This window comes from Bubalus kerabau, chromosome 17 (assembly GCF_029407905.1).
Source record: "Bubalus kerabau isolate K-KA32 ecotype Philippines breed swamp buffalo chromosome 17, PCC_UOA_SB_1v2, whole genome shotgun sequence".
Taxonomy (NCBI): Eukaryota; Metazoa; Chordata; class Mammalia; order Artiodactyla; family Bovidae; genus Bubalus; species Bubalus kerabau.
In genome coordinates, this window is record NC_073640.1 from 59805390 (window position 1) to 60078547 (window position 273158).

Below are 273158 nucleotides of genomic sequence, written 5' to 3' on the forward strand. Positions count from 1 at the left end.
CAGGTCTCCCATATTGCAGGCGGAGTCTTTCCCAGCTGAGCCACAAGGGAAGCCCAAGAATACTGGAGTGGGTAGCCTATCCCTTCTCCAGTGGATCTTCCCAACCCGGGAATCAAACTGGGGTCTCCTGCATCACAGGTGGATTCTTTACCAACTGAGAGCTATGAGGGAAGCCTGCACTGTAGGCAGATTCTTTACTGTCTGAGCCACCAGGAAAGCTCATATTGATGATGTGATTATCTGTTGGTCTACAAATTATACCTCCATGAACCCAACGTGACTATTCTGAGAAAGAGTCTGTAGGCTTTATCAGATGCTGAAGGGATTCGTGACAAAGGCAAGGATCATCCGGTGTGGAAAGGTGAGTTCATATGGGTGAATTGTGGGCATTGTCTGAATCACCTGTCACAGTGAGAATGAAAGAAGGGAAAGGAAGGGCATTCCAAGGAGAGGTCCTTGCATGGGTTCAGGCTGGGGCTCAGAGCTGGGTCTCAGGCCAGGTGCACCCAGGAGGATGGAACGCAGGGACGATCCAGGGGAGTGGGGAGGAGAGGAGGCAGGTAGAAACCAGATGGGGACTTTTGCCATATATGGTTTCTACCTTGTCACCAGGCTATTATCATGTACAGCCTGCTATATATTCGTTAATGATACACCTGCCTTATCTGCCCTCCCAGCCTGCACTTCATTTAGGTGGGAAGACAGTCCTGGAGGCCGGAGGGACACCGGCCACTATGTCGGGCTCTGAGGAACCCAAGGGGAGCCAACTCTGGTCCCCACCCTTGAGGAGTTCCCTGCCCAGTGGGGGAGAGCGACAGGTGAGTGCCCCTACCTGGTGAAGAGGCTGTACTGAAAGGACCCCAGGCACTGGCAGAGCTCCCTGCTAGAAATCATGGAAGACTTCATGAAGGGAGAGGCCTTTCCCAATGTCCTGAGGCCAATCTCAATCCCAATATTGATACTAATAATATGATAACAGCCCCCAACCTTGATGGAGTGTTTGAAATGTGCCAAATTCACTGTGCCAAGCACAGGACAGGAATCAGTTAATTTAACCTCCCAACAACTCTATAAGATAGCGACCATTACCATTATCCCCCTTCTACAGATGAGGAAAACTGAGGCACATAATTGGTTCCCCACTTCCAAATGCTCCTACTTTGGTTGGGGAGACATGGACAGAGTCTCAGTCTAGTGAACCTGGGTTCTAATGGGGGTAAGAGGTGGGACCAAGGGGCGGAGGAGTGGAGGGTTTGGGGAGACCACAACCCCAAGAAGAGATGGAGGATGGAGTTAAATGCAGAGAATTGCATCATAATTTCAGTCCTTGTCTCTCTCTCATTTCTCTAGACTCTATTTGCTTTCTTTTTTTCTTTTTCTCTCTAATTCTCCCGCTCACTCCTGTCTCCTCCTCAGTATCCTTTTAACAAAGCCAACACATTTAACATCCATGCATCCTTTAGGTATAAACGCTTGCACGCCGGGCAGCCTGACTTGGTATAACTCTATCTTCTAAACTGATATGAAAGAGAAATTATATCTTTTAAATGGTGCTATAGACCCAGTTTTGGGTCTCACTCTTTTCACTCGATGTGTTCTTAGGATCTCTCCCTCTTTCCATATGTAGCTCTGATTTATTGCTTCTTGAACGCCGTGGGGCAATCCGCTCCCTTTGACCTGCCCATTCCCAAAGGAACAGACGCCGTGGCTGTCTCTGGGTCCTGACTCCCACCCACCTCACTGCCTCGGGCATCTTTGGATATGTCCTCTTATGTCACTGTGCATGCTTTCCTGTGGGTACCTACTTAGAAACAGTTGCTACACAGAGGATAAGCACCTAGCTGATGTCACAAAATTCTGTCTAGTCATCTAAGGTGGATCTGGAGGTCCTAGAAGCATTTCAAGCTGGGCAGAGAAGGGTGGGGAAGGGAGCAGCCAGTGCACAGGACTGGGAAAGTCCACAGCGTGTCCAGGGGTCAGGAAACTATAGGGGAACCCCTCCCCTACAGGGGGATACTCCCACAGAACAGCCGGGGAATAAATACTTTACCAGATTGGTTTCTTTTTCATTTTCTTTCCTAAAAAGGAAACTAGTGTTTTTGTGGATGTCAGTTTGACATCTTCTATGAAAATCTTAACTGCATTATACTCTTTGACCCAGCAGTATCTCTACATGTTCATAAGGAAGGAGGAAGAATGGCGTTCGCTGGGTTTTCTTTTGTAAGGATGAAACCTGGAAAGTCACTGAAAGCTCCACCAATTGGAGAGAAGTCAAAGGAATTAGACTGTGATTGTGGAATACTGCTGCTGCTGCTGCTAAATCGCTTCAGTCGTGACCGACTCTGTGCGACCCCAGAGACGGCAGCCCACCAGGCTCCCCCGTCCCTGGGATTCTCCAGGCAAGAACACTGGAGTGGGTTGCCATTGCCTTCTCCAATGTAGGAAAGTGAAAAGTGAAAGTGAAGTCGCTGAGTCTTGTCCGACTCTTAGTGACCCCATGGACTGCAGCCCACCAGGCTCCTCCATCCATGGGATTTTCCAGGCAAGAGTACTGGAGTGGGGTGCCATTGCCTTCTCTGTGTGGAATACTATGCAGGTGTAAAAAAGCTTAAGGTGAAATGTAGGAGCATCAAGTCTCCCAAGACATATTGATAAGCTAGAAAAATAAGTCACAGTTCAATATATCAAGTATAATTCCATTGCCTGAACATAAGAAATTAGTGGGACTATTTCCTTAAATACTTTTTTCTATGTATTCATTAGAGGTTGGCAATTTTTTTCTGTAAAGTCTCAAAGAGTAAATATGTTCAGCTTCGACCATCACACCATCTCTATCATAATTCAGCTCTGCCCTTGTAGTGTGAAAGTAGTCATAGATGATACATAAACCAATGTGTGCCAATAAAACTTTATTTACAGACACAGGCAGCAGACCCCCGATGTAAATAAATAGCACATGTTTTTAGAAGACTCCTCACCAAGATATTATCATGGGTACCTACAAAAGGGGAAGTGAGAAGGAAGGTGCTGGTCAAAGGAAATAGTACCCTCTTATTTGAATTTTTTCCACCTTGTGTAATGAAAAATTTGAATTTGAAAGGGAAGGAATGCTTAAAAAGTATCTTGGTGACCTTTCCTCCCCCCGGATTATAAGGTAATGGTCATCGTTTTTCAAAATATCAGCAGCCTGTAAAAATAACCAGGAACTAAAAGTTCCCCATCATCCCACCAGCTTGAACAGAATTTCTTTTTTATTTATTTATTTTGGTTTTGGTTGCCAGGGTCTTGGTTGCTGGGCACTGGTTTTCTCTAGTTGTGGTGGGCAGGGGCTATTCTTCTTCACAGTGCTTAGGCTTCTCTTGTTGAGGGGCACAGGCTCTAGGGCATGCAGACTTCAGGAGTTGCAGCACCTCAGCTCAGTAGTTGCGGTCTCAGGCTCTAAAGCGCTGGCTCAGTAGCTGCAGTGCATGGGCTTAGCTGCCTGGAGACATACAGAATCTTCCCAGACCAGGGATTGAACCTGTGTCTCCCGCACTTGCAGATGGATTCTTATCCACTGTACTGCCAGGGAAGGCCAAGCAGAATTTCTTAAAGGATTTATTTCATTCATGCCATAGATATTTATGGAGCACTGAGTAGGTACAAGGAACTGTTCTATTTGCTGGGAGAGAGTTTTGAATAAAGCACAGCCCCCATCCTCTATATGGCTGAATATTCTGTGATCAAGGAGAGACAGAAAGGAAATACCAAGCACGGTAAATAAAAATGACATAATATGCTGGACAGTTCAAAGTGGTACAGGAAAACAGACAGGAGAACAAGTGACTGGGGTCGGGGTGCCTGGGGGCCGGTTGCGATGGGTAGAGAGATTGGTCAGAGAAGGCCTCATTGCTGAGGTGACATTTGAGCAAAGACGTGAGTGAACAAAGGGAGAGAGTCATGGTGCTATCTGGGAGAGAGCTTTCCAGGCAGAGGGAGCAGCCCATGCAAAGGCCCTGAGGAGGGAACACGAGTGTGTTCAAGGAATGGTGGGCAGGGTGGTACGGATGGAGTGGGTGATGGGGAGAGGGTGGGGGGTGAGACAGCAGGTCAGATCCAGAAGGGCTTGGGGCCCCAGTGAGGACTTTGCTTTTATTCTGAGTGAGATGGGAACCACAGGAAGACTTTGAGCAGAGGGACGTGAGCTGACTGAGGGTAATGGGCTGAGAGAGGCAATGAGCAGAAGCAGGGGTCCAGAGAGAAGGTGACTGCCATGGTCCAAGCAGGAGATCATGGTGGATGTGACCTGAGTGGTCACATTGGGGGTGGGGCAACAAGGGATCAGATCCTGGAGACTTTTTGAAAGTCAAGTTGACAATATGTGGGTTGGATGTTGGAGGTGAGGAGCAAATAGGAATCAAGGATGATGCCAGGCTCTTTGACCTAGGTATGACCAAGAACCACGTGCCACAAGATCACCTGGGAACTTGTAGAAATGCAGGTGCCTGGGCCCCACTCAGGTCTACTTAACCGGCACCTCTAGGGCAGGGTGCAGGAACCCACTTTTTGAGTCAGTTCCTCGAGTGAAGGCTGGGGACGGCAGACCCCAAGGTAACCATGATGGCCCCTCTGGGGGTTCACTCAGGGACAGGACATCGGCTGGCTGAGCGGGTTCCCAGATTGGAGCCCTGCCCTGTCACTTCCTAGCTGTGCAGCCTGGGGTGACATCTCGCAGCCACAGATTTCTTCATCTATGAGAGGGGACTGTGACAGCACCTGCCTCCTAGAGCTGATGTATGATTTGAGTGAGTTCCTGTGTATAAAATATTTAAACTGGTGTCGGCACACACGAGCTCCCAATAAAGGGCAGCTATAATTCACACCCTCTTCCAAAGATGATAAAGACCAGGCAAAGAGCCAAACAGATCACCAAGAAGTCATGGTTTCCTGCAGACTCCAGTGAACCTGGCTCCGTGTCGAGGAATACAGGGACAAGGTGATAAGTTAGACCCTCTTCTCATCTTTCAGAGACCTCTGTCTGGTGGGCAAGGAAATGCTGGGCTCAAGCAGGCAGGACCCAGGGAGGTCAGAATATGTTAGAGGAGGGGCAGGGCTATGGGAGCCCAGAGTGGGAGCAGGAACTGACAGTGATCTGACAGTGATGGGAAAAGACGTATTCTAGGCAGATACGGTGCCCAGCAGGACAATGCTGTGGACATTTGTAAAGGATGGAGGTGCCAAGAATGTTCCAGCAAGTTCAAGGCTTAAAGGGAGCATGGCAGAGTGGCTAAGTGCGTAGACTCTGGAGTCAGACTGCCTGGGTTCAATTTCCAGCTCTGTCACTTTCTGGCTGTGTGATCTGGGACAAGTTGCTTTACCTCTCTGAGCCTACTACCCAAGCCTGTTGCTGCATAATGGAAAAAAAAAAATTAGTGACTCAAAACAACACATATTTATCATTTTACAGTTTCAATGGATCAGGAACCTCATAATATTACATAGTAAACTTTTTGTAGAGAATATACATCAGATATTCCTGGGGGGTACATCTGGTTAGGGAAATGAGGTGGAGGATGCCTGTCTGTAAGCTATTCACAGACAGATTATTCCAATCCAGTGTGATCAGAGCATCAACAGGAGAGCGAGCAAACTCCTGTGGGGCATAGGGTGGAGTGAGACCAGGAAGCCCTCGACACACTCTGAGCACAGAGCAGGCCTTGAGAAGTTGATCTGGAGTTTCCTGGGTGAAGAGATAGAGGGGTGTAACGAGTAGGAGGCACAGCATGTGCAAAGGTATGGAGGCATGAAAGATCATTTATCCATCCCTCCATCCATCCTTGCCTCCATTTGTCCAGCTTTTCCTCCATTTATGCAGTAATTGATTATTCCAGCCATCTATCCACTTATTCATTGTGTATACTCTTCATCCATCCATCCATCTATCCATCCATCCATCCACCTGTTCAGTCATCTATGCCCGCATTCATCCACTTATTCCATCAGTTACACATCCACTCATACATGTATTTATTCATCAGTATCCAAAGTCAACGCAGGAGACCCTGGTTTGATTTCTGGGTCAGGAAGATCTGCTGGAGAAGGGATAGGCTACCCAGTCCTGTATTCTTGGGCTTCCCTGGTGGCTCAGCTGGTAAAGAATCCGCCTGCAATATGGGAGACCTGGGTTCGATCCCTGGGTTGGGAAGATCCCCTGGAGAAGGGAAAGGCTACCCACTCCAGTATTCTGGCCTGGAGAATTCTATGGACTGCATAGCCCATGGGATCACAAAGAGTCGGACATGACTGAATGACTTTCACTCACCTCAGAGATCCAAAGTCATATGATCTTTTCACTCTAAATGTCACCTCCTCAGGGAGCCTTTCCTGACTCTCTCCCTAAAGAACCCCCCAAGACCTTCCGTCTTTGACCCTCCACTTTGTACTTTTTCTTTGTAGCACTGACCCCAACTTGTCACTGTGCTTCTAATTATATGTCTGTTCGTTTGGTGTCTGTGTCCATCACCAGAACACATTCATTCATTCGGCAAGTATTTGTTGAGGATCGACTGAGTGCCAGGCTCTGTTGTAGGCACTGGGAAGACAGACAAAAATCCTCACCTGTGCAGAGCTGATATTATAATGGGAGGCATCAGACAATAGGTAATAAGTGTAGTAAGTAAATTACTGGCAAGTTAGAGAATGCTGAGTGCTGTGGACTTCCCAGGCGGCACTAGTGGTAAAGAACCTGCCTGCCAATGCAGGAGATGTAAGAGACAAGGGTTTGAGCCCTGGATCGGGAAGACCCCCTGGAAGAGGGCATGGCAACCCACTCCGGTATTCTTGCCTGGAGAATCCCATGGACAAAGAAGCCTGATGGGGTGACAAAGAGTCGGACATGACTGAAGCGACTTAGCCTGCACCCATCAGTGCTGTGGTCAAAGAAAACACAGAACCAGTGAGAGGTATTAGTGATCCAGAGGAGAGGTTGCTCAGATAAGTCGTCATGGAGGAAGTGGTCTCTGAGCAAAGACTGAAAGGAGATGAGGGAGCCAAGTGGTTTTCTAAGGGAATTGCATTCCAGGACAGAGAGAATGACGTGTACGGAAGTCCTAAGGCAGGGCTGAGCTTGGTGTGTTGGCGATTCATTGAGGAGGCCAGCATGGCTGGAGCAAAGTAATCAAGGGGAGAGGGAGGAAGCTGTGAGTAGAGAGGGGACAAGGGGGGCCAGGTGGGGTAGGACCTTGCTTTAACTTTGAGACTGGAGCCAGGGGTGGACGCTGAGCAGAGGCGGGACAAGATCTAACTTAGGTGTGAACTGGTTCCCTTCGCCTGCCATGTAGGAGTAGATCGATGTGAGCTCTCTAATGGCTGGAACTACATCTTTGTCCCTTCTGTCTCCTTGGCTTCTAGTACAAGGGTCTGCAAACTACGGCCCACAGGCTAAATCCTCGGATTTCCTGTTTGTATAAATAAAGTTTTATTGAAACAAACCCACACCCATTTGTTTACATATTATCTATGGCTGCTTTCCTGCTAAATAGAATAGTTACAGCAGAGACCATCTGGCTCTCAAACCTGAAAATATTTACTGCTTTGCCTTTTACAGAAAAACTGTGCTGACCCCTCATCAGGAACAAGGCCTGGCACATAGTAGGCACTCAGTAAATATTTGTTGTCACATAACTGAGCCGGTCTCTCATCTGTGACCCACACGAGGCTGCCAGCTTGCTCTTGTCTCAGAGCCAGTTCCAGTCACATGTGGGAAAACAACAGCCCAGGGACCAAAAATAAAATACTGGAACCATTCACATCTCTGCCACGGAGGAACTGCTCAGGCAGGAATATAGTCAGGACCCACAGAGAAACTCAGCATACTCTTCGTCCTTTTATTTTTCTTTGTTAAGACTTGGGGCTCCTTTCCCCTGCCAGGTGTGGAAACTGCTCCCCCCATTTTTTTCTCACTTAAAAAAATCCCCCAAACCCTCTTCCATAGAGAAGCCCCCCACACCCCGCCACCGACTTTCCTGTCTCCTCTCCTGTCAACTCCAACGTTTTGTTTTTGTACGTGACTTAGGTCCCAGCTGTTTTTTTTTTTTTTCCCATGCTTCTGATGCCCATTACTCAGATTCTGCATAATGAGGCAGTTATGAGTTAAGAATAATGGGGCTGTGCCAGCTGGCAGGAATATCTCTGGGAACTGAGAGAGCTCCCACACTCCAATTTCCTTTTCTTCTTACACACATCGATCGCAGTATTCTATCTGTCCTCATTTTCCAAGTTTCTCCTTTACTGCAGTTTGTCCTGTACCCTCAGGATCCACAGAGCAATCAGAGCCAGTCCCTGAGAGCTGGGAACTCACAGTTTAATGGAGACAATCCCAGGGCTGGGGGTAAAGAGATGGATGCACAGTGGGATGCATCCATCCACCATCCATGGTGGGGATGACTTGACCATCAAGGGAATGAGTTTGAAGTTTTATGCTGAGGACCCTCTCTGGCAGACTTGGATGGAGGCCAGATGGAGGGCTCTGAGGTAGCAGGGTGCCTCCTTCTGACCTGGTGTACATTCTGGTGATTTCACATAGGTATCCACACCCTAGACACTGGGGCCAGATTGCTTGGGTTCAAATCCAGAGGCTCTCATGCTTTCTAACTATGTAGTCTTGGGTAGGTTTCCCTCAGTGTCCTTACTGTAAAATGGATATGACTAGTACGTACCACTTAGTGTTATTGGGAGGATCATGGGATTAATACATACAAAGAACCTGGAACTGTGCCTGGCACACAATTGTTGTTGTTTAGTTGCTAAGTCGTGTCCCATACTTTCGTGAACCCATGGACTATATATAGCCCACCAGGCTCCTCTCTCCATGGGCTCCTCTGTCCATGGGATTTCCCAGGCAAGAATACTGGAGTGGGTTGCCATTTCCTTCTCCAGGAGATCTTCCCAAGCCCTGGATCGAACCCACATCTCCTACATTGAAGGCAGATTCTTTACCGCTGAGCCACCAGGGAAGCCCACCTGGCGCAGAGTAGGCACTCAGTAAATATCAGCAACTACTAAAAGTGCTTAGCAACAGGCATCCTATTATCATTTAGTGATGCCATCAATTATCCTATACATTGAGCAGAAAGAACGACATCTTCAGTTTAGACCCTGGGTGCGAATGATGACATCACCAGTTACCAGGTAGAAAATGGTTAGAATGTACACGCCAGAGGTTTCATTCCCACTTGAATTTCTGTTGTGTCCCAGTCCACACTCTTCTCTGGGGCACATGGGATTATCACCTATTTGCGCCTCAGTTTTCTATCAATCAAACGCAGATAATAAAAGTATCAGTCTCCTAGGATTGTTGAAAGAATCCAATGAGTTAGATACAGACAAAGGCCACAGTGTCCCACGCACAGCTGGCACTCAATTGACAGCAGCTCCTGTTAGCCTCATGGCAAGAGGACTCCACGGTGGACACGCTGGCTAGGGTAACAGGTGCTCTCCTCTCTGTCTGGGAGTCTTGGCTAAGAGCACAGACTCAGGGGTCTGACCCACTGCAGTCTGAGCCCAGATCTGCCTTCAAAGGCAGCCAGGAGACCCTGGGCACGTTGCAGGCCTGAAAGTGGGAATAATGACAGTGCCAGCTCACAGGACGGGCACGAGGAGGCATCAGCATGATGACGGCCATGCTCCCGGCACACAGCCTTCGTACACATGAACCGTATAATCACTGAGGATGTCCTTGCAAAGGTCCTCCCCTCCTTGGAACCGTTTGCCCACCTGCAAAGAAATGGGCAGTGACTGTGGCAATCTCAAAGCTTCTTGCCTATAAGGACTCACCTTTGCTATCGCTGAGTGTAGGTGTTGGGAGATGGATGCTCCCACCCGTGTCTGCCCTCAGCCCAGCTCCAGCTCTTTCCTTCTGTCTCCTCACTCCCCATCTCTTAACTGTCAACTTTCCCGTTTCTCTGGCTTCTTTCCCTTGTTCTAGACTTTTTCTTTCTCTCTTGTTTCTCTCCTGCATGCTATCAGAAGATTGTTTGTAGAGCAATAAATAGTGATAGCAATCATAATTTGTGTATTTAATCTTTCCCCCATACTAGGACAGCTCTTTGCACATATTAACTCATTTAATTCACACAAAGACTTGTTACTGTTGGTTCAACAAACACTTACGGAGTGCCTCCTGTGTGCCAGACCCTGAGAATCCAGCTCGGAGCAACAGAAAGATCCTCGCCCTCATGGGACTCACGTTCTAGTGGAGAGACAGAAGATAAAAAGGTAAACAAACAAACAAAAAACACCTCTTCTAGTGCTATGGGGGAAAAAAACCAAGGAAGTCAAAGGAAGAAAGTGAAATGTTTTCTATAGAATGGTTGGGAAAGGCCTTCTGAAGGAGGTGTGTGCTTCCCTGGTGACTCAGACGGTAAAGAATTCTCCTGCAATGCAGGAGACACGTGTTCCATACCTGGGTCGGGAAGATCCCTTGGCGAAAGGAATGGCAACCCACTCCAGTATTCTTGCCTGGAGAATCCCATAGGCAGAGGAACCTGGTGGGCTACAGTCCATGGGGTCGCAAAGAGTCAGACACGACTGAGCGACTATCACTTACACTTTTCTGGGGGAGGTGACATTGGATATGACCTGATGATGTGAGGTGGGGCAGCCATGCAAAATCTGTGTGAAGAAACAGCCAGTGCAAAGGCCCTGAGGCAGAACCATGCCTCGGGAGTGTTTGAGGAGTTGAGGAACAGCCGGAAAGCCTGTATCACTGGAGCTGAATGAAGGTGAGTTGATCTCACACAGGGGCCCCCCTGGGACCACATCATGCAGGGTCTTGTGGGTCACAGTGAGGACTTTGGTTTTTACTTTGACAAGGAGCCATGAAAGGTTCTGAGATGAGGAGGGGTGCAGTCTGGACAAAGTTTGACAGGATCCCATTGGCAATAGGCTGTGGGGGGAGGGGTGGTGAAGGTGGGGGCAGAGGGGCCATCCTCTCCATTTGACAGATGCATAAATAAATGGAATGTCAAAAAAAGGCCAGCAACAGGCTCAAGCCCCCACAGCTGTTGAGCAGTGGAGACAGGTTGGCAGGCTGGCTGGGACTTGAGTCGTGTTAGTCCAGCCTCCCCTCCCCCTTCTCAAGCCTAGCTGCTCACCCCTTCTGAAGTCTCAGTGTACACCTGTAAAATCGGGACACAGGTCAGAGACCAGTGGTGCACGGCTCACCAGGAACATGCTAGCTCCAGAAGTGGGCACCACCTCAGGGTTCAGAGGAGCCTTCACTTTGTGACCTTGGGAAGGTGCCTACCTCTCTCCTGAGCCTCTGTTTTTCCATCTATAATTTGGGAAGCATTAACCAACGTCTGGGTGTAGCCTGGTGGTTAAAAGCGCAAGTTCTAGAGTCAGATTTGGCAGGATCCGAGTCCTTGGTCTGCCGCTTGCCAGCTCTATGACTTCCAGCAATTAGACATCCTCTTTCTAAGCTTCGGTTTACCTCATCTGGAAGATGAAGATCTTAACAGCACTAATTCCAAGGGGGTAGTTGTAAGGATTAAATGAGATCATGCAGGTAAAGCGCTTAGCACAGCTCCTGGCATACATCAGGCACTCAATAAAGGATCATTATTATTATTACTGACAGTAATGCCCACAACTCTGGGTGGGTGAGAGCCTGGAGAGTGCCTGGTGGTACGCGGCCGGCGTTTGACAAAAGTGAATTCTCTCGCCCTTCTCTCATGCCTGCCGGCTCCCGGGGGACCCAGGCATTCCGGCCTCCGGCCGCCCCCCCAACGCCGACCCTTACAAAGGCCCTCATTCATGTCTGGTGCACAAAGCGGCTCATTCACCCAGGTCCCTTGGGCTCCCCGCCCCTGGCCGCCCCTTGTACCTCGCCATTGGTCGGACCCCCTGCCTGTCAGGCTTCGGGTCTTGCCTGCTGCCGTGCCGCCTAGCTCCACGCTCCAGAGCTGTTCTTTTCCCACGGCTGGCACACTCCGGCAACTTCTGATTGGCCCCTCCCGCCAGCCGCTCCTCTTGATTGGCGGGTGCGCACCCTGTGGGCGAGTCCATAGCTTGTCGCAGCGGGCGCCGATTGGCCCCTGTTGCGCTTGTGTGGGCGGGGCTTTCTTGGCTGGCCCGCCCCTCCTTCTCCCCAGGCCGAAGCCTCGGGACGGCCCTGGAAGCCGGTGAGTGCCCGGGGCCCGCTGCCCGCCTGAGGCGGCGGGGAGTGGAACTGGGTCCCGGGAGGCTGGAGCTCCGAGGTTGCGGTCGGGGCTCCGGAGGCCGGCGCGAACTGCGGGGGAGGGGCGGTGACGTGGACACTCACCTTGCGCTCAGCGGGACGGCAGCTGGGGGCCTGGGGACGGGGTGGGGCGGGGCGTCTCCACTCGCCCCCACAACTCGAGTTCCTCCTCTAGGAGAGGCCGGGTCGGGGTCCTCGCTGGAGGCCCCAGGCCTGTTTCGCAGATGGGGAAACTGAGGCTCGCTTTGGGACATTGGGCGCTTTAATACTGAGTCATTGCCTTCAATCCCCCGCACTCGATGACTGTGTCTCTGTCTTCACGTGTAAAAATTGCGGACCGGAGACAGGGATCATCGTGACTGGCAGAGCAGAGGGGTGGGGAAAGACATCTTTGAGCCCCCGCGATGTACTTGGGCACTTTTATTTTTATAACTAAATAATTAACTTTATATTAACCCGAGATGGGTTATATTGCACCCATTTAACAGGGAAAGAAAAACAGGCCGCACAGAGGCGGTGACTGCAGGGCGACAGGGCTGAGAATAACACTTCGAAGACCGACTGTGTACTGGGTTCCTTAACGTTTTTAATCCAACAGAAGTCCGCTGAGGACGGCTGTAGTTCCTAAGAAGTAAATGGGGAAGGAGGTTGAGAGTTACCACTTGGGAAGAGGAAATAGAAATCTTTGAGGACCTACTACGCATTCCACCCAAATCCCCTCTTTAGAAAATGGTCTGGGCTTGAACCCCAGCCCTCCTTCTTACTGGCTGTGTGACCTTGAGCGGGTTACTTCCTTCACGTGTCCATGCCTCAGTTTCTCCAGGGAAATGGAGATGCTGATTGTCATTATCTCACTGGTTTTGAGATCATTCTATGAGTTTGGTCAACTGTTCTAAAAGCCGGAAAACCCTCGGCCCATAGTAGGTGCACTTAGTTACCATTATTTAGTCCTAAGTTCACAGAACTGAAGCTCCAGACTCTAGAAAATCATGTTCTCGTCTTCTTCGGTATGTCTCGAGCTCCCTGTGGATTGTACAGCCCCGTTTCCAGGGTTGAGGAAACTAAAGTTCTGCGAGATTAAATGATGTCTCCGGGCATTACTTGTTTAAACGCTGGGCTGGGCACTTTCTCCCACATGGGTTTATTCATTTCATTGACCTCCATTCGTGAAGAGGAACGCCAAAGCCCAGAAAGCTTGAGCGGGATTCGAACCACCAGAGTCCTCAGTCCTCTCCGCTGCGGGTCCTTGACCTTTGCTCGCCCAAAGGAGGAGGGGCCCTGGCGCCGCCACCGCCCACCTGGCAACAGGCTCATCCCCGCCTCTCCCCATCCCCCTGTCTAGGGCCTTGCAACCCCGGGATCCGCCCCCTTCCCCAGCCGGGCAGGTGCTAGGTGACATCAGAGCCGGACTCCCTCCCGGTGACGCGACGTGGCCCCGCCCCGCGCTGGACCGCGGAGGTAGCCGCACCTGGGAGCTCTGAAGAGGCCGGGGGATTCCTGGGCCCCCTCCCCAGCTTCCCGCTTCCTGTACCAGCCGGCGCCCCCCAGGTAGCCCCCAGGGTCCGCGGGGTGAGGCACTTGGGTCTTGGGGAGATGGGGGTTGCGCGCTGGGATTCCGGGATCTGAGGAGGGGGCCCCGGGGCCGGGAACCCCAGGTCTGATTAAGGACGGCTCTGGGAGGCTGGGCTCATGGGTCTCCAGGGAGGAAGGCGCTGAGACCAGGACTCCCCTGAGAGCTGGAATGTGTACATCTTGAGGGAAGAGGGGGCTGGGAGCCTGGGCTCCTGGGTCTGAGGGAGGAGGGGTTGGGTGCCCAGATTTCTGAGTCTGGAGGCAGAGAGGACCCTTGGATCCTAGCACTAGACTGAGGTCAGAGGGCTGGATGCCAAGGGCCCCAATCCCTGCCCCAGGGGCGGATCCCTGGCTCCTTCCTTTCCAGCCAGCAGTCCCTGCCCCTCCCAGGCAGGTGCTTTCACCTGCAATGGTGACAGAAATGAGTCCTGGCAGAGGTGTTCCTGCTGGTTAAGGAGGGCAGGGCTGCCAGAGGGCCAGGCCACCCCATCAGAGCTGTTCTCAGCTCTCAGAAGTTGGTCCCAGGCGTCTTCACCTCGAGCCTCTTCACCTCGAGCCTCTTCGCCTCTAGCCTCTTCACCTCTAGCCTCTTCGCCTCTAGCCTCTTCACCTCTAGCCGGCTGCAGTGAGGTGAGGGGGCTTGAATTCACAGGTCCAAGGGAGGAGAGGTCTGAGGGTTCCTGGAAATGTAAGCTGCCGGAGGCCCAGACTCCTGAGTCTGGAGGAGGAGGGGCTGGGGGCCTGGACTCCTGGGTCCAAGGGAGAAGGGACCCAGGGCTCAGACTCTTGGCTCTAGTGAAGGGAGGCACAGGGCTGGGTGATTGCAAAAAAACTCCCAAACCCTTCCTGGTCAAAGGCCGTGAGCTGGAGAGGAAGTGGGTGGGGTGAGGGTGAGGGTAAAGTCCCAGGGATGGGACTTGGCTCTGAAGGGATGAGGGCCAGTTAGGAGGCCTGGTCAGTCTGGGCAACCTGGGGCCTAGGACGTGGAGAAAGATATGGCATTGGATGGCAGGAGACGCCCACTGTTTGAATGCAGGGGCCTTGGGTTTGAGGCCAGAGAGCAGCAGGACCAAATGTCATAGGGTGAGGGTGAGGGCCTGGGGCCACTGGTGGTAGGGAGAGTGCCTGGGGGTAAGAAGGGCGTGTGGCCTGGAGCTGAGTGTCCAGGTAAGGGAAAGACAAGGGCCTGATGGGATCAGATCCAGAGATGTCCAAGAGGAGCTGGGTGTTTGGAGGGACATCTCCAGAGATATGTTGGAGGTGGGGGCTGGGGGGCCTGGAGGGCAGAGGCAGAAGCACCAAGGTGGGGGAGACAGAGCACTGGGGGGTCCTGTGACTGGTGTGTGGGCAGCGATGTGGCCGTCTGAGGCCGTGGGAGACAACAGAGTCCAGCTTCTTCAGGGGCAGGGCACGGTGAGGGACAGGGGGCATAGTTTTCCTCAAGGGTGCTTAAACTACTCTGGGATTGCCAAGCTCTGTTCCCTGCTGGTCTGCAGCCCCTTTAAGGGCAGGAAGGGGGTCTAGCACAGGCTGGCTCGGATCTCAAAGCTCATCTTGGATTGTGACTGTTTGAGACGTGTCTGAGACTAGATCGACCCCAGACCAGGTGCTCCTCGAAGCAGGGCCTCATCTGACTCATATCTGGATCCCCAGGCTCATTCTGGGCAGAGCTCAGGACTTAAGAAAACTTCAGGGAATGTTGAGTGAATGCAGAAGTTAATGAATGGGGCCAGCCCATGGTAAAGAGAAGGATTTCAGGTTGCAGGGAAGAAAGCCACTGCTAACCAAGTGATGAAATTCAGGTCTGTTCTGGGGTAACCTAGAGGTGGTCAGGGAACCTGAGTTACAGAAATCAGGTTGACACTGTTCTAGGGCTTACATCTATGAGGTCAAGGTCCTCAGCGTGACCCAGTCTGACCCCCTTTGTCCCTAATCTTTCCTTTCCTACCACCCTTTCTCCCTGGATCACCTGGCTCCAGCTACACTGGCCGCTCACAATGCTGCAGACATAGAGGCACATGCCTGCCCCAGGGCCTTTGTACGGGCTGTTCTCCCAGCCTGGAATGCTTTTTTGTCTGACATTCCCATGGCCCATTCCCTTCATCTCCCTCAGGTCTTTATTCAGATGCCACATCAGAGAGGGTTTCCTTGGCCACCCCAATTAAAACTTCAATGGCCCTCAACCCTAACAGTCCCTGTTCTCTGCTTCATTCTCCCCCTTGGCATGTATCATCATTTAACATACTGTATAATTTACTTATTTATCTTTGAATCTGTCTCCTGGGATTAGAGCAGCACTAACTCACAGAAACACAATGCAAGCCAAATGTGTAATTTAAAATTTTCTAGCCACATTAAAAATAAAGATATAAAAAGGAACAAGTGATGTAAGTGCTAATGATGTATTTTTTTAATCCAATATGTTACCAAATGTAAGAAACACGAATGAGCTTTTTGTTGTGCTGTCTTTGAAACTGGGTGTGTGTCTTATGGTCAGAACCCATCTCAGTGTGGATTCTCCATTTCAACTCTCCAGTAGCCTCACATGGCCATGGCTCCTATGATAGCCAGATCAGGGCTAGAATGTAAACACCTTAGGAAGGCAGGAATATTTTTCTGGCTTGTTCTTTGCTATATGGCTGACACCTTGAACAGTATTATAGCCTGGCTTATTAAAGAATTATTTTTAGAAAATGTATTTTATTGAAATATAGTTGATCTACAATGTTGTGTTAATTTCTTCTGTATAGCAAAGTGATTCAGTTATACATATATATTCTTTTCCATTATGGTTTATCACTGTACATTGAATAGAGTTCCCTGGGCTAAACAGTAGGACCTTGCTGTTTATCCATTCTATCTATAATAGTCGGCATCTGCTAATCCCAAACTTCCGATCCTTGTCTCCCTCGTCCCCCACCACTTGGCCCCCGCAAATCTATTCTCGATGTCTGTGAGTCTGTTTCTCATTCCTAGATAAGTATATTTGTTACATGTTTAAGATTCCACATATAAGTTACATCATATGGTATTTGTCTTTCTCTGACAATTCATTTAATATGATAACCCCTAGGTCCATCCATGTTGCTGCAAATAGCATTACTTCATTCTGTTTTTTGAATGTCTGAGTAGCATTCCATTGTATATTTGTACCACATCTTTATCCATTCATCTGTCAATGGACATTCAGATTGTTATTGAAGAATTATTGAATTGGGAATTCACTGGTGGTTTAGTGGTTAGGACTCCCAGCTTTCAGTGCCAGTGGCCCCTGTTCAGTCCCTGGTGGGGAAATTAAGATCCCGGAAGCCTCGTGGTCCAGCCACATACACACACACACGCACGAATTATTGAATGAATGGATAGAGAGGTGGATGGTAGAATGGGTGAAAAAGGTCTGTGAACCCATTTTGCAGAAATGTAAATTGAGGTTTGGTGGGGAAGGCAGTGGCGACTGTCAGGGGAATCTGGGGTGGGGATGGAACCCCTCCTTGACCCTGGTCCTCTGCTCTCTCCCTGCAGACCATGGCAGCAGTGACCGTGTCGGTGCCCGGGCGGAAGGCACCCCCCAGGCCGGGCCCGGTGCCCGAGGCCGCCCAGCCGTTCCTGTTCGCACCTCGCGGGCCGGGCGTGGGCAGTGGGCCCGGGGGCTCGGGCACGTCCCCGCAGGTGGAGTGGACGGCACGGCGCCTGGTGTGGGTGCCGTCGGAGCTACACGGCTTCGAGGCGGCGGCACTGCGGCACGAGGGCGACGAGGAGGCCGAGGTGGAGCTGGCGGAGAGCGGCCGGCGGCTGCGGCTGCCGCGCGACCAGATCCAGCGCATGAACCCGCCCAAGTTCAGCAAGGCCGAGGACATGGCCGAGCTGACCTGCCTCAACGAGGCCTCCGTGCTGCACAACCTCCGCGAGCGCTACTACTCCGGCCTCATCTATGTGAGTGGCCTCCTTCCCTGGGAGGGCCTTGCCTGGGGTGGGGCGGCTGGGTGTCAGCACCCCAGCTGGAACCGACGTGAGGCTGTTTCTAATTTTCCCCTCAGGTCGGGTGACGATGCCCACCCTTAGTTGCCAAGTGATAAATTATTGGATTACCAGGACTGCCTGAGACCCCATTGCAGGCGTCTCATATTATACAGTGCTGCTGCTGCTGCTGCCAAGTTGCTTCAGTCGTGTCCAACTCTGTGCGACCCCATAGACGGCAGCCCACCAGGCTCCCCCGTCCCTGGGATTCTCCAGGCAAGAACAACTGGAGTGGGTTGCCATTCCCTTCTCCAATGCATGAAAGTGAAAAGTGAAAAGTGAAAATGAAGTCGCTCAGTCATGTCCGACCCTCAGCGACCCCATGGACTGCAGCCTTCCAGGCTCCTCCATCCATGGGATTTTCTAGGCAAAAGTACTGGAGTGGGCTGGATGCTCCTTATTGGGCTTCCCCTGTGGCTCAGTGGTAAAGAATCTGCCTGCAATGCAGGAGCCCCAGAAGAAGCGGGTTTGATCCCTGGGTAAGGAAGTTTCCCTGGAGAAGGAAATGACAACCCACTCCAGTGTTTTTGCCTGGAGAATCCCAGGGGCGGGGGAACCTGGTGGGCTGCCGTCTATGGGGTCACACAGAGTCGGACACGACTGAAGCGACTTAGCAGCAGCAGCAGCAGGATTAAGACAGGACTGGTCATAGTGGAGAAGGCAATGGCAACCCACTCCGGTACTCTTACCTGGAAAATCCCATGGACGGAGGAGCCTGGTGGGCTGCAGCCCATGGGGTCGCTAAGAGTCGGACATGACTGAGCAACTTCACTTTCACTTTTCACTTTTGTGCATTAGAGAAGGAAATGGCAACCCACTCCAGTGTTCTTGCCTGGAGAATCCCAGGGACGGGGGAGCCTGGTGGGCTGCCGTCCACGGGGTTGCACAGGGTCGGACACGACTGAAGCGACATAGCAGCAGCAGCAGGTCACAATGAGATTGACTGTGCCCTAGTCACTGTTAACCTTTCAATGTCTCACGTTGTTTAATCTTAACAGCAAGCAGGTGGAGTAGGGCAGTGGTTCTTAGCTCTGCCTTCTTGTTATAGTCAGCTGGGGAATTTTTACAAAATGCCAGCACTGGAGCCCTTCCCCACCCCATTTGAATCAGACTCTCTGGGGGGTGTGACATGGACACTGGCATTTTTAATAAGCTTCCAGGGTGGTTCTAATGTGCAGCCAGAGTGTCGTTCAGAGCAAACAGGATTAGAGATGTTGACAAGGAATGTCGACAATAATAATGAGAAATAATGATCATGGGTGGCTAGCAAATATTTATCGAGCACTTAACGATGTGCCAAGTACTGTTCTAAGTGCTGCATGTGGGTTATCAGCTCACTTCTGGGCTGGGGATTTGTCCTTATCGCCTGATGTTTCAGGAATGTTAAGTGACTTGGGTCCCAGGTCACATGGACGTGAAGGATTTGAACCCAGGCAGCTGGCCGCAGAGTCACACTCTGAATACCAGCTTAGAGGGCTGGAGTCTCACTGCCTTGCTCATTGAAACTGGCCCATCAAGAATAGATGCAAAATATCTCCCTAAGACCCTAAAAGGAAAAGTGCTGGTTTTATGTGTTTTAAAAACTGCAAAACTTTCATGAAAGTAATAAAAGAATATGTCACTAAATGATGAGATGTATCAAAAAAATAAAAATAAATAGCCTGGCCTCAATGTCCACCCCGTTAAGGGTCATAAGCACAAGATGAGGGTATTTTTATGAATTCTGACTCCTGTTTGGGGGAGAGACTGAGGCCGTGAGAGGGGCCAGTGGCTGGCTCAGGGCCCCTCAGCTTTTGGTGGCAGAGGTGGGATTTGACCTCAGGATTCTCTGGCCCTGGATTGAGGTGACACCTTCTGCAGCCTATGTTGGGCCCTTAGGATTCCTCACTTGCCTTTGTGAGCTGTGGGAGCTCTGTGAGCCTCTGTCCAGGCCACTGCCCTGGACCTCATCAAAGTCAGGGGATCAGAGAGGCACCCAAAACCCTGAGCCACCCCTTTCCTGTTAGTAAACACTCTGAACCCTCACGGCAGTGTTGTAGGGTATCTTCTATCATCCCCAGTCTGTCGGTGGGGACACTGAGCCTCAGAGAGGGGCCAAGACTTAGGCCACGCCCCACCAGCTACCAACCAGCTTAACCAGTATTTGAACCCAGGCCTTCTGACTCTAGACCCCCTATTCTATCCACAGCAGTGGGAAGATTGTTGGGAAAGTTCAGGGGGGAAAATGGTGAGGCCTGAGCAAAGGCTATGGTCTGAGAGTCAGAGAATTGGGACCTGACAAATGAAAGTGAGATGGAAGTTTCCAGAAGCCCAGACAGGAAGGAAATTGGGCCTTAACAATAATCATTAGTACTCAGGGAGTGCCTGCTTTCTCCGTGAAGTGCTGTTCTAAACTTCATTTCAGTATGATCTTGTTGACCCCCTCACCACATAAGGCTGTGAGGTAGGGGTTATCACCTCCTTTGCCGACAGCTTGGAGAAGAAAAGACATTGGCCCAGGAGTAGTTAACAGCTAACGTATTAGGCGTGCATAGGGACTTCCCTGGTGGTCTAGTGGTTAAGACTCCACGCTTCCACTGCAGGGGGTGTGGGTTTGAGCCCTGTCCAGGGAACTAAGATCCTGCATGCTTTGAGATGTGACATAATTGAGTAAATAAATAAAAAATAATCACACACAGGGTTCCAGGGCTCACGCTCAGCTCAGTACTTGCAACATGAACTTGTGGGTAGCTCCCCAAAGCCCTCTGTAGAAGCACTGTTCCCATCCCCATGTGATGAAAAGGGGACCCGGGAAAGTTAAGGAGTGTGCTCAAGCCACCCAGCTAGAAGATTTGATTCAAGATCCACCTGGCTTGTCCTTGGGCTGTGCTTAGTAAATACTAACTGGCCAAAAGGAAAGACAGTGCTTTCCAGTGGAAAGGGAGAGGGGGGGTGTCCGGGATTCCACAAACCAGATCCTGTTGCTCATAGGCTATTTGGCCTGATGTGGTCCCTTCCCTGAGATGCCCAGGGCAGAAGGGGACCCCATCTGCTGGATGCTGACTGTGCCTTCTGCTCCGGGAGGCACCTGAAGATGCTTGGCATCATGTCATTCTCAGAATCCTTCTAGATGGTGGAGGTTCAGAGCTCCATTTCTCCAGAGCTGGAAACTTGGGCTCGGAGAGGGCAAACACCTGGAGTCCAGTCACACAGGCCAGATACGTGGGATGACACAGCATCTGAGTCTGAGTGAAGTCTTAGCTCCCAGGTGGGCTTGGAACCTGAGTGTGTCTCAGCGCCGCGACTGGAGCGCCTTTTACCGCCCCGCCTTGGGCTGTCTGGTTTTTATTCACTGTCTTCCTTAATCCCTACCGCCTCGGTAACGAGCTGGGGAGGGTTTCTCAGGGAGGAAACCGAGACTGAGGGGAGAGTCACTGGGCTGCGGAGGGGCGGTGGCAGCGAGGAGTTGGACCTGGCGGGTCCGCCCTCAGAGTCCTGCCCCAGGCCTTTCCAGCCAGGCTTCTGCAGCTGTGTGCTGGCCACTCAGGTGGCCCCGGCCCTCTCTAGGTGCACCGGCCTCAGCCCCTTTCCCCCTGGCCTTGGCAGCCAGCTCAGGTTCCCTCTAGGGTGTTGCCCTGGCTATAAGTAATGGCTGGCAGGAGGGGGCTGGGACGGGGATGGGGTGCGGGAGGTGGGCTCCTCAGCCAGCCAGAAGTGGGGGCCAGGGCGCCAGCAGCCATGAGATACCCTCCCCGGGAATGTGGTCTGGCTGCCCCGCCCTTTGAGAGCTCTGAGGAGCTGCTGGCGGGGCAGGCAGACACCCAGCAAACCGGTTGTTCTGCTCCAGGCTGGCCACCCACCCTCCCATCCTTAAAAGCTTGGCACCAGGCAGCCTGCGGTGGCCACACCCTCACTCTGCTTGAGAAGCTCAAGTTGTCTGGGAGCTTAAAGCAGTTCTGCTATCAATCGACAAGTAAACAGCTGGTCATTTAACTCGCTAAGTAGCTAACTAGCTGCCTAAGTAGCTAGTTGGTTTCATAGTTAACTAGCTGAGACCCTGGGGCTTCCCTGGTGGCTCAGTGGTAAAGAATCTGCCTGCCAGTGCAGGAGATATGGATTCGATCCCTGGGTCTGGAAGATCCCCTGGAGAAGGAAATGGCAACCCACTCCAGTATTCTTGCCTGGGAAATCCCATGGACAGAGGAGCCTGGCAGTCAGTGAGGTCGCAAAGAGTCAGACATGACTGAGCAACTAAACAACAGCTGAGCCCCTAAGCAACTCTCTGGCTGTGTTAGCTAGCTTGACCCAGCTAAGTTAACTAGTTAGCTCTCTGGATTGTGTTAGCTAGGTGGTCAGCTAGTTCTCTAGCCGGTCTAACTGCCTTGATCCCTCCTGTCTCTCGTCTACCTGAGGCTCCGTTAGAGCTGGAACAGTGCTTAAATGATTACCAGGTCCTGAACTCAGGCCCAGAAGGTGTGTGGACAAATTCAGGGCATCCATGAACTTGGATGCAAAAAAAAAAAATTACATCTTTATTTTCACGCACCTCAAACCTGAAATTTAGCATGTCCTCCAATAAGAGGGAACCACCAAAACTGTCGTGGACGCAGGTCCTGTGAGTCTGTTATCAACAGAAACCGCAGACATGTTCCCGTCAAGTTTCAGCGGCTGCAGATACAGGAAGCACTCTTCCAAAAATATTCTGTGTGTATTCAAGCAGATTCAGAAAAGTGTTCTTCTTGCAAAGTTCTTACCTTGTTTCTTATGTTGTTTTGGAGATAGTTCTCTGTCTGTAGAGGCCAGAAACCTCATAGGAATTCATTGTATGACCATGCATCCAGATCGTTTCCGGTCCTTCATTATTTTAAAAGAATGATGCTACAGATGAACTTGCACTTGGTCCTTTCATGCGTGTGTGAGTCCAAGCAGTGACAGGGCTACAAAGCCTCCATTCTCTCCCCTTGTGAATCCTCATTCATACAGCACCTTTGTGCAATTTGGAAAGCTTCTTTTCAACCATCAGCCTGAAACCATAACAAATGCTGAATCTACATTGTCATTGTGCGAATGGCAGCCCCTTTGCCGGATGTCCTTGTGCAGTGCACAACCTGCCTAGTTGTACATGGCAACTCCGTGCTGCCCCTAGGTCACAGGCAGGTAGCTAGCTGAGGCCCTCTCCCTTCTTGCCCACTGCAGACGTACTCCGGCCTTTTCTGTGTGGTCATCAACCCATACAAGCAGCTGCCCATCTACACGGAGGCCATCGTGGAGATGTACCGGGGCAAGAAGCGCCACGAAGTGCCGCCCCACGTGTACGCAGTGACCGAGGGAGCCTACCGAAGCATGCTCCAGGGTGAGTGTGGGGTGGGGGCTGCTGGAGGTGCCTCTTCAATGGGGACTGGGCTGGGGGTCAGGATTAGATGTCAGCTCAAGGATTTCAGACTCTGCAAGGCTTCTTTGTGGGGCAGGAGGGAACACAAATGGAGGGCCGAGTGGGCAAGGCTCTGAGTTCCACCAGACAGGTCCCTTTTCATCTGTCTCCTTGTTTACCCCTCCCCGCAACAAGCATCACTTGGAAGCTCATTGGTTCCAGGCTTCTACAAAAATTCCTCTTGAAACAGTGTTTCTTAAGAGTGTTCACTCATTCGACATTTATGTTGCTGACGCGATCTACATTGTTGTGAGTGAATGCCACCCCTTAGAGAATGGGTAGCATGGGTTCGCTGTGTACAGCTGGGCAGGTTGTGCATTGTATAAGGATGTCCATCAGAGGGGTGCCATTTACTCCATGACAATTGATCACTCGGGGCAAAATTCCATAATTCCATGTGGTACACATAATACACTCATTATCTATTTATTGTAAGTCATTTATTTTAATAAATACTTGTATATATTAAAAAACATATTAAACATTTTAAAGTTTGTATCTTTCTATCATGACATTAATAGTAGGCAGCATATAAGCTGTATTTTCAAAGCAGTGCTTCCCAGAGTGTAGTCCTCTCATCATCAGCCTCAGCATCACTTAGGAACTTGTTTGAAATGTCAACTCAGCCTTTACTCTTGACCTGCAGAGTCAGAAAGCCTAGGGAGAGCCATGGACCTTGCCACTTCCCACCGTCCTTGGTACCTAACATTTAGTAGGTGGTCTGTGTGCATTTATTGAAGGGATGGCTCAGATGGTAAAGAATCTGGCTGCAATGAGGGAGACCCAGGTTCGATCCCTGGGTCAGAAAGACCCCCTGGAGGAGGGCATGGCAACCCACTCCAGTATTCTTGCTTGGAGAATTGCATGGATAGAGGAGCCTGGGGGGCTACAGTCCATGGAGTCACAAAGAGTTGGACACGGCAGAATGACTAACAGCAACTTGTCAGCCCCAGGATGAGCGGAGGAGGAGACAGTGGGGACCGAGCTGTGCTCTCTGCCCTCAGGACAGATGACCCCCCGTGGGCCATCAGTCACCATCACTACATTCAGTGGCCTGTTTGCTATTACAGGCTGAGCCTGGGGTCTAGGATCTCACTCTCACATCTTTGAATGTCATCATTCAGCCCGAGGCGGCACATAGTAGGGGCTCAAATTGAAGTTTGTTGAATGAATTACATTCTGTTCGGTTGGAGTTTGTTGTCTTCATTTTACAGGTCAGGACACACTGAGGCTCAGGGAGGGACAGCTGCTTTCCCAGAGCCATACAGCCAAAAGAGGCTGAGTCAGGATCAGGTATTAGAATCTAGGAGGATCATATGTCAAAAACCCAGCTTTTCCTTAGCCCTTGGGAAGGATTTTGAAAAGAGGGTGGCCAGCATCTCGCTGGAAAAACCCTCCCAGGTGACCCATCCCCCTCTGTCCCCTACAGATCGTGAGGACCAGTCCATTCTCTGCACGTGAGTAATCCTGAAGGACTTCCTGGAGGAAGTGGGATCCCAGCTGGGCATGGCTCTGCTTGGAATGGACGGGGCTTACCTGGTGACTTGGGCTGACCCTTTTTGCTTCCCTTTGTGCCCCCGCTTAGTGGGGAGTCTGGGGCTGGGAAGACAGAAAACACCAAGAAAGTCATCCAGTACCTTGCCCACGTGGCATCATCACCAAAGGGCCGGAAGGAGCCTGGTGTCCCGGTAAGTGACCTGCCTTGGGACGTACTCTGGAGCCTGCCACCAGATGCTCCCTCCCTCTCAGGCTCTGCTTCCCCTCCTAACTAACTCCCCGCCTCTCCCATGGAAGAACACAGTCACAGGCCTCCTCCTGGCTGCCCCTGCCCCACCCCCACCCCCGAATCCCTACTATGTGCCTGATATATAGTGCTGGGAGCCGAGGCATGATGGACATAAAAATTGCAACAGCCAGTCCTTCGCCTCATTGACCCTTGGAACAGTGCCTCTGGCACGTAGTAGGAGCTTACATCCCAGAGCACCCACTATGTGTCTGGCCTGTTTAGGTTCCTGCAGTGCCCAGGTTTGCTTTGTAAGTGAGCGTTTATATATAGCCCTAGTCCTTTGACTTATATTACTGTAACACCCCAGTGAGGTGGGTGTGGTTTAAAGATGGGAAAGCAAAGTCACACCTGGGGTGGGTCGGCTGTCCAAGGTCACACGCCCAGGAAGGGCTAGCCCAGATTCAAACCCCAGGTGATGGGGCCACCGCCCGCTCCCCACCCCCAGGCACCCCGCTCCACAGGCCAGTTTCTCCAGCCCCTTGTCTCTCTATCCCACCCCCTGCCCCCTCCCCTAACCTCGTTCACCTGTGTGTCTGTCCATGTTCCATGTGCCGTGTCCTGGTCCGTGTCTCGTGTCCTGTGACTTCCTCAGGCCTCCGCCAGCACCGTGTCTTATGTGAGTAGCAGGGAATCACCTCGAGTCCTGCCACCCCTAATACCACCCCGGTCACCCCAACCCACAGTCGTCCTGGCAGATAGGTCCCAAGGCACTGACAGTCACCCCTGCCTGGAGGCCACATTGTCACTTTTGATGGCCCTACTATGTGCACAGCAGGCACCACACTGTCATTTCATGCAACCCTACAGTGGGCACACACCCAGGGCCCCCCACGGTTGCTTATGGCAGCCCAACTGTGTAGTGAAGGACAGGGAAGCCTGGCGTGCTGCAGTTCATGGGGTTGCAGAGTCAGACACAACTTAGTGATTGAACAACTGTGTGCACACACCCAGGGCCATTTCGTGTGGTCCTGTTGTGCATGTGGAGACCCTACCACATAGCTGTGTATATTAGCCCTACTGCATCTGTGCAGAGCGGCCACAGATCCCAGTGGGAAACAACCCAGAGCCTGTAACTACCATTTGTTGCTGATCTGCTAAATGAATGTAGGCAGAGCCCACAGTCACCACGCTTTCACACAGCCCAGGGACCCACAGTTCCATTCATGGTAGGCAGGCCTACTTTGTGCCCCCACCTCAGGCTGGTGTCTGAGGGCTCACAGGGCATTTAAAGAAATAGTCGGGATCTTTGAGAACCTGGCTAGGAAAGAGGAGAAGAGGGTTGTCATGTATTGAGCACCTACTGTGTTCCTGGCTCTGACACCCAAGTGGCTGTAGGGAAGCTCAGAATAAGATCTCTAGCCATGGGGGCCCGAGGAGGGATAAATTGGCAGTAGGTGATTAACAGGTGCATACTACCATGTATAAAATAAATAAACAACAGGGATTTACTATATACCCAGGGAACAGTTGAATTTCCCTGGTGTCTCAGACAGTAAAGAATCTGCCTGCAATGTGGGAGATCCGGGTTCAATCCCTGGTTCAGGAAGATCCCCTGAGGAAATGGCAACCCACTCCAGTATTCTTGCCTGGAGAGTTCCATGGACAGAGCAGCCTTGACAGCTACAGTCCACCAGGTTGCAGAGTCGGACACAACTGCGCAACTGGCACTTTCATAGGAAACAATAGTCAATATTTTGTAAGTTTTAAGGGAAAAGAATCAGAAAAAAAGAATATATATATATATTCAAATCACATTGCTGTACACTTGAAACTAACTCAATATTGCAAATCAACTATACTTCAATTTTTTAAAACTGCTCTTAAAAAAAAAAGTCCCCACTCAAGGATTAGCCTGACTGGGGAAGGAAACTACCATTTCTTGAATGTGTACTCTGTGTCAAACAGTTTGAAGAACTCTACATAGATGGTATAGATTTTTCTTTAGGTCCACAAGTGATACATGAGTATGCATTCACTATAACAACAACAAACAAACCAGGCAAAATGAACTTCCTCTTTCCTTCTCTCAGTCCTCTTTCCTTGGAGTGGCTTACTCTGTTGACATTTTGGTGTGTATCCTTGCAGACCTTTCTCTAAACGTCTACCAACATGTGTCTGTACGTATAGATATGGGAGTCTTGTTCTGTGGTGGTGTTTTCTCGGTTCATTTTTTTATTATTATTAATAGAATCACATTGTAGGTGTTGTCCTGAGACTTGCTTTTTTGGTTTTGTTTCCGCTGGACAATGGATCTTAGAGAAGTTTCCTCATTCCCTTAACAGACTGAAGGGCAAGCCCAGATTCGGGAAAGCTGGCACACGCCCAGATAGATACACAAAGGCCCCTCACACACAGACACTCAGCCAGACCCCACACCCCAGCGGGGCCAGTGCCCTCACCCCGCGACCCCGCCACTGACAAGCCATCCCCCGACGCCCTGCAGGGTGAGCTGGAGCGGCAGCTTCTTCAGGCTAACCCGGTCCTGGAGGCCTTTGGCAACGCCAAGACGGTGAAGAATGACAACTCCTCCCGCTTTGTGAGTGCTTGGGGAGGGCGGGGCCTGGGCTCGAGTTAATGAACCTGGAACTGGGAGCGAAGGAAGGTGGGGGGGGGGGGGGGAGACAGGACGTGTGGGTCCGTGAGCGGGGAGGCACCTGGGGTCCACGGCTCCTGGGCCTGAAGGATGAAGGGGAACTGGGGACCTGGGTCCTAAGGAAAGAAGTTAGAGGCTCGTGGACCTTGAATTCTCCCCGGGAGGCACCCCTCCCCACCGAATCCCAGCCCCAGCTGGAACCTCATGATCGGAAGGGGTTCAGATGGAGGGAGATAGTCAAGAGACAGGCTGACTCTCGGAGGGGTGAGTGTGGGTTGGGGGTGCTCCCCAGGCCCGCAGGACCCTCGGCTAAGCCCCTCCACCCGCCTCCCTTGCAGGGCAAATTCATCCGCATCAACTTCGACGTTGCCGGGTATATCGTGGGCGCCAACATCGAGACCTGTATCCTCTCACCGCCCAGAGGGGGCACCCGGGGGCGGGGAAGAGCGGTAGCGGCCATAGAGGGCGGCCCTCGGGGTCTCACCGCGTATAGGAAACAGGGGTCCACACTCTCCCGGAGCGCTGGCTCCCTGCTGCCCACCCTGTGCCTCCGTTTCCCGCTCTGCAGAAGGAGAGGGACGCTAGACCCTCAGGAAGGGGCAGGCGCAGCGTCTCCACGTTGCGGGGAGGATGGCGGGGCCTCTCGTAGCCTTTAAGAGAACGCTCTCCCAACCTAGCCAAGGGGCGGAGGGTACGCGAGCACAGAGAAACGATGCAGGCAAAGCGGAAGGCGTGTGGGGGCCAGAGTCCTGGCCCCGTGGAGTCACGTGGGACGTGCTTAATCCCAAGGTGTTCCAACACGTGTGATGAGTGCATCAGAGACTCCGCACTGGGGGGTTTTATTGGGGGCTGGTCACATAGGCACCGCCTGCCCAGCGCGTACCCAAATTTCAGAGTCCGGGAAGGAAAACATATGTTCAGCAGAAAGCATGTTGGTTTACACAGTTGAGGTGCAGGGAGCCCGTGCTATCAGCCTCCTGAAGTTCAGATTCCCAGACACCAGCCGAAGACGGGCCTTGCAAGCCTGCTGACTCCCGCCAAGCTGTGTCCAACTTTCCCCACCGGTGGCAAAAACGCTCCCTAGAACTCTCATGGACGGAGGAGCCTGGTAGGCTGCAGTCCATGGGGTCACTAAGGGTCGGACATGACTGAGCGACTTCACTTTCACTTTTCACTTTCATGCATTGGAGAAGGAAATGGCAACCCACTCCAGTGTTCTTGCCTGGAGAATCCCAGGGATGGGGGAGCCTGGTGGGCTACCGTGTATGGGGTCGCACAGAGTCAGACACAGACTGAAGCGACTTGGCAGCAGCAGAAGAAGAAATTTACAAGACAGAACCCAGAAGGTCCAGGAGTGCAAAGCTTAAGAGAATAAGGGAAAACATCACACTGACCCTGGGGTCAAATCCCGGCTTTGAGGCTGGGGGCCCTTAAGCCTGTGATTTGACCTCTCTGGGCCTCAGTTTCCCCTTCTATAGAAGGGGGCAAATCATAAAAGCTACCCTTGAAGGGTCTGAAGGACAATGTGAGGTACATTCTTAGCACAGCTCCTCCCTGATGGTCCAGAGGTTAGGACTCCCATATTCCCCATGCAGAGGCCCGGGATTCGATCCCTGGTCAGTGGAACTAGATCCTGCATGCTGCAACTAAGACCTGGTGCAGCCAAATATATATATATATATATATATATATATATTTAAGTTTATTTTTAAGAAGGAGTCACTGAACTACCTGAGACTTCCCTGGTGGGTGGTCCAGGTTAGGACTTGGTGCTTTCACTGTCAAGGGCTTGGGTTCAATCCCTGGTCTGGGAATTAAAATCCCACAAGCCGCTGCAAGGATGGGCCAAAAGAAAAAAAAAAAAAAGAATGAGCTATCATTATTTGAAATGAATGATTAAGTTAGCACTGTCCTTATAATGTTAATATGTTAATATTGTTGGTTAATAATTATGAATTATTAGACCTTCTGGGTTCTATAATTATTAATTTGGACATATTAATAACAAATCATATTTCCATCCCTGGGGTGTCAGCTCACTGTCCCATACCTGCCCCCTCTCCCTGTCATCCAGGGAGAGATTGAGAAGCAGTGTGTTGGCAAAGAGTTTCTCCTAAGAGGGCTTGTGTGTGTGCGCTGTCATGTCCGACTCTTTGTGACCCCATGGACTGTAGTCCACCAGGCTCGTCTGTCCCTGGCATTTCCCAGGCAAGAATACTGGAGTGGCTTGCCATTTCCTTCTCCAGGGGATCTTCCCAACCCAGGGATCAAACCCAAGTCTCTTGCATCTCCTGCATTGGCAGGCAGATTCATTACCACTAGAGGCTTAGGGAGTAAGGAAGCAGGGACCTCCCTGTCAAGCCCTGGGCCCCATAGACTCTACTGCTGCCTGGTAAGCACTTCCTTGGGCTCAAGGCCTCGTGACCCCTGCAGCCACCAGCCCCTGATCCCCACGTTTCCTGCGGCCCATCACCCCACTTCATGGTGCTTCCTGCTCACACAGCTTCTTAAAGCCCAGGGCTCTCTCTGCCCCACCCCCTCCTCCATCCTGCCACCCTGAGCTTCCATGGACCCCAGGGCTCCAGCAGCCTCTCCCTGTTCACCTGTGTCTTCCCTGTCAGCTTCCGAATGCTAACTTTCTCCTGTCCACACTCCCCATCCCGTTGGGGCTGCTCCCACTGGGCACGGTTCTCCTGCTCGGCTGTCTCTGCCTCAGGGCCAGTGACCAGGCTGTGGACTGATGTTCTCACCCCCAAACAGATGGATTGATCCCTTTCACACCAGCATCCCTCATGACCAACATTTCTGGAGGGTTGACCTTGTGTCTGGGGCCACCCTAAGAACTCTCCGTCTGTTAATTCAGTGCCTCATATCTGTAACCCTGTGAAGCAGATGCTATTTTTTAAGGCTTTTTTTTTTTTAATGTGGACCATTTTTTTTTTTTAATATCCTTATTTAATTAGTTACAACACTGCTTCTGTTTTATGTTTTGGTTTTTTGGCTGCGAATGTGGGGATCTTGGTTCCCAGATCAGGGATTGAATCTTCACCCCCTTGTAAGACTTGGAAGGCCAAGTGTTAACCATTGGACTGCCATGTCCAGCTCTCTGCCACCCCATGGACTGCAGCCCGCCAGGCTCCTCTGTCCATGGGATTTCCCAGGCAAAAGTACTGAGTTGCCACTTCGTCCTCCAGGGGATCTTCCTGACCCAGGAACTGAACCTGTGTCTCCTGTCTCCTGCATTGGCAGGCAGATTCTTTGCCACTGAGCCACCTGGGAAGTATCATGTTCCTGGTGGTCCATGACAATTTTTAGTGTATAAACCAGCCATCTGGCTTTCCCAGAAGGGAGAAGCTGAGAGCCTCAGTACGGGGAAACTGAGGCTGGGAGGGTCATGATGACAGGAGGTTTGTTTTTTTTTGGCCATGCCACATGGCATGTGGGATCTTAGTTCCCTTACCAGGGATCAAACCTGTATCCTTTGCATTGGAAGTGCAGAGTCTTAACCATTGGACCGCCAGGGAAGTCCTGACGGGAAGCATTCTTATCCACGGTAAACGACAAACTAGGCACCTGCTCAGGTGTTGGCTACATAATAACTCATTTACCCTCACGGTACCTCAGAGCTCATGGATGGGTGTTAGTATCAGGCTCCTTGCACAGGTGAAGAAACTGAGGCACAAGGCTAAAGTGACATGTCCACAGTTACTGGTCCAGTTAGGTTGCCCGCCAGGTCTGTGAGCGCCTCTACTGTTCCATGAGAGAGCAGGAAGGGGTCCCCTCCTCTGCAGCACCTTGACTCGGCCCACCCAGACCTGCTGGAGAAGTCGCGGGCCATCCGCCAGGCTAAGGACGAGTGTAGCTTCCACATCTTCTACCAGCTGCTGGGAGGCGCCGGGGAGCAGCTCAAGGGTCAGTGTCGGGGAACTGGCTCTGGGGGACTGGGCGCAAGTTGCATGCGGACCCCCTGGGGAGGAGGACGTGGAGGCGCTAACCTTTGTCCAGCACCTGCTCTATGTCAGGCTCCTGCTGGGTGGCGGCTTCTCTGCCTCTCAGATCCCTCTGCCTCTCAGATCCCGCTGCCTCTCGACTTCCGCCGCCCCCAGACTCTGCTCTCCTTTGGCTCCTGCTGTCTCCTGGGTCTTGCTCACGCCAGCTCCGCGGGGACATGGCTCCTGCCCACCCTCTCCTGAACCTTCACGGGGCTTCGCTTCCTCCAGCCGCGTGTCGTGACGACTCCAGCTTTGCCGCCGCGTGGTTCCCGATGATGATCGTGGTTTGCGTGGCTTCTGAGCCCCTGCCTCCTGGCTCCTGCCTGAGACCCCTTCTGTCTCCTGCTCTGCGCCCCTCCAGCCCTCTGGCTGCGGAAACGCCCCAGGCTCTCTCTTCTATGGCGGCCCCGCTGCCCTGCGGCTCCCTCGCATTCTGGCTCCTTCCACCCTGTAGCTTGGGTCGCCTACTGATCCTTCCGCACCCAGCCTCCCGCTCTGGCTTCCGAACCCACACACGCTCTGCCGCCCGAGCCCTGCTGTCCGGTGGCTTCTGCTAACTCGGGCACCCGCAGCCCTGTTGCTTCTGCTGGTGGGTGCCTCTCACCTGCTCTGGGCAGTTCTGCGTCTTGAGAATCACTATGAAAGGAGAGAAGAGGAAAGGTCTGAGATGTGCTAAGTACCCACTTCACAGGCCAGCCCTTCCCACCAAACCCGTGAAGAAAGGATCTCGACTCATTTGACAGAGGAAGAGACCGAGGTCCCTAGTGGGGCAGTGATGCACGTCCTCGGGTGGCCATTTAGGAAGCCAGGACATGAGTCTGACGCTACGGCTCATACTTGACCTTGGCCCCTGCCGTTACCCCTACAGCTGACCTGCTCCTGGAGCCCTTCTCCCACTACCGTTTCCTGACCAACGGGCCATCTTCCTCTCCGGGCCAGGAGCGCGAGCTCTTCCAGGAGACGCTGGAGTCCCTGCGGGTCCTGGGATTCACCCATGAGGAGATCACCTGTGAGTGAGCCCAGACCCTGCCTGGTAAAGGGTGGGGGTGTGGGCTGCATGGGAAGGAGGGGCACCTGGCCGTTCATGGCTCGGTTTGAAAACTGCAACAGGGAACGGAGAAGGGAGGGAGCTTTAAATAGGGGAGCAGGAAGGACATGGTGAGATGGTGATGATTGCACGGAGGTCTGGAGAGCTCACATGTGAATGTTGGTGCTGTCAGGGAAGGACGGACTAGGCGGCGGAGGGGAGGGACAGTATGTGCAAAGGCCCTGAGGCAGGAAAGGCATGGTGTGTTTGAGGCATTGAAACTTCTCGAGGGACTTCCCTGGTGGTCCACTGGTCAAGACTCCATGCTTCCATCGCAGGGGCACAGGTTTGAGCCGTGGTCAGGGAACTAAGATCCTGCACACTGCTCAGTATGGCCAAAAAAAAAAAAAAGAAAGAAACTTGTCTAATTCTCGAATGGCCTCAATTAGTCAGTGACCCAGGTGGTTGGGGAGATGAAGCCGCAGAGGCAGTTGGGGTGGGGGACTTTTTTCTGAGGGCACTAGGGAGCCATGGGAGGGCTGGGAACCACAGAGGAGCAGCTCTGGGTTGTGTGAAGGCTAGAGGAGGCTGAAATGAGGGTACAGGGAAGACCCTGACTGTGGCCCCGAGTCTGCCCTGGAGCACTGGGGTGAAACACTCAGCTCATCAGCCCATGCTCTGCTGCTTTGCCCCGCCCCTTTCTCACCAAACAGTATTTCTGACAGCAGTTCCTTTGCAGCACTGTTTTCATTTGCCAGGGCTGCCATCATAGAGGACTACACACAAGTGCCTTGCTGGTGTGCTAGGTCGCTCAGTCGTGTCCCACTCTTTGAGACCCCATGGACTGTAGCCCTCCAGGCTCCTCTGTCCATGGGATTCTCCAGGCAAGAATACTGGAGTGGATTGCTATGCCCTCCTCCAGGGGATCTTCCTGACACAGGGATCGAACCTGGGTCTCTTACTTCTCCTGCATTGGCAGGCGGGTTCTTTGCCACTAGCACCGTCTGGGAAGCCTAAAGGAGTGCTTTAAACACGTGAAATCAATCATCTCCCTGTTCTGGAGGTGGGAAGTCTGAGATCAGGGTGTCAGCGGGGTTGGTTGGTCCTGGAAGATTCTGCTTCCTTTCTCTCCCCTGACTTCTGGTGGTTTCCTGGCAGCTTGGCTTCCCCTGGCTAGTAGAAGCATCACCTGATCTCTGCCTTCAGCTTCACGGGGCGCACCTCCCTGCCCGCGCGTCTTTCTGCAGCCTCCCCTTTTTATAGGATGCCCGTCATTTTGCATTAGGGGTCACTGCACTCCAGTGTAATCCCGTCTTCATTTAAATAATTGCAGCTGCCATGACCCAATACCCAAATCAGGTCACATTCTGTGAGGTCCCAGGCGTTAGGACTTTAATATATTTTTGGAGGGAGTAGAGGGACATGGAGAAGGCATTGGTACCCCACTCCAGTACTTTTGCCTGGAAAATCCCGTGGATGGAGGAGCCTGGTGGGCTGCAGTCCATGGGGTCGCTAGAGTCGGACACAACTGAGCGACTTCACTTTCACTTTTCACTTTCATGCATTGGAGAAGGAAATGGCAACCCACTCCAGTGTTCTTGCCTGGAGAATCCAAGGGACGGGGAAGCCTGGTGGGCTTCCGTCTATGGGGTCGCACAGAGTCGGACACGACTGAGGCGACTTAGCAGCAGCAGCAGAGGGACAGGGTTCAACCCGTGACACGTACATAGAGGTCGAATCTCAGTCTTTTTTGTGGCTGCCTGGCATTTCATTGTTTGGTTGAACTGTGATTCCTTTCACCAGTCCAGTAGAGAAAGACCCTGATTTCCAGGACTGAGCAGGGGCCGGACTGGGTCTCATTCTCCTCCGGTCTCCGGCGCTGCAGGAGGCCCCGGGAGCTATTGTTGGCTCCAGGGCCAGTGGGGAGGGCTGGAGACCCAGTGCCAGCTTGGCTGTCCACCCAGGCTGCAAACAGGCCGGGCTTCCTTGGGCATATTGACACAGGGTCCCAGGCCTCCTCGCTCTATTTCCCAACCGCAGGTTGCGTAACTGCCCCGCCTGTGTGTCTCCACTCTCCTCCCTGGGCAGCTGACAAATTTCTGGAGGGAAGTGACGGTGGGGGCCTGGGCCTCGCAGGTCCCTCCTGGCCTCTGGACACAGGTCGCCTCAAGTAACCCTCCTGCAGTGTGGTGGGCACGGCCAGCAGCCCCGATTTTTGCAAACCTGAGACAAAAATTTTGCAGCACCGACTTCGTGTGTAATGACATAATCTGAATATGATCAAAGGTCATCGTGTGAAAACCGAGTCTCCCCCAGCCCCCCTGAGCCCTAGTTTGCCCACTGTTAAGCTTCCTGCATCTCCTGCCAGAAATATCTTAGACACGAAAGAAAAGACACACGTTATTCTCCAGTTCCAGGACTGAGGTTCAGGCATGTGTGTGTGTTCAGTCGTGTCTGATTCTTTTCGACCCCATGGAGTGTAACGCACCAGGCTCCTCTGTCTGTGGGATCTCCCAGGCAAGAATACTGGAGTGGGTAGCCATTTCCTCCTCCAGGGAATCATTCCGACCCAGGGATCAAATCCATGTCTCCTGCAGTACTCTTTCACTGTAACTGTGACTCTTGGAACATGTCTGCCCCTTGCAGACGCACTCTTAAGGTGAATGCATCCCATTGCTGTTGGGATGACACATACCCCCAAAAGGGGGCCAAAAATATTCTTTTTATGATTAAAAAAAATTATTTTTGGCTGTGCTGGGTCTTCACTGCTACTTGGGTCTAGTGAGCCCAGTTGCAGCGAGGTTGGGGGCAGACACGACTGAAGCGACTTAGCATGTGGCTATCTTCCGGGACCTGGGATCGAACCCGTGTCCCCTGCATTGACAGATGGATTCTTAACCACTGGGCCACCAGGGAAGTTCCAAGAACATCCTTAGAAGTAGGTCTCTGTGCTCACAGGTGAACAGAACTGCAGCATCAGTTCTTAGCAATGAAATTCTGAGTCCAAGGAGAAGTGCCATTTTTAAATTTTACCCAGCTTAGCAGGACATTTAACGACTGTTTGAAATATCATTCATATACCAAAACATTCACCTATTTAAAGTGTATGAGTCAGTGGCTTTTAGCTTCACAGAGTTGTGCAGCCATCACCAAAATCAATTTAGAACATTTTCAGTGACCCAAGAAGATAACGTGGGCCCCTTTGCAGTCTTCCTGCCAGTTTCTACCACTAGCCCCTGGAGGTCATGAATCCCCAGGCACCAACAATTACCTGCTCATGGCTTCTTGGTCTTCAACTCTAATCTCCATCCCGTCACCGCCATTTTTCTTCCCCCGACTGTTTTTTTTTTTTTGGTGGCGCCCCGCGGCATGTGGGATCTTATCTCCTCGACCAGGGATGGAACCCGCGGCCGCTGCATTGGAAGCCGAGATTCTAACCACTGGACCGCGGGGAAATAGCCGCTGTTTTTAGAATCGTGCTGAATCGACCTCGCCGCCGCCCATAAGGGGGCGCTAGTTTCCAGACCCTGCCTCTGTCGCACCTGTTCCCGACGCGGATGCCGGCAGCCAGTGTTGTCGCCTTTTTTGCTTCTGCTGGTGTGGCAGGTGGCTGGGGTCTCGTAACAGTGTGATTTTGTATCTCCCTTCCAAGGAGTGGGGTCAGGCGGTTTTATTTTTTTCTCTAGACTCCTTTGGACAAAAGAGGAGACAGACACACATAACCCTGGCAGTCCAGTGGTTAGGACTCGTAGGTTTGGGATGGCCCTGGGTTCTATCTCTGATCTGGCAACTAAGATCCTACAAGCCTCACAATTCGGCCAAAAGACAAAAACGAAAAAGGAGACAGGTCCAGGGAAGAGGGATGTCCGTCCTAGTCAGTACAGTTGACCAGGAGGTGGTGGAACCCAGTTTGACTCCAAAGCCAGCCCCTGATCCGCTCCCAGAGAGGCAGGTGTGTGCCTCTGGGTCACCCTCGGGAGGCCCAGGGCAGAGAGCACTGGAGGCCGGTGGAGGGAAGCCCTCCACCCCACCCCCGACTTCCCGTCCACACTGGCGCGGTCAATGCCACCAGGGAGGTTGCGCAGGGAGCCTGGCATGCAGAGAGGCGGGCTCGTGCTCACGTGAGGCCGTCAGAGCATCGCCAGCCCCACGCCCCTACCCTCGCAGGCCGGGGCTTGCTTGCGGTCGGCTGGGCTGAAGTCACCAGCGAGCGCTGACTGCCAACCCCTCAGGCGTCAGGTTCACCAGGTGCTCTGCACCTACGCAGGTTGCTAAGCCAACCGTGAAAGGCCATTTAAAGGCCACTGGGGGAACGCGAGTCTGAGTCGGGCCTGACGTTAAGGATGAATGATCATTCAGTTGATGGTGGCCTTGTCCGTCAGGAGATGTCCTCATGTATTTATCTTTTGGGAGGTGTCTCTCTGCTCCCCGCCCCGCAAAACCTCCCAGTGTTTCCGGGATTCTTGGCTGTCCCCGTCTGGCCAGCCCCCTGACCCCAGCCCCACCCCGCCCACTGTGCTGCAGGGGGAGGGGATGGAACCCGAGGTCCAGGAGGCCATCGGCTTGCCCAAGATCACACAGCCAGAGAACACCTGCACTCGTTAACCCTTTGTCGTGTATTCATTCATTCTTCATTCACTGGACATCTGATGGAATCTTTGGGCCGCATCTCTGCAGGCACTGGGGGAAAGGAAGCGTGGCCAAAACAGAACAAGCCTCTGCCCCCTGGAGCGCTGAGACCCAGGGAGCATCAAATGACACAAATAGATTAAAGTTGATCCAGTGGAAGAGTGACCCCTGGAAGGTGCATGGTGCGGGCTGGAGAGGCGGGGGGGTGGTGTCTTGGAAGGGGCGGGGCAGCCCCTGCAGGGGGCGGCGCTTGGCTGAGCCCCGTTGATCCGCAGGAATTAAGCAGGTCAGGAAGCAACAGTTAGAACTGGACACGGAACAACAGACTGGTTCCGAATAGGAAAAGGAGTACGTCAAGGCTGTATGTTGTCACCCTGCTTATTTAACTTATATGCAGAGTACATCATGAGAAACGCTGGGCTGGAAGAAGCACAAGCTGGAATCAAGATTGCGGGGAGAAATATCAATAACCTCAGATATGCAGATGACACCACCCTTATTGCAGAAAGTGAAGAGGAACGAAAAAGCCTCTTGAAAGTGAAAGAGGAGAGTGAAAAAGTTGGCTTAAAGCTCAACATTCAGAAAACGAAGATCATGGCATCTGGTCCCATCACTTCATGGCAAATAGATGGGGAAACAGTGGAAACAGTATCAGACTTTATTTTTGGAGGCTCCAAAATCACTGCAGATGGTGACTGCAGCCCTGAAATTAAAAGACGCTTACTCCTTGGAAGGAAAGTTATGACCAACCTAGATAGCATATTGAAAAGCAGAGACATTGCTTTGCCAACAAAGGTCCGTCTAGTCAAGGCTATGGTTTTTCCAGTAGTCATGTATGGATGTGAGAGTTGGACTGTGAAGAAGGCTGAGCGCCGAAGAATTGATACTTTTGAACTGTGGTGTTGGAGAAGACTCTTGAGAGTCCCTTGGACTGCAAGGAGATCCAACCAGTCCATTCTAAAGGAGATCAGCCCTGGGTGTTCTTTGGAAGGAATGATGCTAAAGCTGAAACTCCAGTACTTTGGCCACCTGATGCAAAGAGTTGACTCATTGGAAAAGACTCTGATGCTGGGAGGGATTGGGGGCAGGTGGAAAAGGGGACGACAGAGGATGAGATGGCTGGATGGCATCACTGACTTGATAGACGTGAGTTTGAGTGAACTCCGGGAGCTGGTGATGGACAGGGAGGCCTGGCGTGCTGCGATTCATGGGGTCACATAGAGTCGGACATGACTGAGCTGAACTGAGATGGTACTACTCAGAGAAGGTGATGGCACCCCACTCCAGTACTCTTGCCTGGAAATCCCATGGATGGAGGAGCCTGGTGGGCTGCAGTCCATGGGGTCGCGAAGAGTCAGACATGACTGAGTGACTTCACTTTCACTTTTCACTTTCATGCATTGGAGAAGGAAATGACAACCCACTCCAGTGTTCTTGCCTGGAGGATCCCAGGGACGGGGGAGCCTGGTGGGCTGCCTTCTATGGGGTTGCACAGAGTCGGACACTACTGAAGTGACTTAGCAGCAGCAGCAGCTGATGGTACTACTGGGCTTACCTGATAGCTCAGCTCGTAAAGAATCTGCCTGCAATGCGGGAGATCTGGGTTCGATCCCTGGGTTGGGAAGATCCCCTGGAGAAGGGAACAGCTACCCACTCCAGTATCCTAGTCCGGAGAATTCTGTGGACTGTATGGGCCTGGAAGGCCTGTAGGGTGAGGGAAGTCCCAGGGCAAAAGCCTGGGGGCAAAAGAGTGTTGCATGTCGAGAGCGTGGTTGGCTTGGCTGGTTGGACTGAGGGGACCCTGGGCTGGAACGGGTGGGAGGGTTGGGGACAGGGTGTACCAAGGATCCTGACAAGGGACTAGATTGAATCCCAGAGGTAGTGATGATTGTGGAGGGGATTCTTGCCCCGTAAAGTGGCAAGCTGAAGTTCATTCATGAACACATTGATGGAGGGCTTAGAAGCAGTTAGAAGATGAATAAGGAACCGATAGACAAAGAGTTATGACCTCGGTGGAAAAATGAATATTTGTTGCATATCCTGGCGTGTCCCACAAACTCTACCAAGCCTTTTTCCTTTTTTCTTTGAGGGCTAGAATTCACATACCAGTAAAATTCATCATTGTCAAGTACACAGCTCAGTATTTGTATTAATACTATATTCCCAAGGCTGTGTGATCATCAGTGCAATCTCACTGCCTAATTCCAGAAACTGAGTCTTTTCTCAGCAGTGATTTTGTTTTCCAGACTAGGTCTCACATTTGAAAGGGTATGAAATTAAAAATAAAAACAAAAATTAAAGGTATGTGATCATTCCAGTGTCCTGGGCTCCCAGGAGGCCACCTCGGTTAGCAGTTTCTTGTGTGTCCTCCAGAGCAAGGCTTCTTGAAGCTGTCAAGCCAGTGACCACCACCATCTCCACTTCTGTTTTCAGAGATTTTAAAGAATATTTATTTATTTGGCCGTACCGGGTCTTACTTGTGGCATGTGGGGTCTAGGTCCCCAACTAGAAATCTAGGTCCCCAACTAGAAATCAGCTAGAAATCTAGGTCCCCAACTAGAAATCAGTCTTAGCCACTGGACCACCAAGGAAGTCCCTCGGGGATTTTTTAAAACCCTCTTTATTTTGAATAATTTCAGGTTTACAGAAAAGTAGTGGAGAGTCCACAAAAAAGTTGCATGCCTTCTCCCATACTTCTCAAATGTCACCACCTTGCTACGTCTACTTTATGCGCGTCTGTCTTTCTAATTACTTGTTCTGAGTCGTTCGAGAGTAGGGGTGTTGCCCAGGGCCCCCTTCACCCCTCGTGTTAGCTTCTGATGGCCGCTGACACAAAAGACCACAAATGTCGTGGCTCATAATAACACGTTTACTCCCTGACCAGAAGTACTTCCCTCCCCTGGTCAGAAGTTGAAAATCAATCTGACTGGTTAAAATCAAGGTGTCAGCAGAGCCAGTCCCTTCTGGAGGCTCCGGGGAGATTTGTTTTCTTGTCTTTCTCGGCCTCCAGAGGCCACCCACATGCCTTAGCTCGTGGCCTCTTCGTCCATCTTCAAAATGCGTTGCTCTAGGAAATTCCCTGGCCGTCTAGTGGTTAGGACTTAGTGCTTTCACTTCTGGGGCCCAGGCTCCATCCCTGGTCAAGGAACTAAGATATCTCAAGCTGTCTGGCCGGGCCAAAAAAGGGAAAACAGAAACAAAGAACATCACTCTAACCGCTGCTCACGTGGCCTGCCCCATCGGCCTCCCTCTTAGAAGGACCTTCCCGTTACATTTAGGACCCACCTGGATAATGTGAGACTAATCTCCTGTCTTGAGACCCTGTTTCATCATGTCGGTTAAGTCTGTTTCTCCCTTCAAGGTAACATTCGTGGGATTCAGGCCGTGGACACTTGGGGCGGGGACATTATTCATCTCACCACCCCCTGAATCTGTCAGTGCATACTGCCCAAGAACATTCTCTGACACAAACGCAGCAGGGTCATCATTAGGAAATTAACATTGGCAGTATGGGTACTGTTTATCTAATCCACAGACCTTATGCCAACTGTCCCAGTAATGTCCTTTATGGCAAAAAAAAAAAAAAAAATTTTTTTTCACAGACCTTATGCCAATTTCCCCAGTAATGTCTTTTATAGCAAAAAAAAAAAAAAAAAAAAAAGTTTTTGTTACGCACATGCACACTTCCCCAGTCCAAGATCACACACGTTGCATCTAGCTGTCACACTTTACTCTTCATCCATCTGGAACTGGTCCTGAATTTTTCTCTATCTTTTGCGACCTTGACACTTTGGGAGATTAAAGGCTAGTTGTTTCCTCAGTGTGGGAGCACTTTCTCTTGATTAGATTCGGGTTACGCGTGTTTGGCACGGGTCTCCCAGAAGAGTTCCCTGCCCTCTCCACCTCCCACCACGCTTTTCTGCTAAGTAAACGTTGTGCAGGAGCTTATGTAGCACAGATGCCAAAAAGTGAGCTTGGCGCTGAAGCACCCAGCTTGGGAAAGTTTCTGCAAGTGACACTCCGTATGATCAGCACCTGAAGTCCCCGCAAGCTCCTTCCCATCACTAGAAACCCCTGTAACCTGGCATCTAACAGCATGGAGTTATTTTGTTGTTGCTGTTCAGTTGCTCAGTCATGTCCGACTCTTTGCGACTCCATGGACTACAGCATATCAGGCTTCCCTATCCTTCACTATCTCCCTGAGTTTGTTCAAACTCATGTCCATTGAGTCAGCGATGCCATCCAATCCTCTCATCCTCTGTCGCCCCCTTCTCCTCTTGCCCTCTTGAATTTGGAACAGATTATTCTGCCTGCTCTTGAATTTGGAGCAAGCAGACCCACAGACTCTGTACGCTTTCCTTTTTAAAAATTATTTATTTGGCTGTATTAGGTCTTAGTTGAAGCACTTGGGATCTTTGAGTCATGTGGATCTTTCGTTGTGCCGTCTGGATTCTCTAGTCGTGGTGCAAGAGCTCAGTTGCTTGGCAGCATGTGGGACCGTAGTTCCCCAACCAGGGGTTGAACCCAGACCGCTTGCATTGGAAGCACCAGTCTCAACCACTGGATCACTAGGGAGGTCCTGACCAAATCTAGATCAAGTTCTGAACAAAACCAAAGACCACAGTGACTACCCTCTTGGAAAATGCACTGGGTATTAAAACCAAACAAAACATTTTCGTGTGTATATGTAAAGCAGCTCGGATTAGTCTCAGAGCATTTGAAACCATTATTCATAGACACGAATGTCCACTGGGACGTTTCGAAATCACTCAGGATGTGGACATCTCTTTGTGATACAGACAGGCTTCTGCATCACGTCTGGTGCCCACCCGCGCAGCCTCTGTGATGTCCAGAAACACCCCAATATGTTGCTGGGGTGGCGCCCATCCCTGTGCCAACCAACCCCTGCACGTTCCCAGGATGTCCTCTAGGGGGCAGCATTGCCCACTTATGGCGAGATGTCTAGCCCCTTTGGTGCGTGAGTGCTAAGTCGTTTCAGTCGTGTCCGACTTTTGGCGACCCCGTGGACCGTAGCCAGCCAGGCTCCTCTTCACAGACATGCAAATACAATCCATCTTTTACAATGTCCGAGTTGGAGAAATCAGCTACACACGGCAGTTATTTGTAACCCCCAAGCCAACAGTCCTGGTGTTTGTGTGGTCCTTGGGGTCATTCATAGAGGAGTGAAAGTTTTGAGCTGCCCAGGGTGCACCCAACCGAGGTCCCGGGGGCTGCATTCCGCTTTCTTGTTCTAGCTCATACTGCAAACCAGTATCCTTTCTGCAACCTACTGAGTGCCACGTTTTTCACTTTGGGATGCTTTTGGTTGGCGATTTCACTGTTTGAAATGCTCCCCCAAGCATAGTGCTTAATGCCATCCGGCGTCGCTAGGAGCAAGAAGACTGTGATGCTGGGTACAGAGAAAATAAGTGTGTAAGAAAAGCTTCCTTCAGGTTCCAGTTATAGTGAATGTTGGTTGTGAGCTCAATGTGATCAATGCTATATATATTAGATAAGGTGTCTTTAACTTTTTTTTTATTGAAATATAGTTGATTCACAATGTTGTGTTAATTTCCACTGTACACCAGAGTGGCATATACATATATATGTGTGTGTGTGTATATATATATATAGTTTTTATATATATTACATAACTTTATAAAATGGACGAGTGTGCATAGCCCGCCAGGCTCCTCTGTCGATGGGATTCTCCAGGCAAGAACACTGGAGTGGGTTGTCATGCCCTCCTCCAGAGGATATTCCTGACCTAGGGATTGAACCTGTGTCTCCTGTGGTTCCTGCATTACAGGTGGATTCTTTACCGCTGGGCCACCAGGGAAGCCCAAAACAGATATGAGCAGACACCAAATGGCAATAAAGCAAACCTCGTATATAAAATCTCCTGGAGAAGGGAATGGCAACCCACTCCAGCATTCTTGCCTGGAGAATCCCATGGACAGAGGAGCCTGGTGGGCTATAGTTGATAGGGTCACAAAGACTCGGACACGACTGAAGCGACTTAGCATGGATGCACGTCTGTAAAATACAGAATTCATTTATCCATTCAGGTATTTTAAGACCTGCCTGGAGTCAGGTGGAGGTGTAATTTGACATAAGGTTTTAAGCTAGATTCATTTTTTAAATTTTCCTTTTGTAATTGAGGAGTTGAAGTTTAGCTGATGTATTATGTGTTAGTTTCCAATGTACAGCACAGTGATTCAGTTATATGTGTATATATCCCTTTTCAGATGCTTTTCCATGATAGGTTATTACAAGAGACTGAGTAAAGTCCCTGGGCTATGCGGCACATCCTCGTTGTCTCTGCTGGGTTTCTGAGGGACTAGTTCGTACCCTCCTCCATGTGTCGTGACCTCTCTCTCTGCTGCCCCTTAGCCATGCTGCGGATGGTCTCAGCCGTTCTCCAGTTTGGCAACATCGTCCTGAAGAGAGAACGGAACACTGACCAAGCCTCCATGCCTGACAACACAGGTACCACCACTGGCCCGCTACCCACCCTCATACAGAGCTGCCTCCCCCCAGGCCCGCCCTGATTTCCTGCCCTTGGCTGAATCTTTACTGAAAAACACCTTCCACTCTTTACTTGATTATACAGAGTGTGAGCTCTGCTGAAAATGTGAACAACACTAATGTGCCAAAGAGGGGGTGGGCAGGGTCCCCCATCATCTCCGCCCCTCCCAGAGAACCACCGTTAGCGCTGGGCATGTCTCCTCCTGGCCTCTGTGCTTTGCTTTTTTTTTTTTTCTGCCTTTCAAAAGCAGAAGTATAGTTGATATTCCTTTTTTTATCAAAATGAAAATAGCTCTGCTTCTTTATTATAAAATAATACAATCTGGATGGGAAAGAAACTCTGGCAAGACAGCGAAGGATAAAGGCAGGGAAATTACACATAATTACTGCTCACATTTTGGGGCAGCTCTCTCTGGGCTTTGTTCTATGTCTATATCAATGTGGAGATAATTATCACAGAAATGGAATCGTGCTTGACACCCCCTTCCCCTTGGGATGGGAAGAGCTTGCTGTCCTGATTATGAAACCCTATGGGCTCATTTTCAAAAGCTGTGCAACACAGAGCATATGAAGGAATGGGCATCCCTCTCTCTCTCTCTTTTTTTTTTTTTTCGTGGTGGTGGGATGTATACCAATATCAATACGGAGCCATGCAGTATTCAGGATCTTAATTCTGAACCAGGGATCACACCTGCACCCCTTGCAGTGGAAGCTCAGAGTCCTAACCACTGGACCACTAGGGAAATCCGGAAGGAGCATCTCTGATAGTGTCATTGATCTGAGCTATTCCTGTGACATGTGATGGGTTCACACACCCAGCAGGTGTGCGGTATGAACTCATTCATTCATTTGGTTTACAAATTGGGGTCAACAAAGACTTTTTTAAATGGTTCACATAAAAAAAAAAAAAAAAAAAAAAAAAACCTTAGGAAAAGTTCACACGGAGGGCTTAGAACCCTGATAGGCCATCCTGTTACTGGCAGTGTGGTACTCTGTGCTGGGTTTGGGTTTTTGTGCTTTTTTTTTTTTTCCATTTAAAGATATTCTTGGATAAGGCAAAATCACTGCAGATGAATTAGAAATTGCAATTGCAGAGAGAGAGACAGATTTAAATCTTCATCACCTCTCAGAAATAACCACTGCTGGAAAAACTCCTCCTAGGTGTATTTCCTTTTTGCTGGTGCTGAGTATTTGTAGTAGCTAACTTCCCATGATGCAAGTGATAGAAGCTTCGAAACACTTCTTAACGATCATTTTAATTCAGAGGCAAAAGAAGAAACACAACTTCCTGCACAGTCCTGCCTCCATCTTCTGCCAAAAGAGCCGTTAACATTTTGGCAATTATTTTTCCTACAGAAGTAAGGAAGATCAATGAATTTTTAAAGATTTCTTTTGGGTTTGGCCACCTCAATGGATTCTTATTCCAAGAGCTGTCCCCCCAACATCTTATTGAGACACTTTCCAACATACAGAAAAGTTCAAGGAATTTTATACCAAACACTCGGATCCACCACCAATATTCTACCATTGACATTTTACCACATTTGCTTCATCGACTATCTTTCCGTCCTCTGTTCACTTGTCTTTTTTTCCTGGCACATTTCAAAGTTGCAGATACTGATAAAGACCCTTCAGCATGGGTATCATTTACTGGCGTCCAACATTTGTTTACAATTCTTTCTTGAACTTGAAGTGAAACATACATATCATGAAATGTACATGGCTTAAGTGTACCACGTAACAATTTATAATTATCATTTACTTATTAAATAATTATTTATAATAATAATACTTAGTGGCTGCAGAACACTCGTTCAAATGGATGGACCCTGACTCTTTAACCAATCCCCAACCATTGGGCATTCAGGTTGCTTCCTGGTTTTCTCTATTGTAAATAACACCGTGATGGACACCCTCTTAGTCCAGCCTTTACTCACCTCCAGGTTTATTTCTGCCAACTTGGGGTCCCAGGAGGAGAATTGTTAGGCCAGAAAACACACACTTTTAGGACCCCTAATGCCTCTAGCGGGAAAGGCTGGGGTCCCACCAACAGCTGGGGAGGTCGCACCCTCTCCCCCACTCCTCGCTGTCCCCACCTCCCAGTGCTGACCCCATCTTGGTGCCTCTTGCTCTCAGCTGCGCAGAAGCTCTGCCGCCTCCTGGGCCTGGGGGTGACGGATTTCTCCCGTGCCCTGCTCACCCCCCGCATCAAAGTTGGCCGGGACTACGTCCAGAAAGCACAGACCAAGGAACAGGTGGGCAAGGCTGGGGGTGGTGGGTACAGGGAGAGTCCTGGATTTTTAAACAGCTCATGCCTGTTCTTTCTCACTCACTCAGCAAACTTTGGCTGAATATCTGTTCAATTACGGACTCTGGTCTAGGTGTTAGCATAAGAGCAGTCGTGGAAACAAGGACCATGCCTTCAGGGAGCTCAGGGTAGTAAGGAATCAGATAATAGAAGAAACGGGGAGGCTTTCTATGCAGGAGGGAGTTGGGGTGGTCAAGAAAGCCTTCTCAGAGGAGGTGACATTTGAATTGAGGCTTGGATGGTTTAAGACAAAGGGAATAGCATGTGTAAAGGCCGTGAAGGTGGAACAAGCTTGGTGAGTTGGGAACATTAAAGAGATCAGTGAGGCTAGAGAGTTGGGGAGAGGGTGACAGAAGCTGCAGCCAGAGAGGTTGGAAGGGGACAGATTATCCAAGGTCTTAAGGGCTACAGTAAGGAGGTGAGTTTTCTTCAAAGTGCTTTAGGAGGCCAGTGAGGATGTAAGCCAGGGACCAGTTTGATTCAGTTTGTCTTTTATAAAAACTGCCTTGTCTACTATGTGGAGAATTGGCTCCAGGGGACACCGGTGGAAGCAGAGAGACAGGAGGAGGCCACTGTCAAAGTCTAGGGGAGCGGTGATAGCGGCACGCACACAGGTGGTGCAGGGGGGTGGGGAGAGGTGAACACGGACCAGCTATTTTCAGAATCCAATTCCGGGCTACAGCCTCTGCCTGACCCTCAAGTGCACTCGAGGTGCTGGCACAGTGGGGGAACAGGAGACTGAGTGTCACACTGACCCAGGTTCAACTCTCAGTGAAAGAGCGGATGAAGAATCTGCGGCACAGAGGTTTATTCGCATGCCTCAGGTCACAGCCTTTAAGTGGCAGAGCTAGGATTCCAACCTTGGTGTTAGGCCCCAGACCCCACTCTCTTCCCTGTTTTACAGTGGAAATTGGTTCAAGCATTGGGTGGAGGAGTCATGAACTAATGAGCCCCCAAGCACCTCATACAGGGCCTGGCACACAGTAGGCCTTCAGTAACGGTCCACCAGTGTTAATGTCATCACTCTTGATGACCCACGACATGGCGGCGTCTGCACCCAGAGTCCCCTCACCAGCCCCCAGGGCTCAGGACCGGGGCCGCTGACGGGCAGGCCCAGTCCTCACTGTGCGCCCCACCCCGCAGGCTGACTTTGCGCTGGAGGCGCTGGCCAAGGCCACCTACGAGCGCCTCTTCCGCTGGCTAGTCCTGCGTCTCAACAGAGCCCTGGACCGCAGCCCCCGGCAGGGCGCCTCCTTCTTGGGCATCCTGGACATCGCGGGCTTTGAGATCTTCCAGGTCTGCTCTTTGTGTCTGGTGGGGGCTGGGAGGGCTCCACCACGTTGGCCTGGCTCCCCTTCTCTGGGTCCCTGTCCCCCTCTCCCGGGTCCCCATCCCCCTCTCTCTGGTCCCTGTCCCCCTCTCTCTCTGGTCTTTGACCTCCTCTCTGATCTCTGTCCCCTCTCTGGGTCCTTGCCCCCTCTCCCTGGGTCCCTGTCCCTTTCTCCCTGGTCTCTGTCCCCCTTTCTCTGGCCTCTGTCCCCACTCCGGGTCCCTGTCCCCCTCTCCCTGGGTCCCTGTCCCCTCTTCCTGGGTTTCTATCCACCCCCGCTGGGTCCCCGCCCCTCTCTCTCATGCGTCCCTTCCCCACTGCAGCTGAACTCCTTCGAGCAGCTCTGTATCAATTACACCAATGAGAAGCTGCAGCAGCTATTCAACCACACGATGTTCGTGCTGGAGCAAGAGGAGTACCAGCGCGAGGGCATCCCCTGGACCTTCCTCGACTTCGGCCTCGATCTGCAGCCCTGCATCGACCTCATCGAGCGGCCGGTGAGCGCACGGCTCCTCCCGCCCCACCCCCGCCCCTCACCCGCATCTCCTCTGCCTTCCTTGTCGCCTTGGTCCAGCCCCTCCCCTCTCCAGGCCTTGGACTTCTCCATCAGTTAAATGGGGAAAACGGTCTAGATCTGTGTGACCGCTAGATGATCGGAACCCAGAATGTGCCTACCAGCAGCCCTGCTCCAGTCAAGGGCTGATTGACAGCTAGAACGGTGATAGTTGTTCTCCTGTTTGCTAGTAGGTCCCAAGTGGCACAAGAGCTAAAAATTAGCAGCAACCTAAGTGTCCAGTTTTGGGGGATCTGACTTAAGGCTTCTCCCTGCTCTCTCAATGGTCAGGCCAACCCCCCCGGACTCCTGGCTCTGCTAGATGAGGAGTGCTGGTTCCCAAAAGCCACGGACAAGTCCTTTGTGGAGAAGGTAGCCCAGGAGCAGGGTGGTCACCCCAAATTCCAGAGGCCAAGGCACCTTCGGGATCAAGCCGACTTCAGTGTCCTGCATTATGCAGGCAAGGTAGGGAACAGGGAGTGGTGGGGCAGCCTTGAGGCACGTGGGTGGGAGTGAGGATGAAGGGAGGATGCAAGGGGTAGGCAGGAGCCACCTGGTGTCCATTGGGAAAAGTCACAGCCAGGCCAGGGGCCCAGAGTGAGGACTCTGTCTGATGAAGTCAGCAAAGCCTTCCTCAAGGCGAGGATATTTGCAGTAGGTTTTGAGGGATGAATAGAAGTTCACCAGGTGGAGAATTCAGTGCATTTTATTCATTCATTTGGCCAACATATGCCTTTTGGGTGCTCAGCCCTGTGCTGAGCAAAGCTGGGGACCTACATCAGACATCATTCTGTCCTCACAAAATTCCTTATCTGGGAGGGAGACTAATACAGACCCTTGGGATAAACTGCTCATGAGTGCCTTAACGGAGGCAGCTACAGAGAGAGTATCAAAGTCCAGAGGAGGAAAGCCAAGGAAGGTCTCGCAGAGGAGACTGATGCTTGATCGAGCTCTAAATCAAAGGTCAGGGACTTCCCTGGTGGTCCAGTGGCTAAGACCCTGCATTCCCAATTCAGGGAGCTGGGGTTTGTTCCCTGGTCTGGGAACTAGATCCCACACACCACAACTAAGAGCCTGTGCAGCCAAATAAATAACTAAAGGATCAGCAAACTTTTTCTGCCACTAGTTTCAGCTTTGTGGAGCAGTCTCTGGCACAACTACTCAGTTCTGCCATCATAGCACAGAAGAAGCCACAAGTTCACACGTAAATAAAGGCTGTATTCCAATAAAACTTTATTCACAAAAGGAGGTGGCAGGCTGAATTTGGCCTGCGGACCGGGGCTATCTGGCAACCCCTGGTCTAAATGATGAGTAACACTTAGCTGGTGAAGGACGTGTGGAGAGGGGTGGTCTTCAGGCTGAGGGAACCACATACCCCAGGGCTGAGTGGCAGGAGACCCGTGTGTCCTGTCCCAGAACTCAGTTGTTTCCCACATACTTTTTAAGATTTCCCACGTGCCCAGTGCTGTGCTGGACTCTGACTCAGACTCAGACCCTGGCCTCTGGGAGCCACCCCGGAGGGTGGGGCAGGAGGGCACAGGCAGAGACTCGTGGTGGTCCAAGATTGTGATTCCCTGGCGAAGGAGCCGGTCCTGTGAAACTCTGCGGGGGGCGAGCCACAGGGGGTGGGAACGGCAGGTGTCCAGATCCTGAGGTGGAAAGGAGCTTGCACGTTTGAGGAAGAGTGTGCCTGCAAAAATAAGGAAAGAAGTGATGATAGTGGGTGAGGTCATGGAGGCGGGGCCAGAGTTCTCCCAAGGGAAAGGCAGAAAGGGTAGAAGAGCCAGGCGGCGGGTGGGTGAAGTTCAGGAGAGAGACACAAGGTGGCGCCAGCGCGCTCGTGAGCACGCTCTCCGCCCCCCCACCCCACCCCCACCCCAACTGGGGGTTTTCAGAGCTTCTGGGAGGCTCCTTGGGAAATCTGAAGAGCCTCAGTCCGCTCCCGCACCACCCTCCTCTGCCCGATCTCATTCAGGTCGACTACAAGGCCAACGAGTGGCTGATGAAAAACATGGACCCTCTGAATGACAACGTCGCAACCCTGCTCCACCAGAGCACAGACCGGCTGACGGCAGAGATCTGGAAAGACGGTGAGGACGCGCTTCCCCCGGCCCTGTCCCCGGAGCTCTGTGCATCCCTTCATTGTTTCTGAACCTGAGTTGTCTGCTCAGATACATCAGGACTAACAGCCTCACAATAGTGTTTCCAGTTAGTGACTGAGGGATTGTTATTTCAAACCAGCTTCGCACCAAGCGATAAAACACTCCAGCTTAATCAGAAATGAAACAAGGATGCCCCCTGACAACACTGCTGTGAAATACTGTTTTGGTGATAGTACTTTATGCAATCAGACCAGCAAAATAAATGAGCATATGAATAGTCAAAAGGAAGCTATGAAGTTAATTGTAGATGTCATATGGTCCACCCCCCCAAAAAAGATCAAGAGATTTGACTGAAAAAGAATGAATAACAAGAGAACTCAAATGAGTGATGTTTTACATGTTAGTCAACTTTCAGACTTTGCTTTCCCTTCAGGGATTCAGGGAAGAAGGAAGGAGCAGAAACCAAGAGAGAGTTTTGGTTTTCTGTTCCAACAAGACCCATGTGAGTTTGGCCATCAGTCTTTTCAGATGGACACTCCTAGGAGGCAGATAGAAAAGCTGTGTCCATGCTTGTCTCCGATCCTTAGAGGAAGTTTGAGAGATGATTTATAAAACTAGCAAAACCCGCCTCTCCGTTTTCCCTGATTCCAGGTTTCCAGAATCTGTTAATTGTTTTAATCTTGTATTGAAGTAGAAATGTCCACCCATGCAATTAGACAAGAAAACAAAATAATCAAGAACAGTCGTTCCAAAACAAACTCAGAGCAAAATGGCATAGGGCATCTTGATACAGTGAGCTGATTTTAGACAGTATCTCATGCCGTTTATACAAGAAGGTTTGAAAAGCAGTGTTTGAGTTTCAGTAACAGAACCAGAAGGACTTCCCAGGTGGTGCTAGTGGTAAAGAACCCACCTGCCGATGCAGGAGACATAAAGACACAGGTTTGATATCTGGGTCGGGAAGATTCCCTGGAGGAGGAAATGGCAACCCACTCCAGTACTCTTGCCTGGAGAGTCCCATGGACAGAGGAACCAGGTGGGCTACAGTCCACGGGGTCACAAAGAGTCAGACACAACTGAGAGACTTAGCATGCATACACATGCAACAGAACCAGGTTCTGCCAATAAACATCTCCTTCAGACTGAAAATCTCCCCTCTCAACCTCCTTAAAATTCATGCCCTATTCGTGGCCACGTGACGTTCCCCCTAACCCCTCACATGCTCTACCCCACATATGCTTGGCTCTCATAGGCTTCAAGAGAGAAAGTAGAAGTGGCAAAGCCTCTCGAGTGTCCTAGTCTGAAACCCAGCACAGTATTGTCTCCTCCACAGTTCTCCCAAACAAAGCACGTCCTAAGACCAGCCCAGATTCAAGGAGCTGCCAGTCCCAGATTGGGATGGGGAACTGGGGCCATTTCTGCATCAGTCTTCACTACAGCTGCCCTGAGTCCAGAGTCAACTTTGCTTTCTGGCATCCTGACAGCCCAGCATTGGGTACCCAGCATCCTTGGCAGCTCAGGGGAAGAGACCAGTGAGACATGCTCTCTTCAGAGAGGCAAACACAACAAGCTGGGTGGGGACCTTGAGTTAGTCCTGAGCTTCCTGGCAGCCAGGGCAAAAAGGGGATACCTAATAAAAACAGATACAGACCCAACCTCTAGGAAAAGAGGTTTTCTTCCCCCCACCCCCGCAACCCCAGGCATTAAATTCTCAGAGGACATTTATCCTTTCAGCCAACGTTGGTGCCATCACTAGTCAACATAAATGTGAATAGGACAGTCTCCCTGGCTTAAAAGTTTGTGGCCCAGTGGTTAAGACTCTGCCCTTCCAATGCAGGGGGCTGAAGTTCAATTCCTGATCAGGGAACTAAATGCTACATGCCACACAGTGTGACCAAAAGGAAAAAAAAATTAATGGCTAAGGTCAGGTTTCCGCTCCTGCTTTGCTGTGCACTGTTGACTGATAATCCTCTCTTCTTTTTCTTTCCTGCTGCCTTCTCTGTCCTCTCATGCCGCTCCCCTTGCATCTCCCACCCCATCTCCCTGACTCTCCCCCATCTGTCCTCACCGCCCCCCCAGAACACGGGGGCTTGCAGCAGTTCTCTTTCCTTGGCTCCTTCCCACCATCGCCCCCAGGATCTTCAGGGAGGCACAGCTCTGCCATTTCTCCATCAGGGGGTGGGTGTTGCTGTGCATCAACGGGTGAGATTTCCTGCACGAGGAGGGTGGGCCCTTTGGACCGGGAACCTGTTTTGAATGTCTATCCCCTTTCCTCTCCATCCAGAGCTCTCCCCCTCGTCTTTTCCCCCCTCTTGTCAGCTCCCTCAGCAGTTTCCAGATTCTTTGTGGCAGCTCAAGGCCTTCTTTGAACTAAACCGCATGTAAAAATACAAGCAATTATGACAGTATTAAGCTCATTCGGGGTTTTTTGTAATATTGTACAAAAACCCGGACGAATCTTTTGGCCATCCCTCTATCAGCTGGCATTAACCGAGCATATAGTGTGTGCTATGTGCTGCGCCAAGCCCTTTTACTATTATTAACACGTGGAATCCTCCAGACACCCAATCAGGTGTTAGAGCTCCTACCCTGTTATAGATGAGGACGTGGAAGCCCAGAGAGGTTAAATCACCTGTCTGAGGTTATGCAGCCAGTAAGGGACCGAGCTGGGATTCGAACCCAGAGCCTCCCCTCTCATCTGTCCTTCCGATGATAACTAGGAGCGTGGTGGTGGGGGCGGGGAGACTTAGTCCTGGGGAGGGAAAATGTCATATCTGAACCCCCACTGTTCACCAAGCTCTGCTTTCCGAGAGAATTATCTATTGATTCCATAACCCTCACGACTGGGGGTTGCGGGCCATCAGATTCTGCCCCAGCTGCAGGTCCTGGAACCGCACGTGATTTAATACATTGAATTTGTGACAAAGGAGAGGCTATTGCTCACTAGTTGAAGTGACACCATCAAATAATAAAACAAAGTTACAGAACCTTCCTGGTGGCCCCATGGCGAGGGTGCCATGCTTCCAGTTCAAGGGCCCTGGGTTCGATCTCTGCTCAGGAAACTAGATCCCACGTGTGACAAGTAAGATCCAGCCAGCCAAATAAATAAATAAATATGTATTTTTAAAAGACAAAGTTATCATCAGGCCTTTCTGGGAAAATGGTGACTGTGGAGGTAGTTGGTGTTATTTGTTTTTTCTTTTCTTTTTTAAAATTTCTTTTTTATTTTTGGCCTTTTTTTTTTTTTCTTCTTTTTTTTTTTTTTTTTCCTTTTTTCAAATATCATAATAAAGCCACATTTCACTGCATTTTTAACATGAAACTGTTTTAAGTTCCTAAAAATGCACCTGTGGTTATCACCCTTTTCTTTCTCTGTGCCTCAGTTTCCTCATCTGTCAAATGGGGGTGACTCTTATAGGCTTATAAATAAGCCGATATATGTCAAGTGCTTTGAGCAGAACCGGGCAGAGAATCGGTGCTAAGGAAGCATTTGGTATCATCATCATTTGCTGATACGGAAAATGGAGAAGAAGGGTCAGGGTTTGAGAGGATTCATACCACTTTGGTTCAGATCCTGGGTCTTCAGATCCTAAGTTGTGTGGCCTTGGGCACAGTTGTCCAGCTTTCTGAGCCTCAGTTTGCTCATCAGCCCAATGGGCTGATAATACCTGCCTTGCTGGGCTATGAGAGATGGCTCATATGTAAAGTATCAGGTCTTATAAATAATGAGATCCTGGACTTCAGCCAACTCAGTCCCCTAAAACTGACCCCTGACTTTATTCTTTCTCCCACAGTGGAGGGCATCGTGGGGCTGGAGCAAGTGAGCAGCCTTGGGGATGGCCCGCCTGGTGGCCGCCCGCGCCGGGGCATGTTCCGGACAGTGGGACAACTCTACAAGGAGTCCCTGAGCCGCCTCATGGCCACTCTCAGCAACACCAACCCCAGCTTCGTCCGCTGCATCATCCCCAACCATGAGAAGAGGGTGAGTGACCTGGCCTGGGGAGGGAAGGTGGCTCTGGGGAGAGGAAAAGTCCCAGTCATTGAATTTAGTTGGAGCTATGTCTGGTCCCAGGCTCACTTCTGGCTGTCTGTCTGTGTGACCTTGAGTACATTGCTTTCCCTCCCAGGCTCATGGCCCTGTCTGGAAAATTCATTCATTCATGGGGCTTACATTTTATTGAGCACCTACTAAGTGCCAGGTGGTAGGGATACAGTGAAATCAAGGAGGGCTCCCTGGAGGAGGTGAGGTCTGAGCTTGGAAGGATAAGTGGTATTTCAAGCAGAGAGCTGCTTGTGCCAAAACCCAGTAGTTGGTTGGAGTATGAAATGTGCAAGGGATAGAAAAAAGGCTGCTGGAGCTGGGGAGGTGTAGGGAGACCATGCCTGGCCTCCCAGGCCATCAGTAAGTTTTCTAGTTGAGAAAATCAGAGAATAGACCCAGAAGAGAAGGGTCAACATAAGAGAAGATGAAACTACAGAATTAGGTGCTTGGGGCTTGTACTGTCCTCAGGAAGTAGGAGCTGCAGTTATTGGGGAGGTGGCTCTGTGTGTGTGTCTCCCTTCTCTGTAAATACTGTGTGTGTGTTAGTTGCTCTGTTGTTTCTAACTCTTTGTGACCCTGTGGACTAGAGCCCGCCTGGCTCCTCTGTCCATGGGATTCTCCAGGCAAGAATTCTGCAGTGGGTTGCCATTTCCTACTCCAGGGGATCTTCCCAACCCAAGGATCAGACCCACATCTCTTGCATTTCCTGCATTGGCAAGTGGATTCTTTACCACTGTGCCACGTGGGAAGCCCCTCTGAAGTTGGAAAGTGGCTTAACAATCAGTGACCTGTCAGGGTGTAATTAGCAGGAGTTTTTCTTTCTTGGTGGTATATAAAATAACAATGTGTTTTATAATTGAGGGTGCCTTATATTTGATGAAATATGGCATACGTGGACTCAGCCACTTCTCCATAGAGCCCTGGTCCTTTTACGTGGAAAATGGTGCTTAGAGTTTAAGATGTGGGTGTTCGGTGTGCTCAATGGTATCAAGCTGTCACTCCAGGGAGATTCCAGCATGTAGATGAGGTTGAGAACAACTGATCTAGAAGTTCCATAAAAAAACTGGTTATTGTGTTGATTACTCTGGGGGCCTGGGCAAGGCAAGAGTTGTCTTTTAGAATGCATAGTTTTTGTAGTGTTTAGATTTTTACCAAGTGCCAGGTAGTAGGGGTACAGTGAAACCAGGGAGGGCTCCCTGGAGGAGGTGAACACTTCCTGGGTTTCCTTGGTGGCTCAGTGGTAAAGAATCTGCCTGCCAATGCAGGTGATGAGGGTTCCATCCCTGAGTTGGGAAGATCCCCTGGAGAAGGAAATAGCCACCCACTCCAGTATTCTTGCTGGGAAATCCCATGGACAGAGGAGCCTGGGGGGCTATAGTCCATAGGGTCACAAAGGAGTCGGACTCGTCTTGGCAACTAAACAATAGCAAAAATATTTATATATTTATTTGGGTGCACTGGGTCTTAGTGACAGCATATGGGATCTAGTTCTGCCCCCAGTGATCGGACTACGCCCCCTGCATTGGGAGCCCAGAGTCTCAGCCGCTGGAGCAACAGGGAAGTCCTTGAAAGTTAACTGCCCCAAATAATAATGTATGTGCTTTGTTCACCTTCCTAGACTATGCTATGCAAATTCAGCCTTCCTGTGCTCCTTCCCCTCTTCTCTGTTCTTTGCCATGCAACGCTGTTAATCATTTACTTTTGACGTTTATCAGTGATCTCTTGCGGAGAAGGAAATGGCACCCCACTCCAGTATTCTTGCCTAGAGAATCCCATGGACAGAGGAGCCTGGTGGGCTGCTGTCCATAGGGTCGCTCAGAGTTGGACATGACTGAAGTGACTTAGCATGCATGCATGCATTGGAGAAGGAAATGGCAACCCACTCCAGTATTCTTGCCTGGAGAATCCCAGGGACAGAGGAGCCTGGCGGGCTGCCGTCTGTGGGGTCACACAGAGGCAGACACGACTGAAGTGACTTAGCAGCAGCAGCAGCAGCAGTGACGTCTTGACCTCACTGTCAGTCTCTTGCAGTGGACAGTGGGCTTCCCCAGGGGCAGGCATTTCTGCCTGGCGTATAGTAGGTGCTCAGTAAATTATAGGCTGGTGGTTCAGTTGCTAAGTCATGTCCGACTCTTGCGACCCCATGGACTGTATGTAGCCTGCCAGGCTGAGTCCATGGGGTTCTCTAGGCAAGAATACTGGAATGGGTTGCTATTTCCTTCTCCAGGGGATCTTCCCGACCCAAGGAGCAAAGCCGCGTCTGTTACATCTACCTGTACTGGCAGGCGGGTTCTTTACCACTAGGGCCACCTGGGAAGCCCAAACTTATAGGTTGAACCAGATGAAATTGCCTACCGTTTTCCACCTGCCCAAACTGCCATCCACCTGCGTTCCCCTGCCGGCTGCCGGCTGGTGCGTGGCGCCCCCGTGTGGTGGCCGCTGACCTCGCGTGTCTGTCACTGCTCTCCGCAGGCGGGGAAGCTGGACCCCCGGCTGGTGCTGGACCAGCTGCGCTGTAACGGCGTTCTGGAGGGCATCCGCATCTGTCGCCAGGGCTTTCCCAACCGCATCCTCTTCCAGGAGTTCCGGCAGCGGTGAGCGACATGGGTGGGGTGGGGCCAGGTTTGGAAGCCACCGTATCAACATTCAAAGCTCCCCTCTCCCGCGCCGCTACTTCTGGGCTGGGCGGGGGTGTGGCCTCGGCGCGAGGGGAGGGGCGGGGCCCCTGGGCGAGTTCCTTTGGTTGCTGAGTCTCAGCTTTCTCTGTGTTGTAGGAGAGCAACGTCCCCTTCAACGTCCCCTTCAGTGGGCTCCCCAAGAGAAAGGGCATAGAGCACTACGTTGCAATCGGTTATCGCAACAAGCGTTTCTTATAAAAATGCAGTCGAGCAAGAGAACAGAAAATATCAACCTATAAGATCCCTAGTGATTGAGAAAGTCTGATACACACATTTCTCAATCACCAATAAAAACTATGGCACTTTAATATTTGATATTAATATATTATGTATATGATATTTATGTGCATGTATATATACGGTAAATATTAAAACAAAAGTTATGCTTCACACAAGCTGTATGTAGCAGAATCATTCACTAGAGAATGAGAGCCCCATATACAATATAAAATTTTCCTATTAGCCATATTTTTAAAAGTATAAAGAAACAGGGGGAATTAATGATAACAAGAGAGTTTATGTAACCCAATACAGCCAAGATATTAGATCATTTTAACATGTAATCTGGAGAAGGAAATGGCAACCCACTCCTGTATTCTTGCCTGGTAAATTCCATGGACAGAGGAGCCTGGCAGGCTACAGTCCGTGGGGTCACAGGAGTTGGACACGACTGAGCACCCACGCAACATGTAGTCAATATAAAAATTTAGTAGTGAGACATTGTGCATTATTTTGTTTCCTACTGAATCTTTGAAGTTCAGTGTATGTCTTCCATCCATAGCACATCTCAGCTTGGACACAAAATTTCCAATGGTCAAAGAGAAATATACTCCTATTAAGACAATGGAATTGTGTTGAAAAGAAAAATATTTTGCACTGCTTCAGTTTTTAAATTGAAGTTTCATTTAATTAAAATGAAATGCAATTACAAATCCTGGTCTCCAGTTGCCCCAGCCATCTTTCCAGGGCTCTTTGTAGTTGCATGTGGCCAATAGCATTACATTGGACAGCTCAGGTCTGCAATTTCCTACTCAAAGTGTGGTCCCTGGATCAGCAGCATCAGTATCACCCAGCAGCTTATTAGATATGCATATTTTTGGGCCCCTCCCCAGACTTACTGAATTAGGATCTGCATTTTAACAAGATCCTTGGTGACTGAGAAACTCTGATACACGTAGATACACACACATACACATTTCCCAATCACCAGTTTAAAAATATGGCATATTAATATATGACATTAATATATCATGCATATGATATACATGTGTGTGTGTATGTTGTATATATCATATCCATATTTTTAATGAAATGTCATGATCCAGGGAGCGGGCATAGAAGGAGAAAGGCGCCGAGGATGGACACGTATGTGTTTAATGAAATGTACTTTTCAAATTAGGATTTGCACAGAGAAATGTAAAAGAAATATCTGTAAGGCACTTAACTCAGGACCTGACACGTAATAAGTTCAAAAACATCAGCCCCCATTTGTTATTCTCACACTTCCAAGACGCACCTTTTTTTACACCTCAATGACCTATGCACGCATGTGTGCTAAGTCACTTCAGTTGCATCCAACTCTTGGCAACCCCAGTAGACTGTAGCCCACAGGCTCCTCTGTCCATGGGATTCTGCAGGCAGGCATAATGGAGTGGGTTGCCATGCCCTCCTCCAGGGGATCTTCCCAAACCAGGGATCACAACCGTGTCTCTTAGTCTCCTGCATTGGCAGAGGAGTTCTTTACCACGAGCGCCACCTGGGAAGCCCCAGTTACTTATGGTGTTGGTGTAATTAAACACTTGTAATCAGCACGTGCTGTGTCCCAGGAGGAGAGCTTTTATTGATGACATTGCTCCTGGCGGTGATATCAATGCTCTCAGCCTGGTGAGCGGCCCTCGGAGATGTTTGAACATTTCTTTCTGTTACTGTTCCTAGTGTCGTTGTTGCTATTGTTATTTGTCCCCCTGAGCCCAGTGCCTGGCCCCACGTGGTGACAGTCTGCTGTTACTCTCCACCCTACCCCACCCCTGTCCCCCCATTGCAGGTATGAGATCCTGACGCCCAATGCCATCCCCAAGGGCTTTATGGATGGGAAGCAGGCCTGCGAGAAGATGGTGAGTGAGAGGTGGAGTGCAAGTGTGTGTGTGTGTGTGTGTGTGTGTGTGTGTGTGTGTGTGCATGGTCTCAAGGGGTGGAGAAGGTTGAGCTGGAAACCTCCCCACTCCTCGTCCCTCCTCCTCACAACCCCTCCCCCACCCCCACAGATCCAGGCCCTAGAATTGGACCCCAACCTCTACCGCGTGGGACAAAGCAAGATCTTCTTCCGGGCAGGCGTTCTGGCCCAGCTAGAGGAAGAGCGGGACCTGAAGGTCACAGATATCATTGTGTCCTTCCAGGCAGCTGCCCGGGGATACCTGGCTCGCAAGTAGGGCTCCACACTATTATCTCTTGGGGTCACATTGGCCAAGACTGGTTCAGGGAGGGTTGATCAGATGTCCCCAGAGGCGATGCAGGAAGGGGTTGACCAGCTGGCTCCAGATGGCAGGGCCTCTGAGATGGTAGAAGGGCTGAGATACAAAAGGATGGAGCTACTAGATGCCCAGGCTTCTTGGTTCTACAGTCCCTGAGGCTCCTGAGTGATGCTAGGACCACAGAGAAGAGTTCAGTTCAGCCATAGGGTGACCAACCATCCCAGTTTGCCTGGGACTGGAGGTTTCCTGGGATGCGTGATCTTCGTGCTAAAACAGAGGAAGCCCCAGGCAAGCCGGGTTGAGGTGGTCACCTTAGCGGCCGGTACCTTGAGGGACTCCAATCTGGAGGGGGAGACATACACCAGCACAAAGGGTCACAATCCAGGGTGAGATGTGCTTCAGTGGGGGTCGTACTGCTGCAGCGAGAGGCCCTGCAGACCAGGTGGATGAAAGACCACGGGAAAGGTGTTCCAGGCAGGAGTGACAGCCTGCCCAGGCCTGGTGATGTGAGAGCCTGGCACATTTCAGGCAGGCAGCGAGTTTTCAGGAAAGTCCCCTTCTCCCTGGGAACTGGCCCAGAGGAAGGATCAGAGAATAAAGGACTCCCCAAACACCAGGCTGAGAGGCAGGGACTGTGTCCAGGGGCAGTGGGAGTAGCAGAGGGCCGAGTCAGCTGTGGGCATAGAAAGACCTCTCTGGAAGCATGTCAGGGATGGGTTGGAGGCTGGGAAGGAAGCTGGGGTGTCTGGTGGGGTAGAAAATGAGATCTGAACTGGAGCTGAGGCAGGGGCAGAGTCAAGGGCAGAAAGACTGATGAACTGCCCACACAAGATTTACCGACAAGAGAACAATGCTCGCACATGGCTGGTGTGGCTAAGTTGCTTGTCATGTCTGATGCTTGCGACCCCATGGAATGTAGCCCACCAGGCTCCTCTGTCCATGGGATTCTCCAGGCAAGAATACTGGAGTGGGTTGGAATCTTCCCAGCCCAGGGATGCAACTCAAGCCTCTTTCATCTCCTGTGTTAGCAGACGGGTTTTTTACCACTAGTGCCACCTGGGAAGCCCAGTAGGCATTTAATAATGGTTGCTAAGGGGACAGGGCCTGGAGGGGCCGCGTCTCCCTTCTCCCACCTGCCTGCCTCCCCACCCAGGGCCTTCCAGAAGCGGCAGCAGCAGCAGAGTGCCCTGAGGGTGATGCAGCGGAACTGTGCAGCTTACCTCAAGCTGAGACACTGGCAGTGGTGGCGGCTCTTCATCAAGGTGAGGGCCCCTGGAGGGGTGACCCCAGTGGCAAGGAGACAGGTCCTTGGGGCCAGGTCTGCTTGGGCAAGTGACTTCCTTGGTTTGGGCCTCAGTTTTCTGCATCTGTAAAATGGGACCAATCAGCCCAACACTTGTTCCTTGGGAGTCTTCAGTTAACAGGTGACAGAAAATCCGACTCAAACCAGCATGGGTAGTAGATTCGGGATAGCTTTAGGTGCAACTGAGTCTAGGGTTGAGTTGGGTGTCCCTAAGATCCCCTAGAATTCCGTGATTCACTGGAAGGACTCACAGAACTTAGGAAAGCTGTTACACACGTGGTTACAGTTTATTACAGTGAAAGGATGGACATTAAAGTCAGGAAAGGTAAAAGGCGCACAGGGCATAGTCCAGACTTCCATTTGGGTTCTTCAGGTGTGGGTGGGGCTGGCCTGTCTCTCCAGCCAGAATCACACAGTGTAAAGTGCATCTTTCACCACGGACTTGGATGAAGAACTTTGAGGCACACTGTGAGTGGCCAGTGGCTGCTGCAGGCAAAGCGATCCCGTAGCAAAATGGGACACTTTTAGTGCTGCTTGTCATGTAACCTGGACTGTTCCAGACTCTTGGTAAATATGAAGTCATTCATGCATTCTGAAAACCCTGTGAAATAGGGGCTGCTATTATTCCCAATTTTGTTCATTTTTTGGCCCTAGTGAGGGACATGTAGGATCTTAGTTCCCTGACCAGGGATCCAACCTACGCCCCCTTCCTTGAAAGCACAGAGTCTTTTTCTTCTTCTTTTTTTAAATTTGTGGCCAAACCAGCGGGCATGTGGAATCTTAGTTCCCTGACCAGGGCATCGAACCTGTGCCCTCTGCATTGGAAGGCTGAGTCTTAACCACTGGAGCGCTCGGGAAGCCCCTCTCATCCCACTTTTCTAGATGAGGTGACACAGCCAGTAGTGGACGAGCTGGCATGGGAACCCAGGAATGGGACTCTCCTCAGAGCGTGAGCTGTTAGCTTCCGAGCCCAGTGGCCTCCCACGGTGGGAGCCAGCCATCCACACCCCCTCCTGTCCCCACAGGTGAAGCCGCTGCTGCAGGTAACGCGGCAGGATGAGGTGCTGCAGGCGCGGGCTCAGGAACTACAGAAAGTGCAGGAGCTGCAGCAGCAGAGTGCCCGCGAGGTGGGCGAGCTCCAGGGCCGGGTGGCGCAGGTAAGGGGCGGGGCCACCGTGCGGGGGCGGGGCCAGTGGGCGGGACTGGTGGTGGTGGACGGGGCTTCCGACGGAGCCCGCTGCAGGAATAGAATGGGGGCGGAAACTGTGGTGTGGTGAGCAGTGAGATGCAGGGAGCAGGGTCCTGGGGATGTGGCCAAGGTATCTGGTGGGAGTGGGACTGGTGCTGCTGAGACAAGATGCTCGGTAGCTGGTCCAGCACGGGGGCAGGGCAGGAGCCCAGTTTCGTGGCGGGGCCACCCTCCGCAGGCGGTGGACCTTCCACTGTTGCCAGCATTTCTGGTATCTTAAAATAACGCCGAGGCAAAGCCCTTCTCGTTCATTTTTTCTGTTTGCTTTTTCCGAGTTATTGCCTTTGGTTGAATTTCTAGGCGTGGGAGTAGTAAATGCAATGTGAGCTGACAGAAAGTCCTCCAGAGGCCATTTCTCTGGAGGATGGACTGGAGATGGAGAAGCTGGAGGCTGGGAGGCCGGGAAGAGTCCACTGGGAGAGGGTGAAACCTGAGCCTGTTAGGGTTATGGGGGCAGAGTGGGGCGGCAAGGCAGGAGGGATGGAGGGGGACTGACGGACTATAGGGAAGTGAGGGAGAGGGCGGAACCCAGCTGGCTGACTCAGTGACTGGGGCTCATCCTGAGGTGACGGGCAGGTTGGGGACTGTCTTCCATCCCTCCCTCCTGCCCCCCAGGCCCCCAGGCCAGACTAGATCAGGGGGCAGGAGACCCTGGTGCTCGGCGGAGGGCCATCCTGGGAGCACTGCCTAACAGCCGCTGACCCCCGTCCACCCCCTCCCCAGCTGGAAGAGGAGCGTGCCCGCCTGGCAGAGCAGCTGCGCGCAGAGGCAGACCTGTGTGCTGAGGCTGAGGAGACCCGGGGCCGGCTGGCAGCCCGGAAGCAGGAGCTTGAGCTGGTGGTGTCCGAGCTGGAGGCCCGCGTGGGCGAGGAGGAGGAGTGCAGTCGCCAGCTGCAAACCGAGAAGAAGAGGCTGCAGCAACACATACAGGTCTGCCCACCCACCCCCTGCCTGCGCCCCGAGGCCACCTCCCCCCACCCCTTCTGTTGACCCCGCCCACCTCTGCTTCAGCAAGCCCTGCCTCTTAAAAACAAGTCTCAGTTCAAAGTGGCTTAGGCAAAGAGACTACTTTTGTTTGTTCTTTTCAAATAATGGGAGACTCTAGACTGTGTAAGCTTCAGGCATGGCTGGATACAGGTGCTCAAGCAATCGCCTCAGTACTCAGGCTCTCTCCATCTTCTGGCTCCATTTGCCTCTGTGCTGCTGCATTCTGAGGCTGGCTGCCCTCCCTTGGTTCCCCTTCAAAATCCGCAGATGTGTTCTACACTTAAGGCACATCTCAATTCAGATGCTAAATTCTCACTGGCAGGACTTTATCGGCCTTTGTGCTTCATAACTTCTTCAGTGGAAACAAGTAGATTCATATCCCCAACTTGGTCCAAACATACTTCAAAGTTTCCCAATAATTAATTGAGTGACTGGTTTTCAGTTTAAGAGAAGTTGAGATAAATTGAAATTTTAGCTCCTCAGTCAGACTGGGCACATTTTGAGAACTCAGTAGCGTTTTAATCATTGCCTCTTGACCCCATTGGAGAGGGAGAGCCCTGTCCTGTGGTTATGGAGATGGCCTAACATACCACACCTGATCCTGGACAGATGTGCTACAAAGCAAGTTACTGGTCGCACATACTCACAGCCTGAGGGAGGCAGACACCATGACACAGAGAGTCACAGTGGGGTTGCACTCAGGAATGCAGTGAACCAGCTGCTGCTATGGGAGGCAGGCTTAGCAGTAACAAGAGAATGAGGTGACCCCACATTCCTGCAGGAAGATGTGGTTTGTTTATTTAATTAATTTATTTATGTTTTGGCTGCACCACATGGCATGCAGGATCTTAGTTCTCTGGCCAGGGACCCCACCCCCATGCCTCTGAACTCATGCCTTCAGCATTGGAAGTGAGGAGTCCTAACCATTGGACCACCAGGGAAGTCCCAATTGCTTTGTTTAAATAATTCCAAGGACTACCAAGTAATTGAAGCGCACTAGACAAGGATAAGCAGATACACTGTCTGGTCCCCAGGATATAATATCTATCCTGTAGAGATATTGTGTATAGATATCTATACACACAGTGTAGACAGTGTATAGATATTGTATGCTGAACACCAGGTTCAATGTCTCCAACAGTGCCTGGCCCCCCTGCCAGGTACTCAGTCAATGTTTATTGAGCCAATGAATGAAAGTAATAGTTGGGTCCTTCCCAGCCCCGCCCAGAGTGTGGACCTGTCTGAGCCACAAGCCCCGGGGGTCTGTGAGCCATCCCCACCACCCCTGTCCATCCCATCACACCCCAGTCCCCACCCCTGGGTCCTCACCCCACCTCCTCCACACTCCAGGAGCTGGAGACTCACCTCGAGGCTGAGGAAGGGGCCCGGCAGAAGCTGCAGCTGGAGAAGGTGACGACGGAGGCAAAGCTGAAAAAATTGGGGGAAGATCTGTTACTCTTGGAAGATCAGAACGCCAAGCTGAGCAAGGTCAGTGGCCAGTGAGCCCCCAAGCGTGGAGGGTGTGGGCCCACTGGTGGGCTGGGTCCCTCTCTGCATCGCCCACCCCCAGCATGCCCACCTCTAGGAGTCTTTGGATTCTCCATTTTCTTGGCTGTGTCTCCCTTGAACTTTTCCCATCTCCTAGCCTCTCTGTCACTCTGGTTTCACAGCTTCACTCCAGCCAGTGTTTACTGAGCAGCTATTATGAGTCATTCTTTATCTCTGTGCCATCAGACACCCTAAAGCCTCATTGCTAAAAACAACCCCCATTTCATTACATCCCATTGCTCTGTGGGCCCACTGGGCTATGGTCCCCTTAAAGAATTGCCATGACATGATGGCAGGGGCTGGAAGGTGGTATCTGGGTGCTCCTTCATGCGGCCTCTCTGCTCACAGGAGAGCCTGGGTTTCTCATCTGGCAGCTCAGGACTCCCAGAAAAAGAAGCAGAAGCAACCAGGCCTCTTAAAAGCTTAAGCCTGGAACTGACATCACCTTCTCTGAATTCTATACATCAGGTGTTGGCAAAGGTTTTCTCTAAAAGGCCGGATAGTAAACATTCAGGGCTCAGCAGGCCGCTCTGTTTCTGTGCCAACCACTCAATTCTGCTATTGTAATGTGAAAGCAACCACAGATGGCCTGTGATCAAATGGGCATGGCTGCGTCTCAATAAAACTTTATTTATAAACGCAAGCAGTGGGCCAGGTTTGGCCTGCAGGCTGTGATTTGCAGACCACTGAGCTTAAAGCCAGAGAAGGCAATGGCACCCCACTCCAGTACTCTTGCCTGGAAATCCCATGGACGGAGGAGCCTGGTAGGCTGCAGTCCATGGGGTCGCGAAGAGTAGGACACGACTGAGCGACTTCACCTTCACTTTTCACTTTCATGCATTGGAGAAGGAAATGGCAACCCACTCCAGTGTTCTTGCCTGGAGAATCCCAGGGACAGGGGAGCCTGGTGGGCTGCCGTCTATGGGGTCGCACAGAGTTGGACACAACTGAAGCAACTTAGCAGCAGCAGCAGCAGCAGAGCTTAAAGCAGACTCAGTCTAGATTCAAGGGGTGGAGAATTGGACTCTGTCCATGGCTGGGCATGTGGTGAAGAGTCTGCCACCATCTTTAACCTGCTCAGGGTTAAACCCCTGGGCTCGGCACAGGGGATATGGCATTTAACTAACTAGAAAACCATTTCTGTCCTTACAAGGGCATGGGCAAGGGGGATGCTAGCTGAGTCACCCCAGGAAATCAACATAATCATACACTGTGAACTAATTATAAACTGTCAGAAAAGAATAGAAAACTGTGGACGCGGATGGCCCAACCTCCACTAGACGTGGTCAGGACAGGCTTCCCGGAGGCAGTGTTGCCTGAGTTGAGAGCTCAACAATGCACAGGAGTCTTCTGGAACATTCCTTGGATGCAATGGCTCTTCTCTCCTACTCTGTTCTATGTTTTCCTTTTTTAAGGTAGTGCCAACCCACTGCTTAGACTTCCAAAACCACTCACGGTATGAAAAACGCTGCTCAAAAAATACATAAACAAATAATGAAAATAAGTAAAAAATAATAAAAAAACAAAAGAAAAAAATGCTGGTCCAGGCCAGTGCTTCTCAAACTCCCATGTGCCCAAGAATCACAGGGAGAACTTGTCAGAGTGCAGATTCTGACTTGGCAGGTCTCGGGGGGGGACCCTGAGATTCCATTCCTAGCAAGCTCCCATTTGGTGCTGATGCCGCTGGTCCGTAAATCGGACCTGGAGTAGTGATGAGGCTCCAGGGCTCACCCGTACACGCAGCTGAAGTGCAAGGATGTTCAGTGCAGTGTTGTTTATAATAGCAGGTGATGCGAATCAACGTGAGCATCCATCCAAGGACCGTCGGGTTAATGAATGGGGGTATCCTTCCAATAGTGGGAGTCTATGCGGTTAACAGTCTGATGGGGGTGTGATGGGTTCATAGACACTAGGGAATGGGAAAGGAGGGAAGGGGTGGGAGCAGGAAGGGTCAGGGGAGGAAGGAGGTGAGCAGAAACACAGATGGGAATGACAGCCAAGATGAGCACGAGCCCCTGACTCCCACCCCCACCTCCCACTGTGCTCAGGAGCGGAAGCTGCTGGAGGAGCGGCTGTCCGAGTTCTCATCCCAGGCAGCCGAGGAGGAGGAGAAAGTCAAGAGCCTCAATAAGCTTCGACTCAAATATGAGGCCACCATTGCGGACATGGAGGGTGAGCTCCCGCCCCCCAGGGGGACCTATGCACACTCCAGCAGGGGCGAGGGTGGGGTGGGGGGACAGTCCTCATGTGCTGTGGGGCCTCAGTGGTCACATCTGCTAAATGCAGGCAGGAAAGAAGGCTGGGGACAGGTTGTGTGTCCTCCTTCCCAATCCAGTTCTCTTCCTCTCTCCTTGGTATCTTGGGTGACTCTAGCTGATGGCCCCACTAACTGTTTCAGACACATTTTTTTTTTCTCGCTCTGTCCCTTGCTGAGGACTCAGAAGCAGAAACAGAAGAGAAGGAGCACAGGAGGAGGCTGGTGGGGGGCAGGGAGAAGAAGACAGGGCAGAGCTAGCCGGCCAGCCGGCAGGGGCCGGCGGGGGGCGTGGGGGCGGTGGGGGAGAGGACGGCCTCTGGGGTCTGCTGCAGATCGGGGCCAGTGGGCTATCCCAGGGGTGGGGAAGCTGGAAAAGATGGGGAGGGGTGGAAAAAGAGGCTGAGCTCAGCTTGACGCCCCGAAACTGCATGCGATGACTGGGGCGAGGGGGCTGGGGGTCTCCCTGGGGGTGTGGGTCTGGCTCCCTCATGCATGGCCCACCCCGCTCCCGCCTCCAGACCGCCTCCGGAAGGAGGAGAAGAGCCGCCAGGAACTGGAGAAGCTGAAGCGGCGGCTGGACGTGGAGGGCTCGGAGCTGCAGGAGCAGATGGCGGAACAGCAGCAGCGGGCAGAAGAGCTGCGCGCCCAGCTGGGCCGCAAGGAGGAGGAGCTGCAGGCCGCCTTGGCCAGGTGCGGGGTGGGCTGGCGGAGCGCGCGGCACGAGGGCGCCGCCTAGCGGCGATGGAGGCGCCCGGCTGAGACCCGCTAACCCACAGAGCCTCAGTGTACCCTTCTGTAAGATGGACACAGCCAGAGTTCCAAGCCCGCCTGGTTAAGGGAAAACTGAAAGCGGGCCCTGCGTGTCTAGTAATTTAACAGTTTCTTGCACTGAGGCCAGCAAATGCTTTTTTCTTCTTCTTCCCCCCATCGTCTCCCCAGCCTCTCAAAGCTGAACAACTCAGAATCTGCTGTGATTGGATAAGTGATCTGGCCGTCTTAGGAATCATAATCATCATAATGCCAGCCATTCACAATTATTGAGCGCTTACTGTATGCCAGATATGGCGCTCACTGTTTTAGATGCTTTTCACCCTTGTGACCTTAGGCGCCCTTGTGTATGGATGCAGCTGGAATTCAGAGCAGCTACAATGTTGGGGAAATGTGGATTGCAGAATTGATGGGACGTGGGTTGGTGGAGGGGAGTTAAGAACTGTGCACCCTCCAGCCTGACTTCTGAGTTCAAATCCCAATTCCTCCGCTTTCTGGCCTCATGACCTTACCCGAGTAACATCACCTCTCCAGTCTTAGTTTCTCCATCTGGAAAATGGGGGTGATTATAGAAGCTCTCCCAGAGTTAGTGTAACAGTCGCTTAGTCGCTTAGTCGTGTTGGACTCTTTGTGACCCTATGGACTGTAGCCCACCAGCCTCCTCTGTCCAGTGGATTTCCCAGGTGAGAATACTGGAGTGGGTTGACATTTCCTTCTCCAGGGGAATCTTCCCGACCCAAGGATTGAAACTGAGTCTCCTGTGTTGCAGGCAAATTCTTTACCATCTGAGCCACCAGGGAAGCCCAGGGTTAGTGTGGGGGTTAAATAAGAAGGTGCTGAGGACATGCTTCGCACACCCTAAGGCCTCAATTGATGCTGTGGTGTGTCTGTTCCTACTTTCCATTATTACTGTTATTTTTTCCCCTTTTGCGTTGAGGTGAAATTCACATAGCAAAATTAGCCATTTTAAAGCATACCTCTGAGGGGTGTTTGGTACATTCACAATGCTATGCAATCACTACCATCACCTCAAAAAAAATCCTATTAAACAATCCCTCCCCATCTGTCCCTCCTCTTAGCCCTCGGCAACCACCAGTGTGCTTCCTGTCTGCCTAGATGTGCTGATTATTGCTACTTCTCCTAAGTGGAGTTGTGTAACACATAGCCTTTGGCACTTATGTATTACTGTTTCCATCACCACCCTCCTGGCAGTCCTGTGACGTGGGCGGTCATGCTCTCTCACAAACCGGGAGCCTGCAGTTCAGAGAGGCTGTCACTTGCCAGGGCAGGTGGCCAAGCAGGGGACACAAACTGTGATCAGCATATTTCCCTGAGCTGTTTAATCCGCAGTCCATACTGCCCCTTCATCCGGCTCCTCTTTGCAAGAGCTTGATCCTAGAGGGGTTATGAGGAGGAATTCAGGGGTCAGCCACCCACTGACCACGTGGCCAGGTCAAGTACTTTCCCACTCTGCGCCTCAGTTTCCTGCGTGGGCATGAACATCACATGGGATGATAAGGCAGAGGGGTCTCAAGTGGAGGGAACTTAGTATCCTCGTGATACCAGTGGTGTCATCCCCATTTTACAGCTAGGGAAGTCGAGGCTCTGAGTCCTAGAGGCACGTGTCCAAGGACAGAGCTGGGATTCGAATCTGGAACTGGCCATGTCTAGTCCCTCCACGCCCCCAGAAATCATCCCCACCCCCTGCCTGTCCTTGTACTAACCCCCTTGGTCCTTGTCTACCCCCAGGGCAGAGGAAGAGGGTGGAGTCCGGGCCCAGCTACTCAAATCCCTGAGGGAGGCGCAGGCTGGGCTGGCCGAAGCCCAGGAGGACCTGGAGGCTGAGCGCGCGGCCAGGGCCAAGGCGGAGAAGCAGCGCCGGGACCTGGGCGAGGAGCTGGAGGCACTGCGGGGCGAGCTGGAGGACACGCTGGACTCCACCAACGCACAGCAGGAGCTCCGGTGAGGCTGGGCGGCCGGCAGCTGGCACCGGTTGGGCACCTGTGGAGCCGGGTTGGGAGGAGAGGAAAAGGACATGGGTCCAAACTCTCCATCTGCACAGATGTTGAGTCATTCACCAGTTGTTTTCTGGGCACTGGCTCTGGACCAAGCTGGGGACATAAATGGATCAGACTCAGGCATTGTCCTCTGGAACTCCCAGTCTAGGAGTAAGCAGATTCAGGCAAAGACAGACCTGGTCTAGAGCTAAGTGAGCTTTAATGGAGTAGGACAGGCCATCGTGGATGATCAGAGAAGACCCCTGTATCACTCTATGGGAGGGAGTCCAAAAAGACTTCTTGAGAAGGGGGCGTTTTGAATAGGGTTTTGACAGATGCCTAGGAGCTCACTCTTAAAGCCACACTCCTCCTGCAGCATCACCACCCATACTTCTCAGGGAATATAGAATGAAGTCCCCATCCTTGGAGGGAAAGAATAAGAAGAGGCACAACCGGCTGTCGGGGGCTGCCTAAAGTCCCAGTCTTCCTCTATTCTGAAATTCTATTCCCTGTCCCCCTTCCCCAATAAAAGGTCCAAGAGAGAACAGGAGGTGACGGAGTTGAAGAAGGCTCTGGAGGAAGAGACGCGCATTCATGAGGTGGCAGTGCAGGAGCTGCGGCAGCGCCATGGCCAGGCCCTGGGAGAGCTGGCGGAGCAGCTGGAGCAAGCCCGGAGGGTGGGTTGGGATGGGGCTGGGGTTTCTGGGGAGCCACGGGGAGGCAAAGTGGGATGCTGGGTGGAGGAGGTATGTCTGGCCGGTCCTAGCCAGCCCGCTTCTCTTCTCAGGTATTCATGTCTCTGATCCATCTTTTTTTAAAAAATAATTTACTTATTATTGGCTGTGCTGGGTCTCGCTGCTGCTCGGGCTTTTCTGTAGTTGTGGTGAATGGGGGCTGCTCTCTAGTTGCAGTGCTTGGGCTTCTCATTGCAGTGGTTTCTCTTGCCGCAGAGCAAGGCTCTAGAGCTTTCAGGGTTCAGTGGTTGGGGCTCCCAGGCCCTAGAGCACAGGCTCAATAGTTGTGGCCCCGGGGCTGAGTTGCTCTGCAGACATGTGGGATCTTTCCGGACCGGGGATCGAACCCATGTCTCCTGCATTGGCAGGTGGATTCTTTACCACTGAGCCACCAGGGAAGCCCCCCGATCCATCTTTCATTCAGCGAATGTTTGCTGAAAATGTGCTATGTTCCTGGTGTGATATTGAGGGCCCAAAGTATGAAGAAGACAATCAGTACACACTTCTATTGTGGAGATGATGTTTTAGCAGGAGAGTCAGAGTGTAAACAATCTAAACAGATTCACAGTATATATCAGGGTTATAAGTGCTATGGGAAAATGATGAACAAAAAGCGGGGTCAGAATGCCAATAGTGGGGTGAGAGGGGCATTTTGTGATTTGAAATAGAGAAGGCCATGGAGAGATTCCACGAAAAGGTGACCTCTGAGTGAAAAGCTGAAGGAAGGGGCTTCCCAGGAGGCTCAGTGGTAAAGAATCTGCCTGCCAATGCAGGGGACATGGGTTCGATCCCTGGGCGGGGAAGATCCCACATGCCTCAGGATAACTAAACCCTTGCATCACAACTGTTGAGCCTGTGCTCTAGAGCCCAGGAGCCAAAACTACTGAAGCTCGCCTGCCCTAGAGCCCATGCTCCGCAACAAGAGAAACCACGGCCATGTGAAGCCCATACATGGCAACTAGAGAGCAGCCCCTGCTCACCACAGCCTGAGAAAGCCCCCTCGAAGAAACAAAGACACAGCATGGCCAAAAACAAATAAATAAGGTCATATTAAAAAAAAAAAAGTGACAGAAGCGAAGGGTGACCCCATCTTGGCATCCTGGGAAACATGCTCCAGGCAGAGGGAACAGTCAGTGCAAAGGCCCCAGGGTAGGAGTGTGCCTGGGTCTTTAAGGAATGGTGAGGGGTTCCAGAGGAAATAGTGCAAGGGACATGGGGCATGCATGTGCCTGGCCTGGTAGAGAAAGGGAGTCATAAATCTCTGCCGTCTCTCTCCCACCTCAGAGCAAAGGCACATGGGAGAAGACCCGCTTGACTCTGGAGGCTGAAGTGTCTGAGCTGCGGACAGAGCTCAGCAACCTGCAGACCGCGCGGCAGGAGGGTGAGCAGCGGAGGCGTCGCCTGGAGTCACAGCTGCAGGAGGTGCAGGGCCGCGTGGGAGACGGGGAGCGGGCCCGAGCAGAGGCTGCAGAGAAGCTGCAGCGAGCCCAGGTGAGTGGGGCGGCCAGCTCAGCAGTGGTGTCTGCTGTGTGACTTTGGGTGAGATGCCTGCCCTCTCTGGGCTTCGGCTTGGTCCACATCAACCCTGCCGTCCCTGCCAACTTCTTCAGCATTACCACACATTAACAGCTAGTATCTGGTGAGTGGTTGCTATATACCAAACATCCTGTGTATTTTTACTAAAGCCTCCTGAAGGAAGTGCTAATATTGTTCCCATTTTACACACAGGGAAACTGAGGCCCAGGGAGGTGAAGCTGGTTGTCTAAGGTCCCTCAGAGCCAAAGCGTGAATCCAGGCATGACTGACCTTGAGGCTCTTAACCCTGCCACAGTGCCCACCTTTCACCCTCTTATCTTCTGGCCGTAAATAATCCATGGTCTGATTAGAAAAACCCAGGGTGAACATTTAAACCTGTAGGTAGAAAATGTCATACTGTAGTTGTTAGGAGAGATGTGGGCTTTTTATTTTAATTGTTTTATGTTTTTAAACTAAATGACCAATACCTGTTTATTGCTGAGAACATGAGGCCAGGAGCTGCATCCAGGATCATTGTGGTGGTGATTTGGGTGCCAGGAGAACAGCTTTATTGAAATATAACTTACATACTGTATAACTCACCCATTTAAAATCAAACCAGTCCATCCTAAAGGAAATCAACCCTGAATATTCATTGGAAGGACTGATGCTGAAGCTGAAGCTTCAATACTTTGGCCACCTGATATGAAGAGCCGACTCTTAGAAAAGACCCTGAGGCTGGAAAGATTGAGGGCAGGAGAAGTGGGTGACAGAGGATGATACTGTTAGATAGCATCACTGATTCAATGGCCATGAGTTTGAACAAACTCCAGGAGATAGTGAAGGATAAGGAAGCTTGGTGTGCTACAGTCCGTGGGGTTGCAAAGAGTTGGCCACCACTGAGCAACTGAACAATGAGTTTTAGTATATTCATAGAGTTGTACATTTATCACCATAATCTAATTTTAGGACATTTTCATCACCCTGAAAAGAAATCCCGTACGAGAGTTAGGGTTAAGGTCCTCCAATCTCACCCCCTGCCCTAGCAATTACTAATCTACTTTCTGTCTCTTTGGGTTTCCTATTCTGGACACTTCATAGAAATGGAATCATACAATATGTGTCTTGTGTCTGACTTCACTCACTTAGCATAATGTTGTCAAGGCTCATCCATGTTGTAGCATCCATCCGTACTTCATTATTTTTATGGCTGAATAATATTCCATTGTCTAGAGAGACCACATTTTGTTTATCCAGTCATCTGTGGATGGACGTTTGGGTTGTTTCCACCTTCTGGCAGTTGTGAATAGTGCTTCTGTGAACACCCCTGTACAGGTTTTTGCATGGACTTGTTTTCATTTCTCCTGGGTACAGACCCAGGAGTGGAATTGCTGGGCCCTGTGGAAACTCTGGTTTAACATCCTTGGTGGCTCAGATGGTAAAGAATCTGCCTGCAATGCAGGAGACCAGGGTTCGATCCCTGGGTTGGGAAGATCCCCTGGAGAAGGGAATGGCAAACCATTCCAGTGTTCTTGCCTGGAGAATCCCATGGACAGAGGAGCCTGGTGGGCTTCAGTGCATGGGGTCACAAAGAGTGAGACAGGACTGAACGACTAACACTTTCACATGGAAACTCTGCATTTAACCATTTTAAGGAGCTGCTAGACTGATTATCGTGGCAGCTGCACCCTTTTACATCCCCACCAGCAGTGGGTAGTGGGGATCTGAGGCAGGTATGCAGGGGGGTCGGCTGGCAGGAAGCTGCCATTATAAGATGCCCCTTCCCCACAGGCTGAACTCGAGAATGTGTCCGGAGCCCTGAGCGAGGCCGAGTCCAAAGCCATCAGGCTGAGCAAGGAGCTGACCAGCATGGAGGCCCAGCTCCACGATGCCCAGGTGACCCCAGCTCCCATCTCACCACCCGCTCCCCAACCCAGACTACCCCCAACTCTCCTGCCCACACTGAACATCGTCCTCTCATCCACCTGCAGGAGCTGCTGCAGGAGGAGACCAGGGCGAAGCTGGCCCTGGGGTCCCGGGCACGAGCCCTGGAGGCGGAGGCAGCCGGGCTGCGGGAGCAGCTGGACGAGGAAGCAGCCGCCAGGGAGCGGGCGGGCCGCGAGCTGCAGGCCGCCCAGGCCCAGGTGAACAGCCCTGCAGGGAGATCCCCCACCCGGCTCCTGCTGGGTTCCGTGGCTCACAGGGTGACCCCACAGGCCAGCATGTCACAAGCCAGACCACTGCAAGCCAGACTCCCCTCCTCTCTGTCCCCACAGCCCCAGCCCTGCACAAACTTCATCCTCTGTCACCTGTATCCTCCTCTCAGCCTCCCTTCAAACCTCTAGTCTATCCCCTTCTGGCTCATCTTTCACATGGTCTTTATAAAGCCGGAGCTGATGCTGCCTTTTCCTTGTTCACACACCTCCCAGGGCTCCCCAGCTACCCACCCTGGACAAAATCCATGCCTCTCACCAGGTTGTCAGAGACTCTGCATTCTCTGGGCCTTCTTTCATTGTTAGCTATATTCATCTCTCATCTCTCTTTCCTCACTTCATGTAGGAAAACGCTTTTCATTTATTAGGACTTAGCATCCGCCTCTCCTGTTCTAAGAAATTATTCACCACCCCTCTCTGAGCTCCCTTAACCCTTCTTTCTCCTTTGTCCCCACTCCGGTCACCCTGACTGGCTAGAACTATCATTGCCCATGATTCCCCTGACCAGACTGAAAGCTCCTTGAAGGTGGGACCCCATCAGAGTTAGATCTGGGTCCCCAGCCTAAGCCAACATAGTGCCTGATGTATGGGATGCCTTGAGAAATGCCTGTTGAATGAATGATGAATGTATGCCCGTGAATATTGTTCTTTAACTGGAAAACTCCTATGCATACTTCAAGATCCATCACAAATACTCCGTCCTCCAGGAAGTCTCTTGAATGTTCTCAATAGATTTTTGAACCCGTCTGGTGGACTCCTGTGGCTTCCCTATTTCTGCCTTAGCCTCTATCATCGTGGTTGTAACACTCAGTCTCCCCCATCAGACTGGGGGTTCCCCAGGGCAGAACCCAGGTCTGATTCATCTTCTGGGTCCTGTGGGAACCATTTTAACGTCCTGGAGGAGCTGGGGCTCCGAGAACTCACAACCTCATCCCTACTCTTCAGGTAGAAGTGCCCAACAGAGTGAGTCATCTCCCTCTTTGGGCCTCAGTCTCCTCATCTGGGAAATGGGGCCCCACCAACTCACACCCGGGTCGCCGACATGGGTGCCACCCACCCTCTCTCTCCTCCACCCCCAACCCCAGCTCTCAGAGTGGCGGCGGCGCCAGGAAGAGGAGGCAGGGGCCCTGGAGGCAGGGGAGGAGGCTCGGCGCCGGGCGGCCAGAGAGGCTGAGGCCCTGAACCAGCGCCTGGCAGAAAAGGCGGAAGTGGTGGAGCGGCTGGAGCGGGGCCGCCGGCGGCTGCAGCAGGAGCTGGACGATGCCACAGTGGACCTGGAGCAGCAGCGGCAGCTTGTGAGCGCACTGGAGAAGAAGCAACGCAAGTTCGACCAGGTGAGGCGCCTTGGGTTAGCCACCTGGGGAACTGGGATGCTCACCCACGCTGCCCGTCTCGGTCATTGTGAGTGATCAGTAACAGGTGATGTCACAGCTCAGCTGTGAACCTGCGAGGACCTTCGGGCAAGATGCCTCTTCCCTCTGAGCCTCTGTAGGATAGAACGCCCATCGATCCTGGCTTATGTCTCCTGCCCCCAAATAATTACTGCTGGTACCCAGTGTTACTCACAAAGGCGTCCTGCAGATACACAAGAGTGTACTTAGGAAGGCGAAATGAAATAACACGTCTTGCTTCTCCTGCTGACTCACTGTGGACTTCAGGCAAACTGCTTGTCCTATTTCAGCCTCAGTTTGCCCCTCTAGAAAATGGGGATAAGGGGATTCCCTGGCAGTCCAGTGATGAGGACTCTGCGCTCTCACTACTCTTGTTGTTGTTCAGTCACTAAGTCCGACTCTTTGCGACCCCGTGAACTGCATCGCTCCAGTTTGATCCCTGGTTGGGGAACTAAGATCCCACAGGCTATGCGGTACAGCCAAAAAAAAAAGAAGAAGAAGAAAGAAAAAATTGAAAGTGGGGATAATACTAAGCATCTGACAATGTAAGAATGTAATTAAATTCTCAGAACCCCAGAGCGTTAAGATCAGGCAACCCTGACGTTCACAGCCCAGTTGGGGCCCTTTCTGGCTGTGTGGCTTGGGCAAATTGCACAGTCTCTCTGCCTCATTTTCTTCATCTGGAAAATGGGAGAGTCCTTATTTTTGCCTTCATTTTTGAAAGGAATTTTCACTGGCTGTTGAATTCCAGGTTTTATTCTTTCCACACTGGGACGAGATCATTCCATGTTCTGGGGCCTCCACTGTTTCAGATTTAAAGTTAACAATCATCTAAATCATGGTTTCCCTGTAGGTAATGTGATGTGGTTTTCTAGCTGGTTCAGACTTTTTCCTCTTTATCTTTGCCTTTTAGCAGTTTGACTATGATATCCAGCTGTGGGGTTTTGTGTTTATTCTACTTCAGTTTACCAAGCTTCCAACAGCTTTGGGTTAGTGTTCTTAATCAGATTTGGAAATCTTCAGCCATTGTTTTTTCAAATATTTTTCTGCCCCATTCTCTCTTTCTCCCCTCCTCTTCTCAAACTCCAAATACATGTATGTTCGATTGCTTAATACTATTCCATAGATCATTGAAAAAATTTTAAAAGAATTAATTTGTGTTTTATATATATATAGACATAGTTAAGCAGGAGATGGCAAGAGTGAACATTGACATCATAGGAATCAGTGAGCTAAAATGGAGAGGAATGGGTGAATTTAATTCAGATGACCATTATATCTACTATTGTGGGCAAGAATTCCTCAGAAGAAATGGAGTAGCCCTCATAGTCAACAAAAGAGTCTGAAATGCAGTACTTGGATGTGACCTTAAAAACGACCCAATGATCTCAGCTCATTTCCAAGGCAAACCATTCAACATCATAGTAATCCAAGTCTGTGCCCTAACCACTGGATGCCGAAGAAGCTGAAATTGACCAGTTCTATGAAGACCTATCAGAGAAGGCAGTGACACCCCACTCCAGTACTCTTGCCTGGAAAAGCCCATGGACAGAGGAGCCTGGTAGGCTGCAGTCCATGGGGTCGCTAGGAGTCAGACACGACTGAATGACTTCACTTTTACTTTTCACTTTCATGCATTGGAGAAGGAAATGGCAAGCCACTCCAGTGTTCTTGCCTGGAGAATCCCAGGGACGGGGAGCCTGGTGGGCTGCCGTCTCTGGGGTCGCACAGAGTCGGACACGACTGAAGCGACTTAGCAGCAGCATGAAGACCTATAAGGCCGCCTAGAACTAACAACAACAACAACAACAAAAAGATGTCCTTTTCATCATAGGGCATTGAGATGCAAAAGTAGGAAGTTAAGAGATACCTGGAGTAACAGGCAAGTTTGGCCTCGGAGTACAAAATAAAGCAGGGCAAAGGCTAACAGAGTTTTGCCAAGAGAACGAACTGGTCATAGCAAACACCCTCTTCCAACAACACAAGAGGTGACTCATCGGAAAAGACCCAGATGCTGAGAAAGATTGAGGGCAGGAGAAGAAGGGGAAAATAGAGGATGAGATGGTTGGATACCATCACCAACTCAATGGATATGAGTTTGAGCAAACTCCAGGAGATGATGAAGGACAGGGAAGCCTGACATGCTGCCGTCCATGGGGTCGCAAAGAGTCGACACAGCTTAGCCACTGAACAGCAACAAATATACATATAAATATATATATTTGCATGTCTTGTAAGTTTTATTGTTCATCAATTGCTATGTCATAAAAAAACAGTGAAGGTTTGAAGTACATTTTAAATTTTATGTATTTTTTTTTCCTACTATGACTACAAGAGGAAGAAAGAAAACCCTTTCCTCTCTTGGGTATATAAAGCAAGGGGCTGATCAGTTTGATCCATTTAAGGTTTTTTCTTTTTTTGGCTCAAAATTTCCTTTCATTTAATTTTTTATAAAACTTGAAGTGTAGTTGATTTACACTGTTGCATTAGTTTCAGTTGTACAGCAAAGTGACTCATATATTTATACATGATACATATATTCTTTTTCAGATTCTTTTACTTATAAGTTACTAGAAGACATTGAGTAGAGTTTCCTGTGCTTTACAGCAGGTCCTTGTTAATTATCTGTTTTATATATAGTAGTGTATATCGGCAACCCACTCCAATATTCTTGCCTGGAGAATCCCAGGGATGGGGGAGCCTGGTGGGCTGCCGTCTACGGGGTCGCACAGAGTCGGACACGACTGAAGCGACTTAGCAGCAGCAGCAGCAGCAGTGTATATCTGTTAGTCCCAGATTCCAAATCTATCCCTCCCCCCTTTCCCCTTTGGTAACCACAAGTTGGTTAGTTTGTTTTCTATATCTTTGAGTCTGTTTCTGTTTTGTAAATAAACTCATTTAATTACATCATTTTTTTTAAAGATTCCACCTAGAAGTGATATCATATGATATTTGTCTTTCTCTGTCTGGTTTATTTCACTTACTATGATAATCTCTAGGTCCATCCATGTTGCTGAAATGCCATTATTTCATTCTTTTTCATGGCTGAGTAATATTCCATTGTATATATAGGCCACATCTTCTTTATACATTCCTTCATCCATGGATATTTAGGTTGCTTCCATGTCTTGGCTATTGTAAATAGTGCTGCAATGAACACTGGGGTGTGGGTATCTTTTCGAATTAAAGTTTTCTCCAGCTCTATGCCCAGGAGTGGGATTGCTCCATCATATGGTAACTCTAGGACCTCCCAGGTGGCACAAGTGCTAAAGAACCTGCCTGCCAAAGCAGGAGACCCTGAAGACTCGGGTTCCATCCCAGGGCCGGGAAGATTCCCTGGAGCAGGGCATGGCAACCCACTCTAGTATTCTTGCCTGGAGAATCCCATGGACAGAGGAGCCTGTCCATGGGGTCACAAAGAGTCCGACAGGGCTGGAGTGACTGAGCACTCTGGCACATGGTAACTCTATTTTTAGTTTGTAAAGGTACCTCCTCACTATTCTGCAGAGCGGCTGCACCAATTTACATTCCCATCAACAGAGTGATCCACTGAACAGCGAGCTGGTCTGGGACCCAGTGGAAACTTTAATCCCTCTGCCTCCCTCTTGTGTCTCTGCCTCTGTCTGTCTGTCTGTCTCTCCGTCCTTGGCCCCTCTCTCTTCCCCATTCCCTTGTACACTCCTTTTAGCTAACCTGTCTCTCCCACCCCATCTCCCTCACCCCGGAAGCTCCTGGCGGAGGAGAAGGCGGCAGTCCTGCGGGCGGTGGAGGAGCGGGAGCGGGCGGAGGCCGAGGGCCGCGAGCGCGAGGCCCGGACGCTGTCACTGACCCGGGCCCTGGAGGAGGAGCAGGAGGCGCGCGAGGAGCTCGAGCGGCAGAACCGCGCGCTGCGGGCCGAGCTGGAGGCGTTGCTGAGCAGCAAGGACGACGTTGGCAAGAGTGTGAGCGGCCCCGGGTCCCCGGGACACAGACACACACAAACACACACACACACGTGGGCGACCACGCGCCCCACCCCCCACCCCGTGACGCTGGGGCACACAGGCACCTGTGTGTGCTCTCCCACACGGAGGGCAAAGGGAACCGGCGTCGGAGAGTCCCCGTGTTCACGCACACACCCGGGAAGTGAGGAAAGCCAGGCATCAACAGGCAACGATTCATGGGCCCAGCACACGGGAAGAATCTTCCAGCAAACATATGTGCACACACTGAGCACGACAGCTTCTTAGAAAACATCCATGTGCAGATGCGTGTTCATGAAATGTGAGCGGGCTCTCCCGTCAAACACACTTGCTCACATGTACACACTGAGCACGAGAGCCGCTCACGCTGTGTGTAGGTAACTCCGGACAAGAAGGAACTAGGATGGACATGTCACCTCGCTGCCTCCCCCTCGTCTATCAAAGCTCCCCTCCCATCTAGCCTAGCATAGATCTCTGGGCCTGACCTCCCGCCTCCTTGGTGGTCCAGGTGCCCAGGGCTCACTCTCGTTCTGCTTCCCACCCTCCCAGGTGCATGAGCTGGAGCGAGCCCGCCGGGTGGCCGAACAGGCAGCAAGCGATCTGCGAACGCAGGTGACGGAGCTGGAGGACGAGCTGACGGCAGCCGAGGATGCCAAGCTGCGCCTGGAGGTGACCGTGCAGGCCTTGAAGGCGCAACACGAGCGGGACCTGCAGGGCCGCGACGAGGCGGGCGAAGAGAGGCGGCGGCAGCTGGCCAAGCAGGTATGGGCAGGGCGCCGCCCAGCTCAGTGTGCTGGAAGTCTCACCCACCCACCTGCTACTCTGGGTTTCTACCCAAGTCCCACCTACTAGCCAGCCATCCTCCTGTTCCCCAACCCACTCACCCACCGTGACCCGAGAACCCCCACGTACAAGGACCCATTCGGACACCCTCCATCCACTAACCGGTCCACCCAACCACCATCCCATCTACTGAGCCAGCTGCCCAGCCGCCCATACACAGCCTCCCTACCAGCCAAGACTTCTACACAACCAACTCTGCATCCGACTTCTCCATCCACCCAATACCGGCTCCAATCAACCTCCTCTCTCCAGCCCAACCCCCCCAGTATCTACCCACCTCCTCTGCACCCCCAACCAACCCGTATACCCATTTACCTGCTCATTGACCAGCTTGTCTTCACCCCACTTCATCTGTGACCTTCCTTCCTTTTTCATTTATTTCTTCACCTGCTTCCTCATTCACTCCATATTTCTCTCTGCACATTCATTCATTCATTCTTCATTCAGTGGAGGAATTTCCTGTGGTCTGCAGTGGGCAAGGCTTTTCACTCGGTGATGTGTGCTGAGCGTGGGAGGGGCGGGTCAGCCCTGAATATCAGAAAGAGCCCTCTGGGGCCATGTGGGCAGCAGACTGGAGCAGGGGAGACTGGAGTTGGGAAGCCTAGAGCAAGTGATGAAGAGATGATCCAAGGCCGGGATGGGGAGCAGTATCTGAGCATTTCTTTTTAAATCTACCTTGGCCCCACTGATCCAGCCATGGGTTCATGCACGATTTTGTCCTGAGGGCACCAGGGAGCCAACCACAGGAGGGCCATGAGCAGTGTCAGCTGTGATTGTAGAAGGACCTTTCTAGAGCCTTCAGGAATGGGCTGGAGAGGAGTGATGGGAGCAAAGAGGAGGCTGGGGCAAGAAGGAGGGATAAAGCTTGAGCCAGGGCTGTGGGGTTGGAGAGGATGTTTGGGTTTGTGATGGAGAGAAGCAAGGGGCAGAAGGAGTGGGGCTGGAGACCTGGGCAGGGGCTGGAGGGTAGACCTCTATGCCACTGGCATGTAGGGGGAGCCTGGGCTTCCTGTCCCCTGAGCCCACCCCTCCCGACCTCCCCTCTCCCAGTTGAGGGACGCAGAGGTGGAGCGCGATGAGGAACGCAAGCAGCGTGCTCTGGCCGTGGCCGCCCGCAAGAAGCTGGAAGCCGAGCTGGAGGAGCTGAAGGCTCAGACCACGGCGGCCGGGCAGGGCAAGGAGGAGGCGGTGAAGCAGCTTCGAAAGATGCAGGTAAGGGGTGGGGCTTAAGCCGCGGAAAGGGGAGGCCCCGCCCTCGCTCCGGCTCCCAAACCAGCTCGGACCCCGCCCTCTCGATCCCAGGAGCAGCACCCACGTTAGGTAACAGCTCTATCCATGCCCCAAAGGCTCATTTGGTTCTTTTTATATTTTTTAGTTCCTTTACTTAAATTGCTTAATTTCTGGGACTTCCTTGCGGCCCAGTGATGAAAACTCTGCGCTTTCACTGTAGAAGGCACAGGATTGGACCCTGGTCAGGGAACTAAAATCCCACATGCCGCTGGATGGGGACATAAATAAGTAGTTGCCAGGTAGCAAAGTGGCCGAAAGTGTAAACGCCAGGGTCAGGCAGCCTGGGTTCAGGTCGTGACTGTGCCACTCACCACCCTGAGTGCGTTGCTGAATCTCTCTGTGCCTCAGTTTCTCCATCTGTACACTGGGTAGGAAAATGGTCCCCACCAACTGGAGTTGTGAGGATTAAGATTTTCAGTATGTGTACAGAATAGGGACTGGCCCAAGGTAAGTGATCGATGTTTTCCATCACTTTTTTGTGGCCAAGCTGCTTGACTTGAGGATCTTAGTTCCCCCACCAGGGATCGAACCCGCGCCCCCTGCAGTGGAAGCGCGGGAGTCTTAACTGCTGAACCGCCATGGAAGTCCCTCCCAACTCTATTATTACTCCAGAATCCACATATTATCCCCACTTTACTCTTGCTTTAATTTTGATGTGCTTCTTTTTTTAAAGAAGTGAGACCCAGAGACGGGGGGAGAGAGCTGGCCCATGGTCACACAGCCAGCGGCTGGGAGCGCGGTGCAGAAGCCCAAGTCCTCAGGACTCTGCTTGCTCACGGGGAGCCCCCCACAGGGCTGACTGCGAGGGTAGCGGGGCTGGGGGCATTCCCTGTGACCTGGCTGGGCCCACTCACTCGCTTCGTTCTGCCCAGGCCCAGATGAAGGAGCTGTGGCGGGAGGTGGAGGAGACACGCAGTTCGCGAGAGGAGATCTTTGCCCAGAACCGGGAGAGTGAGAAGCGCCTCAAGGGGCTAGAGGCGGAAGTGCTGCGGCTGCAGGAGGTGATGCCGGGGTGGGCGGGGCTCAGGAGGGTGGGGTCGCGGGTGGGCGGGGCCAGGGATGTCCCGGAGCCCCGCTAGGGTCCTGAACCGGAAAGCCCCAAGGTCGGTGTCGGGATGGGCTAGAGTAGGGAGATTGGAGGCAGGGAGGCTGGAGAGGAACGATGACGCCTGAGCCGGGACGTGGAAGAGGGAACAAACAGCGTAAAGGTGCAGGATGGACAGGGCTTTTGGTGGTAAGGGGGCAGAGGAGGGGAGAGGAGGGGGTCTGGCCCGATGACTGAGGGAAACTGGAGGAGGAACTGGTCTGAAAAGAGATGCTGGGCTCAGTGAGGAGGCCATGAGGGTGAGGGATCCTGGCAGGCGGGTAGCAAGAAGTGGACACGGATCAGGGGCTGCGGAGATGGATTTAGGAGACATCTGCCTATAGACTGAAGCTCATTCCAAGGTTATCCAGGGGCAGCATGTTCAAGTGCAGTGAAAAAACATCAAGAGACTTGAGGCGTGAGGGGTAGGGAGGCCGGTGCTCAGCCAGCCTCCCATCACCACAGCTGACCACCTGCCTATTTTGCTTGTTGCAGGAACTTGCTGCCTCTGACCGTGCCCGGCGGCAGGCCCAGCAGGAGAGGGATGAGATGGCAGACGAGGTGGCCAACGGCAGCCTTAGCAAGTGAGTGGCCCATGGTAATGTGGGGCAGGGCGCCCTCTTCTGGCCATCCTGCCCTCTCACCTCCCCCGACCTTGCCCTGCCTGTTCTCCCTAGAGCTGCCATTCTGGATGAGAAACGTCAGCTGGAAGGGCGCCTGGGGCAAATGGAAGAGGAGCTGGAGGAGGAGCAAAGCAATGCAGAGCTGCTCAATGACCGCTACCGAAAGCTGCTCCTGCAGGTGAGCACAGCTGGGTCACCCCCGCCAGCCTGGAGGCCCCACTGACCTGGGACCATAACATCTTCAATCCTCTTTTTCAATCCACATAGGAAAAGGGAATATTTGAGTTGGGTTTTGAAGGTTGAATAGGAGTTCTCTAGGTGGGGGTGGAATAGATGCATTCATTCTGTTGTATTTCTGAGGTTTCTCGAAGGCTGGATCCAGGGAGCATGATGCTGGTAATATGGGTTTCATTCCAAGGCCTCTTCTCCTGGCTTATAAGTGACTTATAGGTGGCCATCATCTCATCCTGCAGTCACTGGGCTCGACTGTCTGTGCATGTGGGGGGAGCTATCTGATATCTCCTTATAAGGGCACTAATGCCATCATCAGGACCCCACCCTCTTATCCTCATCTAGTCCTAATTACCTCCCAAAGGCCCCATTTCCAGATACACACTGGGGGTTAGGACTTCATATGAATTTGTGGGGCAACAAACATTCAGCCCATAATACACCAGTTCCCCAGGAAGCTAGCCTGGTGATCTCAAAAGCATTTAGAAGTCAACATGGAAAGTGTCCCAACTGGCCCCAAATGGAGCAGCTTGAGCTTCAACCACTGTCATAATTACAACTGATTTAAATCCATCAAATCTGTTTAAACCCTCAAGTACACAGTGACTGCCGAGGTCCAGCCCCGGCTGATCCAGGGTATTTGAAGGGGAGACGCCAGGGTATTTGAAGGGGAGACGGCGTTGGCGACTATTTACATATGCATCAAAGAAATAAAGAGTAATAGAATGAGGATAGCTCAGTAGGAAAATTCAGTGGAGAAAAGAGGCTGAGTAGCTTGGTTTACGCGGAAAATCAATATAACCTGTGACACCAGGTTAGCTCTGACCACGGAGGCCGCAGGCGCCCTCTCGAATAGCGGAAGGTGCCCCACCTTAAACACCTTCTCGAGTGGGTCTTAGAAGCCCAGGCAAATAAATGGTCGCAGAGGACCTCCGCGCTCCAGATGGAGACTTCAGCCAGAATGTGAAAAGAAAGAATGACATGGGGAGACCAAGCTCTGGTGAGCAAGGCCCGTAGCTTTATTTTCAACAGGGGTTTTTATACCCTAAGTTACACATAGAGGATAATAGGGGATGTGAAATCATGCAAAGTCAGCAGTGTTTGATCCTTATCAAAAACCAGGGTTTCTTTCCTGCAAATTTATCGTATACAAATGGTTTAGGTGATTTACCTCATCTTCTGGCCAGAAGGCCTATTAACATTTTATGACTCTTGACAAAGGTTTGTCAACCATAAGACTTATTTTCTCTAAGGGTAATTATTTTAAGGTTTGGCGCCATCTTCCGAAGGTGTTAGGAAAAATTGCATTCCTATAGGGCAGAGGCGTAATGGGTTTACAACAAAGGAAAGAATTTATTACCTTAAGGGTCTAAAGTTGCTAACACTAAAGCCACTACTTATTTTTTCTACATACCAACTATATTAATTAATACACATTCAAGGATACAATACAGGGGATGTGGAACTTGGCAGCAAGCATTGGCTCATCAATGAAATCCTTTACTAGTTTATTCTGACAGTTTCTAACTCTCTGAGAGGCTCTAAGCTATTTGAATATCTTAAGCTTCCCGTGCCTCTCGAGGCTGGGAGACTGTAAACAATCGTATGCATAGCTGTAGGAGTCCGGGTAAACTTGTCAGGCGAGTTAGAGAGCTATCTGAGGGGTTTGGATTTAAACACTCCTAATTGCCCAGGAACTTTATTAATTGGAGCTGTAAGTTAACTCTTTGACAGAGAGAGCGAGATGGTGGTGGGGGACAGCCCCCAGTAAAGTCAGAGGTGAGAGCACAAAGCAATAAAGTAGGCAGACTCTGGTTTTGGGGGGTAGATGCTCGAGAATATCCAGGGGGACTCCTGAGGCTCGATCCCGCCTTTGCCTATGCCAAGCCTCCTTCCTCATGACCTTTGTCACGAGCGGAATGCCTCTCGCCGTCTCCCGGCAAATGACATTTTAAAAAAATACTAATTAGTCACTGTATTAGTTGCCTGAGGCTGCTGCAACCAATTGCCACAAACTGGGTGGCTTAAAAAGACAGTAACTTATTCTTTCACAGTTCTGGAGGTTAGAGGTCCAAAATCAAGGTGTCATCAGGTTCGTTCTTTCTGAGGGAACATCTCTTCCAGGCTCTCTCCTGGTTGCTTGTCAGCAACCCTTGGCTCATAGATCCATCAGCCCGATCTCTGCCTCTGCCTCACGTGACCTTCCCTAGGTCTTCTTTGTGCGTCTGTGCCTCCTTCCCTTCTTGAAAAGACACCAGTCGTATTGGATTTAGTGCGAGGCTGTTCAGTTGCTAAGTCATGTCTGACTCTGCGACACCATGGACTTGAGCCTGCCAGCCTCCTCTGTCTGTGGGATTCTCCAGGCAAGAATACTGGAGTGGGTTGCCATTTCCATCTCCAGGGGATCTTCCTGACCCAGGGTTCAAACCTGCATCTCCTGCATTGGCAAGTGGGTTCTTTACCACTGAGCGAAGAGGGAAGCCCATTGGATTTAGGGCCCACCCCAATCCAGTATGGGCTTCCCAGGTGGCTCAGTGGTAAAGAACCCACTTGCCAATGTAGGAGACACAGTAGACTCCTGGTGGGCTGTAGTCCATGGGGTCACAAAGAGTCGGACACAACTGAGCAACTAACACACTTCAGAAAGGATGGAGGAGGAAACTGTAGATTAAAAGAGACTTAAAAATCACGTACAAAAAAAATGGGCAGCATTCAACTATAGAATCTAGGGATGCATCTTTGAATAATACAACTCGAAAAAAAACAAACAAACCAAGGAAGTGATCACCCTAGGAGTCAGGAGGAGGGGGGAATTCCCTGGTGGTCCAGTGGTTAAAACTCTGCACTCCCAATGTGCAGAGGCTCGGATCGAACCCCTGGTTGGGAAAATAAGATCCCACAAGCTGCACAGCACATCCAAAAAAAGAAAAATGTCAGGATGACATGTTGTTTGGGGTGAAAGGAAGAGGTTGTTTGTAGAGTGGATGCATGAAGTTCTATTTTTTGACCTGGGCAGGGGTGACAATGATGTTTGCTTTTTATTAACCTATACTGGAGTGGGTTGTCATTCCCTTGCCCAAGGGATCTTCCCAACCCAGGGATCAAACCTGCGTCTGCGGCATTGCAGGCAGATTCTATACCATCTGAGCCACCAGGGAAGCCCAACCTATTAAGCCATATAGTTGATCTGTTTTTTTACTTTTCCTGTCTCACAGTTTTATTTTCCAATAAAAGGTTAAAAAAAAATAGCATATGCTAATCACCATGTTGGTCTCTTCCTGTGAGGGTGAAATGAAGTAAAGTATGAATCAGACTGCATCTGACTCATTTCCGTGTCCCCAGGATAGGACCTCACTCAGAGTACGAGATGAATAAATAAACAGGCACTATTATTGGGGTGTGGTTACACATTAGCAATATAGTAGCTCCTGTTAATTGAGCTGGCATTTCTCAAAAGGATCCTGCATATCATTCTATCAAAACCACCTGACGTGCTTGTTGAAAATGCATATCATTCTATCAAAACCACCTGAGGTGTTTGTTGAAAATGTGGATTCATGGACCTCATTCCAGACTTGCTGAATGAGAATCTCTGGAGGGTGGGATCCTGTGGTCCATTTTTTTTTTTTTTCCCCACAAGCTCTCTGGATGAGCCTGGTGCAAACAAAAATGTGATAACCCTTGGAATAGACTCATTCACAGTCAAAGATAGAATCGACAACATTTAAACAAGCCTGTGATAGTCTTCTGAACTTGTTTATTTATTGGGCTGAGTTGTACAGCATGTGGAACCTCAGTTACCCAATCAAGGATCAAACCCGAGCCCCCTGCATTAGAAGCTCAGAGTCCTAACCACTGGACCACCACTCTCCTCTTGTGGTCTTATTAAAATAGCAAAAACCTATACAAAAGGTTAAAACCCAAAGCTGACACTGCTGTTGGCTAATAAGCCAATCAAGGAAAAGTACATTTATTGAGTGTTTCTTATGTGCCAGGCTCTATGCTATGCACTTAACAAGCATCAGCTCACTTAGTTATGGGAGGTTCTGGCATTTACCTCCCACCTTCCCTCTGAGGCTCCACCATGACAGTCCTGCCTTCCCTACTCCTACAGGTAGAATCACTGACCACAGAACTGTCAGCTGAGCGCAGTTTCTCAGCTAAGGCAGAGAGTGGGCGGCAGCAGCTGGAGCGGCAGGTCCAGGAGCTCCGGGAACGCCTGGGTGAGGAAGACGCTGGGGCCCGAGCCCGCCAGAAGATGATCATCGCTGCCCTTGAGTCTAAGTTGGCCCAGGCTGAGGAGCAGCTGGAGCAGGAGAGCAGGTAAGTGGGAAGAGAGGGCACAGCTGGAGGGCAACCCTTACATTCTGAGCAATGAGACAAAGGGGAGCTGTGTTACAAGCACCTGGTTTAGAAACATCCAAAAGGCATCATAATATTAATGGTTGATGGTTTCCTGTATCATTTAGGATGCTCTGTGCTGCAAGTAATTGCATTCCCACTATATAATTTAAACAGTAACATAGCGGTTAGCTATAGCTGCATAACAAATGTTAGTCACTCAGTCGTGTCCAACTCTTTGCGGCCCCATGAACTGTATCCCATCAGGCTTCTCTGCCCATGGAGTTCTCCAAGCAAGAATACTGGAGTGGGCTGCCATTTCCTTTTCTAGGGGATCTTCCCAACCCAGGGATCGAACCTTGGTCTCCTGTGTTGCAGGCAGATTCTCTACCATCCGAGCCACAAAGGAAGCCCCATATGCAGGGAAGCTGCCTAACAAACCACCTTAAAATTTCAGTGACTTAAAACAGCAATCATTTATTATTGTTCATGAGTCTTTGGAATGGTTGGTAGGTTCTGCTGATCTGGGTTTGGTGAGCCTCACTCACGCATCTTTGCTCAGCTGAAAGTCAGCTAGATGGATTTGCCGATCTTGGCTGGGCTCTCACATGTCTACAGCCTTGCCTGGGACAACTCGGCTAAGTTGTCTCTGCTCTAGGCTGACCCAGGCTTGTTCATATGACAGGGTAAAGGTTCCAAAAGAGAAAGTTTCTTAGGGTCTAGACTTGGAACTGGTACAATGTCACTTCTGCCATATCCTGTCACTAAAGCAAGCCATGTGGCCAACTCAGACATAAGAGACTATCCAGTCATGGTTGCCAAGCACCACCCATTGCTAGAGGCCCCATCACATGGACTTCACCCTAGTATGATGGTCCATGCAGGAGAGAATGGATGAACATCAGGATATGGAAATTCAGGAGACAGGAGGTAAGGATGGTGCCAGGTGTCTGACCTGCAGATCTAGGTGGATCTTGGGGAACTGGGAGGAGGAGCAGGTTTGGGAGAAGGCATTGAGCCCAGTGCAGGGTGTACAGGGTCTAGTGGGCAGCCGAGGCTGGGGGCTGAACCAGGCTAGAGCTCAAGAGACAGATTTAGTGGACACCAGGCTGTTGATGGTTGTAGAAACCTGGGGCACAGCTGAGCGTGTCTGAAGAAAAGTGTGTGAGTGAGAAAGGAAGACAGCAGAGATGGTTAAGTATGGAGTTTTGGGCTCCCAGAGTGTTCTACAAACACAAAGAGCTTGAAAAGGAAATTGAGAGAAGAGAGGGAGAAAGAAAATTTCAGGCCAGGCAGAAGGGAGGTCAGGTGGGAGATGATAGGTCCTAAACCCCTGGGGGCTGGGGCTGTGAGGCTAAGGAGGGAGCAGGGCAGAGTCCAGGGGGTAGTGGGACAAGGTTTGGGTACTGACAGGCCGGGGGTGGGGCAAAGGAGAGAAAATGGGTGAGGATGGTGCCTGGCGGTCTGATTTGGAGACTTGCAGTCAGTGGGTCAATTCCCTGAGAGGAGGAAGATTGGGAGCGGGGTGGAGGATACAGTTGAACATAAGAGACCTAGTGGGGTGTGGAAAACTGGTGTAGACATGGAGACACTTTTAGGAACATCAAGCATCTTAGCTGAAGTTAAGGATTAGATGCCCTGGTGGTAGCCTGGTACCACCAGGCCTCAGTTGACTGTGGGAGCCAGTCGTGGGTGGGTGGGAAGGTGGGCAGAAGCCACTCCGAGAACAGGCAGTCGCTGGACGAGGCTTGGCGGGGATAGAACCCTAGGTGAGCAACCCTTTTGATTCTCCCCTTCGTGCCTCTCCTCAGGGAGCGCATCCTCTCTGGCAAGCTGGTGCGGAGGGCTGAGAAGAGGCTTAAAGAGGTGGTGCTCCAGGTGGAGGAGGAGCGGAGGGTGGCTGACCAGCTCCGGGACCAGGTGAGCAGCTGACGTCATAGAGAAGCAGTGGGAGTGGGGAGGGGGGGACCACTGACCGAGAAGTAGCACGTGACATCTCTAGAGGTAGTGAGCTCCCATCACAAGAGGTAATGTGTGGGTGCTGGACTAAAACCGAGTGCACACAAGGTCCTGGGCCTTGGTGCTTCAGCAGAGAGCCTGAATCAGTGACTTTGTGATCTGTAAATTCTGGAATCTAGGAAAAGCCCTGGTGGGGAGCTGAGACAGCTAATGAGAGGGAAGAAGTTAAATCCTACCTGGAGGCTAGGCCACAGCTTAAATAATGAAGTGGTGTTTATTGAGAGCTTTCTTTAGCCAGTGCTAAAGACATAACATGTAGTAACACTTAAGTCTAATCAGAACTCATGAGGTAGGTACTATTATTTTCCCTCTTATTCATGTCAGAAAACTGAAGTAACTTGCTCACAATTATTTATTTAGTAAGAGATGGAGCCAGAGTTCAACCTTCAGCACTTTGGCTGCATATCTGTGCCCTTAATTATTTCTTGATCAGTAAATGTGTCCCCCATACTGTGCTGCCTACTTAAACAAAAAGACAGCATGCTTGCATTCTCTCATCAGCTCCATTTCACAGGTGAGAAAATGGAAACTTTAGAAGGGGGTATAATTTGCCCCAAAGTCACACAGTTAATAAAGACAGTCTGGATCAGATCCTCCTAGACCTTCTTGCCAGCCTCCACCCCAGGCTCACATGTGATTGACTCTGTATGCTGTGCCCTTAAAAGCTCAGCTGTGTTTTATTCACCAATTATTTCACAAAACAATTGTTGAGCACCTGCTCAACCTGTGTGCCAGGCACTGTGCAAAGCATTGGAGATATGGCTGTGAACAACACCGAGAATGTCCCTTCCCTCATGAAGTTCACATTTTCAACACAGGAAGAGGAAGACACCACCATAAAACCTATAAACAAGCAAAGATAATTACAGATTGTGAAAGGGGTTATGAAGAAAAAAGATAATAAAGAGAGAGGGGGATACAGAGGACTGGAGAATCCTCCCTAGATTGGGAGGGAGGTGGTCCGGAAGACCTTTCTAAGGAAGTGACATCTGAATTGATACTGAAGGGTGAGAAAGAGCCAGGAAGAGAGAATAGCAGGTGCAAGGACCCTGGGCTATGGAAACCAGCTCAGTGAGTCCCAAGCAAAGAAGCAGAGCAGAATAACTTGAGAGAAGAATGGGGTTGGGGGGGGCGTTGAGTGATACATGAGGTTAGAGGAGTTGGCGGGAGGCAGATTATGTGTGTCCTCTCCTTGGAGAGAGAGATGGCAGCGTCCAGGGGAGGGTCTCACTTCAGATGGCCTAATCCATGTGTTTATGGGAAGACGACCCTGCAAGGGCCTGGAACGCCAGGCTGAGGTGCTGGTTGGGACCTTGTCCCAGGGCACTGAAGAATCATGGGAGGACCTTGAGCAGGGCAGAGGCAGGGTCAGATCTGAGCATAGAGAGACCCCTCTGAGGCCAAGTGGCGGGTGGTCTCGCGTTTGAGCCTGACCTGGAGGCTGGTGAGAGGATCTAGGAGAGCAGAACAAAAGTGTGAACAGAAGGCAGGGCGTGTGACAGTCAGGATAGAGGAGGGATGGAGACGTGGGGAGCTCTGGGTGAGAGCCGCACCCAGAGACATGACCTGACTCCCCGGCTCCCGCAAAAGCTGGAGAAGGGCAACCTTCGAGTGAAGCAGCTGAAGCGGCAGCTGGAGGAGGCCGAGGAGGAGGCTTCCCGGGCCCAGGCGGTCCGCAGGAGACTGCAACACGAGCTGGAGGATGTCACAGAGGCCTCCGAGTCCATGAACCGGGAGCTGAACACGCTGAGGAACCGGCTCCGGTAAGGCCACCCCGTGCACGCGCAACCTCTCTGCGTAAACCCCCAGCTCCCCTGTCTTCGCTCTGTGCCCCCCTCCCCATTTTATTCTCTTTCTCCGTATCCCCTCCCCCACCCCCACCCCCCACCCCCCCGCCCCTCACTTTTCTCTCTCCCTTCCTCCGGTAATTGCCTCCTGGTCTCTCCTCCTCTCCCCTCCAGGCGCGGACCCCTCACCTTCACCACCCGCACAGTGCGCCAGGTCTTCCGGCTGGAGGAGGGCGTGGCATCCGACGAGGAGGCGGCGGCGGAGGAGGCGGAGCCGGGGTCCGGGCCGCCGCCCCCAGAGCCGGAAGGGTCCGCTGCGGCCCCACCACAGTGACCCTACCCTGCCCCCAGCCGCCGCCGGGCCCTCCCTCCTTGGCACCCCCCACCAGGTGCCTGTCCTGAGAACCGCCCTCTGGCTTCTTGCACTTTGGAAGTGCCGCCTTCCGGCATGACAGCACTTATCCAGCCCACGCCGGGGGTCCCAGGAGACTTCCCCGTGAACCCCTAAACAGAGGAGCGGGCAAGCAGGGATCGCGGACTTGGGAGAAATTCGGGTGTGGTCGGCAAGCTGGGTTCCCATCCAGCTCCAAATCCTTCCTTCGGTTATGAATGATCTTTGTTGGGAAGGGAGTTTGGCTCTCCACACCCCTTCCCCTCCACCCCCACCCCCTCCCATTTCCCTCTCCCTATCTCGCCACTTAGCCTCCGACCCCAGAACTTATGAGCAACAGCACCCTGGAACACCTTATGAGCTCCAGGCGGCCCTCAGCCTTTGACCTTTGCAGAAGGGCAGGATAAGGGGACCTCACACATCCCCCCCTCCCCTCAGTTTCCCTCCCGTTGCTCTTTGTGATCACAATTCAGCTGGAGTTTCCCATGGGGGCTGGAGGAGGCCCCATACCCTCCCAGCCTTCAAACTGTGGCAGAAATAAACTCCAACCCCGACTGGACCCTGAGGGCTATGTGTGTTCCTCCAGGGGTAGGGAGACAGGACGGGCAAGGGGCGGTGATGCGTGGGGGGTAGTCGGTTGGTTCTAATTCAGCTGGTCGGTGTTGGTGTCGGGGACCTCCCGCTTACCCAGCATTTAATGTAGAAGAAATCATTCCCCTCTCATCCAGCCTCCCTCTGAGGTATCCCCTCCATTATACAGATGGGAAAACTGAGGCTCAGAGCTGCAGGGTCTCTGGCTCCACGCCTCCCAGTCAGCGAGTGGTAGGAGGGGGAGCTGCACTCTAGCTGACCCTCAAGTCTTTGCAAAGCAACGACAGTAGTGACCGTTGAGCTGTTTGTTGATTACTATTTACTGAACTGTGCTAAATTTGGGACATTAGTCTCAACCCGTAGATGTAGAGATTTCATTGTTTTCCAGTGTCTAGAACACTGCCTGGTGTAGTTAACCTTTTTATATTTGCTGAATGACTAGATCACCCCCTCCTTTTTATATTGGTCAAATGAATAGAGCACCCCCTCCCCTTTCTGAGTGGCAGAAACAAGCTTAGAGAGGTTAAGAGACTTGCCCAAGGACAAACAGCTACTAAGAAATAGAACCCCGTCTGGCATCAGAGTGGGTAACCCCTGAGCCCACACTGGGGACCCATGTCCATCCCTTTCTGGAGACTAGAAACCCTCATCTATGAGCTCACATGACCTGGGTCATATGACTTTCCAATTAGGGCTATCAGTTCAGTTCAGTTGCTCAGTCGTATCCGACTGTTTGCAACCCCATGGACTGCAGTATGCCTCCCTGTCCATCACCAACTCCCAGAATTTACTCAAACTCCTGTCCATTGAGTCTGTGATGCCATCCAACCATCTCTGCTGCTGCTGCTGCTGCTAAGTCGCTTCAGTCGTGTCCGACTCTGTGCGACCCCATAGACGGCAGCCCATCAGGCTCCTCTGTCCCTGGGATTCTCCAGGCAAGAACACTGGAGTGGGTTGCCATTTCCTTCTCCATCCAACCATCTCATGGATCCCCATTTTTACCATCAGGGAAACTGAGGTAGATACTTGCTCCCTCCCAAATCACAAGGTGAAAGCCAGCGATGAGGGGCATGTCTGCACCCTCAAAGTGCATGCCCTTGCCATTTTAATACGACCCCTGCTCTTGAAGACCCAACCCTTAGGTCTGCCCCCAAAGCCCCCTTCAGGAGACCTTCTCTGCAGACAAGGAGGATGAAACTTTTAAATGAAAAGGAAACTTTTATTTTGGTGGGGAGTGACAGGGTGGGTGGGAAGGGTGGGGCATGACACTTTTTCTTTGGGAGGGGGGGTGACATGCGGCAGCTTCTGCAAGGGCGGTTCATGCACCCAGGGTGGGCGTGGGGGAGGCTTGGGGGAGGGGCCACGCCGACCCCTCCCTCCCTGCCCTGGGGGTGGGTTGAGAAGACCCGCCATTAGCACCAGAGTTGGACGATTTGCAGACCTCCCCTCCCCAGACTGACTCCGGACACCCTCCCCCATCCCTGAGAGCGCCCCCTTGCCACTCCCCCCCCACCCCAACGACAGGCCAGGCCCGCCCCGCCCACTTTTGAGTGAGAAACTTATTGCTGTGTGCGTGTTGGGGAGGAGCCGCTGTGTTCAAAAAGACCCCGGACGTTCATTCCTCCCCAATCACCCTGCCCCCTGCCCCGTGTCGGTGCGTTCCCGGAGCGCAGGAGGGGCGCGACATGCGTGTGGGGAGCGCATCATGCAGCGCATGCGTGTAGTTGCAGGCACCCTGGCGGCCGGAGGGAAAAGGGGCGCGGGACTTGGAAATTGTCCCTTTAGATCTCTCTCCCTCCCCGACTCCCACACTGTTGACTTGGGGGACAGGGAACGAGAATAACGTTTGTAGAGGTTTGTAATGATTGTGGTTATTTTCAAAAGCTGAACTAAAAAGCTGGGTACGTGTGGCAGATTGGCGAGCCGGAGGGGGGAGAGGGTAGACGTTGGGAAGAAGTCCGTACCCTTTAGAAAAATCCTCACCCCCTTTCCCCGCACCTTTCGGCTTCCGTGAGGGTCAGGGGTATCTGGGGTTTTAAGAAGTTAAACCCTTTGGCAATATAATCAGTCTTCAACCCCATACCCTGGTGTCTGAAGCCTCTAGCCCTTTACCCCGCCCCACCCCGCTCCCACCAGAACCCGCCCCACCCCTCGCCCCTGGTTCGCCAGGGTTCAGGGTCCGAGGGCAGAATGGGGGGACTCAAAATGCCCCTTGCATAGGAATCGTTGCATCGAGAATCGTGCTCAGTGACGTCCCCCCAACCCTCGGGTGGGGGGTGTTCCTGAGGCCGGTGGGAGCAGAGGGAGGGAGGTTGCTAATTCCGTGGGCCCCCAACTCCAAAAAGGGGAGTCCCCTAAGGACTCTGGGACCGGTGTGGTCTCTGGGCATGGGGGAGGTAGCGCATCCTTGAGCCAGGATGGGATGTAAGAAATGATTTTCCACCCGCGAGCGTCGGGGGTTGAGGAACGCGGGGGAGGGGCTAGCTGGAACCCCAGCCCGGGTGGATATGTCTGTTTCCCAAGCTTCTGATATTCCAGCGTTCCTCCACTCGGGAACAGCCTCTACATTTTAAATGTAGACACCTCTAACCTAAATAAACGATGTCCTGGCCAAGCAGCAGTATCTGGACTTACAGGCTTATATGCAAAATGCCAGGAAAGACAAAAAGTGTTTGTCCTTGTACTGCTTAAAACCTTAGCACATCGCCAGGGGTGCAAATATGACCCTCTGGGAAACATTGGCGTCTATGAAGGTGCCTTTGGGACACCATTTAAAGAAAGGGGATCTTGGAGGGGACAGGGTTATCTCCATAAGAAGGGGGGTGTCCCGGAAAGATCTGGTTCCCTGGAATTGCAGACAGGTTGAGCCTATCTTGAAAATTCTAGCGTCAGGGGAACCTGAGCTGGATGTCTGATGTCAGGTTTAGGGTGTCCAGGAAGTGTTCAGAGTGTGGCAAAAATTGGAGCATCCCAAAGGCTGAACGTGAGTTCAAGGGCTGGGTCAAGTCTTGGAGGTTTGAGATGTGCTGGGATGCAGCCCAGGGGTTAGGACTGAGGGGAGGGGGGACTTGGGGGGGCGGGTAGCATCTGTGTGCAGAGAGGTTAAGTCCCAGGAGCGTGCTGGGATTTGGAAGATGCGTGCCAGAATCGGCCTCAGGAATTCTGAGGGCAGGTCTCATGTCCTGGGAATCTGGAGGGGGTGTTGCGGAATTTAGTGTGCTAGGGCCAGAACATCCCAGGAATACCGGGATGGGAGGTCTGAGTCCATGCAGCAATAGAGGCGAGCAGATCCCTGGGGTTGGGGGCGGTGGGTGGGTAGGAGAGGCGGAAGAAAGAGTGAAATTCACCAGCGGGATGCTCCTAAAGGCTGAGGGAGCAGCTGTCCGCAGGCCCTCCCCACCCCCCCTTCATGCCTCCGCTTCTACCATCTGAGCTCAGTTCCCGTTTTTGGCTTGGGTGACTGTTCCTCCTTCCCCCACAATGCTGCTAATTTTTTTAAAAAATCAATGCGTGATGGGTTGCCCCCCTGGGGTGAAGGGTAGGAGGCTAGGAGACCCTCCTGTGGTGTGGCTTAAAGGCCAGCCCGACCCCCTTGAAGGTCCCCACCCGCTTCCCAGAATGTCCCTTCCCTCGCTCGCGGCATGCAGCCCCCCGCGGCTTATTGCTGAGGTGGAGTTGGAGAAGGCGGGGGTCCAGGTTGGAGAAGGCATGCAGAGTTGGGGGGAGGCGACCCAAAATGTGATTGGCATAATTTGGACGTATTTACACGAGTTGATGGGGGGGGGGGCGGGGGTTTCCTATGGCTCTGGAGACCTGAGAAGGCTTTTTTTTAAGGAGGGGCAGAGTTGGGGGAATGGGTTTTGGCTCCTCCCCCTCCATCTTGGGGGCCCAGGTCTGGGTGAGGGGCCCGGGGGTGTCTGCTGGCGTCGTCGTCTCCGTTGCATATTATTAATGACTTTTTTTGTTTTTGTTTTTGTAAAAAAACCCTTTCCCCCACCCCCCACCCCCAGCTCCTTTGACCTTCTTCCCTGTCACCCCCGAGTCCCCCCACGGGGGGGAGGGGAGCGCTAGAGGATGGAGGGCAGGGTTGGGGGAGCGCGGCGGGCGGCCCTGGGGGAGCCGGGGGGAGTGGCAAGGGGGGCGAGGCGCAGGGACACCCCGCTCAGGCCCGCGATGCTGCTCAGGCTGCGGGATTTCTCGTAACCTGAGGGCGGGGGAAAGGGCAGAAACACAAAAGGAAGAGAGGAGATGCGGGTGCAGGCGGAGGGTCCAGCAGACAGCGGGACCCCAAGACAGAGGGAAGCAGGAGAGAAACAAACAGAAGGGATATGAGATGGAGAGAGAGACGGAGACAGAGACAGGAAGAGGTGGAGGGAGAAGGTGGGACACAGAAGTCATGAGAGAGACGGTGGAGACAAGAGAGCCGGACACCAGGACACAAGACGACAGACGGCAGGAAACGGGTAGATGGACAGAGGCGGACCAAGGAGACGAGAGAGAAGTGAACAAATCGGACAGTCAGTTGGCATCGAGCAGACAGGTGCAGACATGGGGAGGGGGGAGAGACTCAGGGTTAGGAGGCAAGGTGGCACCCACCGAGCCTCCCCCACCCTGCCCCCACCGCCGCCCGCCCCCCCAACCCCTGTCCCCCCAGTTGGCCCCCTCGTCTGAGGCAAAAAGGTGGGAGGGCAGCGAGGCAGATGGTGGGCAGCACGGGCGTGGGGAGGGAGCTTGGGCGGAATGCCAGTGGGCGAGCAGCTGGTGGGGAGGGCTTGGGAGGCGATGGGTGGGGCCGCAGGCGGTGGGGGGCTAACCTAGATGGAGAAAGAGGAGGACGGGGCGTTGCGGGGTGGACTGTGAGGGGCTGAATGGAGCACAAGTCGGCAGTACCCCCCTGGGCGGGGCCGGGGCGGGGCGGTGCTGAAGGACAGCTCCAAGAGCAGTCTGATGTCGGCAAGGCTCAGCCGAAGGTTGTAATGGGCTGTCTTTAAAGGCTCAAGCTTTCAGATGGGAACCTTCTGATGGGAAGGTCCTGACAGCATCTGGATACTCAAGGGATCTAAGGCTTAGGGGCAGGTGTGGGGTTTCTTGAAAACTTAGGAATGTCTTGAGAGTTCTGCCAGTATCTGGGCTGTTCTAGGGCTTTCCTAGCCGGTACCAAGGGGTCACTCTGGACGTGGGCATCTTGACAGGAGGAGACAGGGCCTGGTTGGGGGGGGAGGGTGGTGGTCGGAAGCCCAGTATCTTGGAGTCACCCCCTCCCAGCCATTCCCAGTTGCTAACCTGGGGGAAAGGGGCAGGGGGGGATCGAGGGTCTCGCGAGGTCTCAGGCGGTGACAAGAGCTGGGGACAGAAATACACAGAGTCACGGCGGGAGGAGGGTGGCCAGGGAGAACCCCCCAACACAGCCTCACTGTTGGGGGGCCGGAGAAACGCCGGGATCTCTTCCTCCTCTCTGGTGTTTTCCGCGGGAGGGGAGCAGTGAAATGGGGAGCGGCCAGAGACATCAAATATGGAAGGAGCTTCCGGGGTGGCTTGGGGGGTGGGGGGAGGATGAAGGGAGAGAGGAGGGGAAATACTGGGGAGGAGCGGGGGATGTGGGTCAGGTGCTGGACCCAGCAGCACCTGAGGGAAGACAGAGAAGGGGGCTGATGGGGTGGGTGGTGACCAGGTCAGGAGGAAGGGTCTTGAAAGAAGGGGGGCTAGGGAACAGTGGAGGGTGAGGGAGAAGTTAAAAGAGGAAGACAGGTGTGTGGAAGGGGTAGGGAGTTGGGGGAGGGAGTTCAGCCAGCCCCATCAGCTCCAGCCATTATTTGAGTTCAATGAATGGATTTTGGCATCAGAGGCAAAAGAAGCAGAGATTTCCGACCCCCCCACAACCTCCACCGATCCCCCCACTCCTCCCTTACCCACATTCCCAAGTCCTCCTGCCCCACCCCTCAATTTCATAGGGGCCCATCCAGACCTGGGGGCGGGGGAACAAAGGGAGTAGGCAACAGGGCTCGGTGCAAGCGGGGGGTGGGCTGAGATGGGAACAGGGAGGTGGGGGTTGGTAATGAGATGACAGTGGAGGATGACGGGGAGGGGGGGGGGGCTGCAACAGGAGAGGTCCAGGAATGGAACAAGAAGAGCCAGGCAGTCCCCTCTGGACTAGGAGCCCGCAAGCCTGCTTCTTGTCCTGCATCTCCTCTGTGGCTGGCGGTTGGCCATGGCCCTCTCTGAGCTTCTGTGAAAGAAGGGGCTTTAGATGTGGTTCTCCTTGGAGGCTCCCTGAGTCCTGCTCTGCCATCTCCTTAGGCTGCGGCTAGGGATTCTTTAAGCTGTGTTTGGAAGGAAGACTCATAGGTGTTTGTTGAATGAATAAGTGATGGACCAGGTGCCTTCAGGTGGCTTCTCAACACTTTTAAGATCAAATCCAGCCTCTCACCATGGCCCAAAACACTTCCCCCCAGGCTCCTCCCCTCTCCTCTTGGCCATTCAACTCCAACCACACTTTCCTCCTTGCTATTCCTTTAACAAACCAGGGGCATCCCACCTCAGCACCTCAGGGCCTTTGAACTTGCTCTTTCTTCTGCTCGCTGGTCCTTTTTGAGCTTCAAGTTTTAGGTTGCCTTCTCAGAAAGACCTTCACAGACCCCCTGTATCTGACCTAGTTAGAGTAATTATCTTGTTTGTTTTCTGTTTCCCCCACTCATGGAGTGGAGAACTTTCCCTGTAAAGGGCCAGATAGTTGATATTTCCAGGGCTCTGTGGGCCATAACATACATCTCTGTTGAAACTATTCCACTCTGCTGTTGTACACAGTGGCTGTGTTCCAATAAAGCTTTATTTACAAAGCAGCTGGCGGAGAGGTTAGGCCCTTGGCTATAGTACGTCGCCACAGGGCTCTAGAGTATCAGCTCTGTGATGGAAGATGCGTGCTTTGCGCCCTGCCAAATCTCCACTGCCTGGAACTCCACCCTCAATCATTAGTTGCTGAATGAATGAAGTTAGGGGTTAGCTGGGGTTGTTGTGAGGATTACAGAATATATGGCATGTGGAAAGTGTGTGGTTATGTTTGCTGAATAATTCACCTGCTGTCCCCTCACTCTCTCTCTGACCTCCCCACTGTCCAGTCCTGGCCCTGTTCCTCTGCCTCTCTTCTTCCCCATCCCTGGAGCTCTGGCCCTGGTTCAGGCTTTGTCCTCTCCCCTGGGACCCTCACCCCAGCCTCCACCTCGGCCTCCTGACCTGCAGTCTCCCCACTCCAGTGCCTCCTCATGAAGTCCCAGAGTGGACCTCAGTTCAGTTCGGTCACTCAGTCGTGTCCGACTCTTTGTGACCCCATGGACTGCAGCACGCCAGGCCTCCCTGTCCATCACCAACTCCCAGAGCTTGCTCACACTCATGTCTGACCTGTTCCTTCCCAGATCCCAGAACAGGGCTCCTCAGCTCAGCCTGTTCTCCTGCCTCAGGTCTGGGTCTGCGTCTACCTCTCCCACCAAACTGGGGGTAGAGGGCAGGGTTGATATGCTCCCCGCTGATTCCCTGTGCTTAGCACCAGGAGCATGTATGTGGGTGCTTGGTAAGTGCTGTCCAAGCCACAAGTGACTGCATAAGTGGCTGAGTCTTTCTCACCTCATCCTGTACTCAGAAGAACGTCCTGGGTGTATGCCCCCTTTTCTTGATTAAACAAACAAAAGTAAAACGAAGGGGGGGGGGAGGCAGGGGAAGAGATGTGGATGGGGGTGAGGATGGAGGTCAGTCGTGAGGCCATTGGGGTGGGGGGGTCAGGCACATGGTGGGGAGGTGTGGGGTGAGTTCTAGCAGTTAGTGAGAGGCAGGGCAAGTCCTGGGCAGATGGGTGTGGGGTCAGTGTCGGGGCTGGGGTTAATTGGATGGAGCTGTTCACAGTGAGGGGGTGGGAGTCTCGGTCAGTGGGGGCTGCATGTTCTCAGATGGGTTAGTTGGGAGGGAAGGGGTTCACAGGGGTGGGGGCTACTTACCCCGGGGGGAGGGGGTTCGTCCACTAGGGGGATATCCAGGCTGCAGCGTTGGCGTTGAGGTCGGGCAAGAAGCTTGGGGGGCCTGGCTTACGCCAGTCTGGGGGGGGCAGTGGGGGAGCACCGGTGGCTGGGGGGTGGGGGAAGAGGCCAGAGGGTCCGGGGTGGGGTGGGGGGGAAATGGAGATGCAATAAAGACAGGTGAAGGGTCAATGGTGAGGAAATCCGGGGGAGGGGGTCTGAGAGGGAAGGAATTTGGGGCCAGGAGGTGGGGGAAGGGAAGTCCAGCACCTCCTCCCCCATCTCCCTCTCTTCCCTCCCCTAGGGGAGGGCAGAGAGGGAGGGTCCCAGGTGGGGGCCAGTGGAGGGCACCTCACCTTTCCGGATGGAGCCATCAGGGGATGGGGCGTAGTCGGTGAGGAGGAAGCAGGCTCGGTCCCGGCCGTAGCGGCCCCGGCTCCCAGGGGTGATGGGACTCTTGTCTTCCGGGGACATGGCGGGTTGGTCAATGGCCGGGCAGTCCTCATGGGCAAGCGCAGCAGCTGCAGGGTCCCCATTGGGGCGGGGATCTGTGTTCAGAGGGGCAGACAGAGACACAAAGGCGACAGTGAGGTGTGGGAACTTGTGGAGGAGAGGGTGCCAGAGGTGCAGGGGGTCGGGGGGTGTGGCTGGTGGGTTTGGGGAGCAGGGTCATGGCCAGGAGGGTGTTGAGTCTTGGGAAGAACAGCAGGGAAGGGTGTTGAAGGCCAGGAAGTGGAGTCAGGCCAGGCACTAGGTGCCGAGAAGGGCAGTGCTGGACTAGGGCATTGGGTGTTTGGAGGGACGGGAACAGAAGAGGTGGCTGGGAAGTGAGCTGGGTACTGGTGGGCTGCGTGGTTGAAATGGACTGAACGGAGTTCAGCTGTGGTTGGGTGTGTGCTGTGGGATAGGTTTGGAAGGGTGGCTGGGAGGGATGAGAAGGCTGGGAGGTGGTTGTCTAGGGAGGGGTGTTGGACGCTGGCAAGGGCACAGTGGGGAGGCATTGGGAAGGTGACAGATGAGGGAGGGGGAGGTGGGGGTCCCCTAGGCTCTGACTCCAACTATTTTTAATTGGTGTGAAACTGGGTCAGCGGCTGAGGGAGCAAGATGGGGGGCCGGGCGGCCCAGCTCCCTTTCTTGACCTATTTAAGGCATGGGGGTGGGGCCCCCCAAGCCTCTCCCTCCCCCCGGACAGTCGCCCCAATCCCTGCTTCTGAGACACAGACTCCCCTGGGGGGAGGGACGCACAGGCTCAGTCAACTTTCCTCTCATTTCTTTTATCACATAAGCTGCAGCTGCCCCTGGCCTGTCTCTGGCCCTCAATTCCCACGTGAAACTCTCTCCCCATGTCTCTCTGAACCCCCCCCCCTTTTCTCTGAGTCCCTCTCACCGTATGGCTGATCACTCTGCCCTCCCCCCAGACCCCCTGAATACCTTGGCTGTAGGTCTGTCTCTCCCTAAAACTCTTTCACATGAAATCTGCTTCTCCATCACTGCTTGCTTCCCTGCTTCTTCTCTGGCCTCAGCACCTGCTGTTCCCTTTCCTCTTTCCTGTGTCCGTTGGTGACCACCTCCGAGCCTCAGCACATACCTCCTGCCCCCCTCAGCACCACCCCACCTCTGCCTGCCCACTCTGCCCCCCTCCACCCCTGGTGACCCCTTCTCACCTGCCCGGTTGATCTCAACCACTTCCTCCTGAGCCAATGGGCAGGGCTCCCCAGGGGCCGGCAGAGGAGGCAGCCCCATGATTCCGAGCCCACCCGCTCCCCCCCTGAGCAGCCCGGGGTGCGTGTGGGGGCCCGGCGGGTAAGCCCCGGCCACAGTCACCCCCATGGAGGGCGGGGTGATGGGAGGTGGGGGGCTGATTCCGCCGCTGCCATGGTGAGGAGGGAGGGGGGGTGGTGGGGGCGGGTCGGGCTTGCAATAGTTGGGCGAGCCAGGCTGCGGGGGCCGGGGAATGTGTTTGTTCTTCTTCTTGGGCAGCTTCTGTTTGGCCATGGCCAGCGAATAGTACATGCCGAAGTTGTTCACAATGACGGGCACCGGCATGGCGATGGTGAGCACCCCGGCCAGGGCACACAGCGCCCCGACCAGCATCCCCGACCACGTCTTGGGGTACATGTCTCCGTAGCCCAGGGTTGTCATGGTGACCACAGCCCACCAGAAGCCGATGGGGATATTCTTGAAGTAGGTGTGGTTGGAGCCCAGGATGTCGTTGGGGTCAGCGCCAATGCGCTCGGCGTAGTAGATCATGGTGGCGAAAATGAGCACACCCAGGGCCAGGAAAATGATGAGCAGCAGGAACTCATTGGTGCTGGCGCGGAGAGTGTGGCCGAGCACGCGCAGCCCCACGAAGTGCCGTGTGAGCTTGAAGATCCGCAGGATCCGGACGAAGCGGACGACCCGCAGGAAGCCCAGCACGTCTTTGGCGGCCTTGGAGCTGAGGCCTGAGAGCCCCACCTCCAGATAGAAGGGCAGGATGGCCACACAGTCAATGATGTTGAGGCTGCTCTTGAGAAATTCCACCTTGTCTGGGCAGAAGGTGATGCGCATGAGAAACTCAAAGGTGAACCAGACCACGCACACGCCCTCCACGTAGGTCAGGAAGGGCTCCGTCTCCACCTCCACATTGGTGACATTCTCCGGCGGAGCCCCAGGGATCGGGGAGGCTTGTGTCACTGTCTTGTTACTGATATGGATGAAGCCCTCATGGGTCTCCAGGCAGAAGGTGGTGATGGAGATGAGGATGAAGAAGAGGGAGGCAAAGGCCACATACTGTGGGGCAGGGTGGGAGAAAAAGGGCAAAAGGTGACCCAGGCATCTGGTCAACCAGCCATCTACCCAAGATCCTCCCGGTGGCCCCTTTCTCAGACCCAAACTCCAGGGGAATCCGGGTGTCCCAGCCCCAATGCGTCCATTGCTTCTTGCATCCTGTTCTCCCTAAAGCTTGCAAAAGGATCAGAGGCAGCTCTCCCCCAGCTTGGGAGAGGAGCTGGCCCCAGCCGCAGCAGCAGATGGTCCACTTCTTTCCTGGAAACAGCAATTTCTGGCTCTGTGCTCTGTCTCCTAGACCACCCCCCCACCACCACGCTCCTGTTCCCTGTGTCATATCTCAGGGGTCCCTGGCAGGGTCCAATGATTCTGCTGGGGGGTGGGGGAAGGGGGACTAAAATCATGCATCCTGTGTCTCAGAGGCTTTGGGGCTTGGCTTGGAGCTGGGGGAGAGGGGAAGGGGAGAAGGTGGGTGGGGAGGCAGAACCAGGAGGTGGTTAAGAGTAGGAAAGCCTGGGTTTGAATCCAGCTTTTTCTTTGCCTAATTGGGCAAGGAGATTAAGCCTTCTGAACCTCAAGTTTTGGTGTTTTATTTTTACAGGATTATTGTAAGGATTACATTAGATGAATATACAAAGGACTTGGCTCCAAAACCAGTGTTTGAGCTTTTGTTAGGGTATAGGGGCATCAGTTAAAGGGGGGCCAAGATTGAGACCTCAGGTGCCAATGTTTAAGGACCATGATGCTAATGACCGAGTCCGAGAAAACAGAGAAGGCTGGGTGAGGCCCTCACCCAGAGAAAACAGCAAAGGGGTGGACCCACAGAGGAGAGGAGCTGTGTCAGGGCTCTGAAGAAAGAAGGAAGTGAAGGGTCAAGACTGAAAAAAAAGGGAAGATGATAGGGGTGAGGTTTAAGGCTCTGGAAACGAAGGGAATGTCTGGGGCTTGGGCATAGAAGAAGGGGAGAGGGCAGGGCTAGGTCCAAGGAGAGGTGAGGGGACTGGTCGGAGGTTCAGAGGTATGGGGTGCCTGGATCATTTCAAGATGGTGAAGGATCTGTGTCCTGAGCGCACAATGGTGTGGGTTTTGATGAAGGCCTTGAGGACTGAAGGCAGGGTCAAGATCTTGAAGGCCTCTAGGAATTGTAGTTGGCTTTATCAAATATATAGAAGGGAGGTCAAAGCAGTAGGGTTAGTCCTGAGAGAAAGGGATGGGTGTTGAGGCAGAGGGAGCTTTAATCAGATGGGTAGAGGAGAGAGAGACGGGGCTGCAGAGAAGAGAGGAGAGCCAGTGTTAGGCTGCAGAAATGACCCTAGACCTTGAGGTAGCCGGGGGGCGGGGGGGGGGGGGGGGCGGGGGAGGGTCAGCGCTGGCCCTCTGCCCCACCCCCCTCTTCGTTTCTCCGCAGTGGTTTAAGAGGCCAGAGGCCGGCGCAGAGCGCATGCCCGGTCCCGCACCCCGCTCCGAACCGGGCGCACCGTGCAGGCTGCGGCACCGCAGTGGGGGCGGGCCGGCCAGGCCAGGGGGCGGGGCGCGCGGTGGCCAGCACCACGGACAGCTCCCCCGCCGCAGTGCGCAGCCGCAGGGACTGGGAGCAGTCTTAACCCCTACCGGGCCGGAGCGGAACAGGCGGTGCGCAGCCGCGGTGCCGCTTCACAGAGGGAGGCCACAGGCCAGAAGCTTGAGTAACTGCTTCCCTCCCAGGACACAGAAAGAAAGGTGGGCACCCGCCGCAGTGCGCAGCTGGACAGCGTCAGGATTGGTTTACCCCCTTGTCCCAAGATGGTTCAAAAGCAGAAGGGGTAGGAGAGCGTGGAGTCCCTGTAAGAAGGAAAGGGGGAGATTATGGAGAGGGGAGCGAGGGGGGAGGAAACCGGACCCTCCACTTTGCTCTGGCTTCAGCTCTCGACTCTCAAACTTTCACTTGAAGGCTAGAAAGGGCTTGACACTACATGGACACTCAAAACTCAGCTGTAAAGTAAACAAATGTCCTCCGGAGCTGTCCTGAACCCCTAGCTTCACCTCAGGACCCTTCAATGGGGTCACAAGAGGGAAGGGCGTCCCAGGCCATGGAGGGAGGGTGACTCTCAGAGGCCTGAGGGGGCATCTAGGGCCACGTCCCTTCCGCACCTCCTCTCCCCCACCTCCCCCTACCCCAAACCCAAATCCTGCCAACTCAGCGCTTCCCGGGGACCAAACTTTATGCGGTGCCTCCGGGCCCCCCTCCCTCCCTCTCACTCCCTCCCCCGGCGCGAATGCGGCACTGCGGCTCCGCGTCCTTCCCGGCCCAGGACGCGGCACGGTGGGGGGAGGGTGCTGGACGGCTCTTCCGAGTGTTTGGGTCCCCAGGAGGCTAGGAGGGGGGCTGGAGTCTCTCCTCTTTCCCTCCTTTCTCTTATTCCCCCTATCTTGAACTGTCCTCTCTCCATCAACACAGGGAGGAAGTTAGGAGGAGAAAGAGGTTCAAGTGAGAACTAGGGGGGAGAGTAGCTATTTAGCCAAAGAAGTTACAGATTTTTGAGAAAGTTTTTTAGCGGGGAGATGAAGGGATCTTTGGGGGAAGTCTAGAATTTTGAGGGCGATAAGGTGGGAGAGAGGATAAGGCTGGAGTGTGGGCTCTTTGGTTCATTTTGCAGGGACGGGGGTCAGGAAGGGCTGAGGAGCCCAGTTCTAGGCTTCAGACTGGGTAGTGGCGGGGTGGGGGGCGGCGGCGGGATGCGGAGGTTGTTGAGAAAGATGAAGCAAGCAGGGATTGGAGCCGGGCATGGGGGAACAGGTGGAAAGAAACCAAGAAAGAACTGGGAGCTATTTTGAGAAGGAAGTTTTGGGTCTGAAAAACTTGAGGGTCCCAAGGATTGAGGTTAGGTAAAAGTTCTGGAGCAAGAAGGAAAGTCATTTACTGACTAGGAAAAAGGCTGGGAGGCTGAGGATGGGGGGGGGGGGATTGTCCCAGAGATAGAGAGTGGGCTATGCAATTTAAACAATGGAACAGAGAAGCTGGGAGAATCTGTGGATGAGGCATAAGCGATTCTAGAGGGCATATGGGAAGTTCTGGAGATGAAAGACATTCTGGGGGCCCGGGACTCTTCTGGAGACGTTGAGGAGGAGTGTGAAAGCCTTGGGGGAAGTCTGGAGCTGTATTGAGAAGCCCTCAGGAGAGGAGTTGGTGTGAAGGATGCGAGAAGGGATGTGAAACACAGAGGGGGCAGCAGGGATCCAGGAGAGAAGATGCCCCAAGACTCAGCGTTGCAGTGAGGGTGAGGGGGGAGTGTTCTAGCAGGAGCAAGTGGTTTGGAGGTTCAGAGGGCCTGGGGGCTCTGAGAGTGGGGTGGGAACTATTCTGAGACTTAAAGGGCAGAAGAAGCAGGAGGGCTCAAAGATAACCAGGAGACGCAAACTTGGAGAGACGGAGGGGATTTGGAGACGGGCAGAGGGAGAATGAGAGAGGTGCTGGGACAGTCTGCTGGACTGAAGGTTGGAGAACTGAAGAGCAGGCTTCACGGGGTCTGTAGGGGATGCAGACAGTGTTCACAAGCCCTGGGACACTTTGAGGGTGAGGAAGCGATGTCTTCTGAGGATTTAGGGAGGTCCAAGAAACTGAAGGCTGGGGGAGAGTCCGCTGAGGGTCTGAAAGGTGCCCAGAGAGTGAGAAGAGGTGTAAAGAGGCTGGGAAGACTCTGAGGGTTGAGGAAAGGTCTTCTGAAAGCTCTCTAGAGGGATCCAGGAAAGGCGGGGGTGGGGCTGTTCAGGTAGGTTGTTTAGGATATTGGCCCATCGGAGAAGTTTCTAAGGGTCTAGGATGGACTGGAGAAGCAAGGCGGGGTTAAAAGGGGTCTGGAGGGCTCTGAAGGTTGGAGAAACATCTTCTGAGGATCTGGGGATGGCCAAGAGAGGTGGGTGTGTTCAGAGGGGTACGGGAGACCCAGGAATGGGGTAAGAGGCTTCTAAGAAACTGGGAGGCTGAGAGACCAGGAGGGTCTGAGAGGGGCCAGAGGCTGAGGGCGAGGATAGGGAGCTCCCTGAGGGTCTGGGAGCTCCAGGAGAGGGGAGGGGGATGGGGGCTTTGAGAGAGCGCTCACCCGGGCGGCCCGCGACGAGTAGGGGTCTTCGAAGAGCGCCCACACCCGGGGCTGCCAGCGGCGCCACCACGTTCCGCCCGCGCCGCCCGCGCCCCCTGGCGGGCCCCCGGCGCCGCCGCCCGCGTCCTGGAAGCAGAGGCGCTTGAGCTCGCCGCCGGCGCCGTCCAGGCCGCCGCCGCCCGCGCCCGCCTCGTCGTCCAGACCCGCGTCGTGGGCGCCCGCGGCGTTGGCAGCGTTGGCGGCGCCCGAAGGGTCGGGTGCCTCGAAGGAGTCGAGCGCTTCCTCGGCGTCCCGGTGCTGCCGGTAGGTCATCCAGCAGCAGGCCTCCACGTCGGTCTCGTCGATGCCCCAAAAGCCCAGCTCCTCCTCGAAGAGCGGCCCGCACACGTCGGCCGGGCAGTGCAGCTTGCCCGTACGGTAGTAGTTAAGCACGTAGGCGAAGACACCCGGATGCCGGTCAAAGAAGAACTCATCGGCGCCCGGGTCGTAGTCGAAACGCGCCGCCGCCTCGGGCTCCGTCAGGCCAGCCAGCCGCGTCCCCGGCAGGGTGCGCAGCGTCGAGCGGTACGTCTCATGGCGCACGCCGCCCACGTTGATCACGATCTTGCCACTGTCGCCACCGCCGCCGCCGTGCCGCCCCATGGCCGCCGCCGGCAGCCCGGGGCATGGCTCGGCGCGCCGGCCCCCGGGCCCGCGGGGTGCCGGGGGGCCCGCCGGGGACGCGGCGGGGCCGGGCTGTGCAGGTTGCTGCTGCTGCAGCAGCGGCGGTGGCGGCGGCGGCGAGGGCAGCGGTGATGGGGACTCGGACGGCTGCGGCGGCGGCGCCGGCTGCTGTTTGCTAGCCCCCTGGCGCCCGCGGAAGGACGAGACGCAGACTGAGCTCAGCATTGGATGGGGGGCGGAGCGGCAGGGGCGGGGCGCTGTGGGGGCGGAGCCACGGGGGAGAGACAGATGTGACTGGGTGAGAGGAGGTGATGGAGGAAAGGGGCGGGGCCTAAGGGAGGGAGGAACTGAATTGATTGGCCTTGGAAGGGATGGGGGCGGGGCTGAAACTGGGAAAAGGACCCAGACTCCAACACTGCCTAGCTGGGCGGGGCGGGGCCGCACATGCGACACACCGATTGGGTCTTTCTGAGATAAGGGGCGGGGCCGAGCGAGGCGTTAAAGGGGCTGGATGGGACGCGAAAGTTGCCTGGTTTGGCCGCACTAGAACAGAGGAGGCGGGGCTAGATGTGAGAAAGATATCTGATTTAACTAAAAAAAGGAGCGGGGTGGATAGAGGAATAGGACTTGTCCAAGCTATTTAAAGGGGCCTGACCGAGACTGGCGGAGGCAGGGGTTGGGCCACAAGGCGGATGGCCGTCCGAATTGGATGGAGACGGGCCTAAAGCGCCGGCAAGCAGTACCTGATGGAGTGGGGCAGATGGAGACTGCCGGGTTGTGATCCTAACATTGTTTGGACGGGGCAGGGCGGATCTTAAGAAGAGGCAGGGCCACAGAAATTAGAAAGTCCTAATTCTGGGAGGGTGAGGGGGCGGGACTGGGCGAGGGGCGGGAACTGGAAATGAAGAGTGGCACTAGGCTGGACTGAAAAGGAAAAGAGAAAGGGGAAGAGGGACTAAGACCCAGTAGAGAGGGGACGGAATGGGGCGAGGCCTGGAAACCTGAGAGCTTCTGACTAGGTCTAATGGAGGAAGCGAGGTAAAGAAAGTACCGGGTCGGAGCTGCAAACTCGGCCCGATTAACCGGGCCTGGACCGGAAGAATGCCAGGATGGATGGGAAGAGACTGTGAGAGGTGGGTGGGGTCCACGAATGGTAGAAAACGTCTTGAATTGCCTGTGGAAATGCAAAACTAAGAGAGGAGAGGGGCTTTAACGGACTTGAAAGCAACCAGGGTAGGCGGAGGCGGGGCAGGGCCAAGAATGTAGAGAATGGCTAAGGAAAATGTGGGACCTGCAAAGAGTACAAGGCTATCGGAATGGACGGAGCGGTGGAACCTAGAACGGGAAGTCTTGGAGGCCAAATAACCTGGGAGAGAGTCCTAAGGATCAGCAGGGCCTTAAAGGGGGTAACGCGGTGAGGGAAAGGGGACAAAGTATAGATAACGGCAGACTGCAGCCAGGAGAACCGAGGGATGGATGAGAACTGGTGAGGAGAGTCTGAAGGGAGGCGGAGGGGAGAAACTAAACACCGGGAAGTACAGTCTAGGCTGAGGAAACAGGCGGGGCCAATAGGAAATTGGGCGGAGTCAGGTGTCAGAGCGTCCTGGAGAGAGGGCGGGGAGATCGCGGCGGGGCCTACGGAGGGCGGGACCAGAACTAGGCGGACCGCCTAGCAGCGGGTCCGGCCCCGCCCCCTGGGCGGGCCTAGCCGCCGGGTGGTAGAGCGCAGGCGCGGGTCAGGGGCGGGGCCAGCGGCTGCGGCTGGGGCTGCGACGGCCGGAGGCGGTGCCTGTGGGAGGGAAGGGGGTTGGTCAGGGGCTGCGGGCCTCCCCGCTCTGCACTATGCCCGGCAGGTGCGGCGGCTGGTTGGTATCGCCTCCCTACACATCCCCGCTCCGGCTTCTGTGTCTCTCATCAGTGTCTCTTTTTCTCTGAATATCTGTCCCCCCGCCTCTGCCCTTACTCCTTTGAGACTCTGACCCCTCCTTTCTAAGTCTCTGCGCTCCCTCTGGGTCTCTGTGCCCCTCCTCCGAGTCTTACCTCTCTGCTCTCTAAGCCTCAATCTCCTCTCCCCGGACTATGACGGGGTCTTCCACCCTCAATGTCTTTCTCTTGGCCTCTACCTTTTTCTCTGATTTCTCTCTCTCTGGCCTCTTTCTCCTCTCTTGGGTTCCTGAACTCTTCTCTCTGGGTCTCTTTTCCCTCCTGTCTCTGTCCTTCCTCTTTGTGTTTCTGTCCTCAATACTCCCCTCCCGCCAGGGTCTCCCCCGTCCTCTCTCTGGGTCTCTGTCCCCCCAGCTCTTGTTCTCTGACCACCTCCTTCCCTGAGTCTTTTCCCCCTCTTCCGTCTCTTTGGCCCCTCTGTCACTGCCTTTTCTCTTTCTGTCCTGTCTCTTTCCCTCCCTTGGGTCTCTACCCCCTTCTCACCCCTGCCTCTTTGACCCCTTTCTGAATCTGTCCCCCTTTTTATGGATCTCTGTCCCCACTTCTTTGGGGCTCTGTCCTGCTGTCCTTTGGCCTCTGTCCCTCTCCTGGATCTCTGTCCCTCTCTCTCCGGCTCCCACTGAATCACCCTCTCTAACCCTCATCCTGGCCAGGACTCGAGGCTGCGTCACTGCAGAGTTGCAGAAGTGGGGCCTGTCCTGCGGATCTGGGAGGTAGTTTCCTTCGACTCCCCCACCCCCAGACATAGGATCCCCCACTGCCCCCTGACCCAGTGTTCTCGGGCAGTCCTCAAGCTCCCATGGGACCCGAGAGGACATCAGGACTTCCTACTCTTCTTCTGCTCCAAATTCTGGTGTATTCCTAGGCAGAATCTGTGAATCCTGAGGTGAAGGAATGGGCTTGGGTTGAGTGAGGCTTTGGGGGCAGGTGGGGTGGGGATGGATCCTAGGGTAGGTGTTGAGTGGGCATTAGGGGCTGGGAGTAAGCGCTGGGGTAAGGACCTAAGTCAAGTATCCCCCCTTATACCCTCCCCCCCAACCCCACCCCAACTCTATACTTTTCCGCATTTGACAGCAGCCAGGCACTGGATCAAGTTACCAAATCAGCATTTTTGCAGAGGTCAGAAGGTGTGGAAGAAGGTGCCCGGGCAGAAGGGAGGGGAGGAGGAAGAAGCGAGGAGGCTGAAATAGGGAGAATATGGAATGAGACTCGGGATTAGAGACCATGGAATGAGGGGAAGAGGTTTGGTCAAGGATGATCCAGATTCCATCAGGCCCTGGGAAACGTGGATGCCCTCACTTCCATATGGCCCACTCCAGGCCCCACCGGGGTATGAGGGGGGATTTATGAGCCTGGATTCTCCATCCATACGGAAGGCTTCTGACGGCATAAGGAGGGCTTGGGTTACGGGACACCAGCTTGGCAAACAGACCAGAGGGAAGTGGACTCGATTTTTGGCGACAGACACCAGGGGAGGGGAGGTCAATGTTCACGTCTTCAGACCCTTTGCCCACCCCTCCTCCTTCCCCATCTATCCTTTCCCAGGTCTTCAAGACACAAAATTCCTGAAAGCCCCAAACTCTCACCCTCATCATCCTTGGCGCCCCCTCCTAACTCTCCCTCTCTCATTCCCCAAAGCCCTGGAATTGTTTCTGACTTCCAAGACCCCTTCCTTGTTCCTCTGCCCACATTCCTACCAGATCCAAATCCAGGACGGACAGTCTCCCCCGGGCACTAAAGCTGAAAATGTGGGAACTCTCTGCCTCGGATCCTTGATCCCTCTGAGAGACCCTCCGAGTACCTCTCCGCTGTAATCTTTGAGTCCCCGTCTCCCTTGTCCCCCGCCTTCAAAACTGGGACTTGGGCTGTCTTACCACCCCCAGACCCTGAGCCTTCTCCCCCCACCCCTCCTCCGTACTCACCCCAAGTCGAGGCGGGGCGGGGATGGGGGAATCCGGGGCTGGAGATGGGGGAGGGGTGACCCAACCCCTGCAGCTCTGGGCAGCTAGAGCTGCGGAGGGGGGAGTGACATCATCGCCGGAGGAGGGGCGGCTCAGCTCCCCCACCCACCCGGGGGCTTCAAGCCCCGCCTTTATGGCGTACCCAGGGGTCCCGAAATCCCAAAGCTCGAGAGGAGGAACAGGAGATAAAGTGTGCGGGAATGGTATGCCCTCCCCTTAGAACAAAGGTTGGGAAACCCTTTAAGGTTTCAGACCACCCCCCCCCCCCGCCACTGCCACCTGTCGCTGCGGTCGCGACCTGTCGCCTCCTACGCGTGTTGTGGCTACGCCCGCCCACGTCAGAGCGTGAACACCGCTCAGACTACAACGTCCGTGATGCTCTGCGGTGTCGTGTGCCTTTGAGGAGAGGCAGTGTAGGCGAGGGGCTTCATGGGCTTCGTAGTACAAGATCCTTCCACCGGCGTGATCTGGTAGATAAGGAGCAATGCCTTTCTGTCTCAACTCCAGGGAGCCGTACACTAACTTTTTTCTCCCCTTAAACTCTCCCCCTAAAAAAAAAAAAAAAAAAAGAAGAAGAAGCGACCTCGATAAGTTTGATGTAAATAGTAAATCTTTTACTATCAGGGTGTGCGCATGCGCCCAACCAGGGCCTCAACCTAAGGACTGCGCCTGCGCAAGCTCGCCCCTTCATTGTCTTGTTCCGCGAGGTCGAGCGCGGGCGAGCCCCACTTGGGCGCCGCTTTTCCTGTCGCCACGGTCGAAGACGGCCACGTAGCTACCCAAGAAGACATCACCGAGGATCCAGAAGGGCCCTGAGGGCGGAGGCACGTCCAGAGCCATGAAGCCGGACAAACAGATACTGAAGCCACTCCGAGTAATCTACAAGGCGATAAGACCAGTCACGGGTGTCACGCTCACCGGCCTGCCTTCCTCCTAGGAGCCAGAGCTTCGCCCTGCCCACCACTAGACATGTTTCTGTGCCGCATGCTTGGACCTAGTGACGTCTCACTCCCAGCCCCACCCTTCCAAACGCGCCACTCTGACGTCATTATGACGGCCACCTACCTGGATGACGTAGTCCTGGGCCGTGAGGTTAAACCAGACCCCCCCAAGAAGGAAGGAGACTGGGGGGAGCGTTGGGATTTTCGAGCACTCGATGTAGTACTGGGGGAAAAGAGGAACAAGTCCGAAATGAGGGATTCCTTCTCGGCTCAATTTTTTTCTGTGACTCCCCAGTGCCGCAGGGTCGTGTCCATTTTGGGCAACTAGGTGTTAAAGACTGTGTGTGGTCAAGATCTCCTGTCTTCTGTAGCCTTACTGGCTCTTCCTCACTACTGTATAATTGTTGCCACTTATCCTAGGCTCCCATTTGATCAGGTCCTCTTTACCTCTAATTGAAAATCAAAAGCTGGTGGTGGCCCACGGGCCATATTGGGCCTGCAGGTATATGTAACTAGTCTTATACTCATTATGTTCACTCACTCTCATCCAGTAAACCTGGATCACCATCCTCTCCTATGCACTGTGACACTCAGGATAGACTCTAGGGAAGTGTCTTTGCTTCCTCCCACTACTCCCTCCAACCTCTCACTCACAAGGTCCAGTGCTTTCTGCCCTGGGATGCCTTCCTACCCATCTGATTCCCACCCTCAGGCCATAGCATCCTGTACAGTGACCACTGTTAAATCCCTGTGAGTCTCCCCAGCCCATGTGCACCAGACACCAGATCCTCACCTCCCCCATCAGCAGGGGTACTGCCCCAATGGCTTTCTGCAGGGCCCGGATCTCCTCAGTGGGTCCTGTGATGAGAGACGTGCCGGTGTCCAGAATGGCAGCACAGCCCCGGGCACAGAGAGTCAGACCTGTGGCCACCTGAACACTGTGAGGCAGAAGGGGGCAGTCATTAGAGCTGGCATCCTAGGAGGCAAGACCCCCAGCCCTCTCCTCCCTCAGACCTAGGAGTCCAGGCCCACAACCCCTACTCCATCAGACCCAGGAATCTGGATCCCCAACTCCCTTTTCCCCAGGACACTGGAGTTTAGGCTCTAGCCCACTCCTCCCAGACCTAGGAGGCCAGGTTCCTCACCGCTCCATGTGGATCTGCCAAAAAGCGGGGATCGTGACTGGCACAAAGGTGAGGGGTGGGATGTAGTGTGCTGGGTCTGAGCCACCTAGGACCAGCTCTCCTCCATCAGCTGCCTCAGGGTTCCTGCAGAGGCAGACAGTTGTAGGTGTCATGGGAATTTCTCCTGTCAGCCCTAGGAATGGCTAAGGGAGGGACTTTCTGCCAAAGGAGTGGTGTCTGGTTTCTAGGTGGGATAGTGGGATGCAGGCAGGACCTCAGTGTGGGGACTGGAAGCAAGGCAAGAAGTGAAGAGAAATGGGGATTTTCTTGGGGGAGGTTAGAATTTCAGGGTCTTGGGGGGCTTCTTGAAGTGGGCATGGGACTTCTTGATTTGCCCATAGAAAGTAGGACTTTGGGGCGAGTAGAGCATTGAAATTTCTGAATTGGCTCTGGGTGGCATGATTGAGAGGAGTGAGGCACCCCAGGTGGATGATGAGACTTTCTGAATTGCATGACTAGACATTCAGTGGAATTAGACTTCAGCTGGCTGAGAGTGATGGGAATGGGGGTTGGGGGTGGGGACTTCCCAGAAGTGTGGAAGGACAGGATCTACTGTTAGGTGGACGAATTCTCTGGCAGTCCAGTGGTTAGGACTCCGCACGTCCCCTGCAAGGGTCACCGGTCCAATCCGTAGTTGGGGAACTACGCTGACCGGGCAAAAAGAAGAAAAGTGGATAGGACTTCCTGGGTTGGACATCCAGATAACTAAAAGACATAGAATTTCCTCCCTGCAGACTTCCTGAATGACAGCTGGGGCTTTTTGAGTGTAAGGTTTAAGCTTCCTAAAAGGTAGATGGGACTTCTTGGGTTAAAAGCGGCAATTCCTGACTTCTGATGTGTGTTCCCAAATGGAATTGGGATTTCTTTATGCTGAAGATGGGGTTCTTAAGTATTTGATGGGGTAGGGCATGGGATTTCCTGGTTTGAGTTTTGAAACATGGAACATTTTAAATGATGGTGAGTTTCTTTAATAGGTCTCAAGGTGTTGCTTAGTGAGTGGAATTTCTGAATAGGGTTCAGGTGTTTCTCCTGTTGGGACAGTGACTTCCTGAATGGAGGTCGGAACTTCTTTTATTGGGCAAGGGACTTCCTGAAGGAGGGCAGAACTTCCTTCTTGGGACTAGAACTTAAGCGGAAGGTAGACTCTCACCCGTTACCTGTTGAGGTAGAAGGAGAAGACAGGCTTATCCAGTAGGCCCTGATCCACCAGTCTGTCCAGCGGGGGCCGAACTCCTCCCACGGCCAGAACGGGAAAACCGAGGCCCAGTATCCCATCAAAGTGGGCAAAAGTGAAGACCAGGCTGGGCTCCCACAGAGCCTCCCCAAAAGTCACTGTTGCACCTGTGATTGCCCCAATCTGGGGTAGATTCAAAAGGAGTGAGTTACTTCCAGGAGGACGTTACCTACATAACTCTGAGGTCTCCCAAACCAGGGCATGAATCCCAGATCGGGTCTTCAAAACCCCCTGGAGCTGTGAACACCTCCAACTGCCTAGGAACCTCGGCCTGGCAAAGGCCCACCCCTGTCTAGGAGGCCCCGCCCCACCCTCCTTCCTCCAGGAAGCCCCATCTCCCACTTCCGAAGCCGCGTCTGCCTTTTTACCCAGGAGGACCCGCCTCTCCAAACCCCTCCCTAAGCCAGATAATGTTAGAAATGGGCTGCTTCTAGGCTCCCGCCGTCCCGGGAACAAGGTCACGCACAGTCAGCTTGTCCTCACTCAGGATGCCGGCTAGGCGCCCGGTTCCATATTGAATGGCAAACTTGGTCCCATTGGACCGGAAGGAGCTGGAGGCTTTGGGGTTGAAGCGGTGGTGGAGCCCTAGGTTAGAGAGTCAGGGAGACGTCACTGGGGAAGAGAGGTCTTCCCGGTGCCTCCTGCCCCTCTGGCCAACTCACCTGTGAGGGTGTGTCGGAAGAGAACAGGTCTTCAAAAACCCTGGGAAGACCATGCCCCTCCCCCTTCTCCCTTTACCCGAGTTCAACCTTAATTTCCCCTATGAAAGCTCACAGCAGGGTAGACTGAAGAAGTGGCATCTCACAGACGGAACCCAGAGGTTGGAGGAGCCAGTGTCAAAGACGACAGAGAAGTTTTGTGGGGGGGTCCCCAACCCAATTTCCCCATAATACTGGGCCTGATGGCAAAACAGGAGAGGTTGTGGATGAAGAGCTTGACTTGAAGGCAGGAAGGGTGGGGTGGGGGCGGGGGGGGCGGGGCTTGGCAGCCTATGTAGGGCTGTGACTTACGTTCAAGTAATTGGAGAGAGGCACAAAGAGGGACTTGTTCCCAGGGGATGGAGCCCCCAACCTGGGGGGCTCCGCTAGCTTCTCCCATCCCCTCAGTGGGTTCAGGGCCTTGAATCCAATGTTGACTCTTCGAAGTGGGATCCTGTGGGGGAAGAGATGCCAACAGTTAAGGAGCTACCCTTTATAGAGATCCTCCATAACAGACTGCCCCAAAGAGGATATGATGACAGTGTAAACATTTCCATGGTCCTGGAGTAATGGTCACTACCCGTTCAGTTCAGTCACTCAGTCACATCCGACCTTTTGCTACTCCATGGACTGCAGCACACCAGGCTTCCCCATCCATCACCAACTCCTGGAGCTTGCTCAAACTCATGTCCATCGAGTAGGTGATGCCTTCCAACCATCTCAAGCTCTGTCGTCCCCTTCTCCAGACTTCAACCTTTCCGAGCATCAGGGTCACTGCCAGGAGCCCTACAAAAGCGACCTTCCAGAAAACCCCCACCAAACACCTACCAAACCACAATGACAGATTCCCCCTGAAGACTCTCCCAAGAGCAAGCCATCTCAAACAGATTCTCCCCAAAATGTTTCAATAAAAGACATTCCAAATAATGTAAAATAAGCCATTTCAGAATGGACGTACATGAAGTTCTCCCAAGATTCTAACATATTCAGGGCGGGGTGGGGGGATGGATTGAGAGCTTGGGATTAGCAGATGCAAGCTATCAATATTTTTAATATTTTATTTATTTATTTGGCTGTGTCAGGTGTTAGTGCACGCAGGATAGTGGCCATCGTTGCAGCATCTTTTAATTGTGATATGTTTTAATTGCAGCATGCAACTCTTAGTTGTGGCATGGAGGATCTAGTTCCCTGACCAGGGATCAAACCTGTGCCCCCTGCATTGGGAGCCTGGAGTCTTAGCCATTGGATCACCAGGAAAGTCCCGGAAACTATCAATATCATATATATAGAATGGATAAACAACAAGTTCCTACCGTATAGCACAGGGAACTATAGTCAATATCATGTAATAAACCATAATGGAAAAGAATAGGAAAAAGAATGTATATAGGACTTCCCTGGTGGCACAGTGGATAGGACTCTGCCAGCCAGTGCAGGGGACATGGGTTCCATCCCTGGTCCAGGAAGATTCCACACACCACGAAACACCTAAGCCCATGTGCCACAACTACCAAAGCCCACATGCCTAGAGCCCGTGCTCCCCCACAAGAGAAGTCACTGCAAGGAGAAGCCCTTACACCACAACGAAGAATAGCCCCCGCTCGCCGCAACTGGAGAAAACCCGTGCAAAGCAATGGAGTCCCAGCACAGCCAGTGGTTGAGACTCCGAGCTCCCACTGCAAGGGGCGCGGGTTCCATCCCTGGTCAGGGAACTAAGATCCCACATGTCTCAACTGAGAGTTACTATGCCACAGCTAATAGATCCCACATGTCACAGAGAAGGTCCTGTACACCATAACTAAGACCTGGTGCAGCCAAATAAGTACATATTCAAAAGTGCAATTGGAGAAGGCAATGGCAGCCCACTCCAGTACTCCTGCCCGGAGAATCCCAGGGACAGAGGAGCCTGGTGGGCTGCTGTCTCTGGGGTTGCACAGGGTCGGACACGACTGAAGTGACTTAGCAGCAGCAGAAGCAAAAGTGAAATAAATTTTAGAACTGCTACTTTCTGATTCAGTAGGTGTCTAGGACGGAGCCCAAAGATTTGCATTTCTACCAGGTTCCTGGGTCCTGCTCATGCCAGTGTTGTTGGTCCTGAGTCAACACTCAGAGAGTCTCTTTGCATTAACTTGGGAAGTGGCCATGATCTATTAGGTTGAAAAAGTAGGTTAGCAAACATCACGTGCCGTAATCGTTCTGTACCTGCTTGTAGTTTCTCCTTGGGGCTTTGCGCTCTGCGATGCCCTCCCCTGCTCCCCCCTCCTTCCCGCCACCCGTGACTCAATCTTTGAGAGGCTTAAGAATGTGAAGTGGGGATAAAATGTTTCCTGGAAGAGTAGACCCCCTCTTGCCATTAAGAGTTCCAGAAGGTGGAGAGAAGAGAGGAGAGGAAGGGAAAGACTGGGGGAGGCATCAGAGGTGGGGGTGAGGTCGTAGGGGTCCCTAAAATGGGACTTCTTGAGACCTCAACAGTTTGGAAGATGCAAAACTGGGGGAGTCTCAATTTAAATGTCACAGACCTGTCTCTCCAAGTTTTGTTGGAAGAGGGGTGTCACAGGTCTGAAGATTTCAGTATCATATGATCACAGCTCAGAGTGGGACCAGCAGAGTCCTTCCAAAAATGTGTACTTCGGGATGGACCCCAACACAGGGTCTCAGGGTGGAGGACCCTGGACTGAAAGGGCTTGGGTCTCAGGAGAGATCAGGGAGGAGCCTTCAGTGGCTGAGAGCCCAATTCAGAGACCCAGGAACCGAAAAGATAGGAATCATGGATGCTGGGGTGCCAGGTTTGGAGTCCCTGAACTGGGGAGCCCTGGACTTGAGGGCAAGAGGGAGAGCGTCTGTCCCAGGTTTGAGGGTGGTGGGGGTCCCCAGTACCGGATCAGCGAGGCCCTGGTGGGCTCCAGGGTCAGGAATGGAGGCAGCAGCAGCAGCAGCAGCAGCGGTGGCAGAGACATCTCCAGGGACCCGTGTGGACCCAGGCGACCTGCAGCTCTGTTTTCAGAGCTGTTTTCTGTTTTCAGGGCGGAGACTCCGCCCTGTTCACTGCCCACTCCACTAAGACATGGAGTTTCTTGATGGGTGATGTGGGGATAATGGGTGGTGCTTTTGAAGGGATGTGCAGAATATTTTTGTAGGGTCTCCGGAAATATTATCCTGTGTTACTGGCGTGGTGGAGGGTCTTCTGTGCCCCGCCCCCTCCATTCTTTAGATATTGTCTCTTTTACTTAAACTTTCACTTCGTTTTTTTTCTGAGACTCATTAACCACAAGGGTTTTCTTGGGCCACAAAAGGGATGGGCAGGGTGTTTGTGAAGGGTCTGGGGGGAGGGTGAGAGAATCAGACTGCCAGAGTACCAAGAACCCTGTTTCTACTTCTTCTTCTTCTTCTTTTTTTTTTTTTTTCTGTAAGGTTTTCTTGGTGTGGACAGTTTTTAAAGTCTTAGTTAAATTTGTTACAATATTGCTTCTGTTTTCTTTTCTTTTCTTTTTTCATGAGGCATGTGGGATTTTAACTCCTGACCAGGGATCAGACCTGCACCCGCTGCACTGGAAGTCAAAGTCTTAATCATTAGACTTCCAGGGAAGTCCGAGGACCCACTTACTGTCTTATCTGGAAAATAATGAAACACACACACAAATAAAAACAGTTCATAGTCCCATTGCTGTGCTGTGGTTAGTTGCTCAGTCGTGTCTGACTCTTTGCGACCCCATGGACTGTAGCCTGCCAGGCTCCTCTTTCCATGGGATTCTCCAGACAAGAATACTGGAGTGGGTTGCCATGCCCTTCTCCAGGGGATCTTCCCAACACAGGCATCAAACCCAGGTCTCCTGCATTGCAGGCAGATTCTTTACCATCTGAGCTACCAGGGAAGTATAAGAATAACTCATAGTGTCTGTGTCTGCCCCCTTTCCCTAATTAAATATTGAGGAGCATCAAAAAATCCAACTGAAAAGTGCCCTAGATTTCTAGATACCACCCTCAGAGTTTCTGATTCCAAAGGCCCAAGATACAGCCCAAGAATCTATCAGAAAAAAAAATTCATTTACATTATTACAACTGTATTAATGGTATTTCCATTTAAAAGGATTGATTAGAACTGGAGAAAAGCAAACTTAGAAGGGTGTTCTTGTTAGTTAATGCTGTGTAATAAATCACTCCCAAACTGAGTGGTTTAAGACAGAAACAGCACTGTTTACAATGGTCAGAACACAGAAGCAACCTAAATGTCCATCTACGGAAGACTGAATAAAGACGATGTGGTACGCATATACACTGGAATATTACGCAGCCATTAAAAAGAACGAAATGACTCCATTTGCAGCAACATGGATGGACCTAGGGAGAGTCATACTGAGTGAAGTAAGTCAGACAGAGAAGGTGAAGTATTGTATGACATCCCTTATGTGTGGAATCTAAACAAGGAATGATACAAAGGAACTTATGAAATAGAAAGAGACTCACAGACTTAGAAAACAAACTGATGGTTCCTGGGGGGAGGTATAGTCAGGGAGTTTGGGAGGGTCATGTACACACTGCTATATTCAAAAAGGATGATCAACAAGGACTTACTATAATGCACGTGGAACTCTACTCAATGCTATGTGCCAGCCTGGATGGGAGGGGGTGTACAGGGGGACAATGAATACATGTATGTATATGGTTGCATCCCTTCACTGTTCATTTGAAACTATCACAACAATGTTAATTGGCTATACCCCAGTACAAAATAAAACGTTGAAAATTTGAAAAAAAAAGAAATAATCATTTATTATTTTTTTGATGAGCTTTCTGGGTTCGAAATTTGCAAGCAGCTTGACTATGCACTTCTGGTTCGTGGGGTTGCAGGCAGATGTCAGCTGAGGCAGCCATCATCAGAGAGCTTCAGTAAGGCCAGAAGATCTGCTTTCAAAATCTTGTTGGGACTCTGTCTCTGGACTTTGGGTTTCCTTTAGGGTGTCGTAGCTTAGCTGGATGCTGGAGGAAAGGGATTGTCAAGGGTGAAGTTACAAAGAGGGAGGGCCTAGGACCCTCGAGTTTCAGGAAGCATTCTCAACAGCACCTTGAGGAAGTGGGGGCATTCAGTGAAGAGGAATCCTAAAGGAGCAAAGGCTCACATGTTGCACAAATAATGATGCAACAGAGAGAAGGAAACACTGCAAGAAGGAAATGTTTGAGTAGGGAGAGGAGAGGAGGCTCAATGCCAAAGTGGAGCGGTTGGCCTCTTACAGATTGTCCAAACATGCTCACGGGAGGGGCAAGAGTACCTCTGCAAGTGAGCTGGTAGTGTCCCTGGGGCCAGCCTAAGGAAGTTTCTTTCTGATTGCTTCTATTTTTTTCAGCAAAAGAAGAAGTGAGAATGAAGAGCGGGGAGAACGGCTGGAGGTTTAGAGAGAAGAGATTAGAAAATGATTTCTTAGGGGCTGGAGAGGAAAACGGTGGCAGCCTTGCAGTTTGGTTCCGAGTATTTGCAGCCGCACATCTGAAATGTGTTCCCTCCTGAGTTCAGCTGGGTGGGAGCAGGCGCAGAGAAGGCAGTGAGTTCATTTCAACCAGGGTTGGGGTTTTGCCGGGCAAGTATGACTGAGGGAGAAAGAAGAAAGGAGATCATGTCACTTGGGCAAGGGCATGATTATGGTGGTTGACCACAGAATCTATGCAGTCTAAGGAAGGGAGGACATGGGAGGAGATGAGAGAAATGGGGGGGGAAAAGGTGGGATCTAAGAATCAGAGTTACCAATGGCATTCCTGAATTGAAATAGGAGAGTGAAAAAGTTGGCTTAAAGTTCAACATTCAGAAAGCTAAGATCATGGCATCTGGTCCCATCACTTGATGGCAAATAGATGGGGAAACAGTGGAAACAGTGTCAGACTTTATTTTTTTGGGCTCCAAAATCACTGCAGATGGTGATTGCAGCCATGAAATTAAAAGACGCTTACTCCTGGGAAGGAAAGTTATGACCAGCCTAGATAGCATATTCAAAAGCAGAGACATTACTTTGCCAACAAAGGTCTGTCTAGTCAAGGCTATGATTTTTCCAGTCATCATGTATGGATGTGAGAGTTGGACTGTGAAGAAAGCTGAGCACTGAAGAATTGATGCTTTTGAACTGTGGTGTTGGAGAAGACTCTTGAGAGTCCCTTGGACTGCAAGGAGATCCAACAAGTCCATTCTAAAGGAGATCAGTCTTGGCATTTCTTTGGAAGGAATGATGCTAAAGCTGAAACTCCAGTACTTTGGCCACCTCATGCGAAGAGTTGACTCATTGGAAAAGACTCTGATGCTGGGAGGGATTGAGGGCAGGAGGAAAAGGGGATGACAGAGGATGAGATGGCTGGATGGCATCACCGACTTGATGGATGTGAGTCTGAGTGAACTCTGGGAGTTGGTGATGGACAGGGAGGCCTGGCGTGCTGTGATTAATGGGGTCACAAAGAGTCGGACACGACTGAGCGACTGAACTGAAGTGAACTACATGATTTGGCACTAGTCCCTGCATGACAACAACTTCAGACATGCAAATGATACCACTCTAATGGCAGAAAGCAAAGAGGAACTAAAGAGCCTCTTGATGAGAGTGAAAGAGAAGAGTGAAAAACCTGGCTTAAAACTCAACACTTAAAAAATTAAGACCATGGCATCCAGTCCCATCACTTTATTGCAAATACAAGAGAAAAAAGTGGAAACAGTGATAGATTTTCTTTTCTTGGGCTCCAACATCACTGCAGTCAGTGACTACAGCCATGAAATTATAAGACGCATGCTTCTTGGAAGGAAAGCTATGATAAACCTAGAGAGCATATTCAAAAGCAGAGACATCACTTTGCCAACAAAAGTCCACATAAAGTTATGGTTTTTCCAGTAGTCATGTACGGATGTGAGAGTTGGACCATGAAGAAGGCTAAGTGCCAAACAATTGATACTTTTGAACTGTGGTGCTGGAGAAGACTCTCGAGAGTCCCTTGAAAAGCAAGGAGATCAAACCAGTCAGTCCTAAAGGAAATCAGTCCCGAATCTTCCTTGGAAGGACTGAAGCCAAAGTTGAAACTCCAATATTTTGGCCACCTGATGTGAAAAGCCTACTCATTGGAAAAGACCTGATGCTGGGAGAGATTGACGAAAGGAAGAGAAGGGGGAGACAGAGCATGAGATGGTTGGACCGCATTATCAACTCAATGGACATGAGTTTGAGCAAACTCCAGGAGATAGTGAAGGACAGGGAAGCCTGGCGTGCTGCAGCCCAGGGGGTCACAAAGAGTCAGCGACGACTGAGAGCCTAAAGAACAACCTCCCTGGCACTGTCTGTTCTCATTCCCCTCCTCACTCCTAGTTATTCCTCAAACATCCAAGATATGCTCCTGCCTTAGGGCCTTTTCACAGGCTGTTCTGTCCTCGTGTTTTCCCTCCAGAAAAATCTTACTCATTCCCTCTCTTCTTTCAAATCTTTGCTTAAATTCCACCTTCTTAGTGATGTCTACCCTGTCTACCCTATTGAATATGGAAACCATTCTCTTCCAGAATTTCCAATCTTTTTTACCCAGATCTATTTTTCCCCCATAGCTTTTTAAAAATATATATACCTTTTCTTTGAAGTTTATGTATTCGTTTCTGGCTGTGCTGGGTCTTTCACTGCTGTGCATGGCTTTCTCTTGTTACGGCCAATGGGGGCTACTCTTCATTGCCTTGGGCTGGCTTCTCCTGTTGTGGAACACAGGCTCTACGTGTGTAGGTTTCAGTAGTTGTGGCATGTGTGCTTTGCTGCCTCGAGGCATGTGGAGTCTTCCCGGGCCAGGGATCGAACCCGTGTGCCCTGAATTGGCAGACAGATTCTTAACCACTGGACCACGAGGGAATTTGTCCCCGTAGTATTTGACATCTTCTAACATTTCACTAACTCCAATTAACACAACATAACTAATGTTATCAGTAGTAAGCCACATGCTTCTTCAATGCAAGGGCAGGAATCTTGGTCTATTTCCCTTGCCTCTCTGTCCACAGCACCTGGGACAGCACCTGCTGCTGCTGCTGCTAAGTCGCTTCAGTCGTGTCCGACTCTGTGTGACCCCATAGACGGCAGCCCACCAGGCTCCCCCGTCCTTGGGATTCTCCAGGCAAGAACACTGGAGTGGGTTGCCATTTCCTTCTCCAAAGCAGGAAAGTGAAAAGCGAAAGTGAAGTCGCTCAGTCGTGTCCGACCCTCAGCGACCCCATGGACTGCAGCCTTCCAGGCTCCTCCGTCCATGGGATTTTCCCAGCAAGAGTACTGGAGTAGGGTGCCATTGCCTTCTCCGAGGACAGCATCTAGCATCTTGCAAAGACTCAATAAATATGTTTAATGATCCACTTTGAGCACTGGTTACTCTGAGAGATTTCCCTGACACAACAGAGTGGAGGGCCAGTTTTCTCTACAATAACTCTTACAACAAGTAGCTAGAATACTCAGTCTTGACACCTCGGGGTCCCCTCACCCAGATTCAGCATCTCCCATTCCCAATTCTTAGGTGGCACTAAGGGTAAAAACCAGATGTAAGAGACATGGGCTCGATCCCAGGGGATCAGGGAGATTCCCCTGAAGAAGGCCTGGAAACCCACTCCAGCATTCCTGCCTGGAGAATCCCCATGGACAGAGGAGCCTGGTGGGCTACAGTCCATGGGGTGACAAAGAGTCGGACACGACTGAAGAGACTTAGCACAGCATGGAGAAAACTCTTGAGAGTCCTTTGGAATGCAAGGAGATCAAACCAGTCAACCCTAAAGGAAATAAGGACTGAATATTCACTGGAAAAGACTGATGCTGAAGCTGAAACTCCAATACTTTGGCCACCTGATGGGAAGAACTGACTCCTTGGAAAAGGCTCTGATGCTGGGCAAGATTGAAGGCGGGAGAAGAGGACGACAGAGGATGAGATGGTTGGATGGCAGCACTGACTCGACGGACATGAGTTTGAGTGAGCTCCGGGAGTTGGTGATGGACAGGGAAGCCTGGCGTGCTGCAGTCCTTGGGGTCGCAAAGAGTCTGACCCGACTGAGCTACTGAACTCAACTCAACTGAACTGAAAGGACTTGCCTGCAACTCCACAAATGGTCACAAGGTGGTGCTGTGGGCCATTTTGTCAGTCAAGATTCGCTCTTTCCCTACCTGACACCTCAGTTTCTTTTTGAGTTCTAGTTTAAATTTTTTTCAAACTCTAGGAATTATACTCCTAATGAGACAGGAGATAGGTGGACTCCAGGCTGAGCAGCTAGAGTTCATCGTCTGTGGACAGATGCTCCAAAACAGAGGGAGGGGAGCTTCCTTGATGGCTCAGTGGTCAAGAATCCACCCGCCAATGAAGGAGACATGTGGGATCTTTCTGATTCGGGAAGATCCCACATGCCATGGAGCAGCTAAGCCCGTGGGCCACAACTACTGAGCCTGTGCTCTAGAGCCCGAGAGGCTCAGCTACTGAGCCCATGTCCTGCAACTACCGAAGCCTGCGTGCCCTAGGCCCCTTGCTCTGCAACAAAAGACGCCACCACAATGAGAAGCCTGTATTCACCGCAGCTAGAGAAAGCCTGTGTGCAGTAGCAAAGATCCAGTGTAACCAAAAGTTAATTACTAACTTAAAAAATGAACTAAAGATAGCAATATTACATGTCAATCCCAAACTTCCGATCTATCCCCCTTCTCTTAGCAAAGCATTTTTAAAGGCAAGGTGAGGGAAGGCTGTCCCAGGGTATGTGATCAGTTCGTGCACAGTTCTCTGCTTGGTTGCTGTTCAGGTAATGGGATAGTTAACAGTCTCAGTTTCAGTCTGTTATCAGTCTCAGCCTGTTAACAGTCTGCAATCATCAAGTAGTTTATTTCTTACATGTGGTGGTGGTTTTTAACATCTGAAAAACCCAGGAAATATACATGAGATACTATTCTCTGTGTATTTCAGAGAGACTCTGCAGCAGAGAATATATGGGAGGGGTCTGTCACGGGAAGTCCCCCCACAGCCCTGAATCGTTTCAAACTGAGACTGAGTGACTTGCCCCAAAATTGTTGTCCATCTTCAGACCATTTCAGCCTTTGACACTTTTTTCTAAGAGTGAAAAGTTAAAAAACAGTTTCACCAGAATAAACATAGCTCACAGATAATGAGTCTTCCCGTGTGGCTCCAGTGGGAAAGAACCTGCCTGCTAATGCAGGTATACTTAAGAGACACCAGTTTGATCCCTGGGTCTGGAAGATACCCTGGAGAAGGAAATGGCAGCCCACCGCAGTATTCCTGCCTGGGAAATCCCATGGACAGAGGAGCCTGGTAGGTTGCAGTCCATAGGGTCGCACAGAGTCATACACAACTGAACTGACTTAGCGTGTGCACATACTGAGCTCCTTATTTGAGCCTGGCAATGTTCACCACTTTCTATTTCATTTAATCATAATGACAAGTCCAATTCAATTCAGTCGCTCAGTCGTGTCCAACACTTTGCGACCCCATGGACCGCAGCACGCCAGGCTTCCCTGTCCATCACCAATTCCCAGAGCTTGCTCAAACTCATGTCCATCGAGTTGGTGATGCCATCCAACCATCTCATCCTCTGTCGTCCCCTTCTCCTCCTGCCTTCAATCTTTCCCAGCATCAGAGTCTTTTCCAGGGAGTCAGTTTTTCACATCAGGTGACCAAAGTATTGGAGTTTCAGCTTCAGCATCAGTCCTTCCAATGAATATTCAGAACTTATTTCCTTTAGGATTGACTGGTTCAATCTCCTTGCAGTCCAAAGGACTCTCAAGAGTCTTCTCCAACACCGCAGTTCAAAAGCATCAATTCTTCGGCACTCAGCTTTCTTTATGGTCCAACTCTCACATCCACATGTAACTACTGGAAAAACCACAGCTTTGACTAGACAGACCTTTGTCAGCAAATTAATGTCTCTGCTTTTGAATATGCTATCTAGGTTGGTCATAGCTTTTCTTTCAAGGAGCAAGGGTCTTTTAATTTCATGGCTGCAGTCACCATCTGTAGCGATTTTGGAGCCCAAGAAAATAAAGTCTGTCACTATTTGCACTGTTTCCCCATTTGTTTGCCATGAAGTGATGGGACTGGATGCATGTTCTTCATTTTTTTCAATGTTGAGCTTTAAGCCAGCTTTTTCACTCTCCTCTTTCATTTTCATCAAGAGGCTTTTCAGTTCCTCTTCACTTTCTGCTATAAGGGTGGTGTCATCTACATATCTGAGGTTATTGATATTTCTCCTGGCGATCTTGATTCCAGCTTGTGCTTCATCCAGCCCGACATTTCTCATGATATACTACTCTGCACATAATTTAAATAAGCAGGTTGACAATATACAGCCTTGACATAATCCTTTCCCTATTTGGAACCAATCTGTTGTTTCATGTCCAGTTCTAACTGTTGCTTCTTGACCTGCATACAGATTTCTCAGGAGGCCAGTAAGGTAGTCTGGTATGCCCATCTCTTGAACAATTTTCCAGTTTGTTGTGATCCACACAGTCTAAGGCATTGGTGTAATCAATAAAGCAGAAGTAGATGTTTTTCTGGAATTCTCTTGCTTTTTCGATGATCCAATGGATGTTGACAATTTGATCTCTGGTTCCTCTGCCTTTTCGAAAACCAGCTTCAACATCTGAAAGTTCACGGTTCACATACTGTTGAAGCCCAGCTCGGAGAATTTTGAGCATTGGTTTGCTAGCGTGTGAGATGACTGCAACTGTGCAGTAGTTTGAGCATTCTTTGGCATTGCCTTTCTTTGGGATTGGAATGAAAACTGACCTTTCCCAGTCCTGTGGCCACTGCTGAGTTTTCCAAATTTGCTGGCATATTGAGTGCAGCATTTTATAGCATTATCTTTTAGGATTTGAAATAGCTCAAATGGCATTGCATCACCTCCACTTGCTTGTTCATAGTGATGCTTCCTAAAGCCCACTTGACTTTAGACTCCAGGGTTTCTGGCTCTAGATGAGTGATCACACCATCACGGTTATCTGTGTCATGAAGATCTTTTTTGTATAGTTCTTCTGTGTATTCTTGCCACCTCTTCTTAATATCTTCTGCTTCTGTTAGGTCCATACCATTTTTGTCCTTTATTAAGCCCATCTTTGCATGAAATGTTCCCTTGGTTTCTCTAATTTTCTTGAAGAGATCTCTAGTCTTTCCCATTCTGTTGTTTTCCTCTATTTCTTTGCATTGATCATTGAGGAAGGCTTTCTTATTTCTCCATGCTATTCTTTGGCACTCTGCATTCAAATGGATGTATCGTTCCTTTTCTCCTTTGCCTTTCCCTTCTCTTCTTTTCTCAGCTATTTGTAAGGCCTCCTCAGACAACCGATTTGCCTTCTTGCAGGTCTTTTTCTTGGAGATGGTCTTGATCCCTGTCTCCTGTTCAATGTCACAGACCTCCATCCATAGTTCTTCAGACACTCTGTCTATCAGATCTAATCCTTTGAATCTATTTGTCACTTCCACTGTATAATCATAAGGGATTTGATTTAGGTCATACCTGAATGGTCTGGTGGTTTTCCCTACTTTCTTCAATTTAAGCCTGAATTTTGCAATAAGGAGTTCATGATCTGAGCCACAGTCAGCTCCCAGTCTTGTTTTTGCTGACTGTATACAGCTTCTCCATCTTTGGCTGCAAAGGATCTAATCAGTCTGATTTCGGTATTGACCATCTGGTGATGTCCATGTGTAGAGTTGTCTCTTGTATTGTTGGAAGAGGATGTTTGCTATGACCAATGCGTTCTCTTGGCAAAACTCTATTAGCTGTTGCCCTGCTTCATTTTGTACTCCAAGGCTAAATCTGCCTTGTATGCCAGGTATGTCTTGACTTCCTACTTTTGCATTCCAGTCCCCTATGATGAAAAGGACATCTATTTTGGGTGTTAGTGAAGAGGAAAATTTAAAATTTTTACATAACCTCCTGCTCCTTCTGTCTCTGTAACTCAGCTTGCTCCTTGCAAAGTCTAGATCATGTAGGTCTCAGAAAGGGGGGACTCACAATACTAGGAACTGGAGCTTATCTCACTCACCCTTGTCCTGCTCTTTGCAATCACCCTAGCCCCTACAAACCCACAAACCTGCTTAATCATGCCTGTTGGTGTATAAAAACACTGCAACCCCTTTGTTCGGGGCTCAGAGCTTGGAGTGTTAACTCCTCTGGGCCTGCAGGTGTAATAAACCTGAGTTCTCCGAGTGTGGTGCTTGGTTTCTTGAGTACTGGTTTCTGCAACATTTCTTCTAGAAGGTCTTGTAGGTCTTCATAGAGCCGTTCAATTTCAGCTTCTTCAGCATTACTGCTTGGGGCATAGACTTGGATTACCATGATATTGAATGGCTTGCCTTGGAAATGAACAGAGAACATTCTGTCATTTTTGAGATTGCACCTAAGTACTGCATTTCAGATTCTTTGTTGACTATGAGGGCTACTCCATTTCTGCTAAGGGATTCTTGCCCACATTAGTAGATATAATGGTCATCTGAGTTAAATCCGTCCATTCCAGTCCATTTTAGTTCACTGATTCCAAAAATGTTGAGGTTCACTCTTGCCATCTCCTGTTTGACCACTTCCAATTTACCCTTGATTCATGGCGCTAGAGTCGGACACAACTGAGCGACTTCACTTTCACTTTTCACTTTCATGTATTGGAGAAGGAAATGGCAACCCATTCCAGTGTTCTTGCCTGGAGAATCCCAGGGATGGGAAGCCTGGTGGGCTGCCGTCTATGGGGTCGCACAGAGTCGGACACGACTAAAGCGACTCAGCAGCAGCAGCAGCAGCAGTATGGACCTTAGATTCCAGGTTCCTATGCAACATTGTTCTTTACAGCATCGGACTTTACTTCCATCACCAGTCACATCCACAACTGGCTGTTGGTTTGGCTTTGGCGCCATCTCTTCGTTCTTTCGCGAGTTGTTTCTCCACTCTTCTCCAGTAGTACACTGGGCACCTACCGACCTGAGGAGTTCATCTGTCAGTGTCATGTCTTTTTGCCTTTTCATACTGTTCATACTGTCCAGGAAGATGGTAGAAGGGGCGAAGTCTCATTTAAAATCAAACCCCATGCCCACCAGAGATGCTCAGAGGGTTCAAACAAACTTTTGTGTGCACCAGGACCCAGAGACCCCACAGAGGCTGAGTCAGAACTCTGTGCGAGTGTGTCCTGTGGAGGTATGGGTCACCAGTGGCCTGCCGCGGGGGCAGGGGCTCTGGGTGTGGGAGACTGGTCACACAGCCTGTGGCATAAGCCCTCTTGGAGGAGGTCTCCATTAACTCCACCATCAAGCCACGGAGCAGATGACCCACAAACTGCAGAACAATTATACCAAAGAAATTATCGCACTGTTAAGAAAGTTCTAGGATCCACAACAGATCTCCCAACTTGGGGATCTGGAAAAGGGACTGAGAACCCCCAGGGAAATTTGACTTTGGAGGCCAGTGGGATTTGATTACAAAACTTACACAAGACTGGGGAAAGAGACTCTTGGAGGGCACACACAAAGCCTTGTGTGCACCAGGACCCAGGAGAAAGGAGCAGTGACCCCACAAGAGACTGACCCAGACTTGCCTGGGAGTGTCCAGGAGTCTCCAGCAGAGGCAAGGGTCAGGAGCACTGATGAGGCAGTGCGGGCCCTTGTGAAGGAGGTCGCCATTATCTTCATCACCTCCACCATGGTTTGGTCTCAGGTCAAACAACTGGGAGGGAACACAGCCCCGCCCATCAACAGAAAATTGGATTAAAGATGTACAGAGCATGGCCCCACCCATCAGAACAAGACCCAGTTTCCCCCACAATCAGCCTCTCCCAACAGGAAGCTTCCATAAGCCTCTTATCCTTATCTGTCAGAGGCAGACAGAATGAAAACTGTCTTCCAAATGTTCAAGAACTTCCAGATGTTGAAGCTGGATTTAGAAAAGGCAGAGGAACCAGAGATCAAATTGCCAACATCTGCTGGATCATTGAAAAAGCAAGAGAATTCCAGAAAAACATCTACTGCTTTATTGACTACGCCAAAGCCTTTGACCGTGTGGATCACAACAAACTGTGGAAAATTCTTCAAGAGATGGAGACACCAGACCCCCTGACCTGCCTCCTGAGAAATCTGTATGCAGGTCAGGAAGCAACAGTTAGAACTGGACATGGAACAACAGACTGGTTCCAAATAGGAAAAGGAGTACATCAAGGCTGTATATTGTCACCCTGTTTATTTTATTTAACTTATATGCAGAGAACATCATGAAGAACGCTGGGCTGGAGGAAGCACAAGCTGGATTCAAGATTGCCGGGAGAAATATCAATAACCTCAGATATGCAGATGACACCACCCTTATAGTAGAAAGTGAGGAACTAAAGAGCCTCTTGATGAAAGTGAAAGACGAGAGTGAAAAAGCTGGCTTGAAACTCAACATTCAGAAAACAAAGATCATGGCATCTGGTCCCATCACTTCATGGCAAACAGAGAGGTTAACAATGCAAACAGTGACAGACTTTATTTTTTTGGGCTCCAGAATCACTGCAGATGATGACTGCAGCCATGAAATTAAAAGATGCTTGCTCCTTGGAAGAAAAGCTATGACCAACCTAGATAGCATATTCAAAAGCAGAGACATTAGTTTGCCGACAAAGGTCCATCTAGTCAAGGCTATGGTTTTTCCAGTGGTCACATATGGATGTGAGAGTTGGATCGCAAAGAAAGCTGAGCGCCAAAGAATTGATGCTTTTGAACTGTAGTGTTGGAGAAGACTCTTGAGTCCCTTGGACTGCAAGGAGATCAAACCAGTCATTCCTAAAGGAAATCAGTCCCGAATTTTCATTGGAAGGACTGATGCTGAAGCTGAAGCTCCAATACTTTGGCCACCTGATGTGAAAAACTGACTCCTTGGAAAATACCCTGATGTTGGGAAAGATTGAAGGCAGAAGGACAAGGGGATGACAGAGGATGAGATGGTTGGATGGCATCACTGATTCAATGGACATGAGTTTGAGCAAGCCCCGGGAGTTGGTGATGGATGGGGAGGCCTAGCGTGCTGCAGTCCATGGTGTCACAGGGAGCTGGACTCTACTGAGCGACTGAACTGACTGACTGTTCATGGGGTCCTCAAGGTAAGAATACTGAAGTGGTTTGCCATTCCCTTCTCCAGTGGACCACTTTTTGTCAGAACTCTCCACCATGACCCGTCCATCTTGGGTGGCCCCGCACGGCACGAGGCCACCCATTTTCATAATGACAGTGCACCACCCAGCTCTCGTTGGTCTCAATTTACAGATGCGGAAACTGAGGCACAGCAACAGTGAGTAACTTGGCTCAACATTACACCCTGAGGAAGTGGCAGAAACACCCATTCAGCCACTCCCCTCCCCCATATTCCTGTTAGTCCTCCTTTCACTGGCAAACCTCCTGGGATGGGAAATTCCACAACTTGAAGCCCAAGCCAAAATGGAGAAAACAATCTGCAAAAGAGCATGGAGCATGTATTACCATTAAAAAAAATACATATACACTGGATATAGATCATATACACACAATACAGATCTGATTATCGTGTGGGAAAGACTTTGGAATAATTTCCATCTTCTACCTGTTCAAGTATTCTGAATTTTTCATTTGTTTTTTGTCCCACTGCTCGGCTTGCAGGATCTTAGTTTCTCCAACAGGGGTCGAACCTGGGCCACAGCAGTGAAAGTGAAGTTTTGTAAGTCAGTTGGGACTTAAACCCATACACTGGGACTTGATGCCAAAATCTTGGCTCTCTATGCACCAAAGCCAAACAGAAATAGAGACAGAGTTATGGAACAGAAAGAAAGAGTTGCTGTATTTATTTGCCAGGCAACAGGGGAATACAGTAGGCTAGAGCCTCAAGAACCGTGCCCTGGTGAATAGACAGGTTAATCAGGCCAGGGGATATGATAAGGATCAAGGCAGTAACAGCCTTCCCTGGTGGTCCAGTGGTTAAGAATCAGGCGGTGCAGGTTCAATCCCTGGTTTGGGAAGATCCCACAGCTATGAGGCAACTAAGCCTGTGCTCCGCATTAAGAGAATAGCTCCCAATCTCCATAACTAGAGAAAGCCTGAACGCAGCAATGAAGACCCAGCACAGCCATAAATAAATATGTACATTTTGTAAAAAAAAAAAAAGTAACAGTCTTGAGACTCACAGAGTCTTGAGACTCGAAAAGAATAGGACACCACTGAGTGACTGAACAATCTTGAATTCTCCTGCAGTTTCAACAGGGTGGGGCTACTGACAAGACTAGGGTGTGTCCAGGGTCTTAGGTGGTCCAGTCTCCTAATCTTGATGACCCTCACTGGCCCCTTTAATCTTGCCTCAGGTGGTTTCAGGGCTGCTCCTCCCTTAATTAGCAACTGTTCTGCCCTTTGGAACTCAGAGGTCACAGAGGCTGGAGTCTTGCCTGTTAAGAAATAGGAGACTGACTTTCCTGGTGGCTCAGTGGATAAGAATCTGCCAATTCAGGGGACATGGGTTTGATCCCTGGTCTGGGAAGATTCCACAGATTAACTGCAGATTAACTAAACGTGTGGGCCACAGCTACTGAGCCTACACTCTACAGCCTGTAGAGGTCACCGTAATGAGAAGTTCGTGCACTGCAAGAAGAGTAGCTCCCACTTGCCACAACTAGAGAAAGCCTGCACGCAGCAACGAAGACCTAGTGCAGCTTAAAAAAAAAACTAACGGGAGACAAAAAGACCTCTGTTCTTGGGAGCCCCAAAGGCCCTGCTTGGCATCAGAAGTGCAGAATCTTAACTACTGGGCCACCAGGGAAGTCCTACATGTGGATTTTTGACAGCGCTGAAAGTGTTGTTGTTCAGTCGCCCAGTCATGTCCAACTCTTTGCGACCCCAGCATACTAAGCTTCTCTGTCCTGAACAGTCTCCTGGAGTTTGCTCAGACTCATGTCCATTGAGTCGATAATGCTGTCCAACCATCTTATCATCTGTTGCCCCCTTTTCCTCCTGCCCTCAGTGTCAGGGTCTTTTCAAATGAGTCGACTCTTCACATCAGGTGGCCAAAGTATTAGAGCTTCAGCTTCAGGATTAGTCCTTCCGATGAATATTCAGGGTTGATTTCCTTTAGAATTGACCCGTTTGATTTCCTTGCTGTCCAAGGGACTCTCAAGAGTCTTCTCCAGCTCCACAGTTTAAAAACATCAATTCTTCCACGCTCAGCGGGCCACATGACAGGCCAATAAGTCCCAGGTGTGGAGACAAGGAATATGGCTTTATTGGGAAAGCTGGCTGACCGAGAACATGGCATACTAATGTCTAATAACCATTTCATCTGGGGTCTGGATGCCAGGTTCTTCTATAGAACAGAGAAGTAGAGGAGGTGAGGAAGTCAAGTAGAAAAGCTATTTATCTTGCAAAACAGGAGGGGATGTGTTAAATATCTCCTTTTCTGCCATTCAAAGGTAGGCTATGTCAGATTGTATCTCTGTGAGTTAAACAAAGGCACTTTAATAGTCCGGGAGAGGGCAGCTTTCCCTGAGGAAGGCTATTATGTATGATTATAATAATAAAAGCAAGGCAAAGAAAAGGTTAAAGTCAAAGAAACAGATCCAACAGGGAGTCAGAATTAGTTCTACCCTGTAACACTGGAGTAGGTTGCCATTTCCTTCTCCCTTATCTCACACGCTAGTAAGGGAGAAGGAAATGGCAACCTACTCCAATATTCTTGCCTGGAGAATCCTGTGGACAGTGGAGCCTGAAGGGCTGCTGTCCATAGGGTCGCACAGAGTCGGATACGACTGAAGCGACTTAGCATGCAGCATGTAACACTGTGTGTGGATTTCTGATAGTGCTGAAGTTCAGCGCCCCTCAAGCGCCCACCCCCTCTTGTTCAAGGGTCAACAGTACTGTAATAAGTACACCAGAGAGGAGAGAGTGAGTGCAGCTGTGGGTCCTTGCTCCCAGGCCAAATGGCCTGGGCATTCCTGGGCTGGGGGAGGCAGGTGTATTGGGGGAGAGTACACAAGCCATTGGATATTAGGGGACAGAAGCACAAACGTCGGGGAGCTCCACCCCGACATAAGTGACCCTCACTTATGTGAGTGATGGAGAAGGACTTTCCCTGGAGAGAGGCCTGAGTAGGACAGGACATTCAAGCTGGATCGGGATGGGCTGCACGTGGCTGTGCAGTTTGTTGACACCACAACCTACCCTGGCAGCTTCCTGCGGTTGATTTATATCCAGTCACACCTGCATTACAGTCACTGAGTTCCCTTAGGCATTCAGGGATTTATATATTTGTTCATTCATTCAGTCTAGTCACATTCCAAGGACTTCCCTGCAGCTCAAACGGTTAAGAATCTGCCTGTAATGAAGGAGATAAGGGTTCGATCCCTGGGTCAGGAAGATCCTCTGGAGAAGGGAACGGAAATCCACTCCAGTATTCTTGCCTGGAGAATCCCCAGGGACAGAGAAGCCTGGTGGGCTACAGTCCATGGGGTCACAAAGAGTTGGACACGACTGAGCGACTAACGTGTTCACATCACAGCCTCTCCAAGCCGGTCCTCGCTTTCTCCCACTCTCTCCACTCCTGTCTTTGTGCCTGCGGCCAGCCTTCCAGTCTCCGCGCCCTGTCCTCTCATTGGTCCAGCTCCCTCAGTCCCGCCCCCAAATCACGGGGCAGGGGAAGCTTTTATTCCTGCCCCTTCCATTGGGTACGCTGCCTAAGCCTCAGATATTTCAACCAATGGAAGCCAACCTACTCAGCCAATGGGGCTGGAGCACTTAATATAAAGAGTGTGCTGATGCTCCCCAATGGAATCTCGAGGTGGTGTCCGTTCAGCTACGGCACCTCTCTGTGTGCGAGCAGGTCGGGAATGGAAGAAGCTCATCCTGAGTGTTCTCCTGTCTGGATACCCAGCTCCACAGGCTCAGGAAGGCGCCCTTCTCGCCACCATCTCTTGTCAAGAGCCACCGAAAAGCTGCTAGGAAGTCGAGCAGGGGTCAGCCCGCAGGTGAAAGGACCAGACAAAGAGGGTTTAGAGGAATGGTCTGGTGTCAGCTGTTGGGGATGGGCGTGCACAGAAGACAGTATGGACCTCTCTTTTCTTTGTTTTTTTTTTTAGTAGCTGCAACAGGTCAAACGGGGCCCAGCACCCCTATCGTGTGAGTGCCTTTGGTTTGAATCTGGAAGAGGAAGGGAAGTGGGACCCGGAGATGAAAAGCAAGCTGCAAGTGTCAAGTGTTGCCTCACGGGACTGACAGTTGTTGACCAGACACCCGGGCTGGGCCCTTGAGAAGGAAAAGGGGTCCGGGGAGGCAAAACCTAAGAACACAGGCGAGCATGAAGGATCCCCGACTCTCCACCCACCTCCTAAATTGAGGCTTTTTTCTTTCTCTCCTCTCAGGCGGCGTTTCACAATTGATGATTTTGAAATCCGGCGTCCTCTCGGCAAGGGAAAATTTGGGAATGTGTACCTGGCTCGCCATTTCATTGTGGCCCTGAAAGTCCTCTTCAAGTCCTAGATAGATAAGGAAGGACTGGAACATCAGCTGCGCAGGGAAATTGAAATCCAGGCGCACCTACAGTAAGGACAGCCTCTGTATGAATGAGATTCCCGTGCGTTTTTCCCCTCACAGACTTCCAAATGGAGCTATTACTCTCCTGGCCCCAGCACAAATTGCCCCTTTGACCAGTCACTTGTAATAGCATCATGAATTGGGCCTCAGGGAGGAGTCTTGACCCTTCCTCCTTTTGTCCCCCAGACACCACAATATCCTGCGCCTGTACAACTACTTCCATGATGCGCACCGGGTGTACCTGATTCTAGAATATGCTCCAAGGGGTGAGCTCTACAAGGAGCTACAAAACAGCCATGCGTTTGATGAACCGCGTACAGCCATGGTGAGGCAGAGGAGGCTGAGGGCTAGGGTTCATGAGTTTCCTATGGGCTGATGGGGGTCACTGCATATGGCTTTCATGAGGGTTCAGATTGCTTCCTTTGAAAAAAAAAACAACTTTTATGAATTAATGAATTGATTTATGGCTGTGCAGGGTCTTTGTTGCCATGTGGGACTTTACTTGTACCAGCTTCTCATTGCAGTGGCTTCTCTTGTGAAGCATGGGCTCTAGGGTGCGTAGGCTCAGCAGCTGTGGCGCCCTGGATTAGTTGCCCTGTGGCATGTGGAATCTTCCTGGATGAGGACTCGAAACTGTGTCCCCTGCATTGGCAGGTGGATTCTTTACCACTGGACCCACCAGGGAAGTCCTGAATTGCTTTTTTCTATCAATTTTACATAGCGACTCTTATATCCGACAGTTTTACTTTTGGATACCCTATGGCATCACTGACTCAATTTGAGTAAACACTGAGAGTTGGCGATGGACAGGGAGGCCTGGCATGCTGCAGTCCATGGGGTTGCAAAGAGTCGGACACGACTGAGCAACTGAACTGAATAATTACCCCCAGGATGTTAATAAGTAGCGTGTATAAGTTTGCGTTCTTTGGTTGTAAGCAACGGAATCTAACTGCATTACCTTGTGGAAAGAAACATGAAAGGCTGTGGGGGAATTCACTGAATAAATGAATGAAACTGACTTAGAAAGCCCAGGATTTTTGGAGGGCCTCTGGGTGGGAATGACAGCCGTCATCACCCCATGGCCGGCTTCATTTCCAGTCTGCTTTTTCTTTGCTCACACAGGTAATGGAGGAGTTGGCAGATGCTCTGACCTACTGCCATGAAAAGAAGGTGATTCACATGGATATGAAGCCAGAGAACCTGCTGCTGGGGCTCATGGGTGAGGTGAAGATGGCAGACTTTGGCTGGTCTGTGCACACTCCCTAAGGTAGGACAGATGGTGGCACCCTGGGTGCCAGTTAAGAATGATCCAATTTAATTCATTTCACATGTAAGACCCAGCTACAAACCTGGGTTTGTATTTCAATGCTGCCTTTTGAAATGCATATTTTAACAAGTATTTGTAGACTGAAAGAACGTGGTTCGACTATATCTTCTATTTTTTAATGTTTACATAAAATTTTACCAGTAAGTTTCCATGTAAGTACATTAAGAATGATTGTGCCATAATTCCGGGAATTTTACTCTATCAGTAAACTGTAATTAATTTACTTGGTCCCTCTTGGTGGACCATCAGTTTGTTCCAAAACTTCCTGGATCATGAGCTAAATAATTGTAGGAAGAATCTCAGAATATGGGATTGTTGGTCCCAGGACTTGCCTTCTCAACCTTAATTCATATGAAAACTTTGTGTTTCCAAGTTCCTGTGCTTGAGAGGGGATTGCCCAGGACTGGATGCTGGGGAAGGACCGTGTCCCTTCTACTGAGTCTCCGCTTAATGTTCCTTTCTCTAGGAGAAAGACGATGTGTGGGACGCTGGACTACTTGCCCCCAGAAATGATTGAGGGGAGAATATACAACGAGAAGGTAGATCTATGGTGCCTAGGGGTGCTCTGCTACGAGCTGCTGGTGGGAAATCCACCCTTTGAGAGCGCCTCCCATAGTGAGATCTACAGACGCATCCTCAAGGTGGGATGGCCACACTCTGGGCATTCACGCAGGAGCTGGGGGTAAGGGGCGGCTGGGAGCCTGGGGCACACACAAAGGTGGTTTACTATGATCCCGCCCAGTGCCTTGAATGGACCAAGGAAACTAACCATACTTCTCTTTCTTCTCTGGCTTCATCAGGTAGATGTAAGATTTCCTGCATCAATACCTTTGGGGGCTTGGGACCTGATCTCCAGGCTTCTCAGATACCAGCCCTCAGAGCGGCTGCCCTTGGCCCAGGTCTTGAAGCACCTGTGGGTCTGGACTCACTCTTGGAGGGTGCTGCCCCCAGCTGCTCAAATGGCTTCCTTAGCCCTGTCCACCCCTATTCTTTTGTGATTGCTTGTGGAACACCCTGGCTCTGGTATCTCATCTGTCTTTTGTTTCTTCACTTGTAAGATGCATCATGCTAGTTAATAAGGGCTTCCCTTGTGGCTCAGCTGGTAAAGAATCTGCCTGCAATGCGGGAGACCTGGGTTTGATCCCTGGGTTGGGAAGATTCCCTAGAGAAGGGAAAGGCTACTCACTCCAGTATTCTGACCTGGAGCATTCCACGGACTGTATAGTCCATGGGATCGCAAAGAGTCGGACATGACTGAGCGACTTTTACCATTAATAAAGGCCAAATAATTTTATTTATTTTTGGCTATGCTGGGTCATTGTTGCTTAGGATGGGCTTTCCCTAGTTTCCACGAGCAGGGGCTACACTTGATGTGGTGTGCTGGCTTCAGTAGTTGTGGCCCATGAGCTTAGTTGGTCCTCTGCATAGAATCTTCCCAGACCAAGGATAGAACCGGTGTGCCTTGCACTGGCAGGCAGATTCTTATCCACCATGCCACCAGGGAAATCCAAAGCTGAATCATCTTGTACCAGGTCTCTTTCTAAAAAAAAAAAAGTATTTATTTGACTGCGTTGGGTCTCAGTTGAGATCTTCATTACATCATGCTGGATCTTTCCGTCAGGCGTTGGCTCTGTGGTGGCAGGAAGGCTCTGGAACACGTGGGCTTAGTATCTCCTGCCCCCGCCCCCTGCACTGGGATCCTAGTTCCCTGACCAGGGATGGGACCCTCATTCCCTGCATTGCAAGTTGGATGTATTTTTAATATATTTATTTGGCGGCATTGTGCCTTAGTGGCGTATGGGAGCAGGTTCCCCTAGAAGGGATCGAACCCAGGCCCCCTGAACTAGGAGCCTGGAATCCTAGCCACTGGACCACCGGAGAAGTCCCACCAAATTATTTTTAAAATATGCTTTTACTAGGTCTAGGTTGGTAATTTCACTTATTTGAAACCAGTAAGCAGCTCTCCTCCAAAATCAGAAAACTTAACACAACTTAAAAACGACAAATATGCTTTTAATCAGCCGTGCGCCTAAAGGAGCCGCAGCTGGGGAGGTGATGCCGAGTAAACCTTTGGCCCTCGAGCGAGAGACATATAAGGCAGAGTTTAAGGCCACGCAGGGCGGGGCGGGAAGATTTGGGACTCACCACGCCGCCCTGGTGGCTCAGACGGTAAAGAATCCGCCTGCAACGCGTGAGACCTGGGTTCAATCCCTGGGCTGGGAAGATCCCCTGGAGAAGAAAACGAGTATCTACTCTAGTATTCTGGCCTGGAGAATTGCATGGACAGAGGAGCCTGGTGAGCTGCAGTCCATGGGGTCGCAAAGAGTGGGGACACGCACGACTGAACGACTTTGACTTTCACGCCTCCCTACTGCCCAACATTTGACTGAATGGGTCAGGAACTCTTAAGCCCGCCCTCATCCTAGTTACCCGGAAACTCAAACTTCCGGTGGGTCCACGACTTCGACGCGGGGCGGCCCATTAGGCCATCCCTGGACGAACCGGAATTTCGTCACTCCGACTACCCGCCCACTCCCGGAAGTGACGCACAGTGGGGTTGCCGGAAGAAGTGGCGAAGTTACTTTTGAGGGGAACTCAGTCGCGGCGGCGTGCCAGGGGCTACGGAGAAGAAGGAAAAGAAGGCAGAGCAAGGGGACGGAAGCAGGTGCACTCAAGTGTGGGGCGACGCGGGAGGAGCCCTGGGCCTGGGGCTTCCCGGCGTTCCCCGCGCTGCTTGGCTCAGCCCCCTTCTCTCCTTCCACCCTCTCCCCTCCTAGTTCGCGCCAACTCCCGGCTGTTTCCAAGGCAACGGGAGTAGGGGACCCCCCCCCCCAAGAGAGGCCGCCCACGAGACCCTCGCGCGCAGCCATGAGCCCCGCCCCCCACTGCTGTTCGGAGAGGGGCGGGACCTGGAGAGAGGTGTGAGGGCGGGGCATGTTGGGAGGAGGTCGGGGTGCCTTGATGGGCGCAGATGGGGCGGGGCCTGGGAGGAAAAGATGTGGGCGGAGCATGATGGGAGGAGGTCGGGGGGCCGAGATGGGCGCAGATGGGGCGGGTCTAGAAGGAAATAATGTGGGCGGAGCATTATGGACGGAGCTGGGGTCCGAAGGAGAGATGGGGGTGCTTCCTCGGCGGAGGTGGGGTGAAACTGGAGGGGAAAGAGGAAGTGAGGGCGGAGCCCTCGAAGCCGAAGGGATAGTGTCTGGAAAAATCCGGTGGGCGAGGTCTGGAGTGGATGGAGCCTAAAAGATGGGGGCTGACACTAGGGGAGGGCGGGGCTTGAGACCCAGCCGAAGGCTGTCCTGGAGCAGAAAGGGGGCGGGCCCTATTAGAACTGGATAGGAGGGTTTGTAGGCTGGCAGAGACTGGGGGTGGGGTCTGCACGAAGTAGGGGAAGAGTGTGAGAGATGGAGGAAAGAGAGGTCCCCTTATTAAGACCTATGGCTGGCCTACTCTGACCCTCCCTGGTCCCACAAGGCTCTCCGCCCCCCTGTATCTGCAGGCTGCTCCGTGACCCCACCATGTCCACCCCCACCACGAATTCCGTGGACACCCCCTTGGCTGGTGAGTGACCCCCCCTTCCCCAACACAGCTATTCTCCCATCAGGTTATTGTCAGCCGAAACTCATTGTGTCTCCCTCTCCCAGGAAATGGCCCCAGCACCCCCTCTTCTTCACCTGGGGGAAAGGAGGATGGTCCTGAACCATGTCCTGGAGGGGCGGATCCTGATGTCCCAAGCGCTGATGGGGCCGACTCAGCCTCCGTTGTGGGTGAGACAGGGTCCAGGGACATGGGTTGGGAGTTGATACGGAGGCTCAGAGAGGAATCTAGAAGGAGAGAAAGATCAGAAATGGGGATGGCCAGCCCCAGCGTCTTGCTGACTTTTTTTTTCTGTTCTTGGTACCTCTTATTTTGACCCATTCTTTGGGATTCACTGACACACACATCTTTCCCTCCGAATCACCATCTCTGTGGGTCCCCCTCCAACTCTGATTTGTTGCCTCTGATCTCTCATGGACCTGTCCCTCTGGCTGCTGTTTATCCCTGTGGTTCTGTCTCATGGCTTCTGTCCACCCACGCCAGTCATCCTAGACACAGCAGAGGAGCCGGAGCGCAAGCGAAAGAAGGGCCCAGCTCCAAAGATGCTGGGCGATGAGCTGTGCCAAGTGTGCGGGGACACAGCCTCCGGCTTCCACTACAACGTGCTCAGCTGTGAAGGCTGCAAGGGCTTCTTCCGACGAAGTGTGATCCGAGGCGGGGCCGGGCGCTATGCCTGCCGGGGCGGTGGCACCTGCCAGATGGACGCGTTCATGCGGCGCAAGTGCCAGCAATGCCGGCTGCGGAAATGCAAGGAGGCAGGGATGCGGGAGCAGTGTGAGTCCTGGGGAGGGAGTAGGGCCAGGCCGGCCCCTGCCCAGCCCTGGGGCCTCTGCTGAGGCCTGTGTGTCCCCACCAGGCGTCCTCTCCAAAGAACAGATCCGGAAGAAGAAGATTCGGAAGCAGCAGCAGCAGCAGCAGTCGTCGCCCACAGGGCCGGGAGTCAGCAGCAGCAGCCCAGCCTCTGGGCCTGGGGCCTCCCCTGGAGGGTCCGACGGGGGTGGCCAGGGCTCCGGAGAAGGTGAAGGTGTCCAGTTAACAGCCGCTCAGGAACTAATGATCCAGCAGTTGGTGGCGGCCCAGCTGCAGTGCAATAAACGTTCCTTCTCTGACCAGCCCAAAGTCACGGTACGGCCCCTTCCACAGCCTCGAGGGACAATGCACCCAGCGTGCTCAAGTTTACAGGGCCACAGTCCAGGGCACAGGGAGAGAATGAGGCTCCAGAGAACAGGCGCTTTGAGACGGGGTAGCCTTGGGCTCATGGGAGACGTCCTGATAGTAACCTGCCTGCTCCTCCCACCCCCCGTGTCCCCAGCCCTGGCCCTTGGGTGCAGACCCGCAGTCCCGTGATGCTCGCCAGCAGCGTTTCGCCCACTTCACGGAGCTGGCCATCATCTCCGTGCAGGAGATCGTGGACTTCGCCAAGCAGGTGCCTGGCTTCCTGCAGCTGGGTCGTGAAGACCAGATCGCCCTCCTGAAGGCCTCTACCATCGAGGTAACGGACAGCCTGCCCAGCCTCGGGGAGGCCGTTCCATCCTGCTCTAGAAGAAGTCCTGAGATAAACCCCAGAAGAGATGTTAGGAGCATAGGGACAAAGCAGACTCTAGGCCTTGTCCTAGTGGGGGTGGTATTCTCCAGGAGAACTCTCAAATGCTAAATAAGTCATCAGAGTCTCCTGTGAGGTGAGGAGAGAAAGGAAACAGGGCCTGAGATGGAGAATAATTGAGGGTTGGGCTGGATGGCCACACTTCAGGGAACATGCTGACAAGGCTTGTTCAGGGAGTTGATGTTTGAACCAAAATCGTGGTAATGAGTAAGTGCTGAGTGTCTAGTGTATGCTAGGCCCTATTCCAAGTGCTGGGGGCGTGGTGGCGAACGGAGCAGACTGAAAGAAAGCTCTGCCCTGTGCCCCATAAGCACCTGGGGAGAGTGTCCTGAGTGGAGAAGGCCGGGGGTGCCAAACCTGGGGAAGGGAGAGAGCTTGGAGTGTCCAGCGTGCTGGCTGCAGCCCTGTGGCTGAGAGATGATGGGGCGGGGTGGGGACAGGCAGGGGATGATCCCAGCAAGATCGGGCCCCCCCCCCCATTCAGGCCAGCAGAGGAAGGACAGTGGCTGAGGGGCCACAGGGTTTCTGCTTTCTCCCGTCATCTCTCCACGGGGCACTTCTCTGTACTCCTGGACATCTGCTCCTCACTCCTGTCCCTCCGCTGCCCTCAGATCATGCTGCTGGAGACGGCCAGACGCTACAACCATGAGACTGAGTGCATCACCTTCCTAAAGGACTTTACCTACAGCAAGGATGACTTCCACCGCGCGGGTACGGCCAAGTGCAGTGTGGGCAGTGGGGTCCCTGCTGGCCAGGAGACCCAGGGCCTCACATCCCTGTCTGAGCTTCCATCTCTTCACCTCCCAACTAGGGTGAGGGCTGAGCCCACCCACCTCACAGTGAGAGCTAAGAGCACAGTGAGGTTATTGAGCCCTGACTCTGCACAGGGGGGACATGGTGCAGGGTGCGACAGAGGGGTGTGTGCTGTCATATAGAGCATCTTGGTAGGAATTAAGGAAAGACACTCTTTTCCTCCCCAGTCCTGGTCTCATGTGACAGAGGCTAGATCTCAGTCCATTGGGAAATGCACAACCTCCCCAGCTGTACAGGGCAGCCCTGGTCCCTACCCTCCAAGAGCACTTCCCTAGGGATGTAACCGAGGCGATGGGGTTCTGGAGATTGTGTGGCTCAGTGGGACCAGAGGAAAAGGGAGGTGGGGAGTAGTGTTAGTTACCAGGGAATGCAAGTGCAGGGCCTCACTCTCTCAGCCTCTGAGCGTTCTCAGAGAGTCCTGCTTTCTCCCGTCATCTCTCCATGGGGCACTTCTCTGTACTCCTGGACCTGCTCCTCACTCCATCTTTCCTTCCTCTTATTTCCTGGCTCTCCCAATACCCAGGGCAGTCCCAGTAACCCTTTGAGTATAAGCTTGGCAGGGGAGCACTAGGGGTTGGGAGAGTGTTTCTGGCAGGGGTCTCAGCATGTGCAGAGGTCCTGGGGTGGGGAAGAGTGGGTGGTTTTAAGGAGCGACAAGGAGGTCCGGGCAGCTGGAGCACAGTGAGATGGGGCTGGAGCGGAGGCTGGCTCCTCCTGCCGCCCCTCCTCTGCCACTGCCACAGTCCAGGCCTCAGTTGGCCCTTCCGGGAACATTGCAGGGCCCCTTGCTGGGCTTCTACCTCCACCCCAGCCTGGTGGGTTTGTTCACATAGTCACTGGAAGGATCCAGTTAACAACCACGTTAGCTCACGTCCCTTCTGTGCTCAGCACCATCCATGGCTCCCATCACACTGGGAGAAAAGCCAGAGTTCTCACCTGGCTCGCAGGCCCTGCAGGGTGTGGCCTCATTCCTCCCTGCCCTCATCTCCTGTCCTCCCCTCACCCTCCTCCAGCCACACTGGCTTCCCTGTTGTTTGAACCCACCAAATGTGCTGTCGCCTCACAGCTTCTGTTTGCTGGTCCCTCTTTCCAGAACTGGGTTGACCCATCTTGTCCTAGTTTGCATGGGACCTTCCAAGCTTTTCTTATTTTTTTAAAAATTAATTAGTTTTTAGCTGCGTTGGGTCTTTGTTGCTTTGTGTGAGCTCTCTCTAGTTGCTGTGCGCGGGCTTCTCGTTGCGTGTGTCACGGGCTCCAGGCAGTTGGGCTCAGTAGTCGCAGTGCATGGGTTTAGTTGCCCTGCAGCATGTGGTATCTTCCTGGACCAGGGATCAAACCTGTGTCCCCTGCATTGGCATGTGGATTCTTACCCACTCTGCCACGAGGCAAGTCTCCTGAGCTTTAATACTCAAAGTCCCAGGGCCTAGGAAGCCTAGTCCCAGGCAAAACAGACTGGGAGCACACTCCCTGGAACACTCGCACAGCCTGGTAACTCCCTCCCTCCCCTCTTTGGTGTTGGACACCCTGCAACTTGGGAGGCCTTCCAATACTCCCCTTGCGGTGACCCTCATGTCTAAGAATGGACGTGATTCTCTCCCTGTTACCCTCCCCTGCGTTACCTCCATCCACAGAACTAGAATCATCTCACAGGGTGGATGGCGTACTTGCAGACTTGTCTATTATGTATCCCTTCAAGCCCCAAATGCAAGTGCGACTAGAGCAGGGGGCTTTGGCTCACAAATGTCTCTGCCCGGGACCTGACGTGCAGTGGGTGCTCAATCAAGTTTGATGAATGAATGAGTCACACCTGGAAATGAGTTCAGCTTCAAGGCGAGAGCAGGGGATGCCACCTCGGGGTGATGTAAGGTGACCTGGGATTAAACATCTTTCCTTTTCCAGAGGAGAGGTACCAGGAAGGCCAGGAAGAAAGTGAAGGGGGTGACGGGGTGGTAAAAACTTCTGAATAAATGTTCACACTTATTACTCATTGCTTCATTCAGGCGAGACATACGGCATACCCACGACGTGCCAAGCCCTTGATAGGCAGTGGGGTTACAGGGTGACCAGCACGCTCTACCTGCTGCTGTTTCCCTCACTCTGCTGACGGTGGGCAATGCCAGTAGCCAGGCATGGGGGCCAGTTTTAGGGTCAGAGTGTTCATCAGAGCCCGTCTCCTGCCTCCGCAGGCCTGCAGGTGGAATTCATCAACCCCATCTTCGAGTTCTCGCGGGCCATGAGGCGACTGGGCCTGGACGACGCCGAGTATGCCCTGCTCATTGCCATCAACATCTTCTCAGCCGACCGGCCCAACGTGCAGGAGCCCAGCCGGGTGGAGGCCCTGCAGCAGCCCTACGTGGACGCACTGTTGTCTTACACCCGCATCAAGAGGCCACAGGTACCGGAGCCCAGACAATCCCGAGGAAACCTAGACCCATGTAGGGTCGGCTGCCTACGTCCCTGGCTTGCCCCAGCAGCTGAGTTCTGATCAGTGTCCTCTCAGCAGCCAGTCCTCGAGGCCCCTGTCCCCTCATCAAGGAGTCAGGCCAAGTCCACGCCCAGGGGCCCCACACTGCCTCTCTGGGGTCAGGGGGCCCTCCTGCTGGGCCAGGTGGGCCGCCCCGCACCCACCCCCTCCTGTCTCCTTGCAGGACCAGCTGCGCTTCCCCCGCATGCTGATGAAGCTTGTGAGCCTGCGCACGCTCAGCTCCGTGCACTCGGAGCAGGTCTTCGCCCTGCGGCTCCAGGACAAGAAGCTGCCACCTTTGCTGTCTGAGATCTGGGACGTGCACGAGTGAGGGGCCTGCCCCACCGCCCTGCACACCCCCAATGACTGGACACTGGGGTAGGAAGGGACTGGGCCAGGTCTGGGCTCCTGCCCTGTGGCTTGCAGCTAAAGCCTTGGCCCCCCGCCAGTCCTCAGGATGAGCCCCAGTCGGGATCCAGGAGCCTCCTTGCCTGCCCACTGAGTCTTCCTGGGAGGGCTGGAGGGGGTCATGGGCCCTGACCTCTGACCTCTCCCAGCACTCCCAGCTGCCCTCCCCGCCCAGCTTACACCTCAAGCCTACCATGCAGTGCACCTTGAACAGAGGGAGGGTCTGTGGCTCTCCCACAGCCCGAGAGACCACAGGCTCCCCACTCTGCTCCTTTTATTTAATAAAAACTAAAAAACAAAAACAAAAACAGGAAAATAAAGTATGACTAGAAACTTGCTCTGATTCAGAATGAGTCTGAGGTAGGAATGGGCTGCCAGGGTCTTCGTGGACACCAAACGAAGGTGCTGGACTAGGGAGGGTTCAGGGTGATATGACTAGGCGCTCGGGGGGCCCAGGAGAGGCCCTGACAACCTCAGGGTCATCTGGTGGTTGGAGCCTGCTCCTGAAGGTCAGGGAGGATTTAAGTGGAGGAGGGCATGGGGGTTTCATTCAATCAGCAAGTATTGGCTGAGGCTGCTTTGTGGGCCAGGCACTGTGCTGGCCATTCTCAGGACACAGATGTTATTCATTCAACAGATACGTATGGAGCATTTGTGCTGTGCTGTGGTTAGTCGCTGAGTCGTGTCCAACTCTGTGACCTCATGGACTGTAGCCCGCCAGGCTCCTCTGTCCATGGGGATTCTCCAGGCAGGAATACTGGCATGGGCTGCCATGCTCTCCTCCAGGGGATCTTCCTAACCCGGGGATCGAACCCAGGTCTCCCGCATTGCAGGCAGATTCTTTACCATATGAGCCACCAGGGAAGCCCCATGGAGCATTTACTCTGTGCCAAATACACTCTTAGGCAGTGGAAACATCTGTGAACACGATAAAGTCTCTTTTTGCAGCCACCATGGAAAACAGTATGGCAGTTTCTCAAAACACTAAAACTAGAGGAATTCCTTGGCAGTCCAGTGGTTAGGACTCTGAGGACCTGGATTCAGTGCCTGGCTGGGGAACTAAGATCCCACATGCCATTCGTTGGGGTCAAATAGAAAAAGCTAAAACTAGAACTCTGTCACAGGACTCAGCAATCCCACCCCTGGATATATATTCAAAAAACCCCAAACACTAAATTTGAAAGGATACATGCACCTCAATGTTCGTAGCAATTTTATTTACAATTGCCAAGATACGGAAGCGACCTAAGAGTTCATCGACAGATGAATGGAAGAAGGTGTCATACATACACACAGAATGGGAATCTATTCAGTCATGAAAGAGTGAAATTTTGCTATCTGCAGCAACATGGATGGACTTGGAGGGCATTGGCTGCTGCTGCTGCTGCTAAGTTGCTTCAGTCGTATACGACTCTGTGAGACCCCATAGACAGCAGCCCACCAGGTTCCTCCGTTCCTGGGATTCTCCAGGCAAGAATACTTGGGACAATGTGGGAGATGAGTAGGAATTGAGGCAAGGCCTCAAAAGAGGCCTAGATGAGTTCAAAGGAAAGGCAGTGGAGTTCTCCTAATTTCTTCTCCTGCGCCAGGCCGTGAGGGGACACCGAGGTGAGCTGAATGGACAGTCCCAGTCCAGGGTGAAGAAGGTGTTGTCTGGAGGGGTGGGTGGGGTACTGAAAAATACACTTTTGTGAGAGGGGAGAGGGAACGGGGGAAGTGAGAATAGTTACATGCGATCGTCCTATCTCAAGCAGAGTGCCTCTCGCTCTAGAGATAGGCCTGCCCTGCGCAGAGTCCAGTTTACAGATGGGGAAGCTGAGGCCGCGCCAGACAAGAGAACCAACCTGGCCAGGATCTGAGCGCGCATGGGCCAGCCTCTATCCGGAGGGAAAAGGTCAGGTTGCGGGCTGAAGGAGGAACACTGTCCAGGCGGTCCTCCCGACAAGGCCTCGGCCAGGAAGCGGGTGGGGTGGAGGGTGCGCGCCCAGCACCTTAGAGCGGGCAGGGTCGAAGGGAGGGCCGGCGCCCAGAGCCGCTGCGCGTGCGCAGAGACCACTGGGTCTCAACCCGGCGGTGAGGAAGGGGGCGTAGCTTCGAGCCACATGCGTCAGAGGGGGCGTGACTTGGCGAGGATACGTCAGCAAGGGGACTAGACCACCATCCAAGTTGGACGGAGGGGGCGTGGCCTACGCCCCAGAAAGGGGGAAGGGGCGAGGTCTCCCCTATTTGGGTGGGAGGGGCGTGGCCCGGCTCCGCGCGCCGCGCCTCTGGGCCTGCGCGCGCCGGAGTCAGGGGTCACGGCGGCGTGGGCTGTGGCGGGAAACACTGTTTGAAGCGGGTGAGTTACGGGAGAAGGGGAATTGCACGGGACTTGGCCTGGCCGGGAAGGAGGCTTGGGGAGCCGAGTCCATGGGCCTGAGAGAGGGTTGTGAGAGCTCGCGTGGGGCATGGCGGCGGGAGGGATCCCCTTGATTAGGGGGTGCACGGAGGAGGGGCAGAGGCCAGTGGCCGTGGGCGCGTACGCGGGGGCAGATGACGGGGTGGGGGCGTCCCCTCGGCCTGCGGGGGGCGCTGGCGCTGGGCGCCGAGGACTAGGGGGACGCACACTGGGGATTCTTTGGAGCAACGGGTCTCGGAGGCATTGGGTTCTCGATGGTGTACGTGAGGGCATGGTGTCATCTTTTATTCTCTAGATACTGAGTACACTGTGCCCAGCACTGCCCTAGGAGTCGAGGCTACAACCCGAATAAGTCAGAAAAAGCCTCTTTCCCAGGGGCAGACCGAGAGTAGACAAGTAGTAAGTAATGACGACAAACCAATGTTGTCAGCTTGTGATTCGTAACCCCAAGGAAAGTAAAACAGAGTAGTCTGCTTTTCTATTTCTAGAGTGAACAGGAGTAGTCCCTCTGGGGAAGTGACATTTGAGAGAGAAGCGAGCCCCGGAAAAAATGTTCTGGACGTGGTGGTTGGGGGGGCGCTGGCCATCCAGTAAAAAGACCTTGAAGTAGGAAGGGGCTTGGCTTCCTTGTAACTTGTAGGGAAGAGTGAGGCTGGAGACATGGTGGGGAACGAGATCCTATAGGGCTTTGTAAATCTCGGTGTTCCCTTTAACTTTTACTGTAGGTTCAGTAGGGAGCCGGGGAGGTTTTGAGCATCACAGCAACTTGATCCTCCCCTGCGTTTTAAAAAAACTCTGACTGCCGATTGAAGATGGGGTTGTAGCAGGAGTGAGAGTGGAAGGAGGAGAGGCCAGTTAGGAGGCAAGGGAGAATGCTAGGCGGCTCAGCCTGCAGTGCAAGTGGGGAGAATCCATCAGGCGTAGGTTGTTTCTGGAGTCTGAACGCACCAAGGTGAGTGTAGGGAAGGGGAGCCCAGGATCACGGGGCTTGTTCGAGCAGCAGGCTGGAGAGGGAGAGCTGAGGGGGAGCAGGTTTGGGGGTGCCACCCTGAAGGCAGAGCTTAGGTGGTGCCAGTGGGCAGGGTGATGTCAGTGACTCAGGTTCATGGCCACACCCACTCCAGGAACCTCTTGTTGCCCTTTCTCCCCCTCCTTCCTGCACTTCCCCACCCAGGCTGTTCCTGCCCTACTCAGGGCCTTTTCTGGGCACTGGGGAGCTAGTGATAATTCAGTTTGGTTGGAAGAAGGACAGGAATCTCAAGCCAGAGCTCTCTGAACTAAACAGAGGCGGCACTAGTCTTTGGGAGCTAAGAGAAGAAAATGAGGGTTCACAGGATGGACTCGTGGAGTTGGTGACACCAGAGAAGAGTCTAAACCGACACAACTTGAAGTGGCCTGCATCGCAGGCACTCTGCTAGGTGATGCTGGGGACCCAGACTGGAGGCAGCCCCTGACCCCTGTGTTTTGAGGACCTTTCAGCTGGAAGTTGTCACAGCTTGTACAGTGATGGAAATGCCCCCAGGGTTCTGTGGGAGCCCCTAGGGGCCGCTGATCAGTGAGGAGGAACTCAACCAGAACTGTTTCAGAGGGTGCAGAGGAGTTAGGTGGCTAAGAAAAAGGGAGATTTCATCCCGCAAACATCTCCTAAGACCAGGCCGCATGCTGGGTGATCCTGGGGACCCAGAGCAGCCTCAGCCCTGCCCCACCCTCAAGAGTTCCCTGTCTGATGAGGGAGCCAGACACAAGCCCAGGTGATCCACAGCCCAGGACGAGGGCAGCAGGAGTCAGGAGGCCCAGAGGTGGGACCTGGCCAAAGCATGAAAGGTGTGGAGTTTTCAAGAGGGGCAGGAGTGAATAGATCCATTTGTCGTTATTTAATGCATCCTTTGACAGATGTGTGTGAGCCAGGATACAGGGTGAGCAAGCAGATGAGTCTGTCCTGTCTCCCCTGCTGGGCAGAGGGCAGTTCACCCCCATATCGCTCCTGGCACCCCTGGAGGCCGACAGTCTGGAGCGCTGATCACCAGTGGGCCCTGGAGCCAGTCTGCTTGGGTTGGAACCCTGGCTCTGCCCCTCTGAGCTAGCTGTGGCACCTCAGGCCTGAAGGTGGCTTCATGTCTCTGGGCCTCCGTGCCAGTTACTGTGTTGGAGAGTTAATAGCAGCACCTGCCCCAGAAGCTTTGGTGAAAATTCTGAGTTCCTTCCTTGGTGCTGCATTCAGAACGTATTCGGAGAAGGCAATGGCAACTCACTCCAGCGTTCTTGCCTGGAGAATCCCAGGGACGGAGGATCCTGGTGGGCTGCCGTCTATGGGGTCACACAGAGTTGGACACGACTGAAGCGACTTAGCAGCAGCAGCAGCAGCACGTATTTATTGGGTGTGTAATCGGCCTCAGCCTCTCTCCTGGGGACATGAGATGTAGCAGGAAACAGAAGGTGAAATCCTGGGCTCTTACAGTATTTCCATTCTCCTCATGGGGAACAGACAGTAAACAAAATGAATAGGCAGTGGTGCTCAGGCTTGAGCAGCTTCGGAGGCCCTGGAGGGCTCGATCCTACGCTGGTGGCTGGGCCCACCTCCAGAGGCCCTCAGTAGGTCTGGGGTGGGGCCTGACAGCTTCCATTCCCACCAGTTCCCACCAGAAGCTGCAGGTGCAGGGCATCACGCTTTGAGAACTCTTAACAATCTGATACAGTGCAGCAGACAGCAACAGAGGCCAGCAAGAAAAATAAAGCTAGGGAAGGAGTTGGAGAATGTCAGGAGGGGACAGCGGGGCTGTCTTTTCAAATTTTTATGTATCTGTTTTTCTGGTCGCACCTTGGCATGTGGGAGTTCCCTGACTAGGAATTGAACCCATGCCCCCTGCAGTAGAAGTGCAGTCTTTAACCACTGGACTGCCGGGGAGGTCCCAGGGGCTGTATTTTGAAGCCGGCCTCACTGAGAAGGTGAAATTGGAACAAAGACCTGAAGGCGGGGAGGAGAGAGCCATGGGGATGTCTGGAAAAGAGCATTTGGTTGGGCAGCAGGAACAGCTTGTGCAAAGCTCTGGGGTAGGAGCAAGCCTGGAGTGTTTGAGGAACAGAGAGGAGGCAAGTGGCTGGGGTGAGCAAGGGAGAGAGGGCAGAGGTGGTGTCCCTGAAAGAGTAGGTGGGGGCAGTTGTGCAGGGTCTTGGGGGCCACGATGAGGACTTTTGTTTTAACTGTGCATGAGGCAAGACCCAGGGACAGGCTCTGAGCAGAGCAGGGGTGGGACGATCTGACATATACAATCTCTTTGGTTGCCGAGTGGAGAAAACACTGAAGGGGGCCAGGTGGAAGGAGGGAGATGGGGAGCGGGCAAGGCTATTCATTCAACAGATATTCCTTGGGTGTCCTCTATGGGCCAGACACTGTTACTGACACCCTTGATTCTTCAGTGAAGGATACTGCATCCCAGCCCGAGCTGAGCTTATTTTCCAGCAGGGGGAGCCAGACAAACAGCAATGCACAAAATAGAGGCCAACCATCTTAGGGAGCCAGAGAGACCAGCCTGGGAGCTGGGGCGGGGCGGGGGTGTAGAGGGCTTGCCGAGAACAGTGCAGCGCCTGTCCATTGAAAGGCAGAGCTGATAAATAAATTTGCTGATGGAGTGAGCGTGTGGTCTGAAGGGAAGAGAGAAGTTGGGGTGACTCCAAGGTTGTTGACTTGCCGGGAGCTGTACTGAATCAGGGGAGACTGTGGGGTGTGAGGAGCAGGTTTGAGGGGAGATCAGGAGCCTGGTTTTGGAGTCTGGGGTGCCTGAAGGGATGTCGCCACAGTGGGCACTCAGATCTGTCAGCCTAGAGTCCCAGCTGAGGCCTGGGTGGGAGACACAAAAGCTAAGAGATGGCATTTAAAGCCATCCCCTGGTGGTCTGGTGGTTAAGATTCCGCTCTTCCAATGCATGGAGTTGCGGGTTCAGTCCCAGGTCAGGGAACTAAGATCCCATATGTTTTGTGGTGTAGCAAAAAAAAAGCGGGTGAGGTTGGGTGGGATGGGATGACAACCTCCAGGGAGTGAGTGTCACTGAGAAACGGGTGTGTGACCTAGAGCAGGCACTCGTTGTGGCTAATGCTGGATTCACTTGCTGTTCAGTATTTGCTGCTGAAGCACCCAGAAAGGTGCCAAGCTCTGCCCTGCACCCCTGAGAGGGGGACACCCAGGGACCCCTTACTTTTCATGCTGGCTTGCCTGACAGTGCCTGGGATATGAGACTAGTCCAGGACGCTAGGTTTTGCTCCGGTGACAGCTGCCCCCCCATTGTACCCCCTGGCCACAGCCCAGTGACCCAGGGCAGCCAGTTGGCCCTCTTCTTCCTCCCCCTGACAAGCCAGGTCTGGGCACTCCGTGGGGCTCCTGGCAACCCCTCAGTTTCCTCTGCCTCACCCGGGCATCTCCCTCGGGTCCTAACTCTGCATCCCTCTGGCTACTCGCATGGTTGGAGCAAAGGGCTCCAGGCTCGTTCCTTCTGAGATCAGACCACGTGTCTGCACAGTTACACGCGGAGGGCACAGGAGAGTCGGTTCAGATTCTTCCTCCTCATCAAAAACCCGTGTCTGCATGGTCGCAGCAGCAACATTCACAAGAGCCCAAAGGTGCAGACATCCCTCACGGGTGAGCGCAACGTGGGATAGCCATGTGGTGAGGAAGTACTCAGGCATAAAAAGGAACGAAGCCCGGATCCGTGCTAGAATGGGGGTGGACCTTGAAAACATTCTCAGGGAAAGAAGCCATACACAGGATTCCATTTCTAGGAAATGCGCAGAACAGGCCAATCCATCTAGACAAGGCAGATCAGTGATGCTTTGGGGGAGGGCGGGAGATGCACTGAGTGGAGAGGGTCTGTTTCATGTGATGATGGTGTTCTAAGATGGACTGTGGTCAAGGTTGCCCAAGTTCTGAATATACTGAAAACCACTGAACTGTACACTTAAAATGCATGAATCGTATGGTATGTGAATGAGATCTTGGTCAAAGTATCTCCCCACCCCCGTCCCCCAGAAAGCCAGTGTTGCCAATTTATTACCTATCCTGCCACAATTATGCGTGAAAAAGCAACATCTTTAGATATATTTCCCCACCACCTTGTATACATGTTATTTTTCTTTTATGTGTTTCTCTACAGCTTTTTCTTTTTTTGGCCCCAACTATCGATCATAGTTTCTGACCAGAGATTGAATCCGTGCCCCCTGCAGTCCCTTCTTCCAACTTTTAATTTAAAAAAATTCCAAGCCTGCAGAGACATCCCAAGACAAGTACAGTGAACACCCATGAACCCTTTCGTGGATTTGTCCGTTGTGAATGTGCTGCCTCATTTTGCTTTATCTTGATGCGCGTACACTTTTTTTTTTTTTTTTTTGCTGAACTGTACAGGTTGTAGCCATCATGATACTACAGGATAATGGGAATCAGGCCATTCTCTATGAAGCGATACTGTTATCTCAGACAATTATGCAGTTTGTGCAGTTCCAGCGATACCCTTCAGAGTTATTTCTACTTTTTAAATCCAAGATCTGACCTGGGATGACACCAGTGAGCCCACTAGTGATTCATCTAGTTGTCATGACGACATAGTCTGTCCTTTCATCTAAAACAGTTTCCTGATCTTTTATCCTCCCCCTTCATGACTTGGACATTTTTTGAAGATTCCATCTCGCTGGCCAGTCTTTACTTTTGGTTTGATTATTTCCTACTGATTGGAGTCAGGGTAAACATTTTCATTTTCTTAGAATTTTTTTTTTTTTTAATACAAAAGCTCTCTTAAGTACACCATTCTGTACTTTGCTATCTCTTCCTAACAATGGGTCTTTGAGAGTCCTCTGTCAGTTCATAGAGAGCTTCCTCATTCCTTTATATAGCTGTATAATATTCCAGGGAACAGAATTCATGTAACTTATTTAAACAGTCCCCCAGGGGAGGACATTTAGGTGGTTTCCAGTCTTTTGGGACTGCAAACAATGCTGCCGGAAATAACCTTGTAAATGCAGTTTTTCATTAGGTGATAGTATATCTGTAGCATAAACCCCTGGATGTGGAATTGCAGCCTCCCCACTTTTTATGCTTTTACTTGAGGTGCAATTTACACATGGTGAAATGCACAGGTCTCAAGCGTACAGCTGGCCGTACAGTACACTTCCACCACCCTGCAGAACAACCTCATGCCCCTTCCCAGTCAATCTCCCCCACCCCAGAAGCAGCCACTAGCCAGACTTTTAGCATCATGGATAAGCATAGTCTATTCTTTCTTAAAATTTTTTGGCTGTACGGCACAGCTTGTGGGATCTTAGTTCTCCGACCAGGGATTGAACCCCCACCCGTAGCAGTGCAAGTGTGGCATCCTAACCACTGGACCCCCAGGGAATTCCCTACTCTGGAGATTTTTTTAAAGGCTCAGGGTCATGGTGGGTGCATAGGAGGCCATGGAGAAGACAGCAACCCTCACCTCACCCCAGCTTGCCCCACAGGATGGATGGTAAGCGGCGACCAGGCCCGGGGCCTGGGGTGCCCCCAAAGCGGGCCCGTGGGGGCCTCTGGGATGAGGATGAGGCGTACCGGCCCTCGCAGTTCGAGGAGGAGCTGGCGCTGATGGAGGAAATGGAAGCAGAGCGCAGGCTGCAGGAGCAGGAGGAGGAGGAGCTGCAGTCGGCCCTGGAGGCGGCGGACGGTGAGACTCGGAGCAGGGGCCCCCCTGTGCCCCACCCCGTGAGGACCCCACACCTGTCACATCTCGGAACCGTGGAGCTGACCTGTAACTTTTAACTCTCAGCCCCTGGCTTGCTTCGACCTCCGCAAGGGGCTGATCTTGGCTGTTAGTAGGCCACCTCTGTTTCCTGTCGCTTCTAACCTTGACCCTTGACCCCTCTATCCCCCTGGAGTGTCCCGCCTGATCCAGACCACCACCTCCACCTGACTTTCTTTCCCAAATGGGATGCTGCTTGAGGGGACAGGAGCAGAGCCAGGAAGGTAGTTACTTGTTTCTGAAGCAAGACCATGACTCCATGGAGCCCCGCTTCCCTCCCCCTATCCAGGGCAATTCTCCCCAACGGCCATAGATGCCCGCTGGCTTCGGCCTGCCCCGCCCCCCTTGGACCCCCAGACGGAGCCTCTCATCTTCCAGCAGTTGGAGATCGACCATTACGTGGGTAAGTTTGGGGATCAGAGGCCTGGTGCGTGGGAGGTGGGGCCGGGTCAGCCACTCTGGCTGTGTGGGAAGAGAGGGACACAGAGGGTCCCCGCCCAGGGCTCTGAGAGGGAGGGACAGGTGGGGGCAGGGAGGGGGGCGTCCTGGAGGAGGAGGTGTCTTCTAACTGAGGCCTGAAGGGGCTGGCTCCTCGCAGAAGGGAGAGGCGTGTGTTGTGGTTTCCATTCATTCATCCCGTCAGTCGGGAACAACCGAGCATCCGCACTGAGGCAGGCCCTATACCAGGCAGACCAGGTCCCTGCTCCCTGAGGCTCACGTTCTAGAAGGAGAGGCAGAACAAGAAAGGAAGTGGAACACTGGCAGTGGTGAGGGTCACAGAGGAGCATCAAATAGGGAGGGGGTGCTGGACCTTGCCTCTTGGAGCTTCGGGAAAGCCCCTCTGAGGAGGTGATGAGTCGTGGGGTTGTCTGGGAAAACGGGACTCTGGGCAGAGGACCCCAAGGAGGGAGCAGGGCTGATACGTTTAAGGAGCAGCCAGTGAGGCAGCGAGGGGCCAGCGAGGACCTTAGCTCTCCACTCTGAGTGAGCTGGCCTGTCCTTGGCAATGGAGAGACCCCATCCAAGCTCCAGGGGCACTCACTAGTGGTAAAGAACCCACCTGCCAATGCAGGAGATGCAGGTTTAATCCCTAGGTCCGGAAGATCCCCTGGAGAAGGGAATGGCAGCCCACTCCAGTATTCTTGCCTGGGAAATCCCATGGACAGAGGATCCTGGCGGGCTACAGTCCATGGGGTCGCAAAGAGTCAGACACCACTGAGCGACTGACCACGCAGCGCACGTGCACGTCCAAGCTCCTACTTGCATTTCGAAGGCTCCCCTGAACGGGAAAGTAAAGACAAGCTACAGGTGGGGAGGAAACGTTTGCAGTCTATATGTCCGACAGAGGACTGGTGCTGCAAATAAAGAACATTAAGAGAGAGTTCAGAAGTGGACAAAAATCTTGGACAATTCACTAGAGGATCTACAGGGGCAAATGTGCACATGAGGTGATACTGTGTCATCGGCTGTCGGGTGAATGTAAATGACAGCCACCGTGAGACACGAACACACACCTGTGAGAGAGGCTCAAGTCAAATACGCAGACGACACCAAGTGCAGGCAAGGGTGTGGAGTGTCGGGAACCCGTGCGCTCAGGGAGGCCATGGCCTGATGCGACCGTGCTGGGGAGCAGCCTGGAAGAATTACAGGGTTCAACCTAGCCCTTTACAGTTTTTCCTGTGGTAGTTAAGTTTTTGGTTTTTGCCCTGAGCTTTATTGAGAGATCAGGCTTAAACCTGCTCTTACAATAGGGCCTGGCAATTCTGCCTGAAAGATATTTACCCGAGAGAAGCAAACACCTACATTCAAACAAAAACCATGGATGTTGATAGCTCTTAGCCACCCAAAACTGGGAACACCACATGTCCTGTGGCGGGTGAATGGATAATACACCATGTAGTGCTTCTCTGCAATAAAGGAAACAAATCACTGACAAGCTTGACAGGGACGGGTGCCAGAGATGTCAGCCCGGGTGCGAGAAGCCGGACTGGGAGGGTTACGTACTGAATGACCCCGTTCTGTGGATGATCTCAAAAAGACAAAATCAGGACGACAAGGAACACACCGATGGTGCCGGGGGGCGGGCTGGAGGCAGGTGTGATTACCAAGGGGCAGATCGAGGGAGCTGTTTGAGTGATGGGACTGTCTTGTACCCCAGTTTTGGCGGTGGTTACACGAATCTATCCCAGCGTTAAAGCTCATAATGCTGCCCACGCAAAGTTGATTCCACTTTTGAAAAGGAAACATTTCATTTGCAAAAGAAAGGCCGGTGCTCCTCTAGCTGTGTGGGGAGAAAGGATGGGAACAGAAACCAGGAGGGAGGCAGGCACACTTTTGAGGGGTCCGAGGGGGCAGCCCCCACTTGCCTGTGTTCCCCACCTCTCCCAGCCCCAGCGCGGCCCCTGCCTGGGGCGCCCCCGCCATCCCAAGGCTCGGTTCCCATCCTCCGCGCCTTCGGGGTCACCGATGAGGGGGTCTCCGTCTGCTGCCACATCCACGGCTTTGCACCCTACTTCTACACCCCAGCGCCCCCGGGTGAGTGACCCCGACCCCAAAGACCCCTCCTTGTCCCGGCCACCCGGGGATCCCCTGCACATCTGACCGGCTCTTCCATACCCCAGGTTTTGGACCTGAGCACCTGAGCGAGCTGCAGCGGGAGCTGAGTGCAGCCATCAGCCGGGACCAGCGCGGGGGCAAGGAGCTCACCGGGCCGGCAGTGCTGGCTGTGGAGCTGTGCTCCCGGGAGAGTGAGCGCCGCCCTGGGGGTCGTGGCGGTCGGGGGTGGAGGTCCTGGGTCGGCAGGGGTTCCGCGAGCCGATGCCAGTCCCCTCTGCCCGCAGGCATGTTCGGGTACCATGGGCACGGCCCCTCCCCGTTTCTGCGTATCACTCTGGCACTGCCCCGCCTCATGGCACCTGCCCGCCGCCTCCTGGAGCAGGGCATCCGCCTGGCCGGCCTCGGCACCCCCAGCTTTGCGCCCTACGAGGCCAACGTTGACTTTGAGATCCGGTATGTCCCCCGCCTCACTTCTCCCACCTCGCCCCCTCCACCTGCCTCTGCCCACTGACCCTCATCCCCCTGAAGGTTCATGGTGGACACAGACATCGTGGGCTGCAACTGGCTGGAGCTCCCAGCCGGGAAATACATCCTGAGGCCGGAGGGGAAGGTATGGGGGTCTCTGGAGCTGAGTTTGGGCTGGGGGGACACAGAGCCGGAACCCTGTAACCGCTGACCCACTTCTTCCCCATAGGCCACTCTGTGTCAGCTGGAGGCCGACGTGCTGTGGTCAGACGTGATCAGCCACCCGCCGGAAGGAGAGTGGCAGCGAATCGCCCCTCTGCGCGTGCTCAGCTTCGACATCGAGTGCGCTGGCCGCAAAGGTCTGTCCCCGGGGCCTGGGGTCCTCCCTCCCTCCTTCCCTACGTCAGTGATGGGCCCGTCTCCCAGGTGTCCCTGCGCTTCTTGAGCTCACTCAGGGAGAAGGGAGTAAACGCACAACCGGATGCAACGCAAAGGAGGGCGGCAGCGGAGAGGGCGGGGCCGCGGGGTGGGGGAGGCCTCCAGGGTGAGGGGGCAGGCCTTGTGAAGAGGGACGGGCAGGGCATGGGGGTGGGGAGGGCAGCCAGTGCAGAGGCCCTGGGGCAGGACCCGCCCAGTCTGTGAGGGCTGGGAGAAGCGGGCAGTGTGGGAACCGGGGTGGATCCTGCAGGGTCTGCGGGCGGTGGGGACCGCATCGGTCAGGCCTGGTGGGGTGCAGAGGTGCGCCCACCCGGTGAGTCACGAGGGAGCGTCAGGAGTTGGTGCCCTGCCTCCCTCTTCCCCCCACCTGTGCAGGCATCTTCCCCGAGCCCGAGCGGGACCCCGTGATCCAGATCTGCTCACTGGGCCTGCGCTGGGGCGAGCCGGAACCCTTCCTGCGCCTGGCGCTCACCCTGCGGCCCTGCGCCCCCATCCTGGGCGCCAAGGTGCAGAGCTACGAGCGGGAGGAGGACCTGCTCCAGGTGGCTCTCATTCCATGCCCCGTCTCCTTTTCCTCAGCTCCCCCTGCCCCCACCCCTCTCCACCGCACACACACGACCAGGCCTGAGGCTGTTTCCTGAGCCGTTTCCCACTCTGGATTCCTTATTTTCAGAGGCACCTGCCCAGTCTTCCTTCCATGGGTGGGAGGGCTCTAGTGCTGCTCCTGGGGGCTTCCAGAACGTCCCAGGACTGGGGAGGACCCACGGTGGGGGGTTGACCTGGATGTCAGCCTGGGTGACCCTGCGTGCTCCCGCCTCAGGCCTGGTCGACCTTCATCCGCATCATGGATCCCGACGTGATCACCGGCTACAATATCCAGAACTTTGACCTTCCCTACCTCATCTCCCGGGCCCAGACCCTCAAGGTACAGCAGGTTCGGGGGAAGCTGCCCTGACACCCCACTGGGGGCTCAGGCTGTGGGCCACTGCCCAGCAACTACAGAGGCCTCCTGGAAACCTTGGCTCTGGCCCCGTCCCTGGCCTGCTGAAAGCCCAGAAGGTTCCTGTGGCTTTCACAGAGGCGAGGATGTTAAGTAAGGAAAGGCTCATGTGGGACTGCCCTGGAGGTCCAGTGGTTAGGAGTCTGCACTTCCACTGCAGCAGGTGTGGGTTCAATACGTGGTCAGGGGACTCGGATCCCTCATGCTGTGTAGTGCGGCCAAAAAAGCAAAGGCTTGGGTATTTGGAAGGGCAGACCGAAGCATGAGTGCAGTGCCTTGTTCTCTAGGCTTTAAAATATGTCAACAAAAACTAAGGAAAACAGGAAGTTGGTGGCAAAACCTTGATGCTTGAACCTGGTATGGGCATGGGGGCGTGTGGGTTTGCAGGGTCCGAAGCTCACAGTCGTGTGTGGTCTCTCAGTCTGGAGGCTGGAAGGCCAGTCAGAGTGTCACAGGGTTGGTTCCTTCTGAGGCCTCTCTCCTAGCTTCCTGCTGCCTCAGACACTGCGGGGTATACCTGGCGCTCTCCCCAGCTCTCCCCTCTGCGTGCCAGTGTCCCCTTTTTTTTAAAGACCACAGTCACATTGGATCAGGGCCACCTAGACCTCATCTTAACTTGCTTACCGGCAAAGACTCAGTTTCCAAATGAGGTCACATTCAGAGGTCCAGGAGTTACAACTTCAGCATCTTTTAGGCAGACACACTTCAGCTCTTAACAGGTGTATTGTGCTGTTCAGTTGCTCAGTTGTGTCTGACTCTTTGCGACCCCATGGACTGTAGCACGCCAGGATTCCCTGTCCTCCATTTCCCGGAGTTTGCTCAAAACTCAATGTCCACTGAGTCAGTGATGCCATCCAGCCATCTTATCCTCTGTCACCCCCTTCTCCTCCTGCCCTCAATCTTTCTCAGCATCAGGGTGTTTTCCAGTGAGTCAGCTCTTCACATCAGGTGGCCAAATTATTGGAATTTCATCTTAAGCATCAGTCCTTTCAGTGAATATTCAGGGTTGATTTCTTGTTTTCTTCCTTGTCTATACATTTGGCCAGTTTGATAATGGAAAGAGCAAACAACCACACTCAGAGCTCCCCAGCATCTCCAGGGAGAAGCCCACCCCTGTCAGCCTGGTGTTTATACTCCAGCCTCTGCTCCCCTCCCTTGCCCTCCGCTCCCACCCCAGCTCAGGCCTGTCCTCCATACCTGGTCCCCCCAGTTCACTGTCCCTGGTACAGACCTAGCTCTCCACGCTGGCCCCTGCTTGTGCTTCCACCTGGTCAACCCCCAGGTCCCCCACCCTGTGCACCCACTGCTTCCCCGGCAAGCTCAGCATTGTCCCCAAGTCTCTCCCTCCTGCGCCTCCCCATCCGGGTGCAACCCCCAGCCCCTGGGCACCGTCCTTGCCCCCTTCACCCCCATAGTCCCAGGCCCCTCTAACTCTTTCTGTCCAGCCTCCAGTTCGTGCCTGCCTGTCCCTGAGGGTCCTTATGTCCCAGAGCTGCCCTAGTCCCCAGGGCTCTCAGTAGGCAGAGGATGGCGCCGCAGCGGTGTTGTGGGTGGTGGGGTCGCTGCTCCTGTGGCTCAGCCCTGCAGACCCCCAGCCCCCGCCCTCCCCGTGTGCTGTGCCCCAGGTGCCAGGCTTCCCCTTGCTGGGCCGTGTGATTGGCCTCCGCTCCAACATCCGGGACTCGTCCTTCCAGTCCAGGCAGACTGGCCGGCGGGACAGCAAAGTGGTCAGCATGGTGGGCCGCGTGCAGATGGACATGCTGCAGGTACGGCTGGGCCAGGAGGGGCCGCCCTCGCGGGGCCACTTCCCCAGGGCCGCCGCCCAACCTCCCCGCCCGCCGCAGGTGCTGCTGCGGGAGTACAAGCTCCGGTCCTACACGCTCAATGCCGTGAGCTTCCACTTCCTGGGCGAGCAGAAGGAGGACGTGCAGCACAGCATCATCACAGACCTGCAGGTGCGTGTGCCCTGACCCCGCTCCCGCGTCCTCAAGCTCTGCCTCCAAAGCCCTCAGACCCCGCCTCTCAGGCCCTCAGACCACCTCCTGAGCCCTCAGACCCCACCTCCCGCATCCTCAGACCTCGCCTCCAATGCCCTCAGACCCCTCCTCTCATGCCCTCAGACCCCGCCCCTCGTCTCCCCACGCTGGCAGCCCTGTCTCCCGCTCTCCTTCCTGGTCTTGGACATCTTGTGCCTGTTCTCCTGACCTTTCCCTTCACCTCCTGCCCTTGATCTCTGACCTCCCTCCGCAGATGGGAACTGTATCCCTAGCCATTCCTGTGACCTCTGGCATGGCGACCTCTGTTCCACTGCCCTGCCTTTCCTAGTCCACACTAGCCTCTCAGACCGCACCCTCCTCCCTTCCACCCTGTCGCCCCCCTGACCCCTGTCCCTGTACCCAGAACGGTAACGACCAGACGCGCCGCCGCCTGGCCGTGTACTGCCTCAAGGACGCCTTCCTGCCGCTGCGGCTGCTGGAGCGGCTCATGGTGCTGGTGAACGCCATGGAGATGGCGCGCGTCACCGGCGTGCCCCTTGGCTACCTGCTCAGCCGCGGCCAGCAGGTCAAGGTCGTGTCCCAGCTGCTGCGACAGGTCAGCAGGCAGAGCCTGGGGCGGCCCGGCCACCGCGCTCCCCACCGAGGGGCCCTGCTCACCCCCAACACTTGGGTCCCGCCTTCTCCCTTCCTAGGCCATGCGCCAGGGGCTGCTGATGCCCGTGGTGAAGACGGAGGGCGGTGAGGACTATACTGGGGCCACGGTCATCGAGCCACTGAAAGGGTGAGGCCCGCGGAGGGATCAGGGGTCCAGGGGTTGTGGGTGCAAGGGGGTGCCCAGCCCTGACTCTCCCCCCATGCCCCCAGGTACTACGACGTCCCCATCGCCACCTTGGACTTCTCCTCACTGTACCCGTCCATCATGATGGCCCACAACCTGTGCTACACCACGCTCCTGCGGCCCGGGGCCGCCCAGAAACTAGGGTATGGCGCCTCACTCACCACGTGTACCCTGAGACTGCCCAGGGACCGGCCAGAGTGGGGCCAGAGACCCAGAGCTAGTGGGGAGGGGAGGAGACTGGCAAGAGGTAGGGGCATCCTAAGGGATGAAGAGAAGGGCCAGGCGTCACCCCCACCATCTCTCATCCAGCCTGACCGAGGATCAGTTCATCAAGACGCCCACGGGGGACGAGTTTGTGAAGGCATCGGTGCGGAAGGGGCTGCTCCCCCAGATCCTGGAAAACCTGCTCAGCGCCCGGAAGAGGTGGGCCCTCGAGCTCCCCCCGCCTACCCTGCTCTGAGCTCAGGCTTGTTGAAGTGGCCTGGAATCCCTGTCCCTCACCAGCGCATGTCGCTGCAGCTGCGCCTCAACTAGAACAAGTCACGCACTGCAGGCAGCTCCCACCAGCCCCTCTGCTAGGCACCTCCATGCAGTGTGCAACCTGCACAACTGTACGTGGCACCCCTTTTCAGAAAGGCACCCTGACCCAGCCCTCTCGTCTCCCCGTGAGGCCTGGGATGGCCCTCGAGTGGCCTTTGGTCCCCACGTCCTCCTTTCTCTTCCCAGGGCCAAGGCCGAGCTGGCCAAGGAGACAGACCCCCTACGGCGGCAAGTGTTGGATGGGCGCCAGCTGGCGCTGAAAGTGAGTGCTAACTCTGTGTACGGCTTCACTGGCGCCCAGGTGGGCAGGCTCCCGTGCCTGGAAATCTCACAGGTGAGTGCACAGCGGCAGGTGGAGGGCAGACACCCCCTCTTGGGGAGAACCAGGGCTCAGTGTGGTGGAGGTCAGGGCCAGGCCCCAACACACCGGCCTCTTGGAGAGTGGATGCCTATGTGATTGGTTCAGCAGAACACTTGCTGACCGTTCCCTGTGGGCTGGGCCTTGTGGGTCTAGCCGGTGACACTGGGTGAGAGTTCCTGCCCTAGTGCCCAGCCTTGTGGGGACACTGATGGCGATGGAAGTAAATGTGTACAGGAAAGCAGTTGGGGAGGGAGGGGCGGGGCGGGGCGGGCAGAGGCCGAGGAATGAAGGGAGGGGCCCAGTTTGGCTTGTTCTTTCCACCTGTCCCTCAGTCACTTGGCAGCCTCGTGTCCCTGGCAGTTGCTACCCTATCCCACCTGCTGCGCTGGTCCCCATCGGGGTGGCAGAGTAGAGAGCACCTTCCCTTCCCCCTCCTGATGGGAGAACAGGGGCCCCTCTGTCAGGGGCCTTGGGCCACACTGTATCCCCTTGCCCTCTGGAGGGACTGGAGACTGAGTAACTGAGGTCAGTCACATGGTGCGCCAGGCACTTGACCCCCAATAAAAGCCCAGACCACTGAGGCTGGGGGTCACCCAGCAGCGCAGTCAGGTGCGGGCATTTGACTTTACGTCCTCAGTCACCATCTGGACAGGCGCGCGGGTCCCCCATCCTGTGCCTGAGTGAGGACCCCGGCGAGGACGCTTGGCCAGCATTGGGACAGTGCTCTGCTCCGAGAGGAAGCGTGGGCAGACGTGCCCACAGCAGCATCCTGTGGGGGCTGTTTACTGCTCAGACAGAAAAACAGACCCGCGGCAAGACCACAGCGGGCCTGACTCTGAGGTTCTGCCGAGCTGGGATCAGGTGTAGTTCAGGGGCCCCCATGCCCACCCTCAGATCCATTGATTCACTAGAAGGATTCAGACTCAGAAAAGCTGTTATACTCATGGTTATGATTTATTACAGTGAAAGGATAGGGGTTAAAAGCAGCCAAGGGAAAGGCACATGGGGCAGAGTCCAGGGGAGACCAGGCGGAAGCTTCCACTTGCCTTTCCCAGGGGAGTCCTGCGGACAGCTCTCCTTCCTCCCCGCACTGATGCACATGTGGTACTGCCCATCAAGGAAGTTCACCCGAGACTTGGTGGCCTGGGTTTTTATTGAGTGTCAGGTGCATGGAGTACACCATGTGACTGACCTCAGTTACTCAGTCTCCAGTCCCTCTAGAGGTCAAGGTGATACGGTGTGGCCCAAGGCCCCCACCATAAATCACATTAGATCACTTGGTGTGACCCAAGGTCCCAGATGAACAAAGACGTTTGTCAGGCAGGACATGCCAAGGGCTTCGAGGTTCCCTCCCAGGAGCCAGCCAAGAGCCAGACCTCTGTTTGAGCGAGGTTAATCTCTTGTGGTAGATCAGCCTTACCCCTCTTTCTGGCCCTTCCTAATCCCCGGGGCCTCTCCCAGCCTCCTCGGTGGAAAGCAGTGGATGCTTGGGCATCAGGTTGCAGCTCCCAAGGGGAGGCCAGGCAGGAGGGTGTGGCTGGGCTTTTCCCCTGGCACTTCCTCATCACTGCTGCTGCTTCCTGGCCCTGTCTCTCTTGTTTTCCTCTCAGCCCCTTCTCTCTGTCTCAGTTATGTCTGTTTCTTAGCGTCTTTTCCTATTCTGTCTCTTAAGCTTATGAAGGCCAGAGGGTGGAAGAAAAAGAGTACTGAGTCATTTCAGAAAAAAGTTAGAAGGAAGATCGAATGGGTGGAACAAATAGAAGACAGCTGGATGGTAGATTTAAGCTCAGATATAATCAGTAATTACACTAAACATAAATGGCCTGGATGCTCCAGTTAAACACAAAGGTTTTCTGGCTGGATCCAAACAAGAACAGAAGTCACGTGTGTTTCTTCTTAGTGTGTCCCTCCTCCTTCCCCAAATTCAGTTTCCTTATTTGGAAAGGAATGGTCTCCCCCTGGCCCTGGTACAGCCCCCTGTCTTTGTGGGGGACATTTCTGATTGCCCAAGGATGGGGGAATGAGACCAGGAATGTCACCAGATGTCTCAGCACCTCTGTGGAGACACACTGAGCCGATGGTCTCTTCTGGCACTGGCCTTTCCGCCACTATTTGCTGCCGATCAGGCTCTCCTCTAAGGACCTCCATGAAGGAACAGCTCAGTACCCCATTTTACAGATTTGGAAGCTGAGGCCCAGAGAGACAGTGGCTCACCCATGCTCATACCTGGACCCTGCGGACGGCCCCTGGGCCCTCACTCTGCGTGATTCTCTCCCCAACAGAGTGTCACCGGGTTCGGGCGCCAGATGATTGAGAAGACAAAGCAGCTCGTGGAGACCAAGTACACGGTGGAAAACGGCTACAGCACCAGCGCCAAGGTCAGGGGCCTGCTGCCTGCCCGCTGCTGCCCGAGACGGGCCGGGAGCTGGCATGGGGAGTGCAGGGGCCGCCCAGCATCTCCCCGCCCCTCCGGGTCACACGCGCCCCTCCCCAGGTGGTGTATGGTGACACAGACTCGGTCATGTGCCGCTTTGGCGTCTCCTCCGTGGCTGAGGCGATGGCTTTGGGACGGGAGGCTGCAGACTGGGTGTCCGGCCACTTCCCCTCGCCCATCCGGCTAGAGTTTGAGAAAGTAAGTGGGGGGCCCCCAGTGCTTGGAGTGGACAGATGTGAGTCTTGCCACTTTGGGGGGAGGGTCTCTGAGCCTCGGGATGTCTGCATTTGTGTGGGGTTCTCCTGCTATGTCAGCGTCTGGGCACCCTGTGTTCCCCGGGTCTCTATTTCCGGGCGCTCTGAACTGGGTGTCCCATTCTTTGAGTTCATAAGCCCCACTTTTGAGGTATTTTGTTTGCTGCCTGGATCCTCCTGAGTTCTGGACTTTGGTTTTAGAAACCTCCACAGCCTTGGGCTTTGCTATGAAAGACAGTGTTTGTTTCCTAAAGATGCTGTCAGCCTTGGAGTGTCTCGGGTTTTTAGGTCTTGGGGGGCAGCCCTGTCCACTGGGGGCCCCCTGACCAGGAGATTCCTGGATTGGGGCGCTGGGGTCAGGCCTTGGGGTACACTTGCTCTCAGATTTGGAGCCTGTCCATCTGGGGAGGTCACTCCCTGCCAGTCTCCTCTTTTTCAGGGGGTGCTGCCTGTCTCCCCTGCCTGCCTCCGGTCTGTTTCAGGCCTCCATTTGGGGTCCTCCAGACTTCACCCCAGTGTCTGGATCTTGGGTTTTAGGGTCTAGGTTTATTCCAGTCCATTTCCGATTTGGGGAAGGTCCCTGGAATGCTGAGGTTGCCCCCCCACCCCACCCCTCACCCCACCACCACAGCCCCTCGAGCTGAGATGCTGGAGTCTTAGGGTCCATCTTCCCCAGTGACCCAATCCCACATCCCCGGGACCATCCCTGACTGTCCCATTTCTGGGGAAGTCTCAGGATGGGGCGCCGGCGCCCACAGTCCCAGGGCCTCAGCCCGTGGCGGCTTTCCCCAGGTCTACTTCCCCTACCTGCTCATCAGCAAGAAGCGTTACGCAGGCCTGCTCTTCTCCTCCCGGCCCGACGCCCACGACCGCATGGACTGCAAGGGCCTGGAGGCCGTGCGCAGGGACAACTGCCCCCTGGTGGCCAACCTCGTCACCGCCTCGCTGCGCCGCCTGCTCATCGACCGGTGCGTGGGGACCCCCACCCGGCCCCCAGCCCCTCCTCCCTTGGGGACACAGGTGTTAGGCCCAGCCCTTCGGTGGCCGCGCTGTGGAAAGAGTGTGGGGTCGGGCAGCTGCGGGTTCCGGCCCCGTTTCTGCCCCCTGGCAGCCGGCGGCCGGGCAGGGCCCCTCCTCACCCCTGGCACGCACCCCGAGTTCCGCTGACAGCCGCCCCTCTGCAGAGACCCCTCGGGTGCCGTGGCTCATGCACAGGACGTCATCTCCGATCTGCTGTGTAATCGCATTGACATCTCGCAGCTGGTCATTACCAAGGAGCTGACTCGCGCTGCCGCCGATTACGCGGGCAAGCAGGCCCACGTGGAGCTGGCCGAGAGGTGCGCCCAGCCCGGGAAGGGGCGGGGGCGGCCAGAAATAGCCCCTCACCAGCCAGCTGGGCCAGCCACTTCCTAGCCCCCCCGCCCGCCCCCACCCGGCCCACCTGCCCTCACCCGGCCCGCCGCTCGCCCCGGTCTCCCCGCAGGATGAGGAAGCGGGACCCCGGGAGCGCGCCCAGCCTGGGCGACCGCGTCCCCTACGTGATCATCAGCGCTGCCAAGGGCGTGGCCGCCTACATGAAGTCCGAGGTCAGGCCCACCTGGGCTGCGCGCTCCGCCCTGCTCTCCGAGCTCTCACTTCTGCTTTCCAGGCAGGGTGGGAGGGTGTTCCTCTCCGCGGCCCCGCGGGGACCTTGAGAACCGCCCCCAACACACCCCTGGGAGTTGGCTCCGTGATGCTTTGCTCTCAGGCTTTCCCGAACCCTCTGGAAGGGCCCCCCCACCCCCGCGCTATTCGGACCCCTCCTGGAGAAGGGGGCGCAGCTTCCCTGCACACGGCGAGAGTGCCTGTTGCGTCGTCTGTTTCTGTGCCTTTGGCTTCTTGGTCCCGGCTCTCCAGCTTGTCCTTCCCTGGGATTCACACCCTCCTGCATTCTACCTGGATGTCTAGTGACCCCTGACCCCACAACCCCCTCCGCAGTCCCCAGTTCCTGCCCCATCACTTTAGATCTGGGCTTCCAGCCTCCAGCTCCATCTTCCTGCCTCCTGCCCCCACCGTGCTCTCTGACCCTTCCTTGGCTACCTGAGGGCTTCTACCTGTGGGTCACCGAGCCTGTGGCCAGGGACTCCCCATGACCTCTGACCCCATCCTAGCCTGGGTTAGTGACTGCCACTCAGCATTACCCCAATTCATGACTGAAGGACCCCCCCCACCCCAGCCTCTGCGACTCCAGGGACCCTGGCACCTCAGCCCCTCCGAGGCCCCTCCACTGCATTCCCTGGTGTGATGGCGCCCTGATCTGCCCACAGGACCCCCTGTTCGTACTGGAGCACAGCCTGCCCATCGACACGCAGTACTACCTGGAGCAGCAGCTCGCCAAGCCGCTCCTGCGCATCTTCGAGCCCATCCTGGGCGAGGGCCGTGCCGAGGCTGTGCTGCTGCGTACGGGGATGGGGTGGGGGACCCCGGGGCGGGTGAGGGTACGGGGGTCAGGGTCGGGCACCCGGCCCACGGCCTGCCCTCACCTGCAGGCGGGGACCACACTCGCTGCAAGACTGTGCTCACGGGCAAGGTGGGCGGCCTCCTGGCCTTCGCCAAACGCCGGAACTGCTGCATCGGCTGCCGCACTGTCCTCAGCCACCAGGGTGAGCACAGGACCCCAGCCCCCTGGCCCTCCTGTCTCCACCGTCACCCGAGGGCCCCGGCACCAGCCCCGCAAGCTGGCGTGGCCCCTGGGTGGGTCTCCCGTCTGCAGGCGCCCCCAGGAGGGTCCCGGGCCCCCTACCCTGGGAGTTCCCCAGGGAGTTTTCTCCACACACTTGCTCCCTTGTTCTCTCGTCTGTGGGGACTTTCAGAAGCCGGGATGGGCAGCGGGCGGGGATGGGGCGGCCCAGGCCCTGGCTCAGCCCCAGCTCCCCTGTGCTGACCGGCCTCCCCCCCCGCCCCCCTCCTCATCCCAGGAGCCGTGTGCAAGTTCTGCCAGCCCCGGGAGTCAGAGCTGTACCAGAAGGAGGTGAGGGGTCAGGGGAGGCGGGCCGGGCAGCTGGGGGTTGGGTGGGGCCGGGCTGCCCGCTCAGCCCCTGCTGCCCTCAGGTGTCCCACCTGAGTGCCCTGGAGGAGCGCTTCTCACGCCTGTGGACGCAGTGCCAGCGCTGCCAGGGCAGCCTGCACGAGGACGTCATCTGCACCAGGTGGGCGGCTGGCCGGCCCAGTGCAGCCCCCCGGGTCCCGCCACCACCCCCAAACCCCCCCCACCCCCCCCACCCCTGACACATCCCCCTCCAGCTGTGAGGGTCTCCCTGACCCTCAGTGTCCCGGCCTGCATGACGGGCCAGTACACCCGTCCCAGCCTCCCTGGGGCGGGGCTGGGGGGCTGCTGAGCGGGGAGGGCCGGGCACCCAGTATGCCCGGGAAATGGCCACACGCACACACCATCACACAGAAGCACACACAGGGTCTCGGCCCCCTCCCCCAGGGCGGGCCGGGCTTTCCCCAGGGAACGGGTGGGCGGGGCGGGTTCCCACGCCAGGTGCCAGGTGATATACGGCCGGTGGCCCGGCGCCCGCGCGAGCACCCGCTGTTACCGGCTCCCCCCCTCCCCCCGCCCCCGGGCCCGCTGAGCAAACAGCCCCTGGTGGGCGGGCGCCGGGTGGGCAGCATACAGGGGCCAAAGTCCTGGGAACAGCCCCTGCCCCGCCGCGGGCCCTGACCTCCGCCCGGCCCGCAGCCGGGACTGTCCCATCTTCTACATGCGCAAGAAGGTGCGGAAGGACCTGGAGGACCAGGAGCGGCTGCTGCGGCGCTTCGGGCCCCCCGGCCCAGAGGCTTGGTGACCTCTGACCTCAGCGGACTAACCACCTTGGGGGCGCGGGGGGACAGGCGGGGAATTAATAAAGCTCAGGCCTTTTGTTCCATGGTATCTTGTGGTCTTGGGGGGGTCGTGGTCCACCGTCATGAGCCCTGGCCCAGGTGGCCTCGCTGCACTGAGTGGGATGCCCCGACCCCCAGGAGGCCCCCATGGGCCCCTTCACCCTCCCTTGCAAGACCCCTGGGCTGGATCGGATCTCCCCGCCCCTCCTGAGCGCCCCCCCCCCAGGCCTCAGCCAACAGTCTCTGTGGGCCCCGCCTTCCAGGTGCTGACCTGCTTCCTCCACGCCTGGGGCAGCCCCCGGTAGGAGGCTCCCGCTCCCCGGAACGACAAGGGGACCCCCCCCTCAGGTCACACACCCACAGTGTTTCCACCTTGGGGTCCCCACCGGCTTCAGGACTGAGTTTCTTCCTCAGGGACCCCTGCTGAATTCACGTCCACTCTGGGAGACTCTGCTCCCCCACCTCTGACACCCGAGTGCTCTCACCTGATGTCAGTCTCTGCGTGCCCCCAGGAACTCCCCCAGGAACTCCCCCAGGCTCCTCAGTCCAGAGACACCCCCCACACACGCCCCCTGACCATAAGACCCCTTGACTTTTTTACTTTCTCAGGGTCCCGCCAAAACCAATGATTCTCCCATCTCCAATCCTCAGGGCCAGGCCCCCACCCCAACCCTGGGGATCCCCAAATCCAGACAGCCCCTGGGCCCACCCTCCCTGCCACGTGACCAAGGGGTTGTGCAATCCAGCCCCCTCCCCGACCCCCTCCCTGAGGGGATTTTCGAGGAGGGCTGAGCTCACAGCCAGCCGGCACCCCTGCCCCCCCCAACCCCGGGGGCTGGGCCAAGGTATAAATAGGGGTGGTGGCTGCAGGCGGCAGCAAGCACCACCATGCTCACCCTAGAGGCTGCACAGTAAGTGGGGGCCCTCCAAAACCGGGATTCAGGACCCCTGCCCTGCCCCTCACCTTTGACCCCTCTGCCACCAGGCCTCCCCCCTGGGGTGGTGGTCTCTGCCCCACCCAGGAAGCAGGTGGGTGGGAGGGGCTGGGGTCCACTCTCCCTCCTGGATCTCTTTGCCTCTGCCACCTCGATTCCCTCCTGCATCCCACCGTGTCTCCCCTGGACCCCTGGGGAGAGAAAAGAGAAAGGATCTCTTTCCCTTGGGGCACTTGCTTCTCCACCCTGGTGTCCTCCCAAGTGGCCCTTGGCCTCTGTCCCTGTCTTCCTCCAGGTCTCACTGCATCCCCGACTCCTGTGTCTGCAGCCTGTGCTGCGGGCCACATCTTTTCTGTTTGTGGGTCTCTTGTTTACTGCCTCTTGCTCCCTCGCTGTGTCTTTCTGTCTGTCTCATCTCTCTATCTGTCTGCCTGTCTATTCCCCACCCATTTCTGGGGCTTAATAAATACCTCCTGCAGCCCAAGCGTGAACGCCTCTCCACACCTTTCTCCCTTCCCTCCTCTCCTCCCTTCGCCTCGGCGGAGCCTCTTCTGTATTTTCCCATCTCCATCCACACGCCTCTCCCGTCGTCTTTCGCCTCTGGTCCAAGATGGACCCATTGAACGGACTCGCTCACCAAGGCCCCCTCCCCACCCCCACCAGCCCTCCGGCACCCACATCTTCTCTCCGGGGACTTTCTCTCCTTCACTTTCCCTGCCCCCGCCCGGCCTCTGTCTATGCAAATCCCAGGGGAGGGGGGAACATTTGCCTGGCCTCCGCCCCCCACTTCCTGTCCCGGTGGGAGAGTGGGGGTGAGTGTGGTGGGGCTGGTCCCACACGGAGACACGCAGCCGCGGACCGGCTGCGGTGGTCACAGCTGCAGCCGCCTGCCCCCTATCCATCCCCCAACCACTTCGAGAGCCAGGAGGCTGAAGACGCCCCTGACATGCCCTTGTGTCTCTCCCCCTCCAGGCTTGACGGGCCACACTTCAGCTGTCTGGTGAGTCGGGGTCCTGGGGGTCAGCTAGGGCTGGGGTCGGGGGAGACCCACGTGGCCCATCGCGACCTTCCTGCCTCAGTTTCCCCCTCTGCTTCTTCCTGTCCCTTTGTCTTTCTGACTTTTCATTGCTATCCCCAAGCTCCGTTTTCCCCACCCCCTGCCATCACAGATGATTTTTCTAACATCTCTTTCCTTCTCTCAGACCCTGATCCACTTCCTCCAATGGGGAAGAGTAGGTCTTTGTGTCTTTGACTTTGCGTCTCTTCCTCCATGCATCCCACGTTCAGTAAATCTACTTCTTCCTTCTTCCCTTCTCTGCTTGACTTTATATATTTTCAAAAATTGAGTCGAAACTATTTCAGACACACAGAATACTACACCCCACCCCCATAAACCCACAACCTACTCCAAGAAATAAAACCCCACACATATGCTTGAAAGAAACCCCTGTGGGTGCCCCTTCCCCAGTGCATCCCACACTCCTCCAGCTTGAAGAGTTTTTTGTTGTTTTTTTTTTTTTAATTGAGGTTTACCTTACAAGTCAGAAAAGTGACAAGTCTTGTGGACAGCTCAGTGAGGTTTTCACTTATGTGCACACCTGTGTAACCACAAACTGTATGAAGATATAGAACACTGCCATTACTCTAGAAGATTCTGTCATGTCCCTGTGCAGTCAATAGCCCCCTCTGATACTTTCCACCACAGATTAGTTTTGTTTGGTTCTGAGCTTTATGCACAGTGGCCCCCTTTGGGTCTGGCTTCCTTCACGTGACCTAAAGTGTGTGTCAGACACGGGTCCTTTTTCTTTGTTGTATAGTACTCTGTCTCAGGACGACACCACAGTTCTCATGCGTTCTCCTGTCCCTGGGCACTCAGGCTGTTTCCCGTTTGGGGCTGTTACTAAAGCTGCCCTGATTGTTTTTGAACAAGGCTCTTTTGTGGACTTAACGTTTCCAGATCTGGTGGGTAAATACCTAGCCCTAAGACCAGGATGACATATCTCTAGTTTTAGATTTTCACTGCTAAAGCAACACTCAGCTCTTGGGGTGAATTGAAGCGATGTGGAGGTGGATAAAAGAAGGGTCGAGAGCTTCTTTCCCTCTGTTAAAAACGCTTCCGTGCCTCTTATCCTTCACCCCCGGTGCCCCCGGCCCTGAGGCAGGCAAGCCTGGGGGAATTCTCCACCCTCCTCAGCTGCTATGACTGTGTACTGGCAAGGTGCTGGGGTTCCCGGAAGCCCACACCCTTAGTGGGAGCCGGCTGCTGTCTGTCAGAGAGCCTGGTCACTGTATTTCTGTGTCTCTGCCCGTGTCTCTTGCTCTGTGTGTGTGTGTGTCTGGGTCTTTGTGTGTTCTGCTGTGCTGTGTCTTCCTCCCATCTCGGTGCCCCTGTCTCTGGTGCCTGGCCTCTCTTTCTCGCCCTCTCCCAGCCTGTCAGAGTCTCCTGCCTGGTCCGGGGTGGGTGGGGTCTTCCCTGCAGCCTGGGTGACCCCTCTTCCTCCCCCACCTCTATCAGTACCCGGATGGGGTCTTCTACGATCTGGACAGCTGCAAGCACTCCAGCTACCCCGACTCAGAGGGGGCGCCTGGTGAGTGACCCTGGCCCAGCCCCCCTCCCCGCCCCGCCCCTTGGGCCAGTTTCACAGATGGGGGAGCTGAGGCCCAGGGGAGCTGTCAGCTGGCCCAGCAGGACAAGGTTAGCCCCGGGCCTCCAGACCTCCTCCCCTTTCCTCTCCCATGCACTCGCTCGCCCATGCAAATCCTGGGGTCACAGATTTGCACAGCCCACAATAGCCCCTCTGTGCTGGCGGGGGCTTCGAGGGGGAGGGGCCGGAGGCCAGACCTCTTGGCTTCTAATCCTGCGCCCTTCCCCCTAGACCTGTGGAGCTATGGCCTCAGTCCTGCCGTCCCAGGCGCCTCCTATGAAACCTTCGACCCGGCTGTGGCCACCTTCGGCCAACCCCAGGGTGTCCAGCTTTGCTACGGCCCCTCAACCTACAGCCCCGTGGGGAGCCTGGACCCAGCCCCCAGCCTGGAGGCCCCGGGACCTGGCTTCCCGGCGTACCCCACGGAAGACTTCCCAAGCCAGGTGAGGGCCGGGGAGACCGCGGAAGTTCCCCATCCTTTGATTGAGGTGCCCGGCACCGCATCAGAACCCGAGCACATAGGGAATCCTTAACCCCTCTGATGACTCGGGTTAAACGGCATTATTACTCCATCACACAAGCCAGCCACCAGAGGCGCAGACATGTCAAGGGGCGGGAGGCTCTCACGGAGGTGGCCCGGGTGTCCCTGGCCATGCCATGGAGATCGGAAGTGAGCCCAAGGGCAGGCTGTGAGTGGAGCAGGGAGCCCACAGCCAGGGCCCGGGAAGAAGCAAAGGGACCGAAGCAGAGGGAGGCAGAGAAGGGAGCCCCCCTGGCCATGGGTAACCCTGACCTTCCGCAGACCCTGGGCCCCCCGGCGTACGCCCCCTACCCCAGCCCTGTGCTCTCAGAGGAGGAGGACCTCCTGTTGGACAGTCCCGCCCTGGAGGTCTCAGACAGCGAGTCGGATGAGGTCCTCGTGGCTGGCCCGGAAGGCAGGGGATCCGAGGCAGGTATGTGGGAGCCGGTGGGGTGTGAGGGACTCCACCTGGTGGTGGGGGAGTGGGGGGGTTAAGGGAACCATGTCTGCCCAAGCACCTACAGTACATACTCCAGTGCTGAGGGCAGTTTCCAGATCTGCCATCTGCTGACTGTGCTGCCTTGGGCAACCACCTCTATGTGCCTTGGTCTCCTATCTGTACAATGGGACAAAAACACTAATAGTATCTATTCCTGGTGGCTAGGAGGGTTTGGGGGATCGTAAGTGTCAATGAGGTAGCAATGCTTGGCACAGAGTCAGTACTCAATGAATCTTCACCATCATTATGGACACAAGAGCAACAGAAACCATCACAATATCAGCTCCCACCTAGTCAACCTCTGCTTCTGCCCCTGTGCCTGACCTCCATTACTCGCAACCCCTACAAGCTGGAATTATTAGTCACTTTCCCTATCTGGGCCTCAGTTTCCCATCTGTAAAATGGGCTTTGTTATCATCATCCCTGTCTTGTGGGGTTTTGATGAAGATTAAATGAGCTCGTAATTGTACTGTGCATAGTGCAGCCCGTGGGTACCAAGTGCTTCACAAAGACTGGTAAAAGTAAAACACACACACACACAAGCCTCATTTATATAACTGAGGAAACACCAGCTCAGAGACGTTAAGTCACCACCCAACACCACACAGCTGGAAAGTGGCAGAGGTGGGGTTCTTGTATCTAATGCCTGCTATGAACTGCCACAGGCCCCCATCCTCCCATGGCCAGTTCTGTGGGCCCCTTGCTGCTTCTAGAAGCCCAGGAGTTAAACCCCTTGGCCTCTCCCAGGATCCCAGTCTCTCAAGCTGACATGCTGGGAGGCCTGAGGCTGAAGAAATGGCCAGGTAGATTCAAACCAACTCTAGATCTCTTCACTAGTCAGCTGTTAGAAGCCTTTGAGGAGCACTGCCAACCCATTTGGCAGATTCATCCGTGCGCTCCACAGATACATTCTGACCACCAAGCAGGCACAGGATAGGCACACAGCCTGAAAAGCAAAGCAGGGATGGGAGACAGGGGTTCCGGGGTGACACCTTCAGGAAGGGGGAGCAACTTACCCCGGATGGGAGGGGTGGCATACAGGGAGCCAGGCACGGTGACCCAGCAGCCACCTCCCTCATCCCACTTCTCTTGATGGGGAGGTAGGGGCTTGGCGGTTCCGGACCGGGGAGGGCGCGGGGTGGGGCCCTGAAGGATGCTTCCGTTAACCGCCCCGCACCCGCTGCAGGGGCCCGCAAGAAGCTGCGCCTGTACCAGTTCCTGCTGGGGCTGCTGACGCGCGGAGACATGCGCGAGTGCGTGTGGTGGGTGGAGCCGGGCGCCGGTGTCTTCCAATTCTCCTCGAAGCACAAGGAGCTCCTGGCGCGCCGCTGGGGCCAGCAGAAGGGCAACCGCAAGCGCATGACCTACCAGAAGCTGGCGCGCGCCCTGCGCAACTACGCCAAGACCGGCGAGATCCGCAAGGTCAAGCGCAAGCTCACCTACCAGTTTGACAGTGCGCTGCTGCCCGCCGCCCGCCGGGCCTGAGCCCGGGGCGGCCTCTCGGGGGCCCTCAGGGGCTCCACGCCTGTGTCACGTGGGCGTCCCCGCACCCTGGGTCATAGGACCCATGGACCCCCGACACTGGTGCGGGGGGCGGGCTGCTGCCACAATCCCTAAGCCCAGCCCGGGGCCCCTCTGGGATCCCCCCCATCGTGTCTGGGGCCCCTTTGGGATTCCCTTGTCATGTCCAGGGGCCCCAAGATCTTCATGTCTTGGGTCAGAAGACCCGGAGTCGACTATACTACGTGTCTGTGTAGAGGGGCGGGACAGGGCAAAGTGCTTCCAGAATTCCAGGAACTTCTCTGGGATCCCCTTGTGATGCCTGCAATCCCTCAAATCTCATCTAGGGGAGGGTGAACCTAGAGATCATCACACCAGATGGAGGGCTCTGCCTGCAACCCTAACCCCTGTCCAGGGTCTCTCTGGGATCCCCTCTCAGGTCTGAGTCCCTCCTGTCAAATCTGAGATCTCCTAGTTATGTCTGGGTCCCTGGGGGTGGGGTTGGGGGGACCGTTTGCATGCGTGTCTCTAAGCCCATCTGTGACTCTCTCGTTCTATCTGTGCCTCCAAATTCCTTTGTCATCTTTGAGATCCCCTAATTCTCTGGAACCACCCTGCTGTCACTTTTTAATGTCCGAAAATCTCCAATCACATGATGGGTGCCTCTGGGATCCTTTTGTCATGTCTGAAAACACCATTGTCAGGTTTGAGGGGGTAGACCTCAGTGAACCTTATGTCTGGGCAATGTCGTCTGGGATGCCCTTGTTTGTCTGGGATGCCCTTGTTTGTCTGGAATCCTCTGATCACCTCTGAGGCCCTTTTGGGATCCTCATCTGATACGCCCCTTTGGGGACCCCACCAACAGCCCTTGAGTTCTCATGGGGACCCTCCCTCTCCGGGGATACCCTCCTTAAGGCCATACTGGGGATCATTCTGGCCACTCCTTGATTTCTGTGTGACCTTGGCAAACCCCCCATGTCGGTTCTAACCAGAGACTTTGTGCAGTCCATCAGCAGGTGGACCAGCTTTTCTGTGTGGAGAGGCTGGAAAAGGGTGGCGGCCATGTCTAATGGGGAATATGTTTTCCGATCTCAAGTCCCCATCGCCCCTGGCTGTCATACCCCGGTGGCTTGTTTCAGTCGTCCATTGACCCCAACCATTTTTGTGTGAATCCAGCATTGAGCTGAAGCCCAGATGAGCTCTGATTGGAACCCATGGGGGTGTCACAGGCTGTGGGCTAAGAAGCCAGAGTCCCTAGTCCTTGAGCCTGAGCGACTGGGGGATCTAGGGTGACCAGAAAGACTTGCTGCTTCTGGGCCAGTTTGGCCCTTCTGTGGAAAGGGAGAGAAGGAGGAAGATCTCGGAAGTCCTTTGCAGCCCTGTCAAGCCTTTGACGCATCACCTGAAATCTACCCATCCACCCACTGATGGCCAGAAGGAAGACAGGAAGGAACATCAAGGACCCAGAGAAAGAAGAGGTCCTTGAAGGGGGCACACAGTGGCTGATAGCAGAGCCCGGGGCTGGGAGCGCCCCCTCCGGGGAGGGGTGCGGCTGGGTGGGAGGGGCGTTGCCAGGGACAAAGTGTCTTATGGGGGCCTCCTCTTGCAAATGAGGTACCTTTTGCAAAAACTATCATTACCCCAAGTGTGGTATAAAATAAAATACATCAAGGTAGACAGACCTCTTGGGACCCTTTGTCAAGGACTGTGATGCTGCCCATCCACCAAGGCCTGCTGATCCTCAGAGACACCGGGGCAGCGTCGGGGGAGATAAGAGGAGATGCAAGAAGCAATTAGAGTCAGACCAGACTGAGCCTTGAAGGCCGCGGCAAGGGCTTGAAATGCAGGCACTGGTGGTTCGATTCAATTTTTGTCTCCGACTCTCTTTGATGATCGGAATTCTTCTCCACCCTCTCCCTGGTTCCCTATCCGTCTGGGTTTCTGTCCCCCCTCCCCCTTCTGAACTTCTGCCCTCTTGCTCTAGATCTCTGTCCCAGTCTCGCTGGATACAGCCCTCGGGCTGGCGGAGCTGCCCTCCAGGCTCCGTGCGCTCCACCCACCCGCGGGGCCCGCTGGAGCCGCGTAGCAGTTTGCCTGGCAACCCGTGGCGTCATCCGGAAGCTGCCTCTGGGTTGGCTAGGAGCTCTGAGAAGGCGGGGACGTTTCCGGCTCTTAGGGGGTTTTGGAAAAGGATGGGGGGCGGGAGGTGACGATGGGCAGGAAAATAGCCGGCACCGACTAGTCTTCCCTCACTCCAGGGTCTTTCTGCAGGCGTTACTTGCCCGCCCGTCCTTCGCTTTAAGCTGAAGCTTCCATACCCTTCCCCTCTTCTCTCGCGCCCACCTCGCCTTCCTCCCCCCAGACACCTGGCGTCCCAAGACGCTCCCCTCCCGCGGTCCCCTCCTCGTCTCCTTCGCCTCCCCCTGCACGGCGTCCAGCCACCACCACCCCCATGCAGAAAGCCGCAGGTCCCCCTGCCGGGAAGGGAGCCAACGTCCGGGCAGCCCTCCAGGGCCTTCCCGGTCTCCCCACCCGCCCCCGCTGGGGCACCCGCCCCCTCCCCCGCGTCCGGTGCCCGCCGCTCCCGCTCCGGGAACCACGGCGGGGAGCCGGCAGGGCGCCGCCCCAGGAGGGGTCCCAGGCGTCAGGGACCCCAAACCTGTGTGTAGGCCCGCGCCGGTGGGGGGGGGGGGGGCGGGACTCCGGAGTCCCCGAGCCTAAGTGCCCGCCCCCCACCCCCTCACGCCTCCTCTGCGGCCATCCTGCCTACGCTGGGAAACCGGACTCTCCCTCCCGGCTCTGGTTTCCCGAAAACGCCTGCCTTGCAGATACTAAGAATGGTTTTCTAGACCCTGTCTTCCCCACCATCCCTACCCGCCCCGCCCCCCCACCCCCATGCCAGAGTCCTGGCTCAGAGCCCTGGTTCACTTCAAACCCCAGTCCCTTCCTGTCCCTCCGCCTAGGACCTAAGAGTCCAGGCCCTCATCCTCCTTTCTCTGGGATCCAAGAATCTGGACTCCGGGTCGGTTCTGCACCCGGACTCAGGAGTCCAGGCTCCCACCTTCCTCAGAACCCAGGAGTCCCCGCCTGCCGCACATCCTCCCTTAGACCCAGGTGTCGGAAGCCCAGCCCCCCTCCTCCCTGGGGACCTGGCATTCGGCCACCTCTCCTTGTCCAGCTGTTATTTCTCGCCTTTTAGAACACACAGGCGGAATGTGGGGCGGCAGGGGAGGGTGGGGTGGAGAGGCGCGTCTATGCCTCCCGGAGCCTCCTGGGAGTCTCCCGACTCCTTAAAGGGCCCCCCCGCCCCGGGGGCCCACCTGTCCTCCCTAGGGCCCATCGGGACACCGCTGCTGTCGGAGGAGCAGGAGGAGGTCCGACGACATGCCTGAGGCAAAACCAGGTGGCTTGGGGGAACTCCTTCCCTCTGTGGAGACGCAGCCCTGTTTTCATTGGGGTCTCCTCCCTCCGTGGGGCCGGGAGAATGGGGTGTCTTCTCCCATTGGGGAGGGGAGCCCTTCCCTGTGTGCGAGGGGAGGGTCCCATACCTGAGTTAGGTGTGTGTGTGTGTGGAGGGTGATTCCCTTTCTCTTTGTGGTGGCGGGGGTTCCTTTCTCTGCAGGGAGCTGGGGGCTTATCTTTGGGTGCACGTGGAGATTCTCTGTGAATCAGTGTCCCTCTTCCTCCACTGGGATGGAAGTCCTGCGGTTGGAGACTGCAGGGTTTTGGCGGGGTAATTGGGTCCTTTACATTTGAGGATGCGGTCTTCTGGGAAAGGACCTGGGGTCACTTCTGTGAGTGCGGATTGGGACCTTTTTCTGCAGGGAGATGAGGTCTGGTCCTTGCGTGTCTAATTATTAAGAGTCCCTGTCTGCGTGGTAAGGCGAGTTCTCTGTACAAAGATGAGGGCACCTCCTTTCGATGGGGTGTGGGGCTTCCCGGTTTAGGAATTAGGGGACCTTCTCCATATAGAGGCTGGAGAGCCTTTCTCTGTGTACAGTTTTCGGGGCCCTTCTTTGAATGGGACTGGAGGGCATTTTTTTATATGCGAATGGGATGGGGCTTCCTCTCTATGAAGCAGTGAACGGAGGAGATACAAGCCCCCAGAGAGGACCCTTACTCCCGGGACGTCCAGTCGGCTGGTACCAGGCCAACCAGGCTGAAGGGTGGGTGTCCAGCCCCTCGCTGCAGCTGGGGTCCTGGCGGGCCGGGCGCCAGCAGGCAGGGCGTGTAAAAGATGCTGTGGTCAGCACCAGTATCTGATTTCCAGCCCAGAGGAAGAGCTAATTATACCGTCAAGACCTAAAAGGTCAGAGCTGGGTGGCCCGGGTGGATGAGGCAAGGCCTTCCCCGGGGAGGAGAAGGAGAAACCGGATCCACAGACTCTCGGATTAGAGATAAATTTACACCTGGACGGCTGGACTCCAGGATCTGAAGGAGGCGGGGCCCGGGGGCCTACGCTCCGGGGTTCTGGAAGAGAAGACGGAGCGCGTGCTCAACCGGGAATGTCTTCTGCCTCACAGCGGCCAAAAAGGCCCCAGCGGGCAAAGATGCTGCTGCCAAGCCGGCTCCCAAGGAAGCGACCCCTCAAGAGGCCCCTGCAGCGCCCCCTACAGGTGAGATAGATGGCGCTCCCGCGGGCCGAGCGGAACCTGGCGGCTCATCCGCAGCCTCGCGGGTGGTACCTCCCCGCCCTCTCCTTCTGTCCGTCCTCCCCACAGCTCCGGGGCTGACCGCCCTCCCCTACTCACAGCCCTGCAGGGCTCCCCAGCGCTTCCAAGGCGGAGCCTAGCCCCTCAGCCTGGCCGTCAAGCCTCCAGCAACTGGCCGATCCGTCCGCAAGTCCCGCCCAGCTCTGAACGCCCCCAGCCCGTCCTGACACCTCTCCTACCCTTTTAAAACCCCAGTTTAAGACCATCCGGATCTCAGATGGGGAAATTGAGGCCCAAACGGGTGGGGGAGTCTGGACACCCACACACCTGAATGACACGTTGGTCTCTCCCAGGTCAGGAAAAGCCATTTTGCCTCCAAGGTCTTTTTGATGCCGAGCAGAAGAAGGTCCCATCATTCGCTCTAGCCCCGCCCCCAAAGTGGCCTGCCACCCCCTTCCCGGCCCGCCTCAGACCCCCCTCCCCAACCCCGGATCTTATCTCTTGAGCAGAAGCCCCACCCGAAGACCAGTCTCCCACCGCGGAGGAGCCCACCGGCGTTTTCCTGAAGAAGCCAGACTCCGTGTCGGTGGAGACTGGTGAGGGGCGCCTGGGCGAGGAGGGAGTGGGGGTCTGGGGGCTCCTGGGTCTGAGGGGGGTGTGGCCGGAGGCTACCAGCGTCCCAGACCGCCTGCCCGACTCTCCATTGCCACCCCTTTTCCCCTCCTCCCAGGAAAGGATACTGTGATCGTGGCCAAGTTGAATGGGAAAGAGCTGCCGGCCAAACCAGCCGTCAAGTGGTTCAAGGGGAAGTGGTTGGAGCTGGGCACCAAGAGCGGTGCCCGATTCTCCTTCAAGGAGTCCCACGACACCGCCACCAATGTGAGGACCCCATGGAGAGGCGAGGGCGTGGGGGGCAGGGCTGGAGGTTGTGCGGGGCCAGAAGGGGAGAATGTTCCGGTAGGAGCAGGCTGCATTTGGGCACGGGGTGTGCATGCCCCTGCGAGCTCTCAGGGTCAGGGATGTGGGCCCCCAGAGGTCAAGATTGTCCAGGCATGGGAGGAGACAGCTGGCCCTTCCCGGGGGGACTTGGAGAGTGGTGAGGTGGGCTGTAGTGGCATGGGTTGGCACCGGGGGTCATCATATGCACTGGCACCCCTGGCCTGGCCTCCAGGTGTACACGTTGGAGCTGCACATCATGAAGGTGGTACTGGGGGACCGCGGGGATTACCGCATAGAGGTCAAAGCCAAGGACTTCTGTGACAGCTGCGGCTTCAACATCGACGTGGAGGGTATGCTGGTGGGGGCGGGGCCAAGGGTCTGGGGTCTGGGTAAGGGGGCGGATCTGCTAGCCAGGTGTAGGGACAGAATGTAGAGGTGGGGGTGAGGTGGGTACTGGTTTTTGGCGCATGGAGCACAGAGGCAGGGATCAGGGTATTCAAACCTGGAAGGGAAGTGAAAGTATTAGTTGCTCAGTTGTGTCTGACTCTTTGTGACCCCGTGGACGGTAGCCCGCCAGCCTCCTCCATCCATGTGCTTCTCCAGGCAGGAATACTGGAGTGGGTTGCTATTTCTTTCTCCAGGGGATCTTCCCGATTCAGGGATTGTACCTGGGTCTTCTGCATTGCAGGCAGACTCTTTACCACCTGAGCCACCAAGGAAGCCATTCAAAATTGGGGAGAGAGTCTACCATCTTAGAGCCTGTTGAGGTGTAGATTTAGGGGTGAAAAGGTTCAGGGTTTGGAGATGTGCATGTGAGGCTTAGGAGGTGAGTTATGTAGATTCCAGCGTCACAACATACAGGCTTGAGAGAGTGGTAGTAAGGGTTTGAGAAGTGAGGGTGTCCCAAGTTTTGTTTTTCAAATGTATTTTCCATTTTATTGTCTATTGTTTATTTCATGTGAGTCTAAGGGTGAATGGGTTGAGGGTGGGGGTGTACAGGATTGATAGGAAGTTACACAGCTTTGGGGGCATGTGTGTGGAGCTCTGAGGGTGTACAGATTTTGAGGAGTCTTCAGCTCAGGTGGTTGGGGAGCTTAAATATGGAGGGCACAGGTGCTGAGGTTGCACCCACCTGGGGAGAAGGCTCAGCTGGGGGATACAGGCTGCTGAGAGAGGGTGGTGCACGGCAGGGAAATGAGTCTACAGGCAGAGGGTGTCCACGTCTGAGAAAGAGGGTGTGCTGGCCCACGAGATGGAGGGAAAGGGGCCTGGGTGAGGTTGTACAGGCCTGGAGGAGGCTGTGCAGGCCTGGAGGGAGGGGCACTCTTGGTCTTAGATCAGGCTTTGCCTCCAAGCTCATCTTCTCTTCCCCCATCACCCCTCCCCAGCACCCCGTCAGGACTCCGCTGGGCAGAGTCTAGAGAGCTTCAAGCGATCGTAAGTGACCCTGGACCCTGGGAAGCAGCAGGGGTGTGACCTGGTGCCAAGGACCATGGGAGGGTCTCCCTTGGGGGGCAGCTGCGGGAGACGGGGAGGATCAGGGAAGCCTAGGAGTGGGGATCCAGGGTGAGCCTGAGAGTCGGGACTTTAATGAGGTCCACACTCTCTTTCAATGGCCACAGGGGTGAAGCAAAGTCAGACACTGCGGGTGAGCTGGATTTCAGCGGACTGTTGAAGAAGAGGTGAGTCCACTCTGTCTGGCATGGAACGGGGAGATGGGGGCTAAAGGAGGAGAAAGATGGTGGGTGAGGTTCCCCTGCCCCCCTTGTTTCCCCACTGCTATCCTGGGACTCCACCCCACCTCCATCTACCCACCCCCCACCCACCCTGCCACCTGTCCATCCACCCATCCACCCACACCTTTACCTTCAACCCCACCCAATCAATCATCTGCCCATCAGTTTGCTTGCCTGCCCACCCTCTAAACCACCACCCTCACATCTACCTTCCTGTCCACTCAGGCTCTGATTCACCTATTCATCCACCTGTCCACTCACCTCCCCACCAGTCCATCCATTCATCCAACCATCCAACCGGCTACTTATCTATCCATCTACTAATCAACTTTCCCACTCATCAGTCTGCCCACTGCTCTGTTCATCCAACCAGCTACCTATTTATCCACCGACGAATCCACTTATCCACCTACATACCCATTGCCCATTCCTCTGCCCACATATCCATTCATCTACTCACCATCTTCCTGTCTGTCCACCCATGCGTTGGCCATTACACTCAGCCCCCCGTTCATTGACCCATTCATTCATCCTTCACCCACCGACTCCATCCTCCACTTCCCCACCTATTGAGGCATCTGTCTATCCACCCTTCCACCACCCATCATCTACCCTACATCCACCTTCCCATTTGTGACTATCTGCACCAGCATCTCTCTTTCAACTGAGTCCAACATCCTACCCACCCATCCTAACTCATTTACCTCCTCATCTAGCCAGGCCTCCCTCTATCAACTGTTCAGCTCTTCAATGGCACATGCATCTGCCAGATCACTCCATTAGGCTCATCTATGTGCTGTATGCTTAATCGCTCAGTCATGTCCGACTCTTTGCGACCCCACAGACTGTAGCCCACCAGGCTCCTCTATCCATGGGATTTTCCCAGGCAAGAATACTGGAGTGGGTTGCCATTTCCTTCTCCAAGACTCATCTATATGCAATTGCTATTGTGTAGGTAAAAAAAAGATTGAATATTGGCCATTTTATATGATTCAACATGATGCTTGTCCAGTCACTCAGTTATTCATTATCTGCTGGTCCATATATCCATCCTTCCATTCACTCATCAATCCCCATAACGAAATCCCCAACAATTCTACCTACTAATAGATTTATCTGTTTGTCTTTACCCATCTTCCCAGCCATCTTCCATCAACACATTCACCCAGCCAGCTCGTCCCAACTCACTCAGCCGTTCTCCATCAACCCATCCACCTATTTTAATGCCATCCATTCTCTGCCAATCCACCCATCCATTGACCTGTTCATCCATCAGCCTAACCATCCATGGACCTCTCCACCCAGTATCAGTCCCCCACTTAATGCTCTGCACATCAGTCCAGATAGTCACATGTCCCCAAATTTGCCCACTCATCTATCCTTCATTTGTTCCCTTCCCTTCCTTCCTTCTTTCCAGAAATCTACTCACTCTCTCAATCATCAAACATCTTCTGAGGCCTCCTGTATACCAGGCCCTGAGCTGAGATCAGGGGAGAGAGAGAAATTTGACTGGTTCCCTGATGTTGGGTCGCTCATTGCCTTGGGAAGATGGGTCTGGTCCAGCAGACACGGACACAGACCAGGACTGTTTAGTGTGGTCGGAGAGACGGTCCCACGAGGGCCTTGTGAGAGCCCAGAGTGAGGGCAACTGCTATCCTGGGAGTATAGGGAGTGCCTCTGGAGGAGGGAACTCTGGTGCTAGGTCTTGTAGGATGAAGGGCAGGTGGAGAGGTCATCCAGGCAGGGAAACATTTTGTGCAAAGGCTCAGGGAGGCAGGAGCAAGTCCAGAGCATTCAGGAAAAGGCAAGCAGGGTAGTTTGGGTAGTGCGGGGAGTGGGGCTGGGTCAGAGGGTGAGGTTGTGATTGCGAGGCTGAGAAGCTGGGGTTTCCTTCTTAGAGCAGTGGGGAGTCACGGAGGAGTTTTGAATAGAGAAAGGATGGCATCTGATGTAAGGGTTCATAAATAGCCCTCGGGGGCCAAGGAGGGAACAGACTGGAGGGGAAGAGATGGGATGAGGTCAGGAGGCCAGGGAGGAAGTAGGCTGGGCGATGGACCAGGTGGGACAGGATAAGGAATAACAGGCACAGAGAGGGCAAGTGACACAGAAAGTGGGAGGAGGAGGCAGGGGGAGACCCTCACCTCTTCACCCTCCTGGTGCCCCCGACCTGTTCTCCCCACCTTCAGGCAGGTGGTTGAGGAGGAGAAGAAAAAGAAGAAAGATGATGATGACCTCGGCATCCCGCCAGAGATTTGGGAGCTCCTGAAAGGGGCAAAGAAGAGCGAGTACGAGAGGATCGCCTTCCAGTACGGCATCACCGACCTCCGGGGCATGCTGAAGCGGCTCAAGAAGGCCAAGGTCGAGGTCAAGAAGAGCGCAGGTCAGTGCTGGTCTGAGGGGAGAAGGGCCCTCCCCACGGGGACTCCAGCATTGTGGGCAGCCAGTGGTTGGACCCTGGACTTATCTTTGGGAGGTCCCACTCTGAGAAGTAACAGAGAGCCCTGTTCTCAGGGGCCTCCAAGTTCATAAGAGGGTTTTTGACCTTGGTGGCCTGGGGAGGGAGCCTTGATGGCTCAGAGCACTGAGAACATCTCAGCTCCATCCCACTCGCATCCCTCCATCTCCAGCCTTCACAAAGAAGCTGGATCCAGCCTACCAAGTGGACAGAGGCAACAAGATCAAGCTGGTGGTAGAGATCAGCGACCCAGACCTTCCCCTCAAGTGGTTCAAGAACGGCCAGGAAATCAAACCAAGTAGCAAGTATGTGTGGGGGGTAGAGCCCAGGTTGGGGGGAATCCAAGTCCCAGAGAGAGGAAGAGTCCAGAGATAAGACTGGCTATAGGGCACTGCTTCATCCATATGAAAAGTACAGATATTGATATCTGGGTAGAAAAATAGACAAAGGCAGTGAAGAACAGGAATTCAGTTAGAAGAAACCCAAATGGCTGATACACTAAGTACATATTTGACCTTGCAAACACAAACACCATCACCAATAATAATAACACAAACAAAAACAGCAGTCTTGGGACTTCCCTGGTGGTTTAGGGGTTAAGACTTTGCCTTCTGCTGCAAGGGGTGTGGGTTCAGATCCCTGGTAGGGGAACTAAGTTCCCACATGCCTCAGGGCTAGGAAACCAGAAAACAAAACAAAAAACAGTGGTCTTTCTGCTCTCCAGTTGGACAAAGACTTTAGAAAATGATAAAACCTAGTGCTGGAGAAGACATAGGAAAACTGGTCCACAGATGGTTGTGGTGGGGATGTATATGGGCAAATCTCCAAAAGGGTAGTGTGTTCACTTTTAGATTGTCCAATGCTAGGTATTTTTCATAAGGGCCTAATCATGGTTATGCATATTTAGCTGCAAGGATGTTCACTGGATTGTTTGCTGCTGTAGCAAAAAGTGGAAAACAACCAAAGCATACAATTCCATACTAAGGTGCTATGCTGTCACTAAAAAAGATTCTAAAGTTGACACTAACATGGGAAGCTGTTGAAGGCTAGTGTTATGTGCAGAAGAAGAGTTCTCATTTCTGCTACACAAAATGTAAATCTACGTATAGATTTTATATAAAAAGATCAAAAAGACAGAGGTCAAAATGCTTGTAGCAAGTATCTCTTGGCAGAACAATTATGGATGGGTTCTACTTTTATTAATTTTCCCTTGGCTGTGTTTTCTACATTTCTCATCATGAGCATTTGGGATGTGATGAGAAGTTATGTTAATTAAGATACAGGTTAACTTGCTATAACGAAGCGTCCCCAGAACACGGTAGTTTAGAGAGAAAGATGATGTTTCTAGCTGATTGACCTAGATCCAGTTCCACATTTTTGGCTACACAATTTCTTATGGTCTTGTCCTCATCTGCATGATTGAAACTGGGTCATGGGCACAGTTGTATCTATCAGATAGGAAGAGGGAAAGAGAGAAGTCTAGAACAAGCATCACAAAATTAGAGATAACCTAGCAGTTATGCCCATCTCCTCCACTCACATTCTGTTGGTCCAAGCTCAGCAGTGTGGCCATCCTAGCTGCAAAGGAGTCTGGGAAATGTAGTTCTTTAGGCGGGTTGCTGTGTGCCGCTGCTAAATGGAAGAAGGTCGATATGCGTGGACAGTTAGCGTTTCTGCTGTGGTTTTTTAAATATTAGAACTTGGACCATCGACCCCTTTCCCACACAACTTGGCTCTGAGAGTGAATGGCTTGTCCTGAGAATAGATGGGTGAATGGAGGATCCCCTCCGTGCCCTGGGTTGAGCTGAGACTTTTGCCCCAGATACGTGTTTGAGAACGTTGGTAAGAAGCGAATCCTCACCATCAACAAGTGCACGCTGGCAGACGATGCTGCTTATGAGGTCGCCGTCAAAGACGAGAAGTGTTTCACCGAGCTCTTCGTCAAAGGTGAGGCTGAGATTTGGGCGTGAGCTTGGGCAGTGGGGCTACTGGCCTCTTGTGGGGCTACCGGGAGACTACTGACCTCTTCTCTCCCAATGCCCACAGAATCCCCAGTCTTTAAAAAAACATTTTATTTTGTATTGAGGTATAGCAGATTAACAAACAATGTTGTAATAGCTTCAGGTGAACAGTGAAGGGACTCAGCCATACGTGTACATGCATCCATTCTCCCCCAAACTCCCCTGCCATCCAGGCTACCACATAACGTTGAGCAGAGTTCCATGTACTATTCAGTAGGTCCTTCTTGGTTATCCATTTTAAATACAGCAGTGTGGACATGTCCATCCCAAACTCCCTAACTATTCCTGCTGCCCATCCTTCCCCTTGGGAACCATACGTTTGTTCTCTAAGTCTGTGAGTCTCTTTCTAGAACCCCCAGTCTTGATTGTCACACCCCTGGAGGACCAGCAGGTGTTTGTTGGAGATCGGGTAGAAATGGCAGTGGAAGTGTCAGAAGAGGGTGCCCAAGTCATGTGGTAAGTGACTCTTGACCCCTGATCTCCATACGGATGCCCACAGTGTCTTCACCTCAGCCTCGGTCTTTAGGATCTCTCTTGAAGGCTTCAGACCTTTACTCAGGTTTCTGGGAGACCTCAGCCTTTGCCTATAAATCCTGATCGTCTCTCATGACCTCTTCCTGAAACTTCTGACCTCTGCTCTTCCAGGTCTTTTTCCAGACCCTTGCTATTTCTGATTCACTAAATTATTTATTCACCCATTCAACCAATTATCCATCATTTGGTCCATTCACTCATGTATCCATCCATCCATCCATCTGTCTGTCCATTTATCTATCCTGCATCCATCCATCCCTCCCATTCATCTCACTGATTCAGCCATCCATCTCATCCATCCACCCGCTCACCCATCTATCCATCCATTTATCCATTCTTACATCTATTCCCCCATCCAACAAGTATTTATAGAGTACCTACTGTGTGATGGCACACTTCAAAGTACTGGAGGTAAAATGGGGAGAAAATATATCAACATGGCTTCTGCCCTATGCAGTTTATGATCTGGCAAATTGCTGGGGCGTGGTGTGTGTGTATGTGTGTGTATTGGAGACAGAGGCATTAATCAAGTCATCACATAAATAATTATCAAAGTTCTATTTTGACAAGTATATCAGAGGAGCAATAACTGATGTTGTAACCATTTTTTAATAGGAGAGAGGGACTCAGGAGGTCAGGGAAGGCTTCTTGGAGGAGGTCACAATTGAGCTGATATTCAAATGATGAGGAAGTAGAAGTGAAGTGGGAGGAGTGGCCCAGGCAGGGAAGCACCATTTTCTGAGGCCATAATATCTGCCATATCTTGGTGACCCTGAACTTCGTCTATACTCTGACCTCTACTGTGACCTCATTTTCTGCCTCCTGACCTCCAACCAAGTCCTGTGGCCTGTGACCACTTCTTCCTGTTTTTCTCCTCTGACCTGTGACCCATCTACTCTAGACCTCTGTCAACCTTTTTCTCTCCTCCTTTTCTTGATTTCCCTTCTGAGCCCTGATTCTTGCTCAGGACTGTCTGACCCCTGACTCACCTCTGACATCCAGACTCCGGGCCAAACGGATTCCTTACTTCCCCCTCCCCCCAGGCTGAAAGACGGCGTGGAACTGACTCGGGAGGATTCCTTCAAGTCCAGGTACCGCCTCAAGAAGGATGGGAAGCGTCACATCCTCATCTACTCGGAAGTGACCATGGAGGATAAGGGGCACTACCAGGTCATGACCAACGGCGGCCAGTGTGAGGCGGAGCTCATCGTGGAAGGTACGGGCCCCCCCGGGGGATGGGGCAGGGGCCGCACTGCGCGTTCCTCAACACACAGCTCCGAGGTGCCCAAGCCCGAAGTCTTGGCGCTCTCCCTGACTCCTTCTTTGCCTCCTACCCTACATGTGATTCACCAGCAGATCCTGGGGCTCCACCTTCAAAGGATATTCTGAATCTGACAATTTCCTTCCACTTCCGTTGCCCACACCTGGCCCAGGTCTCCATCCCTTTATGCCTGGACTCCTGCAGTAGTCTCTACACTGCTCCTTCTGTTTGTACACTTGTGCCCCCACCTCCACGCCAGCCAGAGCAATCCTTGTAAAATGTTGGAGGATGGAAACGGGACACATTCTGTGGTCTAGCTCACAGGATAGGACTCATGTCAATTTCTGGTGCAGTTGACTACATTTACAAGAGATGTCACCACCCCACCCCCACCGCCCCCACTCCTGTGAGCCTGTAATTCTTTTTTTTTTTTTTTTTTTTAATATTTTTATTTTATTTATCCTGCTGCACTGGGTCTTCGTGGTCACATGCGGGATCTTTAGTTGTGGCATGTGAACTCTAGTTGCAGCATGTGGGATCTAGTTTCCTGACCAGGGATCGAATATGGGGCCCCTGAATTGGAAGCATGGAGTCTTAGCCACTGAGTCACCAGGGGAGTCCCCTGTAATTCTTTAAAAAAAAAAAAAAAAAAGCTTGAGTCATTGATGGGCCGGATAAATGATGATATATCCATCCTTAGCCATAAAGAGAACTCTGTTGATTTGGAAGGGTTTCCAACATATATTGTTAGGTGAAGAAGCAAATATGCCACTATTTGTATCGAAGGGAGAGAGGAAGGAAGGGAGAGAGGGAAGGAGGGAGGAAAGAAAAGAAAGAAGGAAAGGGAGGAAGAAAGAAAAGAGGGAAGGGAAGGAAGGAGGAAAGAAACTGTATGCACATCTTTGCTTTTATGGCTGTGAGCTGGCTATAATGTATTTGGAGATTGGATAGAGCCCTGTACAGTTGGCGGTGGGGAGATGAGCAATCTCCCCCTCTATATTTACATCCTCTTATCATTTTATTTTTTTCATAATTGTATTTATTTATATTTTTGGGGCTGTGCGGGTCTTCACTGCTGCGTGGGCTCTTCTCTACTTGCAGTGCGCGGGCTTCTCACTGTGGTGGCTTCTCCTGTTGCAGAGCACAGGCTCGAGGATGTAAGGGCCTCAGTTGTTGTGGCTCCCGGGCTCTAGAGCACAGGCTCAGTAGTCGTGGGGCACGGGATTCGTAGTTGTGGCTCATGAGCTCAGTAATTGTGGCGCTCGGGCTCTAGAGCACAGGCTCGGTAGTCGTGGGGCACGGGCTTAGTTGCTCCGCAGCATGCAGGATCCTCCCAGACCAGGGATCGAACCTGTGTCCCCCGCATTGGCAGGCAGCCTCCCCACCACTGAGCCACCAGGGAAGCCCCTATCATTTTATTTTTAAGCCATACAAGTGCACTGTTTTATTTAAAAAATTAAAACTAAAAAAAAAAAAAAAAGTAAGTCAGACCCCAGCCATCTTGGCAACACTTTCCACCTCCCTCAGAGTCAATGCAGAGCCTTGTCTGTGGCCCTCGGGGTCTGACCCTGCCTGCTTCATCTCCCTCATCTGCTTCCCTCACTCCGTGCCAGCCTGCTGGCTGTTTTCCAAGTTGATAAGCCTGCTTTATTGTGCCTGCTTTCCTGGGGGCCTTCTGCAGCCTCCCTGCCTTCCCCCAGGCCTTGTCTCTCCCTCTTGTTGTTATTGTTCAGTCGCTAAGTCACGTCCGACCTGCAGCATGCCAGCTTCCCTGTCCTCCAGTATCTCCTGGGGTTTGCTCAAATTCAGGTCCACTGAGTCGGTGATGCCATCCAAGCAACCGTCACTCCCTCCAGTTTTTGGTTTATGTGTTTTCCGTTCAGTATCTGTTTCCCCACTAGAACGTGAGCTCGTGAAACCTACAGGTTTTTTTTTTTCTGGGTTGTTTCATGGCTGGGTCCCTGGAGCCGGGGACTGTGCTTGGCCCATAGTGGGTGTTGGTGAATCCCCACGTGGACAGACTGGACCTTGATGACCCCATCTCCTTCCCTCCCCGTCCAGAGAAACAGCTGGAAGTCCTGCAGGACATTGCGGACCTGACGGTGAAGGCCTCGGAACAGGCCGTGTTCAAGTGTGAGGTGTCCGATGAGAAGGTCACGGGCAAGTGGTACAAGAACGGGGTGGAGGTGCGGCCCAGCAAACGGATCACCATCTCCCACACGGGGAGGTACGGAGTGAGCTGTGCACGTGGCCCGCAGACCCCGCGGTTTCAAAGAACAAGGGTTTAGGGAATTCTCTGGTGGTCCAGTGGTTAGGACCCGGTGCTTTCCCTGCAGTGGCTTGGATTTAGTCCCTGGTTGGGGTACTGATATCCCACAGGCTGTGTGGTGCGGCCAAAAGAAAAAGAACAGGAGTTTATTTCATTGTGAGTCTCAGGCATGGCTGGAGGCTGGCTGATCTCGGATGGCCATCATCCTGGACTCGCTCAGGGTCTCGGCTAGGATAGCTGGGCTGCTCCCGTCTGGTCCGTGGCACCTCTCATCCCCCAGGAGGCTGGTCCTGGCATATTCCCGTGGCCGACACAGGCGTCCCACGAGAGAGCAGAAGCGAACAGGGCCTCTGAGTGCCTTGTGCTGTCTCTGTGTTGCTTCTACCATGTTCTATGGGACAAAAGTGGTCACAGCCTGCGAGCTCTCCTTGCAGGGGTTACCACTCCAGGGAGGGAAATCTGTGGCCATGTTTGCAGTCGGCTTTGGCAGGGAAGGGACTTCCCTGGTGGTCCAGCGATTAAGACTCTATGCTTCCAATGCAGGAGACACAGGTTTGATCCCTGGTTGGGGAACTAAGATCCCACATGCCGTGTGATGCGGCAAAAACATTAAAAGAAAAAAAAAAAAAGAGGGGGGAACTACTTTGGAGGGGAGGGTGTCTAGCTAGGGAAACAGGGGACGGGAATTCAAAGCATAGCATGTGGATGCCTGACATCGACACCTGGTAATCTGTAGGGTGCCGGGTGCCGAGTGCCGCCGCACCGCCCGCGGAACACTGTGTTCCTGTGGGTCTCCCGACAGCGGCTTTGGGCAGAACGTAGCCTTTCTCTGGGTTCCGTGTAAGGACCGCTGCCTGCTGGTGACGTCAGCAAGGGCGACAGTCAATGCTAACGCGTTACCGGGTGCTGGGGAGTCTTCTGAATGCTTTACAGCAACCCCCTCGTAGACTGTCAACATTACCCCTGCTTCATAGGTGAAGAATCAGGGTCAGGGAGAGGCTAAGTGACTTGCCCAAGGTCACACAGCTAGTAAGGAGCAGAGTGGGATTGGGTTCCAGTTACTAGCATTGCGTTGGGCACGTGGATTGCGCCGCGGAGCGTGTTTCTCCACGGTGGTCCCCAGGACGACCTAGGCTGACCTCTGCCCTGCCCTCCCCTAGGTTCCACAAGCTGGTGATTGATGACGTCCGGCCCGAGGATGAGGGAGACTACATGTTTGTGCCCGATGGCTATGCCCTGTCCCTCTCGGCCAAGCTCAACTTCCTGGGTGCGGGTGCCTCTGGGTTTCCCACCTCTCCTTGGGGGCTCAGATGCCCCCCTTCAGGATTGAGTTGCCCTAACTGTACATTGGGGGGTGACAGAGGGTAGGTGGGATGTCGTAGGCCTGAATCCACCCCCACCCCCAGGTCCCAGGGTGACGCCAGGCCCTCCCCTCTGCCTCCAGGGTGTGAGGGGAGGATGAGGGGCCCCATAGACCTAACCATCTGGTCTTCTTCATCCTCCAGAAATCAAGGTGGAGTACGTCCCCAAGCAAGGTAAGGACCAGGGGCTGCTATGGTCTTTAAGCAGGAGGCTGGACCCCCGGGTCTGCGGGAGGAGGGGCTGGGGGCTGGACCCCTGGGTCAGAGGGAGGAGGGGCTGGGGTCTGGATCCTGGGTCTGAGGGAGGAGGGGCTGGGGTCTGGATCCTGGGTCTGAGGGAGGAGGGGCCGGGGGCTGGACCCCTGGGTCTGCGGAAGGAGGGGCTGGGAGCTGGACCCCTGGGTCTGCGGGAGGAGGGGCTGGGGTCTGGATCCTGGGTCTGAGGGAGGAGGGGCTGGGGGCTGGACCCCTGGGTCTGAGGGAGGAGGGGCTGGGGTCTGGATCCTGGGTCTGAGGGAGGAGGGGCTGGGGGCTGGACCCCTGGGTCTGAGTCAGGAGGGGCTGGGGGCTGGACCCCTGGGTCAGAGGGAGGAGGGGCTGGGGGCCTGGACTCCTGGGTCTGAGGGAAGAGGGAGCTGGGGGCCTGGACTCCTGGGTCTGAGGGAGGAGGGGCTGGGGGCCTGACCCCCGGGTCTGAGTGGGAAGGGCTGGGGGTCCTGACCCCCGGGTCTGAGTGGGAAGGGCTGGGGGTCCTGACCCCCGGGTCTGAGCGGGGAGGGGCTGGGGGTCTGGATCCTGGGTCTGAGGGAAGAGGGAGCTGGGGGCCTGGACCGCTGGTTCTCTATGGCTGTTGGAACCCAGCTTCTCAGGAGATCCTCTGGAGGGGTTAGGAGGCCCAGCTGTCCACTCCCAAGTTGCCCAGACTCTCTCCTCTGCCACCAGAGCCACCCAAAATCCACCTGGACTGCTCTGGGCAGACCTCGGAAAATGCTATCGTGGTCGTGGCAGGAAACAAGCTGAGGCTGGACGTGTCCATCACCGGGGAGCCCCGGCCTGTTGCCACCTGGATGAAGGAGGATGAGGTGTGGTGCGGCCTCCCTAGTGCCTTGACCTCTCCCTCTCAGCCCTGCTGGGTGGCTTTAGGCAAGCTTGTTCCCCTCTCTGAGCTTCGCTCTCATTGTCTGTAAAATGAGTACGATTCCTTCTTCAGAGAGATGAAGACTGGAGATTATATTTGTTCATCACATGGTACTGGCCCAGCACATGATGGGTACTCCATCTATCCACCCATGCATTAACCTGTTAATCCGTCAGTCAATCCAGCCATTCATCAACTCATCCATCTAACTATCTTTCCATTCACCAATTCATTAATTGATTAATTCATTCAACAATCAACCCATTTGTCCATTTATCCATGAATTAGTCCACTTATCCATCCATCCACCCATCCATCTATGCATCCATCCAATGAATATTTTCATCTTGTATGTTCCAGGCCCTGAGACAGTTCAGTTTTTCTTCTCGCCTCTGGGCTTCAGTTTCCTCTTCTGTAAAGTGGAGAGACTTGACTCAGTCTTCATTCATTCCTTCACTCAGCAAAGCGCCCCCCCTTCCCCCGCCCCGAGGTTCCCTCGATGCCAGGTTCTGTGCTCAGGCACTGAGGATACAACCAGGAATCACACGTAACCCCTGCCTTCCTGGAGCCTTCACTTGTGGAGAGAGGCAGACCGGTGCCCAGAGAGTCACAGTCCAGGGTGATTGGGGCTGAGATAAAGGGAGGTACTGGAAACTACGAGGATTCAGGGGCTGGGGCACCCTTTCCTGAGGGTGTCCAAGCTAAGGGTATCCAAGAGGGCTTCCCAGGAGAGGTGACTTCTGGGTGGGTTCTAGAGGATGGGTAATGATATAGCAGGTCGAGAAGTGGGTCAGGGCATTGCACGCCCCAGGGATCAGCTTTGTAACATCTTGGGGATGAGACGGTCTGGTGTGTTTAATGAAGGGTGGTGTTTGCTGGAGGGAGAGGAGGGCGAGGGGGTGGTGATGAGGCTGGGGGCGGGCCCACCGGGTCCTCTGCGGCTGGGTCCACGGGGAGCCCCTGCAGACTGCTGAGCAGCGCAGGGGCAGAGGCCGGTCTGGGTCTGGAGAGAAGTGGACGGAGGCCACCTGGCGGTTGTGTTCAGGTATTCACGGGCACCGAGGGCAGGGTCCGCATCGAGCAGCGAGGCGACATCAGCAGCTTCGTGATCGAGAGCGCGGAGCGAGGCGACGAGGGTCGCTACACCATCAAGGTCACCAATCCCGCGGGCGAGGACGTGGCCTCCATCTTACTGAAGGTTGTGGGTAAGCGCGGGGGTCCCGGGGGCTGAGCCGAGGGGTGGTCCCCCAAGGCCCCGAGGGGTCCTCTGACCATCCTGCCTGGACCCCCCCCCCTACCCTGCCCAGATGTCCCAGACCCCCCTGAGGCAGTGCGAGTCACGTCGGTTGGAGAGGACTGGGCTGTCCTGGTCTGGGAGCCCCCCAAGTACGACGGGGGACGGCCGGTCACTGGTGAGTGCCTAGCTTCCAAAGGGCCATGACCACTGACCTTCTCCGCTCCCCGACTTCTCCTTGACCTCCAAGAGTCCTCAGCAGCCTCAGTGACCACCCTTGGAGATGTGGTTTTCCGTCTTCAGCATCTCACCATCCCCTTTGCCTTCCCGTCTTCCTCTCCTCCCCAGCGACCTGGGAATCCTGGCTTTCGCTAACAGCCGAGGATTTTCCATGACTCCTGACTCCCTGATTCATGACCTGTGACCCTTCTCGATCCCTGGCCCCACGTGGGTGACCTCTAACTGCTCTGTGACCCTAACATTCATGGCCTCAGACCTCTCTGGGTCATGTGACCTTCTGCTGCGCCCTTGGCTGCCCCCCGACTGACCTGTGACCCCAGGCCTCCCCATGACTGCCTACACTTTTCTCTACCTTGGGGGGCTTCCAGGATACCTCCTGGAGCGGAAGAAGAAGGGCTCCCAGCGCTGGATGAAGCTGAACTTCGAGGTCTTCACGGAGACCACCTACGAGTCCACCAACATGATCGAGGGCATCCTCTACGAGATGCGAGTCTTTGCCGTCAACGCCATCGGGGTCTCCCAGCCCAGCATGAACACCAAGCCCTTCATGCCTATTGGTGATGCCTCTCTGCACCCTCCCCGAGTCCCTGCCCACCCCGACCCATGCCCCGCCTGTCACTGATCTCGGACCCTACATCCAGGCCTTGCAGTCCTCAACTCTGCTGACTTCTGCCCCCTCTCACCCAACAACTCAAGACTTTGACCCCCCAGCCCCATGCACCCTTCTGACCTCTTCCCCACCTAGTACATTCTCCACTCACCTTTATGATCCTGGACTCCATGCTGTCTCCCGAATGTGTCCTTGACTTCTGATCTACCACGCTAATACTTATCCCTGCCCTTGGAGACCTCACGATCCCCGGATCCCTGGATCCCTGGTTTTCGAGACCGGCAATGCCACATCCTTGCTTGCTGACCTCTGAGTCACCATATGGACCCCTTTCCTGACCAGAGACTCCAGCTCTGACCCCTGAGTCCCCATTGACGCCACCCCCTTTCCCTGAAATCTTACAGCGCCCACGAGTGAACCGCAGCACCTGACTGTGGAGGACGTGACCGACACCACCACCACCCTCAAGTGGCGGCCCCCAAATAAGATCGGGGCGGGCGGCATCGATGGGTACCTGATCGAGTACTGCGTGGAGGGCTGTGAGTCACCCCGTCTGGCCTGGTAGGGGGCAGGGACGCAGGCAGAGCCCCAGTGGGCATCCAGTCCAGGGACTGCTCACGGGGCAGATCTCTGGCATAGTCAGCCACCCTTCTGTCTGTGCGTGCTCCAGTCTGGGATGGGATGGGTCAAGACAGGCCCCCAGTGACCAGCTTGTCTTCTGTCCCTCCCTCTTTCCTTACCCACTTCCTTCCTTCCTCTCCTACACACATTCTCTGTACAGCGATTCCTTTTACGCATCCTCCAAGTGTTTATTGTCCTTCCTCAATTCTATTTATCCATTCATCTACCCACCCACCCAACCTTCCATCCATCCATCCATCCATCCAAGTACTTATCTACTCCCTACACCCCCTTCTCCTGTTCTATCCATTTATCCATTCATCTGCCTATCCCACCAATCTTTCATCCTTCCTTTCTTCTTTTCCTCTTATTTCTCCCTCCTTCCTTTCCTTCTCTCTCTCCCTCTCCCTTCCTTCCCTCCTTCCTTCTTTCCTTCCTCTTGACTACCCAGTCATCCATCCAGCCATCTCTCTATCCATCTGAAAACTGTTTGGATCATCCAGTTATCTACCCAACCAGTAACATATTTTTCATCCTTATATCTATCTCTTCACCACTTTCTTCTATCGCTCCCTGCTTTCTACCCCTCTGTTTGCCTACAGGACCATTTAACCGTCTAATAATCTATTGTCTATCTGTCCATGCATCTATCCATCCACGCATCCATCCATATTTCCACATATCTCACCCTCTATCCTTCACTGAACAAACTGAGCCATCTTTGGCGTCAACGGCTCTGTGACTCCACGACAGGCCCAGTGCCCGGGCTCTGGGGATGTCTCCAACGTGGTCCTCTCACAGGGAAGACAGTGACGCCATATCCCAGGCCTTAAGTCAGACAGATGTGGGTTCCAGTCCTGGCCCTACCCTACACTTTTTAACTGTGTGACCTTGGGCAAATCTCAGCCTCTGCTTCCTCATCTAAAAATAGCAAAGACAGTTCCCACCTTGATGGGATACAGTGATGACCGCATCCGGGGATGCACGTGAATGATGGATGCTTGGACTCTGGTCAATTTCTTCCCTTTCTTTTCCCAGTGCTCTTTGCTCCACTCCTCCCCTTGCCCTCCCCTTCCCCATCTGTGTTTCAGAATCTACTTTGTTAGAGTTCACCCTGTCAACTCTTGGTCTGATCCATATTAGCTCACCAACCCATGGCAAAGAAACCAAGATGGAAAGTCACCTATTACAGAGGCAGGAAATCCAAGGGGGGCCTCTCTAACTACCACTCCCAAGTCTTTACCCTCTCTGACCCTCAGTTTCCTCACCTCTAAAATGGGGATAACTGCGGAGGCAGGAATTAATGAACTAACAGTAATCAGCTCCGACTTAGTCCTGAGACAAGCTCAAGAAATGTCAGCTGCAGCTAGGCATTGTGGTGGGGCCCCGAGGCACCAGAGGGGACCCCTAGGAAGGTCCTGAAGGACGCTCCCCAGCCTGGCTCCTCTCTCACAGCTGACGAGTGGATCCCTGCTAACACGGAACCCGTGGAGCGCTGCGGCTTCACCGTGAAGAATCTCCCCACAGGAGCCAAAATCACCTTCCGCGTGGTCGGGGTCAACATCGCGGGCCGCAGCCAGCCGGCCACCCTGGCCCAGCCGGTCACCATCCGGGAGATTGTGGGTGAGCACCTCCTGACCCCCCGACCCTGCGCTCTGAAAGAGCAAGCTGGTGTGGTCACTAGGGCCGCCCGCTCGTCGCCCCTGGTCTCTGTGCCTCCGTGGGACGTCCCCCTGCACCCTCGCCTGGCACTGAGCCCCTCCCTGGGTTTGTACCCTCAGAGCAACCCAAAATCCGGCTACCCCGCCACCTCCGCCAGACTTATGTCCGCAAAGTCGGGGAGCATCTCAACCTGGTCATCCCCTTCCAGGTACGTCGAGCTGCGGATGTGGGGGGTGGGGGGGCGGCGCGGAGCGGGGCGCAGGGGTGAGGAGGGGTCAGCTCCTGCGGGTCAGACCCAGGCTGACCAACGCGCCCCACCCCGCCCCTCCCCGGGCAGGGAAAGCCGCGGCCGCAGGTGGTGTGGACCAAAGGCGGGGCGCCCATAGACACCTCGCACGTGCACGTGCGCACCAGCGACTTCGACACGGTGTTCTTCGTGCGCCAGGCGGCCCGCTCCGACTCCGGGGAGTACGAGCTCACGGTGCACATCGAGAATATGAAGGACACGGCCACTATCCGCATCCGGGTTGTGGGTGCGCGGCCCGCGGGCGGGGAGGGGAGGGGAGGAGAGGAGAATGAGCCCGGACGCGGGAAAGTGGAGAGGTTGGAACGGAGGAGGGTGGGGCAGAAGGGGAGGAAATGCCTGCGGGATGCCGGGGGCGGGGAACCTGAGACCCTCCAGGGGTGGGGATGGGCGGGAGGCCCAGAGGAGTGAGGCGCCGGACATTTAGAGATGCTTGGGCTGACTTCTAACAGCCCACCCACCCTCCAGAAAAGGCAGGGCCCCCGCAGAATGTGATGGTGAAGGAGGTGTGGGGTACCAACGCGCTGGTGGAGTGGCAGCCCCCCAAGGATGACGGCAACAGTGAGATCACCGGGTATTTCGTCCAAAAAGCCGACAAGAAAACCATGGTGAGTGAGGGGCCAGGGGGCGTGAAGGTAAGGGGAGAAAAGCTAGGGAGATCGTTACAGCATGCTTCCCATTTCCTAGCTGCGGAAAACTGAGGCACTGAGAGATCCGGGAGAATGGGCCAGAGGCCGCGAGGAAAGACTTTTTGGCTGAGATTTGGTGCATAATAGGTTTTTTTTTTTTGGCAGCACCATGTGGCTTGTGGGATCTTATTTTCCTGACCAGAGATTGAACTTGGGCCACAGCAGTGAAATCGTTGCGTCTTAACCACTAGGCCACCAGGGGAACTCTAATAGGTTTTCTTTTTGTTTCTATTGAGGTAAAATTCACCTAACGAAAATTCCCAGGTGGTGCTAGTAGTAAAGAACCCACCTGCCAAGGCAGGAGATGTAAGAGACTCCAGTTCGATCCCTGGGTTGGGAAGATCCCCTGGAGAAGGGCGTGACAACCCACTCCAGTATTCTTGCCTGGAGAATCCCCATGGACAGAGGAGCCTGGCGGGCTACAGTCCATGGATGGGGTCGCAAAGAATCGGACATGCCTGAAGCAACTTAGCATGCATACATTTTTAAGTAGGATTTCCCATCTTCCCAATGTTGTACAACCACCCCCTCTATTTCATTCCAAGACATTTCCATCACCTGGAACGGAAACTCCGTGTCCATCAGGCAGTCCCTCCCCTTCCCCCTACCCAGCCCCTGGCAGCCACCTATCTGCGTCCTGTCTCTGTGGATTTGCCCATCCCAGGCATTGCATCTGGACACGGTCACACGCTGTGAGCCTTTGTGTCTGGCTCCTTTCAACTCAGCATCATGTTTTCCAGGTTCATCCACGTTGTAGCTGGTATCCGTGCTTCAGTGCTTTTCGTTGCTGAGTGCCATGTTCGTTTGGTTAATTTTGGCCATACCACTTGGCTTGCGGAATCTTGGTTCCCCAACCAGGGATGGAACCTGTTGCCCACTGCAGTGGAAGCATAGAGTCCTAATCACTGGACCACCAGGGAATTCCCCTACCAGTCCCTGGCTGGAATGGACCGTGTTTTGCTTCTCCGTTCAGCCGCTGAGGGGCACCCAGGTTGCTCCCGCCTCCCTCTGGCTGTGAACAAGACTGCTGGGAAGGGCAGGTTCTGTAAGCGAGGCGTCTGCTTTCCTGATGCCCTTCCTGGGTCCGTGTCCCTGACCCTCCCGGTCCCTCCCTGTCCCCCGCGCTGCAGGAGTGGTTCACAGTTTATGAGCGCAACCGGCACACCTCCTGCACCGTGTCCGATCTCATCATGGGCAACGAGTACTATTTCCGAGTTTACAGCGAAAACGTCTGTGGGCTCAGCGACATGCCTGGCGTGTCCAAGAACACAGCCCGGATCGTCAAGACAGGTCTGGCCACCCCCACCGGCTCAGGGCCAGTCCTGTTCCCCCGTCTCTCTCTGGGTTTGTTTTTTTTTTTTTGGAGTATAGTTGATTTATGGTGTGTTTGTTTCAGGTGTAGAGCCAAGTGATTCAGTTCTACATATACACATATTCATCATTTTTCAGAGTCTTTTCCTACGCAGGTTATTACAGAATATTGAGTAGCATTCTCTATACTATACAGTAGGGCCTTGTTGGTTATCTGTCATATATATAGACTCTCTGGGGTTTGCACTTGACTCCTCTGATCATCCCCCTCCTGGACTCAGAGTTGACGGCACCTGGTGCTGGAGCAGAGGCGGTCGGAGACAGTCAGGGTCGGTCCCCTCACAGGTGCATCTTCTCTCCCCCAGGTATGAACCTCAAGTTGCCCAAGTACAAGGAGCACGACTTCCGAACTCCCCCCATGTTCCTGACGCCTCTACCTGACCGGGTGGTGGTGGCTGGTTACGCTGCGGCTCTCAACTGTGCCGTGAGAGGCCACCCAAAGGTGCTGTGTGTGTGTGTGTGTGTGTGTGTGTGTGTGTGTGTGTAACCCTGGAGGAACATCTTCACCTTCCAAGGTGAAGCCTCCTTGCCTTCCCACCGCATGGGCTTCTCCTCCCTGAGTTCTCTCTGGTCTGCTCATGGGATTTACTTGTAGTGAAAAGTGTTTCCTTTGTTTGTATTTATTAATTTCGCCTGTGCCACGTGGCATGGGGGGGATCCTAGCTTCCCAAACCAGGAATTGAACCTGTGCCCCTTGCAGTGGTAGTGCGGAGCCTGAACCACTGGACCGCCAGGGAAGCCCCAGGATTTGCTTGCTTTTCACCCACTTCCTGTCTCTCTCCTCTAGCCAGAGCACAAATCTCAGCTCGTTACACTCCGACTTCCCTCAAAAACAGGAATTTTGGGGTGGAGGAGTTCTAACACTTTAAGGCTCTGTCCAGTTTCCAGGCTGCTGTCTGGGAATGTGGATACTTGCAGTCTTGAACTCCCAAGGGCCCACCTAGACCAGGGGCTGCAAACTATGGCCTTCAGGCCAAATCTGCCTGCCACTGGTTTCTCGAAATAAGATTTTTTAATCCTTTTTTTTCTTTTCCTTTTGTTACTTTGCTTTCACATTACTAAATAAGATTCTATTGGAACACGGCTGTTCACACTGGTTTCTGTGTTGTCTCTGGCCCAGAGACCATAGAGCTCAGGAAGCCTAAATCATTGACTGCCTGACCCTTTTGACACATTTTGCCGTCTCCTGGTCTAACTCCAGTTTTTAGCATCAGCCCCAGTAGGCCTACTATGGATTCCATCACTGCTGTTTAGTGTTTTATTCACCTACTCCATTTATTCATTCATTCCATTCATTTATTCCCCTACCAATTCATTTATTTATTCAGTTCATTCATTCACTTCATTTGCTTATTTACATCATTCATTCTTTCAACACACATATTTCAGAGACTTTCTATGTGCTGGTGAATTGAACAAGGAGTTCCTCTATATTGGGGAAGACGGCCATTCCTCTGAAGTCACACGTGCGTGCGTGCTAAGTCGCTTTAGTCATTTCTGACTCTTTGCAACCTTATGGACTGTAGCCTGCTAAGTTCCTCTGTCCATGGGATTCTCCAAGCAAGAATACGGGAATGGGGGCTTCCCTGGGGGCTTGGATGGTAAGGAATACTGGAGTGGGTTCCCATGCCCTCTTCCAGGGGATTTTCCCAACCCAGGCTCCGAACCCAGGTCTCTTACATCTCCTGGGTTGGCTGGCAGGTTCTTTACCACTAGTGCCACCTGGTTGACAATGAAATGACAAAGGGTGGGGACTTCCCTGGTGGTCCAATGGGCTAAGAATCCACCTTACAATTCAGGGTACGAGGATTCGATCTCTGGTTGGGGGACTAAGGTCCCACCTGCCAAGGAGGAACTGAGCCTGCGCTCGGAAACAAGAGTCCGTGCATCACAGCAAAAGATCCTGCATGACGCAACTAAGACCTGAGGCAGCCAAATCAATCAATTACTTAAGAAAATTAGAAAGCGTGGAGGGTCTGCTAGGGAAACGCAGGCAGTTGTGAGAGTGTCAAGTAGGCATTCCTGTTCCAGTCTAGGGCCCGGAAGTGACATGGGAGCGGAGACCTCAAAGGCAGGCAGGTGCTGTTCGGGGGCCTGATGGGTCTGAGGAACTGCAAGGCCGCCCATGGGTTAGACAGAGAGAGGGAGGGGGCGGGAGGTGAGGGCAGAGGACCGATGGGGCCAAATCACATAGGGCCCTGTGGGCCACCACAAGGGGGAGCTCTTGCTCTTACAGAAGAGGAGACCGGGGGTCAGAGAGAAGTGACCCAGCCATGATCAGTCAGTCAAAATAAGGGGGTGGGAGAGCCAAAAGAAGACTCCACACTGTCTCCCAAGGCCCCGTTGTGCCAACGCGCAGGGGACCCTCCGTCATGCGGCGTCCTTGTCTGCTCCGCTCAACAGCCCAAGGTGGTCTGGATGAAGAACAAGATGGAGATCCGCGAAGATCCCAAGTTCCTGATGACCAACCACCAGGGGGTCCTGACGCTGAACATCCGCCGCCCGTCTCCCTTTGACTCGGGGACTTACTCGTGTCGGGCTGTCAACGAGCTGGGGGAGGCCCTGGCCGAGTGCAAGCTGGAAGTCCGAGGTGAGCCTGGGGGTGGGTGGGGGAGCCTTACGTTCCACCCGCCTGACCCTCATCCACGGCCGTTATAAAGCTGATGGTGCGGGGCAGACCTGCGCCCTCTAGGAGTACAATTGGGAAGCCGATTCAGGCCCCAGCAGGGATACTGACATGTAGGGAGGACAGAGGCAGCATAGGGTGTTGGGGGTGGGGTGGCACCTGACCCCGCCTGGGCCAGAGTCTGAGGTTCTCCAGAGGAGCAGAAGGACAAATAAAAGGTGAATGAGGATGCGAAGAGCTAAGATCACTAAGGCTTCTGGTGCAGCTGGGGAGGTGTGTGGACACAGCATTGAAACCGTCATGGACAGTGGCAGAGGACCGGGGCAGGGGGTGGCCGGGAGAGCGCGGAAGACAGCCCCCTTCCACGGCCTGTCCCCAAGTTCTGTGCCTCCCGTCCCTGCCTCTCTGCCCCACAGCCTCAGCCTCCTTTGTCCTCTTCCTCCTGAATTCCACCCTAGCCTCCTATCCCGCCTCCAGTCTCTCTCCAGTTCCACCTCCCAGCCCTAGAGGGCGCTCTGTACCCACGGCTGACCTGCGCACAGCCCTCCTAGGGCTCCCCCAGCGGCCCTGGGACCTTTCAGCCTGGTGTCAGGGTCCTGAATCTGCCACCCCCAGCCCCTCTCTCCAGCCTCAGGTCCCCCTTCCTGGCTCCCCCCGTTTTCCAGCCACACCGAACATGGGGGTTGGACAAACCAGCTGTGCTTTCTCCTGCCCCTGGGACTTTGCACATGCCATTGCCTCTCCCACCTCGGGCTTCCATCCAACAGACATCCCCCTGTCAAGACTTGATGGGGAGGCCGCTTACCAAGTCCCTCAGAGGTGGCCGACGTTCACATGGGCCTCCAGGGTCCCTCCCCGGCCGTGACGCCCCTGGCTCTGATGACAGCCCAGCAGACAAGGGACCAGTCTCCACCCACCTCCTGCCTGTCGTTTTAAACCACCGCTCTGTCCGGCTGACCCAGTTCCTAGAGTTCTGCTGTACCCTTATCAACTATTGAATCCGCTCAGAAATATGCCTTCTTCAGGATTCCAGTGAGGGCTGGCCTCTAGCAGCTGCTCGGAAGTCAGAACATGCCAGCTTGGGGTTCAAAACTACAGGAATCAAGGGCTGGATGAAGTTGGGTTAACCTGGTGTCCAGCTGGGTGGGGAAGGGAAAACTTGACTCCCTCCCCCTTGCTGGCCAAGCAAATCTAAAGGGCAGAGGCTAGGCAGGGGCGGGGGGCACAGGAATTTTTACCACCCTCTTCTCTTTCCCCTCAACAGTGCCACAGTGAAGCTCTGTCCTCCACCTAACAAGATGACTGACTGGCTGCTGAGCCCTAACCCAGACCTCTCTGGACACGTTTCCCTTTCCCGAATTATAAGTGAGAAGTAGTCTTGTCTTGACACCTGTGTGTCTGTCCTTCTTGAGTCTGTGGCCCAGCCTTCCTCCTCCTGTAGGTTTAGTCACCGGAGTGTGAGCGGTGGGGCAGCCAGATTGGAATGGCAACCACCACCGCAAGGCAGCCCTGGTGAAGGAGACCATGTTGAGGTCGCCATCTTGGAACAGCTACTTTAGGGAGGCTACCATGTTGCTCCTCTTGTGGCTCAGCTGGTAAAGAACCTGCCTGCGATATGGGAGACCTGGGTTCGAACCCTGGGTTGGGAAGATCCCCTGGAGAAGGGAAAGGCTACCCACTCCAGTATTCTGGCCTGGAGAATTCCATGGACTAAGTCCATGGGGTCGCAAAGAGTCCAACATGACTTAGCAACTTTCACCATGTTGCCATGGCAACTGCACAGTCACAGGGGGACCCAAGACCCTCTGGAGGCAGCCCTCTTGGGAGGACCCACTGTGAGCGGGGACGAGGCGGGCTGGCTACAGTGGCAGCCATAGTAGGTCAAAGAGGAATCCAAGGACTGACTTGGGGGGGCTACCCTTAGGGCATAGACATGCTGGAATGGTACCTGCGGGGCCCAAGGAGCCAGACACCATGAACCAGAGACCACGCTGAGGCAGCCATTATTGAAAGAGCTGCTTCCGCCACGTTGAATTGGTAACTATGGGGAAAGTGCTCATGACCCGGTTTTCTTAGTTCTTAAGTGGCCGATCTTTAGTAACTTTAATATTAATTCATCTGTCTGGCCCCAAGGTAGGGGACACTTTGATCTCTGGTCTTTTGGTGACCTCAAAGAACGTTGGAGGAGTCAGAGTCCCCAGAGTTCAGACATCTGTGGGTCAAGTCTGGCTTCCATGGCTTGAAGCTTGGGTACAAGAGAGAGTTGGACTCAGATGCTTTGTGGATGTATCTGCTGTTTGGGGGATGGGTGAGTGGGCGCTTTGTACTTCCTGGGAAGGCGTGGGGAGCAGGGGAGTTCTCAAGGAAGAGGCCCCTTAGTTTCCAGTGTCCCCACCTTTGAAGACTGGTGTCTTTCCCCTCCCCAGGCATTCGGGGGAACTGGCCTGGCCGACTCTTCAAGGCCTAGGTATTCCCTCTCCAGATCCCAGCGTGCTAGGTCAAGGGGAGGGAGGCTGGGTAGGTGATGCCCCATTAGGAAACCATCGCCACCTCTGTTGGCGCATCAAGGCCCTGCGGACCTTGTTCTGCTTTGAGAGCCTCCTGAACTCTGAGCAGAGACAGAACACCCTTTCAGGACTCAGGAGTCTGGGCTCCGGGTCACCTCCACTCTCAGATCCGGGATCCAGGCCCTCAACTCCCTCCTCCCTCCGACCCAGGAGTCCCGCCCACGCCCCTCCCCCTCCTCGCCTCTCCCGCTGGCAGATCGCCGTCCTCGTCTTCGTCATCGTCCTCGTTGTCCTCCAGCGCCGAGTAGTCCTGTGTGAAAGGCACGGCTCCCTGGGCCGAGTGGAAGTGCAGGCGGTAGAGGAGGCGTACCCACTGGCCGAACTCGCGGTCGCGGCTCTCGGGCGGGGCCCGCAGCTGCAGGTAGAAGGCACGGCCAGTGCGGAACTTGACCTTGAGCTGCCAGCGGCTTTCGTCGTGGACGAAGAGCTGGACGAACTGCAAGGGGAACAGCCTGGGTGGGCGGAAGGGGCAGCCTCAGCATCTGACCCTCCCAGGCGCCAGCAGCGCCCACCCCAGCACCCCTCTCCGCCCCCGGAAGGAGTCCTTTGTCACTTTCTCTGCCTCTTGCATTTTATCTACCCCAAACTTGCGTCCAGACACGGAGCCCATCTTTGTCTCCCGCTGGTCCTCCCCCTCCTGAACTCGAGACTCGAATAGATAGCTGCTTGCTTGAAATTAACATTTGGATGTTGGATGGACATCAGACACATGTAACATCCAACAGCCCAATTCCTGACCTAAGCCCAACCCCAAACCTGCTCCTCTTCGTCTTCGTCTTAGCTATATCCTCCCGCTTGCTCAGCCAGAAATTGTGCGAGTCGCTCCTGATCCGTCTTTTTTACATCCTTAACCGATCTTACCAAGTCCTGATGGCTCCACCGTTAAAATGTACTAATATTAATACTCCAAATCCAACCATTTCTAAGTCTCTCCACAATGTCCCCGCTTTCACCCCAGTCTTTTCCCACACTGCCGCCAGAGGGCGCCAATCAGCACCCGGGTGAAATGGGTGCCTGCACTCAGTCGTGTGCGACTCTTTGGGACCCATGGACTGTAGCCCGCCAGGTTCCTCGGTCCATGGGGTTGTCCAGGCAAGAACACTGGAATGGATTGCCATTTCCTCCTCCAGGGGATCTTCCCGACCCAGAGATCAAACCCGTGTTTCCTCCGTCTCCTGCATTACAGGTGGATTCTTTACCTCTGAGCCAAATCAACAGGAGAGTTAGCTCAAATCGCTCCCAGGGCTCAGAGGAAACAGAGTCCTGGTCTTGACCGCTAGGCTCTGCAGGATCTGCGCTGCTTTGTGCCTTCTCTGTCCTCCCCTCCTGCCCTTTCTCCTGGTTTACTGTCTCCAGCCATACTGGTCTTACTGTTCCATAAACCTGCCAGGCTTGGCCCTACCCCAGGACCTTTCCACAGGCTGTTTCCTCTGCCCGAAATCTCCCTCCTCCAACCATCCCCATGGCTTGGCCCCTTCATCTCATGTTTTTCTCAAGAGGCACCTTCTCAGGGAGAAGATCTGTTTACAACCTCCTGCTTATTTACAACCACATCTGCCCTCACTGACCTCCCCATGCCCACCCCCTCACCCCCTTCTGATCTGTCTCCACAGACCTCAGCCCACTGGACAAACTGACATCTATTCTGTCTGCCTTCCTAGTAGAAGGTGAGCTTGAGGGCAGAGAGTGTGGTGCAATTTTTTTCACTGCTGTTTCCTTAGTATCCGGAGCTGACCCACGGTCCGTGCTCAATGAATGCTCACTGAGTATTTGAATACATGAATCGCTCAGGCCCCCAGCCTAACTCAAGGTCCAAAAAAGGCAGCAGAGGAAACAATCCAGATAGGATGGGTAATTTGGCAGAGATCACACAGCAGGAATTTGAACCCAAGTCGTACCAAGGTTCTTAGCAACGCTGGGTAGTTACACACCACCCCCCTCAGGCCCAGCAATGTATCTCCAGAAACTGACTTGACACCCTCCCGGCTGCGCATGGATGTGCCCTGCCTGCTGCACTGGTGATCACCCCCAGGCACAGGACACATCAGTGTCCCTCGGTAGGCGACTCATCTGTTATTATAGTCCCCAAATGGAAGAAAAGCAGCTGGCTTTTTCACAGCTCATACTCTGTGCCAGGTGCTGTTCCAAGTGTTTCACAAACATTTACTCAGTTTATCCCCTGACAGCCCCGGAAAGTGGGTTCTCCTCTTATCCCCATGTTGCAGGTGAGGAAACTGAGACCCAGATGGGGAGGAAACTTAGCCAAAGGCAGAGAAGAGGTGAAGCCAGGATATGAGCCCAAGCTGTCTGAAGGCAGCCATTCATTCAAGGACATTCCCTATTAGGTAATCACAGCAAGAGGCTGATGCAAGCTTGGTGTCCAAGGGGGTGGAGTTTGTTGAATGGTGTGTCCAAAAGAGGACCTGTCCATCCCCGCACAGAATCACCCAGGGCTGGGAGCTGGTTAGAAGTGAGGGGCAGAGGGGTGAGTCTGGAGACTGAGTTGGCAGAACAGGCTCAATGATTTTACTTCTGTGGTATGTTTTATGGTGGGAGAAGGGAGAGTGCTGAAGGAGATTACAAGGAGATCAAAGAGCCCTTCTCAGCACCATCCCTGATATTCTTCCAACTGCAAGTTGTGACTCAAGTGGTGGGATACAATTAATATTGAAAAGTAAAGGGAGGTGGTAGAGAACGTCTCAGTACAGGGTTCTGGCATCAGAATACTGCTTTGTGAAATGTTTTCAACTTATCCAGGGCAGATAAATAAAGGCTGTAAGTAGCTTCAAGTTCGTTTGGGTCAGAATTGGATTATATCACTGAATGAGTTGAAAAAAAAAAAACACAACTTTTTGGATTTCAGAATTGGAAACAAAGGATTGTGTGTCTGTGTGTGTGTTTGTGTGTATGTGACAATGTGACTGTTCTTCCTTCCTTCCTCCCCTCCCTTCCCCCTTTCTTTCATTAACTATGAAATGCAGGTGGCGCTAGTGGTAAAAGAACCCCCTTGCCAATGCAGGAGACCTAAGAGTCACACGTTCGATTCCTGTGTTGGGAAGATACCCTGAAGGAGGGCATGGCAATCCACTTCAGTATTCTTGCCTGGAGAATCCCATGGACAGAGGAACCTGGTGGGCTACAGTCCACAGCATTGCAGAGTCAGACATTACTGAAACGACTTAGCACACATGCAGTCAAAAAAACAAAAGAAAGCCACTGGCAGAATGTTTCTGTAAATATACTCTACTCATGTAAATGCTTTGGTATTTGCAGCTGGAGCTGGAGGCAGGAGCCTAGGATGGGAGAAGGGTGCATTTTGTGCTGTGTGTGTTTTGTACCTTAGAGTGTATTTGCATTACTTTTTCAATGAAAAAAAAAAAAAAAAAGAAAGAAAACACAAAGACCTGCAGGGGCAGTGTGGAGAGAGTGGCCTGAGAGCTCCAGAATCCAGGGGGCCAGTCGTGAGGAGCAGGCAGTTCCAATCCAGGCCACCCCTGACTCACTCTAGGACCCTGGCCAAGTGGCTCGCCTCTCTGGGCCTTGGTTTTTCTTTTTGAGGATAGGGTTAAGGGGCCCCTGCATATGAGAGTATGGGGTCAGAGACGAGACAATGTGCATGGTCCATGGGACAACTGCCATTCAGTGAAAGTGAACTCGCTCAGTTGTGTCTGACTCTGCAACCCCATGGACTGTAGCCTACCAGGCTCCTCCATCCATGGGATTTCCCAGGCAAGAGTACTGGAGTGGGTTGCCATTTCCTTCTCCAGAGGATCTTCCCAACCCAGGGATCAGACCTGGGTCTCCCGCATTGCAGGCAGACACTTTACCGTCTGAGCCACCAAGGAAACCCATGCAGTAGGTGCTGCATAAATGCTCACTCTCCTGACCCCTACCTGGATGTGGCCATGGGGTTGGCCTCATGTCCATCTATCCCTGACTGCGGATCCCTGTGGATGGCCCTGTGCTTGTTCTCCTGGGTGGACCAGTAGGCCACAGAGGGCTGGCAGCCATCCATGGCTCCTGGCCCTGGGGGTCTTCCGGGTGAAAGGAGGTGCTTCAGGGAATCTAGTGTGCCCAGAGCTGAGGAGGAACGCAGTGTAGGCTGGGAGTGGGGGCAGTCACCCGAAGAGCTGCAGGTGTCCATTCTCCTTGGCAGGGCCCGCCAGAAGCAACAGGTCTGGGAGTTCCAGGGCTGGACTGGAGGCTGCCACTCCCATGGTGACCTTGTTGGCAACTTCTCCTAACCGAGTCACCTGGGCCGGGGGAGGGGTGGCATCAGAGGTTAGAAGCTGGATAAATGGAGAGCAGGGTTGGGGAGGGATCAGAGGTCAGGAATTTTGGTAGGATTAAGGGGCATGAACCAAGAAAATTAACCATCAAGAACAGGATCAGATATCTTGGGGTCAAAGGTCGAGTCACCTGGGTATGAAGTCAGGGACATGGACTGAGGGAATCAACGGTTAGCAGTCATAGAGAAACTAAAGGTTTGGAGGTATTGGCGGGCGTGGGGTGTGGAGGTCAGGAGATGGGCGGTAAGGTGAGGAGAGGTTCCCTACGTCTGGAGGTCGGGGCCTAGGCTTGGGCTCAGAGGGTCCTGGGGTTCCGCACCTGCACGAAGTTGCTCTCAAAGATGGGGAAGTCTCGCAGCTGGTCGAATTCGCCGCTCAGGAGATGGCGCTGGAGCCGTCCGGGCCGGCCCGTGGGACAGGCTGAAACCAGGGGGCGTTCTACAGAAGCGGCGAAGTTCTCAGATCTATTCCAAGAGGCTGGGTAGGGGTCCCCTAACCAGGGCGGACAGCTCCGCGCGGAGGGTAGGCGGTTCCCGGCTACCGGTCTCCGCATCGCAGGCCCCATCCCTCACCTGGTTCCCACACCTAATCCAACCCCTCCAGGCCCGGTTCCGCATCTCACCTGCCATCACGCCTGGTCCCGCCTCACCTGCTCCACCGAAGGCCGGCTTGGGCTCGTGGCCCGGTTTCATCGCAACGCCCCACCCCTTGGGAGGAGCGGAGGGCGGCGCCCAGGGAGAAAATGGGGGCGGGGCCGCGGGCTCTGTGACGTCATAGCGCGGCGGATGTCGTCGATACGTCGGAAGTCCACGGTTGTGACGTCACCCGAGGGCGCGGTACCCGGACGCCCGGAGGGAGCCGCGGTCGCCCAGTGACGTCAGGCCCCGGTAGCCGGTGGGCGCTAGTGCGCAGACGCAAGGAGCCGGCGCAGGCGCACGGGTGACGGGATGCGGCCCGTTTCTCCCGGCGTGCTCCGCGGCGCCCGCCTGACTCCAGCCTCTGGGCTGGAGGGAAGGGGCAGAGATGTCCGTCCCCGCCGCTGGGGCGACTCGACTGCTCCTCCTCTTGCTGGTGGCGGCAGCAACTCCCAGCCGGGCGCGGGGTAGTGGCTGCAGGTCCGGAGCCGCTGTGAGGGGAGTGAGTACTTATTCGATTTGCATAGAGGGCAGGGCCGCCGGCGATCGTGGTCTTGGGTCTTTAGGTCGGTTAAGGTGGGAACGAGGCTGCGCAGGGCCGGGAGGGAAGGCGAGATGAAAACCGTTCAAAGGGAGGCTGCAGTCCTGTGCATGCATGAGGCCTGGGAGAAAGCGAGAGGTTAGGAAGGCTCCGCTGCTGCTGCTGCTAAGTCGCTTCAGTCGTGTCCGACTCTGTGCGACCCCATAGACGGCAGCCCACCAGGCTCCCCCATCCCTGGGATTCTCCAGGCAAGAACACTGGAGTGAGTTGCCATTTCCCTCTCCATAGGAAGGCTCTAGCTCGTGAATATGCATAAGGGGGCGGGGCTCGGTTGGGATTTTTGGCACCAGGGCTCTTGGTGCGGTGAAAACTCGGCTTCACCCAAAGAGGAGATCGGGGCAAGACTAAGTTTTGAACGCTTGGGATCCGCAGTCATGAATATGCTTGAGGAAGTGTGGCCCGGGTGGAATCTTGGCAAATCAGACGTCGGGGCGGCTAAAATGAAAATGGCGAGGGGGCTCTCGAGAGAATGGAGGAGTTCCGTCTCCCGCATACGCGTGGGGTGGGCGGAATGTTGAGCTCAAGGATTAAAATCTGGAACGAGGTAGCGCAGGCTTGAGGGTGGAGAGTTGAGTATGCAGAGGTAGGAGAAATTTGGAGAGTTGGAGAAAAGGAAGGCCAGAAATCTTGAATTTGCTTGATGGCGGCATCGTGACTGTTGAGGCTTAAGGTGACATCGAGGTCATTTGAATATTAGGTTGGGAAGGATACCCTTTAACTCATGAATATTTATGATGCTAGGCGTGAAAGTGACTTGGAGGTAGTTGCCTTGAAAATGAGGCAACTGGTTTGCAAGCTCTGGTTTTCTGGGACCCGTCCAGATCATGAATTTTCATGAAATGGTCAGATTCCGGTGGAATCGTGAGCATGCATCAGTGTTTGGATATGGGTATGAAAATAAGGCTCTTCCAGCAAGCAGCCTACGGGTCTGTCTGTCCTGGGGTTCCTGGATCCTTCCGGACTGAGGACTCTGATGGTCCTTAAGTGGGTCCCTTTTTATCACTCACAGGTGGGGGTGGAAGGTCGAGAAGGTGAGGGCTGCGGCACCGTGGGGCTGCTATTGGAGCACTCATTTGAGATCGGTGAGTCCAACAACATCCTGACCTGGACACTTATCCACTGCCCTGTGAATTCAGATGCCTCCCCATGTGAGACACGTCGTCCATTCACTCACAGCTTTGCACTTGGGAGTGTGTTTGCATTAACACGGGGGAGTTGGATGGGGAAGAATAGAAGCTCTGTCTTTGAATACCCCTATACTGGTAAGAAAAATGCCAGTGTCAGAAAGGTCACTGTGGTGGTAATAAGCTCAGAGCAGCCTTTCCTGACCAGTTGTCCCGTGCCCTGCCCTTGTGGGTAAATGCTCCTCCTGTATTAACTCAGACATCTTCAGACTAGTCATGCAAAGTAGGAGGTGTTAGGGATAGCTCCATTTTCCAGAAGAGCAAACCGAGGTGCAGAGGGACATCAGACAAGGTTCTTTTACAAGTGAATAACAGAGCCAGTACCTGCTCTAAAGCGCAGCTTAAACTGCGCTAATGCAGGCATCCAGACTCCCAGAGATGTCAGTGCAGCCCAGGGGTTCATAATGCAGTCTGAGGACCCAGACTCTGGCGGGGGTTGGGGGGGCATTCATGATAACCACTGAAGCTGGGACCCTCTGCAGACCTCTCCAGTCAGAGCCTGGCATCTGCTCAAGAAAGCCTGGCCTTGGGAGTGCCCAAGCTCTGTATACCATGATCTGTAGCTGGGGAAGCTGAGGGCCAGATAGGTTATGTGAGCGACCTTGGGTCATCTGGCAAGTTGGAGGCCAGGTTTAGGAGCTCTGGGGTCCGGGCACCTATCGTGGGCAGTACAAGGTGGAGGTGTCCCCAGTTTTTAGGTGGAACAATGGGGAGGTGACCTGGTCACTGCGAGGGCTGACAGGTGTGGTGGCCCGCTGAGTCCAGGTGTGCCCCTGCCCCCTCCAGATGACAGTGCCCACTTCCGGAAGCGGGGCTCGCTGCTCTGGAACCAGCAAGATGGCACCTTGTCTTTATCACAGCGGCAGCTCAACGAGGAGGAGCGGGGCCGGCTCCGGGTGAGGAGGGGACCCTAGCTTTGCTGGAGTGGGGGGCATGTGCCTCGGAGCAAGCGGGCGTACTTCCGGGTCCTCCTTGGGGAGGGTGCGGGGAGGCACCGGGCTCAGGTGGGGCTCTGGACAGCACGGTGGAGAAAGGGAGGAAGGAGAGGCAGAGGGACCAGCTAGCTGACTTTGGGGGGAACCTCACAAAAGCTGCCACAGTCCACTGCTGCTCTGTCCCTTTGGCCAGATGGAGCTGTAGGGGAGGCTGGGGACACAGGCTTCGTTCTGGGCAGCTGCGGGCCCCTGGGTGCCCTCCCTGTGGGTAAGGTCCGCCTGGACCAGTATGGTGCCCACGTGATTCCTTTCACCCCCAGAGAAAATTTGCTGCTCATAGAACTGGGGAGTCCCGGGCCTTCCCTGGTGCCTCGGTGGTACACGCTTTCACTGCATTGGGCCCAGGTTCCATCCGCAGCCAGGAACTAAGATCCCAGAAGCCACTTGGGGCAACCCCAAGAAAGAAAGAAAAAAATAAAGGAATAACAGTCTGGGTGTGGGACTGGACCCAAATCTGGGGGCAGCGTTCTCAGGGACTTGTTCTGTCGCTGGGCCGGGCTCTGCTCTCCTCCTGGTGGTCTTCCCTCCCCCTACCCCCTTGCCCAGTGGGGCAGGCCAGTGGGAGGAGTCTTGGGCTTGGCTGGGCCAGGGAGTGGGGAGGGGCTTTCCTGGCTGGGAGCCCCGTGGGGGTGCAGACTTGGTGGGGGCTGGGTGCTGCCTCGCTCACTGCCACCCCCTCCTCTCCGCCCTTGCAGGACGTGGCAGCACTGAACGGCCTGTACCGTGTCCGGGTCCCGCGGCGGCCTGGGGCCCCTGATGGCCCAGAAGCCGGTGGCTACGTCTCCTCCTTTGTCCCTGCGGTGAGTCAGCGACGAGGACCCGGCCCCATCCTTGCTTTGCCGAACCGCTCCAGCCCGGGTCCTTCCGTTCGGCCTCCATTGTCCGTGGTCCAGCATTTAAGGATGGGAAAGGCTTGGACCTGGTCCTGCCTTCGAGGGTCTCCTGGGCTGGAGAGGGACAGTCCGGTTGGCGGGGGCTCCGATAGGGCAGCTCAGGGCCTTGTGGGCGCTGGAGAGGCTGCTGATTCCACCTGAGGTTGGTGGGGTGAGAGGGGGTCTCGTGGAGGGCTTTGAAAGATGCTTCAGAGGCCCCGTGGGTTGTCGGGGTGGGGGTGGGGTGGTGGTGCTGGTGTGGGCAAAGCCTGGGCAGCAGCCCCTGCTGGCCCTCCTCCTCTCAGCCCCCTCCCCTCCTCCCCCAGTGCTCCCTGGTAGAGTCTCACCTCTCGGACCAGCTGACCCTGCATGTGGACGTGGCCGGCAACGTGGTGGGCGTGTCGGTGGTGACGTACCCCGGGGGCTGCCGGGGCCACGAGGTGGAGGATGTGGACCTGGAGCTGTTCAACACCTCTGTGCAGTTGCAGCCGCCGGTCACAGCACCCGGGTGAGCAGGGGGTGCGGGAAGGGGACAGAGCCAGGCCCCTCCGGCAGGGCCAGCCTCCCACCCCGCCCCTCCCCCGACCCTTCTGGGCTGCCTGCGGCTCTGGGCAGGGAGGGGCACCTCATCGCATCTCCTCCTTCTACCCCTACCTTCCCAGGCCTGAGACAGCGGCTTTCATCGAGCGCCTGGAGATGGAGCAGGCCCAGAAGGCCAAGAACCCCCAGGAGCAGAAGTCCTTCTTCGCTAAATATGTGAGTGGGGTTCTGCGCGCCCCTGGGGCCCTTTCCCACCAGCCCTCTCCCTCCCATCCTGAGCCCTGCTCCGTCCTGCTCGGCTCCCCTCCTGTATGCAGGTCTCTGTGCTCCTCTCCCTGGCCCCTGGGCTGAGCGCTGGAGCCCCGCGCCCTGGCCCTCCCCCGCCCGTGTCCGCTCGTGGCGGTGGTCACGGGGCATCCGGTCTCAGAAAACGGCCCGCCCCGGAGCTGGGCCGTGAGGGGAGCCGGGACCAGCCCCCTGGGTGCCTGGCCGGGGTCAGACCAAGCACAGGCAGTGTCAGTCTGTCCAGTTTGGAGGGAGTGCAGGGGGGGGGCGTGGTCAGGGAGGGGCGGGGTCCATGCGGACCGAGGACAGGAGAGGGGGCCTGAGCTGCGCTGGGGGTGGGGGCTGCGGGGTGGAAGGGAGAGATCTAGGGGGACAGGTTTAGAAAGGAGGGAGTTGGGGCGGGGGGTCCACCCCTCAGGCTGGGGAGGTGGGTGGCAGGGTCTGGGGAGGATCCTGGGAGCCGAGGGTCCTTGGTGCTGGTGACGCTGGGGCTGGAGGAGGCCGTCCCACCCGGGCCAGGGCAGGGGTCGCGGAAGCCAGCGAGGCCTCGGTTAGCGTGCTGGTCGCTGGAAACGCGGCCCGGAGAGGCCGAGGGCGCGCCCGGCCTGGCCCGCTCTCCCTGACGGCCGCCGGACACCTCAGCCACCGCTGGCCCTGACCTGCGCCCCCGCCCCCCTCAGTGGCATCTCATCCTGGGGGGGGCCGTGTTGCTCACAGCCCTGCGTCCTGCCGCCCCCGGGCCCGCACCGCCGCCGCACGAGGCCTGAGTGAGGACCCGCCCCCTCCGGTCTCCCCGCTCCCTGCAGCCCCCCGGCCCTCCCCCAGCCCGTAGTGCAGTAGGGGACCCGGGCCCACTCCCCCCACGCCTCCCCTCACGCCGCGCCCACCTCCCCCACGCTGGCCGGGCCACCACTTACCTCACCTCTCTTCTCTGTCTCTCTGTCCATCCGCCCCCGTGTCGCCGGCTCACAGTGGATGTACATCGTCCCAGTCGTCCTCTTCCTCATGATGTCGGGAGCACCGGACACTGGGGGCCAGGGCGGGGGCGGCGGCGGCGGTGGCGGCGGAGGCAGCGGCCGATGAGGGGCACCGGGCCAGGGTGCCGCCCGCCCTCTTTCACCCGGAGCACGCCCTTCCTGCCCAGCGTGCCCGCACCCTTGATCATCTTAGGAGGGACTCTCCGGACCGTCCATCTCTGCGTCCCGTGGGGGTCAGAGGGCGCCCCCTCCCCAGGAGTCCCTCCCCTCTTGTGCTTGGAGTTACTGTGGGTGTGGGGGTGGCTGGGTTCTGGGCCCTGCTGCACCGCACCTTCCCCCATGGCTCCACTGTAGCCCCTGCGGTATCCCTTTGCCGCAGGGTAGAGCCCACACTCCCGGTCCGGCTCTGACCTCACGTCCGGCCCCCTCACCCCGCCCTCCCAAGCCCTGCGGGGTGGGAACACGCCTCCTTCTCTCCGGCCTCCGTGCCTTTGTCTAGTCTCGTCACCCCGCCAGGCCAGGGGATGCCCCTTGTCTGACACTGGATTGGGACACCAGTCTCCTGTCTGTGGTCTTGAGGGCACCCTGGGGCTCCCCGAAGCCCAGAGCTGGCACAGAGAAGGGGTAGGCCGGCCTGGGGCGCCCCCTTTTCACATCTGCACAGCCTTGCTCCCCCTGCTCTGGCCTGTATCTGCCCACGGCCCTAGTGGAAGTTGAGAATTCCTGCTGTTAGGATGCCAGGCCCTCCAGAGGCTCTGGGGCTTGAACCAGTGATGTTGGAAGTCAAAGAGCGATCTACCCAGCAGTGGAGTCAGGGGCCAGTCGATGTATAGAATCCCTTTCCCGGCTGGTCGTTGCCCTGGGACTTTGCTGGGTCCTTGCCATTTATCTCCCTTCCTCCTTCTGTCTGTTTAAAAACATCCACAACATAAATGAAATAGGTAAACGTTTGGGAAAGTTGCAGCTTGCAATTTAACAGGCAAACGCAGCTGTTAACTAGGCTAAGAGACTGTCAGGATGTACAGGCGCTACTGAATTCTGCCGGTGGCTGGGTATGTGATTTAGAAACGCCAAAAAAAATGGCCGCCGTTGTCATGGTAACGGCGACATCAGGCTCCATGGTGTGTGTATAGCAGTTTATTAAAGCGTCCCCTAAATATTCAGCGTTCAGTTTGCCTCCTGCTTCATGTGGTTATAAATAGCGGGACGTCGAAGGCTGTCGCCTGCCTGTCCCTGGTGTGAGTTTGACTTCCCGCGGACGCGTGACTCAATTACTACGGCAGGTTAGAGACATTTTTACGAGCAGACCAAATGGCCAAGGAAGGTGCTTGGTGGAGTCTCCCTGATGACTCGATCAGGTAATTTTACCTCCTGGAGTGACTGCCAGCACCAGCCAGCGGGAAGGCTGTTCCCCACCCTCTGTAACCAGAGTAGTAAGTTGGGCGTTGTACACTGACCTGCACTCGCCGTTGTGCTCCAGGTCAGTGTCTTCTGCGGTTTTGTCCTCTGCCATGTCCAGAGAGTGGCCTTGTGCTCCGTGTGCCACCAGAAAAGGGACACCGAGCTCATTCAGCCCGCCCTCCACCTACTTTTTTCACAAAATTCACACTTGACCAAAACACAGGACTGCAGATGTGGCGGCGCAGTCGGTGTTTTTGAGAGCTGCTCGCGTCCTTTGCTCCACAGCGGTGTTTATGTTTCTGAGTTCCTCTTGTGACTCGTCTGATGATGCTGCGACCTCCGTGTGCTTTCTATCTTCTGATGCCCTTGGATTCTGATCTGCTGCAGCTACCCGCAGCTCCAGGAGCTCAGAGCCCAACCCTCTGGGGGCCCAGCCACCCCTCTGCCCAGTGACAAGAGGCCTGGGAAATACTGCCTCTGTGTTTTCAAGTGTGACTTGTGTCGCATGCCTGCCAGCATTGGGGGTTATTGGTTTACCCATTTTTGGGGTAGCTTTAAGAGCTGAGCGGGTCCCCGAGTTGCTCTAACTGGTGTTTCTTTCTCCGCCGTAGGAGACACTGCCCCGCACTGTCCCCTCCTGCTCTGTGTGATGCATCTGTCACTGATGCTTTCCTGGGCAGTGTTCACAAAACTGCTTTTGATCCTTTAATTCGCAGCTGTGATCTGCCAGTCATTTGCTGGAGTAACCTGAGATCTGAGGTCTTTATCTGATTACTTTCTTCTTAGACTTTTTCAGCCACTCTCAAGCGGGGAGAGTTACTCTGTGGCATTTTCTAGTCAGTATCTGAGCTGGTGCCGGCTCCCTGGGTATCTGTCCTGGTTAAACCTCTCTTCTCAATCTTACCCGTCCCCGGAGAGCACAGTCACTGTTTTCTTTGGATTGATCAGGGTATCTGGGGATAGCAAACGAAACCCAAAGGATTCTGTAGCATCCAATGCCTAGAACCTTCTGCTCAGCCCAGCCTGGCACCTCTTCCCTGCACTGGGGGGCAGCCGAGCTTTCAGTCTCCTGCGTCTGACTCTTTAGAAACTCCTTCCAGAAATAAGCAAGTCTGTGTACACAGCTTTTGCAAAAATATGTTACCCCAGCTCCCCACCCCCACCCCATCACCCAAAAGAAGTCAGGGAGGTTTCCATGTCTGATACTGAGTGGTTCTCATTGTACCTCATGCCTGGCTCTGAGTAGATCCTACTGGTCTGTCGATGGACCTTTGGGTGCTGCAGGGATCCCCATGTGCCCGCTTGATTCCCCTCTCGTGTGTGTGGGACCCCTCACCCCCACCTCCATAGACCAGCTGCCCGTTCACATTGGAGGTTGGGAGCAACCCTTCCTGATGGCTCCCAAGCCCGTCTCCAGCCCCAACTCCCCTCCAGGTTCTCCAGACCCCAGGTTCCTTCCCCTTGTGCCTCAGGGACCGGTGAGGGAGTCTGTGTCACCCAGGAATCTGGGTGGCGCTAGAGGTAAAAGAATCCACCTGCAGATGCAGGAGATATAAGAGACACGAGTTCGATTCCTGGATCGGGAAGATCTCTTGGAGGAGGGCACGGCAACCCATTCCAGTCTTCTTGCCTGGAGAACCTCATGGACAGGGGAGCCTGGCGGGCTTCAGTCCATGGGTCACACAGTTAGACACGACTGAAGCGACTAGGCATGCACACACAGAGTTGGACATGCACAGTGAGTGGTGCCAGCCCCCAACCCCAGCCTCAGACCAGAGGACTGGGCCGCCTGCCCATTGTTCTTCCCTGCCTTCTCCCTTCTCCTGCAGCCAGACCCCCTCCCCAGCCTCCAGTGTGCCCCATCCAGGCCCTCCCCATCATGGAGGGCTTTCCAACCCAGAGCTGCCCCTGCTCCTTGGCTTCCCAGCACCCTCAGGACAGAGTCCCAGCCCTCAGCCTGGCCTGTGAGGCCCTCTGGTCTCCTCTTCCTCTTCCGCCTCGTGAATCACTACCCCAGCCTTGGTTCCTGATTCACTTAGATGTCCCCAGGCCAGACTGCAGACATCTTCCCTCCTCTCCCACCCCCACACCCCCCCCTTGTCCTGTCTCACGCCTTCCTCTCTGTCCCCACCAAGCTCAGCCCTCCCTCTCTCCCTCCTGCTTCCTCACCCCAGCCTCCTGACGTCTGGTCTAAGACAGACACGAGCACCCATGAGGCGAATACTCAGTGGAGGGAAGGCCCCTCCCCAATTTCCTGCCCCACAGAATGCCACCTGTTCCCTGGCACTGGGGAAACCCCTCCCTGCACCTATGCCTTCATACTGTCGTCTGGCTTATTGAGAACAGCTGGCTCAGCCATAAAGAGCCTGCCTGCCAGTGCAGGAGATGAAAGAGACGTGGGTTTGATCCCTGGGTCAGGAAGATCCCCTGGAGAAGGAAATGGCAACCCACTCCAGTATTCTTGCCTGGGAAATCCCATGGACAGAGGAGCCCGGCGGGCTCCATGGAGTTGCAAAGAATTGGACATGACTGAGCACACACACAAGACAGTTCTTTGGCAAGTATTCTTTTAAAATATATTAATATAAGGTTGATTTTAGTATTTTTAAAGAACGTTTGCCACCCCAAGTTGTGCATTGAATCAGGTAGCTTCTGGAAACAACTCTAGAGGCTTCTTTCTTTAGCCAGTCAGAGAGACCCCAGGTGAGAACCATGGACCAATGTTTGGCTGTCTGTCAGCCATTCACCTTTGCTTGCACCCACCTTGAGTTCAGCGAGGTCATGTAGAGGAATGAAACTCAATTGGCCCAATTCCTAGAAATAGGCTTCCCAGCACATTGTGTAAACTGAATCCCACTCCCCTGCGTTTCCCAAAGCACTGACACGTGCGTCTCCATGACCACGCAGGAGAGAACCCACCCACCCATGACTTGAAAACACGCACGCAGTTGGAGCTGTAAGCTGGCATACCAAGAAGCTTGCTGAGTATGATGTTTATATATCGGTTAGGCGTAGAAAAGTTTTTAATTTTTACAGAATTTTGCAAATCCTCTCCTCTCCGCCCGCTCCAGCCCCCGCCTCGCCCTCAGGCACTGTCCTCCTATGGGGCCGCCTTTCCTAGTGTCTTTTAGAGCTGCATTGCAGTTTTGTCTTCCGCCGGTAGGTGGCGATGGACGACCGCAGTCCGAGAGAGCCTCTCCGGTGATCGATCCTGGGGCCTCTCGCTGCCCCGCGTGGGCCGTCTTGGCGGAGGGGAGGGCCCTGCGGGGGGCGCCGTCGGTCCTCTGGCAACGCCGTCTAGGCCCCCTTGAGGTCTCCGTCCTGGAGGATGCCGGTCTTCAGGCACACCTGGCGCCTGTTTCCTCGTCGGTGGAGTCGGCGGTGGGTGAAGTCCTCCCAGCTGCCTGTGTGCTCCACGCCGCCTGAGGAGGGGAAGACGATGGAGGGTTGGGGAGGAGAACGGCGCGGGAGGGAGGCAGCCCCCTCCTCACCAGGCTCAGACCCGAGTGCAGGGCTCAGCAGAGTCAAGGGGCCGATTTCCTCGTCAACTGCCCCGCCACCTACGTGCTGTGCGTCTTTAGGCAACTTGCTTCCTGCCTCTGAGCCCGTTTCTCGCTCCCCTGCGCGGGGGCCCGATTCGATCCCTCCAGGCAGCGTGCAGAGTCCGGGGCAGACAGGAAAGAGAGAAAAAATGGGTGTCACATAGGTGCTTCCAGCTCGGGGGGACTCCGGCTCGACAGCCCTGCCCCGGGATCCCTGGGGTGGCGACTTGGCCATCAGCTCAGAACTTGGCAACCTGAGAGTCCCAAGGGCGGGAGAGGAGCCCTAGGAGCCCGCGGGGTGAGGACGCGGCGCTGGGCAGGGGCCTCCCAAGACGGAGAGAGAAATGACAGATCCAGAGAGGGGAGAGAGGAAGGAGGCAGGAAGGTGGGAGGGGTAGGAAAGAGCCACTGGGGAGAGAGGGAAAGAGGAAGGTGAGGAAGGCGACTGAGCAAGGAGAAGGGAGATGGAGGCGGGAGGGCAGGAGGAGAAGGGAGAGTTGGCGAGAAAATGCAGGAGAGGGGCAGCTCAGAGGGGACAGCGGCGTGGAAACGGGGAACGGAGACCCCGAGGGAGGCCCCGAGGGAAGAGGGGAGTAAGAGAAAGAGGAGAAGCCAGGTGGGGAGGGAGCCGTGGGGGGCGGGGAGGGGGAAGGGGGAGAGGTGGGGGAAGGGGGAGAGGAGGAGAGAGAGGGAGGAGGGGGAGGGGGAGGAGCAGCCCGGGGAAGGGGAAGAGGGACCGGAGGGGCAGGCAGGGGAGAGCTGCTGCAGAGCCGCGAGAGACCGGTGAAGGGGACGGGGCAGGGGCAGCCCGGGCGGGAGGGGGAGCCGGCAGGGAGAGAAGCCAGCGGAGAGCACAGCGGTGAGAGCTAGGAGAGTCAGGGGGCCGGGAGGGGAGAGGGAGAGACGGAGCGGGGAGGGAGGAGGCTGTGAGCAGAGGAGAGGTCAGCGGGGCAGGAGGGGATGGAGCGGAGACCCTAGGAGGAGGACGGGAGAGAAGGGGTAAGAGACAGGGCGGGGAGAGAGACAGGGGGAGAGAGAGACAGAGAGAGGGGGAAAGAGAGAGAGACAGAGAGAGGGGGAAAGAGAGAGAGACGGGGAGAGAGAGAGAGGGAGAGATGGGACGGGGTGGGGGGGAGAGGGACAGGGAGAGAGAGAGAGACGGGGGTGGGGGAGAGACAGGGAGACAGAGACAGAGGGGGGAGAGAGAGACAGAGAGACGGGGGGTGGGGGGTGGGGAGAGAGGCAGAGAGAGAAAGAGACGGGGTGGGGCGGGGTGTGTGTGTGTGGAGAGACAGGGAGAGAGACAGAGACAGGGAGAGACAGGGAGAGAGGGTGGGGGAGAGAGACAGGGAGAGAGACAGAGACAGGGAGAGAGAGATGGAGCAGAGAGCGAGACAGAGAGGGAGAGAGAGAGACAGGGAGAGAGGGAGAGAGAGAGAGACAGAGGGAGAGAGAGGGAGAGAGAGACAGGGAGAGAGAGACAGAGGGAGAGAGAGAGAGACAGGGAGAAAGAGGGAGAGAGACAGAGACAGGCAGAGAGAGAGACAGGGTGGGGAGGAGAGAGAGAGACAGAGAGAGAGAGGGGGAGACAGGGAGAGAGGGAGAGACAGAGAAAGAGACAGGGAGAGAGACAGAGAGAAAGACAGAAACAGGGAGAGAAAGAGAGATGGGGAGAGACAGAGGGGGAGAGAGACAGGGAGAGAGAGAGATAGGGAAAGGGAGAGACAGAGAGAGACAGAGAGAGAGACAGGCAGAAAGACAGGGAGAGAGAGACAGGGAGGGAGAGAGAGACAGGGAGAGAGAGAGAGACAGGGAGAGAAGGAGAGACAGAGAGAGAGACAGGGAGAGAGACAGAGAGAGAGAGACACAGAGAAACAGGGAGAGAAAGAGATGGGGAGAGACAGAGAGAGGGGGAGGGAGAGAGAGATAGGGAAAAGGAGAGACACAGAGAGAGACAGAGACAGGGAAAGAGACAGAGAAACAGAGAGAGGGGGAGAGAGACAGGGAGAGAGAGAGAGACAGGGAAAGGGAGAGACAGAGAGAGAGAGAGAGAGAGAGAGAGAGAGAGAGAGAGAGACAGGGAGAGAAAGAGAGAGAGAGGGACAGGGAGGAAGGGAAGCTTTGCCACCTCCCGAGCGATAAGGCGCCAGGTCAGGGGCCTGTGTCCCGTGGCCTGGGTAATGATGAGCTGCAGACGGATGAACACGTGCAGCTGATGGTCCCGGACCTGGCAGGACATGAAATGAATTCCGTAAACTGTGAAACATTCATCACAGGACCGTGTGTTCCGAGACAGGATAAAAATACCACCAGCACACAGGGACATGCGGTCCACCCCATGGGTCAGCAGAGGGGCCTCCCCACTGTGGGAGTCGGCGGGGCTGCCAACCTGCTGTGCGGGAGCAGGTGTGGGAGGGAGAGAGCCAGAGAGGCAGCTGAGGGGAGGGGGTGGTGGGCAGTTGTCCCCAGGGAAAGCAGGGCAGTGCCAGGAGGGAGTGGGGAGGAGGGGGCAAAGGTGGGGATGGGGTGGGGAGGCGGGGAGGAAAGCGAGGACGAGACCAGTGAAGAGAGGACACAGGGAGGGACCTCCCCGGGCGTCCAGTGGCTGCGACTCCGAGCACCCCGTGCGGGCGGCGCAGGCTCAATCCCCGGTCAGGGAACTAATCCCACCTGCTGCAGCTGAGTTCCCACGCGTGCCGCAGCTAAGACTTGGCACAGCCAAATAAACAAGAAGATGCTGGGAAGACTGAGTGGGAGCAAGAGAGGACAGGACGGGAAGGCAGCGGGAGCCTCGTGGGGAGAGATGGTGGGGGGAGAGGGGAGAGCAGGAGAGGCTGCAGCGAGAGGCGAGAGTGAGGGTGTTGGCCGCTCAGTCGTGTCTGACTTAGTGACCCTACGGACTTAGCTCGCCAGGCTCCTCTGTCCCTGGGGTTCTCCAGGCAGGAACACTGGGGGTTGCCGTGCCCCCCTCCAGGGGATCTTTCCTACCCAGGGGTTGAACCCTGGTCTCCTGCACTGCAGGCCGACTCTTTACCATAGGAGCCACCAGGGGAGCCCAAAGGAGAACAGGAACACAGTTTAAGGAAGAGAGATGGGGGCGGGCAGGGGAAGCAGTGTGTGTGTGTGAATTCAAGAGGAGGAAACTGAGGATCAGGGTGAAAGACTGCGGTGAGAGGGACCTGGGGGCGGGCCTGTGTGGAGAGATGGACAAATGGACGGGAGGTAGAGATGGGTCGGGATGGGGAGAGGGGAGGAGAGGCAGGAAGAAGAGAGGTTGAAGAGAAAGGCCTCATCAAGAGGGTGTGAGCAAAGGAAACCAGCATGGGGGAGATTCACGCAGGAAGGTGTGTGTGTCAGAGAAACCGAGGCTGAGAAACTGTGAGGCAGAGGAGCAGGCAAGAAGGCGAAAAAAGATGGGGGGCAGAGAGCATGAGACACAGAATAGCAGGGAGGAGAGAGAGACGGGGGTCAGAGGGAGAGGCAGGGAGGAGAGACAGACCCCGGGAGAGAAGGGCCCTCAGCCAGGCTCACTGCAGGAGGGAGACACAGGCCCCCAGTGAGTCAGGACTCAGAGAATCAAGAGTCCTCTCACCCACCCCCTTCACCCTCTTCAGAGCCTCAGTTTCCTCAGTGCTTCCTGGGGTGTGGGAGGGGGAGGAAGCCAAAGGGCAAGGGCGGGGGTGGGGGTGGGCGCCAAGAAGGCAGCACCTCGGGGACCTAACCACCTAGCTTCACCACCAGGGGAAGAATGAGCACTTTCTACCCTGCTTTTCCCTCCTGGTCTCCTTCAGCCCCACCCCCAGCCCAGGTAGTGGCTGTTATGACCCATTCATCCTCCCCCATTGAGGAAATCCAGTTGGAGCCCCATCTTTCATCAGTTGGCCTCACCCAGCACCACTAGGCGAAGACGATGGGCCCTTCCTACAGCGCCCAGACCCCTTGTGTCTGGAAAATTGAGAGCTTCCACTGCTGAGAAGGAAGAGGAACAGGAGAGGAGGGGGCAGGGCGAGAACACAGGATCTAAGGAGAGGTGGCAGTGTGAGTCACCCAGCAGCCCAACATGCAGTTGGTGCATAATTAGTGCCCCTTCCCTTTTCTGGGGGAGAGTAAGAGCAGGAGAGGAGAGAAGAGGCAGCCAAGTGTGTGTGTGTGGGGGGGTGGGACAGTGTGCTTTACGAAAAGCCTGGCACACAGTTGGTGCTCAATCAATGCCCACTCATTCCCTTCTTCAGGAGAGAGTAGCCAGGTCAGAAAAGAAATGAAGGAACCACCACCACGGAGGAAAAACAGAGCAAGAAACACAGCCTGAGGAGAGAGGGCCAGGGGTGGCAAGAGCCAGGCATACAGTGGGTGCTCTTAAGTGTTCGTTCTCTTCCCAGGAGAATGAAGACTGGAGGAAAAGGAGAGGAGAGAGGAAGCTCCAGCAGAGAAAATGGAAGCTGTGATGGAAGGAGACAGTGTAGGTAAAGCAGTGGGAATACAGTAGGCACTTAATAAATACTCACTCCCCTCCCTGGTTGCAGGGACAGAGGAGGCAACCAGGAGGAGGAAAGCAAGCCAAGAGGGCGAGAGAAGAGAGAGCAGGGCTTGTGAGGCAAGCCAGCACAGACAGATAGCTGATAGGAGCAGTGGCACACAGCAGGCACTCATACATGCCCAGCTGTGCCCCAGGAGAGAGCCAGCGGGGCAGAGAGGACGGGGAGAAGCTGGGGCAAGGAGCTGGGAAGAAGAGAGAAAATGAGGACGAGGACATGCTGTTGTGCAGGTGACATACACAGGAGGTGCTCAATAAATGCACTTTTTCTTTCTTGGAGGAGAGAGACAGCAAGAGGAAAGAGAAGACATATGTAAAGCAAGCCTGGCCAAGGAGGTGACAGGATGGAGCAGAAGGGCGGAGGCAATGTCAGAGGAGGCAGTGCAGGCGAATCATGGGGCAAAGAGGAGGCGCTCAGTGAATGCTGTTCCTTTCCCCAGAGAGGGCCTAGAGAGCACAGGAAGGGAGAAGGTGGCAAAAGGAGAGGAGTAGGAAGAAAGAAGCAAGAGAAGATGAGCGGGGGGTGGGGGGTGTTAACTGCCTGGTATACATGACCCCATGGATACACAGTCCATGGAATTCTCCAGGCCAGAATACTGGAGTGGGTAGCCTTTCCCTTCTCCAGGGGATCTTCCCAACCCAGGAATCGAACCCAGGTCTGCATTGCAGGCAGATTCTTTACCAGCTGAGCCACAAGGGAAGCCCTGGTATACAGTATGTGCTTCATAATTGCTTTTTCATCCCCAAGAAAGGGCAGACAGAGCAGAAAAAAAGGGGAAGTCAGAGATGAAGGAACAGGGAGAGTCAAGGGGCAGGGGGAGTGGAGGGAAACTGCCAGGCACACAGTCAGTGCTCCATAAATGCCTATTTCCTCTCCTGGCAGAGAGTGGAAAGAAGCACAGGACAGCAAAGCCCACAGGTCAGTGGAGAAGAGAGGGCGAGAGGAGAGTGGAGAAAGAACAAGCAATTGCTTGGTATACCATAGGTGCTCAATAAATGTGTGTCCCTTGCCTTGGAAGAGAGCAGAGAGCCCAGAAAGACAAGGAGAGGATAGAGGAAAAACGGGGAGGAAGAGAGTGTGAGGAAGGGAGAGAAAGTGTGTAAACTGCCTGGCACACAGTAGGTGCTCAGCATATGTTCATTCCCTCCCCGAGGAGGAAGCAGAGTCAGAAAGGAGAGGAAATGAATGCAGAGAAGAAAGGAATTGGGGAAGAAAAGAGTGTAAGAAGAGACAGGGTTTGTAAATTCCCCAGCATACAGTAAGTGCTCAATACATGCCCATTTCCTTGCAGGAGAGACCAGGCAATTCAGGAAGAAGGGAAAGGAAACTGGGTGGAAGGGATGGGAGAACAAAGGGAGTAGAGGGTGCAGAGACAGTGTGTGGAAACTGCCTGGCAAACACTAGGAACTTAATAAATGCCCATCTCTTCCCAGGAAGAGAGCTGGAAGTTCAGGAAGAACAAGCAGAGGGCATCGAGGAAGGGGAGGGGTCGGGGAGAGGAGAGGGTGTCAGGACAGGCACAGAGGCATACCAGGTGCATCCAGCAGATGCTCCATAAATGCCTGGCTCCTTCCCCTGCAGAGCAGAAAGCAGGCTCAAGGGGGTGGAGACCCCAGCAGGAAGAGGCCAGAAGGCAGTGTAGGGGGGTCTGAAGGTGGAGGCTGAAGTCAGGCTTTTGGTGGCCCCCGCCCCAGCTGCCCCGAGGACCATGGAGTCAGACAAGGGCCTATTGTTTGGGGCCTGGCACCGCCTGGTGGAGGTGGGGGTGGTGGTGGCTACCAGCCCCGTCTGCTGTGTCTGGGAGACACGGGCATTGCCTGCAGTCTGTCAGCCTCTGAGTCTCTCTGTCTGCCGCTCCGGGTCTCACTGTCTGAGCCTCCGGGTCTTGCACCCTCACCGGCCCTCCCCATCTCTGAGTCCATGGCACTCAGCCGGTCTGCCTCTGTCTCTGAGTCCCTGTCCCCTGCTGTCTCTGGGTCTACCTCTGCACACATCTCTGCCTTTCTCCCCATCTCTTCCATCTGGCTCTCAGCCCGTTTCTGGTGGTCTCTCTGGGAGGCAAGAACCCCTACCCCAGCCCCCAGTAGCCGGGATCAGGGCCCGGGGCGGTGTTGCTGAGCTCAGAGGCAGAAGGGTGAGAAAGGAAAGGAGGCGAGAAGAGTTGGAGAGGTGAGGATAGACACAGCTTTATTCAGCAGAAACCGCAGCAGAGGCCCCAGGGCGGCTCCATCGGGGCGCTGGAGAGGGGAGGTCAGAGAGAGGAGGGAGAGAGACGGGGAGAGGCAGGGAGAGATGGAGAGAGACGAAGAGAGAAGCAAGGAGAGAGAGGGAGACAGACGGGGAGACAGGAGAGGGATGGGCAGAAGGGTCGGAGGTGCAGAGAGAAGGGCTGGGCGGGGGACAGAAAGAGAAAGCGAGAGAGAGGGGAAAGCCACGGAGACAAAGAAACGGAAAGAAAGAGACTGGGAGGGCACTTCCCCGGTGGTCCAGGGGCTAAGACTCCGGGATCCCACTGCAGGGCGTGCCGGCTGGATTCCTGGTCAGGGAACTGAGAACCCGCCCGCTGCGCGGTGCAAAGGGAGCGAGAGGGAGAGGAGAGATGGAGAGGAGAGAGACGTGGGAAGACAAAGCCCAGAGAGATGACGGGGTAGAGAGAAAGAGAGAAGGACAGAGGTGGAGTCGGGGACGGGATGGGGAGAAATAGCAGCGGGGGCGGGGGTCCGAGATGCGAAGAGACAGACAAAAGCAGAGGGAGAGAGCCGGGCGCCGCAGGGAGAGAGGAGAGAGCCGGAGAGAGGGGCAGCGCCGAGCGGGTGGGACGCGGGGAGGCAGGAAGGAGCGCGGCCCCTCTCACCTGGCATCGCCGGCGGCCGCCCCGCCCCGGCCCGACCGCGATTTAAGGGGTGCCCCGGGGGGCGGGGCCGCACCCCCCACGGCCTTATCTGGCCAGACCCAGGCTCAGAGAGCTAAATCGGGCCTCAGCTGTCGGCACCCGGCGCTCGGGGGGCGCGGGACAGCTGTCACCTCCCCCTGCACCTGCCGTCCTCTCCCCCTCTCCTGAAGCCCTGTAGGCACTGAGACTCCCGGTGGGTCTGCCTGGGCCGCTCCTAACGGGCCATCGGGGATCCCCAGGAGCACTTGAAGCCCTGGGACCAGCGTGGCTGGGCATCCTGGGGACAAGGAACAGGCTTGTGAGAAGCGGGGGCGGGGGGTGAGGGTGGGTGGCGGCCAGAGAGGCTGTGTGGGGTGGTCCTGCATCCACCCTAAGGGGCAAACAGTAGGCGCTCAATACATGCACCGGCCCGGCCTGCTGGTGCTCTAGCCTGTGCAGAGCAGGAGGGGTTAGCACCTGAGGTGGGGCTGGGAGTAGGAGAAGGGTGGCTGCCTGGACCCCCATGCCCCGACCCGTCCCCACCCTGGGAATCCCACCCCCCTGCCCTGAAGGCTCCCACTCCTCAGACCATATTAGGCCACCGCAGAGAAGGCACCTGGGAAGATCACTCAGGCCCAGGAATAGAAACACTCAGGGAGCCCCGCCAGGCTGTCTGGGACTTGATGGGACAGGCGACAGGCAGGAGGCGGGGGAGTGGGTCACAGAGGGCCCAGGGAGACAGACAGAGGCTGAGAGAGAGACATCTGGAAAGAGAGCCCAAGACAGGGGCACCCAAGGGGGGCCAGATCAGAGACTAGGGGGCAGTGTGGGGGCCCAGGGGGCACCCCCAGAGTTAGGGTGTCCTGGGAACCTGGCAGTTTTCCTGCATATGCTGCTTGACCGTGTTTTATATTTATACGTTTGGCTGCTCCAGGTCTCAGCTGTGGTATATGAACTCTTAGTTGCTATATGCGGGATACAGTTCCCAACTGGGGAGACCAGGGATTGAAACTTGACCCCACCCCACCCCTCCACCTCCCCCGACACCCCCACTGGCATTGGGAGCCTGGAGTCTTAGCCACTGGACCACCAGGGAGGTTCCTTGTGCAGCTTGACTTTTCACTTTTACCAGTTACCCTTTGACCTCTGAAGCCTTGGGAGCCAGAATCCACCAAGCCCGAGTCTCCCCATCACGATGGGCCATTGCATCCTGCCAGCATTTGCTCCCTGCATTCCTCCTCGTATCCCCCCACCCCCTTGGATGAATCTACTGCGTGGGTGGAGCGCAGCCTGAGGCAGGGGCAGGGAGACACCCCAAGTTGGGGCCCTGCCTGCCTCTCCCTGCCCACAGCCTCCCTCTGCCTCTGGGTCCCCCATTTCTGCTTGGCACCTAATGAGGTGCCCCACGTTTGCCTCCTTCTTGCGCTTATGCTCGTGCCTCCTGGGTCAGGCCCGTGACCCCTAAAGCCATCTCCTGAGTCCCTGACCCTGGTCCTCTTCTGATGTCACCCAGCCTGTCATACCCCTTGCACCCCATCGAGGGCAGTGTGCCCCCTGCAGCCGCTCTACCCCAGGGTCCTGTCTGTTGGAGTGGCCCCATGGTCCTCCAGGGCCAGACCCCAGGGTCCCTCCTTCCCTGCCCACTCCCTCACCCCCAGAGGGTGCCCTGACCCTCTTGTCACTTCTGTTCTGCCCTCAGGGTCCTGGCTCAGCCTCATCTCCTCCCACGGGGAGGAGCCTCCTCCTGGGCCTCCAGCCTGCCCCCATGTGGCCCCAGAGAAGTCTTTCTGTATCCAGGACCGATCTGCCCAACCCCTGCTCACAGCCTCTCCCTGGGTCAAGTCCAGCTGCTCTTGGAGGCCCTGTGGGCAGTGGGCCTGCCAGGATCTACCCTTATCTCTAATCACCTCCTCAGATAGATACAGGAGAAATGTCCTCCCTTAACATTCCAGGTCTCCTTGGGGGCTGTTTCTAATTCTGGAATGGCCCCTTCCCACTGGCTCCCTGGAGAGCCCCCCACCCCCAGCCTCCTAGAGCCAGCCTTGCCCAAGACCCCTCAGCTCAATCAGTTAAGAATCTGCCCGCAATGAGGGAGACCCAGGTTCGATCCCTGGGCCGGGGAGATCCCCTGGCGGAGGAGCCAGCAACCCACTCCAGTTTTCTTGCCTGGAGAATTCTAGGGACAGAGGAGCCCAGCAGGCTGCAGTCCATGGGACATGACTAACACTTTCATTTTCACACTTCCAGCTCCTAGAGGCTGCCTGTTTCCTGGCTCGTGACCCCCTCTTGTCTTCAGACACCCCCAGCCCCCACCGCGAGCCTCCCATATAGCATCTTCATCACCCGTCTTTCTCTGATTCTCCTCTCCTGCCTCTCTTCCATTTTTTTTTTTTTTTTTAAAATTTTTGGCTGCACTGCACCGTGTGTGGAATCTTAGTTCCCCAACTAGGTACTGAACCAACCTCAACCCCACAGTGGAAGCGCAGAGTCTTAACCATACTTCACCACCACCAGGAAAGTCCCACTGCCTCCTTCACTTTTAAGGATGCTCGGGATCATATTGGGCTGACCCAGACCATGCAGTACAATTTCCCGCCTTTGAGGTCAGCGGATTAGCCAGACTCACAGGTTTCTGGATGAGGTCGGAGATGTCTTTTGGGGCCACGACTGCCAGTTGGTGGACAAGCTGGGCGTTGAGAAGTCAACCCTCGCCTTCTCCGTGGGGCTCATCTCCCCGTACTCTCTGGCCTGCACCGATTTGTTTGTTCCTAGTGTCCCCCTCCGGCCTTCAGAGGGTAAGGATTGCATTGCTTTTCCCCTGTGCGTCCCCGCCCCACCCCCATGAGGAAACCGACGTCCTGAGAGGTGAGTGCGTCGCAGGAGGTAGCCTAACCCGCTTAGGTCTCTCTGATAAACTGAAAGAGAGGGGTCCCAGGTGAGACACGGGCCAGGCCGGGAGCAAATTACCAGGTTTATTGAGGCAGCAGCGGCAGGAGGCCGGGAAGGGGGCGGGGCGTACGGGGCAGGGGGCGGGGCTTCCGCTAGGTCCACAAGGTGTCCTGCCCCGGCCCCGGCGCTTGCTCGCTTGCTCGGAAGGCTGGTCTGGGCGCGGGGGGGGGGGGCGCTCCGGGCGGGCAGCCGTGGGCCCCTCCTCCTGGGGTCAGTCTGCCTGCAGCCAGGAGCCCTGCTCCTCCACCTCCTTGGTTACCACCAGCAGCACCTCGCACAAGCCTTGAGCCAGCGCGGCCGCCAGGAAGGCCCTGTGCGCAGACACGGGGAGGCTGAGGCCTGGGGTGGGTTGGGTGTGGAGCGGGGGACAGGCCGCCTCCCCATGGCCCCCGGCCCTGGATCCGCGCCCCCCACCCCTCACCTGACGCCGTCCTCGTCGCCCAGCACCTCGGGCGCCCGCAGCTTGGAGTCCAGGTTGTAGTAGACGCCGTCCACCTGGCGCAGGGCTACCCAGTGCCGCCGGCGCAGGGGCAGGGACAGCAGCCCCAGCGAGACGGGCGAGGGCAGGTTCAGGATCAGCCCCAGCACCCGAGGCAGCGCCAGCTGGGACAGGGGCCTGTGGGTGGGGCGGGGACGCCGCCGTCAGAGCCCCGAGCCTGGGCGGGTGCCCGCCCGAGCCCACCCAGGGACTCGCCTCCATCAGCCCACCCTTTGCTTCCTTCCACTTACCTGCTGCCCACCCACCCAGACCTCCCAGTCAGCCACCCACCCAACAAGTTACCCTTCACCCTCATCTGCCTGACCATTCGTTACCCATGCGTCATGCACCCACCCAGCCAAGCCCCAAGCACCACCTGCCCAACAACTCTACCATCCACTCTCTCCCCATCCACTCCTGACGCATCTACCGCTGATTCTACCCATCATCTATCCATTATGCACCACCCACCCATCCAAGCCTCCTAGCCATAGAACAGTCACCCACCATCCATGCTCTTCCTTGACCCACTCATTCACCCACTGATGCAATCAACCCACAGCCAGCCAGCCGGCAGCCCAACATCTCCATCACCCACCCAACTCTTCATCTGCTCTTTCCATCCGTCCATCCAACCGACCATCTTGGATGTTTGGTATCCACTGCCTATCAACTGAGGGCTTCTCAGGTGGCTCAGGGGTAAAGAATCTGCCTGCCAATGCAGGGGACGCAAGAGATGCGGGTTCGATCCCCGGGTTGGCCTGGAGCAGGAAATGGCAACCCACTCCATTACTCTTGCCTGGAACATTCCATGAACAGAGGAGCCTGGCGGGCTACAGTCCATGGGGTCGCAGAGTTGGACACGGCTGACTGAGCACATCACACGTATCAATGATCCATCCTTTATCTACCTTTCATTCACTCAACCACCCACCCATTCATATATCCCATCACCCAACCTACCCATTCACCATCCACTTACCCATCAATCTGCCAATCATCCATCCATCAGCTCACGCCCTGACTGTCCCTCTACCACCTTCCGAGCCCTCAGTGGGCCAGCCACCCATTATCCACCACTGCAAACCCTCCACCCATCTGCCCCTTCTTCCTCCTTCCCATCCACCGTCCCCTCCCCCTGCTTCGTCCCCCAGCGGCCACCGTCCCCCCGCACCCACCCCCATAATGACGCAGCATTATGGCCGCACCTCCTTCGGTCCCACCACACGGCAGCCAGGCCCTGTCCCTGCAGGGCAGCCATGATCACGTTGACGTCGTAGTTGCCAGTGCCCAGGAGGCTGCGATGGGGGTTCAGCCGGGAGTCTGGGGCCAACCTGAGTGGGAGGTGGTCAGGGCCTCCTGAACTGGGGCTTCCTGAGAAGGCCTCCCCCTCCCCCACAGGGCCATAGCGTCCCAGGGTCCGTGAGTCACCCAGCCATGGGACTCTTCCCTCTAGTCAACCCTTTGCCGACTCATTACCCCCGGCCATGTTCCTCCTGTCCCCCGACTCTCTCATCCTGTCTTCAGCGAAGTAGACCCTGTCCCCCACCCACAGCTCTGCTCAGGCCTTGCTCTCCTCCTCCTGGACCCTCACCAGCTTCCAATCTCACCCCTCCTGGGGGCTCCTTCTACACCCAGCACTGCCCTTGCCCCAGCCGTCCCTGGCACCCTCGTCACCCCAGGAGAGAACCCCAGCCCCCAGCCGTCCCTGGCAGGATCTGGGCCCTGCTGGCCTCCTGGCTCCATGCCCACCCCATTCCTTGCAGCCACCTGACCCAGCGCATCTCCTATGCTCCTGCCCCCCGCCTTCTCTCCAGCTGTCCCCCAGCCCACTTGTCTCTGGGCCCCGCCTCCTTGAGACAAAGGCAACTTTGTTATGTCTCCGGGCCTTTGGGGGGCAAGGCAGGGGGAGGGGCAGGAGAGGGGGGAAAGCTGTGTATTCTTTCTCTGTGTATCTGTTTCCCTGGCTTCCCTTAGGGCAGGGGCTCACAGCAGACTCATCTCTGAGTCTCCAGCATGGCTGAGCCATGAAAGAGTTGATTGATTCCTGTTCTGAATGATGGGAGAGGATGAATACATTCTAAAATAATCAGTCTGAGGGCCTGGGACTGGCCTGAGGATGGCAGGGGCGGAGGCATGGGAGGGCTGTGAGCAAGAGATGGGGAGAAAGGGTCATCTCAGGGCGTAGGATCACAGGGGGGCCTGACTGGAGGGGAGAGACTGAAGGCTGAGGGGAGGGTCCAGAAGGCAGTGGGGCCAGAGAGGAGGGGCTCAGGCAGAGAGATAACAAAGAAGTGATGTTTGAAATCCTAAATAGTGAGGCAGCACATGCCAGGCTGCCAAGAAGAGAGAGCCGTGCCAGGCAGAAAGAACAGCCTGTGCAAAGGCCCAGAGGCACCATGTGGGGCTCATTCAGAGACTAGAGGGCATTTGTCTGGAAGCAAGAAGTGAGATACGAAGCTGCAGAGACGGGTGGGGACCACAGCACACAGGGTTTTGGTTATCAGGCTGGGTGCGGAGCCTGCGGCTTCTGCCAGGGGTGCTGGGGGAGCCCTGGGAGTTGGGGAGGGGCAGGTGCAGTGTTGGAGCCCTGTGTAGCTGGGACTGAAGGAGATAAACCAGAAGCTGGGAGGTGGGAAGAGAGTGAGGATGAGGGCCTAGGTAAAAGGCTGAGGCCTGGTCAGGGGCTGAGGTCAGCGGGGTGAGCAGACGCCTGGGTAACATCTCGGTTTCTGAGTCCCGGAGTCCAGCCGGGCAGGGGATGGGGCAGCAGAAAGCCGCAGGGCTGTGCCCCGGGCCTTGCTTTGCTCTGAGACCCAGGTGGGTGTCCTCGCCTCCATGAGCCCTGCTTCTCCAGGGATTGGGGTGGGTGATGGTCACCTCTTGCAGATCTCATCGGCAGCCTCCTGGCTGAAGAGCTGCTGCTGCAGGACGTTGTTGAGGGCGTGCACGGCACAGAGCTCCAGGCGTTGCCGTTCGTGGTACACGGAGGGCGGGCTTGGCTGAGCTCCTGGGGCCTGGGACATGCCGTCCTCGGCTCCTGCTTGGAGGGGTGGGGGGAGAAGGTGCTTAGGAGTCTGGGATCTGGAAGCCCAACCTGCCAGCAGGCCCTCGGGGCCACCGTCATTGAGTCGGGGCTCGGGCAGCCTGAGGGGCCCCTGACTCTGGCGATCTCCTGGCAACAGAGTACCTCCATTCCCTATTTCTAGGGAAAAAGCTCTCTCTTCTCTCGCTTAGCAACAGAGGACCACTCCCCCCGCCCCCGCCCCCACCTCCGCCCGGGCCCCCGCCACATCCCTAAGTGAATGGGTCCCTGTGGTGGTCACCTAGCAACAGAGAACTCCCCTCCCCTGTCCCTAGGTAACAGGCCTCCTCTCTGGTTACCTAGCAACAGAGGAGTCTCCTCTAACCCCCCCCCACCCCCCCCCCACCCCCGCCTCCTTCGCCCCCTACTAGGTAACCAGGCTCTCCTCTGGTTACTTAGCAATAGAGGAAGCCTCCTCCCCGTCTCTAGGTAACAGGGTCTCTTCTGGTCGCCTAGGCAACAGAAGACTCCCCTCCCCTGTCACCAACCAACAGAGTTCTCTCCTCCTGTCACCTGGCAACAGGGCCCCCTCCCCGGACACAGAGTAACAGAGCTGTCTCCCCGACCTGTACCCCAACCATGGCGCTCGCCCGCTCCGCTGCCTGGAAATGCCCCTCACCCCGCCTGCCTCTCTGTTCCCCCAAACCGGGGGCTCCCGCATCCCCCTGGGCGGCGGCTCCGGGCTCCGAGAGCGCAGGGCGGGCGGCACCGCGCTGACTGGGCAGGTGGGACGGACTACAGCTCCCGGCGGACCCCGCGAACCGGACTACGATTCCCGGCGACTCCGGCGAGAGCGAGAGCTCCTCGTGGAACGTCCGGACAGCGTGGCCCGGAAGTCCGCTGTCGCCCCGAGAACCCAGGACTACAACTTCCGTCGGCCCTTCGAAGAGTCCCGGAAATGTGCCCTAAATCGGTCCTTTCCTTCTCACAGTTCCACGCCTCCTGCAGCTCGGAAGCTTCTGGGAAACGTAGTGAGGAGGCTCTCGCGATAGCTTCTAGGGGTATTACTTCCCTGTACGTCCGTTTCCTGGGCTGCCGTCATGCCTAGCGTGACGACGCAGCGTGACGTCACGGAAGGGAAAGTGATCAAACACCAGACCACGCAGGGAGAAGACTCCAATGTTTACTGAGACCAGAGGGATGTCTGGGGACACTGAGGCCAGGGCAGCAGTGGGTCGGTGGTGGTGGGAGGTAAATAATGAGATGAGGAAGTCCTCTTGGGAAGGGGGAGGCTTCTCAGCAGAGATGGATCCCCGGCTTGGAGGGGAGCTGGCAGCAGCCTGCGGGGGAGATACGGGGAATGAAAGGCTAAGACAGAGAGATGAGGAGTGACAGACACCTGGAAGAAGGAACAGACCACTGTGGGGACGGAGAAAGACCTAGAGGGAGGGACTGAGACTCAGAGGGGAACAGAGACCCAGAGAGGGGGGGCCAAAACCTAGAAGAAGAGGGATAGACACCTGGCAGGTGGAGAGACTCACATATATGCTAGAGTCCCCGAGAGACAGGGACACAGAGTCTGGGAGAGGAGACTTGGAGAGAGAGAGAGAGATCTATAAAGACAACGTCGTGGAGAAGAAGGTTAAGGAGACTCAGAAATAAAGATCAGTCGACAGAGACGGAATCAGAACTGCAGATTCAGAAAGCCTGAGACTCAAGCTCCGCCTGGGGCTTGGGGAGAGGGGCCGCTAGTGCCCAGGAGGAGCCTGGCCGTACCCACGAGGCTGCGCCAGAAGGTGGTGATGGTGGCAGAGCCGGTGACAGCGCCTGGCTCTGCGGGGTTCTCTCTGTGTGTGTGCACAGCGAAGCTTCGGCCTGTGGGGCCTGGGGGTCCGCTCAGCTCCACATCCACCACATGCATGTTCTTGAGGCTGGGGCAAGCAGGGTGGTCAGTCTAGCCGGCCTGGCCCCAGCCCAGACCCCTACTCAGCTCCGCTCACCTGAAATCAGCCACAAGCACCCCGATCACACGGTCGAAGCCCAGGCTGGGGGCGGCCAGGGCAGCGGCCGCCATGGTGTTGGAGTTTCGGGGGGCGTGGGGGCAGAGCCCGCGAACAGGGCCTTCATAGAGCACAGCGCGAGGCCCGGTGCTGCGCATCGTAGCCAGGGGTCCCTCGAGCCGGAAGCCATCGGGGTGTGTAGCCATGGTGACACGGAGGCTCTGGAAGTGAGATCTGGGGTCAGGGAGCCTGGGTGTGACTGTTGGCCGCCTCTCATTCCCAGGGAGTGCCCCGGGCCCTCACCTGGAGGCCCCCGGCTTCGTCCAACCTGGTGATGTCCTCCGCGCCCCACAGAGCCCCCCGGGCCACGAACACAGCGTGGCCCCAGCGATGTGAGGCTTCCAGGAGCTGCCGCTCTGTGGCCTGGTCAGCCAGGGCTGAGGGGGACCCCACCTGGGGCAGATGAAGCGGGGAGCTGAGGTCAGGAGACGGATCCCACTTTAGGGTTGGGCGGCGTCAAGGCGGAAGAGGCGGGGCTCACCAGGAGATTGGCGTAGCGCAGGATTTCTGCCCCAGATTCCTGGATTATTTTGGGATGGGCCACTTCCACCACAAGGTCAGGGTGCCTGGGAGACGGGAGAGAGGCGGGGAAGTCCTTGAAGAGGTATTGGACCTCCCCCTGCTCCCCAGGTTCCCTGAGTCTGTGGAGGCCTGTCATGTTTCACTCTGGCCTGGGAGGGGAAGTAGGATGGAGGCTTGTCCTGTTTCACGTTTGGGTGAGCGAGGACCAGAGAGGGTAAGGGCCTTGCCTGAGAGCACACAGCACCTAAAGGAGGCCAGAATAAGAGTTTCAGAGAGTCCTGCTGGCGAGGTCACTGACCTCTCCCCGAGAGCAGCAAGGTTCTGGAGCTGGAGGGAAGGGGGTATGCTCCCCGCCATTCGTCCTGGGTCACGGTTCCAGACAAAAACAAGTTCTAGGCCCAGTTCTGGTCCCTGAGTCAGCAAGTGGGAGACCAAGGACTGTCCTGGGGAGAAGCAAAGAGACTCAGAGGGGGCACATATACCTACCCAGAGAGAGGGAGACAGGGACTCAGGGAGAGGGGGACAGGGACTCAGGGAGAGGGGACAGAGACCCAGAGAGATGGGGACAGGGACCCAGAGAGGAGGACAGGGGCCCAGGAGGGGTACACAAAAACAGGTGGAGGGCAGAGAATCAAGAGTCGGAGGACAGAGACCCTGAGAGACCGGAGCCCCTTAGGCAGAATCAGCCAGGCCACAGATCAAGACAGAGATGAAAGGAATGTTGGTGGAGGACACAGGCTTTTGAGGCTCCAGAAAGAGACCTGGAGGAGAGGCCCCAGACAGTCAAGGACTCACCGAGGCGGCCGTAGCCCACTATGCCCACCTTCCTCGGGACCCTGTCGAGGGCCATGCCCTTGAATTCAGTGGTCTGCGTCTGAACTCTGCTGCCCGCTGCCCCTCTCACCACACACATGAGGTTTGGGCAGGAGCTGATCTTTGGACTCTGACCCTTGGTCCTCTCCCGAACCTTCCCCCTTCCCTGCAGTGGCCCAGAGGTGGGGGTGAGGGGGTGCTGCATGGGGGCAGAAGGAGGATCCTGGGGACGGTGGGCAAGATGGTTTGAGGTTCTAGGACCCTGTGTTGTGCGCCGCCCCCTCCCCCCCCCCCCATCTAGCCTATTCTTTCTCTGCATCACATCCTCCTATCTTCCTGCTGATGTGGAAAATTTCCTCTGCAGTCCCCTGCCCCCCTTTCTGGCCAGCCAGGTTGTCATGGAAACTGCATCCTGGTTGGGTTGGGGGTAGAGAGGGTTGCGAGCAGGGGAGAGGAGATGGTGACGCTGGACTCTGTCTGTCCTCTTGCTTCTGCTCCTGTATTTCCAGTCCCCATCCTTGCCCCAAATCCAGCCACCACCGGTGCCTTGGCACCCGGGTTTCTTGTCAACGTTCCTCCTCAGCATTGTCCTCCCTTGGTTCTCTGTCTCCATCTCGTGTCTCTCTCTGTCCCATCGCTCTCTCCACCTTTTCCTGGATCTCCATCCCTCCAGCTCCCACTCCTGCCTCCTCTGGGCTGGCTACCATTCTGTCCCCAGCTAGGCTAGGCCCTCATCTCCTGCAAAGTCCGAGGGAGGCCTGGCCTGGTCATGCCCATCTCTCTACAAGGCAGCAGGAGCTGGAGTTGCATTCATCTTAGCCTCAGCGACCCCCCCTCCCACCCCCACCCCGCAACCCACCCCCAGCTCCCATGGAAGGGGTCCATTCCCGCAGGCTCTCTACAAACCTGCCTCCTGCCAGTCTGCTCATCCTTCTGTTCACCTTGACTTCTCACCTTTTATCCTCCCCACCCCCAGCCACGATGCCCTTATACCCTCACTCTCATGCCCACCCCTCCCCTCTCACCACCTCCCATGGCCAAGGAGAAACCTGCGAGGCCTGGGGAGGCCCCAAGTGGCCCCCGTACCATGAGCCCCCGCCACTGCGCCTCGAGGGTGCCTGGCATCGGAAATGGCGGAGGCTGCGGCACTCTCGGCTCCCTGCCCCCAACCACCACCTGGTACCCGCTGCAGTGTTGCCATAACAACCAGGATCGGGCCCTGAAAGAGGACGAGAGAGAAAGAGGAGAGAGAAAGAGAGCCTGAAAGATGGAGCAAGGGAGCCAGGCGTCGGTCGAGAGGAGAGTACCCAGCAGACAGGCCACACAAATAGGGCCGGGGACCCCAGACACGTTGCAGCAGAGGCGGCTGCCACAGATGATAAGGGAAGAATTTGCTCTAAGAGCCCCAGGTCGGGGAGAGATAAGATTCTGTGGCTCAGAAACAGGCAGGGAGGAGGCGGAGGGCCAACAGCATGGCCCCAGTCCAGGCCCTCTGGGAGCACACAGGGCCCGGGTGGGGTCCTGGGGGCTTCCAGCCCTCCTCGCGCCGCACGTGCAGTCGTGGACGCCACGGGGGCCCGGCCGTTCTGCGCATGCGCCAGGCCCGCCCTGTTCGCGGACCAGGGTGGGCGCAGGAGAGAAAGGCGGCTGAGACCGGAGCCGGTGCTGGGGCCGAGCCCCGTGTGTGCGCAGCGATGTCTGTCTGGAGCAGTGCCTCATCCTGCTTCCACTGGCCTCTGCTCATCTGCACGGCATGCAAAAGCTGCCCTGAGGGACCCACTGGAGGTTGAAACGCTGGCATCTTGGCCTCCTCCAGCCCCACCAGCATCTGCCCGCTGGCCTGGCCAACCTCTGTCGTTTGCTCCCACTGGCTGGCTCTCATCTCTCCGAGGACTCTGTGTGCGGCCTCTGCCCTCCTGAGCTACAGCGTGCGTCCGAGCCTGCTAAATCACTTCAATCGTGTCTGACTCTTCGTGACCCCATGCGTTCTGGCGGGCCAGGCTCCTCTGTCCATGGGCTTCTCCAGACAAGAATACTGGAGTGGGTTGCCATGCCCTCCTCCAGGGGATCTTCCTCAACCAGGGATCCAACCCACGTCTCTTGCATCTCCTGCACTGGCAGGCGGATTCTTTACCACTAGTGCCACCTGGGAAGCTACAGCATAGCTCCCGCCTACTCCCCCGGCCTGGACTCTGCCTCGTGCCTCTGAGTTAACCAGGCAGAAGTGCAGACCCCTCATGCCCAGCAGGCCCCAGCTGCAGTGTGAGCACCCTTCATGCCCTTCCTTCCCTCCCCTGCCGGCTTTCTCCGGAGGCAGTCTCCAATGGGTTTGCAGTGGAGACGGACCCTCTCAGGTTTGGCTCTGTGATGAGCTGAATTGTGTCCTCGCCTCCAGGAGCTGTGAATATGACCTTAGCAGGAAACAGGATCTTTGCAGATGATCTTGATCATGCTGGAGTCTGTGGTCCCCAATCCAATGTGGCTGCTGTCTTCATAAAGAGGGGTTCCCAAGTGGCTCAGTGGTAAAGAACCTGCCTGCCAAGCAGGAGATGCCGGCTCCATCCCTGAGTCGGGAAGATCCCCTGCAGGAGCGTGTGGCAACCCACTCCAGTATTCTTGCCTGGGAAGTCCCACAGACAGAGGAGCCTGGAGGGCTACAGTCCATGGGATCACAAAACAGTTGGACACGACACAGGGACTAAACAACAACAACCTCATAGAAGGGGGGAGTTGGGCACAGATATAGAGGAAAGGTGACGTGGAGAAATGGGAAGAATGCCCTATGGAGACTGGGGTGACACTGCCACCAGTCAAGAAGCATCTGGGGCCGCCAGAAGCCAGAAGGGGTGGAGAAGGACCCTTCCCTACGAGGGAGCATGGCTCTGCCCCTACCTTGACTTTGGACTCCGAACTGAGACACTAAATTGCTGTGGTTCCGAGCCACCCACTCTGTGGTACCTTGAAAGGGCAGCCCCAGGAAACAACCCCCCCTGGATTCCTGCTGTGAGGTGGGAGGTGAGGGGAGAGGACCCCAGAACATGCCTCCTAAGAGGTGCAAGGAGATTAGACACAATGCCAGGTGCGCTGGGTGACCCAGCCCTTCTCTGGGGCCGTAGGGGTGAAAGGGCAAGGGTCTGAGAGCGCCTGGAGGCGCCAGCTCCCCGCTGACCTTCCCGATGGGGCCCGGAGTTTTCGGTCTCCTCATTCAGCTGCCCACCCATGTTCCCTTTTCTCTCTCTCCTCCATGCTTCCATGACCAAAAAATTTTTTACTTTTTCCGTGTTTTTTTTTTTTTTTAAAGTAATTACAGAGCAGGTAGTCGTTGACGCAAACCTCCCTTCAGTATCAAAAGAGTCTGTGGGGCAGGAGAGGGTTGGGGATAACGGTGGGGGGCGGGCTGACGCCGCCCCATCCCCGGCCCACTGGGGCCAGGGGCCGGGAGTGGACTCCCCCGGAGCAGGGCCAGGGTGTCCGGAGGCTCTGACCGCGTGGCTGTCTCTTCAGTTTCCAGGGGGTTAGGGGTAGGATAGGGCAGGGGTGGGGGTGGGGGACAGGCGTCAAACTGCAAAAAATGAACCGTAAAAGGAGGGCTGTTGGGGGTAAGGGGAGAGAACGCCCTTCAAAAAAGCTCCTCTCTCCCCTGGAAGGCGGAGGGCCGGGAGCAGTTGGTCGGGAGAAAGAGGAGGAAAGGCGGAGGCTTCCGGCCACACCCTTCCTGCGTCCCCTCCCATCGCCAGGGAGTGGGGCGAGGCTCGGAACCGCTGGGGGGCTCCATGCTCGGGGCCCCACCGTCCTCGCTTGGAGAGCCGCCCTGGGGTCCGGACGCGGGTGGGGGCCTTGAGCTGCCTGCCCCAACCTCCCCTGTGCGGGGCTGGGGCTGTGGGGAGGGTCCCGATCCGGCCCCAGCCCCTCCCCCCAGGAGGGGCCAACCCCCGCAACCCCCCCAAACCCCCAACCCCGGCTTCAGATCTGCGTCTCTTGCACGTTCTCCTTGGAGCCACTCTTGAAGAGCAGAGGTTCGTGGATGGAGTTGAGGCCGGGCGGGCCCTTGCCCCCGCAACCCCCGCCGCTGGGGTTGCTGCTGTAGTGCGCCTTAAAGGCGGCCGCCACGTAGTGGTGGTGGTTGAGGTGGTCGCGCTCCAGCGCGGGCAGGGCCAGGTGGCTGTCCCCGCCCACGCCGCCCCCGCCCGCCACGGCGGCGGCGGCGGCCACGGACACGGCGGAGGCGGCGGGCAGCTCGTCCTCAACGTTGATGATCTCCACCGTGCGCGTGGGCCCGTGGTGCTTGTGCAGCTGGTGCTGCCTGCGCAGCTTGTAGAAGGCCACGAGCATCACGGCGGCCATGAACGTGATGGCCACGAAGCAGCCGATGATGATCTTGGTGGTCTTCATGACGTCATCCAGGTCCTTGAGGGCGTTCTCCGTCACGTCCGTGATGGGCACGGTGAACGCCTTCTCCGTGGGCCTCGAGGAGCGCGGGGCGGGCGCCGTGGTGGACGAGGAGGCCTGGCCTGCCCCCTCCCCGGGCCGGCCCCCGCCCCAGACGCCGTCTGTCGTGGGCCCCGGCGGCTCCTTCTCGGTCCCGCGCGGCTGCAGAGCCTCCTCTCCGGGCTGCGTTTCCAGGGTCTCCACCGTCACAGTGGTGAAGTAGGTGTAGCCGCCGCCCCCGCCTCCAGGGCCGCCCCCGGGGCCGCCCCCACCGCCGCCGCCCGCGCTGCCGGCACTTCCAGCCGCCACGGGGTCCACGGCCGAGACGTTGAGTGTGGCCGAGGCCGTGGTGTTGCCGGCCGAGTTCGTCACCATGCAGGTGTACTGGCCCGTGTCCTGCACAGTGACGTTGGTGAAGTTGAGCGTGCCGTCGTGGAGAACGGAGATGCGCACGCGGTACGAGCCGTGGGTCATGAGGGTGCCGTTGGGCGTCAGCCAGTTGACGGAGGTCATGGACGTGCCCGTGCGGCACTTGAGCTCGGCGGCCATGCCCTCGGTGACGTTGAGGTCCGTGGGCGGCTCCACGATGACTGGCGCGTAGCAGGTGAAGTGCGACTGGTCCAGCTCGCCGATGTAGCGCCCTTTGAGGCCGGCGGGTGCGTGGCAGCGCGCGCAGCACGTCGTGTTGCTGGGCACCGTCTCCTTGAGCCACCAGCTGAGCCACAGCACGTCGCAGTTGCAGTGCCAGGGGTTGTGGTTGAGGTGGACGCGCTCCAGGCGGTGCAGGGGCGTGAAGAGGTCGTGGGGCAGCGACATCAGGTTGTTGTGAGACAGGTTGAGCTCCTCCAGCGACTTGAGGTCGTCGAAGGCGTTGCGCTCGATAGTGGCCACCTGGGCGTGCATCAGCCACAGCTTGCGCAGGCTGGTCAGGCCCTGGAAGGAGCCCGGGCGGATAAGGTCCAGCCGGTTGCCAGACAGCTCCAGCTCCTCCAGGCGCACCAGGGCCGTCAGGTTGGGGATGTCCTTGAGGTTGCACATGCCCAGGTTGAGGTAGCGCAGGTTCACCAGGCCCTCGAAGGCCGCCTCCGAGATGTACTCCAGCCGCTTGAGCTCGCCCAGGTCGAGGCGGCGGAGCGAGGGCACGCGGTTGAAGGCGTATGATGGGATGCTCTCGATGGGGTTGTTCCGCAGCCAGAGCTCACGCAGCTTGGACAGGTACTCGAAGGCCTGCGTGGGCACCGTCGTCAGCCGGTTGTCGAACAGTTCCAGGGTGTTGAGGCTGGGCAGCCCGTTGAAGGCGCCCACCTCGATCTTGCGAACCAGGTTCTTGCTCAGCTGTAGGATCTCCAGGTGCCGAAGGTGCTTGAACGTGTCCGTCCGGATCACCTGAGGTGGGGGAGGGGAAACACCATCGGTGATACTGACACTAACCGGGTGGACCACAGAGGATTTTTTTTTAAATTATTTTATTGAAGTATGGTTGGTTTGGCCTTCCTTGGTGGCTCAGACAGTAAAGAATCTGCCTGTAATGCTGGAGACCTGGGTTGGATCCCGGGGTTGGGAAGATCCCCTGGAGAAGGGCATGGCAACCCAGTCCAGTATTCTTGCCTGGAGAAGCCCATGGGCAGAGGAGCCTGGTGGGCTACATAGTCCAGGGGGTTGCTGAGAGTCAAACACCCTGAATGACTAACACTTTTCATGGTTGGTTTATTTCTGTTGTAAACCAAAGTGACTCCGTTATATATACATGAAAAATACATGTATATATTCATATATATGGAAATATATATACATATATATACAACACACATTCTTTTTCTATTCTTTTACTGTGATGGTTTATCACAGGATATTGAATATAGTTCCCTGTGCTATACAGTAAAACATTGTTTATCCATTCTATATATAATCGTTTGCATCTTCTAATCCCAAACTCCCAATGCATCACCTCCCCCTTGGCAACCAGGAGCCTGTTCTCTATGTCTGGATCAAAGAGCTCTGAGTGCTGGCGCGGGCGACGACTCCCCACGTCTCCATCTTTGCTGTAAGACCATGAGGTCACTGGGGAAAGTAGTTTGAGGCTTTCTTCTTATAAAGTGAAACAGAGAGTTAGTTACCTGGGACCCGGCCCTCCAGTTCCCAAGTATTTCCCCATGAGAAAGGACAGCAGATATCCATCCAAAAGCCTGTGATGGGTGCTCACAGCATCTGTGTTCATTACAGCCCAAGCTGGAAATGAACCAGGGCCCATCACCTGGTGATGGAGCCACGCTCTGTGTCTGCAGGATGGGACATGATGGCTCAGCAAGGAAAAAGAACAAACTTTGGACACAACTTGGATGGATCTCATGGGCATCAGGTTGGGTGAAAGCAGCCAGACGCAAAGGAGCATGTGCCATAGAACCCTGTTCATTCCACGTGTGTGTGTAAGTTCCCAGGCAGGCCGAGGACAGTCTGCCAAGGGCCACGAGGGAACAGAGTTCCTGGGCTGATAGAAATGTCCCTAGTTGGGGTGGGGGCTACAAAGGTGAATCCAACTGGCAAAAGTTCCCAAACTGTACCCATAACATAGTGAAGTCGTTCAGTCGTGTCCGACTCTTTGTGACCCCATGGACTGTAGCCTACCAGGCTCCTCTGTCCATGGAATTTTCCAGGCAAGAGTACTGAAGTGGGTTGCCATTTCCTTCTCCAGGGGATCTTCCCTACCCAGGGATAGAACCCAGGTCCCCAGCATTGCAGGCGGATTCTTTACCAGCTTAGCCACCAGGGAAGCCCACCTGTAACATGGGAGGCATTTTATCCCATATAAAGTATTTAATCAAAAAGATTAAATATAGGAAATCCCCTGGTGGTCCAGTGATTAGAACTCCAAGCTCTCACTGCCAAGGGCTCCAGTTTGGTCCCTGGTCAAGGAACTAAAATTTCACAAGCTTTGTGGCATGGCCTAAAAAATAAAGATTAAAAGAAGTTAGGGACTTCCCTAGTGGTCCTGTTGTTGACTCTGTGCTGCCAACGCAGGGGGCATGGGTTCAGTCTCTGGTTGGGGGACTAAGATTCCACATGATGCATGGCATGGCCAAAAGATTTAAAAAAAAAAGTTATGCCAGCAGCTAACATGCATCAGATACTTCTTGGGTGCCAGAAGCTATTCTAAATGCTTTACAGCCGACAACTCAGTTAATCCAACAAATCGCCCTGAAATCCATAGAACAACTATGAAATCCATAGAGCTCCAAAAGCCAGGTTTCTCAATAACTTTGGCACCAAACCCCATTTGGTGGCAAAACCTGATCAGAACTCATGTGAAGCTGTTTAAAGCTTTTATTGATCCCCTTCTTGTGACTAGTCAAACATTCCACTCTAGAAACATTCCAGATTTAAGAAGTATGAGATCGTTGGGGGTGCTGTAAACCTATATGCTGTATATGAATACCTTTCTAATATCAGATGGCCAAACACATTCAGCCTCAAGGGTGTCAAAGGAGGGGTTATGAATTATCTCCATCTAAGTGGGAAGATGAGGGTGAAAAAGGAGAGTGGGAAAGCTGGCTTAAAACCTAACATGTAAAAAACTAAGGTCATGGCATCCAGTCCCATCACTTCATGGCAAATTGATGGGGAAAAAGTGGTAACAGTGACAAATTTTCTTTTCTTGGGCTCCAAAATCACTGTGGACAGTGACTGGCAGCCATAAAATTAAAGGATGCTTGTTCCTTGGAAGAAAGCTATGACTAACCTAGACAGCGTATTCAAAAGCAGAGACATCACTTTGCCCACAAAGGTTCATGTAGTCAAAGCTATGGATTTTTTCCAGTAGTCATGTACAGATGTGAGAGTTGGACCCTAAAGAAGGCTGAGCACTGAAGAACTGATGCTTTCGAACTGTGGTGCTGGAGAAGACTCTTGAGAGTCCTTTGGACTGCAAGGAGATCAAACCAGTCAATCCTAAAGGAAATCAATCCTGAATATTCATTGGAAGGATTGATGCTGAAGCTAAAGCTCCAGTACTTTGGCTATCTGACTCATTGGAAAAGACCCCAATGCTGACAAAGATTGAAGGCAGGAGAAGAAGGGGACGACAGAGGATGAGATGGTTGGGTGGCATCACCGACTCGATGGATGTGAGTTTGAGCAGGCTCCAGGAGTTGGTGATGCACAGGGAGGCCTGGTGTGCCGCAGTGGGGTAGCAGAGTGTGGGAACGACTGAGCAACAAAACAAGGGCAAAGCGGGAGGAAGTGGAAGCACAGAGAGACGCAGCGACTGGCCCAGGGATGCACAGGAGGGGCTGGCAGATCTGGGATCTGACTGAGGTTGTCTGGCTCCAGAGTCCCAGCTCTTCACCCCTGCACTCGGCTGCCACCTGTTAGGGTGGAGGTTGATGGACCACAGAAGGGGCAGTGCTGGGCTGGGCTTGGGGTGCAGAATCTAATCTTACCAGATTCTCCTCATCAATCACTGTGCTGGTTACACCAAGGCACGGAGACCGCGCAGCCATCAGACAGCTTTTCTGCAGCCTAGTTTTGCCATGGAGATGCTTGCATTTGAATATTAAGGGGACAATGGAGAACCCTAAATAGCAGACAGTGTGCTTATGACTTCATAGAACTTATAAAAAAGCAGCCAAGGAACCGGGTGTGTGCATATACACAGCAGGAAAAGGCTGCAAAGGACATGCCCTAGCCACTTCTTGGTGGTGAACTCCAGCAGCTGGGGATTATGGGCTTAAGTTATTTTTCTTAAGTTATGCTTTCTCTTTAATGAAGAAAAATTATTTTTAAGTAGAAAAACACTTTAAAAACTTAAAAAAAGAGACTCTAACCTGGGAGGCACCGCAGTATAAGGAACAATGTCATTCCTGGTGCAGTCATCATCATAAAACAAGAGCCACCATTCCTGCTGGCATGACCCAACAGAAACATGATGCCTGCTACATGTTTAATTGTCAGTTTCCTAGAGGCCACATTAAAAAAACCCCCCACAAACCCAAGACAGATGAAATCAATTTTAATGATTGATTAGCTTGATAGTTCCAAGATAGAAGGGGACAATGGAGGATGAGATGGTTGGATGGCATCACTGACTCAATGGACATGAGTTTGAGCAAGCTCCTGGAGATGGTGAAGGACAAGGAAGCTTGGCGTGCTGCAGTCCATGGGGTCGCAAAGAGTTGGACACGACTTAGCAACTGAAGTGGATTCCCTGGTAGCTCAGCTGGTAAGGAATCTGCTTGCAATGTGGGAGATCTGGGTTCAATCCCTGGGTTGGGAAGATCCCCTGGAGAAGGGAACGGCCACCCACTCCAGTATTGTGGCCTGGAGAATTCCATGGACTGTATAGTCCACAGGGTCTCAAAGAATTGGACACGGCTGAGCAACATTCGTACACTCACTGGTGACTGAACAGCAACATTATGATTTCAACATGTAATCCAGGGGAGAACTTACACATGAGATATTTTACAACCTTTTTTTAAAATTTATTTTTACTGAGCTGGGTCTTCATTGCTGCACGGGCTTTTTCTCTAGTTGCAGAAAGTGGGGGCTACTCTCTAGTTGCGATGCTCCAGCTTCTCATTGTGGTAGCGTCTCTTGGTGTTGAGCACAGGCTCTAGGTCATGGGCTCAATGGTTGTGGCCCATGGGATTAGCTGTCCCGCCACATGTGGGATCTTCCGGGACCAGGGATCGAACTTGTGTCTCCGGCATTGGCAGGTGGGGTCTTTTACCACTGACCCACCAGGGAAGCCCCTATTTTACACTCTTTCCACACTAAGTCTTTGAGGTCTGATTTGTGTTTGACAGGCCACGCCCTTAGCAGCCGGCTCCTGCCTTTCCCCTCAATAATAGGATATTGTGAGCCTTCCCCACATCATGAATATGCTTCTAAAACCTGACTTCCGTGCCCACCTAGAATCTCTTCCTGGAGCTACACCTGCTTTCGGAGATGGAATTGACAAGGTCAGTTTTTTCTTTTCCTGCCTCGTCTGCTCCTGCCTCGTCTCATTTCCTGCAGTGAACAGGCTCACCTTTAGACCTGGACTCAGCTAGAGAGGGCTGGCCTGGGGACCCTGCAGCCCGCCAGGTCTGTGCCTGCGGTCGGGGCTGAGAAGAAGGGGGGCCCGAAAGCCTTGGCCTGGCAGCTCTCGGGGGCCCTGGAGCCCCAGCCCTGCTACGTGGGCCGCGGGAGCCTGGGTTTCCTTCCCTAAGTGATCCCAGAAAGAGCCCAGTGTGTTCTCTCGCCCGCCCATCCTGCGAGCTTCCAAACAGCAGCATGACAAAAAGCTTTCCCGATCAAACTGGCTGGCCCTTTGCTTTGCTCAACGACTCTGAGTTTCCCAAATATAAAAGCCACAGAACCCTTCTCACAGGCTGCCTTTCCTCATCACCCTGGGAAACGCTGGCAAAGCCCCAAGCAGGCCTTTTAGTCACTGTTTCTATTAATAGCAACAATAATAATAACAGTAATATGCAGTCATTACTAATCACTAGGCAGAGAATGAGGTGGACTCGTCAAAGGTCAGACTTGAGGGCTTAGACTGAGAAACTGAGAACACGGGTTGCTGGCCCAGGTGCCGGCAAGATCCCCTTGGAGGCCTTCCCTGGTGGTCCAGGGGCTAAGACTCCATGCTCCCAGTGCAGGGGGCCGGGTTCCACCCCTGCTCAGGGAACTAGATCCCTCACGCCGTAACTAAGAGTTCGCGTGTGGAAGCTAAGACCAGGTGCAGCCAACCAAACCAACCAATAAATAAATGAAAAGAATTTCTGGGAGCTGCCCCATCGCCCCCTCACCCTGTCTGAGTCACACAACGCCCTGTGGTCCTCCCTAGTTCCCAGCAAATCTGTCCACATGCCCCACCCTGCCCCCACTCCTTCCGGGGTCCCCGTTCTCAGCAGGGCCCCTCCAGCCCGCCTTCCCAGTCAAAAGCAGGAATGTAGCTTTGCACCCTGCATTGTCCACAGCCTCCCATGTTAGGGCTGGTCGACCAGCAAGCCAGCCAGTTCTGTCCCTTTTGAATGTCTCATGCCTCCTCTGTTCCCATGGCCCAGCTTATGTCTCAACCTTACCAGCCTCCAATCTCTTCCCCTTGAGTCTATCTGCAGGGCCTTGCCACACCTGGACCTGACCCAGCCTCTGCCTTCCTCTAGAGCTCTCCATGGCTCCCCAGTGCCCTCCGGGAGATTCAGCCTGCCTTGGAAGCCTGGTTTGGCCCCCTCACCTGCAGCCATCACTCCAGCTGCATTTCAGCCAGTATCAACTTCTAGAACTATCTCACAGGCACTCCACCTTTGCATACACTCTTACCCTGCTCAGAATGCCCTTCCCTTTTCATCCACCTAGAAAACTCCTGCCCACCCTCTTGTGCTACAGTCCATGGGGTCACAAAGAATCATACATGACTGAGCGACTGAACTGAACTGACCCTCTTGTTCTTCTTGTTCAGTCACTCAGTCGTGTCTGACTCTTTGCGACTCCATGGACTGCAGCACGCCAGGCCTCCCTGTTCCTCACCATCTCCCGGAGTTCACCCAAGTTCATGTCCATTGAATTGGTGATGCCATCCAACCATCTCATCCTCTGTCGTCCCCTTCTCCAATTGCCCTCAATCTTTCCCAGCATCAGGGTCTTTTCCAATGAGTTGACTCTTCCCATCAGGTAGCCAAAGGATTGGAGCTTCAGTTTCAGCATCAGTCCTTCCAATGAGTATTCAGGATTGGTTTCCTTTAGGATGGACTGGTTTGATCTCCTTGCAGTCCAAGGGACTCTCCAATGTCTTCTCCAGCACCACAGTTCAAAAGCATCAGTTCTTCCACATTCATCAGCCCTCTTTCTGGTCCACCCTCTTGAACCCAGCCCAAATGTCTCTCATTCATTCATCCATCCTTTGCCTATTTATTGAGCCAGGATAGGGCAATTCTGAAGGAGCAAATGGAGGAGGACCATTCTTCCATGGAAGGGCACCTTCAACACCAGGCCTGCAGAGCTGGCTGGAGGACACGAGGTGCTCGGTGAGATTCGCTCAGCACAAGGCTTGGCACGCACAGGCAGCATCTGAGCTGCAGCGATGAGTGCCAGGCTCTGGGCTGGGCACCCCCAACCACCAGCCCGGCTTGTCCTGCCCAGCCCGGTGGGGCCGGTGCTGTTAGCGCAGCAAGGTCGAGTGACTCAGCAGGGCTGCTCACCAGGCCTGGGGGAAGCCCACAGCTGGTAGGTGTGCCCAGGTTTCCCTGGTTCTCTGCACAAAGCAACTGAAACCACATCATGTCCAAAAGGTGCGTCCGGCTCCGCCCAGGGCTGCGGCTGCTCCTGGTCCACGTGCTTTGTCCCCTTCATGCTGGGAAGGGGGTGTGTGACGGGAGCTGCAGGGGCACTCCCCAAGCAGGGCTGGGGGGGGGTCTCCCCGCCAGTCCCTTTAATGATGCACTCAAGGGCAACCCACTCCAGTACTCTTGCCTGGAATATCCCATGGACGGAGGGGTCTGGTGGGCTGCAGTCCATGGAGTCGCTAAGAGTTGGGCACGACTGAGCGACTTCACTTTCACTTTTTGCTTTCATGCACTGGAGAAGGAAATGGCAACCCACTCCAGTGTTCTTGCCTGGAAAATCCCATGGATGGAGGAGCCTGGCTGGTAGGCTGCAGTCCATGGGGTCACTAAGAGTCGGGCATGACTGAGCAACTTCACTTTCACTTTTCACTTTCATGCATTGGAGAAGGAAATGGCAACCCACTCCAGTGTTCTTGCCTGGAGAATCCCAGGGACAGAGGAGCCTAGTGGGCTGCCATCTATGGGGTCGCACAGAGTCGGACACGACTGAAGCGACTCAGCAGCAGCCTCGGGAATAAGCAGGCTGCAGGCTGGGGGTGTGGCGGAGAAGGGAAGCCCGGGTTTACTGAGGAGGCACTGTAGGCTTGCTTTAAATAGTGAGTCCCTTTATTTGTAAAGGGATTCCAGTCTTTTCTCCCTCCTCCTCTCTGCAGGGTGACTGGGGGCTGTGGGTGGGAGTCAGCGCTGGCTGGGTTCGAAACTTGGCTTTGCTGCTGACCAGCGGTGCGTGCTATTGGAGAAGGAAATGGCAACCCACTCCAGTGTTCTTGGCTGGAGAATCCCAGGGACAGAGGAGCCTGTTGGGCTGCCGTTTATGGGGTCGCACAGAGTTGGACACGACTGACGAGACTTAGCAGCAGCAGCAGCAGCGGTGTGCGCTTGGCCAGGTGTCCTAACATCTCTGAAACCATTTTCCTTGCAGGTCCTGCAGCGTTGTGAGGCTCGGACAAGATAGGGAGTGCCTGGGACACGGCAAGCAGGCAGTAATACATATTTTTAAATTGTTGATGGGCTGATGATGACCGTTAACAACTGTCATACCTCCGGGCTTCTGGCTTCTTCCCCGTCTGTTTTCTCTACATCTGCTGCCAGAACTGTCTAAAGTGCAGTTCACATCCTGCCACATCCCTGTTCACAGCCCTGCCACGGCTCCCTGTGACCCTCAGCCTGGTATTAGAGGCTCTGGACCTGCCCCACTGGCCTCCCCCCTGCTCTGGCCACAGGGAGACATATGGGGTTCTATATGCTCACCATGCTTTGCCCGGCCTCTTTGCCTTCACACAGGCTGTGCCCTCCACCTGGTATGCCTGCCACCGCTGCTCAGTCGCTTCAGTCATGTTCAACTCTTGGCAACCCCAAGGACTGCAGCCCCCCAGGCTCCTTTGTCCGTGGGATTCTCCAGGCAAGAATACTGCAGTGGGTTGCCATGCCCTCTTCCAGGGCATCTTCCTGACCCAGGGATCGAACCTATCTATGTCTCTTATGTCTCCTGCACTGGCAGGCAGGTTCTTTACCATTAACACCACCTGGGCTTCTAGTTCCCTGGGACATTCCAATCGCCTTCTGCCAGGAGTCTCTTTTTGGCTTGTGCTCACTGACTTGTCACAGGCATTCTCTTAGCAGACCCTTATCATGCTGGTTCAGTGCATATGTCTCCTTGTCTGGGCTGTGAGTCTTCATGAGTAGACTCCATCTGAATCATTTCTGCCTTCTCTGCACCCAGTTCAAGCCTTAGTCAAGGCTTAGAATGGACAAGGCTCATTTGGAGAGCATCCATGGCGTGAGTCAAAGCTATGGTTTTTCCAGTAGTCATGAATGGATGTGGGAGTTGGACCATAAAGAAGGCTGAGCATCGAAGAATTGATGCCTTCAAATTGTGGTGCTGGAGAAAGACTCTTGAGAGTCCCTTGGACAGCAAGGATAGCAAACCAGTCAATCCTAAAGGAAATCAACCCTGAATATTCATTGGAAGGACTGAAGCTAAAGCTGAAGCTGCAATACTCTGGCCACCTGATGGGAACAGCCAACTCATTGGAAAAGACCCTGATGCTGGGAAAGATTGAGGGCAGGAGAAGGGGACAACAGAGGATGAGATGGTTGGATGGCATCACCAATTCAATGGATCTGAGTTTGATCAAACTCCCAGAGACAGTGAAAGACAGGGAAGCCTGGCGTGCTGCAGTCCATGGGGCGCAAAGAGTCAGACACAGCTGAGCAACTGAACAACGAAAACAACCTAAAGATCAAAGCCAGTCAACTCCTCTCCTTTTCTTCCAGAGCATACAAGGCTGATCCCATCTCTGACTCTAACAAAGGACCATCCAAAGCAGTTTCCTAACAAGTCAAACGGAGAAACTAGTATTTGTTGAGTGGCTCAGAGGTAAAGCGTCTCCTGGAATGCGGGAGACCCAGGTTCGATCCCTGGGTCAGGAAGATCCCCTGGAGAAGGAAAATGGCAACCTACTCCAGTACTTTTGCCTGGAGAATCCCATGGAGGGAGGAGCCTGGTGGGATACAGTCCATGGGGTCGAAAAGAGTGGGACACAACTGAGCGACTTCACTTTCACTTTCGCACTTAGCAGACCCTGTGCTAAGCACTCTGAGGTTGTGATCTGTTTTGATCCTTGTGGAAATCTTGTCACATGAAGATGACCAACCACATGCCCTTGCCTTCTCTCTGCATATCTGGCAGTTTACAGCTAAGGACATGGAGGTTCATCGAGTCATTTGCCTTCGGTCTCACAGCTCCAGAGTAGCAGAACAAGGACTCGGTGTCTGCTTCTCCTGAATCGCAACACTGGGTCTCCACCACGCCCACACCTAAACCGAGAGGGCTGGGCTTCTGTGGGTTCCAACGCACTTCTCTGAGCTGCAGAGCCCATCCGTTGTTCACGTTGCCCACCTGCTGACTTGCTCATTTGGAAGATACTCTTTGAGAGCCTGCTATGTGTCAAGCACCGTGCAGGGCTCTGGGAATCCAGCAGGGAGAAGATACAGCCAGAGCCCGACCTTGAGAGGGGACCTGAGACACCCAACATACTAATTATGCAAATGATCATTTAAGTGGTGATGATGTAAACAGATCTTTGGAGGTGCCCTGGCTGCAGGGGAGAGGCAGGCCTGCGGCCCCTTCATCCAGCACCCTCTGAAACCCCTCCCCAAACCTTCTCTGATGCTAAGGGCCGGCTCACCCTTGTGTCCACTGACACACAGTGGGATGAACAAGGTGGGGACTGGCTTCTCGGAGCAGGCAAATCCCCCTGCTCTCCAAGCCTGATGTCTCTGGCTCGAGGGAACACTGACATCCTGCCAAGCCCTCCTGCCCCCCGCCCCCCACCCCACAACCCGTGAGCCTGGCTCTGTGCTAACTGTCGCGGATGCAAACAGCAGTCAGGCCAGCCTGGGAACATGGTCTCATCCCTGACCACCTCCCTCCCCGTCGGGGACTTTTCCCCTGGCTCCTTCCATCCTGTAACCTCGCCTATAAATTACGGGACTTTCCACTTCAGTAGTGGTAGATAAATGCTATTAACGTTGGGGGAAAAAAAAAACAAACCACCATATTCTGTTGGGATTTTTAAGAAAATAAACTGTCAAGAAATCCCTTATTAAAAATTTAACTGTGGTTGGAGAATCATGAGACGAATTGTTCATCTGAACACCATGAAGATAAATCGCTTTTATAGGTTTTGAACGTAATGAACCGCAAACAAAAATTTAGTAAGCTTCCCAGTTTTTTTTTCTCGTTAATTATTTTAGGTTCACTTTTTTTTTTCCCCCTTGGGCTGCGCTGGGTCTTAGTTGAGGCCCTCGGGCTCAGTAGCTGGGGCACTTGAGCTTAGCTGCCCCACGGCATGGGGGATCTTAGTTTCCCAACCAGGGATCGAACTCGCACCCCTCTGTGTCGGAAGCGCAGAGTCTTAACCACTGGACTGCCAGGGAAGTCCACATTCACAGGTTTTTTTTTTTTCCAATTGTTTCTTTTTTCCTGTATCCACTGCTTTTATGACGACTTCTCTGAGGTCAGGGACTCATGCTTTCCATTTTCAGTGGGGATTTGTCTGACTGCGAGGATGTGGCCAGAGCTGGGCAAGCGTGTGGGCCACTGAGGGCTCTCATCTTGCTCACTGAGCGCCCCCAGGCCTAAGACTCGGCCTCCTGGGGCCCGAGACCCCTCTGGAACATGGGAACATGGGCCCTGAGGACCGAGAACAGACACATATCACAACAACACGGCCCAGCCCAGGGGCCACCCAGAACGCAGCATCCTCTCCATCACCGCTCCCTCACTGCCAACGACAAATCCAACCAATGTGTCCCTGCTAGGAGGTTCCAGGCCGTACCAGACACTGCTCTAACGGGAGGTCCGAGAGGCTCCAGGGGGGCAGGGGCAGCTTTCCCCTGCCGTTCCCCAGGAACCATCATGGGAGAGGGCGGCTGAAACCAACCTCTCAACATGCTCCCTGGGCTGGCCCTCCACGGCTACATGGGGCGGCAGGGGGTGCTTAGGCCAGGGCGGGAGAGGAGACCGCCTGACGTCCACGTGTCAGCTCCCTGGACAGCCACTGTGTTCAAACAGACCCTGCCCAGCCATCTTACAGGCCGACCCTGCAGCCTGGTGGGTAAAGCTCTGGGGTCGATCAGGGACCTCCTGTAGAACACAGGGAACCAAGCCTGGAGGGGAGGCGGGGGGCTTGGGGGAGAATGGACACGTGTATGTATGGCTGAGCCCCTTCGCTGTTCACCTCTGACTACCACAACACCGTTCATCGGCTGTGTGCGTGCGTGCTAAGGCGCCAGGTGCTCTTCCCTCATCAGACCTGCTGAGGCGCTGAGTCCAGGGCCCCCAAGACCGCATGGCACACAGAGGCGCTCAGTACGTGCTGGTCCAAAGGTTAGAGACATGGAAATTCTGGGCAGCTGTAAGATGGACCATTATCCCCATTTTGCTGATGACAAAACTGAGGCTCCAGTGGGTTCCACAATGTGTCAGAGGACTCGTGAGTAAAATCTCAACAGTCCCCCACCATCCTAAGTGAGTGGCAGAGTGGAACAGTATTCCAGAAAAAGGGAACAGTGCGCGTGAAGGTGCTGAGCTAGGAGGGAGCAGGAAGGGCCAGAGTCCTGCCCAGGAGGCAGGAGGCTGGAGAGGGGAGAGATGGGTGGGGGCCGAGTCCTGAAGGATTCTGCCTCCATCAGGGTGGGTACCAGAGGGAACACCGGGGCGTCCGATGTTCAAAGAAGCGGACCAGCTCGCTGGCACAGGACTTGCCCCGTGAGGCCCGAGGTGTGTGGCATCATTTCCTGGGCCCGCTCACCTACACACACCTGAGTCTGAGGCAGCCTTGCCGCCCCTCCCACCCCAGCCCGAGGCAGGCAGCCCACTCTCATGGGATAAATGGGGCAGGGGCTCCACCCACATCTCCTCCCACTCGGAAAAACTAAATTTAAAAGCAGGCAGAGTTCTCACTCTGCATGTGCGCTCAGTGGCTTCAGCTGTGTCCGACTCTGTGCGACCCCATGGACCCCACCAGGCTCCCCCGTCCATGGGATTCTCCAGGCAAGAAAACAGGAGTGGGTTGCTATGCCCTCCTCCAAGGGATCTTCTTGACCCAGGGAGTGAACCCATACCCCGCGTCACTCCTGCACTGGCAGGCTGATTCTTTACCTGCTGAGCCAGCAGGGAAGCCTGTGAGAGCCTTAACCTGGAGACAATCCAGATGCCCATTAACAGGACTTCCCTGGTGGTCCAGTGGTTAAGAGTCTGCACTGCTAATGCAGGGGGTGTGGGTTCGATCCCTGGTCTGGGAACTAAGATCCCACATGCTGCTTGGCGTGGCCAAATGCCCATCAACAGAAATGCAAAGCGGAACTGAGGTATCTGCAATGGATAGAACGTGACCCAACAATACAGAAGGGAAAGGGGAGCAGCCATGCCCACAGGAAACCCCGGGGGATGCATCTCAGCGGGTGGGCGGAGCAGAAGCAGCCAGATGTGCAAGAGGGTAGCTGCCCGGAGTGAGGACTCTGGGGGAGGGTTCAGAGGTTTTTTATGTTCCGTTTCTTGTCCTGGTGGCATTGATGTGGCCCTTCTCTCTCTTTTTTAAAATGTTCACTTTTTGGCTGTGCCACACAGCGTGTGGGATCTTCATTCCTCGACCAGGGATCAAACCCTCACTCCATGCAGTGGAAGCAAGGAGCCTTTTCTTTTTTCCACTTATCTATTTATTTCTGGCTGCACTGGGTCTTCATTACTACATGCAGGCTCTCTCTAGCTGCAGAGAGTGGTGGTTACTCTCCAATGCAGGTACTCGGGCTTCTCTTTTTGGGACCACGGGCTCTAGGGCACTCAGGCCTCGGTAGTTGTGGCTCCCGGGCTCCAGAGCTCAGGCCCAGTAGTTGGGGCACACAGGCTTAGTTGTCTGGAGGCACGTGGGATCTTCCCAGACCAGGGATCTAACCCGTGTCCCCTGCATTGGCAGGCAGATTCTTAGCTACTGGACCACCAGGGAAGTCCCAGCCCTTCCCTTTCTGATGATCGTTTTGAGCTGGACATTCACGTCCATTTTCTTCTTGTGTGGGTGTTACACGTCAAAATGAAAATAAGTCAGGAAGAGTCTTCCTGACTTCCAGGGCTTCCAGAGTCCTGTCTTGACAGATGCAGAAACTAAGTGTCAGAGAGGGCGACAGGAAGACCCAGGGTGCTGGGGGGTGACAGGGTGACCCAGGTTCGGGCGGTGATCCAGAGTTCTGGAGGGCAACGGGAAGACCCAGGGTTCTGGGAGGCGACGGGAAGACCCAGGGTTCTGGGGGGCGACGGGAAGACCCAGGGTTCTGGGGGGCGACGGGATGACCCAGGGTTCTGGGGGGCGATGGGATGACCCAGGGTTCTGGGGGGTGCTTCCAAGGGAAGGAAGGAGGAAACGAGAGTCAGGATGGAAGCTGGGGAGGTTGAGTTAGGCATGCAGTCCTGGGAGCCTGGGCATGGCCCCTGAGGCTGGCTGTCCCTTCCTGCCTCGGTGACCCAGGTTGGGGAGTCCCACCAGCCTGCCCTTGCTGACCTCCAGAGAGGGTCCTTCTGCACCCACTCTGCTCACCATTCCCTTCCTTCAAGAGCTGTGGCTGGGAAAAGTCCATCCAGTCAAAAACTCCCTGTGTTTCCTGATGCTGGTAAGGACTTGACTGCCCAGAAAATTGCAAACTGGTGCGTAACTGCAAAGCCATTTCTGGTGCTCGCCTCAGTCATGCACCACAGTGGGTTCTTCTCTGCAACAGACTGACTTTCTTGAAGCCGAAGCCTGGCTGGCAGGGCCTCACTTTTCCGGGCTGACTCCTGGGACCTGGGGCAAGCTGTCAGGGTCACCACAATTTGGCTGACCTTGGACGAGCAGGGGCACAAGCTGCCCGCGCCCCTGCTCCCGCACCCATCAGATGGGCGCAATCCCGCTGTTACAGGAACAAACGAGTCGGGGCAAATATTCCACAAACTCTAGCTCTTTCTCCCTTCGCCAGGGAAAGGTGAGAAAATCCCAGTGTAGACTTTCTCCTTCGGCTCGTGTAACGTTTTGTACTTATTTTTGTTTTTAATAGCTGTATTTATTTTGGGCTCGCTGGGTCTTGGTTGCTGCGTGGATTCTTCTCTAGTTGCTGGGAGCAGGGGCTACTTTCTGGGTGTGGTGCTTGGGCTTCTCCTTGCAGTGACTTCTCTTGTTGCGGAGCACGGGCTCTAGGCAGGAGGGCTCAGTAGTTGCAGCTCCCGGGCTCTAGAGCACAGGCTCAGTACTTGTGGCGCATGGGCTTAGTTGCTCCAAGGCGTGTGGGATCTTCCCGGACCGGGGATCGAACCCGAGTCTCCTGCATGAGCAGACGGATTCTTAACCACTGAGCCACCAGGAAAGCCCTGTACTTGTTATTTTTTAAGTTCATTTTTTTCCCGGATACAAAAAGTATTAAATGCCCCCACTGTATAAAATTTAGAGAATGAAGAAGACATCAAGAAGAAATTAAAGGGATTCCCTGGCGATCCAGTGGTTAAGACTCATTTATAGTTGTGAGCCCAGGGCTGCTCCCTGTTTGGGGAGCTGAGATCTCACAAGCTGCAGCATGGCCAAAAAATAAAAAAAACAGGCACTGTTAATACATCTGAGTGGTCCCTGGATTTTGTTTTAATTTTAAATTAAATTTTAAAGACACATTGGACATACTACTTGCATCCTTTGAAAAGTTCAATATGATCTTCTGAGCATTTCCTGGTGTCCTTCAATAGTCTTTGAAACTCCATTTTAAACTTTTATTAATTTATGTGGCTGTGTTGGGTCTTCAGTTCAGTCGCTTGGTTGTGTCCGACTCTTTGCAACCCCATGGATCGCAGCACGCCGGGCCTCCCTGTTCATCACCAGCTCCCGGAGCTCACTGTTGGGTCTTAGTTGCGCATGAAGGATCTTCTGATACGGCACATGGACTACGCAGTTGTGTGCTGGCTCTGGAGTGTGCAGGCTTTAGTAGTGGCAATGCTTGCGTTTAGTTGCTCTACTGCATATGCGATCTTAGTTCCCCGAACAGGGATCGAACCCACGTCCTCTGCCTTGCAAGGCGGATTCTTTACTGCTGGGCCACCAGGGAAGCCCCTGAAACTCCATTTTAAATCGGTGCGTGGATGTTCCGTCGTTAGGATGCTCAGTGATTCACTGAACTGATGTCTGATCACCGGGAGCCCAGGCTGCTTCTGTGTTTTGGCTGTTGGGCCACCCAGCCTTCAGCACAACTCTGAGTGTCTCCTTAGGATGGAAGCGTATTTCCCAGGCAAGTGACTCCAAACACGTTGCCCAGAGGACCTCATGGTGGGCCCCCAGAGGGACCAGGGCAGCCCCCAGAAGCCTGGGCGGGTCAGCGTACTTTGTGAGGTCAAGTGCATCATGTCCTCTGAATTCCCCTGGCATGCATTCCAAAGACATGATCCCGCCACAGCCCCCAAGAGGCTCCTGAGGGAGGGCTTGTGGTGGGGGCAGCTTGAAGCTTCCTGGGGGCTGGGGGGAATGGTTGGGGGGGGGGCCATCAAGGGAATTCTGCAGCAGTTAGAGCAACCGAATATACACACAGACACACAGACACACACACACACACACACACACAGAGCGACGTGGAAGGCTCTTAACCACCCAGGCCTGGTGAAAACAGTGAGACAAAGGAAGCTGTCTATAACGCAGCTTCATTTACATAAATTAACAACGCATGCACACAAAACAACAATAAACATTTTGCAAGAACACACACAAGCATAAAGATCCAGAGTAAACACACGCGGATGGTCGGCTCTGGTGGGGGTGGGGAGGGGAGCAGAGAGGGGATGAGGAGAGGAGGTTGAGGCTGTGACTGAGGGAGAGGTCCCAGGGAGGACCCCCCCCCACCCTCCGGCTGGGGCTGGGAAGGGGTGAGCTGGCTGAGCTCCACTCAGAGGCACGGCTTCTACCTGAAAGAGGATCCGGGGGAGCAGAGGTATCCCTGAGTCGGCCATGGTGGGCATGTGCCCGGCCTGAGTGGCATCGGGGCTGAGGGAAGGTGAGTCCCTAGGGCTTTGCCTAGAAAGCATCTCCGAGGGCCTGGCTACATGGGCACTGCGCTCCCGGTGTGGTTCGTGCTCTCGCTGGGCTGCAGGCTGGGGCAAGTGGGAACAGGTAACTGGACCTGAGGGCTGCGCCCAGTTCTCAGGGCAGGGGGCTGCAGGACTGCTTGCCACAGCTCACGGAGGGTCCCCTGGGGCTGGCCTTCTATCCTCAGACAAACACCTGCTGAGCACCTAGTGTGTGCCAGGCTCTGATCTGGGTGCTGGGCAAGCAGAAGGGAGCTGGGGAAGTCCCTGCCCTCAGGGAGGTGAGCATCTGGCTGGGAGCCCAGATGACAAGCAGGTGACCACGGACAAGGCGGGGGGTGGCTCTTGAATCTCCCAACCCTGGCCACCTCTATGGGGCCAGGCCTCAGGTGTGTGCATGCGTGTTTGGGGAGGTCACAGCCTCCGACCTGACCATCCCACTTCTAGGGATTTATCCCCAAGGCAGAATCCAGAATGGTACAAAGAGCAAGCACTGAGGATGTTCACTGCAGTATTGCTTACATCAGTTAAAACATTGGAAATAAGAAGGGATGAGTTAATCAACCCGACGCCCACATACAGGAATCCAATGTGGTGGTTAAAATACAAGTAATAGACAGAGGAGCCAGGAGGGCTACAGTCCACGGGGTCGCAGAATCGGACGTGACACAAACGTACAATAGACAAGTATCAGAATCAGGGAGAAAGATGTTCATGGTTAAACTCCTAGGTGCCCAAAGTCAGTTGCAAACCAGTATGAAATGGGGTGATTCCATTTTTCCTTTTAAAAAATAAGAGCAAAATCTCTCTTTAGAGACCTGAACCTGTCCTACGCACGGAGGGGCACGTGCTGAGCCTCTGAATGAAAAGACACCACGTGTTAATGGCAGTTACCTGTGGTTGTCGGATGACACTTGACTTTTGTCCCTGTGTTCTTAGATATCTTTCCTAGTTTACCTAAATTAATTTGTGTTTCTTCTAGAATAAATAATTTAAAACCACATTTACATAGGCACAGAAAAGACCCAGGAAGGCTTTAAAACAAAATGTAAACAGTAGTTATTTATATCTAGGTGGTGGGACTAAGGGTGAGTTATTTCAGTTTTTAAAATCTGAATAATTAAAAAGTTATTTGGTAATTAAGGTGATCTCACTTCTCCTGCTATCTGCCTGTGTCCACCGAGGGTGTACAATTCCACCAAATGTTTCAAATCGTCTGCTTTTGTGGACTGGACATTCCCTGACCTCAGGGAACATGCAGTTTGGGGTCAGGGGTTAGTGCTCTTCAGAGCAGGGGGTGCAAGAACCTCCAGGGGCGAGACACGAAAGTGTTAGGATTTCAACACATGCCTGCCATTCTTGGGGACTTCCCTAGTGGTCCAGTGGTTAAGACTCCAAGCTTCCACTGCAGGGGGTGTGGGTTCAATCCCTGGTCAGGGAACTAAGATCCCACATGACACATGGCTCAGCCAAAAAAAAAAAAAAAAAAAAAACAGATATGCCTGCCATCCTTTAATGGGCTTCTCAGGTGGCTCTGTGGTAAAGAATCCGCCTGCCAATGCAGGAGGTGAGGGTTCAAGCCCTGGGTCGGGAAGATCCCCCTGGAGAAGGAAATGGCAACCCACTCCAGTATTCTTGCGTGGAGAATCCCATGCACAGAGGAGCCTGGAGGGCTACAGTCCATGCTAGGGTCACAAAAGAGTTGGATGTGACTGAGCACACATGCACACCATCCTTTAACGGTAGCCATTTTTGTGTAAGCTTTATAATATATGTGATCAATGGATGCTACAGACCTTTGCATGACTTTTGTAATAAATTCATATATGTATAATCTGACAGGGGTGTGAGTTACATGGTTTGGTGGCCAGTGGCCTGGGAGAGGGGGTGACAGACACGTGAGCAGGCAAGTCCAACCAAGGGATCCACTCAGACCTACAGAGTCATCCTCTCCCCCTCTTTTCCCGGATCCACTTGGCTGAAAAAACAGACCCAGCATCTGTCCGCTTCTCTCTACCACCACCACAACCAGTCCGGGAGTATGCCGGGCCACCAACCTGTCTCTCTTGAGCTCTGCGCCAGCCTCCGAACAGGCCTGCCTGCCGTCACTCTTGCCTCTGGGGTCCCCACACCTTGGCCAGAGAGAAACCCAAGTCAGGGCCCATACGTCCTCTGCTCAGAGCCTCCCCTGGCTCCTGTCTCCGGCAGAGAAGAGCCAAGCGCGCACCATAACCACGTGACCCCTTTGTCCGCTCTCTGTCCTCACCCCTCGCCCTCTCCTTGTGGCTCACTCCACTCTGGCCACGCCAGTCTCCTGGCTGTTCTTCCTACACACCAGGCAGGCTCCACCCCAGGGCCTTTGCACCTGCTGCTCCCTGCCCAGAACGCCCCCACAAGGCTCCCACCATCACCTCCAAACATGTGCTCAAGTAATTCCCTGCCGGTTCAGCAGTTAAGACACCACGCTTCCACTGGAGGGGGCTCAGGTTCCATCCCTGGTCAGAAAACTAAGATCCCACAAGCCCTACAGCTCAGCCAAACAAAACAACTGAAAACAAACATTTGCTCAAATGTCACCTTCTCCATGAGGCCGCCCTGACCCCTGTGCCTATAAAGCTGCAGCCACCACCCCCTCACCTCCATCCAGCCTCCTTCCCCACAGCCCTTAACATCTTTAACACAAAGCACATTTCCTCCTGGGCTTCCCAGGTGGTGCTAGTGGTAAAGAACCGCCTGCCAATGCAGGAGATGTAAGAGATGTGGGTTTGATTCCTGGGTTGAGAAGATCCCCTGGAGGAGGGCTTGGCAACCCACTCCAGTATTTGTGCCTGGAGAACCCCATGGACAGAGGAGCCTGGCAGGCTGCAGTCCATGGCGTCGCAAAGAATTGGACATACCCGAAGCGACTTCGCACGCACACACATTTCCTTTTAGACAGAGGCCTGGAATGCGGGCGCTAGGAGGGCGCATCTGGCTGTCGGTTTTGCTCACTGATGTGTCCCAAGTACCTACACTACAGCCTCTCTCGTGGAAGACGACCAGGTGATAGTCAATGATGGAAGCGTTAAGGGGGAAGGCCAGGGATGTTGAGGGGCTGTGGATCCAGAGGGAAGGCTCGCCTGGGGGACCTCAGGGCCCAAAGAGAGACATGTTCAGGCGAGGGGATGGTCTGAGCAGCCTCTCAGGGCTGGGAGAGTGACCGGTTGTTGCAGAAGAGCCTGGACTCTTTCCAGAGACCAGGGGGTTTTGGAGCGTTTTAGGCAGAGGGCTCCAAGACTGTGGCCACCTGATGCGGAGAGCCGACTCACTAGAAAAGACCCTGATGCTGGGAAAGACTGAAGGCGGGAGGAGAAGGGGATGACAGAAGATGAGATGGTTGGATGGCATCACTGCCTCCATGGACATTGAGTTTGAGCATGCTCCGGGAGCTGGTGATGGCCAGGGAGGCCTGGCGTGCTGCAGTACACAGGATTGCAGAGAGTCAGATACGACTCAGCGACTGAAGAGCAACCAGGCAGAGGGCACTGCCAGGCCTGCGTGGAGGCTGCTGGGAGGATGGGCTGGGTGTGCGGAGTTAGCAGCTGGCAGGGCTGGGGCATGGTGCTGCTCGGTGGCTGTCCTAGGTCAGTGCCCTGTGCAGGGTGGGGGTGGGGGCACCTGGGTGGGGACACGCCCTCAGCAGCTGCTGGAGGGGTGGAATTTTTCATCGAGCTCCCCACAGCGATCTGCTCCCACCACGGGGAGGCTGCTGTGGCGTGTACTCCGTGGCTCCATCACAGACAGGATCCCTGACGTGCTCACCTCCCCACTTCAGGCTCCCAGTTCCCAGCTCCCCCAGCCTGCCATCAGTCGACTGTGCCTTCGTTCCCTCCTGGAGTGGAAGCCGCCTAGGGAGAGGGAAGGGCCTGGCAGCATCCGTGCGCCATCGCAGGGGTGCCGGAGGACAGGGCGAGGGGCAGGGGGAACAAGGGCGAGAATGGAGGACCCACTTAAGGGAGAGCCGGACAGAGCAGTGAGACTGAAGCTGGACTCCAAGATCAGGAGCAGGAAAGGGAGCCTCTTGGGGGAGGCGGCCTGGAGCCTGGGGGACACAAGTCCTGCAGGAGCGGGGCTGGGCGACGGCGGGGGGCACAGTCTTGTGGGAGCGGGGCTGGGCGACGGGGGTGGGGTGGGGCGGGGACACAGTCCTGCAGGAGTAGGGCTGGGAGACGGGGGTGGGGGGGGGTGGGACACATTCCTGCGGGAGCAGGGCTGGGTGATGGCGGACTCTGGCTTCGGGGTTTCTATCCCCACAGCCACCCAGGAAGCGACAGCCTGGCCTTTGGCATTTCTCTTGACACTGACCACCCCGCCGCCGCACCAAGAGTTCCGCTCTCTGGCCCCACTCATGGGGCCCCAGTCCTCACATGGTCAGATGGGGGGTCCCTGACCCCCTCCCCTTCCTGGGGTCAGGCCAGGAGGTGCAGTGGGGAGCAGATGTTTAGCTCAGACCCCTCTTCTCTTGTGGCTCTACAAGCTGGGATAGAAGAGGCCTGCATGGGGACAGAGGATTGACCAAAGGCCTTTGAAAGAGAGGGTCTCCGACTTCCCGGGTGGTCCAGGAGTTAAGACTCCGTACTCCCAACACAGGGGGCGTGGGTTTGATCCCTGGTTGGGGAAAGTCCTGCCTGCCCTGCCTCAGGGCAAAGCCAAAAACAAACCAACCAACCCCAGTGGTTCTCAGGGCTTCCCTGGTGGTCCAGGGGTTAAGACTTTGCCTTCCAACACAGGAGGTACAGTTTGTTCCATGGGTGAGGAGATCCCACATGCCTCATGGCCAAAAAAAAAAACAAAAACACCCACACAATCCCTCCCCCGCCGTGGTTCTCAACCAAAGGGGATTCCCTCCGTCCCCCAGGGATGTCTGACATCTGGAGACATGGTTGGGACGGGGCGGGTGGCGGGCGGGGGGGTGGGACGGGTGGGATGCTACTGGCTTCTGGTGTTCAGGGACGCCACTCCACATTCTATAGCCCACAGGATGCCCCGCTCCAAGCAACGATGACTCCCCCAACCAAGGATGATCCCCCACAACCAAGGATGACTCCCCCAACCAAGGATGACTCCCCAACCAAGGATGACTTCCCCCAACCAAGAATGACTTCCCCCAACCAAGAATGACTTCCCCCAACCAAGGATGACTCCCCTAACCAAGGATGAACCCCCAACCAAGAATGATCCAGCCCAAGTCAACAGAGCAGAGAAGGAGATACCCTGCTTCAAAACAGCGCAGCTCTGCCCCCAAAGCGTCCTGGGTGGCCCGTCTTAACCACAATAATAATCAGATGGCACCTGCCCCATTCCAGCACGAGCCAGCACCTGGGAACGCTTGGCTCTCGTAAAGACTCCGTGGGGCCGGGAGCCCCGAACCATAAGCGAATGAGCGCTACCTGTGCCAGAGCAAGTCTACACCCTTGACAAGTATGAAGTCCAGCAGCCCTCGCACCTGCCCTGCGGGCAGAGCTCTTATCATCCCCATTTCCCAGATGGAAAAACTGAGGCCCAGCGTCATGTGCCCAGTGCCCCAGGTGGCGGGCGCAGCAGTGCAGATGGCATGGGGGGCCTCAGTGAAGGGTCACCCCCAGCACGACCTGTGGCTCCTGTGCTATGGGAGGCAGGCAGGCGGTCCTGCCGCAGCCCAGACACATGGAGGAGCCTCATGCTGAGAAAACCTAAGACACAGCCTCGGCTCAAGGGACGAGGATGCACACGGCATCCGAGAAGTGCCCAGGGGACGGAAGGATGGGCTCGAAGAGCTGGTGGCTCAGGGAGGAGGGACCGGCCGCCCGGCCACCACACACGCCCCTGCCCCAGGGCCCCCACGATGGCAGCAGCCTGGCTCACCTGGATGCCGTTCTCCTGCAGGTTCAGGTACCGCGTGTTGACAGGGATGCTGGCCGGGACTTCGGCCAGCTCTCTCCTGGTGCAGATCACCCGACTGGCCTGGTTGCTGCAGGAGCAGGCCGCGGGGCAGGAGGTGGCCGGCGGGGCGCCCCCTCCGGCAGCGGATGTCACGGCCATGCCGCCCCCGCCAGCCCCCAGGGGCGGGGAGAAGAGCCAGAGGAACAGCAGGGCCCCATGGGGCCAGGACATCCTACCGGGCGGCAGTGGGGGGCACAGGGAGCCGCGGGCGCGCGCCATCCTCAATGTTCATGCTCCGCCTGGGCGCCGGGGGGCTGTGGTGTGGGGGAAGAAAAGAAGAGGCTCAGTGAGAGAAGGGACCGCCCCCTCCAGAAGCCCAGCTCCTCCCCTGAGTCCAGACAGCTTTCTGCTGCCACTGCCACCCAAGGCTCAGGACCCAAGGGGGCGAGGCCACCCCAGGTCCCAGGTGATGAGGGCCCAACAGGCCGAGGGAGGCAGACAGCAGGGGCTGACCCTCAGCTCACCATCTCCGTGCTGGGAAGACTTTATGCCCATTTCCCAGAACAGAAAACTGAGTCTAGGGGGAGAGGATGTGTTGACAGGTGGAGACAGCAGCCCAGGTTAAAAACTTGGCTTCTTGTGTGATTTCACAAAGGGATATCAATAGGTGGAGATAGAGTGAGAGACAGATGAGACACAAGTGACAGGCAAAAGGTGATGAGCCAAGCTGAGAAAGTCAGAGCTGGGATCTGGCGCCCGACTCGGCAACCACCAGAGTCCCCTCGCCACCTGCACACACCTCTGGATGCCCCCTCACCCCACTTCTCCTTCCAGGGAGTGCTTGCAGAGGACAGGTTTCCCAGGGACCCAGACACCCCACCCACCATCACACATGGGGCTCCTGTCTCCCTTGCCCCTCCTGGCAGCAGCGGGAAATATTGAAGTTAGACTCAAAGGGGGACCTTGAAGGAGAAGGTGAGGTGCCAGACAAGGCAAGTGGAGAAGTGCCGGGTGTGGGCAGGTGAGGCTGGGAGGAAGCCCGCGGGGAGGCAGGGGACTGGTGGCGATGACAGGGGAGGAGGTGGCCCAGGGTGGCAGGCGCTGGAGGCCACGATGGCGGCTGGTGGGTCTGTGCCAGTGGCTGCCGCAGGATGAGGCTGAGCCGCTGCTGGGGTAGGGGCTGGGTGACTGGGGACTCCCACCCGGAGCTCTGGGAGAGGAGGGGGCGGCGTGGGGTCAGGTCCTCTCACCCCCATCTCCATAGGAGGAGAGACGGGCTAGAGGGAGATGGGCTAATCATGACGGTCGCAGTGAAAACGACAATAACTTGGGAATTGTGAGTCAGCCCCTTCTTGCGCCAGACTGCACACGCTTGTTTAAGCTACCCGGGAGCCTCGGGAGGAAGCTGTGAGGATACCCAGTTGACGGATGAGGCCACTGAGGAGCCTGGGGCTGGCTGGGTAGCGGCAGAAGGGGACTGTGGTCTAGGGTTTATCCCTGGGGCGCCCGGCCCTCCCTTCCAAGCAGCATCTCCATCCCAAGCGCGCACACACACACACACACACGCGCCCACGCCCGCGAGCTCTGCTTCAACACGGCTGACCCGAGAGTTTCCCACGCTGGGGAGTCCAGGGGGACCGGGGATGGGGGGCGGGTGCGGTCTGCACAAACGCGCGCACCCTCAGCGGTGACGGGGCGCGCCCTCGCGCTCCCAGACCCGCGGACCAGGGGCGGCTCGCCCCCGCACTCCGTGAGCACGCACGCGCACACGCTCCAGCCCGCGGTTTCCAACATCATTGTAACTCGGATTAAAAAAAAAAAAAATGCATGTGCGTGTGTCCGTGTGCCTGCGCGCGTGTGTGAGGGGAAGAGCAACAGCTAGACAAGAGAGACAGAGCGGAGAGACAGACACAGACACATAGAGATGGGGTGGGGTGGAGTGGGGTGGGGGGAGGGCTGGTCCTGGGTCTACACCCCAGACTCATCTTTCTGCCCGGAGGGCTAGGGGGCTGCGAGCGCCTCTCTCTGTGCGCGCTGCAAGGGCGGTGGGGTCCTCGCGTCCCTACTGCTCGGTCCTCGTCCTGCGCCCACCATGCCCGTCCCCACCTCACGAGACTGGTGAGAAGCCAGCCCCCCCGCCCTTCCCTCTCCGCCGCCCCCCGCCCCCCAACCGAGCCTAGAGGCCGCGCAGCCCGAGGGGGCCAGGATTCAAGGCCGGGGAACCCCCAGATCGCGATGCCCCTCGGGCGGTGGGAGCCCAATAGCGCCCACCCCAGGTCCAGACAGCCGCTGCGTCTCTCTCCCCGCCGCCTCGATGCCCATCTCGCCCGCTGCCAGCCCGCAGCCACCCCCACCCGCTTCTGCGGCGCCTGGGCCTCCCTCCCCTCCTTCATCGCCCTCTGCCATCTCTCCATGCTTGTCTCCCCCCGCCCCCCCGGCCCCCCGACACACACCGCGAGGGACACTCACCCCAGTGGCTCGGCTTCCGCTGGGCCTCTCCCTGCGCCCCAGGCCCCCCCTCCGCATACCTCCAGCCGCCGGGGGCTCTGCCTCCCCAGTCCTCCAGGGTTTCCCGTCGAGGTTGTGGGGGGGGGCGCAGGGGCTTCTTGGGTCTCCCCGCGCCCCCCCCTCCTCGCCTGTCGCCCTTCCCACCCCCCCGGGAGGCTCGTCTAGGCCACTGCAGCAACCGTCTCCTCCTCCCCTCCCAGCTCGCCTCCTCCGGTCGGCTACCCCCGCCCCCACCTCCGTCCGCCTCCCGTCTCCCCCCAGGGACCCCGGCCCCCTGCTCTCTCCCTGACCCCCCTGCCTCCTCCAGTCCCCCGTCCACCTCTTCAAGGCCCCCCTCCAACCCCCTCCTCAGGCCCCCCCCTCGCTGTCTCGCTGCCCTTGGGACCACCGGGCCCCCCTCTCCTTCTCCTCCATCTCCTCCTCACTCTCGCTGCGCCCCCATCACCCGCTCGTAGGCCGGTCGGGGAGCGCGTCTCGGTCAGATTCTCTGTCCGTCGGTCCGTCCGTCTCGGTCTCCCTCGGCCGGACTCCGTCTGTCTCTCGCTCGCTTTCTCCGCGATTACAATTTCTAGTCACACGGCAGTGCAGAGCCAAGCTGTGCGCCTCGGCTCCCTCCTCCCCCCCATCTTCTTCCTCGCTTCCTGCGCGGGGCGGGCGCCTCCCCTCCCTCCTCCTCGCCCGCCCCCCCCACCCCCCACCCTTTCCTTGCGCCGGAGGCCTCCCCCTCCCCCGCTAATCAAAGGCTCTGTTATCTAATTAACCCATTGGTTCTGGGCAGCCGGGGAAGGTCGAGGGAAGCGGGGGAGGAAGGTTGAGAGCTGGGCTGCCCGGGGAAGTGGGGGAAGGGGGGCTCTGGGCCGTGCCAAGCCCGGCCTCGTGGTCCAGACAACCTCACGGGCTGCAAAACCAGGCCGGGCGGGCGCTGGCCGCCCCCCTCCACCGCTGGCCACACCACCCCCTCCCACACCTGCCCCCCAGAGTGCAGACAACCTAGCTAGGGCTCCTCTGCAGGCAGGCGCTCCCCTCAGCACCCCAGAAGCTCCCCCAAGCGCTCCCCCCACCACATGGGCACAGACCTCCACCCCAATATACCAGCGAACCGGGCCCACGTCACCCCAGTCCTTCAGCCCGAGGGCCAACCCCTACTCATATCACAAAGAAACCCACCCGCAGATGCAGTCCCCTCCCGCTGGACCTCAGCTGTTTCGAGCTACCTGCCTCCTGATACACTTCTGCAAAATGGGCAGGGCAGCCTCTTCCGTTCATTCTACTCATCCATTAGTCGATGAATCCATCCATCCAACAGATTTTTCCCCCCATGTCCCTACTATGTGCAGATGCCCTTAGAAATGTTGACAAACGCTACCGCCACCCTCCAGGCCCCACCGTCAAGCAGCAGCAGTAGAAAACGATAAGATCAAGCACCAGGGGGTCTGGGTTTGAGTCCTGGACTTGCTGTGTGACCTCGGGCCAGTGACTTCATTTTTCTGAGCTGCAGAAAAACGCGGTGAGACAGGGATAATAATAGTATCTATCTCACGGGGCCACTGGGGGACTGACTGGCTCAGGAAATGGCTCTCTCTTGACAGTAAATGCAGATCTGACCACTTCTTATCCCCACCACCATCTCCCCTAGGTGATCAAAGGTGCCTCCTCACTGGTCTCCCCTCTCTGACTCTCGCCCTCCCTCCCAGACTATTCCCACAGGTGGTCTGAGGGGTCCCGCCCCTCCAGTGCTCAGAGGCCCTCACACGCTGTCTGGCTGGGTGGAGGGGGTGGGGGGGGGTGGGGAGTAGGTGTGTGTGTGTAACCTGACCAAGGTTAAGCAGACCCTCTGCTGCTCCCCTGCTCACTCAACCACTTCGGGACACAGTAACTTCTTGCTGCTTCCGGATCTGGGCACACACTCCTGCCTCGGGGCCTTTGCACATGCTCTTCCCACTGCCTGGAACCTCAGGCGTGCCATCCTCCTTCAGGTCTTTGAACACCTGGCATCACACAGCACCGCTGCCTCACACCAGAACATTCTCTGCTTTGTCTATGTTGCATGTGTTACCCTCTGACTGGGGCTTCCCTGGTGGCTCAGTGGGAAAGAATCTGCCTGCCATTGCAGGAGATGCAAATTTGATCCCTGGAGAAGGGAAGATCCCCTGGAGGAGGGCGTGGCAACCCACTCCCAGTATTGTTGTCTGGAGAATCCCATGGACAGAATAGCCTGGTGGACTACAGTCCGTGGGGTCACAAAGAGTTGGACACGACTGCAGTGACTGAACAACAAGCCCATGAGTGTAAGCTCCTCAAGGGCAGGGACCGCGTCTAATGTGTGCACTCTGGTTCCCGGCACTTAGATGGCGCCTGGCACAGGGTAGGTGCTCAATGAACCCCGAGTGGAGGCATCAGCAGGTAAGTTATCTGACTCATCTAGACGCCTTCCCTCCTACTGTCACCCAGAGATACCCCTCTCTGCACACTCAGCCCAGATACGCACCCCCAGCTGCACATCTCAGGCTCACCCCCTACACATCCTGGATCCCAACGTTCCCTCCCATCCCGGGAGGCCAGCCTGGTGGAGGCAGCACATCCATATACCATGAACACAACCGCCTTCAGCTGGACATCCGTGCCCACGCCATGGTGCCACCTGGCTGATCGGCTCCCAGATACTCTACCCAAGGCCCCCAGGGCAGCTGTGTTCACCCACCAAACGCAGGCCAATCTGAGGGGAGCCACATCTCCGATGCCACCTGTGTGGGCTACACTGCTGTGCGCCAAGGGGACACCTGGCCCCAGATACATCCCTCCAAACCAGCTAACAGAAATGCTGGCTAACCCTCTTCAGGGCTGAGGTACACGCCTGACTCACAGCATCTCCTTGAATAATGCCACCACCATGCACGAATGTCCGCCATGTATCTGGCCCAGCGAGATCTCTACCCGTC

The 273158-nt window shown here is 54.7% G+C and overlaps 14 protein-coding genes, 2 long non-coding RNA genes and 1 pseudogene across 27 annotated transcripts; 7 read left to right on the forward strand and 10 right to left on the reverse strand.

Moving 5' to 3' along the window:
• Positions 1-5451: 5451 nt before the first annotated feature.
• LOC129630692 (uncharacterized) lies at positions 5452-13531 on the reverse strand. Its single transcript, XM_055551191.1, has 5 exons — positions 13319-13531; positions 12727-12841; positions 11864-12268; positions 10150-10228; positions 5452-5719 (listed from the first exon to the last, which is right to left on the reverse strand). Exons 1-5 carry the CDS (start codon positions 13529-13531, stop codon positions 5602-5604), a joined length of 930 nt encoding a protein of 309 aa, XP_055407166.1. The 3' UTR covers positions 5452-5601.
• MYH14 (myosin heavy chain 14) lies at positions 12093-92346 on the forward strand. Of its 3 annotated transcripts, XM_055552885.1 has the most exons (43): positions 12140-12161; positions 13560-13765; positions 17312-17722; positions 22982-23138; positions 24646-24673; positions 24802-24904; positions 25595-25618; positions 27446-27538; positions 27934-27997; positions 31409-31507; positions 32456-32596; positions 43637-43732; positions 45908-46026; positions 47223-47375; positions 47733-47906; positions 48254-48427; positions 49938-50052; positions 53859-54046; positions 56579-56700; positions 58829-58898; positions 59049-59209; positions 60409-60517; positions 61584-61715; positions 62531-62737; positions 64145-64282; positions 66391-66514; positions 67118-67289; positions 69117-69329; positions 69897-70041; positions 71383-71589; positions 73405-73509; positions 73605-73757; positions 74912-75160; positions 78946-79158; positions 79729-79941; positions 81073-81234; positions 82185-82313; positions 82892-82980; positions 83074-83197; positions 87365-87573; positions 89403-89511; positions 91201-91373; positions 91572-92346. In XM_055552885.1, exons 3-43 carry the CDS (start codon positions 17315-17317, stop codon positions 91729-91731), a joined length of 6024 nt encoding a protein of 2007 aa, XP_055408860.1. In that variant the 5' UTR covers positions 12140-12161; positions 13560-13765; positions 17312-17314; the 3' UTR covers positions 91732-92346. The 3 variants fall into 3 exon arrangements, with proteins under 3 accessions (XP_055408859.1, XP_055408861.1, XP_055408860.1); XM_055552884.1 differs by lacking the exon at positions 13560-13765 and having other exon boundaries at positions 12093-12161; XM_055552886.1 differs by lacking the exons at positions 13560-13765; positions 25595-25618 and having other exon boundaries at positions 12093-12161.
• On the reverse strand, positions 63438-82285 carry LOC129631815 (uncharacterized). The gene is made up of 4 exons (XR_008704184.1): positions 82167-82285; positions 80338-80488; positions 64160-64222; positions 63438-63569 (listed from the first exon to the last, which is right to left on the reverse strand). It is a non-coding gene; the product is annotated as an uncharacterized LOC129631815 (long non-coding RNA).
• A 4821-nt stretch (positions 92347-97167) lies between the features above and the next one.
• On the reverse strand, positions 97168-108118 carry KCNC3 (potassium voltage-gated channel subfamily C member 3). 2 transcript variants are annotated; one of them, XM_055552929.1, is made up of 5 exons: positions 107231-108118; positions 102047-103154; positions 100739-100930; positions 100365-100491; positions 97168-97722 (listed from the first exon to the last, which is right to left on the reverse strand). In XM_055552929.1, exons 1-4 carry the CDS (start codon positions 108116-108118, stop codon positions 100388-100390), a joined length of 2292 nt encoding a protein of 763 aa, XP_055408904.1. In that variant the 3' UTR covers positions 97168-97722; positions 100365-100387. The 2 variants fall into 2 exon arrangements, with proteins under 2 accessions (XP_055408904.1, XP_055408905.1); XM_055552930.1 differs by lacking the exon at positions 97168-97722 and adding an exon at positions 98851-99028.
• Positions 108119-112390: 4272 nt separating this feature from the next.
• On the reverse strand, positions 112391-118866 carry NAPSA (napsin A aspartic peptidase). Of its 2 annotated transcripts, XM_055552972.1 has the most exons (9): positions 118733-118866; positions 116168-116309; positions 115932-116055; positions 115624-115742; positions 115081-115280; positions 113885-114007; positions 113533-113677; positions 112864-112962; positions 112391-112677 (listed from the first exon to the last, which is right to left on the reverse strand). In XM_055552972.1, exons 1-9 carry the CDS (start codon positions 118810-118812, stop codon positions 112486-112488), a joined length of 1224 nt encoding a protein of 407 aa, XP_055408947.1. In that variant the 5' UTR covers positions 118813-118866; the 3' UTR covers positions 112391-112485. The 2 variants fall into 2 exon arrangements, with proteins under 2 accessions (XP_055408947.1, XP_055408948.1); XM_055552973.1 differs by lacking the exons at positions 115624-115742; positions 115932-116055 and having other exon boundaries at positions 118733-118865.
• A 1735-nt stretch (positions 118867-120601) lies between these two features.
• Positions 120602-130515, reverse strand: LOC129631811 (uncharacterized). Its single transcript, XR_008704178.1, has 2 exons — positions 130398-130515; positions 120602-121438 (listed from the first exon to the last, which is right to left on the reverse strand). It is a non-coding gene; the product is annotated as an uncharacterized LOC129631811 (long non-coding RNA).
• A 1549-nt stretch (positions 130516-132064) lies between these two features.
• Positions 132065-139009, forward strand: LOC129630693 (aurora kinase C-like; annotated as a pseudogene).
• Positions 139010-139861: 852 nt separating this feature from the next.
• Positions 139862-146935, forward strand: NR1H2 (nuclear receptor subfamily 1 group H member 2). The gene is made up of 10 exons (XM_055552968.1): positions 139862-140376; positions 140489-140630; positions 141214-141275; positions 141359-141481; positions 141795-142085; positions 142168-142436; positions 142624-142803; positions 143526-143625; positions 145914-146122; positions 146376-146935. The coding sequence occupies exons 3-10, from the start codon at positions 141233-141235 to the stop codon at positions 146520-146522; spliced, it is 1362 nt and encodes a 453-aa protein (XP_055408943.1). The 5' UTR covers positions 139862-140376; positions 140489-140630; positions 141214-141232; the 3' UTR covers positions 146523-146935.
• A 1891-nt stretch (positions 146936-148826) lies between these two features.
• On the forward strand, positions 148827-170554 carry POLD1 (DNA polymerase delta 1, catalytic subunit). Its single transcript, XM_055552888.1, has 27 exons — positions 148827-148937; positions 155481-155680; positions 156045-156158; positions 158144-158290; positions 158377-158502; positions 158596-158764; positions 158840-158921; positions 159006-159135; positions 159590-159756; positions 160035-160139; positions 161840-161980; positions 162059-162169; positions 162615-162806; positions 162904-162992; positions 163076-163192; positions 163359-163472; positions 163776-163923; positions 166233-166328; positions 166445-166582; positions 167431-167606; positions 167823-167975; positions 168122-168224; positions 168945-169077; positions 169167-169280; positions 169596-169648; positions 169729-169826; positions 170363-170554. The coding sequence occupies exons 2-27, from the start codon at positions 155482-155484 to the stop codon at positions 170466-170468; spliced, it is 3321 nt and encodes a 1106-aa protein (XP_055408863.1). The 5' UTR covers positions 148827-148937; position 155481; the 3' UTR covers positions 170469-170554.
• A 3408-nt stretch (positions 170555-173962) lies between these two features.
• Positions 173963-178127, forward strand: SPIB (Spi-B transcription factor). The gene is made up of 3 exons (XM_055553037.1): positions 173963-174028; positions 174888-175038; positions 176291-178127. Exons 1-3 carry the CDS (start codon positions 173963-173965, stop codon positions 176587-176589), a joined length of 516 nt encoding a protein of 171 aa, XP_055409012.1. The 3' UTR covers positions 176590-178127.
• Positions 178128-179849: 1722 nt separating this feature from the next.
• Positions 179850-205713, forward strand: MYBPC2 (myosin binding protein C2). The gene is made up of 28 exons (XM_055552887.1): positions 179850-180007; positions 181128-181220; positions 181766-181852; positions 181987-182135; positions 182428-182545; positions 183584-183632; positions 183818-183877; positions 186118-186311; positions 186559-186691; positions 188209-188333; positions 188758-188863; positions 189985-190157; positions 192264-192429; positions 193632-193738; positions 193977-194006; positions 194775-194914; positions 196016-196175; positions 196278-196382; positions 196813-197001; positions 197459-197593; positions 199131-199298; positions 199457-199545; positions 199675-199870; positions 200110-200249; positions 201461-201620; positions 202007-202143; positions 204105-204291; positions 205592-205713. Exons 1-28 carry the CDS (start codon positions 179989-179991, stop codon positions 205600-205602), a joined length of 3426 nt encoding a protein of 1141 aa, XP_055408862.1. The 5' UTR covers positions 179850-179988; the 3' UTR covers positions 205603-205713.
• Positions 205714-206409: 696 nt separating this feature from the next.
• On the reverse strand, positions 206410-212056 carry GARIN5A (golgi associated RAB2 interactor 5A). 5 transcript variants are annotated; one of them, XM_055553020.1, is made up of 5 exons: positions 211806-212056; positions 211503-211621; positions 211017-211147; positions 207076-207330; positions 206410-206572 (listed from the first exon to the last, which is right to left on the reverse strand). In XM_055553020.1, the coding sequence occupies exons 1-5, from the start codon at positions 211873-211875 to the stop codon at positions 206497-206499; spliced, it is 651 nt and encodes a 216-aa protein (XP_055408995.1). In that variant the 5' UTR covers positions 211876-212056; the 3' UTR covers positions 206410-206496. The 5 variants fall into 5 exon arrangements, with proteins under 5 accessions (XP_055408995.1, XP_055408996.1, XP_055408997.1 ...); XM_055553021.1 differs by having other exon boundaries at positions 207076-207346; XM_055553022.1 differs by having other exon boundaries at positions 207076-207249; positions 211017-211183.
• Positions 212057-212129: 73 nt separating this feature from the next.
• EMC10 (ER membrane protein complex subunit 10) lies at positions 212130-218442 on the forward strand. Of its 2 annotated transcripts, none has more exons than XM_055553009.1 (7): positions 212130-212320; positions 213429-213501; positions 214390-214499; positions 215294-215398; positions 215797-215978; positions 216133-216226; positions 216976-217062. In XM_055553009.1, the coding sequence occupies exons 1-7, from the start codon at positions 212207-212209 to the stop codon at positions 217060-217062; spliced, it is 765 nt and encodes a 254-aa protein (XP_055408984.1). In that variant the 5' UTR covers positions 212130-212206. The 2 variants fall into 2 exon arrangements, with proteins under 2 accessions (XP_055408984.1, XP_055408983.1); XM_055553008.1 differs by lacking the exon at positions 216976-217062 and adding an exon at positions 217268-218442 and having other exon boundaries at positions 212131-212320.
• Positions 218443-221642: 3200 nt separating this feature from the next.
• LOC129631781 (serine/arginine repetitive matrix protein 1-like) lies at positions 221643-232553 on the reverse strand. 2 transcript variants are annotated; one of them, XR_008704167.1, is made up of 2 exons: positions 222238-222759; positions 221643-222095 (listed from the first exon to the last, which is right to left on the reverse strand). XR_008704167.1 is itself a non-coding variant. In XM_055553036.1 (2 exons), the coding sequence occupies exons 1-2, from the start codon at positions 232428-232430 to the stop codon at positions 221801-221803; spliced, it is 477 nt and encodes a 158-aa protein (XP_055409011.1). In that variant the 5' UTR covers positions 232431-232553; the 3' UTR covers positions 221643-221800. The 2 variants fall into 2 exon arrangements, 1 of the variants encoding a protein (XP_055409011.1); XM_055553036.1 differs by lacking the exon at positions 222238-222759 and adding an exon at positions 232249-232553.
• A 27-nt stretch (positions 232554-232580) lies between these two features.
• Positions 232581-236909, reverse strand: JOSD2 (Josephin domain containing 2). 2 transcript variants are annotated; one of them, XM_055552990.1, is made up of 6 exons: positions 236754-236909; positions 235930-236089; positions 234258-234383; positions 233648-233810; positions 232993-233187; positions 232581-232882 (listed from the first exon to the last, which is right to left on the reverse strand). In XM_055552990.1, the coding sequence occupies exons 2-6, from the start codon at positions 236073-236075 to the stop codon at positions 232664-232666; spliced, it is 849 nt and encodes a 282-aa protein (XP_055408965.1). In that variant the 5' UTR covers positions 236076-236089; positions 236754-236909; the 3' UTR covers positions 232581-232663. The 2 variants fall into 2 exon arrangements, with proteins under 2 accessions (XP_055408965.1, XP_055408966.1); XM_055552991.1 differs by lacking the exon at positions 233648-233810 and having other exon boundaries at positions 236754-236906.
• Positions 236910-237077: 168 nt separating this feature from the next.
• Positions 237078-239506, reverse strand: ASPDH (aspartate dehydrogenase domain containing). The gene is made up of 7 exons (XM_055553006.1): positions 239452-239506; positions 238955-239099; positions 238616-238700; positions 238378-238527; positions 238075-238295; positions 237851-238005; positions 237078-237414 (listed from the first exon to the last, which is right to left on the reverse strand). The coding sequence occupies exons 1-7, from the start codon at positions 239504-239506 to the stop codon at positions 237371-237373; spliced, it is 855 nt and encodes a 284-aa protein (XP_055408981.1). The 3' UTR covers positions 237078-237370.
• A 3926-nt stretch (positions 239507-243432) lies between these two features.
• LRRC4B (leucine rich repeat containing 4B) lies at positions 243433-270334 on the reverse strand. The gene is made up of 3 exons (XM_055552940.1): positions 270181-270334; positions 267694-268025; positions 243433-245283 (listed from the first exon to the last, which is right to left on the reverse strand). Exons 2-3 carry the CDS (start codon positions 267988-267990, stop codon positions 243433-243435), a joined length of 2148 nt encoding a protein of 715 aa, XP_055408915.1. The 5' UTR covers positions 267991-268025; positions 270181-270334.
• Between the last annotated feature and the right edge of the window lie 2824 nt (positions 270335-273158).

Bases quoted from the DNA above. Each gene is read 5' to 3' on its own strand.
- ASPDH (XM_055553006.1), bottom strand. From the start codon at position 239,506: ATGGCCCTCGACAGGGTCCCGAGGAAGGTGGGCATAGTGGGCTACGGC. The intron at 238,701-238,954 runs GTCAGTGACCTC...CCCGTCTCCCAG, and splicing joins CTTGCTGCTCTCGGGGAGAG to GCACCCTGACCTTGTGGTGG. The intron at 237,415-237,850 runs GTACGGCCAGGC...TCTCCCCCGCAG, and splicing joins CTTCTGGCGCAGCCTCGTGG to GCTGCTGCCAGCTCCCCTCC.
- SPIB (XM_055553037.1), top strand. From the start codon at position 173,963: ATGGGGTCTTCTACGATCTGGACAGCTGCAAGCACTCCAGCTACCCCG. The intron at 174,029-174,887 runs GTGAGTGACCCT...GACCTTCCGCAG, and splicing joins CGACTCAGAGGGGGCGCCTG to ACCCTGGGCCCCCCGGCGTA. The intron at 175,039-176,290 runs GTATGTGGGAGC...CACCCGCTGCAG, and splicing joins AGGCAGGGGATCCGAGGCAG to GGGCCCGCAAGAAGCTGCGC.
- NR1H2 (XM_055552968.1), top strand. From the start codon at position 141,233: ATGTCCACCCCCACCACGAATTCCGTGGACACCCCCTTGGCTG. The intron at 141,276-141,358 runs GTGAGTGACCCC...TCCCTCTCCCAG, and splicing joins CGTGGACACCCCCTTGGCTG to GAAATGGCCCCAGCACCCCC. The intron at 142,804-143,525 runs GTAACGGACAGC...CGCTGCCCTCAG, and splicing joins TGAAGGCCTCTACCATCGAG to ATCATGCTGCTGGAGACGGC.
- KCNC3 (XM_055552929.1), bottom strand. From the start codon at position 108,118: ATGCTGAGCTCAGTCTGCGTCTCGTCCTTCCGCGGGCGCCAGGGGGCT. The intron at 103,155-107,230 runs GTGAGCGCTCTC...CCTGCCCCACAG, and splicing joins ACTCGTCGCGGGCCGCCCGG to TATGTGGCCTTTGCCTCCCT. The intron at 100,931-102,046 runs GTGAGAAGGGGT...CTCTGAACACAG, and splicing joins GGTTGAGATCAACCGGGCAG to ATCCCCGCCCCAATGGGGAC.
- MYH14 (XM_055552884.1), top strand. From the start codon at position 17,315: ATGGCAGCAGTGACCGTGTCGGTGCCCGGGCGGAAGGCACCCCCCAGG. The intron at 50,053-53,858 runs GTGAGGACGCGC...TTTCTCCCACAG, and splicing joins GGCAGAGATCTGGAAAGACG to TGGAGGGCATCGTGGGGCTG. The intron at 73,758-74,911 runs GTGAACAGCCCT...CCCCAACCCCAG, and splicing joins TGCAGGCCGCCCAGGCCCAG to CTCTCAGAGTGGCGGCGGCG.
- GARIN5A (XM_055553019.1), bottom strand. From the start codon at position 211,875: ATGAAACCGGGCCACGAGCCCAAGCCGGCCTTCGGTGGAGCAGGTGAG. The intron at 211,184-211,502 runs GTGCGGAACCCC...CCATTTATCCAG, and splicing joins TTGAGAGCAACTTCGTGCAG to CTTCTAACCTCTGATGCCAC. The intron at 207,347-211,016 runs GTGACTGCCCCC...CCGCCCACCCAG, and splicing joins GGACACCTGCAGCTCTTCGG to GCTGTTCCCCTTGCAGTTCG.
- MYBPC2 (XM_055552887.1), top strand. The intron at 183,633-183,817 runs GTAAGTGACCCT...CAATGGCCACAG, and splicing joins CTAGAGAGCTTCAAGCGATC to GGGTGAAGCAAAGTCAGACA. The intron at 200,250-201,460 runs GTGAGTGAGGGG...CCCGCGCTGCAG, and splicing joins AAGCCGACAAGAAAACCATG to GAGTGGTTCACAGTTTATGA.
- POLD1 (XM_055552888.1), top strand. From the start codon at position 155,482: ATGGATGGTAAGCGGCGACCAGGCCCGGGGCCTGGGGTGCCCCCAAAG. The intron at 155,681-156,044 runs GTGAGACTCGGA...CCCCCTATCCAG, and splicing joins GGCCCTGGAGGCGGCGGACG to GGCAATTCTCCCCAACGGCC. The intron at 162,993-163,075 runs GTGAGGCCCGCG...CCATGCCCCCAG, and splicing joins GTCATCGAGCCACTGAAAGG to GTACTACGACGTCCCCATCG.
- EMC10 (XM_055553008.1), top strand. From the start codon at position 212,207: ATGTCCGTCCCCGCCGCTGGGGCGACTCGACTGCTCCTCCTCTTGCTG. The intron at 213,502-214,389 runs GTGAGTCCAACA...TGCCCCCTCCAG, and splicing joins GGAGCACTCATTTGAGATCG to ATGACAGTGCCCACTTCCGG. The intron at 215,399-215,796 runs GTGAGTCAGCGA...CTCCTCCCCCAG, and splicing joins TCTCCTCCTTTGTCCCTGCG to TGCTCCCTGGTAGAGTCTCA.
- LOC129631781 (XM_055553036.1), bottom strand. From the start codon at position 232,430: ATGCAATCCTTACCCTCTGAAGGCCGGAGGGGGACACTAGGAACAAAC. The intron at 222,096-232,248 runs GTGAGTCTGGCT...TCCCCTCCTCAG, and splicing joins CCGACCTCATCCAGAAACCT to GCGGCGTGGAGCACACAGGC.
- LOC129630692 (XM_055551191.1), bottom strand. From the start codon at position 13,531: ATGAGCCTGTTGCCAGGTGGGCGGTGGCGGCGCCAGGGCCCCTCCTCC. The intron at 12,269-12,726 runs GTGCGGCCTGTT...CCTCCCCCGCAG, and splicing joins GCCCTGCAGTCACCGCCTCT to TTCGCGCCGGCCTCCGGAGC. The intron at 10,229-11,863 runs GTACAAGGGGCG...TCTCTCCACTAG, and splicing joins GGGGTCCGACCAATGGCGAG to AACGTGAGTCCCATGAGGGC.
- JOSD2 (XM_055552990.1), bottom strand. From the start codon at position 236,075: ATGTCCCAGGCCCCAGGAGCTCAGCCAAGCCCGCCCTCCGTGTACCAC. The intron at 234,384-235,929 runs GTGACCATCACC...CCTCCCACTCAG, and splicing joins GCCGATGAGATCTGCAAGAG to GTTGGCCCCAGACTCCCGGC. The intron at 233,811-234,257 runs GTGCGGCCATAA...TTCCTGCTCCAG, and splicing joins GTGTGGTGGGACCGAAGGAG to GCCAACCCGGGGATCGAACC.
- LRRC4B (XM_055552940.1), bottom strand. From the start codon at position 267,990: ATGGCGCGCGCCCGCGGCTCCCTGTGCCCCCCACTGCCGCCCGGTAGG. The intron at 245,284-267,693 runs GTGAGCCAGGCT...CCCCCACCTCAG, and splicing joins TGCAGGAGAACGGCATCCAG to GTGATCCGGACGGACACGTT.
- NAPSA (XM_055552972.1), bottom strand. From the start codon at position 118,812: ATGTCTCTGCCACCGCTGCTGCTGCTGCTGCTGCTGCCTCCATTCCTG. The intron at 116,310-118,732 runs GTACTGGGGACC...CTTCCCCCACAG, and splicing joins ACCAGGGCCTCGCTGATCCG to GATCCCACTTCGAAGAGTCA. The intron at 113,678-113,884 runs GTGAGGAACCTG...TCTGCCTCACAG, and splicing joins TGGCAGATCCACATGGAGCG to TGTTCAGGTGGCCACAGGTC.